Consider the following 288,358-nt stretch of genomic DNA (forward strand, 5'->3'; position numbering starts at 1 on the left):
ATTTCACTGTTTTTCCACCCAAGCTTCACCATAAATCTGATGTTTGGCTTGCTTCAATTTTAGTAGAATTTATGTTGCTCTAATAGGGAGTCTTTTCAAATGGATGTCCTATCCTTCTTTGTGGCTTAAACTAGATATTGCTCAGACATATTACAACAAGTTAATACAAGTTTATTTTGATGCAAACTTTTTTAAATTCATGCATCATTTTTTCATAGTATGCATTTTTCATGAACTTTTTGAAGACCTCTTGTATTTTCTGGGAGAGATTTGTATTGGTGTTATTTTTTAAATTAAAACATTTTTTTACCTAATACAATGTATTTTTTTTTTATTCCTTTGAGACATCATTTTTGACTCATGGATTATTTAGAGATATGTTAGCATCCAAGTGTTAGAATATTTTTCTTTTCTTTTTTTTTTTTTGAGACAGAGTCTCGCTCTGTTGCCCTGGCTAGAGCACAGTGGCACGATCTTGGCTCACTGCAAGCTCCGCCTCCCAGGTTCACGCCATTCTCCTGCCTCAGCCTCCCAAGTAGCTGGGACTACAGGCGCCTGCCACCATGCCCGGCTAAGTTTTTTTTTTTTGTATTTTTAGTAGAGACGGGGTTTCACTGTGTTAGCCAGGATGGTCTCGATCTCCTGACCTTGTGATCCACCCGCCTCGGCCTCCCAGAGTGCTGGGATTACAGGCATGAGCCACCACGCCCGGCCCAAATATTTTTTTTTTATCTCTATGTTATTGATTTCTCCTTTGATTCCATCGTGGTCCCAGAACACACTCTGTATGATTTCATGTCTTTTACATTTACTGAGACTTGTTTTATGACTCAGGGCAAGATATGTTTTGAAATATGTTCCACTGGCGCTTGGAAGAGTGTATTTTGTAATTTTTTTTTTTTTTTTTTGAGATGATGGAGTCTCTGTCTCTTTTTTTTTTTTTTTTTGACAGAGTCTCACTCCGTTGCCCAGGCTGGAGTGCAGTGGCATGATCTTGGCTCACTGCAACCTCCACCTCCCAGGCTCAAGTGATTCTCTTGCCTCAGCCTCCCAAGCACCTGGGATTACAGGCATGTACCACCACACCTGGCTAATTCTTGTATTTTTAGTAGAGACAGAGTTTCACCGTGTTGGCCAGGCTGATCTCGAACTCCTGACCTCAAGGGATTCGCTTGCCTCAGTGTCTCAAAGTGCTGGAATTACAGGTGTGAGCCACTGTGCTCAGCCTGTGATTGTTGAATAGTGTGTTCTATAAATGTCAATTAGTTTCCATTGGTTAGTGATGTTGCTGAGTTCTTTTGTATTCTTGCTGATTTTCTCTTTAGTTGTTCTGTTATTTGTTGAGAGAGAAGTGTTGACGTCTCCAATTATAATTGTGGATTTATCTGTTTCCCTTTTTAGTTCTATGAGATTTTGTTTCACAGCTCTGTTGTTCGGTGCATACACATTTAGGGTTGCCATGTCTTTTTGGTGGATTGACTCCTTATCATTTATAATTTTCCTCTCTCTCTCTTTTTTTTTTGTTTTTTGTTTTTTGTTTTTTTGCGTGATCTTGGCTCACTGCAAGCTCCGCCTCCCAGGGTCACGCCATTCTCCTGCCTCAGCCTCCTGAGTAGCTGGGACTACAGGCGCCCACCAGCACGCCCAGCTAATTTTTTATATTTTTAGTAGAGACGAGGGTTTCACTGTGTTAGCCAGGATGGTCTTGATCTCCTGACCTCATGATCCACCTGCCTTGGCCTCCCAAAGTGCTGGGATTACAGGTGTGAGCCACAGCGCCCAGCCTCTCTTGAAACAGGGTCTCACTCTGTCATCAGACTGGAGTGCAGTGGTGCGATATGGGCTCACTGCAACCTCCGCCTCTCAGGATCAAGTGATTCTCCTGCCTCAGCCTCCCAAGTAGCTGGGATTACAGGCACGCACCACTACCGCCTGGCTCATTTTTGTATTTTTAGTAGAGACGGGATTTCATCATGTTGGCTGGGCTAGTCTTGAACTCCTGACCTCAAATGATCCACCCGTGTTGGCCTCCCAAGTTGCTGGGATTACATACATGAGTCACTGCTCCCAGCCTAATTTTCCTCTATATCCCGTAGTTTTCTTTGTCCTGAACTCTATTTGATAAATACTTCTTCTTTCCTTTAATCACTTCTGACTAAAAAATTAAAGTTGAGCAAATTTCTTCTCAATGGGTGCCAAAACCATTGCACCCAGATCAGCTGCAGATAAGAGCTGAGTTTCCATGGAAATTTTAAACAATGGGATCAAGATTCTGAATACGTTCTTTGGAGAATTGTAACAGGAGATGAAACATGGCTTTAGCAGTATGATCTTGAAGACAAAGCACAATCAAAGCAATGCTACCAGGAGGTGTAAATGATCTAGCCAAAGTAAAAGCAGACTGGTCAAAAGCAAAGGTCCCAACATACACAAAAAACAAAGGTCATGGCAACAGGTTTTGGGGATGCTCAAGGCATTTTGCTTGTTGATATAGCTTTTACATTTTTTATTTGAATCTCCCTGTATTTTTATATTTCAAGTGAGATACTTGTAGGCAGCATGTAATTGGGTCTTTTTTTAATTCACTTTGTCAGTTTTTTTTCTCTTTCTCTTTCTTTTTCTTTCCTTTTCTTTTCTTTTTTTTGTTTTTGTTTTTGTTTTTGTTTTTGTTTTGAGACAGGGCTTTGTTCTGTCACTCAGGCTACAGGGCAGTGGTATGGTGTCGGCTCACTGCAGCCTTGATCTCTCAGGCTCAAGTTGTCCTCCCACCTCACTCTGCTGAGTAGAGGAAAGAATGATTTTGAGGACCAGGCCCAAGGCCCTGCTGGCATGTGAGCCTTGGGATACTGCTCCCAGGATCCTGACTGCTTTGGCTCCAGCTGGAGCCCAAAGGGCCACAGGTACAGCTCTGGTCACTGCGTTGGAGAGTTCAGGCCACCATAAACCTTGTTGGCTTCCACATGGTGTTAAGCCTGTAGGTGCACAGAATGCAAGTGTGAAGGAGGCTTGGCAGCTTCCACCTAGATTTCAGAGGATGTATCAGAAAGCCTGGATGCCTAGGCAGAAGCCTGCCCTAGGATGGAGCTCCCATAAAGAACTACTAGAGCAATTCCCAGGAGAAATGTGGAGCTGGAGCTCTCCCACTGAGTTTTCACCAGTGTATTTTCTAGTGGAGCTGTGGGAAGGGGGTCACCATCCTCTAGATCCGAGAATAATCTAAGAATGCCAGCAGCAGCTTGCACCCTGAGCCTGGAGAAGCTTCAGGCATTCAATTCCAAGCCATGATATCAGCCATGGGAGTTGCACCCTACAAAGCCATGGAGGTGGGGCTGCTCAAGGTCTTAGGAGTCTGCTCTGTGCACCAGTGTGCCTTGGGTGCAGGACATGGAGTCAATAATTATTTTGGAGCTTTAAGATTTAATGTCTGCCCTGTGTGGTTTCAGACTTGTGTGGGACCTGTTCCTTTCTTTTGTCTGTTTTCTCCCTTTTAGAATGGGAATGTTTACCCAATGCAATGCCTGTACCACCATTGTATCTCTTTTTTTTAATCTTACAGGCTCATAGGTAGAAGAAACTTGCTTTGAGTCTCAGATGGGACTTGGGACTTTTGATTGAGTTGATGCTGGAACAAGTTAAGATTTTGGGAGAACTATTGGTAAGGAATGATTGGATTATGCAACGTGAGAAGGACATGAGATTTGGAGGGCTGAGGTGGAATGATATGGTTTGGATATTTGGCTCCTCTGAATCTCTTGTAGAAATGTGATCCCCAATGTTGGAGGTGGACCTAGTTGTGGGTGTTTGTGTCATGGGGGCAGATTCCTTATGAATGGTTTGGTGCTTGGTAATGAGTGAGTTACCACTTTATGAGTTCACATGAGATTTTCTTTTAAGAGTGTGGCACCTCCTCCCTCTCTCTCTTGCTTTCTCTCTCTCTTACCATGTGATATGCTGGCTCCTTCTTTGCTTTCAGTTGTGATTGGAAGCTTCCTGAGGCTCTCACCAAAAGCAGATGCTGGCACTATGCTTCTTACATAGCCTGGAGAACCATGAGCCAAATAAACCTCTTTTCTTTATAGATTACCCAGCCTCAGGTATTCCTTTATAGCAACGCAAAATGGACTAATGCACCACCCCAGCAGAGAGTGGGAGGTGGCAGCGTGTTATTTTCTGCATAGGGGTACGAGTCCAGGCTGCCCACATGGTCTCCTCTGATACCACAGCTGTGGAGCATGTTAGCAGTTGGGGGAATGAAAGTCTCAGTTTCATTCTGACACCACCAGAAGTATTGGGTTTCCTCATTAACAGCTTTGCAAGAGTGTAAATCTAGATTCCCCAGTCAACTTTTGCTGGTGTGGGGCCACAGTGTTTTTTTGTGGTGATTATCTGGAGTAAATGATTATCTAGGAGCTTTTTGTCTTGCTAGGCTGCCTATTTCCTGGTCCTTTGTCTAGAAAGAGCATGCTTTTTTTTGAGCTTTTTGCATCAGTACCTAATAATGTTTCTGGCTGTTGGCTTCTTCAGGTCCAAGTCTGGAATAGATAAGGCAAAAACCCAGAGAGTTCACCACTGTGTCATTCTTCAAAATGTATAACACATTAAAGTATTTTGCACTTCCAAATGTTGACAATGTTCTCTAAATCTACTAACCTTTAGAATGTTTCCAAGTTCAAAGTTTGCTTCACTTTTGGACTAAGAGAATATTCATGTATTTTATATTGCTCCATCTTTTGTAATAAAGTAATTACTACATTGAACTGTTAAAAAATATAAACTACTTGTTAAAAATAAAATAGCTCCATGTTTTATCTATATCTTAATTATCAAGTAAACAAGGATTTAGGCTTTCTGATTATGAAGACATACTGGATTAAATAATCCTTATTCACATTAATATCCTTAACTATTCTTAGTACTTAAAATATAAACATTATGGCTATTCCTTTAAAAAATAACTAGTGATAGCTTATTCAGATCACATTTCTTAGTCAAACTAAGATGTAGCTATGGGATTCTGATTATGAATCGGACTGAAAATGAAAGAGAGGTTTATTAATAAGTAGGTTATTCTCAAATTATTTTTAAATCTATCTTTGCATTAGATTTACATTTTTCTTTTGACTATGGACTATATTAATACTCTCAGTATGTGTCTTTGATATTGCGATTCAATATCCATATGATTTTTGTTATAATATGACAATGTTTAGTCTTGATAAGAAAAAAGCATGGCTGAAAATTTAACATAGGAATAAACGATCTAGTGGACACTGATTCAATTAGGAGTACTGATTTCTGGAAGTTAGAGTTATAAGTTCAATACGTAGGTCATTATGTTATATAACAAGCAACAAAGGAAAATGTCACAAATATCTTTATTCTAACAGTTAAAGTATCAGAAAATGATGAAGTTGTTCATACCACATTAAAGGAATTTTACATGTGTTCAGAAATTTTCCAAAATGTCATCTGTAAGTACCTGATAACTATATATACATGTGCATATGTATGTGTGTGTGTATAATATCATTTAAAAAATAAACACCCAAGCTATCCTAGAATAAGGTAAATCATATCAGTCAAAGTATCTTATTTTAAAACTTTGACATTCAGCTGCAAATATTTAATGATAAATATATATGAGCTGATAAACTGTTTTAAATAAAATGATGTAAGGAGAGGTTAAGTATATCTTAAAGTTTCTGATTCAATTGTAATATGTTTGTAATCATTACCAAAGGAAAATACTGGATTACACACTCTCCAATGAGATTTGAAATGTCGTGGGTCTTCAAAGGACATAAAATTGAAAATGATTGCATTGAATAAATTGCAGACGGATATAGAGATTGCATTTTGAAAATCAATGAATGGATCTAAACTTTACATTGGCCACATGATGTCGCTGTACACCACAAAGTCTTGTCAAAAGGAGCTACTGATCACTAAAAGTAAAGGAGGAAGCTCCATTTTGTCACTGCCTGAAAGAAGACAGAAACGGTAAAGAGATAAATGATTGGAAATATTAGATAAAAATAGCATGATTTTGAAGTAAGGGGAGAGCATAAAAAAGGTGTAGTCCTTTTGCAATGGTGTTTTCTAGGAGAGGAGGCCTGGGAGCCCAGGATCTGCTTCTTTCACTTCTGCTCCTCGCAGCCTGGGAGATGGGGAGCGGCCAGCTCCACTACTCGATCCCGGAGGAAGCCAAACACGGCACCTTTGTTGGCCGCATTGCTCAGGACCTGGGGCTGGAGCTGGCGGAGCTGGTGCCGCGCCTGTTCCGGATGGCGTCCAAAACACACGGGGACCTTCTGGAGGTAAATCTGCAGAATGGCATTTTGTTTGTGAATTCTCGAATTGATCGCGAGGAGCTGTGCGGGAGGAGCGCGGAGTGCAGCATCCACCTGGAGGTGATTGTGGACAGGCCGCTGCAGGTTTTCCATGTGGAGGTGAAGGTGAAAGATATTAACGATAATCCACCCGTCTTCAGAGGCAGAGAACAAATAATATTTATTCCTGAATCTAGACTCCTGGATTCGCGTTTTCCTATAGAAGGAGCTGCTGATGCAGACATTGGTGTTAACGCTCTTCTAGCGTACACCCTCAGCCCGAGTGATTATTTCTCTTTGGATGTACAGTCAAGTGATGAACTGAGTAAATCTCTTTGGCTTGAATTGAGAAAATCTTTGGATAGAGAAGAAACACCAGAACTTCGCTTATTACTGACAGCCACTGACGGGGGTAAACCGGTGCTGCAAGGTACAGTTGAGCTGCTGATCACCGTCCTCGACGTTAATGATAACGCCCCACTGTTTGACCAGGCCGTATACAGAGTCCACTTATTAGAGACTACAGCAAATGGAACATTAGTGACCACATTAAATGCCTCCGACGCTGACGAAGGTGTAAATGGTGAAGTTGTCTTTTCCTTTGACAGTGGTATTTCTCATGACATTCAAGAAAAATTCAAAGTTGATTCCAGCTCAGGAGAAATCAGGTTAATTGATAAACTGGATTATGAAGAAACAAAATCCTACGAAATTCAAGTAAAGGCAGTTGATAAAGGAAGTCCTCCGATGTCAAACCACTGCAAGGTTTTGGTGAAAGTGCTGGATGTAAATGATAATGCTCCAGAACTGGCGGTCACTTCATTGTATTTGCCTATCAGAGAGGACGCTCCACTCAGCACCGTCATCGCCCTCATCACCGTGTCTGACCGTGACTCAGGTGCCAACGGGCAGGTGACTTGCTCCCTAATGCCCCATGTACCCTTCAAGCTGGTGTCCACCTTCAAGAATTACTACTCGTTAGTGCTGGACAGCGCCTTGGATCGCGAGAGCCTGTCGGTCTTTGAGCTGGTGGTGACCGCGCGGGACGGGGGCTCGCCTTCGCTGTGGGCCACAGCCAGCGTGTCCGTGGAGGTGGCCGACGTGAACGACAACGCACCAGCGTTCGCGCAGCCCGAGTACACAGTGTTCGTGAAGGAGAACAACCCGCCGGGCTGCCACATCTTCACGGTGTCTGCGCGGGACGCGGACGCGCAGGAGAATGCGCTGGTGTCCTACTCGCTGGTGGAGCGGCGGGTGGGCGAGCGCGCGCTGTCGAGCTACGTGTCGGTGCACGCGGAGAGCGGCAAGGTGTACGCGCTGCAGCCGCTGGACCACGAGGAGCTGGAGCTGCTGCAGTTCCAGGTGAGCGCGCGCGACGCGGGCGTGCCGCCTCTGGGCAGCAACGTGACGCTGCAGGTGTTCGTGCTGGACGAGAATGACAACGCGCCGGCGCTGCTGGCGCCTCGAGTGGGTGGCACTAGCGGTGCATTCAGTGAGCTGGTGCCGCGATTGGTGGGCGCGGGTCATGTGGTGGCGAAGGTGCGCGCAGTGGACGCCGACTCAGGCTACAATGCATGGCTGTCCTATGAACTACAGCCGGCGGCAGGCGGCGCGCGCATGCCGTTCCGCGTGGGGCTGTACACGGGCGAGATCAGCACTACTCGTGTTCTGGACGAGGCTGACTTGTCCCGCTACCGTCTTCTGGTGCTGGTGAAGGACCACGGTGAGCCGGCGCTGACAGCCACGGCCACTGTGCTTGTGACTCTGGTAGAGAGCGGCCAGACGCCAAAGGCCTCTTCGCGGGCGTCGGTGGGTGTCGCGGGGCCAGAGGCGGCGCTGGTGGATGTCAACGTGTACCTGATCATCGCCATCTGCGCGGTGTCCAGCCTGCTGGTGCTCACACTGCTGCTGTACACGGCGCTGCGGTGCTCAGCGCCGCCCACCGAGGGTGCGTGTGCGCCGGGCAAGCCCACTCTGGTGTGCTCCAGCGCGGTGGGGAGCTGGTCGAACTCACAGCAGAGGCAGCAGAGGGTATGCTCTAGCGAGGGCCCACCCAAAACCGACCTCATGGCCTTCAGCCCAGGCCTACCTCCAAGTCTTAACACGTCAGAAAGAAATGAACAACCAGAAGCAAATTTGGATCTTTCTGGTAATGTAAGTCCAACTTTCGAGTTTTGGCTTTAAATAGTTTTCACATTTAACTTGTCTAATCATCTTTTCAAATATCACTTTAAAACAATGTCTTCAAGGGGTTCACTAACGTTGAAATAAATCGTACCGTTGAATGTAGATATCCTATTAATGCCAGTTTTGTCTCGAATGGAACTAGAAAGAAAAAAAAAAAAAAAAATGTAGGGACAAATTGTCGTATTTCTTGATTTAAATAATCAAATATTTCTTGATTTAAATACGGCCTGGTCAAACAGTGGGGCGTTATCACTAACGTCGAGGACGGTGATCAGCAGCTCAACTGTACCCTGCAGCTCCGGTTATTTCCGGCAGGTTAAAAAAAGCTACAATACAAGGTACAATATAAGATAACGTTGATCATATTTAACACAGGATCTCAATGTAGTAAAATAACAGTGATATATTCAGGGTAACTTATTATGTTATCTTTTCTTGTAAAATGTCAAGCCCCGGACAAACAATTCTAGACAAAGTTACAGAAATCATCTGCCTTTCCTTTATGTGAGTAAGTTTCAAAGTGAACAATAAACTGAATAGTTTTAAGCAAATGTAATTTAAAATACATTAATTGGCCAGGGGCGGTGGCTCACGCCTGTAATCCCAAAACTTTGGGAGGCCGAGGTGGGCAGATGACCTGAGGTCAGGAGTTTGAGACCAGCCTGGACAACATGGTGAAACGCCGTCTCAACTAAAAATACAAAAAAATTGGCCAGGCATGGTAGGGGCGCCTGTAATCCCAGCTTCTGGGGAGGCTGAGGCAGGAGAATCGCTTGAACCTGGGAGGTGGAGGTTGTAGTGAACCGAGATCGCCCCACTGCACTCTAACCTGGGCGACAGAGTGAGACTCTGTCAAAACAAACAAAAACAAAAACAAACCAAAACCGACCAACCAACCAAACAAAAACACCATTTATTGGGCGATTTGTTTAATTTCTTTATGACAACACACAACCACGACTTCATTGTCATTGTGAACAATTTCCTGATGCCATTAACCTTGAGTTCCCCTGGGTCTAGAAGGCTTAATGTTGCATGTATTTGCTATTTCGGGGATCCAGTTAGGAAACACTTATTAAGCACCTCCCATTCCTCCCATTCACTCACAAATGTTCTAAAACCCTTTACTTTTTAGCTTATTCAATCCTTCCTACGATTTTATGAAGACTTTAGTCACATTTTGTGGATAAAGGTGCTGAGGCTCGGAAAAACTAAGTTCAGTATTATTACTAAGTTTTCTTCAAATTTCCTGAGGATATCCAAAACTTGCTTGCTGTCATACAGTTCTTTACCTTTCCTAAAATGTTTAAGGTAGCTTACAGTGGAAGAAATCTGCAAAAGCAAATTATTAAAAAATCTGCTTATGGCCAAAGTAAAAGATCAAGAGAAAGATGGGAGTCATTATTTCAAAAATCAAGCCTAGGCTGAGTGCAAATCCCAATGCTTACCGTCCTGTAAGTCAATATAGGAGTATGAAAAATAACAATAAAAGGAAATTCTCTATACTATTTCTTCAAGAGAGAAAAAATAGCCTCTTTCTGCTACAAAATCAAGGAAGGTTTGATTACTGATGATTGTGTAAAGGTTGAGCAATATACTGGGCAGCATGTTTTATAGCAGTTTTGCAAAACCCACGGAAATATCCTTGATGTAGACATCATTGTGTTTGCTAGTCATTCAGTCATGGGCATAATGTTAAATTTTATTTCCTATGTTTATTTCTGAAGTTACTTAAATATTAAATGAATATATTTTTATTTGTCAAACATTCAAACATATGTGAATGTCCCATTGTGAAGACATTCTATGAGAAATTAATATAATTTGCTAGTTAAGTTTCCAGAGATTTGAGTTGATACAGAGTTGTTGCTTAGAGTATTGTAAAAAAAATAGGCTGTAAGCATGTTCTGTAACTTTTAATATATTATCATACTCAGCCTTTTGGCAAGAATCAGAAAAAAAAAATCTTAGGATCATGTTGCCAAGAAAATGTCCCAGTTCCTCAAAATATGAGACAAACTTTGTAGGATTATAAAATTGGAAAAAATAGATCAGAAAATCACAAAATAATTTCTCTTTCCAATTCACATTACTATGTCCCCAGAGCTTCATTTGCTAACAATATTAATGTCCAGGCTTAGGATTGCCTTTAGATACATTCAATATTTCCTTATTTAGTTTTCTAGGTTAGTTGAGGTTATTAACTTGAAAGTGAATCACAAATAATAGTGAATTACTATTAAACCAAAATAAATGTGTGTAGGAGTGCAAAATTTGAAAAGTAATTTTATGAAAAGGTAATTCTAGAATGGAAGAAAAGATGATTGTGGAGTGGTATTGTCACTTCGTATTTATTTTAATGTAAATATGAATGGATTTCCCATTGGTAGTTAAAGTTCTTCCTCCATTCCAAATCTTCATATAGTTAACACAACTTTCAACAGGCTTATCTTTCTTCATGAGATTTCTTCCACAAACTAGTAAGGTATCATTTGAGGGACCTTAGAGACTTGTGGTCAGTGAAGGATGCAAATAGATGAAAATGAGAAATGGTTTGTGTTGGTAGCCACTACCAATATTCCTCTGAGAATGCTGGAGGATTTCATTTTTTTGTTGTTTTGAAGTAGCAAGATTGCGTGATTTCCTTTGGCCAATGAAATGTGAATGGTGTGTCACTTCCAAGCAGAATTATGTAACTGCCAGTGAAAGACTCTTCTGCTATCTTTTCCTGTTACAGCAATTACATAAGCACTGAGTAATTGTACATCAATTAGATTGATACTGAGATGCCATAAAGTCAAAGCAATCCAGGATGCTGAGCCAACATGTGGAGAAAAGCTGTCATAGGAAGTCCCCCAAAACTACAAAGGACTCTGTAGGGGCAATAAATAAAATTAGGTTTACTTTAGAGGAAAAACTGAATGTTAACTCACAACAGCATATGTATTGGGGTTCCGCTGCCATTAAGCTAATATGAACAGAACAAATTTTAAGAGGAGGGCATTTTTTTTTTACAACAGGAAATACAACTGTAGGAGAACATTATTGTTGACACTTTCTACTAAGACATCTGACCATTAAGCAGATTAGATAACTTGAATTCCATGGAAAAAATCTACTGTGTTTTGATTACTTTTTCTTAAATATAAAAGGTAGCAGAAGAAAAATAATAAACTGAAATTTAAAATGTCATAGATATTCCTTCTTTTTTCTTGCTTAGGATCCATTCCCTTTGTTGTTTTTTTCTTCTAGGGTCTTCTAGTAGTTTTGTGAAAGACTAGGTTGAAGGTTTTGCAAGAATGAGTGCTTGGACATGTAAACGTTAAGGGACATACAGTTGCGTAGATAGGTGCAAAGGGTATAATTTTAGCAATGGGTACTATATTAGTTTCCTTGGGCTGATGCAACAAATTACCACAGACTTGGTGGCTTGAAACAGCAGAAATTTATTCTCTTACAGAGTCTCTGTAAGAATAAATTTCTTCTTTCTTACAGAGGCCAGAAGTCCAAAATCAAGGTGTTGCCTGGGCCACATTTCTTCTGAAGACTTTAGGGGAAAACTTTTTCTTGCATCTTCCAGCTTCTGGTGGCTCTTGGCATTGCTTGGCTTGTGGCAGCATAACTCCAGTTCCTGCCTCTGTCTTCACATTTCCTTCTTTCCTGTGTTACTATATGCCTTCTCTTTTTCTGTCTTTTATAAGGGGCAACCATCATTGGATTTATGGCCTTCTTTAATCTAGGATGATCTCATATAAAGATCCTCATCTTTGTTACAACTGCAAAGACCTTTATTCCAAATAAAGTCACTTATTTGAACCTCAGAAAAGTGATGTCTTTTGGGTTATCTTTGACCCAAAACAGGTACCAAGAGATATCAAGTGCAGTGAGAGGAAGGATGATTTGCTGAGCATGGCTTCTTAGTCTCTTTTCTTCATTGTGGGGGAAATATACTTGCATATCTGGCAACAGTATTCTATCTCCGAGGGAAAGGGGAAATATTCTATATTCTCAGAAATCCTAAATAACAGCACAAAATGCCTCTTACACCCCCACATATGTCATTCTGAAAATCCAGTATAATTACCTTATATGATTGCAGAAATTATCTCAAGCAAGTCATGTTTTCTGAAGCTGGCATCTGGATTCTAGGTATAATTCCTTCTATGTGTCAACAGTGGTCAATGTTGGCCATAGATTAAACAATAATTACTGGGTGTCACACATATGCAGTTGCTTTGCAACTACATAATGCTGTAATGACCAGTTCTATAGCTATCTGCCATCTGTTTAAGCTCCAGGAGAATTTGGGTACATGCCATGACCTCCACTTTTCAGTTCACATAAGAACCAACCTCCCACTTTTCATTTCACATAATTTAGGTGGAGCTGATTTCATTTCCTGGCTTCAAGAATGAACAAATGGACCTATGTCTAGCCAATGTGAGAAAAATCACAATTATTGACTAAAGGAAATTTATATCATACAAACTGGGCTGTGGGAAGTAATATCCAGGATTTTTGCTGGACTGTTAGAAAAGGGCACTTTCTGGTAAGAGTCAATAAACTGGTAATTTTTAGTCTAGAAAGCTACTTTGGCCATTTTGCCAGCACATTGGGAAAAGTCTACCTGAGAAGACGGTCAGCAGGGGAAAAGGAATTATAAATGTGGAGATTATTTTCCTTATGGAATTATGGAAGGGTGTAGACCCAGTTCTGCCTGAAACCAGTAATTAATCACCCACTTCCATGTACAAGTCAGTAAAGGATTCTCTGGTTTATTTTTGCTTAAATCAGTTAACTTGGGATTCATTGTTAGAGTATGATTAATATAAATACACACTTCCATAGATGGTACAAATGAGTATCTTAAGATACTGTACATGAGGGGAAAAATTGTTATTGGAAAAAAAACCAGCTTTTCTTAACAAGAGCTTTGCTTTTCTCTTATGGACATTGCAAATTTTGCAATTAATCTTACTTTTCTCTTTGCTCTAGGAAGCTGAAAACAAAATTTGTGACATGGTTAGAGTAACTGAAAGTGACCCTTTATTATGCATTTTGTATGATATCCCACTCCTTGATTCATTTTATTTCATCCTCATCTTATCTTTATTCTATTTTCATTTTTTTTTACTGTGAAGGGATCAGCTAAAAATTAAAAAGATATTCTCAAGTAATTAACACTAAAAAAAGATAACTTGTATTGTTCTTGCATAAAAGTCTAAATGTAATGGAAAAGGAAATACTCTAAATTAATAATACATTATCCAAATGAGAAACAAATAAATTCTTAATTTCAAAACATCTGCAAACAATTCAAAAATCAAAATTAAATCATAAAACAACAGTATATATACACATATATTTTCAATGGACTAAAATACCTTTGGTTACTATGTTCTTCATTTGAAGAAACTGAAAAATGCTAAATATCCAAAAGAATTGAAAGCAGGGTCTCAAGGAAATATTTGCACACCCATGTCCATGACAGCACTGTTCACAGCAGTCAAGAGATGGAAGCAACTCAAATGTCCACGGATACTTGAATGAATAAACAAAACGTGTAAACATATGTTGGACTATTATTCAGCCTTAAAAAGGAAAGAAATCCTGTCACATGCTACAACATGGATGAACCTTGAGGAACCGTCCACGGATGTTTGAATGAATAAACAAAATGTGGTGTATACATACGATGGACTAGTATTCAGCCTTAAAAAGGAAATAAATCTTGTCACATGCTACAACATGGATGAACCTTGAGGACATTGTGCTAAGTGAAATAGGCCAGTCACAAAAAGACAAATACTGTATGAGTCCACTTACATGAAATATCTAAAGTAGTGAAATTCATAGAAATAGAAAATAGAACTGTGGTTACCAGAGACTGGAGTGAGGGTGAAAAGGGGAGTTGTTGTCTGATGGGTATAGAGTTTCTGTTTTCCAAGATGAAAATTTCGTAACAACGTGAATATACTTAACATTACTGAAATGTACACTTAATCATAGTTAATATGGTAGTTTTTAATTTTTATGTTGTGTGTTTTTTTTTTACCAGAGTAAAAAAGGGTAAAAAGGTAATATATTTTAGGGCTTAAAACAGGTATTTTTTCCAAGATGAAAGCTATGAGTAAACTTAAACCAGAAAATTGACTAGTTTTAAATCTACAGAATAAACAGTAGAGCTTTTGTTTTAGCCACATGATGTCGCTGTCCACCATAGAGTGTTCTCTAGGAAGAAAAATACCCAGAGCCCCTTTGTTACTTCAGAGAAGCGGAAGAATAAGAGAAGCAGCAGGACTTTAACAGAGACTAGAATATTTAAATTTTTTGCAAAACATGCTCCTCTAATTTGATCCAATTGTTGAGGATTGATAATGGCGTCTTCCATCAGACGGGGCCGAGAGGCCTGGACATGGCTGCTCTCGCTTCTGCTCCTCGCAGCCTGGGAGGTGGGGAGCCGCCAGCTCCGCTACTCCGTCTCTGAGGAGGCCAAACACGGCACCTTCGTGGGCCGCATCGCGCAGGACCTGGGGCTGGAGCTCGCGGAGCTGGTGCCGCGCCTGTTCCGGGTGGCGTCCAAAACACATGGGGACCTTCTGGAGGTAAATCTGCAGAATGGCATTTTGTTTGTGAATTCTCGGATCGACCGCGAGGAGCTGTGTGTGCGGAGCGCGGAATGTAGCATCCACCTAGAGGTAATCGTGGACAGGCCGCTGCAGGTTTTCCATGTGGACGTGGAAGTGAAGGACATTAACGACAACCCGCCAGTATTTCCAATGACAGTAAAGACTATCCGGTTTCCCGAATCGAGGCTGCTTAATTCTCGGTTTCCTCTAGAGGGAGCATCTGATGCAGATATAGGAGTAAATGCTCTTCTCTCCTACAAGCTCAGCTCCAGTGAGTTTTTCTTCCTAGATATACAGACAAATGATGAACTAAGCGAATCTTTGTCTCTCGTGCTGGGGAAATCGCTGGACAGAGAGGAAACTGCTGAGGTTAATTTGTTACTGGTGGCTACTGATGGGGGCAAACCTGAGCTCACCGGCACCGTTCAAATACTTATTAAGGTATTAGATGTAAATGACAATGAACCAACTTTTGCCCAATCAGTTTACAAAGTAAAATTGTTAGAGAATACTGCAAATGGGACCTTAGTGGTTAAATTAAACGCTTCTGATGCAGATGAAGGATCAAACAGCGAGATTGTGTATTCACTTGGTAGTGATGTGTTCTCCACTATACAGACTAAGTTTACCATAGATCCCAGCTCAGGGGAAATCAGAACTATGGGAAAATTAGATTATGAAGAAGCAAAATCCTACGAGATTCAGGTCACTGCAACTGACAAAGGAACCCCTTCAATGTCAGGACATTGTAAAATTTCATTAAAACTTGTGGACATCAATGATAACACACCAGAAGTCTCAATAACGTCTCTTTCACTTCCCATCTCAGAGAACGCTTCCCTGGGCACGGTCATTGCTCTCATCACGGTGTCGGATCGCGACTCTGGTACTAATGGACATGTGACCTGCTCCCTGACGCCCCACGTCCCCTTCAAGCTGGTGCCCACCTTCAAGAATTACTACTCGTTGGTGCTGGACAACTCCCTGGACCGCGAGAGCGTGTCAGCCTATGAACTGGTGGTGACCGCACGGGACGGAGGCTCGCCTTCACTGTGGGCCACCGCCAGCTTATCTGTCCAGGTGGCCGACGTGAACGACAACGCGCCGACGTTCGCACAGCCTGAGTACACAGTGTTCGTGAAGGAGAACAACCCTCCGGGCTGCCACATCTTCACGGTGTCAGCGTGGGATGTGGACGCGCAGGAGAACGCGCTGGTGTCCTACTCGCTGGTGGAGCGGCGGGTGGGCGAGCGCGCGCTGTCGAGCTACGTGTCGGTGCACGCGGAGAGCGGCAAGGTGTACGCGCTGCAGCCGCTGGACCGCGAGGAACTGGAGCTGCTGCAGTTCCAGGTGAGCGCGCGGGATGGGGGCGTGCAGTCTCTGAGCAGCAACGTGACTCTACAGGTGTTCGTGCTCGACGAGAACGATAACGCGCCGGCACTGTTGCCGCCTAGGGCTGGCACCGCTGCCGGCGCGGTGAGTGAGCTGGTGCCGTGGTCGGTGGGTGCAGGGTACGTGGTGGCGAAGGTGCGTGCAGTGGACGCGGACTCAGGCTACAACGCCTGGCTTTCGTACGAGCTACAGCTGGGTACTGGCAGCGCTCGCATCCCGTTCCGCGTGGGGCTGTACACGGGCGAGATCAGCACGACACGTGCCCTCGACGAGACGGACTCGCCTCGCCACCGCCTACTCGTGATGGTGAAGGACCACGGAGAGCCGACGTTGACGGCCACGGCCACCGTGCTGGTGTCGTTGGTGGAAAGTGGCCAGGCACCCAAAGCCTCGTCGCGGGCGTGGGTGGGCGCCGCGGGCTCAGAGGCTACGCTGGTGGATGTCAACGTGTACTTGATCATCGCCATCTGCGCAGTATCCAGCCTGTTGGTGCTCACGGTGCTGCTGTACACGGCGCTGCGGTGCTCGGTGCCGCCAACTGAGGGTGCTCGTGTGCCAGGAAAGCCCACGCTGGTGTGCTCCAGTGCCGTGGGGAGCTGGTCTTACTCGCAGCAGAGGCGGCAGAGGGTGTGCTCTGGGGAGGACCCGCCCAAGACGGACCTCATGGCCTTCAGCCCTAGCTTATCTCAAGGTCCAGACTCCACAGAAGAGAGACAGCTCTCAGAATCAGAATACGTAGGAAAGGTGAGTCTTTTAATTTTTCTTGCCAATTCTAAAACTATTCTTTTTAAAAATTCTATATGATTTCTACTCGTTATTTAGATTCATAGTTCTTCATTTATTTTATATCATCCTACTGTGCAATATTGAATATGAATTAGAGATCAATTTCTTGCATTTACTGAACAATTTACTTAAACAATCTACATAACTGTTTTCTTATTTTTACATTTTGACATTCCGACGGAATATAGTAATGGTAATTACTATATTGGTAATTACTATAATGGTAATAGACCATGAAAGCCTGAAAAACACCTCAGCAAAATTTGTAAATTAAACATTGCTCTCTTTTAAAAACTGAAAATCACAATCGGAAGATATTAAAGAATTTGATTATATAATACATATTTTCAATTGACACTGTCTATCCAATCTGTCAGATAGTGTTTGGAATAACCTATATCCTGGACATTTCTTAGATTTTCAAACTAACTTTGGATCAACAATGCCCTTGTCTATGTAATAGTTAATAAGTTACATTTTTTTCTATATTTTTCTTTTTTCTTTAGTTGTTGTTGTTGTTGTTGAGACAGAGTCTTGCTTTGTCACCCAGGCTGGAGTGCAGTGGTGTGATCTCAGCTCACTGCAACCTCTGCCTCCTGGGTTCAAGTGATTCTCCTGCCTCACAGCCTCCTGAGTAACTGGGATTACAGGCGCCCACCACCACACCCGGCTTTTTTTTTTCTTTTTAGTAGAGACGGGGTTTCACCATGTTGGCCAGGCTGATCTCAAACTCCTGGCCTCAAGTGATCCACCCTCCTAGGCTTCCCAAAGTACTGGGATTACAGGAGTGAGCCACCGCACCTGACCTTTTTATTTGTATTTGAAAGTAGACTGAGTGGATATTTTAATGCCAGAATTTCCAAAAGTATGTAGCACAGGTTGTTACAACAAAATGACAGCACTTAGGAATAATTGCTAATCTTAAGTATGTTTTTTATAAGTAAAATAACCCATTATTTGGTATAAAGATTTCACACTGATAAAATTTTTGAGTTATCAGGCAAAAATAGAGAGTATTGAGAAAAGAGACCCTCTCTATTTTGTTTAATTTGAAAATCTTAACATTTAAAAATCACACTGGGGTTGTTCAGGTGGTGGGACTTTTTCTTCATTTAAGTGGAGACTACCCAGTCTTTATGTTAATGGTTGATAAATCATCCTTTCAGTATCATTATCATTAGGCCAATGTGTGCAGGCCTCCCACTGCAGAGAATGACTACCTTTTTCTGGCGTCTAATTCTATGCATGGGAATACATTTTCTGTTAATGTGAGCTCACTCAATTTTACCTGGAAGCATCCATATTCCTAATGGAATTGGAATTTTTCCAAAAGGTGAGGCCTGGTCTTGGATGACTACATTTTCATTTGAAACATTTATTTTGGGTAATTAAAACACTGAACTCTACAAGTAAATGCTACCCTTGGAAAGAATTTTTTTAGCTTTTCCAACCAAAGGAAGATGTATTGCAATAAAATAACTGTCTTAAACAGTCCTCTACTGCTTGGTTCTTAGTTATTTGCTGTTTATTCTAAATATACGTGTATATTGATAAATCATAGAAATAACTTCCATTAGTGATCTTACCTTTAGCCATTCCATAGTTAGGTCAGAATATCCATTTCCAAGTTACTTGACCACTATGTTAAAAGCGTAAATGATACGCTTTTAAAATTATATTCACATATGTCCAGATCTCCAGGAATCACAATCTGTTGCTCTATAAGTTTTTTTTTTAAATTCTTATTTACATTTTTTTCTTGGTTGTCTAAGAGATGTCTAGGTGGTAGTAGAAACTATTCACTGATACTTTATCTACAAAATGGCTCAATCTTTTAAAATTGTATTTCCTTTAATATTACCTTTATCTCTTAATAATCAGTATGGAGTCTACTCTGTTATAAATTCCCATGTGACATCCCATTTCGCAATGAATATAACTCTTAAAGGTACTGAAAAGCATAGTATTACAATAAGTTGTCAAAGATATCTCATTAATATAAAGTCCATGAAATTAAAAAATTTTAAGTTTATCTCTCATTTTCAAACTAGCCACCATCTTTCAAAATTCAGCAAAGTGGTAACTGGAATATTAATAGCTATAATTATTTCTTAGTTCCATGCTTTTCAGAAATAATTCTTAAATGTTTACTTCATAATATAGCACAATAGAATCAGTTAGAAATTATGTAAGTTTGATATTAACAAATATCATTAATTTAACTTACATTTTTATTGATCTTGCTTGAAAAAATTAATTCAAAATATTAATTTATTTATTCACAAAAACAACAATTGATAATTTATCCTATTCTAAATATTAATAATAAAATCTGAGTAAGTTGCAGTCCTGGCTTCCATTTAATGAGTACACAGGAAACAAAAGCTGAAATGAAAACTTTTCCCCCAAATATTTAAATCACATGTTTGATTTTATTTTGAAATGGTCTGGCTATAAGCAAAAATTTGTACATTCTTTTATTTCTCTAAATTTGACCTCTTTCCATGAATTTTCTTTGCCCCACTTCCAAATGCTGAGAGAATTCATGCTTCCCACTGAATTCACAGAGATCTTTAGAATGTTTTATTACTTAGTGTTAAATATGTTGAATAAATACTGGCTTATGTTCCTAGGTTACTTTTCTCCCTTCACTGATTGGTTAAATCATAATTCTTTCAAGTAACAACTTTTAAAGAAGCTGGAATCTAGAAATTCATCAGGAGTGGAGATCATCAAAAACATAATTATTTTATATTGTTAACATTTTAGTATATACAGGTAAATTCAAATACATAAAGAGTGTGGAGAAAATTAAACCTAATATATTCTTAATTGATGTGATATGAATGTAGCAAATATACAAATCACATTCCCACAATAGGAAACAAATTTCCTGTTTGAATTTCTCTGTAAAGGACTGACTTCTGAAATCTTTATGTAGTAACAGTCAAGATAGTTGATGAGGCCGTAGTTCTTGAAAAAGGGGCATGGGAGGGAATTATAGACATTCTACAAATAAAAAAACCATAAATGTACATATTTTAAAAAATTAACAGTTGCTGTAATAATATAAAATAGATACATGTATGTTTTAATATACACAGCACACACACACTTTTAAATACTTAAATGTCTCAATGTTTTGATGATCATAAATCTGAAAGGATCTGATTTTTCTGTAAAATGTAGCTTGGGAGGTAAAGAGGTTAATGGTAAGTTGTCTTGAATCAGATTGAAATCCCATCGTACCAACAGTTAATATTGTTTTACTTAACCTCTATGTGTTTATAAAAAGTGAATAATATTAAAACTTATTTCAGAGGATTGTGAGAGTTTAACGGGATAATTCCATTAAGACAAGTAGAAAAGTGGCTGTCACGTGGGAAACATTTCCAATAGATGTCCACTGTTAAAACAGGAATCACAGTATTTTACTGTATGTCATGAATTAGCACAATTGATAGTGAATTAGTATAAAAGTTCTAAGGAAATATTTAGGTAAAATATAAGGACTTTGAGGAGTGACCGAAGGATATTACAACTGAAACTACAAATTTTGGGAACGTTCAAACGACATACAAGGAAAAGAAGATATATTTACATATTTAATACTTACACATTTAGCCACATGATGTCGCTGTCCACCACAAAGTCTTTCTCCATAAAAGACAGCGTGCATTACGTATTCAGATACTGCTTTGCTTCATCCTCTCTAAAATTTAACACCGAGGAGTTTAAGAAATGAAGATAGGGAACTCGAATTATTTTTAAAGTTTGGATCAATGTAAAGGCAATCTAATATTTGGAAAATGCTTGCAATATTCTCCTGGCGAGAAGATCCTGGAGCCCAGTGCCTGCTGCTTTCTCTTCTGCTCCTCGCAGCCTGGGAGGTGGGGAGTGGCCAGCTCCACTACTCCGTCCCCGAGGAGGCCAAACACGGCACCTTCGTGGGCCGCATCGCGCAGGACCTGGGGCTGGAGCTGGCGGAGCTGGTGCCGCGCCTGTTCCGGGTGGCGTCCAAAACACACGGGGACCTTCTGGAGGTAAATCTGCAGAATGGCATTTTGTTTGTGAATTCTCGGATCGACCGCGAGGAGCTGTGCGGGTGGAGCTCGGAGTGTAGCATCCACCTGGAGGTGATAGTGGACAGGCCGCTGCAGGTTTTCCATGTGGACGTGGAAGTGAAGGACATTAATGACAACGCGCCAGTTTTTCCAATGGCTGTAAAGAATCTGTTTATTTCCGAATCCCGACAGCCTGGCTCTCGGTTTTCGCTAGAGGGCGCATCAGATGCAGATATCGGAACAAATTCGTTGTTGACTTACAGTCTTGATTCCACTGAATATTTTACCTTGAACGTTAAAAGAAATGATGAGGAAATTAAATCCCTTGGACTCGTGTTGAAAAAAAATTTAAATCGAGAGGACACTCCTAAGCATTATTTACTAATAACAGCAATTGATGGTGGGAAACCTGAGCTCACTGGCACGACTCAACTAAAGATCACTGTTTTAGATGTAAACGACAACGCCCCAGCGTTTGAGAGGACGATCTATAAAGTCAGATTATTCGAAAATGCACCAAATGGTACCCTAGTGGTGACTGTTAACGCCACAGATTTGGATGAAGGAGTAAATAAGGATATCGTATATTCTTTCAATACGGACATGTCAACAGATATTCTGTCAAAATTCCATTTAGATCCAGTCAATGGACAAATCAGTGTAAAGGGTAACATAGATTTCGAGGAAAGTAAGTCATATGAAATCCAGGTAGAAGCCACGGATAAAGGAAATCCTCCAATGTCAGATCACTGCACGGTTCTACTCGAAATTGTGGACATCAATGATAATTTACCTGAGTTAGTTATTAAATCACTATCTTTACCTGTATTAGAAGACTCGCCAGTTAGCACAGTCATCGCCCTGATCAGTGTGTCTGACCGTGACTCAGGTGTCAATGGACAGGTCACCTGTTCCCTGACGCCCCACGTCCCCTTCAAGCTGGTGTCCACCTACAAGAATTACTACTCTTTGGTGCTGGACAGCGCCCTGGACCGCGAGAGCGTGTCGGCCTATGAGCTGGTGGTGACCGCGCGGGACGGGGGCTCGCCTTCACTGTGGGCCACGGCCAGCGTGTCTGTGGAGGTGGCCGACGTGAACGACAACGCGCCAGCGTTCGCGCAGTCCGAGTACATAGTGTTCGTGAGGGAGAACAACCCGCCGGGCTGCCACATCTTCACTGTGTCTGCGCGGGACGCTGACGCGCAGGAGAACGCGCTGGTGTCCTACTCGCTGGTGGAGCGGCGGGTGGGCGAGCGCGCGCTGTCGAGCTACGTGTCGGTGCATGCGGAGAGCGGCAAGGTGTACGCACTGCAACCGCTGGACCGCGAGGAACTGGAGCTGCTGCAGTTCCAGGTGAGCGCGCGCGACGCGGGCGTGCCATCTCTGGGCAGCAACGTGACGCTGCAGGTGTTCGTGCTGGACGAGAACGACAACGCGCCAGCACTGCTGACGCCTCGGGTGGGTGGCATCGGTGGTGCAGTGAGTGAGCTAGTGCCGCGGTCAGTGGGTGCGGGCCACGTGGTAGCGAAGGTGCGTGCAGTGGATGCTGACTCAGGCTACAACGCGTGGCTTTCGTACGAGCTGCAGCCAGGGACTGGTGGCGCGCGCATGCCGTTCCGCGTGGGGCTGTACACGGGCGAGATCAGCACGACGCGTGCCCTGGACGAGGTGGATGCCGCGCGCCACCGCCTACTGGTGCTGGTGAAGGACCACGGTGAACCCTCATTGACCGCCACAGCTACTGTGCTGGTGTCGCTGGTGGAGAGTGGCCAGGCACCCAAGGCCTCGTCCCGGGCGTCCGCTGGCACCACCGGCCCTGAGGCTGCACTGATGGATGTCAACGTGTACTTGATCATCGCCGTCTGCGCAGTGTCTAGTCTGTTGGTGCTCACACTGCTGCTATATACTGCTCTGAGGTGCTCTGCGCCGCCAACCGAAGGCGCGTGTGGGCCGGGCAAGCCCACGCTGGTGTGCTCCAGCGCGGTGGGGAGCTGGTCATACTCGCAGCAGAGGCAGCAGAGGGTGTGCTCTGGAGAGGAGTTGCCCAAGACCGACCTCATGGCTTTTAGCCCTAGCCTTCCTCCTTGTCCAATTAGCCGGGATAGAGAGGAGAAACAGGATGTGGACGTTGATCACTCAGTCAAAGTGAGTAATTTTTATTTATTCTTTCCAAAATGTCTTTTTCATTCCTCAATGTTTCCACTATTTTGGAAATACGTTAATAGTTAAGTATGAATTATGTGATTCATAATTAGACTTTTCCAGTTTTTTGGTTTTGTGGTTAAAATGCTAAGATTTTTGTTGCTAATTTTTGAACCAAATCAGCAGTAAGTCATGAGATCCACACTTGTAATTTTGTTTGTTAGCAGGTGCAGTAGTAGGATTATTTTATTGCTAAATGCCTGGGTATAAGACAAATATTTTTTCTAGATGAGTTTCATTATTTAGAGAATTTGATTTCGACTCGTTTTATACTTATCCCTCCCTACACAATGCTTCTTCAATATCTTTTGCCACTTTTCATTTGGACTTCCTACTACCTGTTAGTACGAATGTTACTTGCTCATTTTATGAGTTCACCTAAATGCTTATAATTCCCTATTGATTATGCTTTTCCACCTTCAGTTTCAAAAAATAGATCATTACACCTATTGTCTTTTACGGAACCTCTTTTATTCTCTTATTCATTTGTTTGGAGTGTCAATCCTTCTTTTTCACTTGAATGTGATTCATTTTAGGCCTTGTGCTCTTATTTGGAAATACTGTTTATTGTTTGTTGATTTCCCAGTTGGGAGAAAAATCGAGAATAACAATTGCATTTAGAATTGTATTTTTGTTCATCTTTAGTTTATCACTACTTTATTTAATACTACTTTAATAATACTACTGTATTATGTGTTCAAATTTATTTATTACTAATAACTCAAATATCAATATGAAGTGAAAATTTAATAGCTCTGTAGTATATTTATATATTCATTTTAAAAGAATGTTTTAAACCTTGTTAAAAATAATTTTCAATCTGAACAATATCTTGAAAATAATTATGGTATCTAATTTTAAAACTATCCCTACTAGCAAAACTTTTTATTCATTAGTGTCTTTTACATACCATACTAAGGATGTCAATATGAAATAAGTTTGATAAGCCAATGTTTTAATGTTATTACTGGTTACCTTCTCTGAATAGCATCCTACCTATTAATGTGTGCCATGCAGTAAGTAGAAAACTCCAAATAACCAGAACCAAATAAAATTGAAGTTAGACTTTTTTCTAATCACTCCCCCCACACATTTGGTTATCTCCTCTAGCAATTAGTTGGACTCCCATTTAAGTTTCCCTACCACTGGAGAGAAATAGTAACCAGCTGAAACCTGGTCAATACTCATTGACAGTGTGAGAGGTCTAACATGTAAAATAGATACTTTTCTTGACTCCTCTCCTTCTCCCGACTTTCATTTTCTTTATTTCCTTTTTTGCCACTATCCTTTGTTGCTCCCTTGTCCATGAAGTAGTAGCCATAGTGTGTCCAACTCAGGTCAATATTTTAAAAATTTAGTTCTGTTATCAGCTTCTTGAATATAATAGAGTCAGCCAAAGTACTTGTCCTACCAGATATGGAACTTCAATCTTCAAATCCAGCTTGCCTCTTGAAATTCTTGTCTAACAAGACTCTTGGCAAAGACATTTTGAAGACTTTGGAATTTTTGTTTCGCAGATATATTGATGCTATGCCAAATAAATATTGAATAGCTACCAAATAAACATCCTTTTCTATTCTGCTGCATTCCCCATCTGTACATTAAAATACCTGGCAAATGAAAATATTACAAATGAAATGTGTGAAAATGGAATTCTTCCTCTTTTTTTCCAATGTGCTTGATGTCAATGATCATTTTGTAAAAATCTAGTTTGGGTCCCCAAATAGTGAAAGTACTCTGGTTTCTGTTTGATTCAGAAAGTTGGTGGGTTTTTTTGTTGTTGTTGTTTTGATTTGTGTGTGTGTGTTTGTGTGAATGTAGCTCTTCGATAGAGAGGGAGCATAAAGCTATTTTCACTAGATTGATTTTTTGTTTAGACAAACGGGATGAGAAGAACTTTATGAATACAGGAGGCAAAGAAAGTTTTTAAATAGCTACCATTATGTCTTTATATATTAAATTTCTTTATGTAAGAATAAATGTATTGTGGTTTATTTATTGGGAAGTCTTCATTCCCCATTAATACCCAGGATGATTCAAAGATCGTGATTACCAAGAATTAGAATAAAAATTAAGCTAAAACCCAAGTTTTCAACATGGAACTTGAAATACATCTTAATTGGGGAAATGTCTAGAGACTTTTTTTGTGTCTTTAGAAAATTATACAGGCTGCCGAAACACCACATTTTCCCAACTAGCTATGCGATCACCTTAAATTAATGCATTTTATTAGGAAATGGAAGGAAACCAAATCTTTTCCACAGGGTAAATATTTAGCAAATATTAAGTAAGTCCCTTTGAGCTATTAAACAATTAAGATACAACTATTCCCTTTAAAATATATATTCCAAAAAAGGACACACATACTCAAATGCTTATGAGATAAATTAATGTAATAAATGGCCCACACGATTCCACCGTGGTGCTGCAGTTTGTAAAAGAAGAAAAAATACCTGTTTAATTGGTTTAATCATGACATTCTTCATGGGTCAGGGAACTTTTAAGTGGTTATAAAAATTGGCTTTAGAAGAGTTTAGAAATGATGTGGATTACTTGTAGACAGGACAAAATGAACATGTTTGTTTATTGAAAAATGTTATTGGAAGCAGGAAATATTCAGTTTGGCTAAAATATATAAGCACTATAGGAGAAAATAGAAGCTTAGGCACATTACCTACTGGAGAACAAGCAAGTACTTATAAACTGTAAGAGTCAAAATGAGAATACCAGCCTCGCTCATGGGAGCAAATGAGTTCCAATGAATAAAATTATTTGGAATGCTTTTCCATGCAAGCTATTTGCTGTAACTTCCTGCTTCCTTGCACTTTCAGCCCTGACATGACTCAAGGAAGACATTTAATTAAATGCTGATGGTCTTTGATTCTTTTATAAAACATCTGAAAATTTCCCTTTCAATAGCTTGTTCTTGGGACTAGAAGTTCCCTAGAGACCAGTCCCCTTAAGTCTACAACACCAAAAATACTAGGGCGAAGAGGGTGTTATCATTAATAAAAAACCCTGGAATTCTTGGGAATACAGGAATCTTTAATGAATTTTTGTAATCAACACTTTACGGTTACATGTTTACAAAGTGTGTAGTTAGGTCTCTGTAATACTTAAAGCCTGTGTTGAAAAAATTATTTCTACTGAAGTAAAAGGTGCCCCTATGGTGAAACTAAGGACCACACTCAATCAATCAGTGGTACAATGTGTACCACAATAGTACAAAATGTATTCCTATTTTCCAAAACGGCTGAAAGAATAAATAAAACCAAGTAGTTTATAGTAGAGTGTGTGTGGATTTCCACAATTGCTACTTACGGTTTGGAGCCACATGATGTCGCTCTTTACCACAAAATACATGAGAGAAGAAAGAAGAGGGGAAAATTCCTTCTATTCTTACTGGAAGGAACTATATGCATTCTTTGGAGTCTGAAATATGGAGGATGCAGCTGCACTTGACCGACCGATCAAAAGATTTCTCTTGACTTTGAGAAACGATATTTAATCAGAACAAAACACTGTGCACTAAAGATGGAGTTTTCCTGGGGAAGCGGCCAGGAATCCCGGCGTCTGCTGCTCTTGCTTCTTCTCCTCGCAACCTGGGAGGCAGGGAACGGTCAGCTCCACTACTCGGTCTCCGAGGAGGCCAAACACGGCACCTTCGTGGGCCGCATCGCACAGGACCTGGGGCTGGAGCTGGCGGAGCTAGTGCCGCGCCTGTTCCGGGTGGCGTCCAAGAGCCGCGGAGATCTTCTGGAGGTAAATCTGCAGAATGGCATTTTGTTTGTGAATTCTCGGATCGACCGCGAGGAGCTGTGTGGGTGGAACTCGGAGTGTAGCATCCACCTGGAGGTGATCGTGGACGGGCCGCTGCAGGTTTTCCATGTGGACGTGGAGGTGAGGGACATTAACGATAACCCGCCGGTGTTCCCAGCAACACAAAAGAACCTGTCCATAGCGGAATCCAGGCCGCTTGACTCTCGGTTTCCACTAGAGGGCGCCTCGGATGCCGATATCGGGGAGAACGCCCTGCTCACTTACAGACTGAGCCCAAATGAATACTTTTCTCTGGAAAAACCATCTGATGATGAGCTGGTAAAAGGTCTTGGGCTTATACTATGGAAATCTTTAGACAGAGAAGAAGCTCCGGAGATATTTTTAGTGCTCACAGCCACTGATGGAGGCAAACCCGAGTTGACTGGCACTATTCAGTTACTCATCACAGTACTGGATGCCAATGACAATGCCCCAGCTTTTGACAGAACCCTTTATAAGGTGAGATTACCAGAAAATGTTCCTAATGGAACACTGGTAATTAAACTTAACGCCTCAGATTTAGACGAAGGATTGAATGGGGACATTGTTTATTCATTCTCAAATGATGTTTCGCCAAATGTGAAATCCAAGTTTCACATAGATCCAATTACTGGACAAATTATTGTAAAGGGATATATTGATTTTGAAGAAAGCAAATCCTATGAAATTATTGTAGAGGGCATTGATATGGGACAGCTCCCACTTTCTGGCCATTGTAGAGTTATTGTGGAAGTAGAAGACAACAACGATCATGTCCCAGATTTGGAATTCAAGTCTTTATCACTTCCAATTAGAGAGGACGCTCCACTGGGTACAGTCATCGCCCTGATCAGCGTGTCCGACAAAGACATGGGTGTCAATGGGCTGGTCACCTGCTCCTTGACGTCCCACGTCCCTTTCAAGCTGGTGTCCACCTTCAAGAATTACTACTCGTTGGTGCTGGACAGTGCCCTGGACCGCGAGAGCGTGTCGGCCTATGAGCTGGTGGTGACCGCGCGGGACGGGGGCTCGCCTTCACTGTGGGCCACGGCCAGTGTTTCTGTGGAGGTGGCCGACGTGAACGACAACGCGCCAGCGTTCGCGCAGCCCGAGTACACAGTGTTCGTGAAAGAGAACAACCCGCCGGGCTGCCACATCTTCACGGTGTCTGCGCGGGACGCGGACGCGCAGGAGAACGCGCTGGTGTCCTATTCGCTGGTGGAGCGGCGGGTGGGCGAGCGCGCGCTGTCGAGCTACGTGTCGGTGCACGCGGAGAGCGGCAAGGTGTACGCGCTGCAACCGCTGGACCACGAGGAGCTGGAGCTGCTGCAGTTCCAGGTGAGCGCGCGCGACGCGGGCGTGCCATCTCTGGGCAGCAACGTGACGCTGCAGGTGTTCGTGCTGGACGAGAACGACAACGCGCCAGCACTGCTAGCGCCTCGGGCGGGTGGCATCGGTGGCTCAGTGAACGAGCTGGTGCCATGGTCGGTGGGTGCGGGCCACGTGGTGGCAAAGGTGCGCGCGGTGGATGCTGACTCAGGCTACAACGCGTGGCTTTCGTACGAGCTGCAGCCGGGGACTGGTGGCATGCGCATCCCGTTCCGCGTGGGGCTGTACACGGGCGAGATCAGCACGACGCGTGTCCTGGACGAAGCGGACGCTCCGCGCCACCGCCTACTGGTACTGGTGAAGGATCACGGCAAGCCCGCACTGACGGCCACGGCCACCGTGCTGGTGTCACTTGTGGAGAGTGGACAGGAGCCAAAGGCCTCCTCACGGGCGTTGTCGGGCGCTGTGGGTCCCGAGGTTGCGCTGGTGGATGTCAACGTGTACCTGATAATCGCCATCTGCGCGGTGTCCAGCCTTTTGGTGCTCACGCTGCTGCTGTACACCGCGCTGCGTTGCTCGGCACCGCCCACCGAGGGCGCATGCGCTCCGGGCAAGCCCACACTGGTGTGCTCCAGCGCGGTGGGGAGCTGGTCATACTCGCAGCAGAGGAGGCCGAGGGTGTGCTCTGGTGAGGGCCCACCCAAGACCGACCTCATGGCCTTCAGCCCCAGTTTACCTGACTCTAGGGACAGAGAAGATCAGCTGCAGACAACTGAGGAATCCTTTGCAAAGGTTAGTGTATAACATCCTTTTGTTTAATTTTCGTATTGTTTTTCTCTATCAACTTCTTCGTAAATTTATTTCTAAGAATCAAATTTCCCTGGGTTAAAATTTTACCTCTTTTTACATATCCATTTTAACTAAAGTCTTTTGGAATTACAGGACATCAAAGCAATATATATTGCCTTCCTTCATTGTATGCTGCATTATTCAATGCATATTAACAGGACTGTAATTTCTAGTAAATTTTCACTGTATTCACCTTCTTTATTTTTGGTAATACGAACATTTAGAAAACATTTTACTATTATTTAACCTATAACACATAAACAAATGTGCAGAGGCTGAAATAATAAAGCTCCATAAATTGTATGAAAGTGAAAACATCTATTGCCTCCATCGCTGAAGCCCCTCACATGCACTTGCCAAATCACTTCCCTTGTTTTTCCTCCAGTGTAACTGCACATTTGCCTTTTATATCTGTGTTTATTCTGGGCCTGTTTTGGGAACGTATTCTAATTGGAATTGCACAACGTGTATTGTCTGTGCATTTGTGTGTTATTTATATTTATCACTCATTGTTTGTGAAATTATCCATGTTGTTACATGTAGTTGTAGTTCATTTAATTCTATTTCTAGTACTATTTCATAAATATACTATATATTATTTATTCTACTGTTCAGGAATTTGCATTGTGCCTCAATGTCTATTTCAAATAATGCCATCATAAATATATTGCACATTTCTTTGATGCCCATGTACACAGATTTCTCTTAGGTTTTTACCTAAGAGTTGTGTTTGTGGGTCACAGAATATGTGTGTATCTTTGTCTTTTGTAGCTAACACCAACCAATTTTCCAAGATGTTTTTACCTATTTACATTCCTAGTAGTGTATAAGGCTTTCTGCTACTCCACATCATCTCTACATTTGTCAGATTATTTTCATGTTAGCCATTTTACTGGGCAAGTTTTGTAATCTCATTTTGAAATTATTTTATGTTTAAATGAAGTTGAGTACCTTTCTATTTTATTTTGGCAATTTTTATACCTTATTTTGTGCAATAGCTGTTCAAATCTCCTATTTCTCTAGTCTGTTGTTTTTCTTTTCTTTTTTCTCTTCTTTTTTGCTTCCATAAAACTTTCTTTTTTTTTTTTTTTTTTTTTTTTTTTTTTTTTTTTTTTTTTTTTTTGAGACGGAGTCTTGCTCTGTAGCCCGGGCTGGAGTGCAGTGGCCGGATCTCAGCTCACTGCAAGCTCCGCCTCCCAGGTTTGCGCCATTCTCCTGCCTCAGCCTCCTGAGTAGCTGGGACTACAGGCGCCCGCCACCTCGCCCGGCTAGTTTTTTGTATTTTTAGTAGAGACGGGGTTTCACCGTGTTAGCCAGGATGGTCTCGATCTCCTGACCTCGTGATCCGCCCGTCTCGGCCTCCCAAAGTGCTGGGATTACAGGCTTGAGCCACCGCGCCCGGCCGCTTCCATAAAACTTTCTTTCTTTCTTTATCTTGTGTTTTTCTTATTACTTAAACAAATCTTATATTCTGAACATAACTCCTTTTTTTAAGTAGTTTTCAACCTCATGGCTTGTTTTTAATTCTAGTTGTCTTTTGGTGAATAGAAAGTTGTAATTTTGGTTAAAATCAATTTATCAGTTTTTGCTTCTGATCCTATTTCATAAAGATAATTCTCTGTGGTATCTTTTATTTCATTGTTTACATTGCATCTATAATCCATTTGGAATACACATATTTTTATCATTGTTGTGAGGTAGGGATAAATATTTATTTTTATTTCTTCTTATTTTTATTATACTTTAAGTTTTAGGGTACATGTGCACAATGTGCAGGTTTGTTACATAGGTATACATGTGTGCCATGTTGGTTTGCTGCACCCATCAACTCATCATTTACATTAGGTATTTCTCCTAATGCTATCCCTCCCCCAATCCCCCACACCTCAACAGGCCCTGGTGTATGATGTTCCCCACCCTGTGTCCAAGTGTTCTCATTGTTCATTTCCCACCTATGAGTGAGAACATGCGGTGTTTGGTTTTCTGTCCTTGTGATAGTTTGCTCATGATGGTTTCCAGCTTCATCCATGTCTCACCCTTTTTTATGATTGCATAATATTCCATGGTGTATATATGCCACATTTTCTTAATCCAGTCTATCACTGATGGACATTTGGGTTGGTTCCAAGTCTTTGCTATTGTGAATAGTGCTGCAATAAACATATGTGTGCATGTGTCTTTATAGTAGCATGATTTATAATCCTTTGGATATATACCCAGTAATGGGATCTCTGGGTCAAATGGTATTTCTAGTTCTAGATCCTTGAGGAATCACCACACTGTCTTCCACAATGGTTGAACTAGTTTACATTCCCACCAACAGTGTAAAAGCATTACTATTTCTCCACATCCTCTCCAGCACCTGTTGTTTCCTGACTTTTTAATGATCGCCATTCTAACTGGCATGAGATAGTATCTCATTGTGGTTTTGATTTGCATTTCTCTGATGACCAGTGATGATGAGCATTTCTTCATGTGTCTGTTGGTTGCATAAATGTCTTCTTTTGAGAAGTGTCTGTTCATATCCTTTGCCCACTTTTTGATGGGGTTGTTTGATTTTTTCTTGTAAATGTGTTTAAGTTCTTTGTAGATTCTGGATATTAGCCCTTTGTCAGATGGGTAGATTGCAAAACTTTTCTCCCATTCTGTAGGTTGTCTGTTCACTCTGATTGTAGTTTCTTTTGAAGATTTATTTTTTACTACCATTTTTTGTTGGACTTTTAAAATGAGTTTGAAAGTGTTCCCTCTCCTTCAATTTTTTTTTTTGAAGAGTTTGAGAAAAAATAACATTGATTCTTCTTTAAAAGTTTGGTAGAATTAGCCAGGAAAGACATCTGGTCTTTTTTTATTTTATTTTTGTTAGGAGGTTTGGATTACTGATTCAATCTCCTTACTAGTTATCATTTTGTTTAGATTTTTTATTACTTCATGATTATGTCTTGGTAGTTTGTATATTTCTAGGAATTAATCAGTTTCTTCTAGGTTATTTAATTTGTTGGTATATAATTTTAATAGCCTCTTATAATTGTGGCATCAGTTGTAATGCCACCTTCTTTGTTTCTGACTTCCAGTCTCTTTGTTTTTTTCTTAGTTTAGCTAAGGGCTTGTCAAATTTGTTGTTTTTTCAAAAATTCAACTAAGTTTAAAAACTTAATTTAAACTTTTTTTCCATTTATTTTTGCTCTAATCTTTATTATAGTATTTCCTCTCTTTGCTTTGGGCTTCCTCATTTGTCCTTTTTTTTCTAGTTGCTTGAGTTGTTTTTTATTTGAGATCTTTCTTCTTTCTTCATTTTTAGTGTAGGCATTTACAACTCCCTTCTTTGTTTTGTTTTCATTTTTAAGAGACAAGGTCTTGCTGTGTTGCCCAGGCTGAAATACAGAGGCACGACCATAGCTCCGTGTAAGTGATCCTTGTGCCTTGGCTTCCCTAAGCACTGGAATTACAGGCGTGAGCCACTGAGCTTGCCCAGCTTAATCTTCCTTCTTAGTACTGCTTTTATTGTATCCTGTAAGTTCTGATGTGTTGTGTTTTCATTTTTGTTTATCTTAACATATTTTCTAATTTATCTTTTGATTTCCCCTTTGACCTACTAGGCATTCAAAATTCTGTTGTTTAATTTCTACGTATTTGCAGATTTTCCAGTTTTAATTCCACTATTGAGTTCCAGTTTTATTCCACTGTGGTCAGAAAAGATATTCAGTAAGAGTTCAACCTTCTTGAATTTGTTAAGACTTGTTTTGTGACCTGATGTGTGATTTATCCTGGAAAATGCTCTGAGTATGTTTGAGAAGACTGTGTATTTGCTTCTGTTGGGTGGAATTTTCTGTATATGTCTGTCAGTTCCATTTCAGCTATAGTGTTGTTCAAGTCCTCTGCTTCCTTACTGATTTTCTGTCTGAATGTTCTATTCCTTATTGAAAGTAGGGTACCAAAATCTCCTACTACAGTCATATCACTTATTGATGGAGATACATTCTGAGAATTGTATCATTCTAGGAATTCATCACTGTGCAAACATGAGAGTGTACTTAAATATTTACACAAATCTGGATCGTATAGCCTAGGCTACATGATCTATTGCTTCTAGGCTACAAACCCGTACATATGTTAACTGTACTGAATACTATAGGGAATTGTAATACAATGGTAAGTATTTGTATACCTAAACATATCTAAACATCTAAAAGGTACAGTAAAACCATTGTATAGATTTTTAAAATGGTACACCTGAATACGGTACTTACCCTATGAATGGAGGTTGCAGAGCTGGAAATTTCTCTGGGTGAGTTAAAGAGTGAATGGTGAGTGAATGTGAAGGCCCAGGACATTACTGTGCACTAATGTAGACTTTAAAACACTATACATTTAGGCTACACTCAATTTATCAAAAATTTTCTTTTTATAGGCTGGTCATGGTGGCTCATGCCTGTAATCTCAGCACTTTGGGAAGCTGAGGAAGGAGGCTCACTTAAGCCCAGGAGTTCAAGACCAACCTGGGCAATATAGTGAGACCCTGTCTCTAGAAAATAATTTTTAAAAATTAGCTAGCTGTGGTGACACACACCTGTAGTTCCAACTACTCAGGAGGCTGAGGTGGGAGGATCCTTGAGTTGAGCAGGTCAAGGCTACAGTGAGCCATGGTCATGCCACTGTACTCCAGCCTGAGCAACAGTGTGAGACTCTGTCTCAATTTTTTTTCTTTCTTCAGTAATAAATTAACCTTAGCTTACTGCAACTTTTTAACTTTATAAACTTAAAATTTTTAAACCTTTTGACTCTTTTGCAATAACACTTAGCTTAAAACACAAACACATTGTACAGCTGTACAAAAATATTTTCTCTTTATATCCTTATTTTACAAGCTTTTTTTGATTTTGAATTTTTTTTATTTTTTTCACTTTTACTTAGTTTTTTTTTGTTGTTGTTGTTAAAAATGAAGATATAAACACCCATACTAGCCTAGTACTGTATTGGGTCAGAATCATCAATATCGTTTTCACCTCCATATCTTGTCCACTGGAAGGTGTTCTGGGATAATTACACATGTGATGCTCTCATCTCCTATGATAACAATGTCTTCTTCTGGAATACCTCTCTAAAGACTTGCCTCAGGCTGTTTTATGGTGAATTTTTTTTTTTTTAGTTAATGTATTTTTTTAATAAGTAGAAAGAGTACATTGTAAAATACTACTAAAAAGTATAGTAAATACATAAAGCAGCAACATTTATTATCTATATCAAGTATTATGTACTGTATATAACAGTACATAATTGTATGTGCTATCTTGCACTTTTATATGACTGGCAGTGCAATAGGTTTGTTTACACCAACGTCATCACAAACATGTGAGTAATGTGCTACAACATTATGACTGCTACATCATCACTAGGTGATAGGAATTTTTCAGCTTCATTATAATCTTATGGGACTACTCTTGTACATGTAGTCTGTTATTGGTTGAAACGTTGTTATACAACACTTGACTGTATTGTATTGCTATCTATTTCTCCATTTCTGTGAATGTTTGCCTCATATATTTAGGTGTTTTAATGTTGGGTGCATATATATTTATAATTGCTATGTCTTTCTGGTGAATTGACCTTTTATCACTATATAATGTTCTTCTTTGTCTCTTATGACACTTTTTGACTTAAAGACTATTTTGTCTGATGTAGTAGCTCTTTTCACATTTGCACTCTTTTGGTTGTAATTTGCATGAAATTTTTAAAATATCCTTTTAACTTTCAGCCTATCTAGGTCTTTAAATCTAAAGTAAATCTCTTGTAGTTAGCATGTGATTGGGTCTTTAAAAAAATCAGTTCAGCCACTTTGTATCTTTTGATTGAGGGAGTTTATTCTATTTTTATTTAAAGTAATTATTGATAGGGCATGACTTACTGTTGCCACTTTGTTAATTGTTGTTTGCAGCTTGTAGACTTTTTGCTCCTCTTTCCTTCTGTTACTGTCTCCCTTTGTGTTTTATTGAGATTTGTAATGCTATGTTTTTGTTCCTTTCCTGTTTTCATTTGTATATCTTCCATAAGTATTTTCTTTATGGTTACCATGGGGCTTACATTTTAAAACTCTTATAAAAATCTATTTTAAAATGATAGCATCTTTACTTCAATCACAAAACAAAACTCATTACTTTTACTTCTCCCCACCCAAATTTTATATTATTGATGTCATAAATACATCTTTTTATATTGTGTATACATTAACATTCTTTTATAGTTAGTTTTTCTGTACTTTTGTGTTTTAACCAGATTTTAAAATATCAAATTTTAAAGTGACTTATGTACCACCATTACAGTATTATAGTATTCTGTTTTTGTCTATATATTTATCTTTACTAGTGAGCTTTATACTTTAATAAAATACCTATGTATTTCTGTTTAGCATCCCCTAATTTTAACTAGAAAGACTCCCTCTTAACATTTCTTGTAAGGCAGGTCTAATTGTGATCACCTTCAGCTTTTGTTTAACTGGGAAGGTCTTTATCGCTTTTTCATTTTTGAAGAAAAACTTCGGTGGATTTGGTATTCTTGCTTGGCAGTTCTTTTTCTTTTCAGCACATTCAGTATAACATCTCACCCCTTTCTGGATAGCAAGGTTTCTACTGAGAAATCTACTGGTAGAGTTGGGGTGTTCTCTTGTATGTAATGAGTCATTTTTCTTTTGCTGCTTTCTAAATTCTTAATATTTCTTGAATTTTTTTTTTTTTTTTTTTTTTTTTTTTTTTTTTTTGAGACGGAGTCTTGCTCTGCCGCCCAGGCTGGAGTGCAGTGACCGGATCTCAGCTCACTGCAAGCTCCGCCTCCCGGGTTCACGCCATTCTCCTGCCTCAGCCTCCCGAGTAGCTGGGACTACAGGCGCCCGCCACCTCGCCCGGCTAGTTTTTTGTATATTTTAGTAGAGACGGGGTTTCACCATGTTAGCCAGGATGGTCTCGATCTCCTGACCTCGTGATCCGCCCGTCTCGGCCTCCCAAAGTGCTGGGATTACAGGCTTGAGCCACCGCGCCCGGCCTATTTCTTGAATCTTGATGTCCATTTCTTTCCTCATATTTGGGAAGTTTTCAGACATAATTTTAAAAAATAAGCTGTCTGTCCTTTTATCTCACTGCTTCTTCTTTTAAAACTGTCATAATGTGTAGAGCAGCCTGTTCGAGGATGTCCTATCAATTTCTTAGGCTTTCTTTATGCTTTCATTTCTTGTTCTTTTTGCTACTTCATCTGGATAATTTCAAATGATGTGTCCTTGAGTTCACTGATTCATTCTTCTACTTGATTGAGTCTGCTGTTGAACATGTCTGTAAAATTTTCAGTTCAATTATTGTATTCTTCAGTTCCAAAATTTCTTTTTAGTTCTTTTAAATATTTTCTATCTGCTGAAATTCTGATTCTGCTTATGCATTATTTTCCTGAGCTCATTGAACATCTTTATGACAATTATTTTGAATACTTTATCAAGTAATTCATATAGCTCTATTTCTTTAGGTTTGGTTTCTGGAGTGTGTGTGTGTGTGTGTGTGTGTGTGTGTGTGTGTGTGCATGCACTATTTGGGCCATGTTTCCTATTTTCTCATATTCCTTATTACCTTGTTTTGTTATCTATACATTTCAAAAAACCAAAACCAAACCAAACCAAAACAAAAAAACACCCCAGCTACCTCTCCCAGTCTTTATGGCCTGGATTTGTACATGGAAAGATCTTTTACTAATCAGGCTGGCTAGAGATTCTAGGGACCTCTCAAACCTTTTCTGTGGATACATCTTCTATGGACTTGTGTGTATAATTCCTAATTAGAGGGATCTGCCAGCTTTTTTTTTTTTTTTTTAAAGCTCTAATCTTTTTCTCTCTGTGGTGTCTGTGTGCTGTACTGTGGGCCCTCTGGAGTAGCAGTATTCACTCAGCTCTTTTAGGTTCTGAGAAGCCCTCAGTTACAGATTCTGCTGAATCCTATCAGTGCCTGGAGTCAAGTGAGACAGAAACTTGGACTGCCCACTAAAATTCAGGAAATTTGGATGCATTTTACTCTTCTCTTTCCTTCATGAGGGAGAGAGTGCTGAGCTGAGTTGTGCTCTGTGTGCTGTGTCATAGGTCCTGAGGAACATCAGCCCACCACCCAGCTCTTTATTATTCTCAGCTGCCCTCAGGAATTTAGAATATGCCAGGCTCCATCAGTGCTCTGAGATATGCAAGACAGCCCCCCTGAAAAGTCAGAACATTGAATGCGCGCTTTACTTTCTCTTTCCCTTCTCAGGGAGAAGCCAGGAGCTGGAAGTTTCCCCCTGTTTGAATGGGATGGTGCTGCTGGATGGATCTATAGGAAAAGTGCCCCAGAAAAGTGCCCAGCTAGTTTTACACTTGCTTGGAACCCAGGATCCTCTTAACTGGTTTCTGCACTTATCACCATGGGAATTGGTCCTTGTATTGTTGTTGAGTTAGTTGTTGAGTTGTTGAGTTAATTGTTGTTGAGTTAATTGTTGTTGAGTTGGTCCTTGTATTGTTGTTGAGTTATATCTGTGGAGGGTCTGGGGATTCCTATAACAGCATCTTGCTGATGTCACTACCTCTGTTATCTTTTTAAGTTATATACGCTTTTACAAATTATTTTATTGACTTCCTCTTTTACTTCCTCTTTTATTAACACACATCCTTGACTTATTACCTCAATTAAATCAATACTTTTACTACTTCCAGGCAATGCTAAGACCTTGAATCATTATACCATTTACTTGTACCCTAATTTTTGTTACTGATATGCCTTTCAATTAATTATGTATTCTAGACACACAGTACATTATTATCATTGTTTTGTTAGCACCTATTTGTGTTTCTTTCTGGGATCGTTTTCCTTCTGAAGACGTTAACATTTCCTTTAGTGTGGCCTGCTAGTAAAGCAACCTTTAAGTTTTTATATATCTGGAAATGTCTTAATTTTACTATCACTTGAGAAACAGTTTTGGGTATTGAATGAAAGTTATTTTTTGCCAGCACTTTTAAGATGACATTCCATGGTCTTCTTTTGAAGTGATGGCTGTCAAGTTTATTGTTCAATTAGTGTGTCTTTTTTTCTCTCTAGCTACTTTGTATACTTACTCTGTTTTTCACTGTTAGCAGCTTTACTATCATGTGCCCAGTATTAATTTGCTTTGTTTTTAATCTCGCTTGCAGTTTTGAAAGCTTCTTATATCTGTGGGTTGATAATATTTTATCAGTTTAAGAGAAGATATAGCAGTATGCCTTCAAATACTGCTTCTACTTCATATTTTCTCTTATATTCTTCTGTGACTATAAGTATATGTATGTTAAATCTTTTCATCATATCCCTTGTCTTTTATATGCCATTTCTATTTTTAAATCACTTTTTCTCTTTGTTTCATAATCTATATTTTATTCTTACCCATCTTTTACTTCAGGAATTTTATCTTGTTACTCTAGGCCACTGTCAAAATCAACGATTGAATTCTTAATTTCAATCATGGCATTTTTCAGTTTTAGAATTTAATTTTCCTTTTAAAAAATAGATTTCTAACTTGGGTACTGGCTAATGTTAAAAGAAACTTTCCTCCCACCAAGTTTTCCCTCACTTGATCTTGGATTTTAAAATTAGATATAACCTGAGAGATTATCATTTTTCTCCATTTGATAATGAATCAGGCCAGGCATTGTGGCTCCTGCCTGTAATCTCAACACTTTTGTGGGCCATGACAGGAGGATTGCTTGAGCCCAGGAGTTCAAGATAAGCCTGAACAATATAGGGAGACTCTATCTTTACAAAAAAAAAAAAATTAGCTAGATGTGGTGGTGCACACCTGTGGTCCCACCTACTTGGGAGGCTGAAGTTGGAGGCTTGAGCCTGAGGCTACAGTGAATCTTGACTGTACCACTGCACTCCAGCCTGGGTCAGAGTGAGACTCTTTGTCACCCAGTTGTATAGAAACAACTATAGATAGAGCCATAAAAAAGATGCCTGAGATTACAGCTCCTAAATTTAGCTTCATTGTCCCTTTCCACTAAGTGAGATAATCTGACATTAATGAATGCAATATAGTTGCATAAAAATGATTAATTTAATTTTTCACTATCTCAGGAATATGCTAGAACTATTCTCATATTTTCTATCCAAAGAGGATATATTATATGGGTATTTTAGCACACTCCCTTATAGGGCAGTTGTACCTTCCTCTGTGAATCATTATACAGGCAGTGCTAAGATGTGTATTATATGCACATGGTATCCTTTCTTACTATCCTTATAATAGAATAAATTAATTTTTATACAGAATTTTTGAAGGATCAAATGACATATGTGCATAAATTATTTATACATTTTTATACAATTGCTTCAACATTTCCTCTTCTTTGCAATCTGGTATATCTATATAATTTCTACAGGTAACAGAAGAAAAATAACAGCTTATTAAAATTTTATTCTGGGTTTTGTAAGGAATAAAGGACATTTGTACCCTTATGAAGATTAAATTTTCTTGTGTTAGTGTATTTCTAAAGGCTTTTAGTGAATTAATTGGAGACACTTTAAATACTACACAGTTTTAAATCTAAATTTTTTTCTCAAGGAAGAAGTTCTGTTTACACAATGGTGCTTAAACATGACTGAAATATCTAAAGGAGAAACCTCTCCTTTAACTGGATCAGTCAAGAAAATAATCTGTAATATTTGATTGAAAAAAATGGCTTAGAAGAAGATTTTTAAAAATGTTCTTTTCCTGGCTGGGCGCAGTGGCTCAGGCCTGTCTGTATTCCCAGCACTTTGGGAGACCGAGGCGGGCGGATCACAAGATCAGGAGATTGAGACCATCCTGGTTAACACGGTGAAACCCCGCCTCTACTAAAACTACAAAAATTAGCCGGGTGTGGGGGCGGGCGCCTGTAGTCCCAGCTACCCCGGAGGCTGAGGCAGGAGAATGGCGTGAACCCGGGAGGCGGAGCTTGCAGTGAGCAGATATCGCGCCGCTGCACTCCAGCCTGGGCTACGGAGCCGGGTGTGGGGGCGGGCGCCTGTAGTCCCAGCTACTTTTTTTTCCATAGGAAAAAAAGTATTTTCTATGGAGTCTCCTATGAAATTGAGATTAGATAATCTATAGTTATTGAGAAAGGAATATTCAAGATAAGAGTTGATCACTGTAGCACATATGCGAGTGATAATTCGAAAAGTAAATATAATTAAATATAGTTTAACAGATATGAAAATGAATCCAAAGTCAAGAGTCTTGTTTTCTCCTGAAATATCTATATAAGTACATGAGATATTTTTTTCCAGACTGAGAAGAGCATGTGAACTGATATTGTTGATTACTTTTTCTCCATTGAGTGTATCTTTTAAAATACTCAGTATTTACCATAATACTCTGCAGATTACAATGTACACATTGTTAATACTACACTGTTAATTTGCCTTTTAAATACTTAATATTTACTTTTTTCAAAGGTTATATTTGTGTATTCTGTATAAAATTCTACTGTAATTTATTCCATAGCCTTGTAGTTTTACATTATTTGCTGTTATATAATAGAAAGTGGCTAACGTCAGCTAATGCTATTTTCTAAACATTTATTATCATTTTCTTATGTTTTTAACCATTGCGTATTAAAATATTTTAAAATTATCAGTATGACAACTATTAGGCAAATAGTCTTGGAAATTGATTTGTGTTTCAATGATCCAAGTATTACTGCAAAGTCATGATAATAGAGATAGTAAGAATCTTATAAGGGAAATGGTAAATACATCTTTAAAGATTGTATCAGAAACAGTTCTGTGACAATATCTTATTTCTTTACAAGTTTGAATTCCAGAAATCAAGTGAATTTCCACTGACTTTGCATTTTGTGGTAATTTCGTTTTTCTTATCAAGCTATATTTTAAATGTAAAAGTATCCAACAATAGAATTGCTGATCTCGTGGTCCCTCCTGTCTTCACAGGTAAGGGATATTTTGTAATATTTAAGGGATTTTAAGGAGTACATGTACAAGCAGAATGTTAGCTATTTCTTCAATAGAAAACTTGGCGACATTTTCTTTTGCCCGTATTTATTGTGTTTACTATATTTTCTAGGTCGTGTTCAAATGATACCATCCAGTAAACATTTGGGAGATTAAAAAGTCGTTAAACTAACATAAAGGTAGCCTGGTTAATAAAATGATATTCTTTTCAACATGATTATATTTACTGGAACCTAAACATTTTGTGAAATAGTATGTCGTATAGAAAATGTTAGGATTTTGACTTGTTATGTAAGTGCAAAGCTATGTATTTTACAATTTTTAATAATTGCTTTATCAGTAATAGCAACTTGAAGAAATGCTATCTAGATGCTACTAATTTGAAAATAGTGCAAAGACGTTTACCAAAGTTGTTCTATTATGCTTTTGATTTCTAGAAAGTTGAAATATCCCCATTACAGTTTTGGGATAATATAAAAAGTAGATAGGTGTTATAGATAAAGAAATAGGTTTTCATCGATTTGAAAATTAGACCTCCAAGAAGAAACTCAGGTGAGAATGCCATTAAAATAGTTTTAGTTGTTTTTGAAAATAACATAAACAGAATGTCACTATTAAACACTGAAATTGGAATACAAATTTGGTTTATGAGTAACACGGAGATAGCATACAAACATTCCATTGATTAATACAGAAAAACTCAAAAATTTTAATTAGATATGTTTAAATAGAGATGAGAAAAGTCAAAACTTTAACTCTTAAAAGTTATTTTTATCAGTTTGGAAATACATAAACTCCTGCTTATATAAAATACACCAATACAAACTTCTCTAGTAAGGATTGGGTTTACATGACTTTAGATGCATGTTTCTGTAAATATTTTAATGATGCACTTATATTGACGCATTTGAAGACACAGTTTAATGATATAGTTTGACTAGAGATAAGTGATTTAAAAAATGATTAGAATCATGTCATTGAAAGTGAGAATACTTGAGAAGTATTGACGAATATAAGCTAAAGAAAGCAAAACAAAGTAAAACACTTACCCTTTCATCCGCATGAGGTCGCTGGACGCCGCAAGGTTTTTCTCCCTTCCCAATCTCAAAGGAGTACAGTGAGTACATTTTCCTTAGACAGAAAGGAAAAGAACCTTCCATTTTTGGCTCTGCCAAGAAGCTCAAAAAGGTGATAATATAAAAATATATAGGTAATTGGGAATTGAATTTACAAAATACATTGTGTGGTGATGCAATAGAGAGCTGATAATCGGAAGGAGATTGAGATGGTATATTCCCGGAGAGAAAGTCCGGGATCCCGGCTCCTGCTGCTGTGGCTTCTCCTCGTCTACTGGAAGGCAGGGAGCGGCCAGCTCCACTACTCGATCCCGGAGGAAGCCAAACACGGAACCTTCGTTGGCCGCATCGCGCAGGACCTGGGGCTGGAGCTGGCAGAGCTGGTGCCGCGCCTGTTCCGGGTGGCGTCCAAGGGCCGCAGGGACCTTCTGGAGGTAAATCTGCAGAATGGCATTTTGTTTGTGAATTCTCGGATCGACCGGGAGGAACTGTGCCGGCGGAGCGCGGAGTGCAGCATCCACCTGGAGGTGATCGTGGACAGGCCGCTGCAGGTTTTCCATGTGGAGGTGGCAGTGAAGGACATTAATGACAATCCGCCCAGGTTCTCCAGGCAAGAACAAAGATTGTTCATTTTAGAGTCAAGAATGCCAGATTCGCGGTTTCCAGTAGAGGGCGCGTCGGATTTGGATATCGGAGCAAACGCCCAATTGAGATACAGGTTAAATCCTAACGAATATTTTGACTTAGATGTTAAAACAAATGAAGAAGAAACGCACTTTTTAGAGCTAGTTTTGAGGAAATCCTTAGATAGAGAAGAAACACAAGAACATCGTTTATTAGTGATTGCAACTGATGGAGGACAACCCGAACTAACAGGTACAGTTCAGTTGTTGATCAATGTATTGGATGCTAATGATAACGCCCCAGAATTTGATAAATCCATTTATAATGTCAGATTGTTGGAAAATGCACCGAGTGGGACATTAGTTATTAAACTGAACGCCTCAGATGCAGATGAGGGCATCAATAAAGACATAGGGTATTTCTTTAGTAATCTTGTTCTTGACGATGTAAAGTCCAAATTTATAATTAATTCTAATACTGGTGAAATAAAAGTTAAGGGGGAACTGGATTATGAAGTCTGTAACTCATATGAAATTAATATTGATGCCATGGATAAAAGTGCATTCCCATTAACAGGACACTGTAAAGTAGTAGTGAAACTCCTGGATGTGAATGATAATACCCCAGAGATGGCCATAACCTCCCTTTTCCTGCCTGTGAAAGAGGACGCTCCAGTCAGCACGGTCATTGCTCTGATCACCGTGTCTGACCGTGACTCAGGTGCTAACGGGCAGGTGACCTGCTCCCTAATGCCCCACGTCCCCTTCAAGCTGGTGTCCACCTTCAAGAATTACTACTCGTTGGTGCTGGACAGCGCCCTGGACCGCGAGAGCGTGTCGGCCTATGAGCTGGTGGTGACCGCGCGGGACGGGGGCTCGCCTTCACTGTGGGCCACGGCCAGCGTGTCTGTGGAGGTGGCCGACGTGAACGACAACGCGCCAGCGTTCGCGCAGTCCGAGTATACCGTGTTCGTGAAGGAGAACAACCCGCCGGGCTGCCACATCTTCACGGTGTCTGCGTGGGACGCGGACGCGCAGGAGAACGCGCTGGTGTCCTACTCGCTGGTGGAGCGGCGGGTGGGCGAGCGCGCGCTGTCGAGCTACGTGTCGGTGCACGCGCAGAGCGGCAAGGTGTACGTGCTGCAGCCGCTGGACCACGAGCAGCTGGAGCTGCTGCAGTTCCAGGTGAGCGCGCGCGACGCGGGTGTGCCGCCTCTGGGCAGCAACGTGACGTTGCAGGTGTTCGTGCTGGACGAGAACGACAACGCGCCGGCCCTGCTGGCGCCTCGAGTGGGTGGCACCGGCGGCGCAGTGAGCGAGCTGGTGCCATGGTCTGTGGGTGCGGGCCAAGTGGTGGCGAAGGTGCGCGCAGTGGACCCCGACTCGGGCTACAACGCGTGGCTTTCGTATGAGCTGCAGCCAGAGCCTGGCAGTGCGCGCATCCCGTTCCGCGTGGGGCTGTACACAGGCGAGATCAGCACAACACGCTCTCTGGATGAGACCGAAGCACCGCGCCACCGCCTTCTGGTGCTGGTGAAGGACCATGGAGAGCCCGCGCTGACAGCCACAGCCACAGTGCTGGTGTCGCTGGTGGAAAGTGGCCAGGCGCCGAAGGCCTCATCGCGGGCGTCGGCGGGCGCTGTGGGTCCCGAGGCTGCCCTGGTGGATGTCAACGTGTACCTGATAATCGCCATCTGTGCGGTGTCCAGCCTGTTGGTGCTCACGCTGCTGCTGTACACCGCGCTGCGGTGCTCGGCGCCGCCCACCGAGGTCGTGTGCACGCGGGGCAATCCCACTCTGGTGTGCTCCAGCGCGGTGGGGAGCTGGTCCTGCTCACAGCAGAGGAGGGAGAGGGTGTGCTCTGCAGAAGCCCCACCCAAGATGGACCTCATGGCTTTCAGTCCAAGCCTTCCTCAGGGTCCCGCCTCTGCAGACAACGTGAGTTTTCTGATATTAACATCCAACTTTCCCTCCCAATTTTTAAATATTAAGTGTCACATTCACCCAGTTTTTTAAAAAAATTACGCCCTAGTACATAAATATTGTAGTACACAATTGTTGCACTAATTCATGTACTATGTGCTTTTTATGATGTTTTTCTGTTAGGGTAATAGATTCATCAACTTTCTGTGATATTAAGTATTTTTAAAATTATATTTTATATTAGCATTTGAATTTCGCATCTCTAAAAATGTAGGATAATAATTGTAAGACATAGTTTGGAGTCATTCTCAAAGTCTCAGTTTATGACTCCATGAAAATTTATTTTATTTTATTATTATTTTTTAAAGACCCTTTATTGCTCAGTCTGCAGTGGCCTGATCATAGCTCACTGAAGCCTGAAACTCGTGGGCTCAAGTGATCCTCCCATCTCAGCCGCCCAAGTAGCTGGACTACATGCACATGCTAATTAAAGTTTTTTTTTTTTTTTCTAGAGATAGGGGTCTTGCTACTTTGCCCAGGCTGTTCTTGAACTCCTAGTTAGAAGCCATGCTCCCATCTCAGCCTCCCAAAGTACTAAGATTACAGGATTGAGCAAGAGTGCCTGGCCTATAAAAATGTTTTAACACCACCCTTCCAATTTTACCTTTTTGTTTCTGTTGAATTTGAATTATTATTTTATTACACTAATTTAGTTTCTGTTTTCAATTATATTTTTGCAGTATATGGTTTATTTCAACTTTGTCTAAGCAGTTCACCTGTATACCCATGATGAATTTGATAACTGTAATTTAAAAATTACATTTTTCATTTTATTGATCTTTGGAATAGGAAACACATATACATAGTTTACTATTCTAAAGGTGCAAAAGAAGACAGTGAAATTTTCCCTTTCACCTCCTTCATGAAATCAAAACATTCTTGGGTATCCTTCTAGAGATTTTTATCATATGCTAATAAACTTCCCTACCCCCTTAAAAAACATATGAGTATTGATTTTAATCTTGCTTTTTTCATTTACTAATATATCTTGATGATCATGAATTATCATTACTGAAGTAGATTTGTTTTTCTTTTATTTGGATCTATGGTGTTCCATTGTGTAGAAATACGATCGGTTATTTTTCCCTTATCTTAACATTAACATTTAGTAGAACAATGATTTAATTTTCTGGAAACTTGCATATTTTTCAATTTATAAATTATATATCTAATAGATATTTTGAGACGGGATTTTCCTCTTGTTGCCCAAACGAGTGCAATGGTGCAATCTCAGCCTCCCAGATTCAAGCAATTCTCCTGCCTTGTCTTCCCAAGTAGCTGGGATTGCAGGCATGTGCCACTACACCCGGCTAATTTTTTGTATTTACTAGAGATGGGTTTTCACCACGTTGGTCAGGGTGGTCTTGAACTCCTAATCTCAGGTGATTCACCTGCCTCGGCCTCCCAAAGTGCTGGGATTGCAGGCATGAGCCATCATGCCCAGCCTAAATTATTATATTGATGAGGAGTAATTGTGAACCCTCTCAGTTGTGCAAATTCTGCTATATTTTGGTTGGGAAATTTTACTGCTTGTTGTTACTTTTCATTTTTAGATTAAAAAAATAAATATACCATGATACAAACTGCCCTCTTGAGTTGTTTACAAAGAGTTGTTTGTTAAAGCTGTATGTTTGAGACTACTCTAGACAAGTGTCCTCTCCATCTGAAATAATGAGAACCGTTTTTCTACTCTTTTGAGGGGAAAAGTGTGGGTTTATAGGTAATAACTAGTCTACACTTTACATGATAAAATGTGAATTCCCTCTTTCTGTTGCTTTGTTTGTTTCTTTTATTCTCATATGCATTTAATTTTATAAATACCCTTCTATGATGCTATTTATATATTCCTAATATCCTGAGCTACTCTGAGGAAGTCCTAGAAATTGAGAAATAGTTTTTATCACTCTGTAAATCTACACTTAACCACGGTCAAATTTTAAAAAATCAAGTTATCTTATTCTGTGATATAAACTATATATCTCTTTACATATCAAGTCTTTATATATATTTTGTGCAGTTTATCTTTTTTATAGGAACCTCTTGTTTTGGGGATTGTTTTTGGTTAGGAAATTGAACCCTTTGTTTGCCCAAAATAACTGCAATAGAAAGTCAGTGATAAGAACTACTTAATAGATCCAGGTTAATTATTTTAAGATAGAATTTCACACGGAAGAAAAGGCTTTTGTGTTACAATAATCTGTGAGGCATTTTACTGTATATCAGAATTTCGGAGTAAGGTGAAGATGATCATGTAATATGAAAAGTCTTATTGGTGGCTCTAATTTTCTTTCAAGGAGGGGTTCAATCACTTCCAATGGATAACATTAAGGTTAAATTAAGGGTGAAGTTGATATTTGGCCTTGACTTTTATGTGAGGGTAACATTTTTGCAGGTAAATGTAGATGTAATTTAAAAATCCAGCTAAAACAAACACGGTATTGGGAAAGAGGAAGAGCAAGTGGTCTGTATTGTCAGAAAAATAAGATTCATGTTGGAGAGTAATTGAAAATAACCTTCAAAAAGTTGATCACCTAATATGTGATTACATATTAGGCTACTAGAAGTTTCTAAAATGTCTTGGAATTTCTAGGTTTAGTAAAATTCAATGAAAGCTGTACTCATAAAGATAAATATGATAACATGTGAAAGACAGATGGACTTAGGTGGATGTGGAAGAAGGCAAGCCAGGGAAAAGGAGTAATTTAAAAAGTAATATAAGTGACATGGGAAATACTCATGTTATTAAAAATATGAATTTGAAAATTTGAATTTGGGGATTATTAATAATTGGTCATGCTTTGATATTTAACAAGCTGTTTTCTAGGAGTCAGCATGTATAGGTGAAAATGACAATTAGAAACATAGAAGGGATGAAGATATGGATTTGTAAGTACCTCAATAAAAGTCTTATTCAAAACTTGGAAGTGAGTGAGAACAATTAAAGGAAAGGATATAGGACAGGGTTGAAGTTGAGAGAAAAGAATGAGATCATTTAAGAACAGCTGTAGAATCAAAAACAGCAAAGCACAATGGGTAGAAATTCCACTAGAATTGAAGTGGTAAACTATATGAAAAGAATATTTTAAGCGAGAATCCTAATATAAGCTGCAGATAAATTAAATGCAATAAAGAATATGCTCTAGAATTTTATCTTCCATCATTACACAAAAGAACCTTAAGAGCGTCTGGTATTTGTTGAACAAAGAAAGCATGGACTTCAACAATCCATAAAGCTTTAAAAATTCAACCAAAATTTGATGATTTTAAGTTACATTTTTCCCTAGAGCACTATATAATAGCACGTCCTATGACAGACATATGTGGGTAAGTTTCTTTTCTAAAAGTGTGTAGAATAGTTTATTTTCTGATTTAAAGAGTAGTTTCGTAAACACTTAAATTTGCTAAACTGGCTAATACTAATGTTGCAAATACTGGTAGAAAAATTGTTTAGCTGTGAATAATTAGATCCCTTACTCTAAGGGTACTAAGATACCACTGCCTGTGCAAATTACAAACGTGAGGAGGATTTACTATAAAAGTAGAGGAAAGAAGATAACATTTAAAAAATATATAGTACAGCACTGTTATGTGAATTAATTTCTTACCTTTTGGAGCCGCATGATGTCGCTGTCTACCATGAAGTTATAGCTAGCCACCATTCAAATTTCTTCTATTACTGCATCATTCCCTGACTGTTGAATGATGGCGGACGCAGAAGAATTGGATTAATAAATTCCGGAACTTACAGTATTTTATCTTTATGCGGAAGATCTTCTAATGGAAATAAAACAAGAGGTATTTGACATGGTGTTTACCCTGGAAGACAGATTGGGAAAGCAATGTCTGCTCCTCCCGTTTCTGCTCCTCGCAGCCTGGAAGGTGGGGAGCGGCCAGCTCCACTACTCCGTCCCGGAGGAGGCCAAACACGGCACCTTCGTGGGCCGCATCGCGCAGGATCTGGGGCTGGAGCTGGCGGAGCTGGTGCCGCGCCTGTTCAGGATGGCCTCCAAAAACCACGAGGACCTTCTGGAGGTAAATCTGCAGAATGGCATTTTGTTTGTGAATTCTCGGATAGACCGCGAGGAGCTGTGCGGGAGGAGCGCGGAGTGCAGCATCCACCTGGAGGTGATCGTGGACAGGCCGCTGCAGGTTTTCCATGTGGACGTAGAGGTGAGGGACATTAACGACAACCCGCCCTTGTTCCCGGTAGAGGAACAAAGAGTGCTGATTTACGAATCTAGGCTGCCAGATTCTGTGTTTCCACTAGAGGGCGCGTCAGATGCAGATGTGGGCTCAAATTCCGTCTTAACCTATAAACTCAGTTCTAGCGAATACTTCGGGCTAGATGTGAAAATAAACAGTGATGACAGTAAACAAATTGGGCTCATATTAAGGAAATCCTTGGACAGAGAGGATGCTCCTGCACACAACTTATTCCTGACAGCCACAGATGGCGGCAAACCTGAGCTCACAGGCACTGTTCACCTGCTGGTCACAGTGCTGGATGTGAATGATAATGCTCCCACTTTCGAACAGTCTGAATACGAAGTAAGAATATTCGAAAATGCAGACAACGGAACAACAGTTATCAGACTGAATGCTTCTGATCGGGATGAAGGAGCGAATGGGGCCATTTCATACTCTTTTAATAGCCTTGTTGCAGCCATGGTTATTGACCACTTTAGCATAGATCGAAATACAGGAGAAATAGTGATTCGGGGTAATTTGGATTTTGAACAAGTAAATTTATACAAAATCCGCGTTGACGCAACGGACAAAGGTCATCCTCCCATGGCGGGTCATTGCACCGTTTTAGTGAGAATTTTGGATAAAAATGATAACGTCCCTGAGATAACATTGACTTCCTTATCCTTGCCTGTACGTGAAGACGCTCAATTCGGTACTGTCATCGCCCTAATTAGCGTGAACGACCTTGACTCAGGTGTCAACGGGCAGGTGACCTGCTCCTTGACGCCCCATGTCCCCTTCAAGCTGGTGTCCACCTTCAAGAATTACTACTCGTTGGTGCTGGACAGCGCCCTGGACCGCGAGAACGTGTCAGCCTATGAGCTGGTGGTGACCGCACGGGACAGGGGCTCGCCTTCGCTGTGGGCCACGGCCAGCGTGTCTGTGGGTGTGGCCGACGTGAACGACAACGCGCCGGCGTTCACGCAGTCCGAGTACACGGTGTTCGTGAAGGAGAACAACCCGCCGGGCTGCCACATCTTCACGGTGTCTGCGCGGGACGCGGACGCGCAGGAGAACGCGCTGGTGTCCTACTCGCTGGTGGAGCGGCGGGTGGGCGAGCGCGCGCTGTCGAGCTACGTGTCGGTGCACGCGGAGAGCGGCAAGGTGTACGCGCTGCAGCCGCTGGACCATGAGGAGGTAGAGTTGCTGCAGTTCCAAGTGAGCGCGCGCGACGCGGGCGTGCCACCTCTGGGCAGCAATGTGACGCTGCAGGTATTCGTGCTGGACGAGAACGACAACGCGCCGGTGCTGCTGGCGCCTCGGGTGGGTGGCACTGGTGGTGCAGTGAGCGAGCTGTTGCCGCGGTCGGTGGGTGTGGGCCAAGTGGTGGCGAAAGTGCGCGCAGTGGACGCCGACTCGGGCTACAACGCGTGGCTTTCGTATGAGCTGCAGCCAGTGGCAAGCAGCGCTCGCTTCCCGTTTCGCGTGGGGCTGTACACGGGCGAGATCAGCACGACTCGTGTCCTGGACGAAGCAGACTCTCCGCGCCACCGGCTGCTGGTGCTGGTGAAAGACCACGGTGAGCCGACGCTGACGGCCACGGCCACGGTGCTGGTGTCGCTGGTGGAGAATGGCCAGGCTCCAAAAGCGTCATCGCGGATGTCGGTGGGCGCCGCGGGCCCAGAGGCGGCGCTGGTGAATGTCAACGTGTACCTGATCATCGCCATCTGTTCGGTATCCAGCCTGCTGGTCCTCACGCTACTGCTGTACACCGCGCTGCGGTGCTCGGCGCCGCCCGCCGAGGGCGCGTGCACGGCGGGCAAGTCCACGCTGGTGTGCTCCAGCGCGGTGGGGAGCTGGTCATACTCGCAGCAGAGGCGGCAGAGGGTGTGCTCTGGGGAGGGCCCACCCAAGATGGATCTCATGGCCTTCAGCCCCAGCCTTTCACCTTGTCCTGTTATGGGTAGGGCGGAGAATCAGGCTTTAAATGAAGATCATGATGCCAAAGTAAGTGAATTTTCATAATAGTTAATTTTTATTTTAAATTCATAATTTTTTCCGCAGATTTGTTTTCTATATTTCTGTTTTTAATTTTAATTAATTTTACAAAATTTACGTATTTTCATTTTATTCTGTTTCTTATTATAATATCTTTGCTTCTCTAATATTTGTAATTTAAGTGGAATTAGAAATAATTGTCCACAATCTGCACCTCAGAATTTTTGTCTTCAAACCAAAATATTCTGGGACATGTCGTTTTCTGTTGCATTGTAATTCAGATTCTTAGTAGCATGTTTTTCTGATTAATTATATAGGATTTTCATTTGTTTGCCTTTGAGCTGTAGGAAATTTTTTTTTCACATATACTCTGTTTTGATCATATATTGATATTTGAGCACCACTGTATCACTTATGCTTTTACACTTTCCATTTCAATGTTTTTCTGCTGAGACTTTTATTAAGTTAACACTTTGATTTCATCCATTTTGTGTAAGAACTCTGATCATCATACTTTTTATCTGTGGTTCCCTTTCAGACTTGTGATTCCAGGAGACAATAGTGTTTATTTATTGTCCCCCTTTTAAACCATTGAGGAATAAAGGACAAAAACAATAATTATCAGCCTGAATACTTCTGGTTGTTATGGTTGATTTATTTACTACTGATCTAAATACTGGAAAAATAGTGATTCAAGAGATTTTGGACCTTGTGATCAAGTAAATTTATATGAAAACTGCATTCCTCTGGCATTGCAGCTCTCTTATTTCTGTTTGAATTTCATTTGATGGTCTTCTCTTCATGGAGTCTAAATCTATTTTTTGTTTTAATGTTTTCACTGTTTCTACACAGTAATTTAAACTATTCACTATTTTCTGTGTGTGTGTGTGTGACAGGGTCTTGCTCTGTCACCCAGGCTGGAGTACAGTGGTGCAATAATGGCTCACTGCACCCTAGAGTTCCTGGGCTCAAGTGATTCTCTCACCTCAGCCACTGGAGTAGCAGGGACTACACGCGAGCACCACCATGCCCACCGACTTTTTTTTTTGTAGATACGGGGTTTCTCCATGTTGCCCAGCCTGGTCTCAAACTACTGGTTGCAAGTGATCTGCCCACCTTGGCCTCCCAGAGTACTAAGATTATAGGTGTGAGTCACTATGCTTGGCTATTCATTATTTCTTTAAATGAAAAGCAGCAAAAAGTAGTGATTAGGTGTGACTTTTGGTGCTATCCTACCTTGCCTAAACTTCATTGCTACCAATTTTGTTTTGTGGATGGATTGTTTCACCTCCATTTCAGTTTCTTCTGTAAAGTTGGAGTGATAAACACTAGTTTCAATGATAGAATTTTCATAAAGCTTTAGTAAGTTGATACTGTAAGGTGCTTATAGCTGTGTTTGCCAAATAGTAAGTGCTTAATAAAATTTGCTACTAGTTTTCCAAAGAGGAAAATAAAAACTTTATGTCATTGTATGTTAGGAAGCTCTCATTACGGATTCCATATTGTTTTCATTTTATGTAAAGATTGAGTTTTTGTTATTCATAGTGAGGCCATAATTACCAAATTAATCCGAGATGTCTCTAACATTTTAAATGCCGTGTTCCACATCAAAAGTAATTTAAAATGTGTGTTTCAAAGTTGAAAATTGAATTAAGACTTGGACAGTGGAAAAGTTTTATGAATTCAAAAGACATTTAAACTGCTGAGTCCTCAGTGATTTCCTGAAGGTGGTTTTGACTTTTTGTGTTGTCCACCTTCCCAGGAAATATTAGACTATGTTAAGCTTGAATGGTGTATTTGCCCACATTTAAAAGTTGCTTAAGGGCCATTAGAGGACTGAGTTGAGGTTTGTGTTCCCTAATGTGAGCATTTTCCATTCTTGAAATGGCAGAAACCATTAGTAGTATTTTCTGTTTTCTAAAAGAAGTACATGATAATTTTTAAGCATATAATTAATATTGCACCAAAATTTAAAAAACTACCTCTACATACTTAAGAGTTATGGAATTGTCTCTGATTATACCGAAGATCACCATTTGTGTAGATAATGATATCTAACAATCTCAAAACAGCATACTTTCTTAGGAAGTAAAGAACTGCAGCGTTGCTAGTGAGTAAATGTTTTTTTAAGAGTTTCTAGGGAGGTCTTTAAGAGTATCACACTGTGCCTGCTGAGAATCATCGAATTAACAACACCCAGTCCCTGGCTTCAAATTTAATAGATAAATAAAGATAAATATCCTACATAAATACGATGATAGTAAAAGGAAGAATATTGTAAGAGGTGCTAGAAAGGTACTTCACAGTGTTATTGGAATAGAAAAAAAGTATTTGCCTTTTTCCCTTGTTGAAGGAGTCCTTGAAGAGTCATGATGTTTTACTGGTTATAAAATGGAAAGAGTTTTTCCTGGGAGAATATGGAGACTAATAGGTATTCTTGAGAAGAGAGTAACTTAAGTGAGTATACGGAAAATTCCAAATGTACCTAGAAATAAGGAATAGTCAACTTTGGGTAAAGCACATGGTTCCTATAAGAGAGACTGTGATATAAAGCAAGAAAAGTAATATGAGAAAAACCTTTTGGGTAACTTTGAGTACTAGACAAGTAATTTTGACACTCTTCAAAAGTCGTTTGAAAGCTGTCAAAAAGTGTGAAGCAATGGGAATCAAAAGTGTTTAAGGAAAATGACTGCAAGGATTAAATGAAGGAGAATGAAATAGGAATGGACAGGTTACACAATAAGAAGCCACTGCAATACTCCAGGAAAGCAGCAATTATGAAAACTTATTTAGGAAAACATCTGGATACAGACATAATTATTTTACATTGCCGTTGGGAACATTGGAGTGAAACATTCAAGAAAACTAACACAGTAAGGTAGATCCAAAAAGGATGAAATAACTCAAGACTTGATCAAGGGGCTGCTTTATGTGAGATGGCTGAGCACTGAAATTTATCTAATAAAATAAACTTATATTATAAAAGAAATAATACAAATAATATTTGAGATTGTATAAATAGGCAAATATCATAACACACAAGTGTTTGAAAGGATAGAATGAGGAAACAAATATAAAATCATGAACAAATATAAAATCATGAAACAGTATATTTAGATTCTGCTAAAGCAAAAAATTCAGAATACTTCCTCCTCAGAAAGTTCACATGATACAAATTCTTCCCCTTCAAAGATTCCCCAAACCTTCTCTTATTTTGTTTTCCAAGAAAAGTGTCTAGATAGGTGCTAATGTTTCTTGCCTCCTAAAAAGAAAACACACACACACACACACACACACACACACACACACACACCCCTTTCTAAGTTTCTCTTTCATCAATCAGTAGATTCTTGAGATCCTGGGTCCCCCTAGAGTACAGGATTTTTCTTAACAAGGGGTACTGAATCAAGAATATGAAGTTTCCTGGGATCCAGATCAAAGGAATTTAAACTTGCAGTTGTTTAGATTCATGTTGTCACTTAGGTTTCTGTCTTTATTTAAAACTGTGTGAAAAAAAAGTTTTTCTAAGGCATGAGGAAGCTACAATTATGTTCACACTAAGTATTCAAAAGCCATCAGTTGCCTAAGAATGCTTCTAACAAGCATGAGAAATGCTATTTTAACCTTTAACAACAATGAAGAAAAAAATTCAGAGTTTGAAATAAAACTTTTCAACCGATTAATAGTTTGTAATTCTTACTTACCATTTGGGCCACATGATGTCGCTCTTTACCGCAAATTCTTTCATAATCAACAAAAGGAAGTCATTCCTGTTCGCACTGGAAAGACGCTCCACTCTCTTTCACTCTTCAGATGCACAACAATGGCCACACATCGAGATTGAAATGAAGTGATAAAAACATTCCTATAAATTCGGAGGCAGGTTTTGCTGACTAGAAAAATAAAACGCCAATAATCTGAAATGGTGTGCCGGAGTGGATACGACCCAGGGCGCCGACATCTACTGCTGTTTTTTACAATTCTAGCTGCTTGGGAGGCGGGGAGAGGCCAGCTCCACTACTCGGTCCCCGAGGAGGCTAAACACGGCACCTTCGTGGGCCGCATCGCGCAGGACCTGGGGCTGGAGCTGTCGGAGCTGGTGCCGCGCCTGTTCCGGGCGGTGTGCAAATTCCGTGGGGACCTTCTGGAGGTAAATCTGCAGAATGGCATTTTGTTTGTGAATTCGCGGATCGACCGCGAGGAGCTGTGTGGGCGGAGCGCAGAGTGCAGCATCCACCTGGAGGTGATCGTGGACAGGCCGCTGCAGGTTTTCCATGTGGACGTGGAGGTGAAGGACATTAACGACAACCCTCCCGTGTTCCCAGCGACACAAAAGAACCTGTTCATCGCGGAATCCAGGCCGCTTGACTCTCGGTTTCCACTAGAGGGCGCGTCCGATGCAGATATCGGGGAGAACGCCTTGCTCACTTACAGACTGAGCCCCAATGAGTATTTCTCCCTGGATGTGCCAACCAGCAACCAGCAGGTAAAACCTCTTGGGCTTGTATTACGGAAACCTTTGGACAGAGAAGAAACTCCGGAGCTTCATTTATTGCTCACGGCCACCGATGGAGGCAAACCTGAACTGACTGGCACCGTTCAGTTACTCATCACAGTACTGGACGTCAATGACAATGCCCCAGTGTTCGACAGAACCCTCTATACGGTGAAATTACCAGAAAACGTTTCTATCGGAACGCTGGTGATTCACCCCAATGCCTCAGATTTAGACGAAGGCTTGAATGGGGATATTATTTACTCCTTCTCCAGTGATGTTTCTCCAGATATAAAATCCAAGTTCCACATGGACCCCGTAAGTGGGGCAATCACAGTGATAGGACATATGGATTTTGAAGAAAGTAGAGCACACAAGATCCCAGTAGAGGCTGTCGATAAAGGCTTCCCACCACTGGCTGGTCATTGTACAGTTCTTGTGGAAGTTGTGGATGTAAATGACAATGCTCCACAGTTGACTCTCACTTCCCTGTCTCTCCCTATTTCAGAGGATGCCCAGCCAGGTACAGTCATCACTTTGATTAGCGTGTTTGACCGAGATTTTGGAGTCAATGGACAGGTTACCTGCTCCCTGACGCCCCACGTCCCCTTCAAGTTGGTGTCCACCTTCAAGAATTACTATTCATTGGTGCTGGACAGCGTCCTGGACCGCGAGAGCGTGTCGGCCTATGAGCTGGTGGTGACCGCGCGGGACGGGGGCTCGCCTTCACTGTGGGCCACGGCCAGCGTGCCCGTGGAGGTGGCCGACGTGAACGACAACGCGCCGGCGTTCACGCAGTCCGAGTACACGGTGTTCGTGAAGGAGAACAACCCACCGGGCTGCCACATCTTCACGGTGTCTGCGCGGGATGCGGACGCGCAGGAGAACGCGCTGGTGTCCTACTCGCTGGTGGAGCGGCGGGTGGGCGAGCGCGCGCTGTCGAGCTACGTGTCGGTGCACGCGGAGAGCGGCAAGGTGTACGCGCTGCAGCCGCTAGACCACGAGGAGCTGGAGCTGCTGCAGTTCCAGGTGAGCGCGCGCGACGCGGGCGTGCCGTCTCTGAGCAGCAACGCGACGCTGCAGGTGTTCGTGCTGGACGAGAACGACAACGCGCCGGTGCTGCTGGCGCCTCGGGTGGGTGGCATTGGTGGCGCTGTGAGCGAGCTTGTGCCGCGGTCTGTGGGCGCGGGCCATGTTGTGGCGAAGGTACGTGCAGTTGACGCTGACTCAGGCTACAACGCGTGGCTTTCGTACGAATTTCAACCTGTCGCCGCCAGTGCGCGCATCCCGTTCCGCGTGGGGCTGTACACTGGCGAGATCAGCACTACCCGAGCCCTAGGTGAGACGGACGCACCGCGCCACCGCCTTCTGGTGCTGGTGAAGGACCATGGAGAGCCCTCGCTGACAGCCACAGCCACCGTGCTGGTGTCGCTGGTGGAAAGCGCCCAGGCGCCAAAGGCATCGTCGCGGGCGTCGGTGGGCATTGCAGGCCCAGAGGTGGCACTGATGGATGTCAACGTGTACCTGATCATCGCCATCTGCTCCGTGTCCAGTCTGTTGGTGCTTACCCTGCTGCTGTACACGGCGTTGCGGTGCTCAGCGCCGTCCTCCGAGGGTGCATGTGGTCTGGTAAAGCCCACTCTGGTGTGCTCCAGCGCGGTGGGGAGCTGGTCATTCTCCCAGCAGAGGCGGCAGAGGGTGTGCTCTGGGGAGGGCCCACCCAAGACAGACCTCATGGCCTTCAGTCCCAGCCTTCCTCAGGGTCCTTCTTCTTCAGACAATGTGAGTCGTAAATAATCTTGCTTTCAACACTTTAAAAATAATTAGTTCAATTTGTCTCCTTAAATTTTCTTTCATAATTTCTTTTTTAGTTGATAACTTTGTACATAATTATTACTTTTTAGTGTTATGCTGTATTTGCACTAATTATTTGGAAGTACTTTTAATATACACTTTTGGGATACGTAATACTGTAGATCAAAATCTATGGTTTATGTTGGCTACTCTCTATTTTTGAAGAAGGACTTTGCTAACTGGATCAATGGATTCACCTTTCTTCTATAGTGTATTTACAAAATCAAGTATTTACATTTCCATATTTTGATAATACTTATAAATGCTATAATAAACAAATTTCAATATATATATTTTACCTAATATTTTATTCTATGTATTGTCCTCATTTTATAAAATATATGTGTCAAAATCATCTGTTCAATTTTGCCTTTTTATATTTAGAACGTGAATTTTAAACATTTCTTTTATATCGATTTATCTTCTTTTTATCATATTTGTGTAGTACGGACTTCTTTTTCACTTACTTTGTTGAAATGTATTTGCCATGTTCTTGATGAATCAATATGAACAATTTAAAAATAGTTTAAATAGCAGTTCAATAGTATTTTTTATTTTGTTCCTTGTTTGTATAAGAAATATATTCACATTGAAAATTTCAAAGAGGGAAATCTAGTACATAGTAAAAAATCTCGTTGTCTCCTCCAACTCCAAACCATTCACTTTACCTTTTCGAATTTCTGAAGCAGTTTTAGTTTTTTTTTGTATATTCCAAGATTATTATTGCCAAATTATATATATATGTGTGTGTATTTACAATCACCAAATTGTAAATCACCTATATATGTATTTTAGAATTTGCCCCTTCCTTCCTTCCTTCCCTCCCTCCCTTCCTTCCTTCTTTCTTTCCTTTTCTTTCTTTTCCTTTTCTTTTCTTTTTTCTTCTTTTGAGACAACGATCTCACTCCATCACCTAGGCTGCTGAAATGCAGTGGCAGGATTATAGCTCACTGCAGTCCTGGGCTCACAGGATCCTCCCGTCTCAGCCTCTGGAGTAGCTGGAAATACAGTCTGAATGTCATTGCACCCTGCTAATTTTGTTTTATTTTTGTAGAGACAGAGTGGCGTCTTGTTTCCCAGGCTGGTCTTGAACTCCTGGCTTCAAGTGATCCTCCTACCTTGGCCTCCCAAGGTGTTGGGATTACAGACATGAGCAACCACACCCAGCCTGCCTTTCATCTTCCTTTTTTTTAAAAAAGAAGTGATTACAGTAGAAACCTACCCTTCTGCACTTTTTGTTTGTTTTTCCACTTTAAATTATTATTATTATTATTATTTTTTTGGACAGAGTTTTACTCTGTCGCCCTCGCTGGAGTGCAGTGGTGCGATCTTGGCTCACTGAAAAATCCGCCTCTCTGGTTCAAGCGATTCTCATGCTTCAGTCACCCAAGTAGCTGAGATTAAAGACGCTGGCAACCATGCTGGGCTCTCTCTCTCTCTCTCTCTATATATATATATATTTTAGTAGAAACAGAGTTTCACCATGTTACCCTGGCTGGTCTTGAAATCTTGGGCTCAAGTGATCTGCCTGCCTCAGCCTCCCAAAGTGCTGGGATTACAGGCGTGACCCACCGCATCCAGCCTAAATTATATATTGGGTTTTGTGGCATATTATTTCATTAGCGCTTATTCCTTCTTTTTGATTATTTGCTTTCTTATTTTAAAAAGTATTTGCATCTTATTTTGTTTTATGGATATATCATGATTTATTAATCCAGTACTGTATTAGGGACATTAATGAAACAATAACCTAATTGTCCAGACTTTTAAAAAATTTTTACAAATAATTTGGTTAGTTAAAAAAAGATAGTTAACTGGGTGTGGTGGCATACACCTCTAATCCCAGCATTTCAGGAGGCCGAGTCAGGAGGATTCCTTCAGTCTAGGAGTTTGAGAGCAGCTTGTGCATCTTTTGTAGAGACTTTGTAAAATTAGCTGTGCATGGTGATGTGTGTCTGTAGTGTCAGCTACTCAAGAGGCTGAGGTGGGAGGATCACTTGAGCCTAGGAGCTCCAAGCTGCAGTTATGGCACTGAACTCCAGCCTAGGTGACAGAGCAATACCTTGCCTCAAAAATAAAATAAAATGAAATAATAAAATAAAATAAAATAAAACCCAGAACTGATGATCAATTTTCACTGTTCCTAATATTCTAATATACTTTAGGAAATCATTTTAGGATATGTTACTGTTTTCTTTTCAACGTGAATGAGGGTAGAGTATACAAAGTCAAAAATCTGTTTGGTAATCAATATAATTATTTACCATTGAGCAGTAATATGTGATTCACCACAAGCAGACCAAGTTTGCTGCTCTTGTTGAAAGAATATTGTTTTGTGGAAAAATCTATAAATATCTTTGACCTTCAAAGATGGTAATTGTAATTCTGTTTTCATTGCTTTGTTTTTATGGTTACATGCATGTATATTTAAAACCTTCCTAGTGTATTATTAAGAAAGTTTTAAATACCCTAAATAGGAATTCCCTAAATTGGGAAATACTTGAAGTTGATTTATCCTCCTTAGCCACCCAAACTGTATTCATCAATTATTATTATTATTATTATTATTATTATTATTATTATTTTTGAGACAGGGTCTCAATCTGTAGCCCAGGATGCAGTGCACTGGCACAATCTGGGCTCACTGCAACCTCTGCCTCCTGGGCTCAAGTGATCTTCCTACCTCAGCCGCCGAAGTTGCTGGGACTACAGGCGCACACCACCATACTCAGCTAATTTTTGTATTTTTTGTAGAGATGGGGTCTTACCATGTTGCCCAGGCTGGTCTCAAACTCCTGAAATATCCAGAAATACTGTTTTCTTTACAAATTGTTTGCTACTATTTAGAGTCAACTACAGAAATATTTTTTTGTGTAAATAATGTGATGAGAAATTTAAATCATTTCACAGAAAATGCCCTTATTCACCTTTCCTATTTTACCTACGTTTTTGGTAAGAATTTTGTAGAAATTCAGAGGAGCTCTTAATCATCTACAATGAAGGCATTCATGGAGAATTTACTTTTGAGGTGGACTTTGAAAGATGAATAGAATTTTCACACATAAAGATGAAGTAATAGAAGAAAAACCTTGAACAAAGAGTGTACCAAGAAAGAGACAACATATTTTCTGTAAAATATGACTCATATTGGAAAGTGGTTAGCCTTAGCACCGAGAAGATTGGCTCATGGTCATGTAGCCTATCTCCCAGATGGAAGTCTAATGTCTTGACAATTGGTCAATAAAAAGATAAACTTGCTGAAGATTTTAGTGCAATCGAGTGAAAGCTGTACTAATAAAGACAGAAATTATCTCACATGAAAGGAGAGATGGGATGTATACAAACTTTAAATATGGTAGGCAAGGGAAAAGAAATCATAAAAATACATATGAGTAAGTGTGGAGAATTGCCATGCTATAAAAATTGTGATTTTTTAATGATTTGGGTTTTGGGTGATTATTGATTAGATATTCTTCTAACTTTGGTTGACTCATTTTCTAGGCAATGTTAGGATATACAGGTTAAAATGTCAGGTAGAAAATGAAAATAGGGGGTTGCAGATATGGAGTTAAGAATACTTCAAATAATAGGCTAGTTTAAAGCCCTGGAAATAGAAATGTTAAATAAAAAGATTGGGGAAAAAAGGTTAAAGGCATAATTCTGGAAAATACTCACTTTTTGGAGCAGAAGAAAGATGAAGAACTAACAAACAAGCCAATGGTGGAAATACTACTAGAGTTTGACATGTCAGAGAAATCATAGAGGAAAATGTTTTAAGTGAGAGGCTGAATTTAACAAGCTATAGAGATATCGGGAAATAGTGTAAAGAATATGCACATACATTTTTATTACTTTAGTAAGTAAAACTGTTCAGGCAATTTGACATTTATTGAATAAAGAAAAGCAGAAATTTAACAATAAGAACACAAGAAGATAAAATGTAGAAAAGTTAGAATTATATGCTCACCTCAGAGTAATATATGCCAGTGTTTCTGGTGACCAAATAAATATTAATGCATTTCTTCCACACGAAACTATGGAGGACAGTTTACGTTTCTGATATCCATGACATACAGGTCATACTTTATTATTAATTGATACGATATTTAAAATATTGGGAAGAAATTCCTTTCCTTATGAAGAAGAAATCCCTAGATGAAACTAATGTAAGGAGCCAGACGGTATGAATACCTCTGCAATTGATGAAGTTAAGGATTTACTATTAAAGTATGATAAAGAAATAGAAGGTGCATGAAAGAACCCAGATATTGCGGAAGTAATTCATGTAATCATTACCTTTTGAAGCCACATGATGTCGCTGTCTACTAAGAAGTTCTGGTTAGCCAAGGTTCAAAGTCGTTCCTCTGACAGCATCCGTCTCTAAAGTCTGAACAATGGGAGATGCAGCGGAATTGAATTAAAAGACGCCGGAAAGTACAGTCGTTCATCTTCATATTAAGATAAGATTTTCTAATAGGAAACGACTATTTAACATGGTTTGTCACTGGCGAGGAGACCTGGGATCCCGGCGACTACTACTCTCGCTTCTGCTCCTCGCAGCCTGGAAGGCGGGGAGCGGCCAGCTCCACTACTTTGTCTCCGAGGAGGCCAAACACGGCACCTTCGTGGGCCGCATCGCGCAGGACCTGGGACTGGAGCTGGCGGAGCTGGTGCCGCGCCTGTTCCGGGTGGCGTCCAAAACACACGGGGACCTTCTGGAGGTAAATCTGCAGAATGGCATTTTGTTTGTGAATTCTCGAATAGACCGCGAGGAGCTGTGCGGGAGGAGCGCGGAGTGCAGCATCCACCTGGAGGTGATAGTGGACAGGCCACTGCAGGTTTTCCATGTGGACGTGGAAGTGAAGGACATTAACGACAACCCGCCAGTGTTCCCGGTAAAAGAGCAAAAGCTATTTGTTTCAGAATCCAGAATGCCAGACTCTCGGTTTCCGCTAGAGAGCGCGTCTGATGCAGATGTTGGAGCTAACTCCGTGTTAACTTACAGGCTTAGCTCTCATGATTACTTCATGCTAGATGTGAATTCAAAGAACAATGAGAATAAACTGGTTGAGCTCGTATTAAGAAAATCCTTGGACAGAGAGGACGCTCCTGCACACAACTTATTCCTGACAGCCACAGATGGCGGCAAACCTGAGCTTACAGGCAGTGTTCACCTGCTGGTCACAGTGCTGGATGTGAATGATAATGCTCCCACTTTCGAGCAGCCTGAATACGAAGTAAGAATATTCGAAAACGCAGACAACGGAACAACAGTTATCAGACTGAATGCTTCTGATCGGGATGAAGGAGCGAATGGGGCCATTTCATACTCTTTTAATAGCCTTGTTGCAACTATGGTTATTGACCACTTTAGCATAGATCGAAATACAGGAGAAATAGTGATTCGGGGTAATTTGGATTTTGAACAAGTAAATTTATATAAAATCCGCATTGACGCAACGGACAAAGGCCATCCTCCCATGGTGGGTCATTGCACCGTTTTAGTGAGAATTTTGGATAAAAATGATAACGTCCCTGAGATAACATTGACTTCCTTATCCTTGCCTGTACGTGAAGACGCTCAATTCGGTACTGTCATCGCCCTAATTAGCGTGAACGACCTTGACTCAGGTGTCAACGGGCAGGTGACCTGCTCCTTGACGCCCCATGTCCCCTTCAAGCTGGTGTCCACCTTCAAGAATTACTACTCGTTGGTGCTGGACAGCGCCCTGGACCGCGAGAACGTGTCAGCCTATGAGCTGGTGGTGACCGCACGGGACAGGGGCTCGCCTTCGCTGTGGGCCACGGCCAGCGTGTCTGTGGGTGTGGCCGACGTGAACGACAACGCGCCGGCGTTCACGCAGTCCGAGTACACGGTGTTCGTGAAGGAGAACAACCCACCGGGCTGCCACATCTTCACAGTGTCGGCGGGGGACGTGGATGCGCAGGAGAACGCGCTGGTGTCCTACTCGCTGGTGGAGCGGCGGGTGGGCGAGCGCGCGCTGTCGAGCTACGTGTCAGTGCACGCGCAGAGCGGCAAGGTGTACGCTCTGCAGCCACTGGACCACGAGGAGCTGGAGCTGCTGCAGTTCCAGGTGAGCGCGCGAGACGCAGGCGTGCCGCCTCTGGGCAGTAACGTGACGCTGCAGGTATTCGTGCTGGACGAGAATGACAACGCGCCGGTGCTGCTGGCGCCTCGGGTGGGTGGCACTGGTGGTGCAGTGAGCGAGCTGGTGCCGCGGTTGGTGGGTGAGGGCCACGTGGTAGCAAAGGTGCGCGCGGTGGACCCCGACTCGGGCTACAATGCGTGGCTTTCGTATGAGCTGCAGCCAGCGGCAAGCAGCGCTCGGTTCCCGTTCCGTGTGGGGCTGTACACGGGAGAGATTAGCACGACTCGTGCCCTGGAAGAAGCGGACTCTCCGCGCCACCGCCTGCTGGTGATAGTGAAGGATCATGGTGAGCCGGCGCTGATGGCCACGGCCACCGTGCTGGTGTCGCTGGTGGAGAGCGGCCAGGCTCCAAAGGCGTCTTCGAGGCCGTCGACTGGCGCTCTGGGTCCCGAAGCGGCGCTGGTGGATGTCAACGTGTACCTGATCATCGCCATCTGCGCGGTATCTAGCCTTCTGGTGCTCACGCTGCTACTGTATACTGCGCTGCGGTGCTCAGCTCCGCCCACTGAGGGTGGGTGCCCGGCGGGGACCCACCCCGCCGGGTCCAGTGCGGTGGGGAGCTGGTCATACTCGCAGCAACAGCGGCAGAGGGTGTGCTCTGGTGAGGGGCCACTGAAGACGGACCTCATGGCCTTCAGCCCCAGCCTTCCTCCTGATCTGGGATCAGTTGATGTAGGCGAACAGCAAGGTTTAAATGTTGATCATGGCCTCAAAGTAAGTCCATTTAAATTTAGAACTCATAAATTCTATTTGTGGAAATTGTAATTACTTTAAAAGTGTTTCATATGTATTTTTCACCGTATTATATAGTGAAAATTTAAACATTGTTTTAGTTTTTAGAAACCTTTTATAATTAATTGAATTTTCTCAGTGGCATAATACAGTATTAATCATTCTCCACAAGTTGGGTCTATCTGGAAACTCAAGTTATGGTTGGATGATATCCCTTTTTTACTGACCATTTATTTTGGCCTGCCTTACAGCCGTCTTCTCTGAACAATGCTCTAACAACGTCCAGGGTATTTTGATCTTTGGTGAATGTATTCCCCCAAAACATTTATTCTTTTGTCCTTAGGCACTGAACTCTTAATCTTACTCCATATGCTGTACTTTGAAATGCATGTTTTAAATATGTTGTCGTTATGTTTACTCTTATTCACTTTAACATCTCAGTTTATTCATCTTATTATCTGACTTTCTGGTGTCTAGTAGTCACAAATATCTTTGGTGTTTCACTATTGCCGTTTTAAGCAATGTAGTGATAAAATACAGAATAATAGTGTTTTTCAAAATTTGATAGTTTTCATATACTTCCTAATTTTTTTATAAACTAGTAAAAAAGTAAAATCAAGAGGGAAGAGATTTGTAATGCTTCTTTTAAGTCATTATTTAGACCATTTTACTATTTGGAGACGTGTTTTTTATTCTACATGATTTTTACAGTTGGGGTGTCGACAACTTAACATTTTTTGAGCCTCTATGTTTAGAAAATGATTACTTTACTCTTGCAAGTATCTTCTAAACTCTTATCATTCAATCCTTTGTTCATGAGTTGGAATCTTCTCAATAATATTCCACATTAAAGTGATATTTAATATGACTTAGAAAAATGTTTTCATCAGAAAAACTATACATGGTAATTTCATTCTTGCAAACCAAACATAATTTATAAATCTTTATTATACAGAATATTTGGGATTATCATGGCCCATTAGTTTGTGTAAAAATATTTAGCTTTATGGGATAAATCTTTGAAAAATCCAAGATACTTTATTTTGTTTTTTTTTTTTTTTTTTGAGACGGAGTCTTGCTCTGTCACCCAGGCTGGAGTGCAGTGGCCGGATCTCAGCTCACTGCAAGCTCCTCCTCTCGGGTTCACGCCATTCTCCTGCCTCAGCCTCCCGAGAAGCTGGGACTACAGGCACCCGCCACTTCGCCCGGCTAGTTTTTTGTATTTTTTAGTAGAGACGGGGTTTCACCGTATTAGCCAGGATGGTCTCGATCGCCTGACCTCATGATCCGCCCGTCTCGGCCTCCCAAAGTGCTGGGATTACAGGCTTGAGCCACCGCGCCCGGCCAAGATACTTTATTTTGATGTCTTTCAATGTTTTCTTTCTTTTCTTTCCTCTTGTCTTTTTACTTTTGCTTCTTGTGACTGTTCCACCTGCCTTGATATTAAATACCCATTAGACTTTGAGCATGTTGCTTTGGAGGAAATGGTGGAACTTGATGGAAGGGAATGAAGGATTTCTGGGACTCTGAATTCTTACAGTTTGTTATTAGCATTATTTTAAATCTTTTAATCCCTTAAGAACCAATAATGTAATCATTTATGGGCATGTTTTATCCCCTTTGTCCACCTGAAGGTAACCTCAAAGCAGAATTATTTTGTAGTTGATTTTAATGTTCTCTTAATGCCTGTCCATGTTTAACATTTTATTTGACTATTAGAACACATTACATAAAAGCAAATTGTTTTCATTTTAGTCCTTTAAGGACTTTAAAAAATATGCTTATCTTTATTATCCTGTTTGAATAGTATGTGGAGTTTTTCCTTTGTGTAAGTAATATTTCCCATCCTGTCTATGTCTACCTGGTTCTCAGGTATTACTTTAATTACTGAATTCTCCTAAACATTTAATTGACTTTTACAAAATATCATAAATAAAAGGATTCTTTCCGCCACCTAGCATTGTATTTGGCAACTTATCATTTAAGTCATTTTAGTTCTGTGTTTCTTCAAATATCTCTCTAATTGATATTTGAATTTGGGGTTGTGCTTTCACAATGAGAAAGTCTAAACCTGTTTCTTGTACATTAATACTTTTCACTATTCTAATTATGGTGATGCTTTTAGCTATTAAGTATTTCTGGGATTGAAATGTGCCAGAAGTTAGTTATTAAGTATTGTGGATTCTGAAGCTCTCTAAATCAAGTCCTCCCTTTACCAATTTTTGTATATGTAGTCTTTGGTAAAGGATTTGTTATTCAGTTCCTTGGCTTTATATGTATGCATGATAAATGTGAATTCTACTGCATATACTTTTTGTATCAAGTAAGTTAATAGTTATAAATTATCAAGAATAAAGTCTGGCAAGTGATAGGTACATAATAAAATTTAGTTATCATTCTTAAAAGAAAAGAAGTTAGTGATTGCAAGAAGGAAACCTAAAATGTCAGAAAGTCATTATGACCGTCCATACTAATCTTATTTTTATGTAAAATTATCTTTTATAAAGTCATTTTTAGATTAACCTAGGATGTTTCAATACTTTGAGTGTTGTGTGGTGGAATGAAAAAAATCTAAAGGTTATTATGGGTTTAGGAAAGTCAAGTTAATACCACCTATGTGGAAAAAAATTTTCTGGAATGGTTAAAGTCCTTCCAAGGAATGTGTAGACTATCTTACATTGGTAGCTGTATGTTTCCCATATTTAAAAGTTGCCTGAGACCTTGCAGAGGGCTGAGTATGTGTTTGAGATCTTTGTATGTTTCTTTCCATTAATAGTATTTTTCTTAAAAAGAAGTATACGATAATATTTTGATGATGATTTGAAGTCAATTTATGTTGTAGTTCTATGAATTAAGTAGACCATTTATGTAGAGTGTTGTAGAATAGCCTTTTAAAATTCTTTCTTTCTTTCTTTCTTTCTTTCTTTCTTTCTTTCTTTCTTTCTTTCTTTCTTTCTTTCTTTCCTTCCTTCCTTCCTTCCTTCCTTCCTTCCTTCTTCCTTCCTTCCTTCCTTCCTTCCTTCCTTCCTTCCTTCCTTCCTTCCTTCCTTCCTTCCTTCCTCCCTCCCTCCCTCCCTCCCTCCCTCCCTTCCTTCTTTTCTTTTTTTGAGACGGAGTCTCGCTCTATCTCCCAGGCTGGAGTGCAGCGGCGCGATCTCGGCTCATTGCAACCTCTGCCTCCTGGGTTCAAGTGATTCTCCTTTCCCAGCCTCCGGAGTAGCTGGGATTACAGGCGCAGGCCACCATGCCAGGCTAATTTTTTGTATTTTTAGTAGAGATGGGGTTTCACCGTGTTAGCCAGGATGGTCGCCATCTCCTGACCTCGTGATCCACCAACCTCGGCCTCCCAAAATGCCGGAATTACAGGCAGGAGCCACTGCGTCCAGCCTAAAATGCTTTCTTAGCAAGTAGAGAAGATTGTAATAACCAGTCTTCATTAAACATTAAATAGGACCCTTATAGATTTCTAACAGCATATCTCCATGTCCGGAATTATTATTGAGACCCAGCTTCTGGCTTTAAAATTTGAGGTCAAATAAAGAATAAGAGTCACAACAATGCAAGGCAAGATAATGTAACAGGTACAAAAGAGGTAAATCAGAGTGAGGTTGAAGTTGAAAGACAATAATTTCCTATTTGAATTTTTGAGGAAATACTTGAAGGAGCATGATGTGTTTCAGTGGTTTTTAAATAAGTAAGTTTCCCCCTGGGAGAATATCGAGAATAATAGACATTTCTTGGAAGGAGAAAACATAAGGAAAATGGAAGACACAGAAAAGCATCAATATGACACATAGAAAGGTCCCCTTTTTAAAACACACAGTCTGCAGAGAATGAAGGCAGGAAAACCAATGTAAGAAGATCTCTTGATTTTTGAGCAATAAACTAAATGGCCGCGAGTGATTAAGGAATTTGGCCATTCTTTAGAAGTATTTGGGAACTATTAAACTACTTGGAGCAAAATAAATCACGACTTTTAAAAGAAGGTTGAACGGGAAGACAAACTCAGAAGCTACTGCAATAATCAAGGCCAGAAGCAATTGTTAAAAGCACCTCTTAGGCTGTTATCAGTAGAAATATGAAATAAAAGATAAACATGCAAAAACATTAATGGCACAATAAACTGTCACGATTTTGCCTTTAGGCTTGAGATACACTAAAATCTAGATTTAATTAATCGACTTGCACGTTGGAATAAGATAGTAAAACTCACAAGAGAACTTTGTAGAACTTAGGCAGGTAAATAATCTCAAGCATAACTTTAAAAACAGAAATTGCCCTGAGTACTAAGGATGAGTAATAATGAAATCAAAACATATTGTAATAACATATAATACAAACTATATTGGAGATTACAAAGAAGAGATTATTCATAAATGATAACACTTGGAAAGAATCAAACAAACACATTTCTGGAAACAGATTGTATAAATGCTACAAAAGAGAAAAATATATTTTCTCCCCACGCAACATAAGACCTTAAAGTCAATTCTCGCTTTTCTTGCAATATTTTCTACCTTTTCAATTCATAGAATTACTCAAGAACACTACCTCAGTTGGTTGCTCCTTTTTCTTGATTCCTTTCCCCAGAAATGACCAAGTTTCTTTTTCATCAGTAGATTTCTGGGCTCCTATATTCACTAGAGATTGCAACTCCTGGATTTCTCTTACACCAGAATCCCATTTCGAGCCATATGGGAGATTCTGAATTCCAGAACAAAGGAATTTTGTAATTTAAAATTCATGATTGCTCAATGGAATCATTTTAATTTTTACTTCATTTCTGTCGTTATTTAAAACTTAAGTGGAGAGTTTTCTCAGGGGTGAGAAAACCACAATCAAGGTCATACAAAACTTTTAGAGGCGGTCAGTCTGCTAAGAAGGCTCCAGCAAGAGAAACGGGATATTCTGTTTCAACAATGATTACTTAAGAAAAAATTAAGAAAATGAAATAAGTCTTGCAGAATAGTTGTGAAAATTTTATTCATAAAATATGTACTTACACTTTGGGCCACGTGATGTCACTCTTTGCCGCGATGTTCTCTCTGAATCTAGACAAATACAGCCCTTTTCCCACGGGAAAGAGGCTCAATTCTTTTTCACTCTCTCTATGCTGAACAATGGCGAACACAGCAGAAGGGGACTGACGAAATCAGATGATTTCTCCTAATTTGAAGGCAGTTTTCACTAATTAGAAGAAGACTTAGTATTTGAAATGTTGTACTCAAGTCGAGGAGATCCAGAGGGTCAGCCTCTACTGCTCTCGCTTCTGATCCTGGCGATGTGGGTGGTAGGGAGCGGCCAGCTCCACTACTCCGTCCCGGAGGAAGCCAAACACGGCACCTTCGTCGGCCGCATTGCGCAGGACCTGGGGCTGGAGCTGGGGGAGCTGGTGCCGCGCCTGTTCCAGTTGGATTCCAAAGGCCGCGGGGACCTTCTGGAGGTAAATCTGCAGAATGGCATTTTGTTTGTGAATTCTCGGATGGACCGCGAGGAGCTGTGTGGGCGGAGTGCGGAGTGCAGCATCCACCTGGAGGTGATCGTGGACAGGCCGCTGCAGGTTTTCCATGTGGACGTGGAGGTGAAGGACATTAACGACAACCCTCCCGTGTTCCCAGCGACACAAAAGAACCTGTTCATCGCGGAATCCAGGCCGCTTGACTCTCGGTTTCCACTAGAGGGCGCGTCCGATGCAGATATCGGGGAGAACGCCTTGCTCACTTACAGACTGAGCCCCAATGAGTATTTCTCCCTGGATGTGCCAACCAGCAACCAGCAGGTAAAACCTCTTGGGCTTGTATTACGGAAACTTTTAGACAGAGAAAAAACTCCGGAGCTTCATTTATTGCTCACGGCCACCGATGGAGGCAAACCTGAACTGACTGGCACTGTTCAGTTACTCATCACAGTACTGGACGTCAATGACAATGCCCCAGTGTTCGACAGAACCCTCTATACGGTGAAATTACCAGAAAACGCTTCTATCGGAACGCTGGTGATACACCCCAATGCCTCAGATTTAGACGAAGGCTTGAATGGGGATATTATTTACTCCTTCTCCAGTGACGTTTCTCCAGATATAAAATCCAAGTTCCACATGGACCCCGTAAGTGGGGCAATCACGGTGATAGGACACATGGATTTTGAAGAAAGTAGAGCACACAAGATCCCAGTAGAGGCTGTCGATAAAGGCTTCCCACCACTGGCTGGTCATTGTACAGTTCTTGTGGAAGTTGTGGATGTAAATGACAATGCTCCACGGTTGATTATCAAAACGCTCTCGCTTCCTGTAAAAGAGGACGCACGACTGGGGACAGTTATTGCCCTGATTAGTGTGACTGACCTAGACGCAGATGCCAACGGGCAAGTGACCTGCTCCCTGACGCCCCACGTCCCTTTCAAGCTGGTGTCCACCTACAAGAATTACTACTCGTTGGTGCTGGACAGCGCCCTGGACCGCGAGAGTATGTCGGCCTATGAGCTGGTGGTGACCGCGCGGGATGGGGGCTCGCCTTCTCTGTGGGCCACGGCCAGCGTGTCTGTGGAGGTGGCCGACGTGAACGACAACGCACCAGCGTTCGCGCAGTCCGAGTACACGGTGTTCGTGAAGGAGAACAACCCACCGGGCTGCCACATCTTCACAGTGTCGGCGGGGGACGCGGATGCGCAGGAGAACGCGCTGGTGTCCTACTCGCTGGTGGAGCGGCGGGTGGGCGAGCGCGCGCTGTCGAGCTACGTGTCGGTGCACGCGGAGAGCGGCAAGGTGTACGCGCTGCAGCCGCTGGACCACGAGGAGCTGGAGCTGCTGCAGTTCCAGGTGAGCGCGCGCGACGCGGGCGTGCCGCCTCTGGGCAGCAACGTGACGTTGCAGGTATTCGTGCTGGACGAGAATGACAATGCGCCGGTGCTGCTGGCACCTCGGACGAGGGGCACTGACGGCGCAGTCAGCGAGCTGGTGCTGCGGTCGGTGGGCGCCGGCGTGGTGGTGGCGAAGGTGCGCGCAGTGGACGCCGACTCAGGCTACAACGCGTGGCTTTCATACGAGGTGCAGCCAGAAACGGTCAGCGCGCGCATCCCGTTCCGCGTGGGGCTGTACACTGGTGAGATCAGCACGACACGAGCCCTAGATGAGACGGACGCACCGCGCCACCGCCTACTGGTGCTGGTGAAAGACCACGGGGAGCCAGCGCTGACAGCCACGGCCACTGTGCTGGTGTCGCTGGTGGACAGCGGCCAGGCGCCAAAGGCATCTTCGCGGGCGTCAGTGGGCGCCACGGGCGCCGAGGTAACGCTGGTGGATGTCAACGTGTACCTGATCATCGCCATCTGCGCCGTGTCCAGCCTGTTGGTCCTCACGCTGCTGCTGTACACTGCGCTGCGGTGCTCTGCGCTGCCCACCGAGGGAGAGTGCGCGCTGGGCAAGCCTACGCTGGTGTGTTCCAGCGAGGTGGGGAGTTGGTCATACTCGCAGCAGAGGAGGCAGAGGGTGTGCTCTGGGGAGGGTCCACCGAAGACTGACCTCATGGCTTTCAGCCCGGGCCTTTCTCCTTGTGCTGGATCTACAGAGCGAACGGGAGAACCCTCTGCTTCTTCAGATTTATCTGGGAAGGTGGGTTGTTCTAGTATTTTATTTATTTATATAATTATTTATTTTTTCTTGAAAGATGTTTTCAATTACTCCCAGGGGCCATCCTAATAGTTTTATTCATTTTTCTAGAAATCAGCAGATTTTTTTCTTATAAAGTAAACCCCTTAATATTGGAGCCGACTTTATCTTGACTTCTAGTGAGAATTATAAATCGTATATTAAATAGGTATTTATTGGGTGCTGAATCAATTTTATTTAAATTTGTGATTAAAGTGACATTGAATTTCTGATGCTATGCTGCCATAACACTTGAAAACCAATTTAGTTGTTAGTCATTCATAAAACATTAACATCACTATCATTTATTTATTTCTAAATGATGCGTAGTATTTTAGTCTACTTGTATTGTTTATAAGAAACCCAAGCAAAAATATATAGCAATTGTTACCTTGTTAAGTTTGTAGTTCTCTACATTTCTCTGGATGGAGACGTTGTTAACATCTGATTGTTCAGCATCCCTCAGTATCTATCATTTTGATAAGAAACTTCCCCTAAACTTTAGAGAACAGTTGCTTCACTTTAGGAATCAAATTATGTCAATAAATGTTATAAACACAGCCTTCATTTCAACTTGCATAAAACATGTTTTTAAATGCCTGAGAATGTAGATAATTCGGGAAATGTTGACTGAAATTTTGTCTACATTTAGACAATTTTTTGAAATTCTGTTTACAGAAATTGGAGAAAATACTTTTTTAACAAATGTTTTCTTTCTTCAAGAAGACATTCTCCTTTTAATTGAAATTTTCTCCAGTTAGTGGTAAAATGATCAGCCATGTAAAGATTCCAAACTTTGAGTTCTTTTGAAATTTATAGTCTGTAACTTAAAACATTACCCTTACCAGTTTAGATGAGAATTAACTTTTTCTGTCAGTAATCTATAAGACAGAAATCCGGTTTTTAAAAAACTCTTTCTCTCCTCTCAGCTCATACATAACACAAGGCAGAACTCTGGATATGAGATTTGCCTCTTTAATGTCACTACCTGTTATATTTCCTGAATTGTAGTATGTGACTTTCAAAATGGTGGTTTTCCACACTCTATCTTTAGTGCAAGCTATTTGTTTGTTTTCTAATTTACGGTTTTAAAAATTTCGCCTGTTGAGTTTTTGTTATGTAGTTTATATTTTTCTTTCTCTTTCAGCTATTTTATTTAATATTGTGTCAGATATTTTACAAGGTATTACTTAATTAAAAACTTAGTGGAGAAAGATCAGAATGGCCTTGAGAATAGAGCCACAATAATAACTATGAAAATGCAAGTAACATTTATTTAAATAAAAATATTTTAAATTTTAAATTTTCTCTTAAAACACACATTTGGAATATGCTACAATATTACATGTTTTTTGTCTTTCTTTTTTTTTTTTTTTTTCTGAGATGGAGTCTTTTTCTACCACCCAGGCTGGTGGGCAGTGGCATGATCTCAGCTCACTGCAACCTCTGCCTCCTGGGTTCAAGCCATTCTCCTGCCTCAGCCTCCTGAATAGCTGGGATTACAGGCATGTGCCACCACGCCCGGCTAATTTTTGTATTTTTAGTAGAGATGGGGTTTCATCATGTTGGCCAGGCTGGTCTTGAACTCCTGACCTTGTGATCTTCCAACCTCGGCCTCCCAAAGTGCTGGGATTAAAGGTGTGAGTCACCGTGCCTAGTTTTTTTTTGTCATTTTCTTTCAAAACTTGGTCTCTGAGCTCCTGTCATTAAGCCTATCTACATCTGTCTAGCAGCACAACTCACCTTGAATATAGGCTTATACTTTCAAGTATCTTTGTCTTTGCACATTTTCAAGTTTCATGTGTCATTTAAACTTGGGCCCAGGTATTGGATTATTTGATGTGAATAGAGGGATGCTACAGATGTCATTTGTCCCCCACCCTAAGTCCTCCAGTCTCCTTAGAGCTAGTACTTACTAAGCATTTACTATGTCATCAATAATCATAAAATGTATTCTTTATTATTGATGGCTGTGTTGATGGAATTGGTAATTTAGTCCTTCATATTAATCTCTATTCTCTCTCAGAATATAAGCTCTCATCATACGCAAATTCTCAGAAGGGCTGTGAATACCTTAGTAATAAATTTATCTTTTGAGGTCATTAGCAAACATGAACGCACTGGGATCCAGAGAAGGTAAAATTCAAAACAGGCTGTCAAATTCAAAACAGAGAGGTGAGAGTAGAACAGACACTTTCCTATTTTGCGTAATAGCTCTCCTTATATGCATCTGTAGTTAACATTCCTCAATTCAAGTCAGAATCATGAAACAATAATGAAGCTCCTCCTATGCCAGCTCTTTTCAAGTTGTAGTTACTATATAGGGAAAACTAAGTTATCACCCAATATCTTAGACACTTTGAGAGCAAAGGGGGTGCTGTAAATAAGTATACAAGATCACAGACCTAAACTGAGCCTGTCCCAGACAAATTGGGGCCTATGGTCAACCTATCCTTAGACCTACTAATGCTACTGCATTAGCAGCACCTAAGTCCTCATTGAATGTTCTGGTTTAAGACCACCTCAGAAATTCTGAAATGGGTTGTATGAGCAAATTTTCATTTTAAAGCACACCTGAGATGATTCTCATACAACTGAAATTTTAGATCCGTAGCCCTATTTAATACTTGATGTGCAAGTTTCTGCAATCTAAAAAGATGTGGTGGCCTGACACCCGTAATCCCAACATTTTGGGAGGCCAAGGTGGGAGGGTCCCTTGAGCCCAGCAGTTTGAGACCAATGTAGTGAGACTCGTCTCCACAAAAAAAAAAAAAAAAAAAAAAAAAAAAAAAAAAATTAGCCGGGCATGGTGGCACACATCTGTAGTCCCAACTACTCAGGAGGCTGAGGTTGGAGAAACACTTGAGCCTGGGGCATTGAGGCTGCAGTGAACTGTGATGACACCACTGCACTTCAGCCTGGGTGACAGCAAGATTCTGTCTCAAAAAAAAAAAAAAAGAGTAATTTAACTACTCCCTACTTTTTATTCAATGTTAGACATCTACATTGGGATATTTATGTTATTACTTGGTATAAAATGTACATTAGTAGAAATTGAGTTTAGTTTTTATTATTTTGTGTGTGGAGATGATTGATCAATGGCAAACTTATTTTACACTCCAGATAGCTAAAACAAACGTTGATATTTTGGTACGTAGCTCATTACATTTTAATTCAGGGTTTATAAAAAAGTAATTTCTAAAATCAGAATTCGAATGAATTTTGATGCAAGAGGCATGCCAAAGGAGTAGAGAAGTATAGAAACAGAATTTAGTAGGACACATAAACTGATGGATTAAGTGACACCCATTTCTGTCAGTTTTCTTATTCATAAATATTGTTGCTCTGTCATTCAGATTTTAATAAAAAAGTTTAAAGTTATTGACACATTTAAAAATATTCTTTAGAAAAGCCAAAACATCATTAAATAAAATAAATTAACACTTGTATAGGACCAAAATTTCTGTTATTAAGTTTTCCTTTCTTGGAAATATAGAAAACCCAAGTTTTTTCAGCAGCACAGATATATTACATTTTCATTCCTGAATATTTGATTTCAAGAACTTTGAGAGAGAAAAAATATTTTTACCGCAAGTGGTAATGAAAAACTTCATTGACACTGATAAAATTATTAAATACATTCCGAACTGTGTCTTTTGAGCATTTGAAAAGTGTAAATATAACAGGGTTGAAAGCATTTGTCTCTGAAAGCAGATATAATAAATTTGTTAATTACTTTATTTAGAATTATAATTAAGATTCTTTTTGCCCATGTAAGATATTACAAAATGAAACTTCTCCTTGTATAAAGGATTTTTCTGTAACAGCACTTTTCTCTTTTCTTAAATACGGAAACCACCACTCTCAGCCTGTGCAGTAGCAATAATTAAGGCATTCTATAGGTAATAATTTTGCCTGATGAGCCAAATTTAGTATTGAGCCTCATCAAAACAAATGTGGCCAAATTGAGGCCTGAGAATAGTTTCCATTTATGAATCACTCACTCTCCTTAAGGTACTATTGCAAGCACTTAATATATTATAATTCACACAACCACCATATTAGTATTAGGCCAAAGTTATAAAACTGGAACATGGAGCAGGAAGAGGTTAAATGATTTTCCCGTCATGTGGCTAGCGAGTAGGATAATAGGAATCTAAATGAGAAATGTCTGATGTTGAAGCTAATGATCTCTAAATTCTAGTGATGACTAGATCTTCGGAGTTATAAACACCTCACAGATAGTTGATGCTTGACATTAGTGTCTAAACAAACTTTATTAAATCTCAAAATAATGAGAAAGAGAAGTAAGTTAAGTGTCAGAACTTAAAGGGAACTAAACTTGTCATTTAATAAACTATTAGTATACTCACTAGTATGCAAATACTAAGGGCATTTTGAAATTCAGGTATTTATAATCATGTGGTTAGGGAAGAAATCACTACTCTGAGATTCTACATTTAAGAAAACATTGCACGTGGGATCAACATTTATTATTATTAACTATAAAGAGACGTAATGTGAGGCTTTGAAAGTTCATAGACATAAAAATACATAAAAAAAAAGAATTAACATACGAATGAAAGAAAAGTTGTGAACTCATGGACTTGCACTTACACCTAAAGCCACCGGATGTCGCTGTGGTCCACAAAATAGCTTTTTAGAACAAAGGCATCTGCCAGTTTCTCAAGGACTAGGAAGTAGCTTCATTCTGAGATCTCAGCCATTTTGATAAAAAATAGATGTAAGAAATAGGACAGAAAATGTCAGATCGTATGTGCATTCTAGACCGCTGATTCGTCGATTTGTAAAACAAGAGAAGCATAAGATGGTTTCCAGATGTAGCTGCCTGGGGGTCCAGTGTGCGCTGCTCTCGTTTCTTCTCCTCACAGCCTGGGAAGTGGGGAGCGGCCAGCTCCACTACTCCGTCTACGAGGAGGCCAAACACGGCTCCTTCGTGGGCCGTATCACGCAGGACCTGGGGCTGGAGCTGGCGGAGCTGGTGCCGCGCCTGTTCCGGGTGGCGTCCAAAACACACGGGGACCTTCTGGAGGTAAATCTGCAGAATGGCATTTTGTTTGTGAATTCTCGGATAGACCGCGAGGAGCTGTGCAGGAGGAGCGCGGAGTGCAGCATCCACCTGGAGGTGATCGTGGACAGGCCGCTGCAGGTTTTCCATGTGGACGTGGAAGTGAAGGACATTAACGACAATCCGCCCAGGTTCTCCGTAACAGAACAAAAGCTCTCAATACCTGAATCCAGACTGCTTGACTCTCGATTTCCACTAGAAGGCGCATCTGATGCGGATGTTGGAGAGAACGCATTGCTTACTTACGAACTCAGTCCAAATGAGTATTTTGTTCTTGATACTATAAACAAAAAAGACAAAGACAAATTCCCAGTGCTTGTTCTGCGGAAGCTGCTGGATCGTGAAGAAAATCCTCAGCTAAAGTTGTTATTGACAGCAACTGATGGAGGCAAACCTGAATTTACCGGATCTGTTTCTTTGCTGATCCTGGTGTTAGATGCCAATGATAACGCTCCTATCTTTGACAGACCGGTTTATGAAGTTAAGATGTATGAAAATCAAGTGAACCAAACATTAGTTATATGGCTCAACGCTTCTGATTCGGATGAAGGAATAAACAAGGAAATGATGTATTCATTTAGCCCTTTGGTCCCACCCACGATAAGAAGGAAGTTTTGGATAAACGAAAGGACGGGAGAAATAAAAGTAAATGATGCTATTGACTTTGAGGACAGTAACACTTATGAAATTCATGTAGATGTTACAGATAAGGGAAACCCACCTATGGTTGGTCACTGCACAGTCCTAGTGGAACTACTGGATGAAAATGATAATTCACCTGAGGTGATTGTCACTTCTCTGTCTCTCCCAGTGAAAGAAGATGCTCAAGTGGGCGCCGTCATTGCCCTGATCAGCGTTTCTGACCATGATTCAGGAGCCAACGGACAGGTCACCTGCTCTCTGACGCCCCACGTCCCCTTCAAGCTGGTGTCCACCTACAAGAATTACTACTCGTTGGTGCTGGACAGCGCCCTGGACCGCGAGAGAGTGTCGGCCTATGAGCTGGTGGTGACCGCGCGGGACGGAGGCTCGCCTTCGCTGTGTGCCACGGCCAGCGTGTCCGTGGAGGTGGCCGACGTGAACGACAACGCGCCGGCGTTTGCGCAGTCCGAGTACACGGTGTTCGTGAAGGAGAACAACCCGCCGGGCTGCCACATCTTCACGGTGTCTGCGCGGGACGCGGACACGCAGGAGAACGCGCTGGTGTCCTACTCGCTGGTGGAGCGGCGGGTGGGCGAGCGCGCGCTGTCGAGCTACGTATCGGTGCACTCGGAGAGCGGCAAAGTGTACGCGCTGCAACCGCTGGACCACGAGGAGCTGGAGCTGCTGCAGTTCCAGGTGAGCGCGCGTGACGCTGGCGTGCCGTCTCTGAGCAGCAATGTGACGCTGCAAGTGTTCGTGCTGGACGAGAATGACAACGCTCCCGCGCTGCTGGCGTCTCCCGCTGGCAGCGCGGGAGGTGCAGTCAGTGAGCTGGTGCTAAGGTCGGTGGGTGCAGGTCACGTAGTGGCGAAAGTGCGCGCAGTGGACGCTGACTCGGGATACAACGCGTGGCTGTCTTATGAATTGCAGTTGGCGGCGGTTGGCACACGCATCCCGTTCCGCGTGGGGCTGTACACGGGCGAGATCAGTACGACGCGCACTCTAGATGAGGATGACTTGCCACACCAGCGCCTATTGGTGCTGGTAAAGGACCACGGCGAACCGGCGCTGACGGCCACGGCCACTGTGCTTGTGTCGCTTGTGGAGGGTAGCCAGGCACCCAAGGCCTCGTCGCGGGCTTCAGTGGGCGTAGCGCCCGAGGTGGCTCTGGTGGACGTCAACGTGTACCTGATCATTGCCATCTGCGCGGTGTCCAGCTTGCTGGTGCTCACGCTGCTGCTGTACACTGCACTGCGGTGCTCGGCGGAGCCCACCGAGAGCGCACGTGGGCAGGTGAAGCCCACACTGATGTGCTCTAGCGCGATGGGGAGCTGGCCTTACTCGCAGCAGAGGCGGCAGAGGGTGTGTTCTGGGGAGGGCCCGCCCCCGCCCCCGCCCCCGCCCAAGACTGACCTCATGGCCTTCAGCCCCAGCCTTCCACCGTGCCCAGTGGTAGATGTGGACGAGGAAGATCAGTCTATTGGAGGAGACCACTCTAGGAAGGTGGGTTATTACGTTTTCATTTTCTTTTTGTGCTTTATGAATAATACTTTCTCTTACCGCATTTTCTCAAATATATATCAGAATATTTCATTTTTGTTTACATTCCATTTATGCTGGAATATTTCTAGTGATACCTTTGTAATATAATTTATTCCAGGAGTTTTTGAATATTTTTATCCTATCCAGTGGGTCAGCCGTTGTTTGGTACTTAAATTTTTTAAAATAATAATTTATTCTGAATACACTAATATTTTCCAATACAGATATGTGATATAGGTTGCAGTTCTGATGATTTACTTTCATAATCACTTTTTATTACAAGTATTTGTAAGGTTAGTACTTCATGTTATTTCATTTCCAATCTAAATTTTGATTTGATTGTATTTGCATTAACAAAAAATTTCACTGATCTGTATCTCTTAAGTGAAAATGTGTTTTCCCCCATGCGTAGAATATGTGTAGTGTACCATAGCTTATACTGCCACAGCAGATTTCTATGTTCAGTGATTACAGCTTTTCCTTAATAGTGCAGTAAGTAGGTGGGCAGTTCATTGGTAAAAATGTCTTTATCTTAGCAATTAAGTTAAATGCTTTGAATTTTAAAAATGTTTTCCATCTTTGTTTTAGTTGTAGTGTTACCTGTGTCAGTGTGTATTATTCATTTAGCAGAAGAAAATGTATGTTTCAGTTATTTACATAATTTTATCCAGTAGTTCTTCATTATCTGCTCCTTTATCAGTATTAGGCATTGCTTATGATATTCACGTATTAGCTCTTTCACTTTGAGGAAGGAGCCATGCTTATGCTTAAAAATGAAGAGAATTTGAACACTTTTAATTTTGAGATTGAAAATACTTTAGTACAGATGAATATTAAAAGTTTGAGGAGAAAATTAAATTAATGTTTTCTACTGATCTGATATGTTGCAGTTTAATAGCTTCTCTAGTCATCTTAAACAGGGTAGGGTTGGATGATATATACTCAGAAATGAAAGCTAATTTAGTTGCATAGTGACAAAACTACAATATCAATTGTGTTTTCCTGAAATTGGTTGTTACCTGATACCCATGATTTCATTTTTTAAAAAAATTTATTAATTCTAGTGTTACCAAACACCAATGCCATGAATTTATCATCTTGCCTATGGCTCTTAGCAATTATTTTTTTCTTTCCCTTTGTCTTTGAGTATGGAGATTGAATTTGTTACTCAGTATGTACTTCACAAATAGCTTCAAATAAAAGTTAAAATTATTGTTCAAGTTTAGGAACACCAAAAAAACCAAAACAAAACAAAAAAAAAACTGTGGCAAGAATGTAAGCATGGCATTCTTTCAGTGTTAATACTCTCCATGCCCTGTCTCCAGCTGTTAGAAATTATAGCTGCTAAGTTAATGCAGAGTTTAGACGTGTATTTGTTATTATATCAAATAGGTTTATAAAATATATACTTCCCCCTCTGATATTTGAAAAAAAAATCCTCCCGGATGTCTTATAATATAAAAAACTTAGTAAAAACTCGTATCAATTGTAAAAGTCTCAGGTATACAGGTGCATTAATCTCTCCATCAATACTCATTTAAGGCCAGGCATGGTGGCTCACACCTGTAATCACAGCATTTTGGGAGGCAAGGTGGGAGGATTGCTTGAGGCCAGGAGTTCAAGACCAACCTGGGCAACGTAGGGATACCTTGTACTGTGTGTGTGTAAACATATATATATATATATATGATGGGCTCTCCTTACATATATATATGTACTTATGTGTATATAAGCCAGGCATGGTGGTATATGCCTTTAGTCCCTACTGTAGTGCTACTTGGGTGGGTGAGGAGGGAGGATGGCTTGAGCCCAGGAGGTCAAGGCTGCAGTGACCCATGATTATGCCACTGCACTCTAGCCTGGATGACAAAGTGAGACCCTATTTCAAAAACTGAAAAAAGCAAAAGCAATAGTAACATCAGTATCCTGCAAATATGATCTTTTTTCATATTAATTCACATGATAATACAGTTGGTGCAGTAGTACTTTATTTAAGATGTCTACATACAAGATAAAACTCTTCCTGGAATTCTGATTTGTAAGACAAACTCACCTTTGAAGAGGTACTGATCACACACAAGAAAGTATAGGAAAGGAGTTGAAAGCTCACAAAGAAAAACATAAACAGGCCTGGTGAGGCGGCTCACACCTGTAATTCCAGCACTTTGGGAGGCCGAGGCCGGTGGATCACGAGGTCAGGAGATGGAAACCATCCTGGCTAAAATGGTGAAACCTCATCTCTACTGAAAAATACAAAAAATTGGCCGGGTGTGGTGGTGGGTGCCTGTAGTCCCAGCTACTCGGGAAGCTGAGGCAGGAGAATGTCGTGAACCGGGGAGGCAGAGCTTGCAGTGAGCCGAAATGGCGCCACTGCACTCCAGCCTGGGCAACAGAGTGAGACTCCGTCTCAAAAAAAAAAAAAAAAGGAGAGAGAGAAAGAAATCGTAAACATAAACATATGCAGGAATCAGGAAGGAAGAAGGTAAGTGAAATAATATGAAACCAAATGCACTTATGTTTTGAGCCACAGGATATTGTTGTTCTCCAAGAAAAGTATTTTTTAACAGAAGAAAATCAGATTATTCTTAGATCAGAAAGAAGCTCCATTGTTCCCGTGCTTTAAAAACTACAAACACCCATTAAGATCATGTGGAACCTCAGGAACAAGGAATCGAAAGGTCTCAGAGGAACTAAGTCTTTCTAGTCATGAAATATTGTTTTACTAACCAAAAGAGAGGCATGATAACAGCTGCCAGACTAAGTGGCCAGGAATCCCGGAGCCTACAGCATTGGCTTCTGCTCCCTGAATTTTGTGAAGCAGGGAAGGACCAACTCCACTATACCATCCTGGAAGAGGCCAAGGACGGCACATGGCATCTTCGTGGGCTGTATGACGCCGGACCTGGGTCTGGAGCTGGTGGAACTGATACTTCACCTGTTTCAGTTGGATTCCAAAGGCTGCAGGGACCTTCTGGAGGTAAATCTGCAGAATGGCATTTTTGTGAGTTCTCTGATCAACCTCAAGGAGCTGTGTGGGAGGATCTCGGAGTGCAGCATCCACCTGGAGGTGATCGTGGACAAGTTGCTACAGGTTTTCCAGGTGGAGGTGAAAGTGAAGAACATTGAAGACAACCTGCCAGTGTTCTCAGCAACACAAAAGAATCTTTCTGAAACTAGGACTCTTGATTCTCGTGTTTCACTAGAGGATGTCTGGGATGCCGACATCGAGGCCAATGCTCTGATGACTTACATACTGTACCCCAATGATTATTTTTCCCTGGAAATACCAACCAAGAGCAGGTAAAACCACTCGAAGGTGTATTTTAAAAATTCTTTCAGATAGATAAGTTACTTCAGAGCTACTCTTGGTGCTCAAAGCAACTGATGGGGGCAAAGCTGAGCTGACAGGCACCAAAGCCTTACATATCACAGTGCTGGATGTAAATAATGATGCCCAGTGTTTGACAAAGCAGTCTATCATATGAAATTACTGGAAAATGCAGGAGAAAGTACACTGGTTATTAGACTTAACCCCTTGGATTTGAACGAGGGTTCAAACAGCCACATTGTTTCTTTGCAACTGATGTCTTCCCTAACATAGAAGCCCTTTTTCGCATAGATTCAGACAGTGAAGAAATAAAAGTAAATGTAAAGATAGGTTTTGAGGAAACTAAATAATGAAAGATTCAAATACAGGCAGTTGACAAAGGTAATTCCCCATTGTTTGGTCACTGCACAGACTTGATAGAAGTCTTGGACATCAATGATAGTGTTCCAGAGTTAGCAGTAAGTCGCTATCATTCCCTGTACAGGAGGACGCTCCGCTGGGTACCGTCATAGCCCTAATCAGTGTAACTGACCCCAACTTCAGTGCCAAGGGACAGGTGACCCGCACCCTGATGCCTCACGTCTCTTCAAGCTGGTGTCCACCTTCAATAGGCCCTGCCGAGAACCTATTCGTTGGTGCTCCACAGCGCCCTGGACGAAGAGAGCAAATCTATCAATTGGTGGTAATCGTGCGGAATGGGGCTCGCTTTCATTGTGAGCCACAGCCATCAGGTCCGTGGAAGTGACCGAACAGTGAACCACAACGCACCGGCGTTCGGGCAGCCCGAGTACATGGTGTTCGTAAAAATAACAACCCGCGGGGCTGCCACGGCTTCAGTGTACGCGCGGGACCGGTACGCTCAGGAGAATGTGCTGTTGATGGAACAGCGGGTGAGTGAGCGCGCGCTGTCTAGCCATGTGTCAGTGCACGCGGAGATCGGCAAGTTGTACGCGCTCCAGCGACTGGACCACGAGGAGCTGGAGCTGCTGCAGTTCCAGATGAGAGCGCGCGAAGCTGGCATGCCGCCTCTGGGCAGCAGCGTGACGCTGCAGGTATTAGTGCTGGAACGACAACTTTGTCGGCGCTGCTGGCGCCTTGGGTGGGCTGGCGGCGCTGTGAGTGGGCTGGTCCCTCATTCAGTGGGTGCAGGCCACGTGGTGGCGAAGGTGCGCGGGGTGGACTCCAGCTACGACGTCTGGTTGTCACAAGAGCTGCATCTGTCAACTGGCAGCACCCGTTCCACGTGGGGCTGTGCTTGGGCGAGATCAGCACGAGTACCCTGAACGAAGTGAAAGTTACGCGCCACCGCCTGCTGGTGCTGGTGAAGGACCACCGCGAGCTGGCGCTGACTGCCACAGTCACCGTGGTTGTGTCGCTGGCGGAGAGCAGACAGGCGAGGAAAGCCTCATCGCATGCGTTGGCGGGCGTCGAGGTCCAGGAGGCAGCGCTGGTGGATGTCAACGTGTACCTGATCATTGCCATCTGAGTGGTGTCCAGCCTGTTGGTGCTAACGTTGCTGCTGTACACGACGCTGCGGTGCTTGGTGCCGCTCACCGAGGGCTCATGCACGCCAGGCAAGCCCAGGCTGGTGTGCCTCGGCGTAGTGGGATCTGGTCTTACTTGCAGCAAAGGAGATCTTACTTCGGAGAGTGGCCGCCCAAGGTCAACCTTATGGTTTTCAGTCCTACTGTTCCCCGTGGTTCAGGTTTTGGAGACAGACTTCAATAGAAAATTTTTGAGAATGTAAGTACTGTAATCCTGGAAAATATTTCATTCCTATGAATGTCCCTCATGGTTACATTGATAATGTTTACCAAGTTATTGTTTAATTCTATTGCTTTATTTATTTTGCTTTTGTTTTTCTTTTGAGATGGTTTATTTAAAGTACATTGGGGCCGGGCGCAGTGGCTCATGCCTATTTGTAATCCCGGCACTTTGGGAGGCCAAGGCAGGAGGATCACTCGAGGTCAGGAGTTTGAGACCAGCCTGGCCAAAATGGTGAAACCCTATCTCTACTAAAGATACAAAAAAATTAGCTGGGTGTGGTGGTGCGCACCTGTAATCCCAGCTACTCAGGAGGCTGAGGCACGGGAATTGCTTGAACCCAGAAGGTGGAGGTTGCAGTGAGCCAAGATGAGGCCACTGCACTACAGCCTGGGAGACAGGGTGAAACTGTGTCTCAAAAAAAAAAAGTACATGGGAAGTCTAGCCATCTTCATCACATTTTACTGCAGTCGCCATGAATATTCTTTAGGAATATTCTTCAGTTGGTAAGTATAATGATAATACTACTAATGAATTAGACTGACTGGCTGTTTCCTGTAAATGAGAAAGTTAAATCTTACAGGAAGGATAATGATGAATAATGATCCTTATGAGAAGGTCAAATCTTCTCAATTTTGAAGCAAGTTCTTTATTCCTATTCATTTTCTTATTCTGATTTGTGTCCTCCATTCCTTATTATTTTTATGTATTCAAAAATACCATGACAATATTTAATATAATAATTATTTGAGTTTAAAACATGTTTAAATTTTTATCTTTCTATAATCTGTAAATTTATCTTTCACAAACGGTGATCAGCAGGGTTGAGGCAGCTTCGTTCACAAACAATTTTGTTTCTTCACGATCAATAGCAATCTTTTTTGAGATGGTGATTGCAGTGGGTGGAGTTTTAGCTTTGCCTTTAAAGGTGATTTTACTTCTTAATTTTTGTCTTCAATCTTCTTATAATTTCATTTTAGGTCATTGTCTTCACAATCTTCAGCTACTTCAGATAGCCAACAATTTTGTTCTTTTTTTTTTTTTAAGTCAGCTCTGCTTAATAACCTGTTGAACTAATTGCTGTTGTCCTCCAGTTTAAGTTGTTGAGCTCTTCTACTATTTTGGAAAGATTTCTTTGAGCACTTATTATACTCATTTTTCTTTCATTTTTGGTACCTGGCTGCATGAAAATATTTTGGGGTAGGAAAATTCACACTTATTTGGGTTTTAAGTATAAGAGAGTCTTCCCATAAATGATGAAGAGTGATACCATTGTCTGTGTTCATTAAACTGCATGGTTTTCAGAATGGCATTGCTGAGCTTGGCACGGTGTCTCAGGCCTGTAATCCCAGCATTTTGGGAAGCCGAGGCAGGAGGATTGCTTGAGGCCAGAAGTTTGAGACCAGCCTGGGCAACATAGTGAGACCCCCATCTCTACAAAAAATGTCATTGCTTTTAATAACTTAAGTATAAGAATCATGGGATATTAATAAAGGCACTTTCACTTGACAATTGTGGTGTTAATTATACCTTAGAATTTAACATTGTATACTCTTGATATATTTGATGCAAAATATTTTTTGCCTTCACACCATATTCGTGTGAATTGCTTTCTTTAAAGGGATCCCAGAGAACATGTATTTATAGCTGTAAGGATGTGTATCAAATTATATGTAAAATTACTTTGCTCTTTTTGGCTCTAATTACAAATGAGATGGCCTTTAATTCTGTGTAAAGAAATAGTATATTTACATATGGGAGGATAATCATGTTATAGATAGGGTAAAGTTAATATAAATGCTGAAAAGGAGTTAGTGGTGTCTACCTAGAAAAATAACTTCTGAGAGGATGATTTCTATGAAGATAAACATTAAGGAAATTTCAGAAAAGGGAAAACCCTGTCCTACTTTATGGTGCTGGAATTCTCTTCATCCATAACTATAGAACAAGAGCCAACACTGATCAGTAACTTCGTGATAATAAATCACCACTGTTTGAGCAGTTTATTAATATATTTGTTAGACATCAAGTAAGGGGCTTAAATACATTATTTCATTTAATCCTTATAACAATTTCTAAAGTACATATGACCACTCCAATCTGAAAGATAAAATAAGAGAAGCTGAGATGTTTATCTATTTTATCCAGTGCCAGTACATGGTGGAGATATTATTCAAATGCATATCTTTCAGACTTCAGATTCATTCTTTGTTCACTATAATGTAGAGCTTTCTTCAGTAAGTCTTTTCTCTACTCAAACCTAGTCTTGGCTAGGAAAATCAAGCACAAGCTGTGTACAGGCAAATCTTTCTTTCTGTTGTGCTTAGAAGAAACTTCACGATTGTCTTCATCACTAATTTTGTACAATGCGTGATTGAGATGGCACTAAGTTTTTTTATGTTAAGTGATTTTTTTCTTATAAGAGTTCATGATCATCATTATCATTTGTTTTAATCAATGCCACATTGAGATAGGTATTTTGGTTATGTAATTGTTAAATAATTAAGAGTTGCTCTATAAGAACTACATTTCTGTTGTTTGGAAGTGATATAAGTAAGAATCATTTAACATGCAAGAAAAGTCAGAAAACTGTGGTTTCCAATATCCTTGTGGAACACCCAAACTAAACACTTATACCAAAAATGACACCCTTCTTTCGTTACTGTGAATAAAGACAGTGTTTGGGACAAGCATAGGTGTTGATATTATTATTTCAGGGACCCTGAACATGGCCAAAGGATTCAAGAAATGTTTACAATATTGCATACTTCAATAACAATTTTAGAGACATAGATTCCCATCAAAATCTTCAAGTGTGTGTAGGTCTTTCAGTCTTCTTCAGTCTTACTGTTGTCTAGGAAGCTTGTACCACTGACAAACGATTTGTGACCAAATAACTGTTTTTACTTGAATAAGCCATGAAAGAGCAGAATTAGCATTACTGAGTACATCCTATAATTTTGTTAATACAGTGGTTGGATAATGTAATTCTAATCTGTTGATTTTGGAGAACCTCCTGGGGTTCTGACAACCGTGTCAAAATTTATTTAGGTGTTTTCAAGAAATAATAGCGCCAGGTCTGTTATAGAATATCAGTGGATGATGTGCACTAGTAAGACATTAAAATATACACTCTAATACATATATGACTAACAGGACATACAGGCAGATTGTACATCCTGATTGATATAGTAAAAGTCAGGCACATAGTTCCTTAATCTTCAATTGATTTTACAAAATCAGTTAACAATAACTGTATTGAAATGACTTCTTGGCATTAGCCTATACCCTGATATTAGGCTGATCCTCAAAGATGTGTTCAAAGGGAGCATAATCTCTTCACTAGGGGCTGGTTGAGATGGTGACACCTGAAATATCACAGCCAGAATGCAAAAGATGGGTCATTGATTCATAAACTCTATCAAACTCTATTATGACTTGGCGTTTGTTCAGTACTACTTTATATATTCACAAAATGCTATATCATTGGAAATTAATACCTAAATTAACATCTTGTTTTAATTCAAATATGTGATATTATCATCTTTCCAGGGTAAACCTTCTCAGGTTCATTTTCCTACCTTGGAAGACTCTACATTCCATGTAACATCTTCATCCCCAATTCCCATAATAAGGTGATTGAGGATCTGTTGTTTCCTTTTGTTCAAAATAAACCTGATGTGCTTCAAATATCATATTGAATATACTGTCATCTGGTCTAATGTTCTATTTTGATTAGAAGCTACTATGATTGGTTATTTTACAGATGCATGATGGAACTAACTGTCATAAAAGTTGATATGTCTCCTTTAATTTTTTAATACAGAATTTTACATTCATCTTAATTAGAGTTCTAGTGTTATGACAACATTGGGAAAATAGTAAATATGAAAAAAGTAGAACAAAATCTCAAATTCTCAAATTAATAGTTGAATATATATAAAATATTAGCATACACATATGATAACTTTTTCATATGTCATTGCAGTATTTTTAGATTGGAGATAAACCATCAAAACTATACAACAAAATATTTAAGCTAGACTGGTATTTATTCGAAATCACTTTCTACTCTAAAATTTTGTTGCATCTTCTTTTTTTCCTCCTAAATCCTAAGAGTATATGAAAAGACAAAGAAAGTTCAAACAAATTACAACTTCAGGCAATGAAAACTCTCATAAGCAATTCCTGTATTTTACTCAGTATTTTCTATGAAATTCCATTTCCACAAACACTAAGGTAATTTACCATTTAGTTGAATTGTTTGATTAATTTTCTATGTTTTAAGCACAATATCAGGTACTTAGAGAAGATATAATTAAAAATCACATCTCTTGTTTTCCATGAACTTATGCTCTCAAACCCAAAATTCTTTAAACAAGAAACAAACTATTTTCATGAATATAACTGAATTAGGTTAAGGAAACCAAAGTTGGTGACTTGGAAATACCAATGCACAAAGATGTTCAGGGTGATTTTATTTATTTTATCGAATGATACTAAAATTTATTTTATAGTTGAAAAGGCTATTTCTGTCATATCATTGACTCTATTACATAAAGTGATCAATTTTGATATCTTGTATTATGCTACTATGGCTTACGTTAGAAATAATAAATGTCAAATAAAAATTCGTCTAGATCAATAGATTTTTCCTTTGTGAATCCTTTTTTAAAACTACCAAGTTTGAGAATATGAATATACTTGTTTTTCATATTGTTCTGCAATGGATATAAAGTCACTTATAATCAGAAAGCAATTAAATGTAAATAACAGTAAAGAATCAGAACTATAGAAAACAGGTATGAAAAGGCAAGCCCACAGAGATGAGAATAGGTCATGTGGAACATAAAGACTAAAGAGCTGCTTTTATAAAACTTCAATTTTTTTCTTTGAGTTCCGAAGCAGCCAAAGTAACATGGGAGACTGAAAGTAAAACAATTCAAATTTGATAATATTTTTATATGAGGAACAACACTTTCAGGAAGTGTTTAGCCCTAGTTTTTCATGAGGCCACGTTAACAACTGAATTCTCGTTCTCTCTCACTCTCTCAGTGTATATGTATTTTAGATAAGTAAAAGAACAATTTTATAATGCTGTCATACATAGACACAATAATTAAATTTGACGTTAATCAAGAAATAAAATGCCATTTCCATATATATTTAGTTTCATTATGACTTATAATCTGAATATTCCATAAATAAGCACGTTGGAAATATTTAGGGGAAGAAACCCAAAACACGTGAAATTCTACGGTGGTAAATGTAGTGCACAGTACTCACAGTTTTAGGCGCAAGGTGTCGCTCTTTACTTGGTGGAAAGTTCTTTCAAAGGTTGATCTGAATAGTCAGGCACTCGCTTACAAAGGGACTCCATCATACCGGATGCCACCGTTTAAGGAGCCTTTGAAACTTCTCAAGAATTCAGCGAGATTTTTAACCTGAAACTGAAGAATCTGGTACTGTAAGTCTAAAGAAGCTTATTTTGGAATCCAATTTCGTATGCGATGTTTGGTTTTCAGAGATGGGGACTGGGCCCCCCACGACTACTGCTCTGGCTTCTCTTCCTCGAATTCTGGGAGATGGGAAGCGGCCAGCTCCACTACTCCGTCTACGAGGAGTCCAAACACGGCACTTTCGTGGGCCGCATCGCACAGGACCTGGGGCTGGAGCTGGCGGAGCTGGTGCCGCGCCTGTTCCGGGTGGCGTCCAAAACACATGGGGACCTTCTGGAGGTAAATCTGCAGAATGGCATTTTGTTTGTGAATTCTCGGATCGACCGCGAGGAGTTGTGCGGGCAAAGCGCGGAGTGCAGCATGCACCTGGAAGTGATAGTGGACAGGCCGCTGCAGGTTTTCCACGTGAACGTGGAGGTGAAGGACATTAACGATAACCCGCCGGTGTTCTCGCTCAGAGAACAAAAGCTGCTGATTGCGGAATCTAAGCAATTGGACTCGCGTTTTCCACTAGAGGGAGCTTCTGATGCTGATATTGAAGAGAATGCTCTATTGACCTACAGGCTAAGTCAAAATGAGTATTTTTCTTTAGATTCACCAACGAATAGTAAGCAGATTAAAAGACTGTCACTTATTTTAAAGAAGTCTCTGGATAGAGAGAAAACTCCGGAACTTAATTTGCTACTAACGGCTACAGACGGGGGAAAACCGGAGCTTACTGGCACTGTTCAGCTGTTAGTCCAAGTCTTGGATGTCAACGACAATGATCCAGAGTTTGATAAATCAGAATACAAGGTGAGCCTTATGGAAAACGCTGCTAAAGAAACTCTTGTGATAAAACTAAACGCCACAGACCGAGATGAGGGAGTCAACGGAGAGTTAACATACTCCTTAATGTCAATTAAGCCCAATGGAAGACCCTTATTTACACTAGATCAAAATAATGGAGAAGTGAGGGTCAATGGAATTTTAGATTATGAAGAAAACAAGTTTTATAACATTGAAGTACAGGCTACAGATAAGGGGACTCCCCCAATGGCAGGTCACTGTACAGTCTGGGTGGAAATCTTGGACACCAACGATAACTCTCCTGAAGTCACCGTGACTTCTGCGTCCCTCGCAATACGAGAGGACACTCATCCCAGCACGGTCATTGCCCTGATCAGCGTGTCTGACCGTGACTCAGGTGTCAACGGGCAGGTGACCTGCTCTCTGACTCTCCACGTTCCCTTCAAGCTGGTGTCCACCTTCAAGAATTACTACTCGTTGGTGCTGGACAGCGCCCTGGACCGTGAGAGCGTGTCGGCCTATGAGCTGGTGGTGACCGCGCGGGATGGGGGCTCGCCTTCGCTGTGGGCCACGGCCAGGGTATCCGTGGAAGTGGCCGACGTGAACGACAACGCACCTGCGTTCGCACAGCCCGAGTATACAGTGTTCGTGAAGGAGAACAACCCGCCGGGCTGCCACATCTTCACTGTGTCTGCGCGGGACGCGGACACGCAGGAGAACGCGCTGGTGTCCTACTCGCTGGTGGAGCGGCGGATGGGCGAGCGCGCGCTGTCGAGCTACGTGTCGGTGCACGCGGAGAGCGGCAAAGTGTACGCTCTGCAACCGCTGGACCACGAGGAGCTGGAGTTTCTGCAGTTCCAGGTGAGCGCGCGTGACGCTGGCGTGCCGTCTCTGGGCAGCAACGTGACGCTGCAGGTGTTTGTGCTGGATGAGAACGACAACGCACCGACACTGCTGGCGACTCGGGCTGGCAGCGCGGGAGGCGCAGTTAACGAGCTAGTACCACGGTCAGTGGGTGCGGGCCACGTGGTGACGAAGGTGCGCGCAGTAGATGCGGACTCAGGCTACAATGCGTGGCTTTCATATGAATTGCAGCCGGCGGCGGTCGGCTCGCGCATCCCGTTCCGCGTGGGGCTGTACACGGGCGAGATCAGCACAACGCGTGCCCTGGAGGAGGTGGACTCACCGCGCCACCAACTTCTGGTGCTGGTGAAGGACCACGGTGAGCCGGCGCTGACGGCCACTGCCACCGTGCTGGTGTCGTTGGTGGAGACCGGACAGGCGCCAAAGGTCTCTTCGCGGGCTTTGGTGGGCGCCGCGAGCCCAGAGGCTGCGCTGTTGGATGTCAACGTGTACCTGATCATCGCCATTTGCGCGGTGTCCAGCCTGCTGGTGCTCACGCTGCTGCTGTATACTGCGCTGCGGTGCTCGGTGACGCCCACTGAGGGCAAGTGCGGGCCGGGCAAGCCCACTCTGGTGTGCTCCCGCGCGATGGGGAGCTGGTCGCACTCGCAGCAGAGGCAGCAGAGGGTGTGCTCTGGGGAGGGCCCACCTAAGACGGACCTCATGGCCTTCAGCCCCAGTCTTCCTCTAGGTCTGAATAAAGAGGAGGAAGGGGAAAGACAGGAACCAGGGTCAAATCACCCCGGACAGGTGAGTTTTCTACAGATTCCACCTATCAGAAAGTGTATGTGAAATTATTTAAAATCCAGTGTTTTTCACGGATTTTTTAAGGGAAAGTTTTATGATCAGTATTTTGAATAATGTTTTAGATAACAACGTCTGTTCATGAAATGCCAAATGATACACATCTTCAGTCTTTTAGTCATATGAATAATTCGGCTTCTTTAACCAATAAATGTACTATTTCTCTTAATATTTGGTTAGCAAATATTAAAAGAAATGAGATGCAAGAATGATTCTTCTGTAGTCACTTGAGTAGAAATAATTACTATTTTCACTAAAGTACCCATGCTCCTTCATCTCTAAACTTCAGTTATGGCCATAATAACTAAGGATTATTTAAATTTGCTCCTCTTTGTCTTTTAGTAGAGTTTTGCCTTGATATTTCCACATTGTTAAATCATTGGCTTTGTTTTTCTAAAGGGAGGAGGTCTTCCCATGATGTCCAGGTTGGACTGCACTGGCTATTCACAGGTGACCGCTCAAAGGATTCTCCCACTTCAGCCTCCAGAGTAGCTGGGAATGCAGTGCCACTACACTTAGTCCATTGGCTTTTCTAACTTGAGGCTTGTATCAAAACTGGAATACTCCATTAGTATGACATGATTTACTTTACTTTTTTTATTTTTACAGTGTTAAACATTCATCATAAATTCATTATATATGAAACAATCTTTACTTTTGTCTTTATTCTTGTGATAATACTTGTTGTCATATTGTTTGAAAAAAAAGTTAAACCTTGCATTCTTATATGCTGCTTTATGGAAATAATATAACTAAAATTCTACATGTTCTTGCCAGGCAAAGTGGCTCAGGCCTGTAATCCCAGGTATTTGGGAGGCTGAGGCAGGAGAACTGCTTGAGCCCAAGAATTTGAGGCCTGCCTAGACAGCATAGCGAGATCCTGTCTCTATAAAAAATTTAAAAATTAGCCAGACCTGGTGGTGCATGCTTGTAGTCCCAGTTTCTTGGGAGGTTGACATGAGAGGGTCCCCTGAACCCAGGGGTTCAGGGCTGCAGGCAGCAGTGAGCTATCATCGTGAGACCCCTATCTGAAAAAATAATTTTTTTTTTTGCTTGTTCTTGATTTTGTGCCATACAAAGGCAAGAGATTTGTCAACTTTTGGATACTCAAACAAAATGGCATGATTTATGATTCCAAAGGAAACTAGGTAAATAAAATTATTCAAATTATCCAAACATGCTAAAGACTTGCATATAGGGCTATATTATCTACAATATATGCTAGCTGGCATTCTTCCATAGGTTTTTCAGATTCATGTAGCAGAGAAAAAATTAAATATATTAATGTGAGTACCTACTGACAATTTTTCATTCATCTCACATTTTAACTGCTCTATCTTGTAGTGCCTTATCTCTAATGTTTTTGAAATTTTCTTTCCACGTGGTATCACTCCATCTGAAGATCTGAGCAAAGATCGTTTACTTCTGAGTCATTCTTCATATTTAGTTATTCTTACCACACGTAGAGTGGTGGAATTACAGACTTTCTTGAGAATCATATCTAGTTATTTCCCCCCTTATAGATGCATAACATACCATTTGGCACAATATTCAAAGAGTCTATGCTGAAGCCTAGTCATAGACTTTAGATCAAGAACTTTTGTACCTTAGTATTCATTGGCTAAAAACATTCTTTAAGTATTAAAGAGAAGGCAACAAGATAAAAATATAAAATATTTCAGACTCAAAAGTGATTAAACCATCATACCACTTACGAAACTTTACAAATATAATAAATGTGAATATTAGATAGGGAATACATTACCCATCTCCAGATAAAGTTTTTGGAATAACTCAAGAACTTTTAAAGACTTGGGAACGTTTTCAGTGCAGGTTAAAATTTTGTAAATTATTATTTTATATCACATAAATAACAAATTTGCATTTTAGATAATTTAGATTACTTGGACTGATTTCTGAAAAGTTGTGTCTTTTATACTTATTCTTAATGCCAAGATTGCATTCTATGGTATAAAATTATAATTTCAATTTATTTTCTAGTTTGGTTGTTTAAGTATTAAGCTGAACTTAGATGTTCCTATTGGCTTAACAAATTGTTTAGGTCAAAGAGTGTGTGAGAACTACATAATACACTATTATTATTTGTTTCTTTTTGAGATAGAGTCTTGGTCTATCACCCAGGTTGGAGTGCAGTGGTGTGATCTTGGCTCACTGCAATCTCCACCTCCCGTGTTCAAGTGATTCTCCTGCCTCAGCTTTCCGAGTAGCTGGGACTACAGGCATGCACCACCACTCCTGGCTAATTTTTGTATTTTTAGTAGAGACGGGTTTTCACCATGTTGGCCAGGCTGGTCTTGAACTCCTGACCTCAGGTGATCTGCCTGCCTCAGCCTCCCAAAGTGCTGGGATTACAGGTGTAAGTCACTGCACCCAGACTATTTTTTAAAATTAAAGTTCCTTAGCTCATATGGTACCTTGACTACTTTTGAAAATGAAAAATAGGAAAGAAATTTGGTGGTAATATTAGACAATTTAAATAATTAGCCTGATGGCATCAAAATTCAAATATATTTTTAATTAACGTTTTATAGTTGATTTAAGTTATCTTATACTTGTAGAGCCATTCTTGGTTATTCTTTCCTAGTTTTGTAAAGGTGTCGTATTTGAGTTGCCTTTATTATTATATGTAATAGCAACGAATTGCATCAAATTATTGGTTTAAAGATTTTGACCTTGAGTATTAATAGACTTACAAAATCTATGTGTAGTTGTTCACAATGAGTTGTAGGATCTTATCTGTGTTTTGTTTTCTCTTAAAGCTGATTTTGAATTAATGAATAAACTCACTAAAGGTCTTTTGATTCCCCCTTGCATCACAGTCACTATTCTGATTTTCTGAAGAGAAGCATGTCCTAACTACTAAATGACCTATAGGGGAAGTTTTAGAGAAAAAGCAAAAGGTTGATATCAAGTTCACATTCTCTTGACTTTAGTCAATGAGATTAGGCTTCAAAACCTTTTAAGAGATCTTTCTCATATTAGTGCTCCATTGTTACTTTGGGATAGCATGAAATTTGGAGGTTTCAATAAAACATTTAACATGAAAGTGCTTTACTTTTGCTAGAGTAAAACTTTCCAGAATCTATTCCTGAGATTTGTTTTAGCATGTTATGGAAATGAGAGCAGTTATGTGAAAAGTTATTACATTCAAGCATCAAGGAACCAAAAACAATAACACTCTCCATATTTATGATGAATTCTAACTTTCATCAGATTTATGAATAAGACAATTTATATAAATGAAATATTGTTTGGTATTAGACATTTTAGTTTCTTATCCTTTGTTAAATACAAAATTCCTAACTTTCTCTAAAATCTTATGATGGAGTGCTTGTAAAGGTTAAAAGTTACTGAAACTGTGTGAATTCCAAGCTATATAAGGGCAGGGGTGATGTATATTATTCTGTATATCATTTTCCATGATAAAGTGTAGCTTCTAACCTACCGTATTTGAAAGATTTCTACTTTTAAGCAGAAAACATTTTTAAACTACAGTGTAATAAAATTGTTGATGTTTTGTTACTATCACGTGTATTAACTAAACCCTCATTTATAAATTATCCGTGAAAAATATCCGAAAGTGGAAACAACAGAATTTAGAGTGACCTAGAAAGTGGCTAAACCGAAAAGAACCTCAGGATCTTCCTTGCACTTACATAATCGGTCACATGATGTCGCTCTACACTCAAAAGGTGAAACAGGAAAATTTTTTCTCCGCACCCACATTCCAACCATTCACGGAATAGGATCGACTCCATATTGACTGTGATGCTGGAAAAAATGTACTAAATATGTACTTACAGAAAAGGGTGACTGCTCATGAAATACCTCAGGCAAGCGAACCCTTAAAACTGACTGTCCCAACTCAGAGGCCCTCATTTTCTGCAATGGTGATTATTGGGCCAAGAGGCCCGGGATCTCAGCGTCTGCTGCTCTCGCTTCTGCTCTTCGCAGCCTGGGAGGTGGGGAGCAGCCAGCTCCACTACTCCGTCTACGAGGAGTCCAAACACGGCACCTTTGTTGGCCGCATTGCTCAGGACCTGGGGCTGGAGCTGGCGGAGCTGGTGCCGCGCCTGTTCCGGGTGGCGTCCAAAACACACGGGGACCTTCTGGAGGTAAATCTGCAGAATGGCATTTTGTTTGTGAATTCTCGGATCGACCGCGAGGAGCTGTGCGGGAGGAGCGCGGAGTGCAGCATCCACCTGGAGGTGATAGTGGACAGGCCGCTGCAGGTTTTCCATGTGGACGTGGAGGTAAAGGACATTAACGACAACCCGCCAGTGTTCAGAGAAAGGGAACAAAAGGTACCTGTTTCTGAATCTGCGCCTCTGGACTCTCATTTTCCTCTAGAGGGCGCTTCTGATGCGGATATCGGCGTAAACTCTCTTTTGACCTATGCGTTAAGTCTAAATGAGCATTTTGAGCTTAAAATAAAAACAAAAAAAGATAAAAGTGTATTGCCTGAATTAGTTCTTCGGAAGTTATTGGACAGAGAACAAACGCCAAAACTCAATTTCTTGCTGATGGTAATCGATGGCGGTAAACCAGAACTAACAGGGTCTGTTCAGATTCAAATAACCGTCCTGGATGTGAATGACAATGGTCCGGCGTTTGATAAGCCCAGCTATAGAGTGGTGTTGTCTGAAAATGTCCAAAACGACACAAGAGTGATCCAACTAAACGCTTCCGATCCAGACGAAGGACTTAATGGAGAAATTTCCTATGGGATGAAAATGATTTTGCCAGTGAGTGAGAAATGTATGTTTTCAATAAATCCAGACACAGGTGAAATTAGAATTTATGGTGAATTGGATTTTGAAGAGAATAATGCCTATGAAATTCAGGTTAACGCCATTGATAAAGGGATTCCTTCCATGGCAGGTCACAGTATGGTCCTGGTGGAAGTTCTGGACGTGAATGACAATGTCCCTGAAGTAATGATTACTTCACTGTCACTCCCTGTGCAAGAGGATGCTCAGGTGGGTACCGTCATTGCCCTGATTAGCGTGTCGGATCGTGACTCTGGAGCCAATGGACAGGTTATCTGCTCACTGACACCTCATGTTCCCTTCAAGTTGGTGTCCACCTACAAGAATTACTACTCATTGGTGCTGGACAGCGCCCTGGACCGCGAGAGCGTGTCGGCCTATGAGCTGGTGGTGACCGCGCGGGATGGGGGCTCGCCTTCGCTGTGGGCCACGGCCAGCGTGTCTGTGGGTGTGGCCGACGTGAACGACAACGCGCCGGCGTTCGCGCAGCCCGAGTACACAGTGTTCCTGAAGGAGAACAACCCGCCGGGCTGCCACATCTTCACGGTGTCTGCGCGGGACGCGGACGCGCAGGAGAACGCGCTGGTGTCCTATTCGCTGGTGGAGCGGCGGGTGGGCGAGCGCGCGCTGTCGAGCTACGTGTCGGTGCACGCGGAGAGCGGCAAGGTGTACGCGCTACAGCCGCTGGACCATGAGGAGCTGGAGTTGCTGCAGTTCCAGGTGAGCGCGCGCGACGCAGGCGTGCCGCCTCTGGGCAGCAACATGACGCTGCAGGTGTTCGTGCTGGATGAGAACGACAATGCGCCGGCGCTGCTGGCGACTCGGGCTGGCAGCGCGGGCGGTGCAGTTAGCGAGCTGGTACCGCGGTCGGTGGGTGCGGGCCACGTGGTGGCGAAAGTGCGCGCAGTGGACGCTGACTCCGGCTATAACGCTTGGCTGTCCTACGAGTTGCAACCGGCGGCGGGTGGCGCGCGCATCCCGTTTCGCGTGGGGCTGTACACTGGCGAGATCAGCACGACACGCATCCTGGACCAGGCAGACGCTCCGCGCCACCGCCTTCTGGTGCTGGTGAAGGACCACGGTGAGCCCGCGCTGACGGCCACGGCCACGGTGCTGGTGTCGCTGGTGGAGAACGGTCAGGCACCAAAGGTGTCGTCGCGGGCCTCAGTGGGCGCTGTGGGTGCCGAAGCGGCTCTGGTGGACATCAACGTGTACCTGATCATCGCCATCTGTGCAGTGTCCAGCCTGCTGGTGCTCACACTGCTGCTGTACACTGCGCTGCGGTGCTCAGCGCCTCCCACCATGAGCCGGTGCTCGCCGGGCAAGCCCACGCTGGTGTACTCCAGCGCCATGGGGAGTTGGTCTTACTCGCAGCAGAGGAGGCAGAGGGTGTGCTCTGGAGAGGGCCCGCCCAAGACGGACCTCATGGCTTTCAGTCCAAGCCTTCAGCTGTCTCGAGAAGATTGTTTAAATCCTCCCAGTGAAGTAAGTTATTAATATTATTTAGATATATTTGTTTCCTTGAAGAACTTCCGTTTAGGTTATAACTACATTGTCTCGGTTTTCTTTGTGATTTTATCCTTTAAACTATCGAATGTCTCATCTTTCTTCGTCATTCTTACTCATTTTGAACTTTTGTGTATTTGTCTAACATTCATGAAGGAAATATGTAGATACAATGGAGGCCATGGATCACCACACTTAATATTTTTCTTTTTCTATAATATTTTATATGACTGATTAACTTTGAAAAATAATAGTATATTAGATTAAAAACTGGCCAGATGTTTGATAACTTAAAACTTTATTTTAATTTGTTCATTATTCAAGATTACAGGTGAGTTGCAAGAATAGTACAAAAAGTTACTAGATGCCATTAATGGATTCTTTTACTCTTCCTCATGTGCTTAGGCTTTTAAAACAGCCTTCTTGATCACTATTCTAATTTCAGTACAATCTAGATATTTTCACATTATATTCCAGGTATTATCACAATAATATGAATATATGTCTGATATATGATGAATGATTTTCTTCATTGTTCACACAATACCTTCTTTATTTCAAGTAGGAATAGCTATTGTACTATTCTTATTTACATGAAATATAGTAAAATCATTTCTCAATTTAAAAATATTTAACCATCTGTACCATACAGTACAGTTGGCAACCAACTGTGGCTCAAACCCGGTTTTGGATGATCCCAAACTTATCATAGTACACCACTGCACTGTGCCTATTACCAAGTGAATCTTCTAATGTGCATTTTACATGTTTTAACTTTCTGTTTCTACAAAGTATCCAGAGGCTTCTCTTTAACCAGGGAATAAAATCTTACATACCCCAGCCTGGTAGTAAAGGTATTAAAATTTCCAGCCTTATATCTACTTTCTTACATATCTTTATTTTAGGATCTGGAATATAGTATACGTTCAATCACTTTTTAAAAACATATGGGGATCTTGCTATGTTGTGCAGGCTGGACTAGAACTTCTAGGTTCAAGTGATCCTCCATTTCAGCCTTCCAAGTAGCTGGGACTACAGGCAGGCTCCACCACTCCCAGCTTCAATCAATAATTTTAAATAAATATATGGTATTGAAATGTATTACCTGGGCATTCCTCTCTATCTTAGAAATGGGAGTAAGCCCTAGAAATCAGATCTTTTATTGAAGAGTGTCTTGAAAGATAGATAACATTTTACCAAGAAAGTATTACATATGGGGAGATAAGTATGAACAACTGCAGAGTATATGGTGATAAATGTGTACTTGAAGGATTAGAGCAGGGGAGATTGTGAAAGCAGGAAAGCTATTTCTTTTTTAATAAATTAGGTATCAAGTAATGGAGACTTAAATTATGGCAGTAGAAATGAATTGAAAAAGACAAGAGGCATTGACAGAGTAAAAGCAGCCAAATAATGACAGACTCAATACAAATGATAAGAGAAAAACAAAAGTAGAAGGTGACTCTCACTTTTTTAGTTTGTTCAACTGAGAAGATGAGATTGCCGTTAACCAACTTGCAGAACAGTGTTGGAGAAACAGTTTATGCATATTTGAGCAGGTAGGGAATGGAGATGAACATTTAAGAAAATGTTACTTTGAGGTCCTAAGAGAATACCATTGTGACTGGAAATATGGGTCTGGATCTCAGAAGAGATTATTGATATAGATTTTGGGAACAACTCCTTTAGGGAAAAAATAAATCTATGAAAGAATAAAATTGTCAAGATAGACATTTGAAAAGTGAAAAACAATGTGTCCAGGTACTTAGGTGGGTAAGTGTGTCACTTCCTGTGGCTGCTATAACAAATGACCACAAACTGGGTGCTGTAAAACAACAAAAGTTTATTATGTCTCAGTATTGGAGACCAGAAGTCCAAAATCAAGGTGTTGTCAGGGCTATACTCTCTTTGGAGGCCCCAGGGAAGAATCTGGTTTTTATTTCTTCCAGTTTCTGATGGCTGTTGGTGTTCCTTGGCTTGTGGCTGAACCACTCCAATCTCAGCCTTCTCAGCCTTCACGGTCACATTGCCTCCTCCTCTCCATGTCTCTCTCTTTGTGTTGGTTTTACAAAGTTACATGTGATTGTATTTAGCGCCCATCTGGATAATCCAGGATAAAGTCCTTTCAAGATCCTTAACTTAATCATATCATTCACCAAATAAAGTAAAATCCACAGGTTCCAGGGATTGAGATGTGGGCATAACTTTCTGGGGACCACAATTCAACCTATTATAGTAGGCTTAAAATCATAGGAGGATAGACAACAGGAAGCTGAAATAAAGCTCAAAGTGCAATATATCAAGTATATGTTAGAAGTTAAACATGAAGGGAAAAAGATAAACAGAATAGGTTTTCCCCCATAAGTAGAACGTTTAAATGTATGTGTGAGTGTGTGTATACATATTTTAGTTAAAGATGTTTGAATATCTTCATAGTGTGAGTGAAAGAAACAAGTAAAAAATAAGATACTAAAAATAAGACAGGCAGCAGGAGAATTTAGATGAAAACTATGAGAGAATAGAAAATGATTCTTAAGAGCGTATGGTTGACCTTGAAAGTGGGAACAGTTTTTCCTTACAATTAGTAGACAATGAAAACAGATAATATAAGGAAAATGACTTGAGAAGAGAGCTATTGAATTTCTGTTTGGTGACATCTCTCAATGTGTGCATCATCTGAAAGTGAACTGATGGAAATGAGGTTGAGAATTTGAGAAGAAAGGGAAGAGAATACAGAAGAATCTGTAAGCAAGAGGGAGGAGTTAATTTACTTGAGAGCCCAACTGAGGTAAAGGTGAGAGTAAACTTGAAGAGAATAGTCATGGTTAAGTGACAGTATTGAGCAGCTTAATAGGAAGAATAGAGAAAATGGATTGTCAGGGTAACTGTGTGTTGGAGGCTAAAAAAAATGTTAGATAAGTAATACAAATAGGTGAATGACTCTAGGGTGTCTGGAAGGGCATATTTTAAATGGTTGACTATGTAGTCTAATAGGTAAATAAAGAAATGTAGAGCCAGATAGGAAGAATTAGAGAGTCGATGAACAATTTCCATTATAAGAGGAATACTATGTTGGTAAAAGTAATGGAGCAGGAGAGGATGATGAGGGTAAGAGAATACCAAATTCTCGGCCTAAATTTTTAGAGGAGAGCAGAGTTATGGAAATAAATCCAACAGTCATTTCCTGTAGAGTTGTGCACAGAATAGGCCAGATAATTATTGGAGCGATGATATATTTTTCATTACACTATTTGGCCTGGGATTTTGTGGCTTGAGTTATAACAATAGATAAAAGTGAGATCCTCTTCCTCTCTTCCTTGCTAAAGATATGTTAACATCTTTGTCTAGCTATTGTTTCTTGGAAAATTAGAGTCAATTTAAATGATGGCAAGGTTTTACTCAGTGATGATGAAGTAAGATGGAGAGAGAAAATGGAAAATTTAACCTACTGGTTAAATTCTATTTAACTAGGAAGCCAATTCGGGCTACAATGCATGACTTTTGTATGAATTGCAGCCGGGGGCGGTAAGTTAAATTCTATTAAATAAATAGAATACTAGTTCCAGGAATATTTTATAAAAACAGAATCCAAAACCTTAAATCATTGTTGTATCTAAATTATTGTGTTTATGCACATACACACACTCACATACAAAATCACACACATATTGACTGAACACTTTCTTTTGAATATAAATATTGTATCCACATCTCAAGTAACATTGAGGGAAATTTATAAATATGGTGTATTTATTCAAAGTCTGATATATCGCTTATCAATATTTTTCACCGTCACCCATTTTATTCTTATGTGATTGTTGTTTCCTTTTGGAGTCAATGGCTGTTGTGTGAGGAGGTCTTGAAAAATATTACAGGAAAAGGACAATCCTACAAAAACCTACGTGACTATGCAGAACTACAGATCAATTGTCCCACAATGAACGTCGAATATTTGTCTTTTCAAGTTCTGCATGGAAGTCTTACACATGGAAAAATAAATTTGTGGCAAGATGAAACTCATCAACCAATTGTCAACTAATATCAAATACTGAGCAGAATGCAGTGATTTGCTGTTTCTGGGAAGGTAAACATTTAATCTTCAATTACGTATTTGCAGTGAAAATGTCAGGAAATGCAGGCAAAAAATCCTGCATCAATGGAAAATATGAAGACTGAGTCATACTTACACTTACACGTTCATGCGCATGGTGTCGCTCTTCACTGAGAACGTTTCCGCGAAGAAAGAGCCGCCGTTTGTTTCTTCCTGCAGAAAACATAGCAGAAAGCGGAATACCTCTTGCAAATCCTCCCGCACTAGGAAGCCATAAAACTTGGGCGTTGAGAGGCAGTTTGAGGTAAGGCATTGTATATATTGCAGATATCTCTGAGGGTTTTGGAGTGTATCATGGTGTTTTCCTGGCAAGGAGGCCCAAGACAGCGGCAACTACTGCTCTGGCTTCTGATCCTCACAGCCTGGGAGACGAGTAGTGGCCAGCTCCACTACTCCGTCCCCGAGGAAGCAAAACACGGCACCTTCGTGGGGCGCATCGCTCAGGACCTGGGGCTGGAGCTGGCAGAGCTGGTGCCGCGCCTGTTCCGGGTGGCGTCCAAAACACACGGGGACCTTCTGGAGGTAAATCTGCAGAATGGCATTTTGTTTGTGAATTCTCGGATCGACCGCGAGGAGCTGTGCGGGCGGAGCGCGGAGTGCAGCATCCACCTGGAGGTGATCGTGGACAGGCCGCTACAGGTTTTCCATGTGGAGGTGAAGGTGAGGGACATTAACGACAACCCGCCCGTATTTCCTGAAAGCAAGAAACGAATAACCATTGCAGAATCTAGACCTCCAGAAACTCGATTTCCACTAGATGGCGCATCCGATGCAGATATTGGAGTAAACTCGGCATTGACCTACCGACTGTATCCCAACGATTATTTCGCTTTGGACACACAAAATAGTCGTGAGCAAATGTCTTCATTATCACTTATACTGAGGAAAACACTGGACAGAGAGGAAATTCAGGAACATACTTTATTACTGACAGCCAGTGATGGAGGTAAACCCGAACTGACTGGCACAGTTCAACTGCTCATCACGATTCTGGACGTGAATGATAACGCCCCGGAATTTTACCAATCCGTTTATAAAGTGACGATGTTAGAGAACGCATTCAATGGAACATTAGTGATCAAACTAAATGCCACAGATCCTGATGATGGTACAAATGGAGATATAGTTTACTCATTTAGAAGGCCTGTATCGCCTGCAGTGGTATATGCATTTACCATAAATCCCAACAACGGAGAAATTAGGACAAAAGGCAAACTAGATTTCGAAGAAAAGAAATTGTATGAAATATCTGTGGAGGCAGTTGACAAAGGAAATATTCCAATGGCGGGTCATTGTACCCTTTTGGTGGAAGTACTAGATGTAAATGATAACGCCCCAGAGGTTACCATCACTTCTTTGTCACTCCCCATCAGAGAAGACACTCAGCCTAGCGCCATCATTGCCCTCATCAGTGTGTCCGATCGTGACTCTGGCTCAAACGGACAGGTCACCTGCACCCTGACGCCGCACGTCCCCTTCAAGCTGGTGTCCACCTACAAGAATTACTACTCATTGGTGTTGGACAGCGCCCTGGACCGAGAGAGCGTGTCAGCCTATGAACTGGTGGTGACCGCGCGGGATGGGGGCTCGCCTTCGCTGTGGGCCACGGCCAGCGTGTCCGTGGGAGTGGCCGACGTGAACGACAACGCGCCGGCGTTCGCGCAGTCCGAGTACACGGTGTTCGTGAAAGAGAACAACCCGCCGGGCTGCCACATCTTCACGGTGTCTGCGCGGGACGCGGACGCGCAGGAGAACGCGCTGGTGTCCTATTCGCTGGTGGAGCGGCGGGTGGGCGAGCGCGCGCTGTCGAGCTACGTGTCGGTGCACGCGCAGAGCGGCAAGGTGTACGTGCTGCAGCCGCTGGACCACGAGGAACTGGAGCTGCTGCAGTTCCAGGTGAGCGCGCTCGATGCGGGCGTGCCGCCTCTGGGCAGCAACGTGACGCTGCAGGTGTTCGTGCTGGATGAGAACGACAACGCGCCGGCTCTACTGACGCCCGGAGCTGGCAGCGCTGGAGGCACAGTGAGCGAGCTGGTGCCGCGGTCGGTGGGTGCAGGCCACGTGGTGGCGAAGGTGCGCGCAGTGGACGCCGATTCCGGCTACAATGCTTGGCTTTCGTATGAATTGCAGCCGGCGGCGGTCGGCTCGCGCATCCCGTTCCGTGTGGGGCTGTACACTGGCGAGATCAGCACAACACGCTCTCTGGACGAGGTGGACGCCCGGCGCCACCGCCTTCTGGTGCTGGTGAAGGACCACGGTGAGCCCGCGCTGACGGCCACGGCAACGGTACTATTGTCGTTGGTGGAGAGCGGCCAACAGCCAAAGGCGTCGTCGAGGGCGTCCGCAGGCGCTGTGGGTCAGGAAGCGGCGCTGGTGGATGTCAACGTGTACCTGATCATTGCCATCTGCGCAGTGTCCAGCCTGTTGGTGCTCACGCTGCTACTGTATACTGCGCTGCGGTGCTCGTCGCCGCGCACCGAGGGCGCGTGCGCCCTGGGCAAGCCCACTCTGGTGTGCTCTAGCGCGGTAGGGAGTTGGTCGTACTCGCAGCAGAGGCAGCAGAGGGTGTGCTCTGGGGAGGGCCCACCTAAGACGGACCTCATGGCCTTCAGTCCCAGCCTTCCTCCTTGTCTGGGTTCTGCAGAGGGAACAGGCCAGAGGGAGGACTCAGAATGCTTGAAAGAGGTAAGCTTATCTTTTTAGATATTATCTTAGTAAACACTTTAGCCTTCTTTGCAGTTGTTTAAGACATCTTTCCTGCCAATTTCAAATTATTCTTCCCTTTTATTTTAATTTTGTTAGTTGTTATCGAATTTAACAACTCTGCTCTGGACATTATGTGTTGGATTATTCTTCAGAGTGAAATCTTAACTCAGAAACCATAATGAAATGTGCAAAACAAGAATATTTTATTTCTGTTGTATTCTTAATAGTTCTAAGTACTTATTGTGCAATTGAGCATTTACAAAAAATTCTGCACGTTGTGAGAAGTTAAACATTTAGAAAATGTTTGTTTTAATGAGGCTAATCATAATCTTAAATTTAAATTTTTTAAAATTTAATTTATACATTTACCCACACAGATATTATTTTAAAGAGCTCCATAACTTTTCACATAAATACTTTTTTTAAGTGCACTTTTCTTTCTTTTTTCTTTTTTAAACCTGTTTTGATTGGTCTCTACTTTTTTATTCTCTAGGCACATCAGTGTTCCCCTCTCATGTATCCCATGCAAAATATCTTGTGATTCTTCTTTCAATTTTTTATTTGCATTCAGATAATTACTAACACATGTATAATACATATATAGAGAGAGCTGGTAGGTTTTTTGTTATTATTTCTTTTCCGAAGTTTGCAGGGATTTCCAAAAGGTATTGGTGACTGTATAATAGATGTTTTAACTTTGTTGTCTGCTAATTTCAACATTTTTGTCCTTAGTTTGCTTTTTTGATCTATCTTCTTATATGGATATATTTTCTTGCTGTTTTGCATGACTGGTAATCTCTGATAAGATGCTAGACATTGTTAATTTTACATTGTCAGATGCTGGAGTGTGTGTGTGTGTGTGTGTGTGTGTTCCTTTAAAGCAGTGGTTCTCGATAAGAAAGTTTTGCCCCCTCTACTCCCACCCAGGAGATAATTTGGCAATGCTGGGATACATTTTTGGTTGTTACAACTAGGGAATTGCTACTGGCATCTAATAATGGAGCTCTGAGATGCTGCTAAACACCATCCAATTGCTGCCAAACATCCTACAGTGCACAGACAGTCCCCCAACAATAAAGAATTAGTCAGCTCAAAATGTCAGTAGTTCCAAAACTGTTGAGAAACTCTGCTTTAAAGAGTCTTGGACTTAGTTCTGACTTGAAGTTGCTTGGTACCAATTTATTCCTTTCAAGGCTTCATTTTAAGATTTGTTAGCACACATTCAGAGCAGCTTTTAGTGCAGCACTAATTTGGCCTTCTATTACAGCAATACTTTCCTGAGGACACCACCTAATGCCCTGTGCATTAACAGGTCTCTCTTCTCTGACTGGTAGGAATGTGAAATATTTCCAGCCCTTTGTGAGCTCTAGGAATTATTCTATCCAATTTTTTTTTATTTTAAAAGGATAGCCTGATCTGGGGAGGTTGATCAGTGATCTATGATCTGTGATCACATCACTGCACTGCAGCCTGGGTGACGGAGTGAGACCATGTCTCAACATAAAAATTAAAACATTATAATTGAGGTTGAATGTTATCAAATATCTTATCTGCATCTTTTGAGGGAGGTATAAATTTTTTCTTTGGCAATGTTCATGTGTTGAATTTATGATTTGTGGTTTTCTTATGGCAAATCAACCTCTACTTCCTTGGATAAACATAATTTGATTATAATTTATAATCCTTTTTATATACTACTTATTTTGTTAAATTTCCAAAATATTTTTGCATCTTTATTCCAGGTGATACTGATATGTCCTTGTTTTTCTTCCTAATTTCTTCTCTGTTAAGTATTCAAGTTATAAATAAGAATCTAGCATAAGTTGAATACTTAACAAAGAAGAATAATCTTTGAAAACTTCCAGAAAATGTTCTGTTTCCTGTAAAAGTTTATAAAATCTTTGAATTACTTCTTATTTGATTGGAGAACTCACTGTTGAAGTTATCTGTATCAAGATTTTGATTGGTGGGAATATTTCTGATTACTGACTCAATTTTAATAGTATAAGGACCATTCAGAGTTTAATTTACTCTTGAATCAGTTATGTAGACAATATTTTTTCAGGTATTTTCCTGTTTAATCTAAATTCTCAGTTATATGCTCATACTTTCTACAGAAACTATAGTGATATTTCCCTTTCCATTCTTGATATTATTTTTGCTTCCTGTCTCTTTTTTCTGGATAAATGGCACAACAGGTTGTCATATTATCAGTTATTTCAAAAAGGAGCCCACTTTTTAGCTTTGTTGAATCTGTTTTGTATGTTTATTTAAAAGAATATTAATTGTATAAACAAAATAATCATCTCTTATGATATTTAAAATGTGACAAAATAGCATATGACTCAAGAGGAATTGAAACGAGTTAACATTTTAAGATTTTTGCATTGCCCAGGCTGGTCTAAAACTCTTGGCTTCAAGTGATGGCCCGCCTTGGCCTCCCAAAGTGTTGGAATTACAGGTGTGAGCCATCGTTCCTGGCCAATTTTCTTTTGTTTGTTTTAGCTTACTTTTATAACCTCTCGAAATGAATGCTTAGGTCATTACTCTTTAGCTCTTCTTTTCTACTATATGTATTAAAGTAATCAATTTCTATGTAATTAATGTTTTAGCTGCATCCCACCAGTATTTACATGCAGCATTTCCACTATCCTTCAGTTCCAAGTATTTTACAGTTTATGTCATATTTAAATTTTTTTTTTTTTTTTTTTTGAGACAGAGAGTCTCGCTTTGTCGCCCAGGCTGGAGTGCAGTGGCGCAATCTCGGCTCACTGCAAGCTCCGTCCCCCAGGTTCACGCCATTCTCCTGCCTCAGCCTCCCGAGTAGCTGGGACTACAGGCGCCTGCCACGACGCCTGGCTAATTTTTTTTTTTTTTTTTTTTTTTTTTTTTTTTGTATTTTTAGTAGAGGCGGGGTTTCACCGTGTTAGCCAGGAAGGTCTCCATCTCCTGACCTCGTGATCCGCCCACCTCGGCCTCCCAAAGTGCTGGGATTACAGGCATGAGTCACCGCGCCCGGCCAACTTTTAACTATATAACAATGTTCCAACTACCTTTTTATTTTTTTAATTAAAATTCAGTATGGATGGAGAATATACAATTTCAACCTTTCTAATTTGTGGGAACTTGCTTAGTGGCATAATATGTACGTTTTGTGGACATCCTATGTATGCTTGAATATAATTGTGTGTGATGCAATTATTAGGTGCAGGGTTAACTTGGTTAGTAATGTTATTAAAATTTGTACTGTAACCATTTAAAAAGCTGCCTACTGTATCAATTATTGACAGAGGTGTGTTAAAATCTTCCACCATAAATATATATTTGTTTAGATATTAGAATTCGGTTTTTGCTTTATTTATTTTAAAGCTATATTATTAGGTGCATACAAATTTAGAATTAGTATATCTTTTTAGTAAATTAAACATTTTACTGTTATGAATTTACTTTCTTCAGAATTCTGCTTTCCGATTTTTGTTTTTGCTTTGAAGTATTTTTATATTAATTATACTGATTCATTTCTCTTCTTTTTATTTGTGTTTGCAGGAGATGTCCTCTTCCCAGCCTTTTATTTTAAACCTTTTAGTATTATGGGCATATTCCACAAATTCTTTGCTACTGTCTCACTGAGAAGCAGAGTCTAATTTTTCTCTCCTTGAACTTTGACCGGTCTTAATGTTGGAATTACATTCTGGGATTTATGAAGTCAGGTCACAAGAAGTCTTACAGTATGCTTTGGTCTCTGAGAATATTTGTTTTGGGGGAAGCCTGTCACCATGCAAGAATTCTGACTACCTTGAGATTGTCATACTGTAAAGAAGCTCAAGCTGGACTTGTGAGAAGCCAAATGGATAGAAAAATTACTAACCAGTCTGTTGTGCATATACACCACATTTTCTTTATCCACTCATTTGTTGATTGACATTGAGGTTGATTCCACGTGGTAGCTACTGTGAATAGTGCTGCAGTAAACATGGGAGGTGCAGGTATCATTTTGACATATTGATTTCCTTTTCTTTGGATAAATGCCCAATATTGGAATTGCTGGATGATATGGTAGTTCTATTTGTAGTTTTTTGAGGGACTCTCATACTATTTTCCTAGTGGCACTGCTAATTTACATTCCCACCAACAGCATTTATGAGTTTCCTTTTCTCTGTATCATTACCAGCATTTCTTATTTTTTGCTTTTTACCGATAGCCATTCTAACTGCAGTAAGATGATATCTCTTTGTGGTTTGATTTGCATTTCCCTGATGACTGGTGATGTTGAACATTTTTTTATATACCTCTTGATCATCTTTATGTCTTCTTTTGAGAAATGTCTGTTTAGTTCCTTTGCCTGGCTTTTAATCACATTATTATTATTATTATTATAGTTTTGCTGTTGAGTTGGATTCCTTGTGTATTCTGTGTTAGTTCCCTGTTGTATGAATAGTTTGGAAATATTTTCTCCCATTCTACAAGTTTTTCCATCACTCTGTTGTTTCCTGCTGTGCAGAAGCTTTTTAGTTTGATATAATCTCATTTGTCTGTTTTTGTTTTAGTTGCCCGTGCTTTTGAAGTCTTAGCCATAAAATCTGTGCCTAGTAATGTCCTGAAGTGTTTCCCCTTTGTTTTCTTCTAGTAGTTTTATAGTTTTGTCTTACATTTAAGTCTTTATTTTGAGTTGATTTTTGTATATGATGAGAGTTAGGGGTCTAGTTTCATTTTTCTGCATATGAATATTCAGTTTTCCTAGCCCTATTTATTGAAGAGACTGTTCTTTCCCCATTGTGTGTTGAAGGTGTGCTTTCACCTTTGTTGAAAATCAGTTGGCTATAAATACATGGATTTACTTTTTGATTTTCTATTCTGTTTCATTGGTCTATGTGTCTGTTTTTATACCAATATCATGCTGTTTTGGTTACTAAAACTTTATAGTATATATTGAAGTCAGGTAGTGTAATGCCTCCAGCTTTGTTCTTTTTGCTGAGTATTGCTTCAGCTATTCAGGATCTTTTGTGGTTTTATATGAATTTTAGAATGGTTTTCTCTACTTCTGTGAATAATGCTACTGGTATTTTTATACCAGGAGGATTGTATTGAATATGCAACTTGCTTTGGATAGTATGGTCATTTTAACAACATTAAGTCTTTCAATTCATGAGCATGAGATGTTTTTTATTTGATTCTGTTTCCTTCAATTTCTTTCATCAGTGTTTTGTAGTCTTCATTGTAGAGGACTTCCACCTCCTTGGTTAAATTAATTCCTAAATATTTTATTTTTAGTAGCTATTGTAAATGGGATTGTTTTCTTAATATCCTTTTCACTAGTTCATTATTGGTGTATAGAAACACTACTCATTTTTGTATGTTGATTTTGTATTCTGAAACTTGTTGTCTTTTCTTGAAGCAGAGTTTCACTCCTGTCACCTAGGCTTGAGTGCAGTGGCATGATCATGGTTCACTGTAGCCCCAACTTCCCAGGTTCAACTGATTCTCCCACCTCAGCCTCAGGAGTAGCTAGGACTACAGGTGTGCAACACGATGACTGGCTAATTTTTTGTATTTTTAGTAGAGACAGAGTTTTGCCATGTTGCCCAGGCTGGTCTGGAACTCCTGGGCACAAGTGATCCACCCACCTTGGCCTCTCAAAGTGCTGAGATTACAGGTGTGAGCCATCATGCCCCGCCCTGAGACTTTACTGAATTCACTTATCAGTTCTAAAAGTTTTTTGGTGGAGTCTATAGGTTTTTCTATATACAAGATCATGTCTATAAAGAGGGACAATTTGAATTCTTTTTTTTCCAATTTGAATTCCTTTTATTTTTTCTCTTGCTTAATTGCTCTGCCTAGGACTTCTGGAACTATGTTGAATAAAATTGGTGAAAGTGGGCATCGTTGTCTAGTTTCAGTTTTCAGAAGAAAGGTGTTCAGCTTCTTCCCATTCAGTATAATGTTAGTTGTGGATTTGTCATATATGGCCTTTATTATGTTGAGGTATGTTTCTTCTATGCCTAATTTGTTGACAGTTTTATCATGAAGGGAAAATAGAAATATTATTTTGCTTTAATTTCTGGTAATAGAATAGTTGAATTTTATAAAATGCTTTTTCTGCATCTATTGAGATGATCATATTGTTTGTTTCCTTCATTACGTTGCTGTGATGTACTTGTGATTTGTGTGTGTTGAACCATCCTTGCATCCTGGGATAAGTCCCACTTTACCTTAGTATATTATCTTTTTGATGTGTTGTTCATTTTGGTTTGCTAACATTTTGTTGAGGATTTTTGCATTTATGTTCATCAGGGATATTGGCCTATAGTTTTCTTTTTCTGTTGTGTCCTTGTCTAGTTTTGGTATCAAGGTAATGCTGGCCTCATAGAGTGAGTTAGGGTGAATTCCTTCCTCTTCAGTTTTTTGGAATAGTTTGAGAAGAATGGGTATTAGTTCTTTAATTGCTTGGTGGAATTCAGCAGTAAAGCCATCCAGTTCTAGGCTTTTCTTTGTGGGAGACTTTTTATTACTAATTCAATCTTAATACTCATTGGTCTGTGCAAGGTTTTCTATTTCTTCCTGGTTCAATCTTGGTGACTTCTTCATGTCCAGTAATTTATACATTTCCTCTGTGCTTTTCAATTGTTACTGTGTAGTTGTAATAGTCTGTAATGATCTTTTGGATTTTTGTGGTATCAGTGTAATGTCTCCTTTGTTTCTGGTTTCATTTGAATATTCTCTCTCTTTTTTCTCTTGGTTAGTCTACCTAGCAGTTTATTCATTTTGTTTATCTTTTCAAAAACCAACTTTTTGTTTCATTGATCCTTTTAATTTTGTTTTTAGTCTCTACTTAATTTAGTTCTGCTGTGACCTTTATTATTTCATTCCTTTTATTAATTTTTAGTTTGGTGTGTTCTTGATTTTCTGGTTCCTTGAGGTGCATCATTAGGTTGTTTATTTGAAACCTTTTTACTTTTTTGATGTAGGCATTTATTGCCATAAAATTCCCTATTAGTACTGCTTTTGCTGTATCCCGTAGGTTTTGGCATGTTTTGCTTACATTTTCATTTGTTTCAAGAAATTTTTTTTATTTTCTTCTTAATTTCTTCATTGACCCAATAGTCATTCAGGAGCATGTTGTTTAATTTCCATGTATTTGTACAGTTTCCAAAGTTCTACTTGTTATTGATTTCTAGCTTTACTCCACTGTGATCTGAGAAAATATTTGATATAATTTTGATTCTTTAAAGCTGTTGAGGCTTGTTTTGTGGCCTAAAATATGGTCTATCTTATAGAATGTTTCATTTGATAATGAGAAGAATGTGTATTCTGCAGCTGTTGGATGAAATGTTCTGTAAATGGTAGCTACATTTGGTCTATAGTGCAGATTAAGTCCAATGTTCCTTTGTTGATTTCCTGTCTACACTATCTGTCCAGTGCCAGAAGTGGGATGTTGAAGTACCTAACAAGTATTGTATTGGAATCAATCTTTCTCTTTAGCACTGATAAAATTTGCTTTATATATCTGGGTGCTCCAGTCTTGAATACATACATATTTACAGTCATATATTCTCTTGCTAAATTGATCCCTTTATGATTATATAATGACCTTCTTTGTCTCTTTTTATGTTTTTTAAGATAAAGTCTATTTTGTCTGATATAAGTATAGAAGTTTCCACATGCTTTTTGTTTCTATTTGTGTGGAATATTTTTTTCTGTCCCTTCAAGTCCAGTCTATACGTCTCGACAGCTAACATGAGTTTCTTGTAGCCAGCATATACTTGAGTCTTGTTTTTTGTATCCATTCAGCATATTTATTTTAATTGGGGAGTATAGCCTGTTTACATTCAAGGTTGTTATTGATAGGTGAGGACTTACTCATGTTATTTTGTTAATTGTTTTCTGATTGTGTTGTATACCCTTTGTTCTTCTTTTATTGTTTACCTTTACAATTTGGTGGTATATTGTCATGATAAATTTTAATTCCTTTCTCTTTCTCTTTTGTGTATTTGCTCTACTAGTGAGTTTTATACTTTCATGCATTTCCATGGTGGTAGACATCATTCATTAAGCTTTCAGATGATTCTTATAGGACTCTTGGCTGGGCACAGTGGCTCATGCCTGTTATCCCAGCACTGAGGGAGGCAGAGGCAGGAAGATCGCTTGAGTCCAGGAGTTCAAGACCAGCCTGGGCAACATAGCAAGACCCTGTTCTTCACAAAAGGAAAAAAAAAAACAAACCCAAACAGTTGTAGGATTCCTTTAAGTATTTCTTGTAGGACTTGTCTAGTGGTAATGCACTTCCTCAGTTTTTGCTTGTTTGGGAAATACTTTATTTCTCCTTCATTTCTGAAGTATAGCTCTGCTGGGTATAGTATTTTTGGCTGATAGTTTAAAAAATTTCAGCACTTTGGATATATCATCTCATTCTATCCTAGCCTGTAAAGTTTCTGCTGAGAAATCTGTTGTTAGTCTAATGGGAATTTTCTTATATGTGACTTGTCACTTTTCTTTTACTGTTTTTAGAATTCACTCCTTGTCTTGAGTCTGGTACCTTAGACTACTCAGCCATCCTGATGCCCTACCTCTTATATAGAAACAACCCAGATCCAAAGTGGCCAGAAAGTTACTTTACCTTCTGAATTTGTGGTCTTTTTCAGAATCTCTACCTGTTAATTCGCTGTGACTTTATTAGTTGTTAGATACTTTTATCATTTTAAAATATCTCCAATGGTATGGTTGGTTCGAATTACCAGTTCTGCATACTGGTAATGTAAGTCCTCTGTTGAATTGATTTTTAAATACACTTATTTTATTCCAGTATCTTATGGCTCCTGGTGTTACAGATGAGAAGTTTCAAATAACTTGAAATAATTCCCCTCTATATAATTATCCCTGATTCTGACTTTCTTTCCATAGTTATACATTTTTTCTATGCTATTATATTCTCATTTTAAAGATGTTGAATGACAATGTAATTTTATTTTAGTTTATATACAAGTATTTTTGAGGTTTATTTTCCTGGAAAGTTTTCTTAAATTATAGATTTTAGTATTTCTTCTGTTTTATTACTTCAGATTTCTTCTTCAATGACTCCATTTATATTTGTATGAGATATTCTTTGCCTTTCTTTTGTAGCTGACACTTCTAAATCCTACCTAGCTCTTTTTAAAAACAATTTTACTTTTTATTCTTTTTTCCATTTTATAGCTTTCTTTAGGCATTATCCATAGTGTTTATTTGCTGTTATGTGCCTTCTGGTTTGGTGTTTATTTCTGAAAAAATTATTTTGCTTTTATTTCTAATATTTTACTGAGTTTTCTCATCTCTCTTTGCTAAGCTTTTTTTTCCTCCAATCATATCATTACTGAGTATCTCTAATTCTGATTTATGTGTCCTTGCATAGCTTTTCATTATTTTCTAAAAATGTTTAAGTTGTTTTCAAATATTATATAGCAATTTGTGGAATTTTCTTTCTTGTGTGTATTTATTTCCTTTAGCATAATTATTTTTCCCCACCTTTAAAAATAATTTTGTGTCAGATTTGCCCATAATCCTTTTCTTATGTTCATGTTTGTATGAAAATCATTTCCCCATAATTTTAGAAGAAACAGACCAGCATAATTTTCCTATCTTTGTTGCTCTATAGATTTCTATTCAGCTATTGTCCTGAAATGATAAAAATATAATTTTTTAATATCTTACTTTGTGACACCATTTACCCTTTTTACTTGGACCTTTTTCCTTTGTTTAATTGTCCCCCACCCCCACCATTTTGCTTCATATGGACTCCATTCCTATCAGTTCCTCCTCAGTATAGGGGTTTTTGCTGCAAGAAGACATTCGTTAGTTGAGAAGTTCATAGGGCTAAGACAGGTTTAGCACAATCCAATCTATTTGTAGTCCCTTCCACTAAGTTTTGAATTTGCTTGTATTTCTAATATTTTACTGTGTTTTCTCATCTCTCGTTTCAAAGCATTTTTTTCTCTTACTGAGGGATAATTGAATTAGGACCTTCAATTTCCCCCCTTCCACTGATGACTATTGTTCTCAAATTGTTTTACTATGCTTTCCAGTGAGTACTTATTGGCACTTTTTGGAGTTCTTCAATTCTCAACACCATCAAAAGCCCCATAACCTTCTTTTGCTTCCTCCTGAGCCTCTTTTCATGTGCTTATTGGTCATTTCTATATCATCTTTGGAGAAATACCTATTCAGATCTTTTGCCCAAATTTTAATTGGTTTATTCATTTTTCGATTGTTGAGTTTTAAGAGTTCTTTATGTATTCTAGATGCAATTACTTTATTAGATATATGATTTGCAAAGATTTTCTCATTGAGGGTGTTGTCTTTTCACATTCTCTTTTAGCTCCCACTTATAAGTGAGAACATACAGCATTTGGTTTTCTGTTTCTATATTAATTCACTTGGGATCATGGCCTGCACCTCCATCCAATGGGCTCCAAAGGGCATGATCTTTTTCTTTCTTTATGGCTGCATAGTATTCAATGATGTATACGTACTGCATTTTATTTTATTCTGTTTTATTTTATTTTCTTCAGACGAAGTCTCACTCTCGTCCCCCAGGCTGGAGTGCAATGGTGCAATCTCGGCTCACTGCAACCTCCACCTCGTGGGTTCAAGCAATTTTCCTGCCTCCTGAGCAGCTGAGATTACAGGCGCCTGCCTGGCTAAGTTTTGCATTTTAAGTAGAGACGGGGTTTCTCCATGTTGGCCAGGCTGGTCTTGAACTCCTGACCTCAGGTGATCTGCCCACCTCGGCCTCCCAAAGTGCTGGGATTACAGGCATGAGCCACTGCACCTGGCCAACGTACTGCATTTTATTTATCCAGTGCATCATTGATGGGTATTTAGGATTATTCTCTGTCTTTGCTATTGTGAATAGTGCCATGATGAACATACACATGCATGCGTCTTTATAGTAAAATGACTTATATTCCTTTGGTTATGTACACAGTTATGGGATTTGCTGGCTTGAATGGTAAGTTCTTTGAGAAATCTTCAAACTGCTTTCCACAGTGGCTGAACTAATTTACATTCCCACCAGCAGTGTATAAGCATTCCCTTTTCTCTGCAACCTCACCAGTATCTGTTATTTTTGACTTTTTAGTAATAGCCGTTCTGACTGGTGTGAGATGGTATCTCACTGTGGTTTTGATTTGCATTTATCTAATGATTAGTGATGCTGAGCATTTTTATCATATGCTTATTGTCCATGTGTATGTCTTCTTTTGAGAAGTGGCTGTTTATGTCCTTTGCCTTTTTTTTTTTTTTTTTTTTGAGACAGAGTCTTGTTCTGTCACGAAACCTCCGCCTCCTGGTTTCAAGCGATTCTCCTGCCTCAGCCTCCTGAGTAGCTGGGACTGCAGGCACATGCCACAAAGCCCAGTTATTTTATTTTATTTTTTTTTTTGGTATTTTAAGTAGAGATGGGGTTTTGACATGTTGGCCAGGCTGGTCTCGAACTCCTGATCTTAAGTGATGCACCTGCCTTTGCCTCCCAAAGTGGTAGGATTACAGGCATGAGCCTCTGCGCCCAGCCCTTTGCCCATGTTTTGATGAGGTTGTTTGGTTTTTGCTTGTTAATTTGTTTAAGTTCCTTATAGATTCTGGATATTAGACCTTTGTTGGATGCATAGTTTGCTGATATTTTCTTCCGTCCTGTAGGTTGTCTGTTTACTCTGTTCATAGTTGTTTTAATTTTTTTAATTTTATGGGTATACAATAGGTGTATATATTTATGGGGTACATGAGACATTTTGATACAAGCATGCAATGCACAATAATCACATCATGGAAAATGGGATGGCCATTCCCTTAAACATTTATTCTTTGTACAAACAATCCAATTATGCTCTTTTAGTTATTTTAAAATATACAACTAGATTATTTAGACCATAGTCACTTTATTCTGCTATCAAATACTATGTCTTATTCATTTTTTTCTATTTTTTGTCCTCATTAAAAATCTCCACCTTCTATCCACACCCCACTAAACTTTCTAGCCTTTGTTAACCATTCTTCTACTGTTTATCTCCATGAGTTCAAATGTTTTTGTTTTTGTTTTTTTCCTTTTTGAGACAGGTCTTGCTGTGTCACCCAGGCTAGAGTGCAGTGGTATGAACAGAACTCACTGCAGCCTTGACCTCCTGGGCTCAAGCAATCCTCCTGCCTCAGCCTCCTGAATAGCTGGGACCACAGGCCCAGCTAGTTTTTTGATTTTTTTTTTGTAGAGATGAGGTCTCACTTTGTTACCCAGTTTGATCTTGAATTCCTGCGCTCAAGTGATCCTTTCACCTCAGCCTCCAAAAGTGCTGGGGTTACAGGCATGCGCCACCATACCTGGCCTCGTTTTGATTTTTAGGTACCACAAATAAGTAAGAACATATGATGTTTGTCTTTCTGTGCCTGGCTTATTTCACTTATAACATAATGACATCCAGTTTCATCCAGGTTGTTGCAAATGACTGGATCTTCTTCTTTTTTATGGCTGAATAGTACTCCATTGTGTATATGTACCACATTTTCTTTTCTATTTTTTTAGACGGAATCTCACTTTTGTCACCCAGGCTGGAGTACAATGGTGCAATCTTGGCTCACCGCAACCTCTACCTCGTGGGTTCAAGCGATGCTCCTGCCTCAGCCTCCCAGGTAGCTGGGATTACAAGCTTGTGCCACCACACCTGGCTAATTTTGTATTTTTAGTAGACACAGGGTTTCTCCATGTTGGTGAGGCTGGTCTCGAACTCCTGGCCTCAGGTGATCTGCCCACCTCAGCTTCTGAAAGTGCTGGGATTACAGGCGTGAGCCACCGCGCCCAGCCCATTTTCTTTATCCATTCATCTGATGATGGACATGTAGGCTGCTTCCAAATCTTGGCTATTGTGAACATTGCTGCAAGGAGCATGGGAGTGCAGTTATCTCTTCAATATACTGATTTCCGTTCTTTTGGTTATATACCTAGCAGTGGGGTTTCTGGATCACTTAGTAGCTCTATTTTTGGCTTTTTGAGGAAACTCCAAACTGTTCTCCATAGTGCTTGTACTATCCCACGAACAGTGTACAAAGGTTCCCTCTTTTTCATATCTTTCCAGCATTTTTGATTGCCTGTTTTTTGGATAAAAGCCATTTTAACTGTGGTAAGATGATATCTCACTGTAGTTTTGATTTGCATTTCTCTGATTATCAGTGATGTTGAGTGTCTTTTCATATACCTGTTTGCTATTTGTATGTCTTCTTTTGAGAAACATCTATTCAACTCTTTTGCCCATTTTAAAATTGATTATTAGATTTTTTTTTTTCTATAGAGTTGTTTGAGCTCCTTCTATATTCTGGTTATTCATCAATTGTTAGATAGGTAGTTTGTAAATATTTTCTCTCAATCTGTGTGTTGTCTCTTCACTTTGTCGATTGCTTGCTTTGCTGTGCAGAAGGTTTTTAAGTTGATGTGATCCCATATATTTATTTTTTCTTTTGGTTCCCTGTGCTTACGGGGTATTACTCAAGAAATTTTTGCCCAGACCAATGTCCTGGAGAGTTTCCCCAATGTTTTCTTGTAGTTGTTTTATAGTTTAATGTCTTAGATTTAAGTCTTTAATCTATTTTAATTCAATTTTTGTATATGGTGAGAGATAGGGGTCTAGTTTCATTCCTCTGCATATGCTATCTAGTTTCCCAGCACAGACTGCTTTTTCTCGAGTGTATGTTCTTGGCACCTTTGTCAAAAATGAGTTCACTATAGGTATGTGGATTTATTTTTTGGTTCTCTATTCTGTTCCATTAGTCTATGTGTCTGTTTTTATGCCAGTACTGTACTGTTTTGGTTACTATATCTCTATGAAATAATTTGAAGTCAGGTAATGTGATTCTTCCAGTTTTATTCTTTTTGCTCAAGATATCTTTAGGTATTATGGCTATTTAGTAGTTCCATATAAATTTTCAGATTGTCTTTTCTATTTCTGTGAAGAATGTCCACAGTATTTTGACAGGGATTGCATTGAAGTTGTAGATTACTTTGGGTAGTATGAACATTTTAACAATGTTGATTCTTCCAATCCGTAAACATGGAATATCTTTTTTGGTGTCCTCTTCAATTTCTTTCATCAGCGTTTTACATTTTTCATTGTAGAGATCTTTCACTTCTTTGATTAATTCCTAGGTATTTAATTTTATTCATGGCTATTTTAAATGGGATTACTTTTTAATTTCATTTTCAGATTGTCACTGTTGACATATAGAAATACTACTAATTTTTTTATGTTGATTTTGTATCTGGCAACTTTACTGAATTTATTGTTATAATAGTTTTTTGGGGTCTTTAGATTTTTCAAAAATGAGATTATATCATCTGCAAACAAGGATAATTTGATTTCTTCCTTTCTAATCTGGATGTCCTTTATGTCTTCTCTCTCTCTCTCTCTGTTTTTGAGATGAGGCCTTACTTTGTTGCCCAGGCTGGTCTCGAACTCCTGGGCTCAAGCAATCCTCCCTCCTCAGCCTCCCAAAGTGCTGGGATTACAGGTGTAACTCACTTCGCCTGGCCTAGGAAACCCTTTATTTCTTTCTGTTGTCTAGTTGCTCTAGCTAAGAGTACTATGTTGAGTAACAGTGGTGAAAGTGGGCATCCTTGTCATATTCTAGATCCTAGAGAAAAGGCTTTGAGTTTTGCCTACTCAGTATGATACTAGCTGTGAGTCTGTCATATATGGCTTTTACTATGTTGAGGTATGTTCCTTTTATACCCAGATTTTTTAGGGTTTATAAAATTTCAACAGTTTTGGGGAACAGGTTGTTTTCAGTCGTATGGACAAATTCTTTAGTGGTGATTTCTGAGATTTTGGTGCAACTGTCACCCAAGCAGTGTACACCATACTTAATATATGTAGTCTTTTATCTCTAACTCCCCTCCCACCCTTCCCTCCAAGTCCCCCAAATCCATTATATCATTCTTAAGTCTTTGCATTCTCATACTTAGCTCCCACTTGTATGTGAGAATATACAATATTTGATTTTCTATTTCTGAGTTACTTCACTTAGAATAGTGGCATCCAGGTCCACCCAAGCTGCTGCAAAAGCTATTATTTTATTTAGTTTATGGCTGAGTAGTATTGCATAGTGTATATATGCCACATTTTCTTTATCCACTTGTTGGCTGATGGGCATTTAGGTTGGTTCCATATTTTTGCAATTGTGAATTGTGCTGCTATCAACATGGCTTGTGCATGTGTCTTTTTCATATAATGACTTCTTTTCCTTCGGGTAGATACCTGATAGTGGGATTGCTGGATCAAATAATAGCTCTACTTCTATAACTTTAAGAAATCTCCAAACTGTTTTCCATAGTGGTTGTGCTGGTTTACATTCCCACCAACAGTATAAAAGAGTGTTCTTTTCACCACATTCACGCCAACAACTATTACTTTTTGATTTTTAAATTATGGTCATTCTTGCAGGAGTAAGGTAGTGTCTCATTATGCATTAGGAAATTTAGTATACAATAAAGACAGCATTTTTATTGAAGAAAGGATGCATTTTAAAAAACAAGTATTTTCAAAAATATAGGAAGGATTGTGGTTACTTATAGAAACAGTAGTACAGTCGGAAAAATTCAGCACAATATGTATTAGTGGAATTCATCTGATCAAACTTAAAATATTATTCCTTGCATTATAGTTCTGAGCAGGTACCATAGATAATAGTTCTACTGTGTTGTTCACTTTAAACTAGACCAAGAAACTTTTCTAATAAGTGGAATTAGCATGCTGTGTAGCTGATGTTGGCCTGGTAAATGCTTAATACACATATATGTGCATATATATGTATGCATATACATATATTATAAATTTCACTGATATAAAGAATGTTTGGTAAATAGTTTAAAAATAGTAATAAAACATATAATTCTCCCTATTATCAATTATCATAGAATGTTTTCCTCGATTTTTGCTGAACTTTTCTATCCATGACCTATCTATGGTTGTAATTGACAAGTGTAGTTCTCACATGAATGTCTGTTGGTATTTTCATTTATCTTAACAAATAATATAGAGTAAAATGACAAAGACATTGAATCTTGACCTGTTTGTCAATGATGTGACTTCCTTGCTGCATTGGATAATATCTCTTAAATAATGGAAAATTATTTGATTATTTTTGTCCTATTCACAATGTAACAGCTACAGATATGATACACTTTTAAAAAATTATAGTATACTTTAACTTTTTTTATTTCAATAGGTTTTTGGGGAACAGTATTTGGTTACATGAATAAGTTCTTTCTTTAGTGGTGATTTCTGAGATTTTGGTGCATCCATCACCCGAGCAGTATGCATTGTACCCAGTTTGTAGTCTTTTATTCCTCACCCCCTTCCCACCCTTTCCCCCGAGTCCCCAAAGTCCATTGTATTATTCTTATGCCTTGCATCCTCATAGCTTAGCTCCCATTTATGAATGAGAACATGTGGTGTTTGGTTTTCCATTCCTGAGTTACTTCACTTAGAACAATGGTCTCTGGTTCCATCCAGGTTGCTGAGAATGCCATTATTTCATTCCTTTTTATGGCTGACTAGTATTTCATGGTGTATTATATATATTTATATATACCACAATTTCTTTATACACTTGTTGATTAATGGCCATTTGGGCTGATTCCGTATTTTTACAATTGCGAATTGTGCTGCTATAAGCTTGTGTGTTCAAGTGTCTTTTTCATATAATGACTTATTTTCTTCTGGGTAGATACCCAGTAGTGGGAATGCTGGATCAAATGTTAGTTTTACTTTTAGTTCTTTAAGGAATCACCACACTGTTTTCCATAGTGGTTGTACTAGTTTACATTCCCACCAGCAGTGTAAAACTGTTCCATTTTCACCACATTCTGGCCAACATCTATTATTTTTTTATTATGGCCATTTTTGCAAGAGTAAGGTGGTATCACATTATTGTTTTAATTTACATTTTCCTGATAATTAGTGATGTTGAGCATTTTTTTTCATATGTTTGTTGGCTGTTTGCATATCTTCTTTTGAGAATTGTCTATTTATGTCCTTATAGCCCACTTTTTGATGGGATTTTTTTTCTTACTGATTTGTTTGAGTTCCTTGTAGGTTCTGGATATTAGTCCTTTGTCTGATGCAGAGATTGTGAATGTTTTCTCCCACTCTGTGGGTTGTCTGTTTACTTTGCTAATTCTTTTCTGTGCAGAAGCTTTTTAGTTTAATTAGGTCCCATTTATTTATTTTTGTTGTAGTTACACTTTCTTTTGGGTTCTCAGTCATGAATTTTTTGCCTAAGCCAATGTCTAGAAGAGTTTGTCGGCTGTTATATTTTAGAATTTTTATGGTTTCAGGGTTTAGATTTAAGTATTTGATTCATCTTGAGTTGATTTTTGTATAAAGTGAGAGATGAGGATCCAGTTTCATTCTTCTCCGTGAGGCTTGCCAGTTATCCCAGCACCATTTCTTAAATAAGGCATCTGTTCCACACTTTGTTTTTGTATGCTTTGTAAACATAAGTTGGCTGTAAGTATTTGACTTTATTTCTTGGTTCTCTGTTCTGTTTCATAGGTCTGTCTGCCTATTTTTATACCAGTACCATGCTGGTTTGATAACTATAGCCCTTTAGTATAATTTAAAGTCAGGTAATGTGATGCTTTCAGATTTCTTCTTTTTATTTTGTATTGCCTTGGGATTGTGGACTCTTTCTTGGTTCCATATGAACGTTAGGACTGTGTTTTTCTAGTCCTGCGAAGAATGATAATGACATTTTGCTGGGAATTGCATTGAATCTATAGATTGCTTTTGACACTATGGTCAGTTTCACAGTATTGATTCTTCCCATCCATGAACATGGAATATATTCCATTTGTTTGTGTCATCTGTGATTTCTTTCAGCAGTGTTTTGTAGTTTTCCTTGTAGAGATCTTTCACCTCCTTGGTTAAGTGTGTTCCTAAGTGTATTAGTCAGGGTTCTCTAGAGGGACAGAACTAATAGGCTAGATGTGTATATAAAGGGGAGTTTATTAAGGAGTATTAACTCACACAATCACAAGGCCCAACAACAGGCCATCTGCAAGCTGAGGAGCAAGGAATCCGATCTGAGTTCCAAAGCTGAAGAACTTGGAATCCGATGTTCAAAGGGAGGAAGCATCCAGCACGGGAGATGTAGGCTGGGAGGCTAAGCCTGTCTAATCTCTCCATGTTCTTCTGTCTGCTTTTATTCTGGCTGCACTACCAGCTGATTAGATCACATCCACCCAGATTGAGGGTAAGTGTGTCTTTCCCAGTCCACTGACACAAATGTTAATCTCCTTTGATAATACCCTCACAGACACACCCAGGAACAATACTTTGCATCCTTCAATCCAATCAAGTTGACACTCAGTATTAACCATCACAAGTCCACCCCTTGTCAACGTGAACCCATACACACCTCCTGAAATTACAGATAATCTTCAAATTAAGACAACAAGGTCATAATTATTCCCAACATAATACAACTATCTTTCATACAACCAAGAGTGCACTAATTCCTAACCCAAATGCTATTACATAAAGTTAACATTTAAATGTTGATATGAAGTCAATAAATCTTATGTCACATGATAAATGAAAAAGGAGATAAAATGCAGATATTTTCTTAGTAGAAGTATATAAATGCACAAACATGTTTTTAACAAAGAAGGAGGAAATACTCATGACAATTATAGTCCTCATTTCTGCAACTGGTCGTGTAGTTTGTAGCTGGTATTGATGACTACTTTCTTCTACTACTCATTCTGTATTCCCTTTGCCTTCAGCAAGCACCTCAGCAGGTAGTGGTTTTTTTCCTGGTGTAGTGACCCAAACCTTCATTCCCAAAGGATCTGGGCCATTTGTAGTCCTGCCTGGATTGTGCTGTTGTAGTTTCCCGTTAACCTTAATCACAGGGCATGGTAATACTAAGAGATACCTAAGGGATCTCGAGTATTCCATGCATACTCTTCCTTACCTCCATTGTGGAGTAGTAGAGTGATTTCATCTTGAGAGTCTGGGACAGTCACCCCAGTCAACACTGTAACTTCCTTCTTAGGCTGTTGGTTTAAAGGTAGGAGGAGCCCAAAGTGTCCAGGTGGCAATCTTAATTTCCAGTTTAACGGAATCGTTGTTGTGTCTTCTGGTGGTAGCATTCCTCCCTCTGGAACTAAGACCTCTAGGCCAGCAGAACATAATGTCACAGGGACAGGAAGTAAAAATTTTGCTAGTGGGTCACTAGGGGTGATGGTAAGTGGTGCCACTTCCACTTCCACCCTTTGATTCCTGGACCCATGAATTCTGGTTATGGGAGAAACAGTACCATATATTGGACGCTGATTCAGAGCATACACAACCTTCTGGAGAATTTTGCCATAGCCCTGCAAAGTATTGTCACCTAGTTGACATTGTAATTGTGACTTCAAAAGGCCACTCCATCAGTCTATCAACCCAGCTGCTTCAGGATGATGGGGAACATGGTAAGACCAGTAAATTCCATAAGCATGAGCCCACTGCTGCACTTCTTTAGTTGTAAAGTGAGTGCCTTGGTTAGAGGCAATGCTATGTGGAATACCATGATGGTGTATAAGGCATTCCATGAGTCCACAGATGGTAGTCTTGGCAGAAGCAGTGTGTTCAGGATAGTCAAACCCATATCCAGAGTAAGTGTCTATTCCAGTGAGGACAAACCGCTGCCCTTTCCATGATGGAAGAGGTCCAATATAATCAACCTGCCACTAGGTAGCTGACTGATCACCCTGAGGAATGGTGCCATATCAAAGGCTCAGTGTTGGTCTCTGCTAATGGCAAATTGGGCACTCAGCAGTGGCCATAGCCAGGTGAGCCTTGGTGAGTGGAAGCCCATGTTGCTGAGCCCATGTGTAACCTCCATCCCTGCCACCATGGCCACTTTGTTCATGGGCCCATTGGGTGATGACGGGGTGGCTGGGGAAAGAGGCTGAGTGGTGTCCACAGAACGAGCCATCCTATCCACTTGATTATTAAAATCCTCCTCTGCTGAGGCCACCCGTTGGTGAGCACTCATATGGGATACAAATATCTTCACAGTTTTTGACCACTCAGAGAGGTCCATTCACATACCTTTTCCCCAAATTTCTTTGTCACCAAAATTCCAATCATGCTTCTTCCAAGTTCCTGACCATCCAGCCAAACTACTGGCTGCAGCCCATAAATCAGTATATAATTGCACATTTGGCCATTTCTCCTTCCATGAAAAGTGCACAACCAGGTGCACCGATTGAAGTTCTGCCCACTGGGAAGATTTCCCTTCATTGCTGTCCTTCAGGTATGTCCTTGGAAGGGACTGTAGTGCTGCAGCTGTCCACTTTCAGGTGGTGCCTGCATATCATGCAGAACCATCTGTGAACCAGGCCTTAGTCTTTGCTTCCTCTGTCAACTGATCATAGGGAACTCCCCATGGGGCCATTGATGCAAGCTGGGGAAGAAAAGGCAGGGTGGCAGGAGTGGAGACCATGGGCATTTGAGCCACTTCCTCATGTAACTTACTTGTGCCTTCAGGAACTGCTTGAGCCCGATCACATATATACCACTTCCATTTGATGATGGAATGCTGCTGTGCATGCCCCACTTTATGGCTAGATGGGTCAGAAAGCACCCAGTTCATGATAGGCAGTTCAGGTTGCTTGGTGACTTGATGACCCATAGTCAAATGTTCAATTTCCACCAAAGCCCAGTAACAGGCCAAGAGCTGTCTCTCAAAAGGACAGTAGTTAGCTGCAGAAGATGGAAGGGCCTTGCTCCAAAATCCTAGAAGTCTCCACTGTGATTCACTTATGGGGGCCTGCCAAAGGCTCCAAACAGCATCCCTATCTGCCACTGACACCTCAAGCACCATTGGATCTGCTGGGTCATATGGCCCAAATGACAAAGCAACTTGCACAGCAGCCTGGACGTGTTGTAGAGCCTTCTCCTGTTCTGGACTCCATTCAAAAGTGAGAGCCTTTTGGGTCACTCGATAAATGGGCAGGAGTAATATACCCAAATGAGGAGTGTGTTGCCTCCAAAATCCAAATAGGCCCATATAAGCCTCTTTTGTGGTTGTAGGAGGGGCCAAATGCAGGAAATTATCCTTCACCTTAGAAGGAATATCTTGAGAGGCCCCACTCCACTGGACCCCTAGAAATTTTACTGAGGTAGAAGGTTCCTGAATTTTAGTCATTTATTTTCCATCCTCTGGCATGCAACTGTCTCACCAATAAGCCCAGTGTGTTTGCTACTTCTCACTCACTGGATCCAATCAGCAAAATGTCATCAATGTAATGAACCAGTGTGATATACTATGGGAGGGAAAATCAATCAAGGTCTCTCCAAACAAGATTATGACACAAAGCCAGAGAGTTGATATACCCCTGAGGTAGGATGGTAAAGGTATTTTGCTGACCTTGCCAGCCAAAGTAAAATTGCTTCTGGTGGGCCTTATGGACAGGAATGGAGAAAAAGGCATTTTCCAAATCAATGGCTACATACCAGATACCAGGAGATGTGTTAATTTGTTAAAGCAATGAAACCACATCTGGTACAGTAACTGCGACTGGAGTTACCACTTGATTAAGCTTATGATAATCCACTGTCATTCTCCAAGATCCACCTGTCTTCTTCACAGGCCAAATAGGAGAGCTGAATGGGGATGTGGTGGGAATCACAACCCCTGCAGCTTTTGAGTCCTTAATGGTGACACTAATCTCTGCAACCCCTCCAGGGATGTGACATTGTTTTTGATATACTATTTTTCTAGGTAGAGGCAGCCATAATTGGCCTTCCTATTTGGCCTTTCCCATCATAATAGCCCTCATCCTACCAGACAGGGGGCCAATGTGGGGGTTCTGCTAGCTGCTAAGTATGCCTATGCCAATTATGCATTTTGGCACTGGGGAAATGACCACAGGACGAGTCCAGGGACCCACTGGACCCACTGTAAGTCAGACTTGAGCTAAAATTCCATAAGCCTTTACTTTAACTGGAGGACCACAATGATGTTTTGGGTCCCCTGGAGTCAGCGTCAGCTCAGAGACAGTGTTCAGTAATCCCTGACATGTCAATCATTTCCCTTTTCCCAATACACAGTTACTCTGGTAAAAAGCCATAGGTCTCCATGGGGAAGGATGGGAGAAAGATTAACAGCATAAATTGTTGTCAGTGTAGTGGGGTCCTTCCTCAAGGGGACCCAGCCTCCCCTTCATTCAAGGGATTCTAGGTCTGTAAACTGGTTTAAGTCTGGAAATTGATTGAGGGGCTGTGATTTTCTGTTTTTATAATTCAAATTAGTCTTTTGTCCACTTGACCTGGAAGTTTTCTGCTTATATAAATTAAATAAGAACACAGTAGGCTTCCTATCATTTTCACTTCTAGGAACACATGATTAATAACTGATGCCAGAGATCTACATGAGTCAGACTATTCTGATTGCTCTTTTGCCTCTGCTGTCCATTATGATAGTTATGTTCACCTTGCCTTTGACAGTTGAGTGGCCCCTGCCACCCCGAGATCCAATTATTCCCATTGCATTTAAATTTGTAGTTGAGTAACTGTGGTTCCTACTGTAAAATTTGGTATACAGAGAAGAGCAATCACAAAGCTCTTCAAGGATGCAGGTGCTCACCTCACAAATCTATTTTGCAAAGTATTAGTTAAGGGTATATCTTCTGGACCCTCCCAGCTGGGATGAGTAGGTCTAAAGTGACTAATCCACTCCACCATCCCAATCTCCCTAAACCTTTGGATCCCTTCCTCTACATTAAACCAAGGGAGATCGGGCATTTCCAGCTTGCTCACAGTGGGCCATCTTTTAATCCATATTTCAGCTAACCAAGCACATAAATTATTAGAACCTTTTTTAACTCCCCAAGCTGCAACATTAAATGCAAAATCCCTGCTTAATCTGCCCAAATCAATAAATTCAGCCTGATCCAATGCCTTAGATCTATATTCCTTCCACCATTATCCCACACCCTTAATATCCATTCCTATGCCTGTCCTCCAGATTTTTGCTTATATAAATTAGAAAGCTCAAGCAGTTCTTTTTAAGTGTAGCACACCTCCTCGTGGGTCACACTCTGAGCCTCACCCCTAGGGCCCTCCTGGGACTTTAGTCTAGTTATAGGTCTAGAAGCAAACAGTGGTGGTAGGGGGTGGGTCCTGAGAAGAATCAACATTATCTTGCCTGGCAGCCGCCTCAGGGGAGGCCATCACTGTTGCCTCAGGCAGTGCAGGATTTATCTCCTCAGACATAAGTGAAAAGGGTGATAGCAGTGTGAGTTGGGGAGGGCATGTTGCCACCACTGGGGATGAGAAAACAGTTTCTTCTGGCAAAAAAAAGGTTCATCAGAATTTACAATCTCAGTGTCCCCAGCTTCATCAGGGTCCTTTCACATGTCCCCATTCCAAATTTCAGGGTCCCATTCTTTTCCAATCAATGCCCCCGCTTCAACAGTGGACACCTGGCAAGGCTGTGCATGCACCGTTCATTTCAGGTCAGCCACTGGTATAAGAACTTGTGTCTGACTTCCCGCAATTTTAGCTCTTTCTCTACGGGAGATAAGACTCTCACTCAGGGAAATCTTAGCAGATTTGAGGCTCAGTATCTGCTTCTGAAGCCAGGAATTAGAATCCCTAAGTACATCATTTTCTTACCTCACTTTGTCCAGTGAACTTAGGAGCAACCAACCAACTTCATTATGTTCCTTGGTTCCCCACATATGGTCAAAAGTATTATATATAGAGTTACTAAACTTGCCTCTCATGAGCGGTGAATCAGGAGCATCAGATGAATTTATTTTACATAACTCTGTAAACAGTTCATGCCAAGGACTATCAGTATTCTCCATACTATTAGAAGTACAGTCCTTAGCATTTTTGGGTCTAATCATATTAAGCAGCCAACTCCAGAAACCCCAAAACCAATGAAAGAACTCCATCCTTAATATTCTGTTCCTCTAGAACCACTGCTGGGACCAAAATCTGTATTAGTCAGGGCTCTCTAGAGGGACAGAACTAATAGGATAGATGTATATATAAAGGGGAGTTTATTAAGGAATGTTAACTCACATGATCACAAGGTCCCACAATAGGCCATCTGCAAGCTGAGGAGCAAGCAAGCCAATCCAAGTCCCAAAGCTGAAGAACTTGGAGTTCAATGTTCAAGGGCAGGAAGCATTCAGCACAGGAGAAAGATGTAGGCTGGGAGGCTAAGTCAGTCCAATCTCTCCACGTTCTTCTGCCTGTTTTTATTCTGGCTGCGCTGGCAGCTGATTAGATTGTGCCCACCCAGATTGAGGGTGGATCTGCCCTTCCCAGTCCACTGACTCAAATGTTAATCTGCTTTGATAACACCCTCACAGATACACCCAGGAACAATACTTTGCATCCTGTAACCCAATCAAGTTGACAGTCAGTATTACCATCACACTAAGTATTTTGCGGTTTTTTTTGCAGCTGTTGTAAAAGAGATTGAGTTCTTAATTTGATTCTAAGCTTGGTTATTGTTGATGTATAGCAGTGTTACTGATTTGTGTGCATTGATTTTGTATCCTGGAACTTTACTGAATTCATTTATCAGCTCTAGGAGCTTTTTGGATGAGTCTTTAGGGTTTTCAGAGTACATGATCATATTGTCAGTGAACAGCAACAGTTTAACTTCCTCTTTTCCAATTTGGATGCCCTTTATGTCTTCCTCTTGTCTGATTTCTCTGACTGGGACTTTCAGTGTCTATGTTGAATAGAAGTGGTGAAAATGGACATCCTTGACTTATTCCAGGTCTCAGGGGGAATGCTTTCAACTTCTCCCCTTTCAGTATGATGTTGGCTGTGGGTTTGTCATAGATGGTTTTTATTACTTTGAGGCATGTCCCTTCTATGCCAATTTTCTTGAGGGTTTTTATCATAATAGGATTTTGAATTTTATCAAATGCTTTTTCAGCATCAATTGAAATGATATATGGTTTTTGGTCTTCATTCTATTGATATGATGTATCATATTAATTGATTTGTGTATGCCGAATCATCCTCATATCCCTGGGATAAATCCCACTTGGTCATAATAAGTGATCTTTTAACTGTATTGTTGAATTCAGTTTGCTAGTATTTTGTTGAGGACTTTTGCATCAATATGCCAGATATATTGGCCTGCAGTTTTATTTTATTTTGATGTGTCGTTGTTTGGCATCAGGATAATACTGGCCTCATAGAATTAGTCTGGAAGTTAACCCCTCCTCTACTTTTTGGAATAGTTTGAGTAGGATGGTACTAGTTCTTCTTTAAATGTTTGGTAGAATTTGGCAGTGAAGCCAATGGGTCCCAGGCTTTACTTTGCTGGGAGATTTTTGTTACAATTTTGATCTAATTACTTGTTATTGGTCTGGTTAGGTTTTAATTTCTTCATAGTTCAACCTTGGTAAGTTGTATGTGTCTAAGAATTTATCCATTTCCTCTAGATTTTTAAATATATTGGCATATAGTGGCTCATCATAGCCACTAATGATCCTTTGAATTTCTGCAGAATCCACTGTAATGGCTCATTTTTTCAGCTCTGATTTTATTTATTTGGGTCTTCTCTCTTTTTTTCTTCATTAGTCTGTTTAAAAGTTTGTCAATTTTATTTATCTCTTCAAAAGATTGACTTTGTTTTGTTGATCTCTTGTATTTTCATCATTTCAAATATATTTCTGCTTCGATCTTTATTATTTTCTCTACTAATTTTGGATTCAGTTTGCTCTTGCTTTTCTAGTTCTCTAGGATATACAGTTAGGTTATTTAATTGAGGTTTTCATTCTTTTCCAATGTAGGCAATTACAGCTATAAATTTCCCTCTAATAGTACTGCTTTCGCTGTATCCCATAGGTTTTGGTATGTTGTGTTTCCATTATCATTTGTTTGAATCAAATTTTCAATTTCCTTTTAAATTTCTTTATTGACCCACTGGTCATTCAGGAGCATATTGTTTAATTTCCATGTGTTTGTATAGTTTCCAAAATTCCTATTTTTTATTTCTAATTTTACTTCATTGTGGTCAGAGAAGATTCTTGATATGATATCATTAAAAAAATGTTTTAGGACTTGTATTGTGGATAGCATATGGTCTATCCTTGAGAATGATTCATGTGCTGAGGAGAAGAATGTGTATTCTGCAGCTGTTGGATGAAATGTTCCATAAATATCTATTAGGTCAATTTGTTCTATAGTGCAGATCAAGTCTGAAGTTTCTTTGCTGAGTTTTTGTCTATGAGTTCTGTCCAATATTGAAAGTGGGGTGTTGAAGTCTCCACCTATTATTGTATTGTGATCTCTCTATCTCTTTTAGCTCTAATACTATTTCCTTTTTGTATCTGGGTGCTCCAATGGTGGGTGCATATATATTTATAATCATTGTATTCTCTTGCTGAGTTGACCCCATTATCATTATACAAAGACCTTCTTTGTCTCTTCTTACAGTTTTTGTCTTGAAATCTATTTTATCTGTTATAAGTGTAGTTACTCCTGCTCCTGTTTTGTTTCCATTAGCAAGGAATATCTTTTCCCAACCCTTTATTTTCCAGTCTACGTGTATCTTCATAGGTGACGTATTTCTTGTGGGCAACAGATCATTGGGTCATGTCTTTTCATCCATTCAGTCACTTTATGTCTTTTTATTGGAGGGTTTAGTCCATTTACATTCAGTATTTTCATTTAAGTAGGAACTTACTCCTGCCATTTTGTAACTTGTTTTCTCATGGTTTCATGGTCATCTCTCCCTTCTTTTTTTCTTCTCATCTTCTTTTTCATGAAAATAATTTTCTCTGGTGGTATGATTTAATTTCTTGCTTTTTATTTTTTGTGTATCCATTATATGTTTTTTGATTTGAGGTTACATGAGGTTTATGACTTATCTTATGACCCATTATTTTAAATTGATGGTAACTTAACAGATAGCATAAACAAAAACAAACACACAAAAGGAAAACTAATAAAAGTTCTACACTTTAACTTTATCCTCCTGCTTTTTAACTATGTTGTGAAAAGTTGTCTTTTTTTTTTTTCTTTGAGACAGAGTCTTGCTCTGCTTCCAGGCTGGAGTGCAGTAGCCTGATCTTGGCTCACTGCAACCTCCACCTCCCAGGTTCAAGCGATTCTCCTGCCTTAGCCTACTGAGTAGCTGGGACTACAGGCACGTACCACCACACCCAGCTAATTTTTATATTTTTAGTAGAGACAGGGTTTCACCATGTTGGCCACGATGGTCTCTATCTCTTGACCTAGTGATCCACTCATCTTGGCCTCCCAAAGTGCTGGAATTATGGGTGTGAGCCACCATGCCTGGCCAGATTGTCATTATTTCTGACCAGTTCATCATTTTTTCTTTCTACTTAAGATAAGTTTACATACTACAATTACACTGTTATAATATTCTGTGTTTTTCTGTATCTTATTCTTACCTGTAAATGTCTGGGCATTGAAGAGCTAGGTATTTCTTGTAGTCTTTGCAGTCTGGGCTTGTTTGTCCCTGTCCTTGAGAAGGTTTTCCAGAAGGTTTTTATTTGAAGGAGCTTGGGCCTTAATCCCAATAATGCTGTGGTTTTTGCAGGCTCGTAGAGGTACCATCTTGGAGGTGTTGAATAAGATCCAGAATGATTATCTGGATTGCCAGGCAAAAACACTTGTTCTTTTGCCTTCTGTCAAACAGTTTCTTTCTCTCTCTCTCTCTTAAGGTGCTGGGCCACCTTGAACTAGGGGTATGGTGATGCAAGCACTCCTGTGGCCCCCACCTTGGATTGTCCTGGGTCAGACCTGTAGCCAGCACAGCACTAGGTCTTGTCCAAGGCCCACTGTAACCACTACCTGACTACCACCTATGTTCACTCAAGGCCCTAGGGCTTTAAGATCAGCAGTGGGTGATGCCAGCCAAGTTTGCATCCTTCCCTTTAGGGTAGCAATTTTCCCCAGGCCCTGGACAGGCCCAGAGATGCTACCTGGGAGCCAGGATTGGAGTCAACATACTTAGAAATTTGCCTGATGTTTTATTTGACTATGGCTAAGCCAGCACTCAAAACAAGACAAAGTCCTTCCCATTCTTCCTTCCCTTTTCCACAGACAGAGATGCCTCTCCCTGTGGCCAATACTACCACTGGTCCACAGGGATTCTGCCTGGCCACTGCTGATGTTCACTTAAAGCTTAACAGCTGTTCAGTTATGTTGTGGTGCATGCTGCCAGGCCTGGGACTCTTCAAGGAAGTGGGCACCCCTCTGTCCTGGGGAAGATCCAAATATGCTGTCCAGGAGCCAAAGCCTGGACTTGGGGACCCCAAGAGCATGCTTGTTGCTCTACTCCACTGTGGCCAAACTGGTACCAAAGGTGCAAGACAAAGTCCCCTTTACTTTTTCCTCTGTTTCTGTCAAATGGAAGGAGTCTTCCACTGTAGCCACCACAACTAGGAATGTGCTGGATCACACCTGAAGTCAACACATCTCAGAACCTAAGGCCCACAGCATACTACCTGGATATCACTGCTGGTTATTTGGTGCCCAAGGGCTCTTTAGTCAGCAGGTGATTAATCTTGCCAAGACTAGGTCCTTCCCGCCAAGGCAATGGGTTTTCTATTTGTCCAGTGTGTGTCTAGAAATATCATCCATGAGCTAAGGCCTGGAATGGGGGCCTCATGACTCTGCTCAATGCCCTGTCCTACTGTGGCTGAGCTGGTATCCAAGATGCAAGACAAAGTCCTCTTTACTCTTTGCTCTCCTCTCCTTAAGCAGAAGGAAGGAGTCACTTTTGTTGCTGCAAGCTTCACTGCCTGGGATTAGGGGAGAGGTGGCACAAGCACTCCCTTAGCTGCCCCAGCCGATGACTTCCTAGGTCGTATGCCACCCTATCCGTCTGGTTCTGAGCGCAGTCCAGCACTAGGAGTTACCTAGGAATTGCAATTCTTGTGTCCTAGATTGTCTTTCAAGTTTACCTAGAACCCCAGAACACTTAAGCCCATAGTGTTGAGGCTTCCTGAGAAACTCAAGTTCTCACTACTGGGATAAGTGATTTGCCTCTGGCTAGGTCTATTCCAAAAGCTCCCTTCATGTGCAGCTGCTGGCTGAGTCCAGCATGGTGTTGCTCCCTGCTATGACAGCACTGAGTTTAATGTAAAGTTCCCCAGTTGCTGTGCTTTACCGCCTCCAAGTGCACAGACTCTCCACATTGCTCAGCTGCTGCTGGGGGATATGCGAGGGGTGATGGTGGTGATTCCACAGTGTCTCTCCAACCCTCTTCAATGCCTCTTTTAGTGATACGTTGTTAAATCCAGGCATTACCATTGCTCACCTGATGTTTGGTTCTTGTAATGACATTTTTCTGTGTGCAGATAGTTGTTACAATTTGGTGTTCATGTGTTGTGGGGGAGATGGTGTAGGCGTCTATTCCACTCTCTTGCTCTACCTTGATAGTCTGATGTCAGAAGCTCTTTAGTTTAATTAGGCCCCATTTGCCAATTTTTGTTTTTGCTGCAAGTGCTTTTGGAATCTTTGTCATGAAATCTTTGCCAGGGCCTATGCCCAGAATGATATTTTCTAGGTTTTATTCTATGGTTTTTATAGCTTTAGGTTTTACATTTAACTCTTTAATCCATCTCCAGCTGACTTTTGTTCATGCTGAAAGGAAGGGGTCCAGTTTCGATCTTCTGCATATGGATAGCTAGTTATCCCAGCAATATTTATTGAGCAGGAAGTCCTTTCTCCATTGCTTGTTTTTATTGAAGATCAGATAATTCTAGGTGTGCAGCTTTATTTCTCGGTTCTCTAACCTGTCCCATTGGTCTATGTGTCTGTTTTTGTATTAGTACCATGTTGTTTTGATTACTGTAGGCTTGTAGTATAGTTGAAGTTGGGTAGGGTGATGTCCTTTTTGTTCTTTTTGCTTAGGATTGCTTTGACTATTTGGGCTCTTTTTTTGATTCCATATGAATGTTAGGATAGTTTGTTTTTCTAATTCTATGAAAAATAATGTTGGTAGTTTGATAGGAACATCACTGAATCTGTGAATTGCTTTGGACAGTATAGTTATCTTAACAATGCTGTTTCCTACCCATGAGCATGGAAGGTTTTTCCATTTGTTTGTATCATCTCTGATTTCTTTCAGCAGTGTTTTATAATTCTTTTTGTAGAGATCTTTCACATCCTTGATTTGCCATATTCCTAGATATTTTAGTTTTGTGTATGTCTTTTTAAAATGGGATTGTGTTCTTGATTTGGCCCTCAGCTTGGCTGTTGTTGGTGTATAGAAATGTTGACTTTTGTACATTGATTTTGTATCCTGAAACTTTGCTGGAGGTTTTATCAGATCTAGGAGCTTTTTGGCAGAGAATATAGGGTTTTCTAGGTATAAAATTATATTGTCTGCTAAGACAGATAGGTTGACTTCCTCTCTTCCTATTTGGATGCCTTTTATTTCTTTCTCTTGCCTGATTTCTCTGGCTAGGACTTCCAGTAGTATATTGAATAGGAGTGATGAGAGTGGGCATCCTTGTCTTATTCCAAGTCTCAAGGGGAGTGCTTTGGATGGTATCAATCCTTTTAAACTTATTGATGATTGTTTTAGATAATGTTCCATGTGTAATTGAGAAGAATGTATATTATGCTGTTGTTGGTTGAATGTTCTATAGATGTTGCTATGATATGAATGTTCATGTTCCCCAAATTCATATATTGAAACCTAATTCTAATGGTGATGGTATGAGGAGGTGAGACCTTTCAAACATAATGAAGTCATGAGAGCAGAACCCCGATGAATGGGATTGACATCCTTATAAAAGAGGCCCCAGAGAGGTGCCTTGCCTCTTTCACCATGTGAGGACACAGCAGGAATGTGACATCCATGAACCAGAAAGTGGCCCCTCCCCAGACACTAAATCTGCTGATACCTGAATCATGAACTTCCAAGCCTCTAGAACTGTGAAAAATAAATCTCTCTTGTTTATTAACTACACAGCATATGGTATTTTGGTATTTTGTTATAATATCCTGAACAGACTAAGACAGATATCCTTTAGGTTAGTTGGTTTTTAGTGTTGCTCACATCTTTCATTTCCTGGCGATCTTCTGCCTAGCTGTAATCCATTTTTGGAAGTGGGATATTAAAGTCTTCAATTATGACTATTGAATTGTCTATTTCTCCCTTCATTTCTGCCAGTTTTTGCTTCATGTGTTTTGGGACTCTATTACTAGGTGCAAATATGTTTTTAGTTGCTATATCTTCCTAATTGGCCCTTTTGTCATTATAAAATGTCCTTCTTGATTTCTAGTAAAATTTTTTGTCTTGTAGTCTGTTTTGTCTGATATTAGTGTAGTTGCTCCAGCAGTCTTGTGGTTGCTGTTTGCACAATGTATGTTTTCCTATTCTTTTACTTTCAATCTGTTTGTATCTTTGAATCTAAAAGTGTTTCCTGCAGACAATGCGTAGTTGGATCTTGTTTTCTTAAAAACTCTAGTCTGACAATTCCGCCTTTTGATTGGGTTCTTTAATCTAGTCACATGATGTTACTATTGATATATTTGGATTTATGTTTGTTATTTTACTCCTTTTTCTATATGTTTTAATTCTCTTTTTTCCTATACTTTTCATTTACAGATTGCTTTTTATTAAGTGAATATTTTAGAATGTAACATGGTAATTTTTAAACTAAATTTTAAACTGTATCTTTTGAGTTATTTTCATAGTAGTTTCTCCAGAGTTTACCATATATATTTTAGCTTATTGGTATCTGCCTTCAGATTTATATTAACTTAATTCTAGTGAGATATAAATATGTTACTTCTAGATAGCTTTATTCCTCTTCTGCCTTTTGTATTATTGTTACACATATTACATCTTGTGGTGGATTGGACTGTGGGCCTCAAAAATACATGTCCGCATACTAACCTTTGAAACCTGTGACCTCATTTGGAAATGAGTCTTTGAAGACATAATTATATTAAAGATTTGGGGATGAAATTACCCTAAAATTTTCAGGTGGGTGCTAATTCCAATGAAAAGTTTGTTTTATTTTTTAAATAAGAGATAGAAGATGAGAAAACAGACACAGAGGAAAAGGCCATGCGAAGATGGAGGCAGAGATTGGAGTGATGTCAACAGCCATCAAAACGTGGAAAAGGCAAGAAACAGATTCTCTGTAGAGCCTCTAAAGGGAGTGCAACCCTGCCAACATCTTGAGTTTTGATTTCTCCTGTCCAAATCTAGGAGAGAAACTGTCTTAAGCAGCCCAGTGTATAGTAATTTGTCACAGCAGCCACAGAAAACCAATGCACATTTATAGGTATTATATACCCAACAATACATCACTATAATAATTATTACTTTATGTAATCTTATATTTTTTTAGAGGCACTAAGAGAAAAAAGGAGAAATTAAATATTAATAGCATTTCTTATTTATTATTGCTAGTTCTATTCATTTATTCTTGTGGATTCATACTACCACCTGGTATCATTTTTTTATCAGATACAGCTGTTCTCCCATGCACCTCTTTTATACTGTAATTGACAAATGTGTTACATTTCTATATGTTTTTGGTCCAACAATCGTTTTACATATTGTTTTATGCAATTAGTTAGACTCAGTTTTCTATTTCACCTTCAAAGTGTGGCCCTTAGGCCAGGTGCGGTGACTCACGCCTGTAATCCCAGCACTTTGGGAGGCCGAGACGGACGGATCACAAGGTCAAGAGATCGAGACCATCCTGGCCAACACGGTGAAACCCCATCTTTACTAAAAATGCAAAAATTAGCTGGGCGTGGTGGTGTGCACCTGTAGTCCCAGCTACTCAGGAGGCTGAGGCAGGAGAATTGCTTAAACCTGGGAGGTGGAAGTTGCAGGGAGCCGAGATCACGCCACTGCACTCCAGCCTGGTGACAGAGTGAGACTGTGTTTCAAAAAAAAAAAAAAAAAAAAAAAAAAAAAAGTGTGGCGCTTAGAACTTAAAGTCATACTTTGGTTCATCAAATCAGTTCCAAGAGTAGGTGATCTAGCCCTTTCATTCTAAACACTACACGTGTAGTACTAGAGTACAATATTGTATTTGTTTATTTTTTCAGAATTAGGGTCTTGCTATGTTGTCTAGGCTGGGGTGCAGTGGGGCAATCATAGCTCACTCTAACCTTGAACTCCTGGGCTCAAGGGACTTTTCCTGCCTCAGTTTCCTAAGTGGCTAGGACAATAGATGCACACCACTACACCCAGCTAATGCATTTTTTTTGACAGACATAAAGCACAGTTTTTTCACAATAGATGGACAACTATAAAGCAAAAATATAATTTTGCTAAATGATGTTAAGCCACAGATCAAAAAGTCCTAGACTTTTATACTTACTTGAAAAAACCTCAAATTTGCTGAACGTCATTGTATTAAGAGCTAATCTGTCTGGTCCAATCACATAATATATTTGCCTACATTCAAGTTTCGTATTTCTACGTTTTGATAAACCTTCACACTAGATTTTCCTCTGTGCTGCAGATAAAAATTTTCCTCAACAGTGTCTGAAAAGGGAGGCCTGCCACCACTACCAAACCACTCTACCTGAGATTAGATTATTAGATAGTGCCTAACCCGAAATAAAAATATGCTGATACAACATTCTGTAAAAAAAGCTCTACTATGTTATAAGAGAGCTCATACTATATTATGGTTTCAAAGGTAATAAGAAACGTAGCATCAGATCATCACTATGGTAGCTATTTAAGGGACTTTAATAAAAATTTGACAGTTATCATGAAACACTGGCCACCTCAATTTTAAACAGTAAGCACAAGAATTACTCCCATAAAAATTATAAGCATAACAGGACACTTTTTGGCTACTATTCAATACTGACTTGGATGTTCTAGATAACACAAGATACGATATATATGTGAATATCTATACATATATATTTATAGATATCCGTGTATATATACAGTATATATATGATTTTAGAAAGGAGGATAAATATATGTTACATGATAAAACTTACAGTCAATATAATTTTACACTTGTAAAATCCCAGAGAACCAATATAGACCTAAAAAAGAGTTCAATAAAATGATTAGTTTAAAAAATAAGTATAAAGATTGTAACTTTCCCACATACCTTCAAAGTGTAGAAATCCCACTAAGCAAAAAGTGGTATTTCTACCAAATATAGATAAAAGAAAATGCATATTTAAATGTCTCTTATCCTCCATGAAACTCATCAAAAACAACAAAAAGTACAGCAGACAAAAAAATAAAGTCACATCTTTGATGAAACTCTGTAAAACATTTGAACCTCAACCATGATGTACATGAAGATAAGCTACTAAGTGCCATGAAGATTGGACCAAGATATGAAAATGCTAGGAGAGGATGCCTTTCACTGGAGATCCTGGAAAGGGCTGGTAGACTGGTGTTTTCTAGAGTAGTGATTCTCACTGAGATGCAAAACCAATGACTCCTAGTTTTGGAACAAAAAGATCTAGGTACAGAGGCTAAAGGCAGGGCTCTCTCATAATCCTATTTGTCAACACAAAATAGGAGAGAAGGCAGGACTAAATCTGATAGTGAGCAGATGCACCATTATTTCAAGATTGAACCTAAGGATGTGGCAAGGTAAGGGGAAAAGTCGGGATGACAAGTTGCCCTGCAGCCGCCAGTTTTCATCAGTTGAAGATATATTAAAACTATGGCACACATAAGCCATTCCATCAAACAGTAAATATGGCTATACTGCAAGCAGTAAAAAAGTGAACAGCCTCTGCTTCCATACAGTCAAGAACAAAAAGAAACACGTGACAAGGTTGAGAAAAAAAAGTGGAAAAGAATAAAGAATTTAAAAGAATTGGAGGGAAAGCTATAGCTTTGGAATACAGAAAAAGGAGATACAACATTGCTACTAATAGATGTCTTCAAAGAGACCAAATACATGGATAAGGGGGAAAAAATCCAAAGACATCATTCAAGAAAAAATTTTGAGATACAGATAAACTTCAGACTTTTACTTCCAGTAGTGGAAGTCTAGTTTGTCTTTAGCCAATGGCATATCAAGGATAACAGGTGGGCCATAAGAACAGTTGTTGGACTGCAGTTTTGGACTCTATTACTACATGTGTAGTATTTAGGATAAAAGAGCTAGGTCTTCTCATGTCAGCACTTATTTGACCAATGGGAGTATGATTTTAAGTTTGTAGGGTCACATTTTGAAGGTGAAATATAAAAAAAAATTTATAGAAAGATAAATTTTTGATCAGATGCAGTATCTCACATCTACTGCAGCAATTTGGGAGGCTAAGGTGAAAGGATCATTTGAGCCCAGGAGTTTGAAACCACCTGGGCAACATAGTGAGACCTTATCTCTACAAAAAGTAAAAAAAAAATTAGCTGGGCATGGGGGTGCTTGTCCTAGGTGTTCAAGATCAGCCTGGGCAACATAGTGGGACTCTGTCTTTACAAAATATTTTTAAAAATTAGTTGGATGTGGCAGTGTGTGCCTGTAATCCTGGCTACTTGGGAAGCTGTGGTGGGAGGATCACCTGAGCCCAGAGAAGTAGGGGCTGCAGTGAGCCATCTTCACACCACTGCACTCCAGCCTGGACGATGAAGTGAGATTCTGCCTCAAAAAAAGGACAAAATGAAATATCAGCAATGAAAAGTCCTGCTAAAGAGAAGTTTTGTTAATTCATAATTTTAATGTTTATCTGGTCATTTTATCCAAAAGGCAAAAATCTTTAGCCTCCCTTATCTTTGGGATATCCTTCTCTCTTAAATGTTGCTTTCTCACAAATCCCAGTTTACTTGAATAAGAATGTAATGTTATGCCAAAAGTTAAGGAGGCATATGGTGGGACAAATCCTACTGGGTGGATGCTTTCTTCATTCTTTCCACAAATGAAATCTTCTGAAAATAGACATCAGTGGCAGTTTAAATAGAGAAATGGAAAAAGGGAAGCCAAAAATCTGAGAAGCGTGTGAAGGAGGAGTTTCTGTGAAGATTTCCCATGCTGTTCTCTGTATGCATTTTTCCTTTTTCCTCATGCCCTAATGTATATCCACACATACTATCCCTCTAGATGCTGCTCAGAATTTCTAAACCTGGTATAATTGGAGGCTTGGCTGCAGACCTAAAAGTAAGGGGCCTAAAAGTTGGGTACATCTTTACAGTTGTATTTCATTTGTTTAAGGCAGAAAGAATAAACTTTCATTCCAAAGCAGTTAGCTTGCTTAGCAGCATTAATTTAAAATGAAGAAATGTAAATCCTAATCTCTGGCGCTGAAGCAGAAAATTAGTTTTGGTTTTGAAATTTGGTGAAGAATAAGTTCAATTTTTATGGGCTGTTTTGCATCTTGGTGAGATCTAATGAGGTCTGTACTTTTGACTCTACCTAATAGGCTGACATCTTTCCTCCTTTAATTTTATCTGAGACTTGGTGTCAATGATTTTTTTGATTTCTTAATTCAAAAAGGTAAACTAGCCAGGGGGTATTTACTACTTACATTGCCTTATATCACAGTGTGCCCTTTCTAGTTCCCTGGAAGAGATAAGGAATGGGTTTGTGTGTTCAGGGAGGTAACTGGTTTTTAGTGGAACACTGGAGTTATCAATCCCACTCTTAATGTTAAAAAGAGAATACCAGAGCTACCCCTCTCCCCACCATTTTAATCAGCAATTTTTAAATATATATATATATATTTTTGAGACGGAGTCTTGCTCTGTCACCAAGGCTGGAGTGCAGTGGCCGGATCTCAGCTCACTGCAAGCTGCTCCTCTCGGGTTCACGCCATTCTCCTGCCTCAGCTTCCCGAGTAGCTGGGACTACAGGCACCTGCCACTTCGCCCGGCTAGTTTTTTGTATTTTTTAGTAGAGACGGGGTTTCACCGTGTTAGCCAGGATGGTCTCGATCTCCTGACCTCGTGATCCACCCGTCTCGGCCTCCCAAAGTGCTGGGATTACAGGCTTGAGCCACCGCGCCCGCAGAAATATGCAGGCTGATGCCAAGCGAGGTGGTACGGGGCTCGCGCCAGTAATCCCAACACTTTAGGAGGCCGAGGCCGGCGGATCACTTGGGGTCAGGAGTTGGACACCAGCTTGAGCAACATGGTGAAACCCCGTCTATAATAAAAATACAAAAATTAGCCAAGCGTGGTGGTGCGCGCCTATAGTCCTAGCTACTTGGGAGGCTGAGGCAAGAGAATCGCTTGAACCTGGGAGGGGGACGTTGCAGGGAGCCGAGATCGCGCCACTGCACTCCAGCCTGGGTGACAGAGCGAGACCCTGTCTCCAAAAAAAAAAAAAAAAAAAAAAAAGTTAAAAATAAATGCAGAGTGAGTGCATTGGCTCATGTCTGTAATCCTAGCACTTTAGGAGGCTGAGCTGAGATGGAAGGATCGCTTGAGCACAGGAGTTTGAGACCAGACTGGACAACAAAGCAATACTCCCATCTCGGAAGGAAGGAAGGAAGGAAGGAAGGAAGGAAGGAAGGAAGGAAGGAAGGAAGGCAGGCAGGCAGGCAAGAAAGAGGGAGGGAGGGAGGGAGGGAGGGAAAAAAATTTGAAACATACACAAAAGTTGAGAGAATTGTGTAATTGATCCCAATGTACCATCACCCAGCTTCAATAATTATCGATACTTTTAGGCAGGTTTCTACCAGAAAATATGTCCTGGAAACTTTAATTCTTGATCTGTGTTCGGGTTTTGCCTTCCAAATTTTTCATTATTGGGGCTTTGAACATATTGCAATTGTATTAAGAGAAGGATTTGAATGAGGAATTTAGTGCTTAAGAGTCAATAGTCAGTGAGTCTCCTTTTGGCTTGCCTCCTTCTTAGGGAAAGGAACTGGCTGTAGGATGTTAGGCAGAATTTGGGTGTATCAGTTGTGGCTCGGAGATGTTTCTCACAGAACTGATCACTGTCCCAATATCCATGCAGAAGACCAAATTAAAAGCGAGGAGAAATACCTAATGTAAGTGACGAGTTAATGGGTGCAGCACACCAACATGGCACACGTATACGTATATAACAAACCTGCACGTTGTGCACATGTACCCTAGAACTAAAAGTATAATAATAAGAAAAAAAAAGCGAGGCTGGAGAAAGGATGGGTATCTAGCCTATTCTTATCCCGCCTCATGATGTTTTCTAAATATTTACAGAAAGAAAGTGTACAGAGTAGTTTCCTGGTCAAACTCTGATGAGTATCTTAGTACTTTTCCCTCCCCTTCTTCTCACGTCCTCTTTGGGGACGGGTCGTCAAGTCTTTGAGTTTCTAGTTATTGGTATTGACTGGTTTATAACCTCCTCTTTCACCCAGATCGTCAAGGGCCGTTTGCAAAGCACTCCCAAATAGAGCCTCTTGGAGAAGGAGAAACTGCTATCACGCAAAACAGCCTTGAGCTCGCTGACTCCGCTGCCTCGAAAAACCAGAGTCCGGAGGCAGTTTGATGCAGACACTATTCCCCAACCTTCTTCCCCTCCTTGTCGTCTCTATTGCACTCTTGGCGGCTCCTGGGATACAAGAGGGTGCAGGACAGACTTCAACCCGCAGCAGGACCCAGCGCGGAAAGCTCCGCAGCAGGATCCAACGCAGAAAGCCCCGCAGCACTTGTTTTGGGGGGCTCCTGTTTCCTTAAGCTTAGAAGGTGTGGTCGCTCACGTTCACGGTCCCGCCTCTCGCCCGGCAGCTCCACGCGGAGTCCCGCCCTCTCCGCGGGAGAGGTGCGCAGGGATCAGAGCGTCCAGCTCCGACGCGCGGCTCCCAAAGGGTGGCAGGAGGAGCCCAGCGGGGCTCAGCCTCAGTTACCAGCAGTCTGCAGGCAGAGGTTGTGGAGGTTAAGATCCAGGCAGCCTCAGGGCGTTGTCCTAGAAAACACCGTTTAAGCAGAGACGAGTTAGTGTCTCGGGGCGTCTCCCAGGCTCCGCCCTGCGCCCGCGGCCAGCGCTGTGGGCGAGACCCCAGCCGGCTGCTACTGGAGACTTGGGCACCTCTCGCGCCTGGGCGGGCAGCCTCGTCTCTGCACCCCTAGGCGGCGCTGCGCTCCTCAACACTCGGCCGGTTCCGCTTTCCCAGACGGCTACCCAGCCTCCAGCCTAGCAAGCCCTGCTCCCAGCTGGCCAGCCCCGGCAATGCCGGCGTTCGGGAACGGCAACGTCGGCGGTCGCTGAGTATCTAGCCCGCAGCAGTGACGGCCGGCAGGAGCGTGCTCTTCCCCGCGGCTCGTGCTCTCCAGGAGTCCGGAGCATGGTCCTGGGTCACTGTTGGTATAGCGTGTTGGTGGAACGTGGACGCCCAGAGGGAGGATGGTGGGCTGGGGGGTGGCAGTTCTATGTTTGTGGGTTTCCTGCGGCGCTGCCGCGGGACAGCTCGAGTACTCAGTGCCGGAGGAGACGGAGCGGGGCGTAGCTGTAGGCAATGTCGCCGCGGACTTGAGGCTGCCAGCGGCCGCTCTGTCCTCGCGGAACTTTCGCTTCCTTTCCAGCCACCGCGAGCTCTACTTCAGGGTGGACCTAGCCAGCGGCAACTTGGTGGTCAGAGAACCGGCGGACCGCGAGCGGCTGTGCAGGGGCAAAGCTGCCTGCGTCTTGACCTACGACGTGGTGCTCGAGGACCCTCTGGAGCTGCACAAGATTCGGGTTCACGTCCTGGACACCAATGACAACTCACCTCTCTTTCCTGCCGGCGACGTGCAGCTGCACATCCCCGAGTTCCTGACGCCCGGAGCCCGCTTTACTCTCCCGAATGCCCAAGATGACGACGAGGGAAGCAATGGGATACTAAGCTACAGCCTAAGCCCCAGTCAGCACTTTCGCCTGGACATGGGATCGCGGGTTGACGGCAGCGAATACCCGGAGTTGGTGTTGGAGAAAGCACTGGATCGCGAACAGCGCGCCACCCACCTGCTGGTGCTTACAGCTCGGGACGGCGGGCTACCTGCCCGCTCAGGAGACGCACAAGTCACCATCATAGTGGTGGACACAAATGACAACGCGCCTGTATTTGAGCGCTCCGTATACCGCACCAAGGTTCCAGAGACTGCACCCAATGGGACTGTGTTATTCCGAGTTCAAGCCTTGGATCCAGATGAAGGGTCCAATGGGGAAGTCCGATACTCCCTAAGCAATAGCACGCAAGCAGAATTGCGACACCGCTTTCATGTGCACCCTAAAAGTGGAGAGGTGCAAGTAGCTGCTTCACTAGGTCCGCCGGAAACGCTCTTGGAGGCATACATTGAGGCGAGGGACGAAGGTGTCTTTGGTTTAGCTAGCACCGCTAAACTGCTGGTGGAGGTGACTGACGTGAACGATCATGCCCCCGAACTAGACTTCATGACTCTTTGGAACCCAGTACCGGAGGACGCTGCTCCTGGCACAGTGATTGCTCTCTTTAATGTAAAGGATGAAGACCTCGGTTCTAATGGTAGGGTCATTTGTGGCATGTCTAGTGGAGGCCCTTTTCAGCTGACGGCTTCCTTTGACAACTACTACAGCCTGCTGATTGATGGGCCCCTGGACCGGGAACGGATCAGTGAATACCAAGTCCTGATCACGGCCTCAGATAGTGGCTCACCCCCACTTAGCACCCGAAGGACAATCACTGTGTCAGTTGCTGATGTGAATGACAATACACCAAGCTTTCCTCAACCGCAGCAGGAACTTTTCGTTGCTGAAAACAATGGCCCTGGGGCCTCTCTAGGCCAAGTGTTTGCCCAGGACCCTGACCTGGGGAAGAATGGCCTTGTCTCTTATGAGCTGTTGGATGTTATCTCTGAAGGGCCACCAGCCTCTAGCTTGGTGGCAGTGGAATCATCCAGTGGGGCTATCACTGCCAAAACTTCTTTTGACTTTGAGCAGCTCAGGGGGTTTCACTTCCAAGTAGAAGGCCGGGACAGTGGCATTCCTCCCAGAAGTGCAACAGTGACTATAAACTTGTTTGTGGTAGATAGGAATGATAATTATCCAGTTATCTTGTTTCCCTTGCCCAGAAATGGTTCTGTCCCTGTGGAAATTGTGCCCCGCTCTGCCAGGACTGGACACTTGGTCACAAAAGTAGTAGCAGAGGATGCAGACAGTGGTTCTAATGCCTGGCTTTCCTACCACATCTCCCGGGCGTCTGACTCTAGTCTTTTTAGAATTTCAGCCAATATAGGTGAACTCCGTACTGCTCGTTTAGTTCTTCCCACTGATGCAGTTAAGCAGAGCGTGGTGGTAGTGGTTCGGGACCATGGAGACCCACCACTTTCCTCCTCTGTCACTCTGGGTGTGCTGTTGAGTAACTCTGTTCCTCAGTTACTTCCAGACTTTGAAGATGTCTGGGAACCAGGAGGGCAGCTTTCTGCCCAGAACTTGTATTTAGTAATTGCCTTGGCTTGTATTTCCTTTTTATTTCTGGGATGCTTACTTTTCTTCGTGTGTACCAAGTTGCACCAGAGCCCAGGTTGTTGCCCTCAGAGCTGCTGTCGCTCTACAGAGGATCTGAGGTATGGAAGGAAGATGGTTTCAAATCCTTACATGACATCAGCCACCGTAGATGTCACTACAGTTGAGAGACTTTCTCAGACTTATCTGTATCGGGCCTCTCTGGGACTTGGTTCTGATAATAACAGTTTGCTGTTGCGTGGGGAGTACAATGCTGCCGACCTGCGAAATCTTGCCACTGGGGTAGGACTGAATTTGCCAATATCCTGTATTCAGATTCGGAATAGGAAAGGGGATCACGCTAATGTCAATGCCATGGTAAGCAAATTTTATGGAATTTGATTCCTTTGACCAGGAGATGGCTGCTAGCTGTGTTCTGAAATATTTGTTAGACAAGCCTTTCACAACATTTCATCAATTGAATTAAACACTCCTTCTTAGCACTTCCTGTGCCAAGAAATCTGAAAGTATAGAAGTATTAGAAGATTGCCCTAGGCCTCAAGGGACTTATAGTTTATTTTTGAGAAACAAGGGTAAAAATTAAAACCTATTTAAGAACAATAAAAGTAATATGGCATGAAGGTCTAAAATTAAAAATAAAGTACCAAAATATTTTATAAGCAACAGATATGTAAGGCACTCTAATATTTAAACTGAAGAATAAAAAATATGTAAGAGTCTGCTTAATATGAATATAATATGAAAGGTGAGACATTTACTTAAACTATTGCAATGCATTATTAAAAGATGACAATAACCACAAAAGATGTAAAAATAAATTATAATGGGGGTTAAAAGAAGGGAGAAAGGGAACATAAGAGAACATCTGAGTGGGGAGGAAGAAGTCAGAGAAGGCTTTGTGATAGAGATCACAGATTTAGTTGGATCTTTAATATGATACACCATTTAATCAAAAACAGTGTATTCTCTAGCCTATACTTTTCATGAATACCATTTTGGTGAAGGTGTCTTCTTTGGGAATGCACCCTAAAACATAGCTAATAGCTCCATAGCAGTGTTTTGTAAGTACACAGAAATTGTAAGCCTGTCTCATAACATCTATTTATACTGATAGGAGATCATATTGTTGGATATAGAACTTGACAACCTTTTGTTTTGTGTTTCTATTGATAATATTTTACAAAGAGGAAAGATGAGTAATTTTTATGTCAGAAATATTTATGTGTTCAAAGGTGCACTTACCATCCAAAGTCCATTCAACTTGAATTTAATTTCTTTTATTTTAGAGGACAAATACATTTAACAAATAAGTAAATATCATATTTGAGAGTAATGTAGCTAATAAAAGTTAAGTGATTCAAATACTTCAATTTATCTGTTAGTGGCCCTTGGCATTTCAAAACTTTTTTTTTTTTTTTTGAGACAGGGGTCTCACTATGCTGCCTAGGCTGGTCTCAAACTCCTAGCCTCAAGTGATCCTCCCACCTAGGCCTCCCAAAGTGCTGGGGTTATAGGCATGAGCCACTGCAGCTGGCCCTCAAACTTCTTGAGTGCTGTTAGGATAACATTTTGAAGCAATTCTACATTATTACTTTTTGACTTCTCATAGAAATCCTAGATGCAAAAGAAGGAGGTGTGTAGAAATTAAGGGAGGAAAATGAAGCATTCCTTGTTTTACTACTCTAGGCAATAAGGGGAAAAGTGGCTTGTAAGTTATTTTTCCTCAAGTAATGATGGCAGCTGCAAATAAAATAAATTTACATATGTTAAAATTTTCCATACTTAATATTTTCACGATATAATAGAATCCAGCATATAAAATATGCTTAGTAAATGCTGACTGACTGAATAAATATGTGCGTATATGAATTGGATGGTAACACTGTTCAACACAGAGGGAAAAACTTTAACTTACTTTTCTACTTTAGATGTGTATATGTGGTTAATAGTTTAAAGGTCACTTTCAAATGTACTGTTTCAATGATTATTTTCTTCCTCATGACATACACTAATAACATAACAGAGGAATTTTCCGGTTCTAGAGCTAGCATGAAAAACTTCAATGCCGTGTCTAGGACTAAGTATGAGTCCAGTTCTATAGATGACAAAGGAATTAATAGGTGTGCACATCATTACATTGTGAAATTTGCAGTGGGTACTATTTAATAGAATCTCAGTTAATTTTAGGGAAGAAAATTGGTGCGCTACAATGCTAATATTTCAGGTATCAGAGCACTTAATATGTGAACATTTTTTCTACCAAGAAATTTCACTATTTATTTCTTTTATTTCATTGCTTTCTGTAACAAAAAGAGATGAGAATACCAGTAATGGCTATAAAGTTTGGGAGTGAGGAATTTTTTTTAGAAACACATTTTCACTAGACTAGAAAGGAAATATAAGTAAGCTATAGGAAGGCCGATTAATCTAGAAGTTAGAAGGAAAATTAGCGATTTAAAAGGAAAAGTATAGGAAATAACAGAGGAAAAAAAACTTTCAAACCAAATTTTTAAACTTATATGATTAACAAAATAATAGAGATATACTGTTCATATGTGCCAGAATATTGTACCATCCCATTCATTCAGTTGAACAATCTTTTTCCATCATTGTTGATATTTTGCTTTTTAGGTAGCTCATTGGTCTGCTAATAATTGTTGTGGGCTGGATATTTCCTTCTAAATAAATGAAGTATGATTCATAAAAACAGGAATAAAATAACTTCTATAAATATGGGGTATTTGTAATTCACAAAGGCATTTGTTATTTACTTCTTCCTGTTCAATTACCTATTGATCTGATCTTAATTCTTTAGAAAAGAATTCTTGTCATAGTATCCTGAATGCCTTAATAACAACAGAATTCTAGAAATAAAATATTTATTGCTTTCATTTTATTTCAAATCATTTGAAAAGCATGACATTTAACAATGATTATAATGTGTGTCTGAGTCTTATAGAATCATGTTGATGCATATGTGTTTATATTTTGTTCAAATTCTAAGTTCTTTCATTTTAGTTTACAGTAAGTTTACAGTATATATTAACATAGCTTGTAATACTATGTAAAATGATCAGTTTAAGAAATTCAGGAAAACATGGTTTTTATCTCTATATTTCCAATTGATAATATTTAAGATATAAAAAAAATTGATCCACTGACTGTATAACAACTAGACATTGTGTACCTCATGTCCATCTTTTTCTGTTAACATTCTTGATGGGCAATTTAAATTTTTTAGAATGGTATGTAAGATGGTACCTCTGAGATATAAATTTCTACTTATTAAAAACTGCATTGATAATTTTTAAAGGTATAAATATATTAATGTAGCAAAAATGCATGAAATACTTACAGTACAACTGGCCTTATTAAATTTCCACATGAAAGTTATGCATAGTTTGAACATACCAATGTTATATTGGTGTATTGTTCACCTGGAATTAAAGCATCTTCTTTTTTGCCAGGGTATATAGGAAATAGGGTATCTCCTCTTTGCAATGTCATTTGTTAACAGTAGTAGAATGTTTATGGCATTCAAGGTGCTTTATTTAACATACATTCCACAAGTAGACTCTCCCATAGGGTAATTAGATGTTTTGTGTATCTATTTTGACTTTGAAGCTGATAACCATACTTTTAAAAACTTTAGAATGATGAGGCCGGGCGCCGTGGCTCACGCCTGTAATCTCAGCACTTTGGGAGGCCGAGGCAGGCGGATCACGAGGTCAGGAGATAGAGACCATCCTGGCTAACAAGGTGAAACCCCGTCTCTACTAAAACAAACAAAAGTCCCAGCTACTCGGGAGGCTGCGCCAGGAGAATGGCGTGAACCCGGGAGGTGGAGCTTGCAATGAGCCGAGATCACGCCACTGCACCTCCAGCCTGGGCGGCAGAGCCAGACTCCGTCTCAAAAAAAAAAAAAAAAAAGCACCGAAACTTTAGAATGATGAAACTAAGGAAGTTTGCATGTTTGCATGACATATGAAATATATTCAAATTTAAAAACTCATGTAGACAACACAATAATTTTGTATAATGCAGACCCTCAAACCAGGAAAAAGGAAAGAAAAAGAACATAATTTGAGTGGACATAAGAGAAAAACAATACCTTGGAAACATATAAGTGGGAAAGTATTGACAATGTGTCTCATAATGTTAGTGACCTATTGACTTTTGTTGTCTTCAATATTTTCAGTTGAGGGAAACAACAATATTTCAACAACTAAATTCACTTAGCTAGGTTGGAATGAAGGTGGACTAAATTGCTGAAAGGTTTTTACAATGCTCAAATGCGTGTCATACGAATATTAGAAATATTAACATTTGGCAGAACTTCAAGTGAATATGGATTACAGTCTAGGATCCTGACTAAAGTATTATGGGAAGTAAGGAATTTATTGGTAAGGGTTGTTCTTAAGAAGCAAAGCTAAATAATAAAGGTAGCTAGCCACTCATTTTGTTCCCAATTTTAATGTTGGAGTAAGATAATGGTTCAGGATATAAATAAATTACATGTCTCTTATACTGCATTTATGAAAAAGAAAGGATTATAAACACAAAGGTTATTATATATTCATTTGGAACTTGTTTTGGAATCTAGAAATAAATATGCAATCTCATATTCTCCTGTGCTGTAGAGAAAGATAAACACTTTATTTCTAACCCATCCCAAATTCCTTGGCTGTTCCTAGAGCCATCTGGTTATCATCTACAGATATTCTGTGTTCGTAGGGGCACTCTAATGATATACCTTCAAAATGTACTCTGAATTCAAACACATGATGGTTATTCTTTAGAATTGTTAAGCAAAGATTACAGCTGTTTTGTTTAAACTCAAAATAATGTTCATATAAAATAAAAACAACCAATTAAGAGGTCTTAATAGTGGATTTTTAGGTTGATTTGTCTTTTTCTTTTCTTATTAGTGTTTGGTATCAAGGTTAGGCTGGCCCTGTTAATCAAGTTGGAAATCTTGTCTCTATCTCTGTTGCTCTATCTCTCTTACATTTTTTTTTCTATTCCTTGGACACGTTTGCTGAGATTGGTGATATAGCATTCTTAAATATTTGGTAGAATTCACTAGTGAAGCTCTCTGTACCTAAAATTTTAATTGAGATCAAATTTCTTTGTATTTTTATTGCTCTTCTTTCATTCCTGTACATTTCATTTTTTCAGATGTATGTTAGTTTTATCTGTACTTTTGAATATTTTGGCATAAAGTTGTTTATAATGTCCTGTTGTGGCTTTTTTTCACATCTGCAGGATCTGTAGTGATGTTTCCCTTTTCAATCCGGGTGTGTCACCTCTCATTTTTCTTGACTAGACTTGGAAGTAGTTTATTAATGATGTTAGTCTTTCCAAGGCTAACTTTGGTGTTTGGGTTCTCTTTCTTGTATATTTGCTTTCTATTTTATTAATTTTCATATTTTATTAATTTCCTTCCTTATATGTTTATACTTCAGTGTACAACAGAAGAACTTTAAACATACTTTTCATTTCTATTTCCTCACACAAAATATTTAAAAGATTTGTACTTAATTGTGGAGATTTATCAAAATTAATGATAGTCAGTGCTTCACCAAGGGCATTCTTACTGGTATTTTTCTTACTGCAAATGTCCAATCATGAATGTAATAACCACTAGTACAGTGTGGAGCCACTGCCTTGACTCCTTCTCTGGAGTCATGAAGATGGCTGGGCAAGGTGGCTGATGGCTGTAGTCCCAGCACTTTGGGAGGCCGAGGCAGGTGGATCACGAGGTCAGGAGATCAAGACCATCCTGGCTAACAAGGTGAAACCCCGTCTCTACTAAAAATACAAAAAAAAAATTAGCCAGGTGTAATGGCGGGCCTCTGTAGTCCCAGCTACTCGGGAGGCTGAGGCAGGAGAATTGCTTGAACCTGGGAGGCGGAGCTTGCAGTGAGCCGGGATCGTGCCACTGCACTCCAGCCAGGGTGACAAGGCTAGACTCCATCTCAAAAAAAAAAAAAAAAAAAAAAAAAAAGTCGTGAAGATACATTCCTGTGTTTTCTTCTATAACATTGCTAACCAATAGAACTTTTTGACATGTTATAAATTTTCTCTGTCTGCATATATGGAATGTGTAGCTACCAAGTACTTGAAATGTGGCTAGTGAAACTGGGCTACTCAATTTTTAATGTTACTAATTTTATTTAATTTAAGCTTAAATAACCACATCTGTTTAGTGGTCGCTGTAGTTCCAGAAGCTTTCTTGTTTTAACTTGCACATCTAGATATTAAATTACCTGAAATTGTTTTTGAATACAGTGCAATGTAGAAGTCAAGATTTATATTTTCCATGTGTAAATCCAGTTAGATTGTCTATATACACAGCACTATTGAATAAAAAGACCATCCTTTTCTCACTTCTACTCTGCAGTGCTACCTTTGTCATAAGCCACGTGACTATAATTTGTTCTGTTTCTGGACTCTCGATTCTGTCACTGGGCAACTTGTCTATTCTTGTGCCAATACCATTCTGTGTTAAATGTAGTAGCTTTTCACTTGTACTGATATATAACTGTGTAAGTTCTCTCACTTTGTTCTTCTGCTTCAAGATTAACTCAGCTATTTTTGGCTCTTTGCATTTCTGTATAAATTGTAGATTCAGCTTCTCAGTTTCTATTAAAAAAAAACCCCTGCTCTGATTTTAATTGGCACTATATTGAATCTGTAGAAAATATGGGGTATATTGAAAATATTTTATTTTGATCTTTATTGAATCTATAAAAATATGAGGCTTGTTAACATATTGACAATATTGAGACAGACAACCCATTAACAAGGTATATTCTTCCGTTTATTTTATTATTTTATCTTAATGTTTATGTGTGTGTATGTGTATGTAGAGGTATTGCACAACTATTATTAGATAGCTGATATTTTAATGCTATTTTAAAACTTTAATTTTATAATTCAAAAATTAGCTGGACATGTTGGCACAAGCCTGTAATCCCAGCTACTCAGGATGCTGAGGCAGGAGAATTGCTTGAAACTGAGAGGCAGAGGTTGCAGTGAGCTGGGATCACGCCACTGCACTTCAGCCTGGACAACAGAATGATACTCCATCTAAAAAAAAAAAGAAGTTTAATTTGATAATTGGTTTTTGTTGTAAGTATATTGAAATAATACTGATTTTATGTTAACTTTGTATACAATGTCCTTGCTAAATTGTAAAATCTCCTATTTCTATATTTTAGGTTTTCTACATATACTGTCATGCTATCCCCAAATATTGTTAGTTTTATTATTGTATTTTTTTCTTTCTCTCTGTTTTTTAAAAAATAGAGGTAGGGTCTCACTACATTGCCCAGACTAGTCTCGAACTCCTGGACTCAAGCAATCCTCCCACATCAGCCTCCCAAAGTGCTGGGATTACAGTCGTAGGCCACCATGCCGGGTCTTTTAAAAACTTTCTAATCATATAGTTTTCTTACTTTCTGGCATTGCCTATGAAATTCAGTATAATAGTGAATAGAAGTAATGTTAATGGATAATCTTGTCTTATTCCTGGTCTCAGAGAGGAAGTTTTTAAATATTTAATATTAAATACATTGTTTGATTGGGTTTATTTGCATAAATCCTTTATCAGATTTATTAAGTTCCCTTTGTTTTTTAATTTACTATGTTTTTTAAAAATCATGAATAGGCATTGAATTTATCACATATTTTCTGTTATTGAATGGATAATATGGATTTTTATCCTTTTATTTTATTGATACCATGCATTACATTGGTTGATTTGTTAATGATAAACCAATCTTGCATTCTTGGAATAAACTCAGGTTGCTTGTGATGTATAATCCTTCTTTATATCATTGGACTTAGTTTCCTAACATTTTGTTTACAATTTTTAAAATATATGTTTATGATAGAAATTTGTTTCTACAGAAAAAATAATTATTTTTAAAAACATAGTTACTGGGTACTAGACTTAGTACCCGGATGATGAAATAATCTGTACCACAAACTCCTGTGACATGAGTTTTCGTTGTAACAAACCTGCACATGTACCCCTGAACCTAAAATAAACGTTAAAAAGCAACACACACACACACTCGCATGCACAATAAATCGGCTTTTGACTTTCCATTCTCACAATGCTCTTGTCGGAGTTTGGCATCAAGGCTATCCTGGCTTTATATAGTAAGTTGAGAAGTGTTACTTTTCTTTCACTTATTAGGAAGAGTTTGTCTTAGTCCATTTGGGCTGCTATGTCAAAATACCATAAACTGGGTGGCTTAAAAACAATAGAAATTTATTTTTCACAATTCTGGAAGCTGGGAAGTTGATGATCAAGGCCCTGGCACATTTGTGTCTAGTGATGGCCTACTCCCTGGTTCATAAAACAGAATATCATCTTCTTGCTGTGTCTTCCCCTTCTGGAAGGAGCAAGGTAGCTCTCTGGAACCTCTTTTATGAGAGCTGTGCCCTCATGGTCTAATCATCTCCACAAAAGCCCTACCTCCTAATATCATAAACTTAGGGGTTAGCATTTCAACTTATGATTGCAGAGGAAGAGGGGACACACAAACATTCAGATCATAGCAAGTTTGTGTCAATCAGTATTTTTCCTTCCATAAGCATTTAAAAAATTAAGAGTGAAATTTATAGGCCTAGAATTCTCTTCATGAAAATCTTTTAAATTATAAATTCAATGTCTATAATATTAATAGTTATAGAATTATAAAGAGCCTCTATTTCTCATTGTATTAGTTTGGTTAATCAAAATGGAAAATTTTAACATACCTTGCTCAGAAACAGATAGAACAAGGAAACAAAAGAAAATCATTCAGGGTACTGAAATCTTGAATAATAGGAATAACCAACTTGTATGTATGTGTGTGTGTTGCTGAACATTATCATCTGTGAGATACATTTATATTGTTGTATGTAGCTGTATATCATTCATTGTCATTATATAGTACTTCAGGGTGTGAATGGTCAATTTCTATAAATGTTCTGCATATTCAAGAAAAAGCAGTATTTCGACATTGCTTGTTGTGGTGTTCTGTATATGTCCATTAGGTCAGCTTTGCTAGTTGTGTTGTTCAAATATTCTGCATTCTTTTTTATTCTTTTCGTTTGCTTATTTTATCAGTTACTGAGAAAATTATGTTAAAGTGTTCCATTATGAATAGTGAATTTTTTTCCTTGGATTTTGTCAATTTTTTGTGTCATATGTTTTAAGGCTATTTTATTTTATTAGATTCTTAACCAAATGTAAATATGTGATATCGTTCTGCTAAACTGAAACTTTTAGCATTATGTATTATTTACCTCTATTTCTGCTAGTGATAAACTATTACAGTTTTTGTTTGCCTGAAATGTCATTCTTGATAGATATTTTTCCCTGGGTATAAAATTCAAGATTGGCATTTATTTCATTTTGGTACATTAAAGTTACCACCTCATTATCTTCTGGATTCCACTGTTGTCTCATTATGCTGCTTTATCAGTAACTTACTGTCTTTCTTCCAATTTTACTAGTTTTGTCTTTTTGTGTGTCCAACATGCTATTAAAAGTATTCCTTGAGTTGTTAATTTTGGTTATTGTGTTTTTCATTTTAAAAATTATAATTATTACTGATCAAGTCTGCCATGATATCTTTTATAGGTTTCTGTTCCCTGCAATTTTTTTTTTTCAAAACAAGTCTTGCTCCGTCGCTCAGGAATGCTCATAGCTCACTGCAATCTCAAATTCCTGGGCTCAAGTGATTCTCCTGCCTTGGCTCCCATAGTGTTGAGATTTTAGGCATGAGCCGCTGCGCCTGGCTCCTGCAAATATTCTTAAGCTTGTCATTTATTTATTTAAATATATTAAATCTTCATCTGATAATTCCAGTGTCTGAAGTCTGCAAGTGTGTATCTGCTGTGTGCTGTTTCAGCTGGATAGCTCCATGTTTTGTGTGCCAACTTTTATTTGACTTGTGATGGTCCATATCCTGAAAATGATATTTGTCAGGGTATCTTGAGATCTTGGATGGAAGTGCCTTTCTTCATGATAGATTTTTATACATTTTCCAGTGAGTAAATACTACTGCTTGTAAACCACTTTAAATCAAGTTTAAGACTTGAAGCTCCTTGGCTACTTAGACTACATATTCTCAGCTAAAAATATGCAGGATATCTAGTATCTAGCTACAAGTTTATAGGATTAAATTTTCCTTTCCTATTTTCCTTCTGGCCTTTTTGGTGCCACGTCAAATTCCCCAGCAGTTTCCTGGGCTGGAGAGTAGGTGGGTTTAGTTTTCACATACCATTACCTGGAAAGATTAGTCCTTTGGAGTTCCAGCTTAATGTAGTTTGGAGATCCCATAAGACTCCCCATCTTGAATATCCTGCTTCTTTTTCTTCCTTCCTTCCTTCTTTTCTTTTCTTTTTTTTTTTTTTTGAGACGGAGTCTCACGCTGTTGCCCAGGCTGGAGTGCAGTGGCGCGATCTCGGCTCACTGCAAGCTCCGCCTCCTGGGTTCACGCCATTCTCCTGCCTCAGCCTCCTGAGTAGCTAGGACTACAGGCGCCCGCCACCGCGCCCGGCTAATTTTTTGTATTTTTAGTAGAGACGGGGTTTCACTGTGGTCTCGATCTCCTGACCTTGTGATCCGCCCGCCTCGGCCTCCCAAAGTGCTGGGATTACAGGCTTGAGCCACCGCGCCCGGCCCCTTCTTTTCTTTTCTTTATTTCTTTTCTTTTCTTTTCAGATGAAGTCTCGCTCTGTCACCTAGGCTGGAGTGCAGTGGCACGATCTTGGCTCACTGCAACCTCCGCCTCCCGGGTTCAAGCAATTCTCTGCCTCAGCCTCCAGAGTAGCTGGGATTACCGGCGCCCACCACCACGCCTGGCTAATTTTTTGTATTTTTAGTAGAGACGGGGTTTCACCATCTTGGCCAGGCTGGTCTTGAACTCCTGACCTCGTGATCCACTCGCCTCGGCCTCCCGAAGTGCTGGAATTACAGTCATGAGCCATGGTTCCCAGCCCATCCTGATTCTTAATTTCTGTCTTCCTACAATTTATGTCCAAGTTTATGTCAAGTTCAATATTCTGTTTACGTCTTTGGGCTTAGGTTTCCTCCACAATTTGTCCTAGCAGTTCCCCATTATCTTGTCAGATTTTCAGTGCTTTTAAGATATTTGTTTTAATATTTTATCCAAGAATATTTAGTTGATTTCAGTAGGATGACTGCTGTAAATAATTTAGGCTGCCATTGCCTGATATTCCCTATCATAGAGTTCTATCACCAGTGACTAGCATCTAAATAATATTGAAATGCTTTTATGTATATCTTAAAATATTTGAATTACTTTTGTTTTGAAATCAATAGTATCTTTACTTTCCTTAAACCTTGATAAGGGATTTATATCTCTTATTATTAATTTTGGGAAAAAATAATTCATAAACCTGGTCTATTATGAAATATTTACTAATTGAGCCAAGAGAGCACATGCATTTACCTAAAACATTCACATAATCAAACTTTATTAAAGGGGATATTTGTGACTTTACTTGACCTAAAACAGTTTCCTTATTTCTCTATTCCAGATATTTTATTTAAAATACATTTTTGAGCATAAGGTATTTAAAATGTGTAGGCAAATAAGATATCCATTTCATTAAAAGATATCTAAGGCTGGGCATGGTGGCTCATGCCTGAAATCCTAGCTACTTGGGAGGTGGAGGCACAAGAATCACTTGAACCAGGGGGAGGTGGAGGTTGCAGTTGATGGAGATTGCATCACTGCACTCCAGCCTGGGTGACAGATGAGACTCTGTTTCCAAAAAAAAAAAGAGATATCTAACAATAAACAAGTAAACTATCAATTATAATACAATCAAATTCAAGCTACAACTGAAATAAATACATGCTATCTAGGAAACTCAGAGGGAAGCAACTAACTCAGTATAGTTGGGGGGAGGGGTTGAGGCAGAAAAATCTTCCCATATAGGATGTCATGTATAATTATAGTGTTTATATTTGCCAATTGTAAAAAAAAAAAATGGCAAAAGAGATCTCATTCAGAAAATCAATAAGCACAACATTTTTAGGAATAACTTTAATGAGAAATATGAAGTAAAAGTATGAAATTTTGTTGAAAAATATTTTAAAATCTTGTGTAAATGAGATGACATAATGTATTTTTATGTAGAATATTACAGAGGCATGTTTTCCGCAAACTAGTTGGATTTGGCCCTGTGTCAATAAAAATTCCAGTAAGATGATTACTTTACTTTAGCATGATAACTTTTTTCCTAAAAGTTACCTCTAAGACTACGCATGAAGAAAAAAAAATTGAAAAAGATTTAAAGACTTTAAAATGTAAACATTCTGTTATCAGAATTAAATTTTGGGGCTGAGTGTGGTGGCTCACGTAATCCCAGCACTTTGGGAGGCCGAGGTGGGTGGATCATTTGAGGTCAGGAGTTCAAGAACAGCCTGGCCAACATGGTGAAACCCCACCTCTACTAAAAAATACAAAAATTAGCCAGGCATGGTGGTGGGTGCCTGTAGTCCCAGCTACTCTGGAGGCTGAGGCAGGAGAATCACTTGAACCCTGGAGGTGGAGGCTGCAGTGAGCCAAGATCACGCCACTGCACTCCAGCATGGGAGACAGAGTGAGACTCTGTCTCACAAAAAAAAAAAAAAGAAAGAAAGAATTAAATTTTGGGAAGACATTATTAGCAATATTGTGTAGTATCCATTGGACAGGATGAGAGTAGAGGAAAGGAGATTATTAAAATATATAGGTAAGAAATTATGGATATTTAAATTCAGACTAGAGGCAAGGGCTTTAATATGATATAAAAAATAGAATTGATAAGGCTAAATGTGGGAGATACAGTAAAATAATAAATAGATGCTATCAAGGTTCATGGAAATGTTGAGTTCAGTATGCAAAATGTCATGTAAATAGACATAGACAATAGTTGAATTTGTTGATCTGAGTGGGGCTGAATTCTAAATATAGATTTTGATTCATCTGCATAAGGAAAATCGTTGCAGCTGGAGTATGGATAAAACTATCTATGAACAATATATAAAGTGTGAAAAAAAGGGACAAGGTCAAAATATTGTGGAACACATTAAAAGGTCTGAGAGAATGAAAGTCCAGTCTAAGAAGCGGTAGGAGATGTAGGAAAAAAACTAGGAAGTGTTTATGCAAAGCAAAAGAGGAAAGTTTGAAGAAAATGAGTTGATTGAAGTTGTAAGATCTCACAGAAGTCAAGTAAGAAGAGGTCTCTAAAGTGTTCATTGGACTGGTCATTATGATGTCATGAGTACTTTAGCATGAGCAGTTTCAGAAGTGTGGTTATAGGAGAAGCGGTGAATTCAAGAGTTAAAGGAGTTAAGAAAACAGAGACAGAACTGTTGAGTATCCCCCAAAAGCAATTATCTTCAAAATATGGAAAACCAGATTGGGATACAGAAAGGCTTCTTGTTAAAGATAAAGGAAGCCTGAGTAAGTCATGGGAAAAGGGTACTAGAGAAGAAGAGGTTGAAGATTAGAAGAGTTGAAAATTAAAGGGCCAAGGCTGGTTTTTTGTTTGTTTGTTTTGTTTTGTTTTTTAACAGGGTTTTACTCTGTCGCCCAGGCTGGAGTGCAGTGGTGTGATCACTGCTCACTGCAGCCTTGACACCCCGGGCTTAAGCGATCCTCCTACCTCAGCCTCCTGAGTAGCTGGGAATACAAGCATGTGCCACCACACCTGGCTAATTTTTACTTTTTTATAGAGATGGAGTCTCACTGTGTTAGCCAGGCTGGTCTCGAACTCTTGATCTGAAGCGGTCCACCTGCCTTGGCCTCCCATAGTGCTGCGATTACAGGTGTGAGGCACTGGACTGAGGCTTCTTAAATGGTGGCAAGGAACATATTTCATATTTTAAATGATTTAAGTATTTAAAGATCACAGTTTTCCTGGCAACTTACTGTAGAGATCACTTCAGAATTTTCCTGGGTAGAGTTGTGTGCTGTAGAAGTACAGTGTTGTAAGCAAGTGTGGGTTGGGAGTCCATACCCCTTATTTATCTATTCTGTGTATCCTATTAATAACAGTAATTATCAGGTTATTTTGTCTTTGAACAGCTTAGTAAGTCTGAGCATTTACATGGAAAAAATGCTGGGTTTATTCCTCCTGTTACTGTATTTTACAAGTCTGTCAAGGGTCCACAGTGATCTTTGCCCCATAATTGTAAAATGAGATATTAGAATCATCCTTATTTCTCTTAACCACCTACTCCACTGTACAGTTCCTATAATACCTATAAATCCAGAAACATATCTTTATATTGGCTTATGCCTTCTTCAGATTATTGTAATTAAGAGTATCATCTTAACCTCTCTGGTGGGTCTACTTTAATAGTTGTGGGTCATGAATTATTTTTTACTCAGACATAGTTATCTTTGGTCTTACACAAAGAAAACCCTAGATACTCCACAAAAACACTCTTGGAACTAATAAATGAAATAAAGTTGAAAGATAAAAAATCAACATACAAAAATCAATAGCATTTCTGTACACTTTTGAACTATCTGAAAAATAAATCAAGAAAACCATGCTATTTACAATAGCTATGAGAAAATAAAAATACTTAGGAATAAATTTAACCAAGAGGATGAAAGACTTGACGTTGAAAACTTTAAAACATTGATGAAAGAAATTGAAGAAGACACAAATAAATGGAAATATATTTTATGTTCATAGCTTGGAAAAATTAATACTGTTTAAAATGTCCATATTACTCAAAACAGTATACAAATTCAATACAATTCCTATCAAAATTTCAATGAATTTTTTAATAGAAATATAAAAATCTTTCCTAAAATTTACATAGAACCACAAAGTATTCCAAATACCCAAAGCAATATTGAGCAAAGTAAATAAATAAATAAAAACATACAAACAAAAAATAAAGCTGAAGACATCATACTAACTGGCTTCAAAATATACTTCAAAGCTATAATAATCAAAACAGCATGGTACTGGCATAAAAAACAGACATGTAGACCAATGGAGCAGAATAGAGCACCCAGAAATAAATCCACACAGTTACCATCCACTGATTGGCAACAAAAGTATCAAGAATATACAATGGAAAAAGGACAGTCTCTTCAATAAATGGTGTTGGGGCAATTGGATATCCAGATGAGGAAGAATGAAACTAGACCCTTATCCCACACTGTATACAAAAGTCAACTCAAAATGGATTAAAGACTTAAACATAGACCTGAAATTGTAAAACTAACAAAAGAAAATACAGGGCGAAAGAGCCATAACACTGATTTGAGCAGTGATGTTTTTTATATGACCCTGAAAGCACAGGCAATGAAAGCAAAAATAGACAAATGGATTGCATCAAACTAAAAAGCTCCTGCACAGCAAAGGAAACAAGAGTGAAGAGACAATCCACAGAATGGGAGAAAATATTTGCAAATCATAAATCTGATAAGGAGTTAACATACCAAATATATAAGGAGCTCAAACAACTCAATAGTAAGAAAACAAATAATATGATTTAAAAGATGGGCAAAGGATGTGAATAGACATTTCTCAAAAGAAGACACACAAATGACTAACAGGTATACTAAAAAATGCTCAACATCATGAATCATCAGAAAAATGCAAATTAAAACCCCAATGAGATATCACTTCACACCTGGTAGAATGGCTATTATTGAAAGAGGAAAGATAACAAGTGTTGTAGAGGATGTGGAGAAAAGGGAACTCTTGCACACTGTTGGTAGGAATGTAAATTAGTACAATCATGGAAAACAATATGGAGGTTACTCAAAAAATTAAGAATGAAACAACTATCCAGCAATCCCACTACTGGGTATATATCCAAAGGAAATGAAATCAGTATGTCAAAGATCTATCTGCATTCCCATGTTCATTGCAGCATTATTCATGATAGTTCAGATATAGAATCAACCTAAGTGTTCATAGTGGATGACTAAAGAAATTGTTTTATATATATATATATATATATATATATATATATATATATATACACACACACACACACACACACACACATATACACACACACACACAATGGAATTCTCTTCAACCATTAGAAAGAATAAAATCCTGTCATTTGTGACAACATGGATGAATCTGGAGGGCATTATGTTTAGTGAAATAAGCCAGACACAGAAAGACAAATACCGCATGATCTTATTAATGTGGAATGTAAAAAAGCTGATCTCATAGAAGCAGAGAGTATAAATAACAGTGATTACCAGAGATGAGTAGGGCAGTAGTAAGGAGGAGAGGTTGGAGAGAGGTTGGTCAATGGGTACAAAGTTACAATTAGGAATAATAAGTTCTGGTGTTTTATTGAACAGTAGAGTGTAGTTAAGAATAATGTATATTTCAAAATAACTATTATAGAAGGAGGGGATTTTTAGTGTTCTAACTTCAAAGAAATGATAAATGTTTGAGGTAATGGATATGCAAATTACCCTGATTGGATCATTACACAGTGTATATATGTATTGAAACATCAGTTGACACATAAATATGTATGTGTCAATTAAAATAATAAAAGTAATAAAATGTATAGTTACTTCCAGGGGGTAGAAAATGTGGTATATATTCATGGTATACTACACAGCCTTAAAAAAAAGAAAATCCTGTCATTTATGACAGGAAAAACAAGTAAGATAATCCAATGTACCATGTGTTGAAAAGACTTGTTCTTTTTATTGCATTATCTTGACATCTTTGTAAAAAGTCAGTTGACCATAAATGTATGGGCTTCATTCTGGACTCTATTTCATTCCTTTGATCTGTACGTTTATCCTTTCACTAAAAGTAGATTGTCTTGGTATTGTAGCTTTATAAGTTTGAAAATCACCTGTGAAATCCTCCAACCTAGTTCTACTTGTCAAAATTGTTTTGGCTATTATAGGTCATTTAAAGTTTCATATAAATTTTAGAATCAACTTTTCAATTTCTACAAAGAATTACACTGGGATTTTTATTGGGAATGTGTTTAAAAAATTCAGTATGTTCTGTAGTTTTAAGTATTGAGGTTTTGAAAGTTTTTTGTAATACCTATTCTTATGTATTTTATGGTTTAAAAAATTCTATTGTAGATGGATTTTAAACAGATTTTTAATTTGCAAACAGAGACTATTTCTTCCTTTCCAATATTTATATTTATTTATTTATTTTGCCTTTATAATGGCCAGGACTTCCAGTACCCTATAAAGAGAAGTGATGAGAGCAGATATTCTTGCCTTACCCCTGATCTTATGAGAAAAGTGTTCAATATTTTACTATTAAGTGTATGCTACTCATAGGTATTTCCCAAATGCTTTATTAAATTGAGGAAGTACCCTTTTCTTTCTAGTTTGCTCAGAGTTTTATCATGATTCATTGCTGAATTTCATCAATTTTTAAAAATCTATTTATATGAGCATATGATTTTCCTTTATTTTACTAATATGTTGGATTACACCAATTGAGTTTTGAATGTTGGAAAAAACCTTCCATTCCTAGGATAAATCCCACTTAGTCATGATATATTATCTTTTCAAACATTGTTAGATTTAACTTGCATTTTAGTAAATATTTTTACACCTGTGTTCATGTAGAATATCTGTAAATAATTTTGTAAAGAATATCTTTTCTTCTTGGGGGCTAATGTTTTCATTAGGTTTTAGTATTTCTAACCTAATGACAGGAAGTATTCCTTCCTCTGTTTTCTGAAAGGTTGTATAATATTGGTGTTATTTCTTCCTTGAGTGAAACATTCTGTGCCAGGGGTTTTCTTTTAGGGAAAGTTTCTGATAAGAAATTCAATTTATTTCATAGGCTTTCTATTAAAAATGAAAATACTATTTATATTTTACTTCATGCTCTCAGTTTTGTTAAGTTGTATTTTTTAAAGGATTTGTCAATTTCATTCAATTTTTCTTATTTGTTTCCACAAAGTTGTTAATAATATCCTCTCATCTTTTAATGTCTGTATAATCTGTAGTGATAACATCTTTTTCATATTTTATATGGTGATTTGTGTTCTATCCTCTTTTTTTAATTGATGTCTAGTTAAGAATTTATCAATATTGTTGATTTTTTTCAAATAGCCAGCTTTTGACTTTGTTGATATATTTTCTATTGTTTGGTTTCTATTTCATTAATTTCTGCTTTTGTCTGTATTATTTGCCTTCTTATATTACTTTGGGTTTACTTTGCTCTCTTTTAGATCTTAAATGGATTTTTAGGTAACTGATTAGGTAACTGACATTTCTTCTAATATAAAAAAATTAAAGCCACGAATTTATTAGTATGAACTGCTTTATTTGCATTTGACAAATTTTTATATGTGATGTTTTTCTTTTTTTTCATTTAAAAGTATGCTCTAATTTCCACTATGATTTAATCCTTTCACCCATTCATTATTTAGGAGTGTGATCAAATTTACAAATATTTTTGGTTTTCCTAGCTATCTTGTTGCTTTTGATTTCTAATCTAATTCTCTTTTGGTCAGAGAACATTCTCTGCATGATTTCAGTCTTTTAAAAATCTGTTTAGACTTGTTCTGTGGCCCAGCAACAGTCTATCTTGATGAACATATCAAGTGCACTTGAAAAGAATGTATATTCTGTAATTGTTGGGTGTAATCATTTAAAAGTATAAATTATTGTTATCTAGATTTTCTGTGTCTTTATTTTTTTGTCTAGTTGTTCTATCAATTGCCCAGAGAGCAGTGTTAAAAGTCACCTATTGGCCGGGCGCGGTGGCTCAAGCCTGTGATCCCAGCACTTTGGGAGGCCGAGACGGGCGGATTACGAGGTCACGAGATCAAAACCATCCTGGCTAACACGGTGAAACCCCGTCTCTACCAAAAAATACAAAAAACTAGCCGGGCGAGGTGGCGGGCGCCTGTAGTCCCAGCTACTCGGGAGGCTGAGGCAGGCGTAAACCCGGGAGGCGGAGCTTGCAGTGAGCTGAGATCTGGCCACTGCACTCCAGCCTGGGCGACACAGCGAGACTCCGTCTCAAAAAAAAAAAAAAGTCATCTATCATCATTGTGTTTATCTTTTTGTGTCCATTTTTGCTTCATGTAATTTGAAGCCCTGTTATTAGGCACACACATTTATGATTATTATAATTTCCTGATTTATTGATCCTTTTATCTTTATAAAATATCTATTTGTTGCTGGTCATTCTTTCTGGAAGTAGCTTTTGTCTGATATTAATGTGGCCATTCTAGTCTCATGTTTTCTGTTTTCATGGCATATTACTTTTTATTCATTTTACTTTTGTTTCTTTAAAGCATGCCCTTGTAGAAGTGTATTGTTGGATCTTGCTGTTTTACCCATTTTGATAACATCTGCTTTTTAATTGAAGTGTTTAGCCCATTCACATTAGTGTAATAATTGATATGTTTAGATTCGTGTCCTTCAATACATGATTTGCTTTCTATTTGTCCCCTCTGATTTTGTTCTTCTCTTTCCCCTTATCTATTGTCTTTTGAATTATTTGGATGTTCCTCAGAATCTCTTTTAATTTTTAGATATACCAACTTTTAGATTTTTTTACTTGCATTTTTTAGTGGTTGCTATAAGTATTACAGAATACATACTTAACTTTTCTCAGTCTACTTAGAGTTAATAGTGTACCACCTTTTAAAATATAGAAAAGTTACAACCATATAAGACTATTTAGCTCTTCCTATTCCATTGCTTATGCTGTAGTTTTCATTTGTACTAAATCTCATACAATACAAAACCCACAAGACACAGTTATAATTTTTGTTTAAGCAGTTATTATGTACTTTAGAGAATTAAGAAGGAAAAAAATAGTCATTTCTGTTTACGTAGTCATTTACCATTTCTAGTGCCATTAATTTGTTCCTAAAGAGCTGAGTTTCTCCATAATGTCTTTTTGCTTCAACCTGAAAAACTTTATTTAGCACTTTTTGTAATGCATATATGCTGCAGTGATTTATCTTAGTTTTCCTTTATCTGAAGATCTATTTATCTTGCATTTGAATGATACAGAATTCTGGGGGATTGACAGATTTTATTTTCTTCCACATAAAAAAATGTTATTCTACTGTCTTCTAATGCTCATAGTTTCTGACGAGAAGCGTATAGTCATTTAAGTCATTATTTCCTGTGTGCTACATGATTGTTTTGTTGCTCTTCCATGGCTGTGGGGACACTTATTTTAAGGTTTTCTACTTGCCTTTGGTTTAGAAGTTTGACTATGATGTGCTTATTTATGCTTTTCTTTATTTTTATCCTGTTTAGGGTTGGCTGAGTTTATCAAACATGTAAATGTATATTGTTAACCGAATTTGACAAATTTTTGTTCCTTATATCCTTAAATTTTTTAATCCTAATTTCTCTCTATCCTTTCTGGACTCCAATTACATACATATGGTACTTTTAAAATATTGTCTGGTTTTACCATAGTAGGGTTAAAGTTTGGTCCTTTAAGACTATACACTTTTTTTATATTCTTATATATTCTATATTGTTCCATAGGTCTGTAAGATTTATTTTATTTTTATTTTATTTCAGTCCTTTTACTTTTCTTCAGATTGGATCATTTCTATGGATCTATTTTCAGATTCACTGACTTTTGCCTCTTTTATCTCCATTCTTCCTAAGATCAGGCAGTGAGTTTTAATTTCAAATATTATATTTTTATTGCTAAAATTTTCATTGGCTCTTTTGTATTTTCCTTTTTTTCTGATAATATTTCCTTTATTTTCATTCCTTACCAACATGTTTTCCTTTATCTTATTGAATATAGTTATAGTAGCTACTTTAAAGTCGTTGTCTGCTAATTCCTATATCTGTGTCATCTCAGGTTTGGATTCTTGATGGTCTTTACCTTTAAGAATGCATCACATTTTTCTGGTATTTCATGTTCGGTAATTTTGGATTTTATCCTGATATTATTAATGTGTTATTTTTGAGATTCATCATTCTGTTTGTATTGGTCCATTATTGCACTACTATAAAGAAACATCGAAGACTGGGTAATTTATAAAGAAAAGAGGTTTAATTGGCTCACAGTTCCGCAGGCTGTAGGAAGCATGTTGCTGGCCATCTGCTTGGCTTCTGGGGAGGCCTCAGGAAACTTAAAATCACGGTGGAAGGTAAAGGGAAAGTGGGCTCATCTTACATGGCAGGAGCAGGAGCAAGAGAGAGGGAGGTGGTACAAACTTTTAAACAACAAGATTTCATGAGAACTCTCTCACTATTATGAGAACAACACATTAAGGGGGAAATCCACCCCCATGATCCAATCACCTCTCACCAGGCCCCACCTCCAACATTGGGGATTACAATTTGACATGAGATTTGGGCGGGGACACAGATCTAAACCATATCACTGTTATATTTCTATGAAGGGTGTTAACATTTTTGTTTTAGTAGCAAATAAACTTGATTAGACTAAAAATGCAAAATCTTTCTTTCTTATGCTGGGTAGCAGTTCAAACTTCAATTTAGTTCTTTTAGCTTTAGCCTTTGCTCTTTATATGTGATTCAGGGACAGCAGAGATGTGGGAAGAATTTAATCATTGAATTTAGGGCTCACCTTCTTTTGTTCTGTGCACTCAAGGATTCCCTACCCCTCTCAGTTGTGGATTACAGTGCTGTTGCTCCTGGCTCCTTCCCTTTGTCCCTTAAGATGGAGAAACTAGGGATTATCTGTCAGAGTTTTAGCTTCCTCATGCTATGTCACAACCTTGATCAGCTATTAGGCCAAAGCAACAATAACAGGAAACTCACTTCATGCTGATTCCTTTCTCCGTTTTAGTGCCCTCCTCCCCCAAAACTGCCTGCTTTTGTTTATTCTCCAGAGTCCTTAGATATTTGCTTTATGTATTTTGGCCAGAGGCTACAGTTGTTATCTCTAGAAGGGTCTGTTTATTATGAGCTTACTTTGATGTACTAGACTGAGCTTCAGACATTGTATTTTGAAATTTTTGCTTAAACATTACATTTATCCAAGAATTAAATCTAATATTTATTTTTTTGTTCAACTTTTAAGTTCTGAGGTACATGTGCCAGTTGTGCAGGTTTGTTACACAGGTAAACATGTGCCATGGTGGTTTGCTGCACAGATCAACTCATCACCTAGGTATTGAGCCCAGCATCCATTAGGTATTCTTCCTGATGCTCTCCCTCCCATTGCTCCGCAGACAGACCCCAGTGCGAGTTGTTCCCCTCCATACTTTCATGTGTACTCATCATTCAGCTCCCACACATAGTGGGAACATGTGGTGTTTGGTTTTCTGTTCCTGCATTATTGTGCTGAGGATAATGACTTCCAGCTCCATCCATGTCCTTGCAAAGGACAAGATCTTGTTCCTTTTTATGGATGCATAGTATTCCATGGTATATATGTACCACATTTTCTTTATCCAGTCTATCATTGATAGGCATTTGGGTTGATCCCATGTCTTTGCTATTGTGAATAGTGCTGCAATGAACATACACATGCATGTATCTTTATAATAGAATGATTTATGTTCCTTTGGGTATATACCCAGTAATGGGATTGCTGGATCAAATGGTATTTATGCTTCTAGATCTTTGAGGAATCGCTACACAGTCTTCCACAATGGTTGAACTAATTTACACCCCTACCAACAGTGTAAAGTGTTCCTTTTTCTCCATCTGTTGTTTCTGAACTTGTTAATAATTGCTATTCTGACTGGTATGAGAAGATATTTCATTGTGGTTTTGATATGCATTTCTCTAATGATCAGTGATGTTGAGGTTTTTTTCACATGTTTGTTGGCTGCATGAATGTCTTCTTTTGAGAAGTGTCTGTTCATGTTCTTTGCCCACTTTTTAATGGGCTTGTTTGGTTTTTTCCTATAAATTTGTTTAAGTTCCTTGTAGACTCTGGATATTAGACTTTTGTCAGATGGATAGACTACAAAATTTTTCTCCCATTCTGTAGGTTGTCTGTTCACTCTGATGATAGTTTCTTTTGCTGTGCAGAAACTCTTTAATTTAATTAGATCCCATTTGTCAATTTTTGCTTTTGTTGAAATTGCTTTAGGCACTTTTGTCATGAAATTTTTGCCTGTGCCTATGTCCTGAATGGTATTACCTAGATTTTCTTCTAGGGTTTTTATAGTTTTATACTTTTATGAATTAAGTCTTTAATTAATCTTGAGTTAATTTTTGTATAAGATGTAAGGAAAGGGTCCAGTTTCAATTTTCTGCATATGGCTAGCCAGTTCTCCCAGTATCATTTATTACATAGGGAATCTTTTCCCCATTGCTTGTTTTTGTCAGGTTTGTTGAAGATCAGATGGTTGTAGGTGTGTGGTGTTATTTCTGAGTTCTCTATTTTGTTCCACTGGTCTATGCATCTGCTTTTGTACCAGTACCGTGTTGTTTTGGTTACTGTAGTTTTCTGCTATATATGGAGTCAAGTAGCATGATGCCTCCAGCTTTATTCTTTTGCTTAGTATTGTCTTGGCTATAAAGGCTCTTTTTTGGTTCCATATTGATATGGTTTGGCTGGGTCCCCACCCAAATCTCACCTTGAATTGTAGTTCCCATAATCCCCACATGTTGTGGGAGAGACCCAGTGGGAGGTAATTGAATCATGGGGGCGGTTATCCCATGCAGTTCTCATGATAGTGAGTGAGTTCTCATTAGATCTGATGGTTTGATAAGGGCTTTTCCCTTTTTGCTTGGCACTTCTCCTTCCTGCCACCATGTGAAGAAAGATATGTTTGCTTTCCCTTCCACCATGATTGTAAGTTTCCTGAGGCCTCCTCAGCCATGCTGAACTGTGAGTCAATTAAACCTCTTTCTTTTATGAATTACCCAGTCTCAGGCAGTTCTTTATAGCAATATGAGAACAGACTAATACACATATGAATTTTAACATAGTTTTTTCAAAATCTGTGATGAATGTCAATGGAAGTTTAATAGGAATACCATTGAATCTATAAATTACTTTGAGCAGTATGGCCATAATACTGAGTCTTTCTATCCATGAGCATGGAATGTTTTCCTATTTGTTTGTGTCCACTGTGATTTCCTTGAGCCGTGGTTTGTCATTGTCCTTGAAGAGGTCTTCCACTTCCCTTTTTAGCTGTATTCCTACGTATTTTATTCTCTTTGTAGCAATTGTGAATGGGAGTTCATTCAAAATTTGGCTCTCTACTTGCCTGTTGTTTGTGTTTAGGAATGCTAGCAGTTTTTGCACATTGATTTTGTATCCTGAGACTTTGCTGAAGTCACTTATCAGCTTAAGAAGCTTTTGGACTGAGACAATGGGGTTTTCCAGATATAGGATCATGCCATCTGCAAGCAAAGATAATTTGATTTCCTCTCTTCCTATTTGAATACCCTTTATTTATTTCTCTTTCCTAATTGCCCTAGCCAGATCTTCCAATACTATGCTGAATAGGAGTGGTGAAAGAGGGCATCCTTGTCTTGTGCTGGTTTTCAAGGGGAATACGTCCAGGTTTTGCCCATTCAGCGTGGTAGTGGCTGTGGGTTTGTCGTATATATGGCTCTTATTATTTTGAGGTATGTTCCTTCAAGACCTACTTTATTGAGCATTTTTAACATGAAGGGATGTTGAATTTTATCGAAGGCCTTTTCTGAATCCATTGAGATAATCATGTGGGTTTTGTCTTTAGTTCTGTTTATGTGATGAATTACATTTATCAATTTGCATATGTTGAACCAGTCTTGCATCCCAGGGATGAAGCCTACTTGATCATGGTGGATAAGCTTTTTGAAGTGTTGCTGGACTCGGTTTGCCAGTATCTTATTCAGGATTTTTGCATTGATGCTCATCAGGGATATCAGTCTGAAGTTTTCCTTTTTGTTGTATCTCTGCCAGGTTTTGGTATCAGGATGATGCTGGCCTTAAATGAGTTAGGGAGGAGTACCTCCTTTCCCATTGTTTGGAATAGCTTCAGAAGAATTGGTACCAACTCCTCTTTGTACCTCTGATAGAATTCAGCTGTAAATCTGTCTGGTTCTGGACTTTGGTTGGTGGGCTATTTATTACTGTTTCAATTTTGAATTTAATATTTTTAAATCTTGGGTTAAATGGTTGAATGTGTGGAGAGTTAGATATCAATGAATGCATATTCTTAAAGGTATAAACTTTAACCCTGCTGGATATAGGATAAAATTTACATTAAAACACTATAATCAGTCAATTTAAGTAAAATAAATTCAAGGAAGTGGTCTGAATTTCTCAGTGTGCATTTAGATATTTATGGGAGTTATATAAAATAAATTATAAATGTGACTAAGGGCTTTTTATTAAGGAAAATGAAATATTGCTATGGACATGATTCTGTGTGTTTCTTTACTACACACTATGAACTAAGAATTTTGGAGACAAATCATAAATATATAAATTGGTTTATTGATCACTGATTGGGAATATAAATAGGCACAAACATTTGGGGAAGCATTTTGGCATGTCTACCTAAAATTTAAACATGTAAGCACTAGTCGCCCCTTACCTGCAGTTTCACTTTGAGCAGTTTCAGAAAATAGGTGAGCACAGTATAGTAAGATATTTTGAGAGAGAGACCACATTCATATAACTTTTATTATAGTGTATTGTTATGATTGTCCTAATTTATTCTTAGTTATTGTTGTTAATATTTTACTGTGCCTAATTTATAAATTACACTTTATCATAGGTATGTATGTATAGGAAAAAACATAGTATATATAGAACTCAGTATTATCCTTGGTTTCAGACATTCAGTGGGGATCTTAGAAAGTATCCCCTGTGGAAAAGGAGGGACTACTATACTTTTAACAAGGCACTTCCCAGAATAAACACACAGACATATACACGCACACACTTTCAGAAATGCACTTAAATATTCAATCATGGAGTAAAAATTATGAAATATATAGACAATGAACATTGTGTAGTTTTTATTAAGAAAGATCAGAATTATATATACTGACATGAAAGGATGTTCATAATATATGTTAAGTAAAAACTAAGTTCATTATATATGTTAAGTAAAAAAAGTCACAAATTAAGACAGTGTTAATTTATTTGAGAGTTTGTGTATTTTTTTTCCTGTTTTGTGCTGAAAAGCTGAAGTTGGCATCAACTAAGACATACTGTTATCTATGTATCAAGCTAAATAATTTTAAGATCTTTAAGACTATTAATTGGGAGATGCTGTATAAATAGAATCAGTGCCAGATTTTTTGTTTCAATTCTATCAGCCAAGTATACTATGCTTTCTTTGCTTGTGTTAGAAAAGAGAGAGAGAGAGAAAAAAAAAAACAGAAGCAAAAAGTAAAGTTGTACACTAGTGTGTAGAGTGTGGTTCCCTTTTGGTAAAATGTATCAGTGTGTGTATTTATATAGCATAGTCAAAAGCCTGGAGTGATATACAATTATCTGTTACTGGTCTAGTCTACAAGGGAATTAGATTTTAAAGGACTTTCACTTTCATTGCTTTTAAAAATTCTGAACAAATTTAATTTGGTACAAGAAGTATATATTTTAAATATTATTGAACCTAATTAAAATAAACTAGAGATCAAAAAATAAATAAATCACAGGAAGTTCACAGTCTGACTTTATCAGGATTGTTGCTATTTTCTTTCTTTTTTTTTTTTTTGAGACAGAGTCTTGCTATGTCACCCAGGCTGAGTGCAGTGGCACAATCTCAGCTCACTGCAAACTCCGCTTCCTGGGTTCACGCCATTCTGCTGCCTCAGCCTCCCCAGCAGCTGGGACTACAGGCGCCCGCCGCCACGCCCAGCTAATTTTTATTTATTTTTATTTATTTTTATTTTTAGTAGAGACGGGGTTTCACCGTGTTAGCCAGAATGGTCTTGATCTTCTGACCTCGTGATCCGCCCGCCTCAGCCTCCCAAAGTGCTGGGATTACAGGTGTGAGCCACCACACCCGGCCGATTGTTGCTATTTTCTTAACACGTCATCAAACATTATCACTGATCCTTGGAAAGAATGACTTTTTATAATTTGAAAATCTTTTTTATTCTTCAACTCCTGCTGGCTTAAAGAGCACTAAATCCACATATCCTAGGAAGCATTGCTGTCCAATATATCCTATGTGTACATTGACTTATGAACCAATAAATATTTCATACACAGTTGAGATTTTAAATGAGCTTATGATAATTGGATCAAAGGAATACTAGTCCAGCTTGACAGTACTGCAGAAAACCAATCACAGAAATCTATGATGAAATTTTAATTATAAAGGATATTGAATATCCTAGAGTGACAACTCTGTTATAATAGATGTAACACTGAATTGGAAAGAGAGAAAGTGAGATTTTTACCCATTTCTGTTTGAAATCAACTTTCTATTTCTAGTAAATTACCAAACCATTCTGTTTTAATTTTTATATCTTAAAGTTATCAGTCACTAGAATGATTTAATGGGTTTATAAAAGAATTGACCAATAGATGTATAATAGATATAGAAAAGTCAGCCTGGGTGTGGTGGCTCACACCTGTAATAATATTATAGTATATTATTATAATTGTTCTATTTTATTATTAGTTATTGTTGTTAATCTTTTACTGTACCTAATTTATAAATTAAGCTTTATCATGGGTATGTATGTATGGGAAAAAATGTAGTATATATAGAATTCAATATTATCCTTGGTTTTGGACGTTCAGCAGGGGTGTGAAGGTGGGTGAGCTGAGCCCACTTTGGGAGGTCAAAGTGGACAGATTGCTTGACCCCAGGAGTTCAGGACCAGCCTGGGCAACATGGTGAAATGCTGTCTTTACAAAAAATACAAAAATTATCTGGGCATGGTAGTGCATGACTGTAGTCCCAGCTACCCAGGAGGCTGAGGTGGGAGCATCACTGAGCCCGGTGGTTGAGGCTGCTATAAGTTGTGATTATGCTACTGCACTCCAATGGGACAACCGAGTGAGACCCTGTCTCAAAAAAAAAGTCACAAATTAAGATAAAGTGTTGATTGATCTGAGAATTTGTGTATTTTTTTCTATTTTGTGCTGAAAAGTTGAAGTTGGCATCAATCAAGGCATATTGTTATATATGGATCAAACTAAAAAATTTTAAGATCTTTAAGACCATTAATTCAGAGATGCTGTATAAATAGAATCAGTACCAGATTTTTTGTTTCAATTCTATCAGCCAAGTATAATGTGCTTTTTTTTGCTTGTGATAGAAAAAAGAGAGAAAAAACACAGAAGCAAAATTGAAGAATTTGTAAATCATTTCTAAATAATTTCAATAAAATGGGCTCTGAAAGGGAAAATTTTTAGGTAACATTATCTCATCAAAATGCCTTAAAGTATATTTTAATGTTCAATAAGAACAGTGTATATTAACATGGCTAATTTAGAGGATTTATATTTTACCCACATTATAATGTATTATGCCTGTAACTGCTAAAGGAATTTTGTAGCAAAATCTATCAAGGAATACACGAGTAGGATTTATATCAGAAAAATCAAAGCCATTTGTAAAGCCCCATTACTTAGGCAGAATATCGTAGGTAGGAGGAAGATGGTACTGAAAGAAGTTCGGATATGAAGTACAAATCTATTTTGCATCACGATTTTGTTAAGTACCGGCTGTTTATTATTAAAAACATGTACAGAAGATTTAGTTGAAGTTTCTAAAAGAGAAAGAAACTTGTAGTTGTGGGAATAATAGTATTCATTATGAAATACTTAGACATTAATAGCTTGAGACTGATAATACAGTTCTTAAGTTAGAGGTTGCATGTGTAGTGGTCAGATGTTATTTCAGAATCTCAAGAAACAGAGCCATAGTAAAAAGAAGCTTCCTGGAGCTTCTGATAAACTCCGTCACCTTTCTGGGGCCCAGTTTCTTCATCAATACCAACCTCATTAGGGTCCTGTGAGGAGTACATGAGGTTAGATATGTACTGAAATAATATGCCAATTCTTTTTTTTTTTTTTTTTTTTTTTTGAGACGGAGTCTCGCTCTGCCGCCCGGGCTGGAGTGCAGTGGCGCGATCTCGGCTCACTGCAAGCTCCCCCTCCCGGGTTCACGCCATTCTCCTGCCTCAGCCTCCTGAGTAGCTGGGACTACAGGCGCCCGCCACCGCGCCCGGCTAATTTTTTTTTTTTTTTTTTTTTTGTATTTTTAGTAGAGACGGGGTTTCACCGTGGTCTCGATCTCCTGACCTTGTGATAATATGCCAATTCTTAAGTGCCAAGACATTAGGATGCACCGGGGTGGGGGGTGGGGTGACCAAAAAGTCAACAATTACTTGATACTCTAGATACATGTATGGATAATTTTGAGAAGTAATCCTTCTTACACAGAGGTGTAGGTTTGTTTGTTCCAAGCAGCAAACATAATGGGTATAGGAAAGAGAAACTGTAGCCTTCACATAGACTAAGCTTAGGAAAACAGTTGGAAAACAGTTCAAATTCAAGGTACTTCAACAATATCTAATGTGTTTTTGAAATATATTTTTAAAACCCCTATCCAAATCAATGAGTGCTTTGGCTAAAACCTACTTGGGAATGAGGATGTTCTTTAGTGCCAAATACTCATCATCTTATTTTAGTCTGTGGCTAAAATCCCAAGAGTTACAGAGGAGAAATAGGGCCAAACAAGGTTTTCTATTAAAATAAGAGGTCCCAAGTGATGAATGGAAACTTGGAACAGGTTTAATGGCAACTATAAGCCAGAAATTAGCTGAAATACACACTAATGAATTTGGGGCATATCTTGAGTTTCAGGTAGAAAATTGGTACTAAGTTTAGTGAATTAGAAACATAGCTTAACCTAGGCAGTTGCAATTCTTGTTCCAAAAATGCTCAACTTGCTACTAGACTGGCACGGACACTTGCTACCTCCTTGTTTTGAGTCATTAATAAAATGTCGAATGGGGTATCTAGAGTATCAAGTAATTGTTGACTTTTTGGTCACCCAACCTCCTTGCATCCTAATGCCTTGGCACTTAAGAGTTGGCATATTATTTCAGTACATATCTAACCTCATGTACTCCTCTCAGGACCCTAATGAGGTTGGTATTGATGAAGAAACTGGGTCCCAAAATGGTGATGGAATTTATCAGAAGCTCCAGGAAGCCTCTTTTTACCATGGCTCTGTTTCTTGAGGTTCAAGAACAAGATTTACTAGACTCTGTTTCTTGAGAGACCAAGAGTGGATCCCTGTAGCCCCCATTAGAATTCTTCTTCTAGGTTGAAGTATTCCATTAATAAACACTTTTTGGCATGTTATTTAAACAATTACAAAATCACCTAACTACACTGTCTTGCAGCTGCCTTTCTTTCTTTATCTTCTCCATAAGAGTATATTGGGAGACTTTGTTTAATGTCTCCACGAATTCTAGATCGACTGTTCCTGCAGCATTCCTTTTTTTAAATTTTGTTTTGATAAGCATTTATTTTGGCAATGATTCTAGTAAATGAAAATCTAAAATGTCCATATGAAAAACAATCTCAAGTCTATGTGGTTAGTTCGAAGTTACCAGTTTTTAATTAAGCCAAAGTAGTCCTTAGTATGAATGCCTTCATTTCTAAGTGCTCATAAACAATCACTTTAGTACTATTAGAGTTTCAAAGGAATTTATATCAAGCTTAATGGCACTTTTTAAAAGATAGGAAATTGGGTTCTCTAGTCACATCTGTAAGTTCTTTCAGTGCCTTGGAAGATCATTTATCTGGCCACAGATACTTGACTTACTTATATCTTTTTTTTTTTTTTTCCTGAGATGGAGTCTCACTCTGTTGCCCAGGCTGGAGTGCAGTGGCATGATCTTGGCTCACTGCAAGCTCTGCCTCTTGGATTCACGCCATTCTCAGCCTCCTGAGTAGCTGGGACTACAGGCACCCACCACCACACCCAGCTAATTTTTTGGTATTTTTTGGTAGAGACGGGGTTTCATTGTATTAGCCAGGATGGTCTCAATCTCCTGACCTCGGCCTCGGCCTCCCAAAGGGATTACAGGCGTGAGCCACCACGCCCGGCCGCTTATATCATGTTTATGCTTCCTATCTCCTTATTGATCTTGAGGTTCAAGTTTTACTTAACCATTTTCTTCAATGACAAAGAATTTTATAATTTAAAAAAACCTCAACCTTTAATATTCTATGATTCTTGTTAGGCCATCTCAATTGGGAATACTGATAAAGAAGTAAGACTCCCCCCAATACTGGCTAGTTTGATTTTATCTGTTAATGTTACACAATCTGCCCCAAACCTGTCTCTCCCTTTTTGTTGTTACTTATCCAAAGATGGCTTGAATCTCTTATGGCTTGAATCTCTTTGTCTATTCTAAGCAATTTTCAGACACCTCAGTCAACTATCAATAATATATTAGTTTTTTAGAACTAAAAACGTAGAGGATCTCCCCCTAAAAGCCAGTTGTTAATGCCAAATATTTGACTGATGTATTTCTTCTGGAGGAAGGGAGATGTGAAAAATTTAGCCATCAAGTTATGTGAAAACTTTTTCATTTTCCCATCCACTGGATGTTTTATCTGTAAATATCGCTATACTCATATTGGAAAGTATTTTCCTTCTGGGGATGCATGAAGATTAGGAATCCTATTTGTTTTTAACAAGATGGAATTTTAAAAACTACTTTGGACAACTCTAAACATTAGAGATGACCATTTGTCTCTCTTTTATTATGTTACTTGTGCTCAGTTTGTAGAGCAACATAAATACATACATTAAAAAATGAAAACTAGATCCTTCCCAATTTGACAGATACTCTTATAATGATCAGCCCCAAACCTGATCAAACTAATGAACATGTTTTTTGTCCTGTGGCCAAAAGACTCCAGATCATTTGGTTTCCAAAAGTAAAATGATCTGTAATGGTGTTAATAATAAAGAATAATTTATGTGAATTAGGAGAGTTTACTGAGTGCCAGCATTTTTCCTGTAGGTTTAATTCTGTTGTGTTATAACTGGTTTTGCTCCTGTGCCCTGTGATCTCATGATAGATGTATTTAACAAACATAATTAAAAGAGACAACTGAGGAATACGATTTCAAAGTTCTTGTCTAGCATGGGGATAAATGAACACAATGTCCTATCTAATCATGTCACTTTTCTTGTTAGTTATTAGAAGGAACACTTTTATTTTATAATTTATAATTTTAATGTAAAGTAGAAAAAGTATTACTTTTTGACAGAGCTTTTCTTAGGGTCCAGACACTTTATCAGTGGGATTCAGTTCTCCAGGTTTGAAATACTTTGTTTCATATCTTCATTTGACAATTTTAAAGGAAGAAATCCATAGTGAAATCATTTCAGATTCTCAACCTCCTCTCCATAAGATATGCTCTATCCCTATATAGGAAATTTTTCTGTAGCAGCTTTTCTTGAGTTTACTAAAAATAAGATCTGAAGAAAATGAAGCAATTAACATTTATTGAGAGTCTATAAGGGTTTCTACATTGCAAAGGAGACAGAAATGTAAGACATGGCTCCTGCTTTTAGGTTGCTTATAATTAAAGAGATAATATTAAATTATTTGGATGAATTTAAAAATGACACATGCCATCTTACAGAGATATGCTGTAGACTGTGAAAATGAAAAAAATCTTGTGTTTAGAGTAGACACTGTTTCATGGATTAGGTAGGTTTTCATCGGGATCTTGAAATGTATGTAAGATTTTAAAAGCAGGAGAGAAAATAAGAAGCTGTTTGTATTAGAATTACACAGATAAATTTGTAAATTTAGTTATTTTCAAAGAACATTAATTGAGCACCTCTGTGCCAAGCTCCCTACTGGGTGCTGTAGATTACAGCATGTTTAGGAACTAACTTCATACTCTGTTGCATACATACAAAGTATTTCTATGTTTTCTAAAAAGGTAAATCTCTTGTGAGGAAACAAATCTCTTGAAGGAGTTCTCATAACAGAAGTCCCATTTACTTAGTGATATAAAAAGGGGCTGTTTTTTGGTTTTGTTCTCAAAATGTACGATATAATTCTAGAAGTAATTGGGAAAGTTTAACTTTGTTGAATACGCATCTTCCCCATCATGGTCATCATGGTTGATTTCCTATATGGCATAGTTAAATGTGCTTATCTGTGTTTGATATCCAAAGGGCCATGCTACATACAGACTGCCAACTAAGGTTTTATCTGATGGTAATGAATTGTTGCATTTCATGACAACAGCAACAACAATAATGTACTTAACTACTGTGCAAATTGCTTTACATACATTTTCTCATGTAATCATAAAAATAACCCTATGAGTTTTGCTTACTATTGTTTTCCTTAATTAAATTGAGTGAAGTGAAGCTTAGGTTAAGTAACATGTCCATAGCCACACAGTTAGTCACTGGCAGGAGTGTGACTGACTCCAAAGTCTATGTTCTTAATTACTGTGTTCTACTTTTTAATAGGGAGTTCTTGAAGGTCTAAGGAGAGGAATGCATAATGGTGTGGTCAAGGCATTAGCGTTAATATTTGTAGAAAGGGTAATTAACCACAGTCTGAGCAATCACATTCTAACAACTAGTAAGGTTGGCAGGAGCCTCAGTATAATGGTGTGAGGAACGAAATCATTATAGTGCCAAATAGAGTATACCATCTCTTTAGCACAATGTCTTTCAAAAGAAGGCTGATTGTGTTGGCTTTATGTTTGCCTCCTCGATAATTAAGGCAGTAAATTCTAGTTGGAGCTAAATACCCATAGGGCCTAAAACAGCAAAATGGACAACCTGGCAGGTGTCCTTGCTGGAAGATGACAAGAGTGCTGAAAGGAGAGTCCTGGTTTTTCTCCTGAGACATGACATTTGGGGGCTTCCATTAAAAAATCACCAAGCCTCTGCCACTGTAATCTCTTCCTTAAGTGCCTATGATCTTTCCACAGTCACAGGTCTATGCCTGGTCAATACCCAGTGGCCAGGTCTCTGAGCTATGGGCAGAGATGGCAGCGACTCGGAGGGCTGGGAGGAGATGAGGGGAGGAAAGATCACTTTTCCTGACAACTTACAACTTGATTCCACTTATAAGCCATTTATTTTCAGAAGTAAGTAATGGGTGAGGACATAGGCCAGGTCCACAATTTGTGCACTTGAGAGATTAAGGCCTCTGAGATCAAATTACCACAGCAAACTGAGACAGAATTATTGTAGGGATGTTTGGGGAGGAGGCAGAAAGAAGAGGAAGAAGCCAGAGACCCAAGAAAGGAGACAGGAATAGATTTTGATGAAAATTGCTTCCTACTCTGTACCCTTGAGGAAACAAAGAGGACAAATAAGAAGCAACAGTGATAGGAGGAAGCTGGGCGTTTCTCTGGAATAAAACTGGCTAGGTAGTGGAGCATTGACAGTGAGTGTGCTTGGTCGGTGGAACGAAGGGATGTGCTAGTTCAGGCCTTTGAACTCCTGGTGTCAGGATCACAACCTTGGCTCCTTTAATCGTCCCCTCTAGGAGGGAAGCATGCCAAATGTCAGGTCTCACACTGACTGTTCCAGTCCATAGCTAGAAAATGACCCATAGAGGAAGATCTATGGATGAGAGAAATACTGGGAGATGAAGAGAAAGAACGTTTTAGTGAATGCTTTTTTTTACACATGAGGCAATAGATTTCAAATTTCTGTGGAAGAAACGTGAGAACCTGGGAAGAGTGAATATGCAGAACCAAGCAGCAGAGGCAATGACACAGCATGGAAAGATTTCCTCTGATCCTTCTGCCTTCTCTTTTACTGAAGTGAATTTGTTGTCTCTGTGTTGCCTCTATAGCAGTACAAAAGGAATCTTAAGGACACAGAAGAACAGAAGTCTAAGGAGTCTTATATTTAAGGAGGATAAGTTGCAGTCATTGAAATTGCTGGTTATTGTAAGATAAATCCCAGATTCCCACATTTTGCTTAATGACAGCAGATTTTTTTGTTTGTTTTTTGTTTTTTTAACTGCAAAGCATTAATGGAATCCAAATTCCAGCCTGGCTTAGGAGATCAACAGTAACTCTCTTGATTTAATGGTTTTGCAGACTCTTGAAGGCATTGTCATCCATTAAAGAAAAAATTTTAAATCACTCTTGAAAGAAAATGTCTTGGATGATAAATAAGATTTGAAGCAAGATTAGAAAAAGCTTGAGAGAAGAATCTCTTTAAAAATTTTACCAGATTTTCCCCACTATCGCCAAAATGGGTCAAATAACAGATTTGCCTACAGCTTCATGGAGACTATTTTTTAAAATATTGGTTATTTGCCAAGGCACACACTGAAAGTAAGGGCCACTTGGCCGACAGCAGAATTGAGTCTTGGATCCCAGGATGCTGGTTTTAGGCTTGCTCCCGGAAAGAGGGCAGCATTTGCCATCCCCCTCCTTTTGCCCTAGGAGTTGAGCACTTTCTGCAGTACTTAAGAGTGTCCAGGGAAGATATGGGAGTCAGGTGAATAGTTCCCATCGCCAGTAACCCCAGAGCTCCTCCCCCTGCGTTGTTTCCTTTTAATGTTAGATCCGCCACCTGGGTGCCCACACTTAGCTAAGGCCCCTTAGTTTATTTTCCTGAATTGCGCTTGGAAATCTTTTCCTGGGGAGCTGATAGCCAGACTTCTAGGGGCTTGACCGCTTTTCCCAGACTAATCTCCTTAAAGACCCGTTAAGCAGGGGAGAGACGGTGGAGACTGGATGAACTGGACAGTGGGGGTAGGGAGAAAGGGAGTGGCCGTGTTCCTGCGGTCCGCTGAGATCCGGCAGGTCCAGGGTGAAGGAGATGGGATTGGAGAGGCTGGACAGTCCGGGTTCGCTGTCCGCCACTTGGGCGCGGAATCAGAGCAGGACTTGCTGAGCCCTCCTCCCCTTCCCTCTCCCCCTCCGTCTCCCCTTCTGCTTCCTTTTCCCTCCCCCTGGAGCGGTAGCGGCAGCAGCAGCAGGAAGCCGAGCCGGGTTGAGCGACTCGGAGGCGAGCGGAGGAGCTGGAATATGGGGAATCAGCGAGGGCGGTGGGGCCAGGAGCCCTTGGGAGGGCCTACGGAGGGAGCGGCCCCAGGCGTTTGCTAGCGCGTGAGCGGTGGGGGAGCGGGCTCAGGGTGGCACGAGCGGAGGCGGGGCCCGGGCGTGGAGCACGGCTGGGGAAGCTGCCGCCTCCGGCCCTGCCCGGCTGCCTCCGCCGCGGCCAGTGGCTATGGAGCAGGCGGGCACCAGACCTGCGGCGACAGAGCATTCACGGCTCCGGCGGCCCATGCCCTGGCTGCTGCTACTGCCTCTCCGGCTGCTGTTGCTGCTGCTGCTTCCGGGCCCAGCGGCCTCCCAGCTGCGATACTCCGTGCCAGAGGAGCAGACACCCGGCGCGCTCGTGGGCAACGTGGCTCGCGCGCTGGGGCTCGAGCTGCGGCGCTTGGGGCCGGGTTGCTTGCGCATCAACCATCTGGGTGCGCCCAGTCCGCGATACCTGGAACTGGACCTGACTAGTGGAGCGCTCTTCGTCAACGAGCGCATTGATCGGGAGGCGCTCTGTGAGCAGCGGCCTCGCTGCCTGCTCAGCTTGGAAGTGCTGGCGCACAACCCCGTGGCGGTGAGCGCCGTTGAGGTGGAAATATTGGACATCAACGACAACTCACCGCGTTTCCCGCGGCCCAATTACCAGCTTCAGGTAAGCGAATCGGTGGCTCCTGGAGCGCGCTTTCACATAGAGAGTGCTCAGGACCCAGACGTGGGCGCCAACTCAGTACAGACCTACGAGCTCAGCCCCAGCGAGCACTTCGAGCTGGACCTTAAGCCCCTGCAGGAGAACAGTAAAGTGCTTGAGCTGGTGCTGCGCAAGGGCCTAGACCGGGAACAGGCAGCCTTGCACCACCTGGTTCTCACAGCCGTGGATGGGGGCATCCCAGCCCGCTCGGGTACGGCACAGATCTCTGTGCGTGTCCTGGACACTAACGACAACTCTCCTGCCTTTGACCAGTCCACTTATCGCGTCCAGCTACGGGAGGACTCGCCCCCAGGCACACTGGTGGTGAAGCTGAATGCCTCAGACCCGGATGAGGGCTCCAATGGTGAGCTCAGGTACTCCTTGAGCAGCTACACTTCGGACCGGGAGAGGCAGCTCTTCAGCATAGATGCCAGTACTGGGGAAGTGCGAGTAATTGGGGGGCTGGATTATGAGGAAGCCTCCTCCTACCAGATCTATGTGCAGGCGACTGACCGGGGTCCAGTGCCCATGGCAGGTCACTGCAAGGTGCTGGTGGACATCGTGGACGTGAATGACAATGCCCCAGAGGTGGTGCTCACGGACCTGTATAGCCCAGTGCCTGAGAATGCTACACCCAACACCATTGTAGCCGTTCTCAGTGTCAATGACCAAGACTCAGGCCCCAACCGGAAAGTGAGCCTGGGTCTGGAGGCCACACTCCCTTTCCGACTGAATGGCTTTGGAAACTCCTATACACTGGTGGTGAGTGGCCCACTGGACCGAGAGCGGGTGGCTGTCTACAACATCACGGTGACAGCCACTGATGGGGGAATACCACAGCTCACATCCCAGCGGACACTGAAGGTTGAGATCTCTGACATCAATGACAATCCACCAAGCTTCCTGGAGGACTCCTATTCCATCTACATACAGGAGAACAATTTGCCAGGTGTGTTGCTCTGTACTGTGCAAGCCACAGACCCAGATGAAAAGGAGAATGCAGAGGTGACCTACTCCCTTCTGGAGAGGGAGATTCAAGGGCTGCCAGTCACCTCCTATGTCTCCATTAACAGTGCCAGTGGCAGCCTTTATGCTGTCAACTCCTTTGACTATGAGAAGTTTCGGGAGTTCTTTGTGACTGTGGAGGCTCAGGACAAGGGGAGTCCACCACTGAGCAGCACTGTGACTGCCAACGTGTATGTGGTGGACATGAATGACCATGCCCCTCACATTCTGTACCCTACCTCAACGAACTCGTCAGCAGCCTTTGAGATGGTGCCTCGAACTGCCCCTGCTGGCTACCTGGTCACCAAAGTCATAGCCATGGACTCAGACTCTGGGCAAAATGCTTGGCTTTTTTACCATCTAGCCCAGACTTCTGACCTGGACCTCTTTAAAGTAGAACTGCACACAGGAGAAATTAGGACTACCAGGAAGATGGGAGATGAGAGTGGTAGCACTTTCAACCTGACCGTGGTGGTCCGAGATAATGGAGAGCCATCACTATCAGCCTCTGTGGCCATTACAGTAGCTGTGGTGGATAGGGTTTCCAAAATCCTCCCTGACACTCAGAGACATGTTAAGAGCCCTCGGACATATTCTGAAATTACCCTTTATCTAATAATAGCATTAAGCACAGTGTCTTTTATATTTCTTTTGACAATCATCATTTTGAGCATCATCAAGTGCTACCGCTACACTGCGTATGGCACTGCATGCTGTGGAGGCTTCTGTGGAGTAAGGGAGAGGTGCCCTGCAGAACTTTACAAACAGGCCAACAACAATATTGATGCCAGGATACCACATGGCCTCAAAGTGCAGCCTCACTTCATTGAAGTTCGAGGGAATGGCTCCCTCACCAAGACCTACTGCTACAAGGCCTGTCTGACAGCAGGCTCAGGGAGTGACACTTTCATGTTTTACAATACAGGGGCCCAAACAGGACCAGGGCCTTCGGGAGCCCAAGCAGCAGTGACTGACAGCAGGAACCTCACAGGCCAAAGTGGTCAGAGTGCTGGGAACCTGATTATTCTCAAAAACGAAGCTATTTCTCAAAATGAGGTGAGATAGTGGTAAGGGAGTCTTCTACAAACTCATGCATTTGTCGCATATCCCCCAATAACCTGTGGTTGGCTTTATTGAGTCATTAACAGTGGCAAGAGTTATCTGGTAAACTGAGTATATATAGTATCCACACTTTGACCATCATCTACTATTTCCTCTCTAAAAAAACAGCACTAAAGAATTGTTTTATTTTCCATTTTCAGAGGCATGAAGACTTGTCCATAAAATTGTTTGAGAAGTGAGGATTAGTCTTAACATTTAATGCTAAGGACAGATTTGTAGAGAAACAGAACAGGCCTTGGAATAGGGATTATGTTTTAGGGAGTAACATTATGAGACCCAAGGAGAAATGGCCTCTGCTGTATCATCTACAGGGAAATTTTTCTTTTGAAATCCTATAGGAGTGATGTTTCTTAAAAAGCTCTGAGGCCTCTAGGGGCTGTCATAGTCACCACTGTATGCTGTCTCTGTTTATACTCTGGACTATCTACAGTGGAAATTAATATTTCTGGTACTTTCACTGAACCTATGTGATAAGATCCTCTGGAAATGCATGTCACAGGTGATAAAGCTGTAATATTTAGACATCATACTGAAGCTAAAGTTTGCTTTGGCTGTATGATGTGGCAACTCTTCTGTAGGGAGCTGTCAGAGGGAGTGGATGATGGTAAGGCAGAGAGATTAAGTACCAATTTGTCTGGTTGGGCCAGGGAGGTATTAGAATGAGTGGATTAGGGGTGTGGGGGGATGGTGAAGACCAAGACAAGCTGGGATTAGGAGGAAGAGAAGGGAAAAAGAATTCTCCCTATAGCCACCTTTCTTGGCATACTCTGAATTCATTGTAAGAGGATTTCCCTGAATTTAGCTTAAATGCAGCCTGTAATCTTCTGATTTTCTGTTGACAGTTTCTATGGTTTTGATGAGATGTAAAGTAGCCTTTTCAAGTCCTTCATGTCTTTAAGTTAAATGACAGTACTTCCAAAGCATACATTCATTTTCTGGATCTAAAATTTGATTTGCTATAGCTTCAAAAGGCTGGCTTGGAAAGTGGATGGCTTACCCTACAGTAAAGTGTACAGTCAGGTGTTAGTATATGCACTAGTTTTGAGTTTTAGGTAGATATAAGGCCAGCTTGTTTATTATTATGAAGAATGTACATAAATTATTAGAAAGTACGTGATTATGTGTGTGTTTGTGTGGTGTGTTTGTCTCCGCATGTATGCTTGAAATAACAGAGATATGCTTTGTGATACTTAAAACTTGGATTTCAAAAGCCAAAATTTTGTCCCATTAATAGTGATGAATTGTTACCTTTCCAAATATCTACTTTGTAGAAAGGGCTTTTAGAGCTAGAACAATATTTGTCTCTCCCCTATTTTTTGCAATATATTTTCATTGACATATTGCTGTATTTTTAGTAATGTCCATATTGTTGCATTTGAAGTTCATGGTAATCTTGAGGAATTTAATGCACAGGCACAAAAGTTCCCATTCCTGATTAAGAGTAGATTTTTCTCATTGACATTTCTGATAGATTTATTCATTTATCAGAAGTGCCTGGTGTTAGTCAATGCTGAGTAACCACAGGAGGCAGATTGCAGATTAAGAAAAACGGGGGAAAAAATCAAAGAGTTTCCAGAATTTTTTAGATCGTAGCATTAAAAGGGTTTAGCTTTAAATAAGGTTGCTGTAGACATTTGCTTAACAAATTCCCGTGAAGCCCTTTGGGATTGGGGTGGGCTGCAGGTGGTAAAGAGGCGTGAACAAGTCAGGCCAGGCTCAGCTTTGCCACCAGCTGTGAGCTGGAAGCTCAGAGGAAAGACACTGTTACCCTCCCTCTCCTGACTTAAAGCTTGGGGCAATTTGATATATAAACTATTTCTGTCTTACACTGACCTGTATGTTAATATGTACTTTCGTACACAAACATTTAATCTAGGGTGAAAATTATTTCAGAAATTGCTTGCTGGCCGGGCGCGGTGGCTCAAGCCTGTAATCCCAGCACTTTGGGAGGCCGAGATGGGCGGATCACGAGGTCAGGAGATCGAGACCATCCTGGCTAACACGGTGAAACCCCGTCTCTACTAAGAAATACAAAAAAATAGCCGGGCGAGGTGGCTACTCGGGAGGCTGAGGCCGGAGAATGGCGTGAACCCGGGAGGCGGAGCTTGCAGTGAGCTGAGATCCGGCCACTGCACTCCAGCCTGGGCTACAGAGCGAGACTCCGTCTCAAAAAAAAAAAAAAAAAAAAAAAGAAATTGCTTGCTTTGGGGAGATTTTGCCAGGAAAATGCATGATTTTTAATAAAGGCAAATTTCTGCCAGGCACTTTTGGAAATCCAGTGAAGAGCCCCAAGATCTACAGCTCCAGAAATGTTTGCAATTATAGGGAGAGAGTGAGTCACACTGTTATAGTGTGGCAAGATGGGAGCAAAAGTCACTCAGTTCTGAAAGTCGTCATTGCTGGATCAACCTGTTAAATTCCCATGTTAGGCTTTCTTTTTTTCCTACCTGGTTACTACAGATGGCAGGAGAGTCCTGGGGTACAATTAGTACCATGTGCCTACATTAAAAGTAGATGGGAATTAGAGAGGAAGAGTAAGGGAATTTGTACTCACTAACCACCCTGCTATATAGATATATGTATATCATACATATATACACACATATATCTCGTATTATTGAATCTTGAATATTCAAGATTATTCAATATATTGAATATTATAATATTGAATATATATATGATTTCATTACCTGCAAGTGATGCATTAAATATTTGTTAAAATCTAGCATATGAGGAAATAAGCTCAGGGAGGTTAGGTAATATACACAGTCACATTGCTAGTGTTATTTTAAGTTGTATCCATCTGACTCCAAAAACTTTTTTTGAATGCTATGAGTAGACAGAAGTTCCAGTGTTTATATTCCCTTTGATATGGGATATTCAGGCATTTAAGCTATCACTAATTCACCTAGTCATATGTATTAACTGCTTTTGGAGAAAGAGTAATTTCTTACATAGAAGCAGGTAACAAATGGGCATATCAGTGAGTTACTACTGTTTTTTTTTTTTTGAGACAAAGTTTTGGCCTGTCACCCAGGCTGGAGTATAGTGGCGTGAATATGGCTCACTGCAGCCTTGACCTCCTGGTCTCAAGCATTCCTCACACCTCAGCCTCCTGAGTAGCTTGGACCATAGATGTGCGCCACCGTGTCTGACTAGTTTTTAGTGGTTTTTTTTTTTGTTTTTTGGAAGAGATGGGGTCTCACTATGTTGTACATGCCGTTAATATATTTGTATTTATTTATTTGCTTCACTATTGGCAAAGCCTGTTAAGATCTTTTGTTTCTATTATTTCACTGATTTTTCTCTTGTTGCTTATTAAACATCAGCATTTAACCCCAGACTCTAATCTGCTGGTAGATTTTACCCCCAGTGAGCTCATTTCATGAATCACTTATGCAGTGAGGATTCTGAAGTAACTATTTGGCAGTAGGGCAGAATTTCTCTTTGGAAATTTCTGAAATTGATACTGAATTTGGTTGGCACTCCCTTCAGAGTCTCCATAAAAAGAAACCAAAATTTTTTTTTTTTTTTTTGAAATGGAGTCTCTCACTCTGTTGCCAGGCTGGAGTACAGTGGCGTAATCCTGGCTCACTGCAACCTCCGCCTCCTGGGTTAAAGCGATTCTCCTGCCTCAGCCTCCTGAGTAGCTGAGATTACAGGCACGCGCCACTATGCCCTGCTAATTTTTGTATTTTTAGTAGAGATGGGGTTTCACCATGTTGGCCAGGATGGTCTCAATCTCTTGACCTTGTGATCTACCTGCCTTGGCCTCCCAAAGTGCTGGGACTACAGGTGTGAGCCACCATGCCCGGCAAAGGAAACCAAATCTTAAGGTAGATTCTGTGCTTTTGTGGTCGTGGTGTTGTGATTGCTAATGAGTCACTTTGAGTGCTCTAGTAGATTTGTCCAATAGCGTATCAGTGGGCCCAGTTGGCACAACATGTACAATTTACAAAAGAGTAGCAGAGATGAGTTAAGTTTGCGTTCACTTTCACTTATTTTAAAGCAATGTGTAGTCACCAAACCTTCAGTTATTTCTGCCACTATGTGTGCGTATTCACCCTAATTCCAGATATAGTGACCTGAAAGAGTTAATTTTTCTTTCAGTTTATTTCCCCCAGCACTGACTTTTCTAACTGATGACTCTATCCTGGAACAGAGTTTACACTCAGTGTAAAGTGACGTGGTAGTGAATTTATAAAAATTGTACAATGGTCAGAATAGACAAAGAAATCATATCTATGAACTTCCACTCCAGTTTTTCATCCTCTGGTAGTCACTTCATAATGACTGGGGCTGTTTTAGTTTGCAAACTTCATATCGGTCATAGGACTGTTCTTCTGAGAAAAAGTTTATTTTCTTTGGTCTGAAGATACAATAATTTATTTCAATTACCTCCTTCCTCAGTTTTTCTACAGACTGCTGAGCCAGATGGAATTATGGCTGAGCTCTTCTCTGTCTCTTTATCTGGTACACATTCTGACTGAAGAAGAAATCTATTCATTGTAGCTTGAATGTCATTGGCCTACTGTTTCCTTCTGACCCAGGAGTGAGCCATCACATGGGCATCTGGTCTAACTCAGAACACTCTGCAGGGACACAGCCTGGCATATTATACGTGGCCTATTGGCATGCTGTCTACTTGACAGAATAGCAAAGTCAGTTCTAGATACTTACCTTGGTTGCCTACCAATTTTTGCTCTCAATGAGAGGTCAGAATAATGTCAATTTGCAAATGTTTGAGGAACGATTCCTGTCACCAAACCCAGAGGTTTAGCTGAATATGATGGCGTTTTACAGGTTTCTTTAAATGTGGTTTTTACAGAACTTCACCTGGATCAATGTTTTGTGCATATGACAATATGACTATAAATTTAGCTTATTCATATAATATTTGGAGCAGTATAATCTATAACCATGACTTCAAAAATTAAAGGTCAAAAGGATTCTTTTGTTTTAAATCTGCTAACCTGAAAATTATACAAGGGTTTTTCTTTCAAGAATTTTAACTTGACAAATGCAAAGGAATATCCAGCACTGCAAAGGTAAAGAGAAATCTTAGTTCCTTGTCTTATAAGCACCACCAGTTCCTTTCTGGCCTTCCAGTGTCAGAACTCTGGGCTCCGAGGAGATACAACTGTGAGTGAGAGAGTAGCTGCTGTGCTGGCAGGCTATGCATCCAGAACTAAACAGACCTAGCACTTTCTGTTGTACTGGAACCCATTAGGTATGTTCTAAAGTTATGTTTATTTTACTTTCCTGCTCCTGTAAATTAGGATTTTAAATGGCTACATTCAGAGGAAAGTATTCCACCCAGAATTCTCAAATGTATTACCTTTTTGTTTTATTTTATTTTAGTTTCTTGAGATGGAGTTTTGCTCTTGTTGCCCAGGCTGGAGTGCAATGGCATGATCTTGGCTCACTGCAACCTCTGCCTCCAGGGTTCAAGCGATTCTCCTGCCTCAACCTCCCAAGTAGCTGAGATTACAGGCATGCGCCATCATGCCTGGCTAATTTTGTATTTTTGGGTTTCACCATGTTGGTCAGGCTGGTCTCGAACTCCTGACCTCAAGTGATCTCTCCGCCTTGGCTTCCCAAAGTGCTGGGATAACAGGTGTGAGCCATTGTACCCAGCCCTCATTTTTATATACTAGAAGACCAATATGCAACATAATGATTATTTTGAATGTTATATTCCCTTTTGCCTTAATGAGCAACAGTCTATGTATCCCTTTTCTGGTGCTTTGTAACAAATTACCACAAGTAATTGTTTTAAAACACCATCTATTTGTTATGTCACAGTCCTGTACCATGTGGCTGAGTTGTCTGCTCAGGTATTGTCAAGGCCGAAATGAACACAGCTGGGCTGTGTTCTCTTTTGCAGGCTCTTAGTAAGAATCCACTATTGAGCTCATTCAGATTGCAGAATCCAGTTGCTTGGGGACTGAGATCTCTGTTTTCCTACTTACTATTGGCCTGGGATCACTCTCAGTTCCTAGAGAACTGAGGACTCAGGACTCCTGTCCCGTGGTCTGCCCCATCTTTAGGGCTGGCACTGGAGAATCTTCCCTCACATGGATCCCTCTTATGCTTCAGATCTCTCTGATTTCTGTCTCTGACCTCTAGACCCAGATTTAAAGAGCTCATGTGATTATGTCAGTCCCATCCAGATGATCTGCCTTTCTTAAAGCCAACTGTGCTACATAACATAATGTAATCATGGGAATAAGATCCATCACAATCACAGTCTTGGAGATTATTCAGGGTGTGCACACCAGAATATAGGGATCTTGGGGCCATCTTGGAATTCTGCCTATCAGTTTATATCAATGTTCACAAAATAGCACTATGAAAAATCTGCAGTGGATATATTCTTAGTAGAGTTCTGTTAGGAAGGAAAAGGAGATATTATATGCAGTCTTATGTCCCAGAGGGCAATTTATTGATGTCTTCCGCATGGATTTCCGTGGTACGAAGATAGCATATTATTTCATGGAGTAGTTGTGTGAGTTTATTAATAAAATAGGGTATTTTAAACTTATTTTACTTTAAATCTTAGAAGAAGTGATTCATCCTTCCGTAGCTCAAATATCCTATGTTATAAATCACAAATAATATCATTACAAGATAAATTAAATCTTTTTTTATAATTTTAATAGGAACTGAAGTATATTCTTATTCTTCAGTAATACTACATCACCCATGTGGACTACCTAATTGAATTTTTCTACATATGGAGTTTTGTGACCATTATTCTACCAAAAGACTAACCTTTGAAGCAATAGGACATATTGGAATTCTTTACCAATAGAAAGTAAGCATAGTCCTGGGAGGTACCATCTAAGTATTAAAGAACTAAACAATCACAGTTATTTCAACTATGATTGAAATTGTGATAGTAATATATGTCTTACTGTGTCAGATATATCAGTAGTCAACCTTTCAACTTGAATTTTTCCAAGTTTAATCAAGTTCTGGATGAAACTCATGTACATTTTTTTTACTTTTAGTTTTGTGTTGTTTTAAATCAATATCCTGAAAACTCAGAAGTAAAAAAGAGAAAGAAGAAAAATATATGTAATTTCATGTAAATTTATTTAAAACACAGACTTTTGGCTGGGCACAGTGGCTCAAGCCTGTAATCCCAGAACTTTGGAAGGCCGAGGAGGGTGGATTGCCTGAGGTCAGGTGTTCAAGACCAGCCTGGCCAACATGGTGAAACCCCATCTCTACTAAAAATTCAAAATTTAGCCAGGTACAGTGGTAGGTGCAGGTGCCTGTAATCCCAGCTTCTAGGGAGACTGAGGAAGAAGAATTGCTTGAACCCTGGAGGCAGAGGTTGCAGGCAGCCGAGATTGCACCACTGCACACCAGCCTAAATGGCAGAGTAGGACCCTGTCTCAAAAATAAATAAATAAATGAACAAATAAATAAATGAAGTAAAACACAGACTTTTGTGTTAAGGGGACCTAAACATGACTGTCAGCTGAACTCAGCAATCAGGCAAGTAATTTAATCTCTCTAAAGTTCAGATGTCTCATTTTTGCAATTTAAGTACAATAATGTTGACTTATGCATTATAGTTCATTTATTTAAACACATTTTTAAAACCATTTTAAACACATTTAAAAATGCCAGAAGCCTGCTAGACTCTGACTATATAGCTATGCTTTTTTGAATATCTGAAGATATGCATGTGTCTAATGAGTAAAACAGATATAATCCCTTTCATAGAGTTTACTGACAAAGAAAGAATTAGGATACATGCAACAGTATGTAATAAAGTGCAAAATCTAGTTCTGTGTAGCTACTTAAAACATATTATATGCTTTCTTCCTTTCCTTTTCCCTGCCTGATCTTATTGCCATAAGAAATCTTACTGTGATTTTGGCAAATGAATCTGAGAAGGATATTGTTGCTGATGGACTAGTATAGAAAATAGCAGCATGACAAATTAAATGTGTCATTGGGGAAGTGAGATTGTATAATGAACTGAGTTTCCTGGTCAGTCCTGCTAGAACTGTGCCTTTCAGCAAAATGAGTTTGATGATTTCATTCCAAAGATCAAGTTGCAGCAATTTTCATCATGAATGTTACCCAATCATGGAAAAATTGGCAACATTTCTCAGCAGATGTTACAGTCTTTCTTGAAGAAAGGTTCTCTCAGCTGACAAGCTAACGATAGTGCTCCTGATGGCGAGGGGAGAGATGGTGATGATGATTGATTGATAAAAAGTATTTCAGTCATATTTCCAGGTTTATAAGATGATTTGCAAACATTTTCTCTTGTTCCCTCTAACACTGCTAGTAGATAATGGAAACTCCTTTGGTCTGTAGATAATTTTATGCTATGTTATATGGAATATCCATAGCATTTTGTGAACTCAAAAACAAAGGAGGAAGCAGCTTGCATATGCATATCTTGCTAGCAGATTGGTAGAATAGAGAGAGCAGTAAGTGTGTGAGGACCATTGAGGTAAATTGTCCCAGAGTTGTAACTTTTTCTGGGCCTGACTTTGGCTAATTCTCTGAATACCAAATATCATGTAGCCATTCACAAATCTGTCTGAAAATTGAGATGGTGATCATTTCTCTCCTGGGTGTTATGAAGAAATGTGTTTATTAAATACTTTGCATCCCTTGAAGGAACTATATGAATGATAGGAATAAGAATTATTGGTAGGTTGGAATGGTCTATTGATGTTACTATGGCTTTGTTTCTACCAAATATGGTAAGTATAATGTAGAGGAAAATACAAAATACAACTTTTATCCCCCATTTTTTCATTCAGCTATACCTCAATATTCAGTGACAGGGCTACCTTAATCTCCACCCATGAAAACACATCTAGAGGAGTGTCACAAGTTTTTCACAGTGACATTTTTGCTTACTGATACAAGACAGTGATGATGACTGATGATGTCTCAGTGATTTCTGAGTAGCTTCTAACCAGCGCGTAACTCCCCCAACAGTCTTTAAGTCTTTGGGTGCCCATATTTTCCTCTTTGTTCTCCCCCTTCAGACTGACAGTTTGTAGAGAGAGGGCAACAGATCTTTCCAATACACAACTGTTGCAAAATATAGCAGGTTTTTCTTGGATTTCAGCTACTCCCTGTTAAACAATCAGAGCTTAGTGAACAGTGATTCAGTGAGGAGGGAAAGCACTCAGGAAGGAGCAGGAACAAGTACAAGTTTATGAAAAGGATTAGGTAGCAAAACAAGGTCAAACTCTGCAGTAGTTTGTTTTCCTCTCCCTGCTATCCCTCTTCAGTCAGCAAAGAGGCTGTTATCAGTTGCTGGGGTTATGACTGGGCACATCCGCCCTGGGTCAAATATGCTGCAGTCTGCAAAGCCAGCAGCAGATTGCAGTCCTCTGCAGTCCAGCCAGGCCAGCAGAACTTGTGTAGCCATGTGCCCTGTTATAGCTGTGATACTGAATTGGGAATGGGGCACTTGAGGGCAAAAGCAATGAAAGCTTTTCCTTTCTCAAAACAGACTGTTCTTCCCGTAGTGTTTTAAGAACACAGATGTGTATTGGGCAAGGCAAAGCCAAAGCTGGCCTTTACAAGATTATTAAATCTGGTCTTCCAGGGTATCTAATCTGTGTAAGGACTCTGATGAACTAATTTTCTTCTAAAGTGCTATGTATATAGATATTATCATAGAGTTACATGTGAAATGGCTCATTCAGTACTTTTTTTAGATGCCCGGAAATATTTAATTTTAACAGCATCCCCAGGAGAACATTGTCTTGTCATTTTAACAGAAAACTCTCTTTGTGATTTTGCAGCCACGACAGCCCAACCCTGACTGGCGTTACTCTGCTTCCCTGAGAGCAGGCATGCACAGGTATGTATTTCCCTCCTCGTTCACTCAGAAGTAACCTTAACTTGGTATGGCTCAGATAAACTGTGTCTCCATAGACCAGAAGCAGCTGTGAAAACTAAAAAGCTTCAGGTACTTTGCCAGGACAATGCAATTTTTTTGTCCCTGTGTCTATTCCTTGAAAGATTGCAAATGGTCAGTGCCAAATGCTTATCAAGTGCTGGAATATAGAGTCCTCTGTAAAATCACAGAAACAGGCCGCTGTGTATTTTCTCCCATCAAAATTTCTACAGGGAAGTAATTTCAACCTCCTTCATCCCTCTCTACCTATGCTTTCTTTTCCTCCTTTAAAAACAATAATTAATACTCATGCTTTGAGAATTGGGTACATTGTACAATGTATTTACATACATGTTGTCTACCTTGTTTTTTTTTTTTAATCTCACATTGACTGTTACATCCTATTACCCTCAATAACTGATTACTGTTGTTGTTCATGTTCATGCCTATTAGAGTGTCCTCATCTTTCCCATCTGTTGCTATCTTATTGTCATCAATGACATGGGTTCTTCAGAGGATGAGCCATGTAAAGGGCTTTTATTGGATATCTGGAGACCAAACCTAGCTTACTTTAAATTAACCTAGAGTAACAGCATTAGTCTAAGACTCAGATTAAATATAATTTTGCTCTCTCTACTTTGTCTCTCTGACAGTAATTGATTAACTACCATTATTTCTGGAGGTGATCTAGTATCCATGCCATGGGGCCAAATAAAAGATTCATTATTTGCAAATGTCTTTGGAAACCAAATGGGAAGGACGAAGAAACAAATGATCACTGGTCAATATAGTGAAACCCCGTCTCTACTAAAAATACAAAGATGAGCCAGGCATGGTGGCGGGTGCCTGTAGTCCCAGCTACTTGGAGGGCTGAGGCAGGAGAATTGCTTGAACCTGGGAGGCCAAGGTTGCAGTGAGCTGAGATCCCGCCACTGTACTCCAGCCTGAGTGACAGAGTGAGGCTTTGTCTCAAAATTAAATTAAATTAAGTTAAATTAAATTAAATTAAATTAAAGGGTCCTCTAATTTTGATGAGGATTTTCTTGGACATTTTCTCTTAGGATCCCACTTATTTCTTCCTTCCATCATTCATTCATTCATTCATCCATCCAACAAATATTTGAGAGATTAATATGTGTTAGTATTAGACATACGTAAATGAATACTGCACCTTGTTCTCTTTTCTCTTGAACAGTTTATGTTCTATCTCTGCTTGCCTCTAAATGTCTCCCATTTTGTGTCTCACTCCCAGCAATGTTTTATGCTGAATTAGTCTCTTCTGAACTGAGATCTGTGAGTGGTGGTGATCAGGTTTCTCTAGTCTCAGGAAATACAGGGTGGGTCATCTATGCCTAAAAGATATAGAAAGAGTAAAATAGAAAATAAGGTTAAGAATTAATTGGATAGCCAAATTGGAACAATACTCCAATTATCAGAAAATAATTTTAGTGTGTTTTCTTCTTTAGAATAGAGAACTCGAGAACAAGAGAACCTACAGGAGAGTCTTGGAGCTTTTGAGAACAAGCCCTCCTCATCTGCTTCAGCATCGAGATGTTAAAATGGCTTAGTCCTCTGATGGGCTTCCTGTTAGATTTAGTGAGCACTACATGGCGTTAATAAGAAACAAAATTGCCATAAAGATAGAACATGTGTATTCCTGGAATAGTATAGCAGGCAGTAAGTAAGTCAGCAATGCTTCTGCAGTTTATGCAGGGTGACTGCTCAGCAATAATTGCTTCAGTTCAAGCATGAGCAGAATGTGTTAGCTGCAGCCCTGTCTTCATAGATGTAAGCAATTTCTGAGGGTGGAAGAAGAGCTGGGAAAGCATTTATGATCTAACTGTTATCTGGGTCTGTGTGTTTATTCAGCTCTGTGCACCTAGAGGAGGCTGGCATTCTACGGGCTGGTCCAGGAGGGCCTGATCAGCAGTGGCCAACAGTATCCAGTGCAACACCAGGTAAAGAGCTGGGGGTCTCTCCATTCTTTCTTGGGTTCTAGAAAGTGATCAGATGACCTATTTTTGTAAAATCAGGAATGTTGATGGCTCTTTTTCTTTTATCTTTTTGTTCTTCCCTTTTTTCCATACATACATGATTTCCTTACATATATGATTATTTTGATTTTATACCTAATGCTTTTCAGGAGTTGAAAAAGGATAACATAAGAAAAGTGTGCACGTGTGTGTATGTGTATGAAGTTTTTGGGATTTGTTTGTTTGTTTAAATCAGGTACCTTTCAAATGCCATCCAAGACATGCTGAGAAGATCTGGTGGCCTTATGCACAGAGATGACACTGTTAACAAAGATCTTTTGGTTGAAGACTATGGAAACCCACCCAAAGTAGTAAGGAAAGAAAGAGAAAAAGTAGGAAAGAAAGAGAAGGAAGGAAGGAAGGAAGGAAGGAAGGAAGGAAGGAAGGAAGGAAGGAAGGAAGGAAGGAAAGAAGAGGAAGGAAGGAAGATGGTTTCTCATGGAAGTGGAAAGTTATCAGAACCAAGGCATTGTTTTGAGTTCAAGTCAAAGTTAATCTGCTTCTCTCTGCACATCAACAACATTCTGCAGACTGACTTTTAGTGCCTTGGCATGCATGTTGCCAAACATGATCGCCTCACAATTTCTTAGTTTAGAGGAATAATAGGGACCCTTTCCTAATCCAAACTTTCAGGAAAGAGAACCTGCCAAGTTGTGTAAAAAACCTAATGACTGGGTGAGTATAGGAAAATTGCTTAAACTCACATTTCCTTGGTATCCTTATTCTTGCCCTATCACTAAAGCAGGGTCATGTAATAGAAATATGGCTTTGGAGGCCCATAGCTGTGGCAGTTTTCAGAAAGGGAAGATTAAGTGTTGGTAGAGACACAAAATATGTCTACTCTAATCCTCTATTAATAGAACATCATGATGATAATAGTAGTTACTAATTATTAAGCCATAATATGCCTTGATACTGTGCCAAGTACATTGTATGTGTGGTCTCATTTTTTCTTTAAGTCAAGCTTGCAAGGGATTTATTATATCTATTCTACATACGAGAAACTGCAGAGACAGAGAGATTAAACAATGTACCCAAGTTCACATAGCTTGTAAGTGGCAGAGGGTAGGATTCAAACCCAAATGTGTTTAGTTGCAAATCCAAGTATATCTGGCACTTATATTCGTAACATGGCTGGCTTGCAAGAATCCGTTCAAATTCAAATACATATCTACATACATAACAGATGACATAGAATGTGTATGTAAAAGGTTTTTTCCCAAAAATAATCAGATGCCTTTCAAATTATTAAGTAACATGCAGCTAAGGGCCCATTTTTTGCTGGCAACTCTAAGGGCGTTCATTGATTCTAATCAGCCAGGATTTGCTATTTATGGATGTTGCACAATTCAACTAAAAGTCACATTTGTCCAAAAAATATACAAGTTGAAGCAATTCATTAGAGAGCTAATATTGCCAGATTGCAAGGGAAAGAACACAAAATAGTTCATTGACAAATCTGTACCCTCAATGCCAATGACGGAGTGAAGACATGATGGAGGAGGAAGTGGTTTTAGATTGCCAAGTGTTGCAGGATGTGGAAGCATCTGGGAAGGTGAGAATTTCCCAAAGAAGCCACGTGAAATCATGACTTTCTACCCTGCCTTTGTTTCAGTTTTTCTTGCTCTTATGGAGGCATTGTAGGTCGACCTGGTGAGCCAAAAACTAACTTTGAATACATTCTCCCTCCCAGTGGTGATGCTGGTTGATGTGTATTCCTAGGTAAATGTGGATCAGGAACCATGTATTGATATTTCATACATCTGGCCAGGTCCCTCTTTCAGATTCAAAAAATGTTAAGAACCTATCTTTTTTACAGAGATAGAGGAGGGGATCTCCTTGTTCCCTTTTTTACTGTCCCAGCCCCTCTTGTATAACCCATTTTATCCAGAACTGTGCCTGGCTGCTGACACATGAGTCACAGTCTTCATGGACTATGCTGGATAGGGCTTACATCTTCCAGCTACTCCGTGGCAACCTAATCATACTTTTCAATACATACCTCTGCATCAATGATGTAAAGTTAAAGGGATTCTCTACTTTCTCCCCGTCTTTCTGGTACTTTTAGGCTTTTAAGACTCAATACATGTTCTGCACTGCTTGGAGGGAATATGGCATAAAGATTAAGATTATGATTTCGAGTCAGATTTGAGTTGAATTCTAATCCCAAGCTTACTTGCTGAGTGAGCATAGACAAACTGCCTGAATTCATATTTTCTTAATTACCCTTTCTGTAAATTGGGTGTAGCAATAGTAATAACACCTGTTTTATTGAGTTACTATGACTAAAGGAGAAAAAAGAACTGAGCATAGTGCTTGACATATAGTTAATAAATGTCTAATTTTTTTTTTTTTTTTTTTTTTGAGACAGTCTCACTCTGTCCCCCAGGCTGGAGTGCAGTGGCACGATACTGGCTCACAGCAACCACCGCCTCCTGGTTTTGAGGGATTCTCCTGCCTCAGCCTCCTGAGTAGCTGGGACTACAGGCGTGTGCCACCAAACCTGGCTAATTTTTTGTGTTTTTAGTAGAGATGGGTTTCACCGTGTTAGCCAGGATAGTCTCAATCTCCCGACCTCGTGATCCACTCACCTTGGCCTCCCAAAGTGCTGGGATTACAGGCGTGAGCCCCTGTGCCCGGCCTCACTGATGAATTCTTTTGCTTTGTTGAGAAACTGTTCATTTATTTTCACAGTCTGCAAAAGCCTAAGATAAAGATGCCACACTCTGAAGGGATCAACAAGGGCATCACCAAGTGATGTTTTCTGCGGGATAAACAAATCAGGCATTAAATTGGTTAATCCTGATTACTGGCCCCTTTCTCTAGCCTCCCCTTTGTGTGAGCAGACCCGGACCACAGGCTTTCTTATTTCCTTTCAGCTTCCCTTGAGACTGAGCAGAGAGAGAAAATTAGCTAAATTGGGAATGCAGGGAATACGGTTGCAGCCTCTTCTTCAGATGGAAGAATGTGTTTGGGGGTTGGGAGGGACATTAAAGGGCCAGTCGCTCATGTTACAGCTCTTTTTAACTTCAGGAATACGAATGCCCTGAAGTGGTTTTAATGAATGCCCTCTTGTGATCAGTTCCTAGAGGCAATCCCAGAGGTTATAAAAGGACTGCCTCTGTCTGTGAGGGAACTGGTCTGGCTTCAGTAGGCCAGGCTGCTTTGTTATCTGTCATTGGTTCTTCCAGCTCCTTTTTCTACATTTCAGGGGATCTCAGGCCTTACCTAAGGCAACAGTACATTAGTTTTAGAGTGGGAAATTTTGAAATTTTCAAAATTTTGAAAAGTTTTGAAATTTTCTGAACTATCTTCAGAAAAGTTCAGAAAATTTCAAAACACACAGCACTGCAGAAGATAACATTATAGTTTCTCAAGACCCCAGGGGATCTGGGACTAAACAGCGAAAGATTAGTTAGGTAGGGGAAACCACTAAGGCAATGAGGCTTAGTTGGAGAACCTTGGTTTAGACAATGGTTCTCAAAGGAGCAGCAACACCAACAATACCCGGAAACTTGTTAGAAATGCAGATTCTTAGGCTCTATCCTAGACTAATGAATCAGAAATTCTCAGGATGGAGGCTGGGTGTGGTGGCTCGTGCCTGTAATCCCAGCACTTTGGGAGGCTAAGGCGGGCAGATCACTTGAGGTCAGGAGTTCAAGACCAGCCTGGCCAACATGGCGAAACCCCATCTCTACTAAAATTACAAAAATCAGCTGGGCATGGTGGCGGGCGCTTGTAATCCCAGCTACTCGGGAGGCTGAGGCAGGAGAATTGCTTGAAACCTGGAGGTGGAGGTTGCAGTGAGCTGAGATCGCACCACTGCATTCCAGCCTGGGTGACAGAGTGAGACTCTATCTCAAAAAAAAAAAAAAGAAAAAGAAAAAAAGAAAGAAAGGCATTCTCAGGAATAGGACCCAGCAGTCTATGTTTTAAAAAGCCTTCCATGTGATACCAATCTACTCTAAAGTTTAAGAACTGCTCTAAGGTCAATATTCCTGAGGTTGTCTTATATCATTACAGGCTGAGAATCCATGCACAGAAGCCATCTGTTTATGGTTCTTGTGAGAAGAAGGGGGCCTTTTCCCATGCCCGAGAGATAATTGTTAAGAGCTCAAGCTTGGGAGTCAGTGACCCTTTCTGAATTCTACCTCTGCCACTCAGTAATTGTATGTTCCTGGGAACATTACTTAACTTTCCTGATTCTCAGTTTCTTTCTCTATAAAATGGGGATAATAGTGGTGTGTACCTTATAGGGTTCTTGCAAAAATGAGATGAGATAATGCACATACATTGCAGAATCTGAAGAACAATAAGGGTTTAGTAAACAGTAGCTATTTTTAAATGATTTTTCAAGGTATGAGTCTATCCTTCAGCTTCAAAATTTAGACCCAGGTTGTTCTGAGTATTCTCTGTGGGAAGAATCTGCTATAGAGAAGATTTTTTTAAGTGCCTGTCTCTTTGTTTCCTTAGGGGATTGCTTTTGCCCTGATTTGCCACATCTCTTTACTCTGTGGAAAATGGACACAGTTTATGTGCCCTAGTTTTATATGGGGATTTATAATCTTAATTGTCTCAAGGATTCTTACCTCTCTGACAAAACCAACTCCCCATAGAAAGACTCCATGGAGACTCCATCTCTGGTCCTTCCCCAGAAAGAAAGCATGATCCTTAAGTTTTTTGGAATCTATTTAGGAGCACTGTCAACATGAATTTTTCCATTTCATGAGTGAGTGCAGCCTCAGGCCTTGTTGGAGAATTTAGAAAGCATGCTGTTCCACTAACCTGTTCAACCTCAACTTCTGCCGTTGTCATAGCAATGACAGTCCTGGGAGGTGTGTGCATATCCTTATTAGGAAAAAAACAAATGAGGTCAGGGATCTGTGTGAGTGGGGCAGCTCCCGCCTGTGAGTATCCTTCGCTCTCACCTGCCATCTGACAGCCCAGGAGTGCCAGCTTGGCTTAGCTTTCTCTACCTGAGGAAAGTAAGTCCTCGTAAGATGCACTTTTACTTTCTGGGGGTGTGAAATTCGTTGTGTTTGCTGGAATTCTCTTTGCAGCTTATGATAAAGAATTTGTTTGTTTTGGATTGACCTGAAGGGAGGAAGCAAGGGTGTGGGAACGGGAATTAGCATCCTCTACCTAGGAGAAGCCATGAAGCTTACTTAAGTCTTTGCTGGCTCCATCCATTCATGACTTTCTTCATCTTGTTCTTGGGAAAACACTCTGTACCTTCCACTTTTAATGGTCATGTAAATAAAAGACTAGAATGGAGATTTCCTGGTTTTCTGAAATTAAACATTTTTGTTTATGAAAAGATTCTAAGATAGTTCTTTCCCTAGACGCTCTGTATTTCCTTGGACCTCTCATTTGGCCCATGGTAATTATTCTAGGATTGGTGGCCTGGGCAGAATACAGTCATGATTAAGACCATAATACATAATAAAAGAGTTTCTTCCATAACAGTAGCCCCAAATAGAGATCACGTGTCTCCTGAAACCTATCCAGTCTCATATGCACTCAGATGTATGCTCCTGGATACAACATTTTAGAGAGTGTAGCGAGGAGAATAGAGCAACACTGTTCTCTTAGGCTGCAGTTTCCTTCAAGCCCCATGATGGAGAGAAGCAGGCTAATGCAGGGTAAGGGAATAGAGACTTACTATAGTTTCTTCAGTTATCATTGATTCCTTTAATATGCCAGCTACATTGAAGCAATACAGTCTGGCCCCTGAAAACCTTGTCAGGAGAAACAACTTTTGAATATATCTTGAAAAATAAAACACTTTATCCCTTCTTTTGTTTAAGAGGGTTGCATAAAACAGGAAAGTTTCTGAATTACACTCCCTTCTAGCTTTCTTTATATACCATTCTTTGTAGCTGAAGTTTTAAGCCCCTTGTCAAAAGGGAGATTCAAGTTTCTGCTGGGGAGATGTCAGTGTCACAAAGGGCCAAGGAAGTGGGGGCTCACCAACTTTGCCACCTGCCTCAGCTCAAAGGTGATGGGCCACCTGTGTGACTGAGAGCTTTGTGGGAAAGAGGATACGGAGGGTGGAGAGTCTGCACTTCACTCTGTGGGAAAAATTGCTGAGATTGTTTAGAATTGGTAGGCTTGGAACTCCTCCTGGGAGGTGCTTCAACAAGAAAGACCTGCTTATAACCTGGGTTGAGGGCAGAGGAGGAAGATAGTTTGTAATTCCTTTAAGTTTTACGGCTCTGGCAAGCCCTGTCCTTAGCCTCACTGATACAAGTAAACTAAAAATGAAAGTCTGCCCTAGTGACAGCAAGGGTCTTTCATGGCAATATTTTAAAATAAATTCTGCCCAGATTTCAAAGGAACGTGAAAATTTTATCTTCAGAGGCAGTCAGCTTTGCAGTTGAAAAGGTCATTGCCTAATCTGGAGAAACATATTCAGTTCAAGCACTGGCTAGAGACTAGGGACCCCCCAGGAAAGGGCCATAAGATTAGTCACTGCCAGGAAGCCTGGCAATGAGTATGTGGACTGGAGAGGAATCTTACTCTGCCTCAGCACTTGGAGTCTCCATTACTCACAATCAGAAAAAGAGGGAGAGCAGAAATAGATGGCATTCCACATTTATCTCAGTGAGACCAAGAGCTTCCTCAGCAACAGCCCTGTCTGAAATGGTCTATCTCCAAGGGCATGGGCTAGGCAAAGGATGGGAAAAGTCAGTCCTGAAGATGGTAATACTAAAGGAAGTAAGGGGGAAGAAGGATGCTTGTGCTACTTTTGAAACAGGAAATTGAGAGCTTTGTAGAAGTCAGACTTAAGAGGCATAATAATAGAAAATTAGGGTATGAAAAGGTAACTTTTAAGAACCAAATGTGGACCTAAGAACACAGAGAAGTTTATTGTAACTAGCGTTGTGTTCCTTGTCTGCTGGATCCCAAACAATGTACCCTCGGTCTTGAAATTATAGATGCCATTACCTGTAAAAAACCAAACAAACAAACTTTAAAAATAAGTAAAGTCTGCCCTGTACAGAAAGTCTAAACAAGCAAGTTTGTTGGTGATGTTCCAAGAAGGTTCACCAGCTTGGGCTTTCTACCAACATTGTCCCAATCTTGTGTCCAGAGCTGTTGCTGTAGTTGGTATCGTGTGAAGCTGAAGAGTGAGGTGACATTCCCCAAGTCTTCTCTCGTCTTTTTCAACTGTGCGTCATAAATACTGTCTTACCCAAGAACACACCTGTTGGATCTCTTTTCCCATAATCACCTGGAGTCAGATGAGTACCGTAAAGGTCTGTGGTAAGACGAAGCCTCAGCCAGTATTAATGATTTACATTAGATGCACATCAAGCTGCTTTCAGAGAGTCCAGATTTGTGGGGATAAGAGCATCACTAGGTATATAAACAGCCCTAGGGTGGATACCTTTGAGCCTGTGAGTTTGGCTCTGTGTTGGACGATGAACCATGAAATAGAGCCCGGAGGACATTGTTTTTTTTAAGTATATGTTCCAGTGAGTGGGTCTTTGCTGGGTCAAGTTTTTTTTTGTTTTGTTTTGTTTTGGTTTTTGTTTTTTTTTTAGATGGAGTCTCGCTCTGCCGCCCAGACTGGTAGAGTGCAGTGGTGCGATCTCGGCTCCCTGCAACCTCTGCCTCCTTGGTCCATGCTATTCTCCTGCCTCAGCCTCCCCGAGTAGCTGGGACTACAGGTGCCCGCCACCATGCCCGGCTAATTTTTTTTATTTTTAGTAGAGACGGGGTTTCACCATGTTAGCCAGGATGGTCTCCATCTCCTGACCTCGTGATCCGCCCGCCTTGGCCTCCTGAAGTGCTGGGATTACAGGCGTGAGCCACCGCGCCTGGCCTGGTTCAAGTTTTATGCATCTTTAAATCCCATACTGTTGCCTCCTGAATTGTAGAAATAGTCTCTTAGAACAAGAGAAAGGAAGACATTTATTGAGAACTGTGATAAGCGCTTTACATGTGTTGCATACTTAACTTTGAGAGAAGTACATTATTATTCCCATGTTTCAGATAAAGAAATTAAAGCTCATAAGAATTAAGTGGCTTTCTTACATTCACACAGCTAGTAAAAATGTTTTTTGCTCACCATTGTATTCCCAGTGTCAAGCAGGATGCCTAGCACACAATGATGCTCAATAAATTTTGTTGAATTCATAAATAAATGCAGTGGTAAAGGCAGTATTTGAACCCATGTCTGCTTGCTGTTGAACCCTATACACTTAACACATTACTATTACCTTGTCCTGCATGATACATGAAGGGAATAGCTTGGTAACTTGGAAGAGACTATTTACTGTCTGAATTCTAGGCCAACCGTAGGGGGTCTGGATTTATTTCCCATTACTGCTGTAGCAAGTTAATCATAAACTTCATGGCTTAAAACAACACAAAGTATTATCTTCCAGTTCTGGAAGTCAGAAGTCCAAAGTGAGTTTCACTGGGCTAAAATCAAGGTGTGTTCTTGCCACTATATAACAAGGATCCACTTTCCTTTCGTTTCCAATAACAGGCTCCTTATTTCTACCTGAGCCCTCACCGGCAGCACCTTTAATGTCCATATTTGTAACAACAATCTGTTCATGACAATTTAGGTTTGCTCCTCACTTTTTTTCTGAGTCCTCTCTAGTAGAGCCATTAATATGCATATTTCTACTAGCAGCCTGTTCAAGGTAATCTAGGCCATTTCTATCATGCTGTTCAAAATTCTTCGACTCTGCCCATTTCCCAATTTCAAGGGCACTTGCGTATTTTTAGGCATTCATAACAGCAGAACCCCACTTCTAGATACCAAAATCTGTATTAGTTTCCTAGGGCTGCCATAACAAATTAACACAAAGTCCCTTTTGCCATGTAACATAATATATTCACAAGTTCTAAAATTAGGATGCAGTCATTTTGGTGGGGCCATTATTCTGCCTACCACATGGTTTTTCATGTTCAGGCAGAAGTGGCTCTGTGTGTGTGTGTGTGTGTGTGTGTGTGTGTGTGTGTGTAAGTTAATTTCAGTAGAGAATGAACTAGCGTAGAGAAAGAGAACTAAGATGAGATGTGTCATGGAAGAACAGTGACTGATGATGCTAACTTTGCTCAGTCAAGAAGCATGATCCATTTAAATCATGCTTTCAGTGATCTACCCAATCAGATAAACTACTCTCCCTTCCTGGGAAGAGTAAGGAAGGAAGTAGATGAAAGATGAAAAGTTTTTTTCCTAGCACATCCCTGCAAAGAATGGGGATATTGGTTTGGTGGGCATTCCCTTTTCTAAGAGCAAAGGTGGAAATGTGGAGAGAGGAGAAAAATAGTTCCCAATACATTATTGTGTTCTGGACTTAGAGATGTTGTTCTGCCCCAGGTTTAAGAATATTGTTCCAAGAGTTGGGAGCAGGCAGGAGAGGACAGTACTCTTTAGATCACCCAGAGGCCGATCTGTAAGGATTCAATCCTGGGGCATGGTAGATAATGGAAAAGTCACTGTCACAAGTGATGCCAGGAGATGGGGCAACACATATTGCCTGCCTTGTGTGCATCTAGTGTCTGTGTCTAAGTGAAAGCAGATTATATCCAGAACTTCCCTGAAAAAAAGAAGAAAGAGCCTGATTGGTGTATATGTGTGTGTTAGGGGTTGAGGGGTGGGTGATGCTCCTGCCAATGTTCCTAAATCCCACCTGCTTTTCCTGTGATGCTTCCTGTGTTGTGGATAGGAGGGTAGGATGGTTCGGGGTCAATTTTATGGATGCATATGTATCTAAGGATGTGTTTGGTTTTGGGGAGCATTTTGTATAACAACCTTCACTCTAGCTCCCTCCTTGAGATTCTAAACAAGCTGGATATCTCCAAAGCTTAGGCCCTCTCCATACTTACAGGAGCTCTGACTGGAGATGAAATCACCCCTTATACTGCTGACAATTATTAGGCCATGGGACCCATGAAAGAGTGTCCCCAGAGTCCAGCATCCCCTGTGGGCTGCTTGTGTCACCAAGATGTCAATCCAACTGCTGTTCTTGCAGTCTGCAGTCAGCAGGGCTGTGTTTATTCAGCGGTCAGTGTCACATCAATTTCCTTCTGTTGCAACAAGTATAAATCGATTCTACATATTTGCCTTTGGGAAATTTCTTTAGAGGGAAACTCACTAAAGCTAATTTCTTTAGCTTTTTGGTATGTTTTCTCTGAATCTGGGGATTTAGAGATATAAATTGGCTTCTTTGGTCTTTTCTTGCCCAGGGTCACAACCTTGCCTCCAGGATAATACCTTCTAAATGTTTGTGATTTGAAGGGCACTACAAAGATCCTCACAAAAACCACCTCCCAGCCAGGTCCCTGGGACTCCATCATTAACCACCGTCATCAGCATTTCTCTTTTAAAATCCTTATTCATTCCTATTCTCCTTCTTTCTTTCTCACATACACACACACACACACACACGCGCACACACACACACACACACACGGGAGAGAGAGACAGAAAGAAAGAGAGAAAGAAGTGAAGTATATAGTATCCTTTCTAGGGATGCTTTTCTTGGCTTGGCTCCAACGTAGAATTTTGTTGGGACCCTCTACATATAGTCATGTACCAAATAACGACACTTTGGTCAACAATGGACCACATATGTGACAGTTGTCCCATAAGATTGTAATACCATATTTTTACTGTACCTTTTCTATGTTTAGATACACAAATACTTGCCATTATATTACAGTTGCACAGTATTTTCTACAGTAACATGCTGTGCAGGTTTGTAGCCTAGGAGCCACAGGCTATACAATATAGCCTAGGTACGTAGTAGGCTATGCCATCTAGCTTTCTGTAAGTACACTCTATGATGTCCATACAACAAAAATGCCTAGTGATGCATTTCTCAGAACATATCCCCATTGTTAAGTGATACGTGATTGTAGTCATCATCAAACATTTATTAAGCACTTAGGTCAGGTCAAGCTCTGTTCTAGGTGATGCAAATATAATATTAAATATAACACAGTCCTGCACTTATAAATCTAACGGTGAAGGCAGAAATGTAAAGAAATATGATGGAAATATTATATTGTCATGTGATAAGGACCATGATAATGCCCTACATAGGCAGGGTCAATGAAGGGGAAGGAAGCTGGGACAAACCACCAGGGCCTGTTGGTCCAGAATGGGACCCAGGGTCTATCTATGTCATAATCAGTTCAAACCCTAGGTAAATGAGGTAAGCTGTTCTGCCTTTCTTGAGACAGTCCCCAGATTGTTTTCACAGGGCCCAAACACTCTCAGCAACCATGAACAATGGATGTCGTGGGTCCCCAGAAGATGGAATTGGAAATTCAGGGGACTAAGTCAGAGATTATTTGACATTTAATACTGGATATTGAGGCCAGGCGCGGTGGCTCACACCTGTGATCCCAGCACTTTGGGAGGTTGAGACGGGTGGATTGTGTGAGCCCAGGAGTTTGAGACCAGCCTGGGCAACTTGGCAAATCCCCATCTCTACAAAAAATATAAGAATTAGCCGGGTGTGATGGCATGCACTTGTAGTATCAGCTACTTGGGAGGCTGAGGCATGAGATTCACTTGAACCTGGAAGGCGGAGGTTGCAGTGAGCCAAGATCACACTACTTCACTCCAGCCTGGGTGACAGAATGAGACCCTGTCTTGAAAAAAAATTTAAAATACTGGGTATTGCAGGATGGCAAGTAGGATGTGGAGAGGAGGCAAAGGAAACAATGTGTGCATGCAAAAACAAAAAACAAATAAACTGAATTGTATAGCCTGGGTTAATAGGATGAGTGCATTTGATGGATGTGGTGGGATAAAGAGATGTTAGGAAATGAGATCAGAAACGTAGACTGGAATCAGATTTTGTAGGACCTTAAACGTCCTGCTAAATAATTTGTAGTTTCATTTGTTGGCCATGGAGAGCTACTAGAAGGTTAGTTGGTTTGTTTATATTTAGGAAAGAAGATTCTTGTAAGTTTCCTTTACTCTACTGAATTTTCAAAAATCAACCTACAGCAGTCCCAACTTATCTCGGGAGATACGTTCCAAGACCCTCAGTGGATGCCTGAAACCTCATTTAGTACTTACCTTTATATATATTATGTTCTTTCATAGGCGCACCTATGATAAAGTTTAATTTGTAAATTAGGCACTTGTGCTTTGGGGCCAGTATTAAGTAAAATAAGGGTACTTGAATACAAGCACTTTGATACCGAAACAGCCAATCGGATAACAAGACACTTTCTAAGTGAACTAACAGGTGAGTAGCGTAGACAGCATGGATAGGCCGGACAGAGGGATGATTCACATACTGGGCAGGATGAAGCAGGATGGCTTGAGATTTCATCACATTACTCAAAACAGCTTGCAATTTAAAACTTATGAATTGTTTATTTTTGAAAATTTTCAGTTAATATTTTCAGACTAAGGTTGACTGTGGGTAACTGAAGCCTCAGAAATCAAACCTCAAATAATGGGGGATCACTGTGCTGAATAACATGTCAAGATGAGCTATGAGCTTTCAACTTAGTGTTTTTCTTCTCCCAAACCAAATATTGGAAACTTTGGAGTGTTTAGAAAAGGAGAATCAAAACGGGAAGTAAATGCAGCATTTTTTTATTGTAAAAAAAGAAGGGCGGGCCTTGGAAATGTTCTTAGGTAATCCTGGTGGATTTGGTATGTCATGTCTGAGAAAATGTGAAGAGTGAAGGGCAGGTTTAAAATTTGTCTCGTGTTGGTTTCTGAAGGGAGATAGCATGGCATTGCACAGTGCCTCACATTTCTATCGTATCACTTAATAATTGTGCAACCTGTGCTTCAGATTTATCAATGTGTAAAAGAGGAGAGACCATAGGCTGTTGTAAGTATTAAATGAGATAATGCATGCAAAATGCTTAGAACCATGCTTAGTTCATGGTAGCCACTCAAAAATGTCGTCAGATCTATTACTACTCAATTTAATGCTCCTGGCACTTAACACAGTGCTTGGCACACAGTAAAGAGGATTCAAAATGTTTTTGCTAGATTACATGGAATGGTATGGAAGTGTGCAGGGTGGGGTAGAGGGTTCTCCTATTATCTTGCCTTCCTTATACTGCAGTGTGCTGACAGCACCTCCATTTTATATCCTCAATGCACAGATATCACTACTTGTCTAGAAATGGTTGCTCAAGGCTGAGAAGTGACACAGCAACACAGAGCCTGGGATTGCTGCCAAATTTTAAGAAGCACAGATTGTAACAAAGTAAGGGGGGAGGCTAGAGAAGAAAAGTTTGAAAACCCAACCAAAGTCAGAAGCCATTTTGTTGTCAGGTAAAATGATGCCTCATAGATTTTCAGGTGGGGCAGGCAGTGTGAAACCTTTGGGAATAGTCAGTGTTAAGATGTGGTGCTAAGGGAGGAACCCAGTAGTGCTCAGGCCTGGGCAAGACTGGCTTCTTGGGGCCCAGCATTTAGAAAGGCCCTGTGTGTTTTGATATACTGTCACTGTCTTGAAGTTCTTAATTATTTGTTAACAAGGGCCCCCTCCCGCCATTTTCATTTGGCAAATTTCACTGGTTCCTGCAAATTATGTAGTTAATCGTGGGTCCAGGCTAGTTTTTGAACCATGTCGGGCTAGTGTTCTTCTGAACCTCTCTCTCTTTGATTTAATTACAGAAGAAACAAAAGTCATAACAAATTATATCTGTGCAGGACTAAAATAAAATGAGTAGTGCCTCACTCCCTACATCCAATCATGCTTTCCAAAAGTAACCACTATCAATAATTTAGCGTGTAGCTCCAGAATTCTTTATATGTCTACATTTTAAATTAATGTATTTTAAAATAAAATAGAATTACATTGTTGAAGAAAGTATTAAACAATACAGCATTATTTGCATAGAAATATTTATTTCCCTCAATCCTATTTCCCTTTGGTGAAGCAACCACTGTTAACAATTTTGTGTTTATCCTCCAATATTTTTTTGAAATTAATCAACTTTACTTTTTAGAGCAGTTTTAGGTTCACAGAGAAGTTGAGTAGAAAGTGTAGAGTCTCATGCACTCCTGCTCTCCCACGTGCACAACGCCTCCTACCCCCGCCACAATGACATCCTGCCCAGAGTGATACATTCATTACAATTGATAAAACTATATTGACATCATTATTGAAACTATCATTACCACCCAACTTCCATGTTTACTTTAGGGTTCACTCTTCCAAATATTTCTAGCATCACTTAACAATGGGGATACACTGAGAAATGTGTCGTTAGGCAGTTTTTTCATTGTACAAATATCATAGAATGTACTTTCATAAACCTAGATGATATAGCATACTACACACTTAGGCTTTATCATATGGCCTATTTCTCTAAGGCTACAAGCCTGTACATCATATTACTATACTGAATACCGTAGGCAATTGTTACACAATGATAAGTATTTGTGTATCTCAACATACCTAAACACAGAAAAAGTACAATAAAAATATATTATTATAATCTTATAGGACAACTGTCGTATGTGTGGTCCACTGTTGACTGAGACATGATTATAGGGCGCATGACTATATAGAGATTTTCAAAAAGCAAAATGGGATAATGCTATACATATTATACAGCTTGTGTGTGTGCATATGTTAACAAACACCTTTCTCCATTAGTACATATAGACTTGCCACAATCTTCTTGAGTAAGGGTATAGTACTATGTTGTATACGTATATCATAATTTATCCAATTTCCTGTTGGTATCTATGTTTTCTAAACAATGCAATATACATTCTTATACATATTTCTTATGCATGCTTACTAGTATTTATATAGGATAAATTTCTGGAAGTAGAATTACAGAATCATAGGATATAAAAATATCAAATTGGCAAATTGGCATTCACTTACCTGTGATTGAACTGCACTTGTTACATACTTCCCTCTGAGCCTTCCATCCCCACCTCGAGCTAGTGCTATATGTCACTTAACTCGGTGACGTCATCATCAACAGACTTAACCTCCACAGTTAAAAATGCTAGAGCAAACAGAGGAGAAAATTTGCTTGTGAATCATAATAGCTAACCTGTATTGAACAGTTAAGCCATGTGCCAAGTATTATTCTAAGCACTTTACAAGTATTAACTCCTTTAATCTGTATAACCACACCCAGAAATTTTTGTATTAATATACCCATTTTACTGCTAAGAAAACTGAGACCCATAAGATTAAATAAGATCACACATCTAGTAAGGGCACCAGAATCTGAAGCAGAATTGTCTGACTTCTGAGTCTGTGCTCTTAACCACTGCACACACCGTCTCTAGAAAGTTTAATGCCATCTTTATGCCAGAATTTATCTACCTTGTTTATCCTTTAAAACTGTTATTGTATTTATTCATTTACTTGTCTTTTCCTCCCACTGTACTGTAATTCTTTGAGAACAGAGTACTTGTCCTAATATTATTCATATTTATATCCCTAATTCCTAATTTAATGTCTGATTTATTGTAAATAAGTTTTTTTTTTTTTTTTTGAGATGGAGTTTTGCTCTTGTTGCCCAGGCTGGAGTGCAATGGCACAATCTCAGCTCACTGCAACCTCTGCCTCCTGGGTTCAAGTGATTCTCTTGCCTCAGCCTCCCAAGTAGCTGGGATTACAAACTTGCGCCACCACACTAGGCTAATTTTGTATTTTTAGTAGAGACGGGGTTTCACCATGTTGGTTAGGTTGGTCTTGAACCCCTGACCTCAGGTGATCTACCTGCCTTGGCCTCCCAAAGTGCTGGATTACTGGCGTGAGCCACGTGCCTGGGCTTGTAAATAATAAGTTTAGTTGAATAAATAACAATGCCTCTGGGAGGTAGCTATTATATCCATTTTACAAATGAAGAAACTGTAAGTAAATGTTAATCAAAGAGTATCCTAGAAAATAGTAGAAAGCAGAATGCCAGAGCTGAGATTTGAACCCAAGACTTTGATACCTCGTCCAGTGTGCTTTCCACCATGTCTAAGCAGCCTCCTTCACTTCCTCCTTCAGAGGGCTATGGAGAGTAACCTAGCAACCATTTCTAAGCTGGAAAATGTCACAGCCCGAAGTCTTCAATCCCCTAGGAGGAGCAGAGCCTGATGGGGAGAGAGTCATTGGAAAAGAGAATTTCTGGAAGTACTACATTTGGGAATAGGTGGTTAAAGTGGGAGTTGGATTTGTAAAGGAATACTACATAGTAATAATACCCATTCTTTATTTCAGAGTTTCTGCATGACAGACATTGATCTGTGTGATTTATAAGCCTTGTCTCTTTTTAATGTTCACAATCCCATTAGATGGTTATTGTTATCTTTGTTTTGCATATGAGAGAATGGGAGCTAAGAGGCCAAGTGCCTCACTCAAAGTTCACAAATAAGTGGTGAAGCAGATTCCAACTCAAGTCTTTGTTACCCAAGAACCTACATTTTAAGCATTGTGTTACCCCCTGGATATGACAGCCAACTGAAGAGGGGGTATTTTGAGAAGAGACTCTAAAGGGAAATTGCCTTCCCTACATCCCAGGGGATGTTAGCAACCAGGAAACAAGGTAGAGAAAACTGTGCAGCCTGAGCCCTGCTGGGTTGCGGGGGACTCATGGAAAGAAGAAATGTGAGGTTTTTTTTAGCTAACTACGGAGACCAGCCATTCCAATGTTTGAATCTGGGTTCGCAGCACATGATGTCTTTATACTCTTAACCTAGAAATGGCAGAGTTATTTTGGGCACAAAGCAAGAGCTGTGGCTTTAAAAATATGCCAAGTGTATTTATCTCTTCCGCTCCAAGATTACTGAAAATTAGCCCAGCTGTAGCTTGGGGCACCAAACAGCCAAAAAATCTTCTTCCAGCTCAACTCATTCCACCCAAAGAGGGTGAAACACCGAGGAGTAGCAGGTCTAGCGGCCTCTGGGGAGTGGTATTAGATTGGCCTCCCCATTGCTAAGCCTGACATCCAATCACACATGCAGCACTCTCCCAGCTGCTCTATAGATCAGAATGGTAGGCCTATGAATGGAGCTCAGCTCTGTCTCTTCCCTCATCTCCAAGGCTTCACAAGAAGTAAACAAAACAAACAAAAACTATTTGATTATTGAGCCAAGGAGTCAACGTGAGAATAGTTTTTCACCTTCATTATGAAATCCCTTTGTGGGGCTGAATGTGGTGGCTGACACCTGTGATCCTAGCTCTTTGGGGAGGCAGAGGTGGGAAGATTGCTTGAGGCCAGGAGTTCAGGACCAGCTTGGGCAACACAGCAAGGCCCTATCTCTCTCTATATATGTATATATATTTTTTTAATTTTTTATTTTTATTTATTTATTTATTTATTTTGAGACGGAGTTTTGCTCTTGTCGCAATCTTGGCTCACTGCAACCTCCTTCTCCCGGGTTCAAGTGATTCTTCTGCCTCAAACACTCGAGTAGCTAGGATTACAGGTGCCTGCCACGATGCCCAGCTAATTTTTGTATTTTTGGTAGAGACAGGGTTTCACCATGTTGGGCAGGCTGGTCTCAAAATCCTGACCTCAGGTGATGCACCTGCCTCGGCCTCCCAAATTGCTGGGATTACAGGCATGAGCCTCTGTGCCTGGCCCCTATCTCTATATGTTAAAAAAAAAATTAGCCAAACATAGTGGCACACAGCTGTAGTCCTAGCTATTCAGAAGGCTGAGATGAGAGGATCACTTGAGCCCAGGAGGTCCAGGCTGGCAGTCAGCCATGATCTCACCATTGTACTCCAACCTGGGCAACAGATATAGACCTTGTCTCTAAAAAAAAAAATAAAAATCCTGTGTGATTTAGGACAAATTATCTTGCTGTAATTTAAGCCTTTGGATTCCTTTTTTATAAAATAAATATGCTTTACATATGTATTTAGATAAATACATTTATAATAGCTTTAATTAATTGTAATTAAATCATTTAAAATTAAATACATGCAAAATACCCAATAAACTGTCTAATCCATAATAAGCAATCAATAGTCCTTAAACAAATGAATCTTCTGCTGCTCTGATCTTAATAAGTAAAATTTAATGAGTGTTTACTTTGCGCCATGCACTTACACTATGTGCTGTATAAGGATAATTACATTTAATCTATAACAACCCTATGGGGCGGGCACTACTATGATCTTTTTTTACGGATGAAAACTGATTATGAAATAATTTGCCAAACAGCACATAATTTACATGATGTAGCCAGGTTTAAGCCTACTATTCTGATTACAGAGCCTAAGATCTTACAGAGAACAGGGAGTATATTTTTACATTCCCTTGTTTCCATGGAAAAGTCTTTCCACTGTCTATTGAAGGACTAAGCAGCAGAGGGGAAGTGCTGGAAATGCTAGCCCAGGTGGGCTTAGCTTCTTCCCTCTCTCTCTGATCCTGGACAGGATTTGGGTTTCAGACCACGATTCTCCTGTGTTTCGTGGGCTGTGATTACTCAGATTAGGTCTGCTCAATTCATAAAGGACTGGCTGGGGTTGGGGGTGAAGGTGTGGGAGAAGGCGGAGCTTGTCCGGACAGTCGGTCCAACAAACCCCACAGATGGCGAAATAGGGGGCGGGGAAGGAGCTTGAGATGTTTTACAACCTGGGCTGTTTCAGCGGTTGATGGCGGATGGTTTTTGCCTTTTGGTCAGCCTGAGTATATACTATCATTCTACAATCGGCCAAATTCTGACAGAGAGGGAGACAGAGAGAGAGGCTAATTAAATTGATGCCCAAAGCCAAGAAGGAGCAAAAGAAATCGGGGCTGCTTGAAAAAGACTGCAGTGGCTGACTTGGGTGGTGAGCGGAAATAAGGAGGAGGGAGAGGCGCAGTGTCCCTGCGCGGAAAGTTCGCTTGCAAACCCGGAATCTGCACAGCCTTCGGTGCCCTGACTCTTTCCTGGGCATCGAGAGGCAGCAACAGCTGCCCGCGCCGAAGAACGAGCAGTCCAGGGGAGCTGTCTGGGGCTGGGCCGGAAACGACCGTAATCATTTAATAGCCTTTGCCGGCTGCACTGACTTAGCAGAGTGGGCGGTAGGCAGGCTCCAGAGTGCTGTCTGGCAAGATAGTCCCCGGCTTTAATCAAAATGATGGGTTTTCTGGAAGCTCTTTATTAACCTCGGCACTGAAATCCCAGAGCTGGTAACAAAGGGATGAATGGGGACCAAAGGGGCGGAGCCGAAACCTGGAGCCCGGCTGCATCCGCACCCCTTCCCCCACCTCCACTCCTTCTTTCATCTCATTCTGGCTTAGGGCTCCTGCTGGCATCTCTGTGCCTCACAAATAGTAGTAACAAAACAGGCAATAACCATAATAATTGGCACATTTGTATAACGCTTTAGGGTTTTCAAAGGACGACCTTGTTATACAGCTCGGGATCTGAGTCTCCTAGTTGGAGTCAGACTCCCTAGTTTTGAGTCCCAGGCTCCACCAGTTAGTGACCATGTGACCATTGGTCCTTGGTCCCCTCATCTCTAAAACAGACACATAACACAGACAGAGATATTAGAAGTATCTACTTCATAGGGCTCTTGTCAGGACCAAAACCTATGTGGCATGTAGATCTGTTTAACTCTGTTGCACGCACACAGGAAGGGCACAATAAATGTTAACTACATCGACAACCCTGTGATGTAGACAGGAAGGGGATCATTTCCATTTTATGGATGAAGAAACTGAGGCTCAGAGATATTTATGTAAATGGCCCAGGACTATGCACTAGTGAGAGAACCAGGGCAAGTCCTCAAGAACAGAAAGAGAACAAAGCAAGATGAAGAGAAGAAAAGAAAAGCGAACACCCTCCAACACCCTCCAGCACATGCCCCTCTGAGAGCTTTCCTGAAAATAGTATCCTTGGTCAAAAAGAATTTGTGTTCTTCTATTAGGGAAAGTCAGTGTAAATCAGAAAAGCCCTCCTGGCCTTAACAGAACAGTTCTAAATGGGGATGAGGGTGAGTTTAACAGGCCTGGCATTTGCTTCGCAATCTTCTGGCCCTTTCCTGGCATTTGCCTTGGCAAAGCCTCTGACCTGATCATTTCTAGTCCCTGAGGCTCAACTCCATCAACTCAGACAGCCAGGGTTAGTTTAGCATGAAAGAGGAAAGCTGGAAATTTTGCCAAAAAGACTCCTGGGCAGTGCCTAAGGAAAGTGCCCAAATTGGATTATAGGATGACATGAAGTGACCAGCTGTTTCCAGAGGGCAGGGTTTTTTGTTTGTTTGCTCTGTCGCCCAGGCTGGAATGCAGTGGTGCAATCTCAGCTCACTGAAACCTCTGCCTCCCGGGTTCAAGTGATTCTCATGCCTCAGCCTCCCAAGTAGATGAAATTACGGGCATGCACCAGCACAGTCTGGCTAATTTTTGTAGTTTTAGTAGAGATGGGGTTTTACCATGTTCCCCAGGCTGGTCTTGAACTCCTGGCTTCAAGTGATCCACCCGCCTCAGACTCCCGGAGTGCTGGGATTTTAGGTGTGAGTCACCGTTCCTAGCCCCAGAGGGCAGTTTTTAAAGTAGAAGTGAAGATCTGTATGTTTTCATTAAAATATAGGTTGTTCTGATTTTAAAATGTATCCCTACCCATTGTGAAGATATTGGCTAATCCAATTAAAAAAAAACACCATATTTTGTATAATTATGATCATACTCTGTTAAATAAACTTGTAAATCCTATTAAATCCTATTGGGTTGTAATCTATAGTCTGGGAAGGGCTCTGCCTAAAGATTCAGACCCCTACCAGATTTATATTGTCTGAAATCCTCTTTCTAGCCTCTAACAGGCCCATTCATTTGAGTCTTGACTGCATCCTCAGTCTTGTCTTTGCCTGAGGGTGAGCTAGGACCCTGGGAGCGGAAGGGAGGGGACTTGCCAGAGATCCTAGAAGGGAAAGGAGGCAGCACTGAAAGAAGAAACATTTCTTTGATCATTTACTGAGCCTGGCCCCTGATTGGGGTTAGGGGTAGAAATGTGCTTCTTCCGTTTTCATCTTCTTCAAAAGGGAGTATCTCCTTAATTCTGCCCCAAAGGCATGACATTTTATACGCAAAGCCAGACAAGTGTCTTGAGTGCTCTTAGCCAAAAGGAACTCAGATTAGGAGGCCAGTCAGTGTTTGTCAGATCCTTAAGCTTTTGTTTTACGTGGAATGAGTCACAGTCTACATGCTGCTGAGCTCTCAGAGATGTTTGTTTATACAACAACCAGAACAGGTGAGGCACAGTGGTCTGTGAGGGACTGGAGAAACCACACCTTGTTCTGCTCCGTGGAAGCTGGACATGTGGAGGAGGCACCTGACTAGATCTCCACTTCCTGGAGTTTAGGCTGAGTCATATAGAACCAGGAAGCTCAGTGACATGTTAAAGTGGATTAACTCTTGGCAGTCCTGCTGTGAGGGGCTCCCTCTGCCAATACACACAGCCATTAATGTCCTTTAACTCTGCAAGATGAAGATATCTCTGTGTTCTGCATTTCCAGATGACAGTGCTTAGGCCTCATGCAGAGTCCTGGTTATGGTTGAAGAAAAATTTCTATTTTGGGCTCTGAGGGCAACTACAGGACTGTGGAGTGGTGCTGAAACCCAGTTTTAGGCGCCAAATCAGAGGCTTTTAAATACATTTCTTCTTACGCACGTCCGTGTGAAGAGACCACCAAATAGGCTTTGTGTGAGCAACAAGGCTGTTTATTTCACCTGGGTTCAGACGGGCTGAGTCCGAAAAGAGAGTCAGCAAAGGGTGGTGGGATTATTATTAGTTCTTACAGGTTTTGGGATAGGCGGTGGAGTTAGGAGCAATGTTTTGTGGGCAGGGAATGGATCTCGCAAAGTACGGTCTCAAGGGTGGGGAGAATTACAAAGAACCTTCTTAAGGGTGGGGAAGATAACAAAGTACATTGATCAATTAGGGTGGAGCAGAAAAATCACAATGGTGGAATGTCATCAGTTAAGGATATTTTCACTTCTTTTATGGATCTTCAATTGCTTCAGGCCATCTGGATATATACGTGCAGGTCACAGGGGATATGATGGCTTAGCTTGGGCTCAGAGGCCTGACATTTCTCTCTTTTCTCAGTCTCTCAGAGACAGGACCTGTATTTTAAAGGTTAAACAAGCAGATTCTGGCTGAGCTCAATTGCAGATTTGATTAACTTAGATAGATCAAAGACAGTAGTCTCAGAGAAAAAAATTGTTTCTCATCCCTAAAGTGCTATTGTGTCAGCTCTGCCGGGGGAAGCTTGGTGTAAGGAAAAGGGTTTGGAAGAGAGAAGAAAATTTCTTGCCCCCTCTCCTCACTGCCTGCTGTAAATTTGTAGTATCTTTATCTTGGCCTCCTAAGTCCCAAGAGCTGCATTATATATAATTGCCCATATGTGATACCATTTACTGAATTCTTGCGTTGTGCTAAGCATCAAGTTTAGCACTTTACGTGAATTACCTCGTTGTCTTTAGGGACCCCAAAAGTGCCTCACTGGAGAGTTGTTTGGTCTGCTAAAGAGTGGGTACCACTTTTACTTCTCACATCAGTCCTTTCATTCATTCATCCAGCAAGTATTTACTAAATACCTGTTATGGGCCAGGAATTGTGCTAGGCACTGGTTATACATTGGTGAATAAACAGATATATTTTTTGCCTTTGTGAATCTTACAGTGATAGAGACTAATAGGCTAAGGGGGTGCTGTTTGGCTAGGAATGTCATAGAATGCCTTTCCGAGGAGGTTACTTTTAACATAGACTTGAAGAATGAGGAGTCATGCTAAGAATGGATAAGAGATCATTCAAGACAAAAGCAAACCAGATGTGTAAAGATCTTGAAGTAAAAAGAATTCCAAGGAGCCAGGTATGGTGGCCTGTAGTCCCAGACACTTGGGAGGCTGAGACAGGAGGGTCACTTGAGTCCAGGAGTTTGAGGTTACAGCAAGCAATGCTTGCACCACTGCACTTCAGCCTGGGTGACAGAGTGAGAACCTATCTCTAACAAACAACAACAAAAGACAACTCCAAAGAGTATTTGAGGATCTGAAAGAAGGCCTGTATGGATGGAGTATAACAGTAAGAGGGAGATTTGTAGATGAGAGCGAAGAAGAAATAAAAATCAGATTATTGAAGGGACTTACGTATCATGGTAAGGAGTTTTTTTTTTTTTTTCCTCAAGGCAATAGAAAGCCTAAGCAGAGGAGTGATATAATCTGATTTCTATTTTTAAAGGATTTTGCTATATGTATGTTATACTTCAATTTTATTTATTTATTTATTTATTTATTTTTAGACAGAGTCTTGCTGTGTCGCCCAGGCTGGAGTGCAGTGGCGTGATCTCGGCTCACTGCAAACTCCACCTCCCAGGTTCACACCATTCTCCTGCCTCAGCCTCCTGAGTAGCTGGGACTACACGCCCGTCTAATTTTTGTATTTTTTAGTAGAGATGAGGTTTCACTGTGTTAGCCAGGATGGTCTCAATCTCCTGACCTCGTGATCTGCCTGCCTCAGCCTCCCAAAGGGCTGGGATTACAGGTGTGAGCCACCACGCCTGGCTGTTATACTTCAATTTTTAAAGAGAGACTTTAAGAAATGAAGATGACTCTGGCTACTGTGTGGAGGGTTGGAGAGAAGCAAAAGTGGAAGCAGACTGAATAAGGAGACTATTGCTGCAATTCATATAAGAGATGATGGTGTCCTGAAAGAGTGGTGGCAGTGAAAATTGGGAGAAGAGGGCAGAGTCAAGATATATTTAGGAGACAGAAATGACAGGTCTTGATGATGTATTATAAATGAAGAATGAAGAATAGAATAGAGAAAAATGAATAATTAGCTCTGAACTTTCTGGCTTGAGAAATGGGGTAAATGGGGTGTAATTTACTGAAACTGGAAAGATTTAGAAAGGAATAGATTCGAGGAATCAAGAGTTTGATTTCAGATTCCTTCAGTCCGGGATGCCCATGAGATTTCCAACTGGGGATACCAGATAGGCAGTTACACATGAGATTGGAGCACAGAGAGATGTGGGCTTAAAATATAAGTCTGCATCTCATCAGCTTATTCAGATAGTATTTATATCCATGGATATGGCTGAGATCCCAAAAGGAGAGAGTGAAGAGAAAATAGAGAAGAGAGTCTAGGGCCAGACCCAAGGAAGCTTCAACACACAGATGAGGAGACTGACAAAGAAACTGAAAAAGGAGACTGACAAAAAACTGAAAAAGGAAACTGACAAAGAACAGCCAGAGAGAAAGGTCAGAAGAATGTTTTGACTGTCCGGGGCCAGTCTGGGGCCAGAATATGCTGTCCCAAAATAAGAAGGATTGTTGAGCTGAAGGCAAGTTAAAAGAAGCAGATACAGGCTGGGTGCAGTGGGCTCACGCCTGTAATCCTAGCACTTTGGGAGGCCGAAGTGGGCAGATTGCCTGAGCTCAGGAGTTTGAGACCATCCTGGGCAACATGATGAAACCCCATCTCTACTAAAATACCAAAAAAAAAAAAAAAAAAAAAAAAAAGCCCGGAATAGTGGCATGTGCCTGTAGTCCCAGCTACTCAGGAGGCTAAGGCACGAGAATTACTTGAACCCGGGAGGTGGAGACTGCAGTGAGCTGAGATCTCACCGCTGCACTCCAGTCTGGGCAACAGAGCAAGGCTCTATCTCAAATAAAAAATAATAATAATGATAATAATAATAAAAGAAGCAGATACAGGAGGGGTCTTCTGCCCTCCCTCTATTTGCCTAAAAGAACATAAATTTACAAAGACAAAAGTTATCCTGCTTCTACCTCCCTCCTCTGCCTCCTACCACCAGGAAGAACAAAGGTTAACCACTGAAGACAACTTTGGACTCTTACTGGCCTGGAAATGGTACTGGAGGAATCGACATTAACAAGCTTTACAAATTAGCCTTTATCTGCCATTCATTTGCCTTCCCCCAAGGAGCCACCCATTAGAGACTCAAAAGTCCTTAAAGGTCTTTTCCTTTGTCTTACACTTTTTAAAAAATTTACTGTTCTTTGTTGAAGATGCTATATAAGTTGGAATTCTAAGCCACCTTTTTGAGAACCGCTCATTCTCTGGGTGTCTGTCATGTATATATGAAGTATACATGTTAATAAACTTCTGTTTGCTTTTTTTTCTTGTTAATCTGCCTTTTGTAACAGGGGTCCAGTCCATCTGAGAACTTATTGGAGTTATTGTCCTACATGACAAAGAACTCATGAGAATAAGTGTTTCAAGAAGGGGATGACAAATGCTGCTGAGAGGTTTGATAAGATGAGGACTAAAATGTGACCATTGATTGTGGAAGTAATATAATGAACTTGACGTGAGTTATGTTAGAAAATTACTGCTCACTGCACTCCAGCCTGGGCGACACAGCGAGACTCCGTCTCAAAAAAAAAAAAAAAAAAAAAAAAAAAAGAAAATTACTGCTCAGGGACACCAAATTAGAGGAGACTAAGAAGTAATAGGAAATTGAAATAGGAGATGTAGACAACCCTAAACTGTAATTGAACATAAACAGTTTATTTGATGGAGCTTTTCACATGTCAACCAAAAGAGCAGTGTCAGATACATAAACATTGCTATGATGTCAGAGTTCCAATGTTATGGCCACTGGGATCACTTTGCCCACACAGACCATTACCCTTCCTCTCTAGCTCTGACTTCTACTCTTCTAGAAGTCACTGGTATACTTTATGGTGTGTCTTCCAATCAGACTCTTGGGAATGTCTTCTATTGAAAACTCCTGTGGATGCATAATCGTTTTCCCAAGACTCAAGGCAGATTTCACCTCCTCTGGAACCCCATTAACTTTCTCAAGTATAATTAACAATTTCTTCTTCTGGAGTCCCACAATACTTTACATACACCTTAGTTATTGCATGTATTAAGTTGGTTTCTAGTTCCCAAAATAAGTTATTGCATGTATTAAGTTGGTTTCTAGTGTCCCAAAATAAGAAGGATTGTTGAGCTGAAGGCAAGTTAAAAGAAGCAGATACAGGCTGGGTGCAGTGGGCTCACGCCTGTAATCCCAACTAGACTGTGAGCACATTGAGGGAAGGAACTTGGCTTGGAAAGTAAAATTGGCTCCCAATGTTTTATCTAAACACATAGGCTCAATTTACAACAGGATTCCATCTTCTTATGTTGTGTATTCCCATCTCTCCTTTGCTCCATCCCACCATCCTTCAAGGTTATTACAATAAAATTCGGATCAAATAATTGATTCAACTAATTTTTCTTGTTTTGGACAAAATAGACATCCTAATACAGTTATAGCCAAAGTTTAATCTAGACACTAAAAGGAGCATATTTTACCTTTAGCCTGTATCTTTCCCGTCTCATTCCCAGTCAAGATAATCACAACTGTATTCTTTAGGAAATTCTTCACAAAGAACCAAACATATGTTCCTATAAAACAGATTCTTGGTATCCTAGTGAAAAAACCTGCCCTCTTGCTTGTCTGTAAATACTGGCCTTGTCTGGGTGTGGTAGCTCATGTCTATAATTCCAACACTTTGGGAGGCCAAGGTGGGAGGATCTCTTGAGCTCCAAGAAGTTTGAGACCAGCCTGGGTAACACAGTGAGATCTCATTTCTACAAAAAATTTTTTTAAACAGTTAGCCTGGCATGGTAGCTTGTGCCTGTAGTTCCAGCTACTTGGGAGGCTAACTTGGGAGAATTGATTGAGCACAGGAGGTCGAGGCTGCAGTGACTGCATTTCAGCCTGGGTGACAGAGGGAAATCCTGTCTCAAAAAAAATTAAACAAATAAATAAATAAGTAAACGCTTGCCTTGCCCTCAGATTTGAAGAAATAACTCATGATTTTTTTGGGAGGCTCAACCTGCCTATGCAGTACTTCTGTACTCTACCAGCAGTGTACCGTCAAGAGCCCGTTAATGATTTGTAATGTTTTGTCTTTCAGAACCAGAGGCAGGAGAAGTGTCCCCTCCAGTTGGTGCGGGTGTCAACAGCAACAGCTGGACCTTTAAATACGGACCAGGCAACCCCAAACAATCCGGTCCCGGTGAGTTGCCAGACAAATTCATTATCCCAGGATCTCCTGCAATCATCTCCATCCGGCAGGAGCCTACTAACAACCAAATTGACAAAAGTGACTTCATAACCTTCGGCAAAAAGGAGGAGACCAAGAAAAAGAAGAAAAAGAAGAAGGGTAACAAGACCCAGGAGAAAAAAGAGAAAGGGAACAGCACGACTGACAACAGTGACCAGTGAGGTCCTCAAATGGAAACAAGCCACTTAGCCAGTTTTTGTAATAATGGCAAATCTCTCCCATGTAGCAACTCCCTGCTCCTTTTTCCTATCTGTGTGAGCCCTCTTAGAGACCTCAGAAATCTGCAGAAAGTTCCCTGTGTCTGTCTAGAACGCATTTAACAGGTTTTGTCGTAAAAGCTTTACTAAGTCTGGTGTTAACTCTTTCTCTCCACTCTGGCTTGTTTTCAGAACCTAAAAAGCAGACCCAAGTTTCCTTTCTCCTCCGCCGCAAAGGAGAGGCTTCCCAGCCCCGCCAGTGAGAGGTTGGACTCTCTGCCCTGTGCTCCGGGGATCCTGTCTTGATGACACTTGCAGGGCAGGCTGAAAAGTTTTGAGATTGAGCAGCTTGGGTGTTTGTGGCCACTGGGTATGTGTGGCCACCGCGGGTATGCGAGTGCCAGACATTGGCTGAGACGGGCCAGCTTAGACTAATTGGTACAAGGAAGGCAAGAGAACAAAGACAAATAAACAGCGGAAGTTATCAGTGTGGAGGGGAAGTGTAAACTAAAAGGGACCAGACTTTCTAAATCTTACAACTCAAGAGGTGGTGGCCACCCTCTAGGAGACAAAACTACCCCCACTGACAAGGCTTTAGGAGACCCTAAAGTCCATTGGCTGTGATGTCATTATCCTAAAATCTGCATCTTACCTGCGAGTCAGCAGTTCAGTGTTTTAACAGAGAACCACCCTGGGAAACAGAAGCAGATCTGATGTGTTTCCTATACATGTCCTGTGCTCACTTTATTAAAAATTCTTTTGCACACAATGTTTATGAAAAGGTCAGATCCTTTTCCAATACTTATGCAAAAGCAAAAGAAAACCCCAACACCTCACCTTTCGCTGTTTGTTGTTTCATAGATTTATTTAAAAAAAGAGAAAGTCTATAGCTATAAATCTTTAAAGAGAAATATGAATACAGTTCCCCTAAACTTTCCTCAAAAGAGAATTGAGTCTACAGCCATTTAAATGATCATTGCTGCTACAGAAGTGCTTTAAGAGAATTGCCTGAAACATCTGTATTATATCGGCCACCTGCCAATCACAGCTTTACTCTTTCAGGTCACTCTGGGGCTGCCTCTTGCATGTATTACTAAATAAAATGATCTCTCTCTCTCTCTCTCTCTCTTTTCTAAGAAACAATTATGTGCACTTTGATACACAACCTTCACTAACCAACTATATCAAGACCCAAAAATTGAAGAAAAATATTGTTTTCTCATACAGTGAGCAGATTTTTCAGTCTTCTAATTCTGACTTGTCTTGGTGTGCTAGCCTACACCTTCTCTTTGGTTTAGTTTTCCTTTTCTATAACACTCTGAATTGCTAATCTTACTAACACCTATGATGTTACCTGAAATCAATCTCCCATATGTATGCTGTATGCTATGATAAGACTCCTGAAATATACTTACTCTGTGCTTGTGTATGTGAATGTTAATGCAACTATTACCTAGAGTGAACTTTAAGCTTTATTGTTGAATGTAATTCCATTATATTTCCTTTTGTACACCTGTGAAAAAGTGGAGTAGTGTTTTTTTAACCATTGTTAATCAGCTTTTGTGTATGAAAGACACAGTAAAAATTTCTTTCTTAAATCAAGATACTGGTGATTCAAGGAATTTTATTTATGGTCCAACCAAGAGCCATCTCTTGCCAAGACTTCTGCTGGCAAGGGAATGGATAAAGCTGTTTTGTTCTAGTAACAATTTTGGAATGAATACTGACAATATTCCATGAGGGTGTGCAAGCACAAATTTTACCAATCTGACCTCTTTGAAGTTGCAGAATGCTTTGAAATTCTAATGGTATCTGAAGTATCAGCTCATAGAAAGTAATAAAATTTGCTGTCACCTTAAATAAGACATTTTAATTTTGTTATAATGTACAATTTAGAAGTTTGATTAATTGGCCGGGCGCGGTGGCTCAAGCCTGTAATCCCAGCACTTTGGGAGGCCGAGACGGGCGGATCATGAGGTCAGGAGATCGAGACCATCCTGGCTAACACGGTGAAGCCCCGTCTCTACTAAAAATACAAGAAAATTAGCCGGGCGAGGTGGCGGCGCCTGTAGTCCCAGCTACTCGGGAGGCTGAGGCAGGAGAATGGCGTGAACCCAGGGGAGCGGAGCTTGCAGTGAGCCGAGATCGCGCCACTGCACTCCAGCCTGGGGCACAGAGCAAGACTCCGTGTCAAAAAAAAAAAAAAAAAGTTTGATTAATTATATTATCTATTTAGGCATTAATATAAAAGAAGTAGGAGTCTGTTATTTAAAAAAAAGCATTAAATTTAAAAAAAAACTGTCTTGTCTACTTTTAGCTTCATTCTCCCATATTTTGAAGGGTGTGTAACTTCAGCTCTGCAGGATTGCATGGGGTAAAACTTGTTGCCAACACATGTGAACCATTGCCACATTGTAGGTTGTGATCATTTTGCCCCACTGAAGCCCATGTATCTGACCTTACGTGCCTTTTGAACTAGGAGAATCGGGCTAATTTGTTAATGATGATAATTATAATGTATCTGTACAGCACTTTTTACATTTGCGAAGTGCTTTCCAATCCATGTTAGTTACTAGTTATTACAGCTGTAAGGATAAAACACGTCATGTGGATTCATTTTGAATTGGTGCTATTGGTATTTCCTCTGTTATTGCTAATAAATGAAAATGGTGGTATGAAAGAAATGGTGGTCATTTCTAAGTATAAGAGTAGGAGGAAATAGAACACTGATAAGCAATTAATACTAAGAAGATTGCTGCAGTATGAAACTCACTGTAACACTCTCTATCACGTTAGCTTTTATGTCGATTACTAAGGCAAAAGCCCCAATGGAATCAAGATTCGAACTTTACATAATTAGAATGGGCAGCAAGGAGGTTGCTGTGTTACTTTGTAGTTACACTGTTTTAGTCTTCTCTAATAAGAATTGTGACAAACCAACTTTTTTTTCTCTTTTTCTTTTTTTTTTTAGACAGAGTCTCGCTCTGTCGCGCAGGCTGGAGTGCAGTGGCGCTGTCTCAGCTCACCACAAGCTCTGCCTTCCGGGTTCACGCCATTCTCCTGCCTCAGCCTCCCGAGTAGCTGGGACTACAGGCGCCCGCCACCATGCCCGGATAATTTTTTTGTATTTTTAGTAGAGACGGGGTTCCACCGTGTTAACCAGGATGGTCTCGATCTCCTGACCTCGTGATCCGCCCACCTCAGCCTCCCAAAGTACGGGGATTACAGGCGTGAGCCACTGCGCCCAGCCACAACAAACCAATTTTTATCATTAGAGCCCTTCTAGTCATCTTTTTCATTACTTGTTTAGCCCCTGCACCTCTCTACAATTGGGAAGCCAAGTGACACCCCAAAGAAATGGACTTTTAGGTCAGGGATAGTGGTTCGTGCTTGTAATCTCAGAACTTTGGAAGGCCAAGGCCAGAGGATGGCTTGAGGCCAGGAGTTCAAGATCAGCCTGGGCACATAGCGAGATCCCATTTCTACAAAAATAAATAACTTTATTGAGTACAGGGTATATGCCAGCCACTCTACTGCATAGGTTCAGTTGTAACAAATAGATTGTTTTGTCCTTTTGTAGTTAAATTTGTATAAATATAAGCTTTAGATGCAGTAGGTTCTCAGGAGCAATTTTGCCCTCCTGGGGACATTTGGAAATGTCTGAAGGCATTGTTGCTTTTCATTACTTGAAGTGGAGGGTGGTACTGGCATCTACTGGATGGAGGGCAGTGATGCTGTGAAACACCTGGCAATGCACAGGACAGCCCCTACAACAAAGAATCTTACAGCCCAACATGTCAATAGTACCAAGATTAAGAAACCTTGAGATAGAGTGACCATATAATTTGTGTAGTCCGCTTTTGAAATGGAACAGGAGATACCATTCATTATTACTTCAGGATTCAAGATGTAAACTGGGACTGTTCCAGGCTAACTGGGATTTATAGGGACTCTATAAATAAGCTGTGCCACTAACTAGATGGGGAATTTGGGGCAAACCACTACTGCTCTCAGTTTTTCAGTCATCTCTATAATGGTAATAATATAATACAGACCTTATAGATTTGTGAGGTGATCTTGAAAAGTTTTTAGCAGGTCTGGCCACACCACAGTACTCGATAAATATTATTATTATTAATCCTTTTCTTCCATTTCCTCACCCGCTTTTCAGAGATTTAGCTATTAGATTCAGGTAACTTTTTCTACTGACTACTAAAATGTGAATAAGGGATGGCAAAGTAAATCAACATAGACTTGGCAATAAAAATATTTTATTTACTCCTCCAGTCTTTTGCTCACCCCAGGAGGAAAAGAATTAAGTTTCATAACTCCTTACCTATTTCTATCATAATAATAATCAAGTCCTTAAGTAGTCAAGTGGCCAGTCTGTTTGCAGCTATTTCACCTCAATTATCAGTGATCTGAAAGCCAGAAACCAAAGGGTTTGAAGTACAACAGCTTGAGAGAAAAAGAGAAGAGTCACCTCCAACAAGTTCTTTCAGCAGATGGGCAAAACAGAAATGCCAAATTACCCACAGACTCGCCTGGGATTTCACAGGCAATAAAGGACAAGACAGGTGCATCTTTCTCAAGGGCCAGGCTACGTGATATAAGTCTCACATATACAGAGTACAAGATTCACTCTTTAGAAATATTGCAATTGATCTAATTTTAAAGGATGAGATTCTCCAATAAGTGTCTAGAGCCTTGGCTGTTGAATTTTAGGCTCCTAGGTAAGATTGTAAGTGTCAGGATCTCATGTTAGTGTATTTTATGTTTAAATTATAAACATTACATTTAAGTTATAAACCCCAATCTAAAGTACAAATGTAACTGACCAAACACTAATGCAATTTTACTGTTAAATCTAGATTTTAAAACCATGCAAACATTAACAGATACAAAAAAACAAGTAAACAAAACTACAGATACACTTCCTCAAGACTTTCAGTCCCTGGAGCTTTTCCAGGAAATGGAAATGGAAATGGAAAGTTGGCCACTCTTTGACTCAAATTCATCATATTTTCATGTGCTTTCTCTCCTTGTGGGAAAAGCTGATTATGTTATTTTCCCCCAAATTACCTTGACTGTTGGCTGGCAGGACACAGCTTGCAACCTGAGAAATTTCTTCTGGCTTTATACACACACACATGCACACACACGCACACACACATGTGCACACACATACACACGCATGCACATGCACACACGCGCACACACACGCATATGCACATGCACATGCACATAGGTTCCTCTTGTAATTAGGAAGGGGCTTTAGCGAATGAGCATGGTGCTGTCCTCCCTTTGAAATTGTGCCTAAGAGTGGTACATAGCAGCCTTTTTGTTCTAATCAGTCAGGTAAAATGTTTGCTGGGTCCCATTTTCTCTTGGGGTTGATCCATGGGGAAATGCCTGCTGACGTATGAAATCTTAAAAGTTTTTTGCCTAACGAAGTCTATCACCTTGTCTTTGAACTTAAGCTCCTCTGAGCTGGACACTAGTGCATTTACTTTCATAATATGGAGTATACTTTGCATAAAGAAATAAGAAAGAGTAGGTAGTGGAAAACATAAAGTCCAGCATTTTGTTAGATTACACAATTGTCAGGTGACTTGGGGATCATCAATCCACAAAGAACATGAGCAAGTCAGACAACCACTCAGCCAGTAGCTGGTCTTAGAGCAGAGCGAAAACAATTGGCACCCGATGCATAAACATATGGGGGACTGACACAACAGTTCTCATTTTAGGGTTTGCTTTCACTAGACTTACTTTATTTAGTTTTATGTGACATTGAATTTTTATTATAAAGGTAATATGTATTCTTTTAAATAAATCAAATAAACCAGAGATATGTAAAGAAAAATTATTAATCTCCTCACCATCTTCTTTCAATTCTCTCTTACTCAGGTATCCAATTTTAACAATTTCAAATGTGTTTCTCTGCATTTTTCTCTATACACACACATTTATATCACATACACATAGGTTTAAAAATAGTTGTTTACCTTTTTTTCTTTGAGACAGGATCTCGCTGTGTTGCCTAGGCTAGAGTACAGTGTCATGATCTCAGCTCACTGCAACCTCCGCCTCCTGGGTTCAAGCGATTCTCCTGCCTCAGCCTCCCAAGTAGCTGGGACTACAGGCATGTGCCACCAGGCCCAGATAATTTTTTTGTATTCTTAGTAGAGACAGGGTTTCACCACGTTGGCCAGGCTGGCCTCGAACTCCTGACCTCAGGTGATCTGCCTGCCTTGGCCTCCCAAAGTGCCAGGATTACAGGCATAAGCCACCACGCCCAGCCTGTTTTCTTTTTTATATAAAAACAAAATGATGCCATGCTTGTTGCCCTGTAGATTTTTTTTTTAATTTACAATAATGTGAAGATTTTTTTCAGTTCAACTCTACATCACTCTTTTTAATTCCTGTATAAATTCCACATAATGCCAGATCGTAATGTCATAATGCATTTAATTTTTCCAGATTTTTGCTACTCAAAACCAAAAATAACACGTTTGCAATGATAAGTTTAGTACCTGAGCTTTATAAAACGTGGTCTAGGTGTATTACAAAAAGGACGTTTGGAAGACTATTATGAACTTTATGTGACTCCTTCCACAATAATCACATTCCTTTACTGGAACTCACTCATTTCTAGTATTCAATGATGAATTGTGGCTCTATTTGTAGATGAATGGTGAAAAACAGAGACAGACATTCACAAGAAAAACAGAAAAATGTTAGAAAGATATGCTTTCATTTACTTATCCAGAATAATTTCATGGGAGCTTCATTTCATCCAAAGACTTCTCCATTCAATCACAGATTGAAAGGTATGCATGAAAGAGGAAGTCTCAAGACAATTCAAATACTTGCTTAGACCTGTGATATTTTAACATAACCTGGTTGAACATTGGGTAGAAAGCAATCTAACTTTTTTTCTAGGTTATTACATGTTACCTGAGGGTCGACATATTCACTTTGTACCAGTGGAGCTTATTTCATTTTAAGAAAAACAAATTGCTTGTCAAGTAATGAATCCAAGACAGCCAAAAATCAAGGCAGCCATTCATGTATTTGAAAAATCTCAGTTAAAAAACCATCTGGCTATAAACTTCAGGAAATCTTCCTTATTAAATTATTGATACTATTTTATCCCTTAAATCAGCCTTTCAAAACATAATTCCATTCTGGGTTCAGTGGCTCATGCCTGTAATCACAACACTTTCGGAGGCTGAGGCAGGAGGATCGCTTGAGCCCAGGAGTTTCAGATTACAGTGAGCTATAATCAGTCACATCACTGTACTCCAGACTCGGTCACAGAGCAATACACTGTCTCAAAGACAAAAAAGAAAGAAAGAAAAAAGAAAGAACTGCATTCCTAAATCAGGTTTATTCCATTCTCTATGGTTAATATAATTCATCAGCCAGACATAGCACACATTTCTTCCCAAATGCTGTAGCTTTCCAGATCACTTTCCTCTTGGTTTTCCTCAAGCCTATGATCAATTTTTCAGAAATCTTGGAGTCTGGAAGTCCCATTCTTCCTTGCATACTTTTCACAGTGGTATACTAGCTTAGAGCCCAACCAGACATCTGGTAAGTCAGTGCTAGGACATAGGTGGGTGGTCCATATATTTGGGATCAGTAGCAGTGCTAGATCTTTCCTGGAGATGCTTATAGGATGGGGAGGAAGCCTTGCACAGGCTAAACAAATAAAATTAGGATCATTCAGGTACTTTCTTTGCATAGATTTGGAATGATAGGGCCAAGGGTCTATGAGATGAGACCATTTTTGCTAACAGAGATGTGCATTTTAAAATAGATTCTTGGGATATGAGTTAAAGAAACCAACACCATCTAGTTTAAGCTAAAAAGGATGATTTATTATAAGGACATAAGTTTGTTTCATTGAAACTAAGAATGGGAGTAAGGTTGGGCCTCCAGAAGGGACCAGAAACAGTAACTTGGAAGCCAGAAAAATTCCTTTTTAAATTTATCTTCTCTAATTCTCTCTCTTAATCTGTTTCATTCTTCCCTGTCTCTACAGATCAGCTCCCTCTCCTTCTCTTTGCCACAGCTTCTAAATTTATACACACTAGGTTCTAGTTGCCCATAAAAACCTACGTTCTGTTTCTATTTTTCTTTCCTTTTTTTTTTTTTTTTTTGAGACGGAGTCTCGCTGTCGCCCAGGCTGGAATGCAATGGCGTGATCTCGGCTTACCGCAACCTCGTCCTCTCGGGTTCAAGTGATTCTCCTGCCTCAGCCTCCCGAGTAGCTGGGATTACAGGCGCCCACCCCCATGCCTGGCTAACTTTTGTATTTTTAGTAGAGACAAGGTTTCACCATATTGGCCAGGCTGGTCTCAAACTCATGACTTTGTGATCTGTCCACCTTGGCCTCCCAAAGTGCTGGGATTACAGGCATGAGCCACCACACCCGGCCACATATGTTCTGTTTCTAATTCCTAGTTCCAACGTCCTCCTGGAAAGAAAAACTAATTGGATCACCTTGAGTCAGGTGGCCCATCAGCCATGGGCCAGAGGACTGTGGGTAGGAAGGAGAATTCTCAGAAAAAGGGAGATCAGATACTTAGAGACAACTTTAATAGCTTGCTGATAGCTGATATTCCCCAGATGTATATTAAACATCAGTGTACAGAATCTTAGAAACTTAGGGCCCCAAGGAAACTTATTTAACAAATGAGAAAATTGAGGCTCACAGAAAGGGCAATGACTCATTCAATGTTATACAGGTAGTCAATGACAAGGCAGTCATTCTCCTGTTACCACTCTACTGCACAACTAGAGGCCACCAGGAGTGAATGACAATACTCATTTCATTATATGTTTGAGTGCCAAAAGTAGTACAATTTAGGGAGGTCATATTAACTTTATATAGAGAGTAGTATTTCATTGTTATATGTGTTTTATTAATCTTTTAATTCAAGATGAAATATCAATATTGATTTCCCTTTATTGATTCTAAAAGTAAAACAAGCTTTTATTTTTTTAAAAAATAATACATACAGATGTCCAGAATTTGGAAAGTAGCAAGTGAAGTATCTCCAGAGAGGCACCATTAAGAGTTTGGCATCTATTCCTCCATTCCTTTTTTCATGCATTTATAACTGGGTGCTTGAAAGGACCCAATAAATAGCAGCCTTCCCTTTTGTCCAGGGTACTGAATTAATTGATAAATAAGACAAAAGAATGGCATAATAAGGCAAAAATATTCCTTTTATTAATAATAAAGATGTGTTAGAGAATGTAGATTAGTGTGAGGGCCAAATGGGACTGCAAGATGAACCCCAGAATTAGTCAAATTTTTAATCCCAGTGTCTGGCAAGAAAGGCAGTGTTGAACAGAAAAGAACTATTATTCCCAGCAGAAGGCTTAATTCCAGGAGGAAAAGAGGCAGTGCTGAGCCAAGTATTAACCATTTATTCTTACCCAAGTTGCCAATCGAATAAGTCCCTAAAACCTCCTGAAGCGGAGTGAATAAAGGGGTACGGCAAAGTTAAGGGTGTGACTCCAAGTTCCCTTTGCATGCACGAGAGCATCAAGATGGAGAAGATGCATTTTTCTGTAAATATGTATACAGTTTTTAAAGGACCATACTGGTCTTACTTTCTGTAACTTGCTTTTTTTCACATAAATATAAATCCATTTAATTATTTGTATTAGTATTTCATGATATAGCTATAGTATAATTTATTTAACTAGTTCTCCATTAATAGACAATAAAGATTTTTTCAAATGTTTACTACCATGAATAGTCTTTTACCACATTTGGCGTGTAAGTCCAGTTATTACCTCAGGAAAATTTTCAAAAAATAGAATTACTAAGTAGAAAATATATACATTAAACTTCTTGTATATATTTCAAAATTGGCCTCTGGCAATGCAGTATACTCTTGCCAAAAGTTTATGAGAATTTCTTCTACACCTTGCCCAATGCTGGATCTTAAGAATCTTTCTTATCTTTGAAAACATGATAATCAAAGATTATGATTTAATTTGCATTTCTTTACCATAAAAATGCACATTTTTTCCATCTCTTCCATCGAAAGATTATGAATTGACTGATCTGACTTATGGTGTCAACTATTTACCAGAATACAAGGTGCCTTTAAGTATCTGAGCAGCAAATTTGGCTTTAAAACAGTGTGAAAAATTGATAGTGTTATTTGGCCCAGTGGATATATTAGATAGATTACAATGTGTGATCTCAGAATCAATGTTCAGTCCATATATTCATGCAATGGATAATTACTGTAATAAATGCAGACTTGACATTTCAGTAGACGGAACATAGTGCATTAGGCCTGTGTCCCAGAGGACTTGCTGGATCAGGAGCTTAGAAACTATCAAGTACAGTAGGCCAAATGCCTTGGCTCTAGAGCTCCACCCTTCAGTCCTCATAATGGCCAAATAGGAGAGTGCAAGATTTTGTCATCCATACTTTTTGGAAAAGGAGCCAACATGTCATTGTTTTTAGTTCCCTGGGTACCTTAATAGAAGTATAATTAACTTCCCATATAGCAGACCTCAAGCCTGCTTTACAGAGTCTTAGATCTATTGAAAGAGTTGGTAATGCAAGTTAATAATACCAACAAAGTAAATTTTGACACTAATGTCTAATGGTATATAGAAAAGATAATTGAGTTGAAATAATTAGTATCTATAAAGAGCTTAGATCAGGGTCAGGCTCAGAGGAAGCACTAAATAAATATAAGCCATTTTTTAAAAGTTGACAATATGGCACCTGAAGCCATTTTGAGTGATTGAGGATTAATTTCTGTTTCTTTCTCTTTCGTCTCTTTCCTTCTCCTCCCAGTTCCCCAATTCATCCTCTTTCCTATACTCTTTCTCTTCTCCATTGATTCTTTCTACCCACCTCACCATTTTTTTTTCTCTCTCTATGATTCTTTTTCTTCACCTTCTTCCCATACTATCCTTATTGAATGTCTTTGTAATCTACTCATCTCCAGTGAGAGTCAGGTTATGGTTGAAATTCCCAATAACTACTAAGAAAATCAACAATTAAAAAAATTAAAATCTACTTAACATTTAATTAGGAAACAATTTAATTTTTCCAATTCAAGACATTTCATATGGGCCATATAAAACCATAAGTTTACTCTTTTCTGAGGGTATTTGTATGCCTTAAAAGTAAGTTGATAATCTTTTCTCTTCCATTTTTAGAGTTTATACTGGATACTTTCAAAGTTACTTTTATTGTAAGAAAACATGTGTTGGCTGGGTGCAGTAGCTCATGCCTGTAATCCTGGCACTTTGGGAGGCCAAGGCAGGTGGATCACCTGAGGTTGATTTGAACGTCAGGAACTCCTGACGTTCCAGACCAGCCTGGCCAACCTGATGAAACCTCTTCTCTACTAAAAATACAAAAAATTAGCCAGGCATGGTGGCAGGCGCCTGTAATCCCAGATACTTGGGAGGTTGAGGCAGGAGAATTGCTTGAACCCGGGAGGCAGAGGTTGTGGTGAGCCAAGATCACACCATTACACCCCAGCCTGGGCAACAAGAGTGAAACTCCATCTTAAAAAAAGAAAAAAGAAAACATGTGCATCTTAGGCTACCAATAAGAGAAAGGAAAAGTGTCTACAGAAACTTGATTGCTTGCAGAGATGACTGTTCCCTCCTAATTAAGAAAACAAAAATCACATAATTTTAATTTCTTTTTCACTTCTTTCCCTGTCTCTTTGCTTGTCTATGGAGTCAGTGAGAACACAGAGGGCTAAAAGAAGAAAACTTAGAAATGCAGGTAGGTTGAAGGCAGACTTTAAAGAGTTTTTACCCATACTATATAAAACCCAAAAATATCAGTTGGATTAAATAAATAATTATAAATTAAACCATAAAGAACTAGAGTAAAACAAAAGTGCATGTCCGTTATGGGGAAAAAGACTTTCTAAGCTTAAAGGCAGTAAATTAAAGCACAAAGAATGGAATAGATTTGATTACATACATTTATTTTATATCCTAAAATTAAAAGGCAAAACATTGCCAAAAATGTTAACAGAAAGTACAATAAAAGATAATTTGAATTATATAAAGGAATCATACAAATTGATAAGAAAAATACTCAAGTTCCAAGTCATATGAACAAATGATTCACCAATGAATTTTTAAATGTTGAGGAAAATGTTCAACTGTTCAACTTCATTAGTAATCAAAAGTAGAAACTTGAAACAATTAGATACGATTTGTTACTTATTACATTATTAAGGAGTTTCTAAAATTCCAGTTTTTAGTTCTTAGAAAGATGTGCAGTAACATTTTCTCTTCACTCCTTTTTCCATTCTTGGGGAGCTCTGATGACTTGATGTTTCTAGCCTTTCTATACCGGATCCCTCTTTTTTAGGGGAAAAGATTTACCTGGTAAATGAACTGAAAGGCTACACTGGGCATGCATAAATCATTCCTGTTCTCTTTTCTTCCTCTTGGATCAAACTCCTCACCCGGAGCTCCTGCTGTACTTTTGCTGGTGTGACAGGGAGGCCTGCCCTAGGTTTAATTCTGCAGGTCTGTAGAAGACTCATATTTGCCTGGAGATACAAATATATTTCTAATATGAGATTCATTGTGATAAATAGGATATTTTGGTCTCCATTTGCCTTCTTCTATGTTTCATACCTCTATTGCTTTAAATATTGGCCACAAAGAGGAATATTATTTATTAATGCCCATCAAAATTCAACACTGTGTCATTGTGCACCCAAAGTGTTAAAGATGTTTAAAGTGTTTTCTCCATTCCTGGAAATTACATTTAGACAAAGCCATATGCACTAATATCTTCATTACATTTTTATTAGTAATGATATAATAATGGTTATGAACCTATGCTCCATCTACTAATGAAGTTGTCCTTAAAAGGCAAAAATCAACATGTAAAAGAATATACATACTTCAATTAGTCAACCAATATTTTTTAGCAACTATTATGAGCCAAGTACTTTGCTATATAAAGTAAAATACAAAGAAAAAAGACTGGGCCCAACATAGTGGCTCGTGCTTATAATCCCAGCACTTCGGGAAGCCAAGTCAGGAGAATCGCTTGAGAAGTCTGAGACCAACCTGGGCAACATAGTGAGACCACATCTCTTAAAAAAAAAAAAAAAACTTTTTTTAAATTAGCTGGGCCTGGTGGTGTATCCCTGGTCTCAGCTACTTGGGAGGTTGAGAGGGGAGGATCCCTTGAGCCCAGGAATTCAAGGTTGCAGTGAGCTATGATTGCACAACCCCACTCCAGCCTGGTTGACAGAGTGAGACCCTGTCTCAAGGGGAAAAAAAAAAAAGAAAAAAGGAAAAGAAAATAAAGAAAAAAGACTAGAAGGAAACATATCAAAATTCTTAATGTATATTTTTAAATAGTGGTACAAAGTCTGTATCTTCTTTCTGATTATATGCATCTTGTGTCTTTTAAAATTAGCATGTATTACTTTATAAAAGGATAAACACCTTCAGAATACATAGAAAACACCAAAAATTCAACAACAAAAAACAGACAGCCCAATTAAAAAATGAAGGTTGGGAGTGATGGTTCATGCCTGTAATCCTGGCACTTTGGGAAGCTGAGGCTGGCAGACTGCTTGAGCTCAGGGATTCAAGTCCAGCCTGGGGAACATGGCAAAACCTCGTCTCTACAAAAAAAAAAACAAAACAAAAATTAGCCGGGCATGGTGGTGCACGCCCGTAGTCCTAGCTACTCGGGAGGCTGAGGTAGGAAGATGGCTTGAGCCATTGCAACCTCTCCCGGGCAGAGGTTGCAATGAACCAAGATCGTACCACTGCACTCCAGCCTGGGCTACAGAGTCAGACTCTGTCTTAAAAAAAAAGAATGCAGGCCGGGCGCGGTGGCTCAAGCCTGTAATCCCAGCACTTTGGGAGGCCGAGATGGGCAGATCACGAGGTCAGGAGATCGAGACCATCCTGGCTAACACGGTGAAACCCCATCTCTACTAAAAAGTACAAAAAACTAGCTGGGCGAGGTGGCAGGCACCTGTAGTCCCAGCTACTTGGGAGGCTGAGGCAGGAGAATGGCGTAAACCCAGGAGGCGGAGCTTGCAGTGAGCTGAGATCGTGTCACTGCACTCCAGCCTGGGCGACAGAGGGAGACTCCGTCTCAAAAAAACAAACAAACAAACAAACAAACAAACAAACAAAAAGAATGCAAGGGACTTAACCAGACATTTCTCCAAAGAAGATATACAAATGGCCAATAAGCACATGAAAAGATACTCAACGTCACTAATGATCAGGGAAATGCAAGTTAAAACTACAATGAAGTGCCATCTCACACCCAGAATGTGGTTGGCTATCACATATCCTTTTGATGGTAGCCATTTGTTTTGTGGATAACTACCATCAAAACAAAACAGAAAATAACAAGTGTTAGTGAGGATGTGGAGAAATTCTAACCCTTGTGCACCATTGATGGGAATGTAAAATGGTACAGTCACAGTGGAAAACAGTATGACCAATCCTCAAAAAATTAAAAACAGAATTACCGTAGGACCCAGTAATTTTGGGTATATACCAAAAATAATTGAAAGCAAGGTCTTAAAGAGACATCTGTAAACCCACGTTAATAGCAGCATTATTCACAATAGCTTAAACGTAGAAGCAACCCAAGTGTCCATCAATGGATGAATGAAAAAACAAATGTGATATACATACAATGGAATATAATGCAACTTTAGAAAAGGAAGGCAATTCTGGCACATGCTACAACATGAATGAAACTTGAAGGCATTATGCTAACTGAAATAAGCCAGTCACAGAAAGACAATATACTGTATAATTCTACTTGTATGAAATATTAGAGAAGTCAAAGTCATGGAGACAAAAAGAATGGTTGTTGCCAGTGACTGTGGGGAGAAAGGAATGGGGAATTATTGTTTAATGGGTACAGTGTTTTAATTTCACAAGATGAAAAGAGTTATGGATGAATGGTGGTAATGACTGTACAACATAATACATACCTTTCATACTACTGAACTATACATTTAAAAATGGTTAAGATGGTTAATGTTATGTGTATTTTACTGCAATAAAATATTGAAAAGAATTATATGCCAAAATAAATTCAAGATGAAGTAAAACATATACACCAGGAGACAGAGAGAGACAGAGAGAGACAAATAATATAACTATTAAGAGCAAATGTGGTGTAGCAGTTAGGATTAGTTTACGTTAGCGTATTTTTTAAAGATTCAAAATAAAAGTGACTTAAATATGATAGCAATTATATTCCTCATATAAAAAGAAGCCTGGATGTAGGGAGTCAGGGCTGTGGAGGCAGCTTTACTGTGACATTAAGGATCTAGGGTCATATCTTCTGTTCTGCCACCCTTAGCGTGGAACATTATCAAGGTCTCTCATAGTTCAATATGGCTGCTAGATCTCCAGCCGTTTCAGAAGCAGGAACAAGAGAGAGAAGTCTTTTAAGGTTTCCCAGAATTCCCACCTAACATTTCTGTTTATTTCTCACTGGCCAAATAGACAACAAAAAATTACATGCTCACATGATCACAACCTGATGCAAGAATGTGACCCATTAGAAATAATAATTCTCTATCTAAAGAGGACAGAATATTGGAGTTATAGCCTCTGCCACAAAATGGGCGAATTTTAAAACATAATCTCAAAGTGGGGAAAAATTTTATAAGAATAACAGAATACTAAGAAGTTCTGGAAGAGAAAATACTTATGTTGCATATATAATTTTTAAAATTGCATTAAAAAATTACCATGAATAAGTCGTTATAAATTTATTATAATTTTTAAATAAATTATATAAACTATAAAATTATTTATAATTTAACCAAGTCAAATTATAAATCTATTATAAATTCTTATTTATGGCCGGGCGCGGTGGCTCAAGCCTGTAATCCCGGCACTTTGGGAGGCCGAGACGGGCGGATCACGAGGTCAGGAAATCGAGACCATCCCGGCTAACATGGTGAAACCCCGTCTCTACTAAAAAATACAAAAAACTAGCCGCGCGCAGTAGCGGGCGCCTGTAGTACCAGCTACTCGGGAGGCTGAGGCAGGAGAATGGCGTAAACCCAGGAGGCGGAGCTTGCAGTGAGCTGAGATCCGGCCACTGCACTCCAGCCTGGGCGACAGAGCGAAGACTCCGTCTCAAAAAAATAAATAAATAAATAAATAAATAAATTCTTATTCATATCAGAGGACTAATTTCTATAAATATAAGTAATTCCTACAAATTAATAAGAAAAAGCACAAAGAATATAAAATAACAGCAAATGGCCAAAAAGAAGTAAATGCTCAAAAGGGTTATATAAGATAAATCAAAATATACTATATATTATAAATATTTATTACATACCTATCTAATGTATTATAAATATTTATATTATAAATCTTTATTAGAAATATAAAAATAAAACACGTTTGACAGTCCTTTAGAAACTAACAGCCGAAAAATGAATTTAGCTGCCTAGAAATGGGAAAAGTATACTTAAAAAAAAAAACACAAAATTTTCCAGGCGTGGTGGCTTATGCCTGTAATCTCAGCACTTTGAGAGGCCAAGGTGGGTGGATCACTTGAGGCCAGGAGTTCAAGACCAGCCCGGGCAACATGGCAAAAACCCTCTTTACTGAAAATACAAAAATTAGCTGGGTGTGGTGGCCCGCACCTGTAATCCCAGCTACTTGGGAGGCTGAGGCACAAGAATCACCTGAACCTGGGAGGCGGAGGTTGCAGTGAGCCAAGATTGTGCCATGCACTCCAGCCTGAGTGAGAGAGTAAGACCCTGTCTCAAAAAAAGAGAAGAAAAATTATTTGGAAAGCATTAAATAAACCCAGGCCAGTTTATAAGACCTATATACACTAGAGCAGTGGTTGTTAGTCCTGGCTAAATCTAGAGTTACAGAGTTGCCACATTTAACAAATGAAAACATAAGATGTCCAGTTAAATTTGAATTTCAAATAAATGCAAATAACTTTTTACTTTAAGTATGTCTTGTGCAATATCTCCTATACAATATTTGGGACATACTTATATGAAAATATTATTTGTTTTCTCTAAAATTTACATCTAACTGATATCTTACACTTTATGTGACAATGCCTGGGCTCTACTACAAGCCAAATAAATCAGAATCTCTGGGGTTGTGGCTTGGGCATTGTTCTGAAAAATTCCCCAGGTTAGAATCACTCAGTGCATAGCTAGGATTGAGAACCATTGCTCTAGAAAATGATAATTTTAGATGAATTAATTAGGGTAAATTGGCATCAGGAGAATTGACTTTAGGTGAATTGGTACCAAAGTGAACTAAATTCCTGTCATCATCTTAGCATGCTATTTAACAAAAGGTTGTTCATCCCTCTTGGTACACACATCATGTCCTTCTAGGAACCTAATCCATTTTGTAATCATTACTTACAACGTCCCACTTTGAATTTGGCATCTACCTCTGGTTGCCTTCTTTGCATAAGTGAGGTCTCTTCTGTGAGCAGCTTGCTTGTCTTGCATGTTAGCCAAGGCCTGGAATTGAAGATGTGAACATGCTTATCTTGAAGGTTAAAGTTGCAGCACCCCGGTTTCAAATCAGCAATGACTCGGAAATCCCTTTTAATGCTTTCAGGCAGTTTTATTTTTCACTTGCATAGATGAGGAAATTGTAAGTAAGAATAATTTGATGACTTTTAGGTGTTAGGGACATAACCAAAGGCAAATTCAAGTATCTTAACCCTTAATTAATTAAGTTGGTTTAAGAAAAGATACTATGGTGAAAGTCTCCAATTTTGGTAAGTGTTGTTTATAAAAACAGATCGACAAACTTACATCTCCACACTTCTTTCAAAACAAAATGTCACCTTGGAGCACTTCTTTCTTCTTCTATGCAGCTAAAGTGCTATCTCTCTCCTCATCAGCTCCAAATGACCACTGTGGCAGAGAAGAATGGGCTGTTATTTGATGCCAAATTGAATCTGCAGAGACTCAGTGAACTACGACCAGGGAGTTATTACAGTGATTCAGTATGTGTGTGTCTATTTGTGATTTTTAACACTGATAGTAAGCAAGGCTTACTTTTAATTTCCTCTTAAATATTAGGATGTTTCAAAATGTCCACAGTTACTGATTAGACCATTGTGTTTCTGATCTTGGTGATAAAAAGTAGTGAATTTTTAAACTTCAAAAAAAACTCATTTGGGAGGTTCTAACTGAACTTTCCATATTTCAAGAGTACCCAACCTAGCCATAGGAAAACAGGAATACTCTTCAGCTCAGTGCTAAATTTCAGTCATGCTTATTGCCCTTTGGTTTTCTCAGGCTACTGCCCCATATGAGAGCTAGCAGCATCAGCAGCACAACTATCATCCCAATATTCTGATCATCTGAGAAGCATGGGCTTCAGGAATAAATTTGTTTTCAAAAAGGGTACAAAGCCAGAAACTTGATTCCTCCATTTATGGATAACATCCAAGACAAATGGAAAGAAACTCACACCAGACAGCAACTGCCTTCTCTCTGGTCTCCATATCTGCATTGGCACAGGTCAAACACAGTCTCTATGCGGCCCCGGGCTTAAAGGAAAGCATCAGTTTTAGCTAGCGAGAGCCCCAGAATTCTTTATATTTGTTATACAATCCAAATCCTTCACCCCCAACTTATGGCCTTACCATCACCATGTGACCATCAACATTAAGGTCATGGTTTATGCTAGTTCCCAAAAGTTCAGAATTCCCTGACCATCTCCTTTCACTCAGAGAGTAAATCCCATGTTGTTCTGTAGACTTTTTTTTTTTTAAACACTATTTCTGTCTTTCCTTAACTTCTGAAGTCTTTGTATTATGCCCTGTGGTCAGTCATCAGCAAAATTCCCTATGTCCGCAGCCTCTTTTCTAAAAATTTGCTTCCTTTTTTTAAACTGAACACTGGTTCTCCCTAAGGAGATTATTTCCACTATTCTTCTCAAAATGTAGCTGTGATTTTTTCCTTAGCCTTTATAACACTGGGCCTAGAAATAAGAAATTATCTTCCCTGCTCCTTCTAGATCACCCTACCACTTGTCACTTCCATATCGCCCTACCTTGCCACTTCCAGATCTCCCTACCTCCTTTCTGCCTAACAACATTCAGCTTAGAATCTCATGTCGTCAAATTTTAACACCCACTACCTCTCCTTGTAGCAGTCATCTCCTGATCCCATGTCACTCACTGTCATTTCTTGATGATTTTAACTGCTGGCTCATCATCTTCTCCAGTATTATTCTAAACATAATTCTTGGTGATTTCAATATCCACATAGATGTTTCTTCTAACAGCCTACCTTCTCCATTTCTTGACCTTCTCTCCTTGAATTACCCAGTACTCTACTGACCTCAGCTACCTACTCCCATCTAAGGTCAAATATCTTTATGTTATCAGTGACTGCAACACTTTGCTAATTTCTCAGTATCAATTTCAAACATCAAACTTTCTAATTGTCCCCTACAATTTTCCCAGCTTACTCCCTCTAAGACCCTAACTTGGAAAATAATGCCAATCATTTCAATACATAAAATCTATTAGTCCTACCATCTTTTCATCTTCCCCACCACTTCATGTCCTAATTCTTCTTATCCAGTGAAAAGTCTGTGGTCAATCATTGTAATCACTCCATTTCATATACCTTAAAATCCATGACCCTCCCTCACTTTAATATACTTGCTTATAAAAATCCAAAGTTTCATAAATCAAAAACTAGATTTATAAATTCAAAGACTTGTAAACCTAAAACTTTGCCCACATCAGGCTTGTATTCACATATGTTAATGTAACAGGAGAAAAACATCACATTATTGCTAGCTGTTCTCATTTTATATTTGTAATTACAAATCTCAAGTGGCCCTTAATGTTGTCTGGCAATTGTATAGTATTTTCCTAGCCCATTTACTCTCTCATCTGCATTGATCCTACCTTGACTGATTCCTACGTTCTGGACTCTTTCCAACTTTCAGCACTCCTCCCACTCCTCCATCAGTAGAACATCTAACTTTGAATACATTTGATAAATGAAATGATCATAGGAGCTGCCCATAAGTTTTTATCTTGTTGACCTACTGACCTGCCTTTGTTCTCTTGTACTCTACGTTATGTTCTGTGACTACTAGATGAATTCTCTGTGTCATGTACTCAAGGACATTGCTTTCTACCACCACTGTATTATCAATTTTCTCGTTTCTACTGGATCTTTACCATCACAATACAAGCATGTTATTTCTCACATCTTAAAATAACTATTTATTGACCTCATTTTTCCTTTCAGTTATTGCACATTTCTCTCTTCTTTATACAAAAAATTCCTTGAACATGTTCCCTATACTGACTATCTCTAATTCCTCCTCTAATTTCTTTTTTATAGTTTTAAAATTATTATATTATATTATATCATATTATATTTTTGAGACAGAGTCTTGCTTTGTTGCCTAGACTGGGTGCAGTGGTGTGATCTTGGCTTACTGCAACCTCTACCTCCCGGGTTCAAGTGATTCTCATGTCTCAGCCTCCCGAGTAGCTGGGATTATGGATGCACACCACCATGTCTGGCTTATTTTTGTGTTTTTAGTAGAGATGAGGTTTCACCATGTTGGCCAAGCTGGTCTTGAACTCCTGGCCTCAAGTGATCCACCTGCCTGAGCCTCCTAAAGTGCTGAGATTACAGGTGTGAGCCACTGCAACCAGCCCGAGTTTTAAGATAATTATATTTAAACAATTAGTACTCATAGCTACTTGGCTGTAGGTTCAGATGACTTCATTTGAAACCACTATTCTTCATTTTAGAAATTAGTACTTGTCCTGAAGAGATTATTGCAATGCTCAATTTTATTTTTTTTTAAAGTTTAAACCTATAGAAAAGTTGACAGAATAGTAAAATAAACCTCTATATTACTTTCATCAAGATTCACCATTTAACATTGGCCACATTTGCTTCTCTCTTTCTCTCTCTCTTACCCTTTCCTTCCCTCTCTCCCTTTCCATCCTTCATTCTCTTCCTTCCTCTTTGTGTAATTTTTGGTGTACCATTTCAAAATATGTTTTGGACATGACACATCACTGCTAAATAAAGCAGCATACACTTCCTAAGAATAGGACATTCTCCTATTCTCCTACATAATCATGATGGCATTTTCTCTTTTATTTATGTTTCATTCATTTATTTACTTATTTATTTAAGACAGAGTCTCGCTCTGTCACCCAGGCTGGAGTGCAGTGGCATGATCTCAGCTCACTGCAACCTCAGCTTCCCGGGTTCAAGTGATTCTCCTGCCTCAGCCTCCTGAGTAGCTGAGATTATAGGCGCCCGCCACTACGCCTGGCTAATTTTTGTAGTTTTTTAGTAGAGACGGGGTTTCACTATGTTGGCCAGGCTGGTCTTGAACTCCCCACGTCAGATGATCCACCTGCCTTGGCCTCCCAAAGTGCTGGGATTACAGGTGTGAATCACTATGCCTGGCCTGGATTTGATTTTTTTCTAGATTCTCCATGTAAGTGAGATCATGCAGTATTTCTCCTTCTGTATCTGGCTTATTTCACTTAGCATAATGTCCCATAGTTTCATCCATGTTGTTGTAAATGGCAGTATCTCCTTCTTAGGATGGCTATTATCCAATAGACAAGAGATAGCAAGTGTTGGTAAGAATTTAGAGAAAAAGGGACACTTGTATACTGTTGGTGGGAATGTAAATTGGTATAGCCATTAAAGAAAACGGTATGGATGTTCCTCAAAAAATTAAAAATAGAACTGCCATATGACCCAGCAATTCTTCTCCTGGATGTATACCTAAAGAAAATAAAATCATAACCTCATAGAGATATCTGCACTCCCATGTTCATTGCAGCATTGTTCATAAGAGCCAAAGTATGGAAACGACTCAATTTTCCATTGACTGATGAACAAACAAAGAAATCGTGATACAAATATATGCCATGGGCTATTATTCAGCCTTAAAAAGGAGATACTGCCTAAAGTGTAACCTTTAGAATTGCTTTAGTGTATAGTCTGTTGGTGGTAAACTTGTCTTTTGGAGTCTGAAAATGTCTTTATTTCATATTTGCTTTTGAGAATTTATTTTAATTTTTAATTTTTTTGAGACGGAGTTTGGCTCTTGTTGCCCAGGCTGGAGTGCAATGGCTCGGCTCACAGCAATCTCCGCCTCCTGGGTTCAAGCGATTTTCCTGCTTCAGCCTCTCAAGTAACTGGGATTACAGGCATGCACCATCACGCCTGGCTAATTTTGTATTTTTAGTGGAGATGGGGTTTCTCCATGTTTATGCTAGGCTTTGAATTCTAGATTAACTTTATTTTATATCAGAACATTGACAATATCATTCCATTGTCTTAACATTCCTCTTTTGCTGCTGAGTTCATTCTCAGTCTGTCACTACTTTATTTACTATGTATTTATTTATTTTTGAGACACAGTCTTACTCTGTCACCTAGGCTAGAGTTCAGTGGTACAATCTCTGCTCACTGCAATCTCCACCTCCCAGGCTCAAACGATTCTCTTGCCTTAGCCTTCCAAGTAGCTGGGATTACAGGCACTGGCCACCACACCTGGCTAATCATTGTATTTTTGGTAGAGACGGGGTTTCACCATGTTGGCCAGGCTGGTCTTGAATTCCTGACCTCAAGCGATCCACCCACCTCGGCCTCCCAAAGTGTTGGGATTACAGGCATGAGCCACAGCGCCCATCCTATTTTTTTAATTTTTTTAAAAATTTACCTTTCCTATGGTGCTGAAGTCTGTCACTACTTTAAAATAAATCTCTCTTCTATATCTATTTTAAGATAATCTTTCTCATCTTCACTGTCCTGCAGTTATACTATGCTGTACGTATGTGTTAATTTGTTTTTATTTTATATGAGATTCACTTGGTTTCTGAATTTGTGATTTGGTATTATGAAAAATTCTAATTAACTATCTCTTTAAATATTGCTTCTACTCCTCTTTTATAGTTCAGATACTGCAATTATACCTATGTTTATCATTTCACTCCATTTTCTATGTCTTTCAAACTCTTTTTATAATCTCTGTCTCTTTTCTGTCTTACAGTCTGCTTGCCTTCTAGTCTATTATTCTTTTTCATTCATGTCTGATTTGTTCTTAAACCTACTAACTGAATTTTAAACTTTTATTCATTACATTTTTGTATTTGTAGAAGTTTTAAGTGTTCTTCATCCAAATATGCTTGCTCATTCCTCCATGATGTTTTTCCCTCTGCTTATTTTCAAACTTGTCTTTTATTTCTTTAAATATATTAAATATAATCTTTTTATATTGTATTCAATAATTTCATTATCTGAAGTCACTGTATGCCTGCTTCAGTTGTTTTTATTTCTGCTGGATCTCAATCTAGTATCTTGTTACATTGGTTTTTTATGGTAAATCGCCCACTTTCCTTAGAATTCTATATTTAGAAATTATTTGAAGCCTGCGATAAAGGTGGATTATTCTAGAGATAATATGTACTTACTTTGTCCAGGCTCCAGGGGTACTAGAAATGTGAGATCAACATAAAATTATATTTTCAACTTGATGTTTTGTTTCTGTTTCCCAATTATCCATGTCCACTGAATACAAGCTTCAAAACTACGTGAGAATAAATAATATACCTGTTATGTACCCACAAAAATAAAAAATTTAAAAAATAAGATAAAGTATTTCAATTAAGGAAAAACAAACAAACAAACAAACAAAAAAACTACATGAAAACCAGAAGTGGTTCCAGATCCCTAGTGGTGATCCCTATTCCCCATCATCCTGCCCCTACAGTTAGTTAGTCTCAGGAACAGTCAGGTTTTTCAGTTAGGGTTTTTTGGTAGTCCCTGGGTGGAAGTCATATCTAGTTCACTTAACACTAAGAGACTCATCTCAGGGTCTCTCGTTTGATGAAGGAGAATCTCCTACTAGACTTCCTACACTAGTTGATTGGAAATCTTTTCACTTGGTCTTTGTGCTCAGTTAGGATGCGAAAACTGAAGCTCAATTACTGAACATTGGAGACGAACAGATATGAACCAACTACTGATACATGCAGTAAGGTGGATGAATCTCAAAGCATTATGCTAAATGAAAAATGCTTGCTGCGAAAGGGTACCTACTATATGACTCCATTTAAACAGGGATAGAAATCAGATCAGTTTTATCAGAAGCTGCAGGTGGGGTAAAGTATTACATACAAAGAGGCATGAAAGAACTTTTTGGGGTAATGAAAATATATATTTTTATTGTGGTGGTAGTTAAATGACTATGTATGTTTGTCAAAACTTGTCAGACTGTACCCCTTAAAATAATGAGTTTTATTGCATGGAATTTATATCTTCATATACTCAAATGTAAATGAAACAAACTGAATACACACACACACGTACATGTGCACATACCTGAAATTCAAATGTATCCAGTCCTATAAATATCCCAGTTGGTATCAGTGGTCTGATGATCTCTCCGGTTCCTAGAAAGCAGAAATTTTTGTCGATCATTCATTACTGTATCCCCAATACCTAGAATGATCCTAAAATATCATAGGTCCTTTATAAATATTTGTTTATTGACTAAACAAATGGATTTCTAAGCGGTGGCCCTCAAACTTTTAAAGATCAAAAGCACTTTGAGACCAGGTGTGGTAGTTCATGCCTATAATCCCAAACTTTGGGAGGCCAAGACAGGAGGATCACTTGAGGCCAGAAGTTCAAGACCAGCCTGGGCAACACAGTGAGACCCTGTCTCTACCAGAAAAAAAAAAAATTAGCCAGGTCTGATGGCACGCACTTGTAGTCATAGCTACTTGGGAGACTGAGGCAGGAGGTTTGCTTGAGCCCAGGAGTTCTAGGCTGCTGAGCCATGCATGCCATTGCACTTCAACCTGGGCAACAAAGTGAGACCCTATCTCAAAAAAAAAAAAAAAAAAAAAAAAAAAGAAAGAAAGAAAGAAAGAAAGAAAAAGAAAAAATGAGAACAAAGATATTATAATGAGAAAAGCACTAGACTTGAGTCAGAATCTGATTTCCAGGACTTTTTGTTTTGCTAACTTGAGGTGTAATATTGGACATTCTACTTTACTGGTCTTCAGTTTCCTTATATATAAAATTAAAACTATACTGGGTATCTCTTCAATTTCGCACAGAAAAAAATATTATAATTTAAACTCTGCATAACATCTAATTACCTGCTTTCATTTACCTCTTCCACACTCAGATTTCCAGGAATAATAAGAGGATAAATCATCAGTTAGGTGTTATCTTGAGTTTATTAAATCTTAGAAAAATTGAATTTCTTTCAGTGTTATACTCAGAGCATATTAGAAATAAAGCATCACTTATTAAATATTTCTTGATAAATTATTATATTCATCATGATTCATATTATGGAATTGGAATAAGAGGAAACACTTAATCTGTACAGAAACCCCTTAGAGCCTCATGAGAGTGAAGTAATGAACAATTGGAGTGGTTAGGCAATCTTGGAAGATTTAGAGAATAATACTTTTAAAATGTTCCAAAATTATCTGAAAAGAATTTCAAAAATATTGCTAAAACTGATTATCACCTTATGATAGTGCTTATCTGTATTAGCTAATATTTCTCTAATTATTATATATTATATAATATATTTATAATTTATATATCATATATTTTTATAATTTATATATTATATAATAATTAGAGAAATATTAGCTAATAGATAAGCACTATCATAATATTTATTAGCTAATGAATACTGATTACTACATAAAAATAAATAGCCTTTATAGGCAAAAAATAAAATTTGACAATGAATAATCAATTTTTAAGGTGGTTTGAAGTTCACTAAGACATATTAAGGCAAGTCACCCTAAAGGAGAGAAAAATAATGATAAATTTTATTCCCTTTTCCACAGTGTTCTTCAAATGCACTATCCTTTCATTGCTTCTAAATCTTTGTACTAGCTTTTGACAATTGTTTTCCTTCCTCTTTGCTTAGATAACTGTTCATCTTTCAGAGCCCAGCCTTTCCCAGCCTCCCATCTCCCATCTGTAGTTTTGAGTTCTTCTATTACCCTGTATTCTTATCCTGGCGGTCTGTAACATATTTGTCGTAACAATTTTTTTGTCTGTCTTACCCATTAGGATCTAAGTTTTGTGAGGCTAGGATGGGATCCATCTCATTCGACATTACATTTTCTGACTCCAGGAGAGGCCAAACATAGAAGATGCCTAATAATATTTAGTAACTGAATGACTATAGCGGTGATCGAGTGTTAGGTAAAAACCAGTCTTTAGAAGAGAAGTCCCTTGATTGTACAATGCTGTGAAAAAGAGCTGGCTCAGGTGACAGTATTCTAAAGCTCCTTTACTGGGCCCATAGAATGGACATGAGCTTTGTAGAGTGGACAATTTGCAAGATTAGGAGACCTAGTAATTACAACAATTATTGGAAACAGCCTCATCATGGTACAAACACAAGTAATACAAATAACTCGCTTGCAAACATCAATGCATCACATGGAGTCCTCAGAAACATAGGACATTCAACAAAGAGCTCTTCATGAAGAAAGCTTATTTTTCTATTTTGAGGTCCAGAGTAGGTATTTGTAATATCTCAGAAGAAGGGAAGAATTTAAAACTATTATTTTCATTATTATAAATCATAGAATTAAATAGTATCTTCAGAGCTATGAAGAAATCATGACTCAGTATTCCCTTTAGGAAGCCATCATTACAGTAAAACAATCTATATACTTTGATCTACTAATATTAAGAAATTGTGAATTTAGAAGTTAATTAATTATATGCATATAGACCATCAATCTTAGCAATTCATATGACCTCTACTTTGAGTAGCATTATTTAAAATGAACTCAAGCTCTGTAATATTTTCATAATGGATTATCATATTAGATCAGGTTTTTATTTTACTACTTCATTGAATCTGCTCTGCCAAGGTCACAAGAGGCTTACATCTTTCTATCTCAAGTCTCATTTTACTAAACTAAAGCAGTATTTCCTTTCTCCTTCTTAAAACAGTTTCTCCACATGGCTCTCAGGGGACATTCTTTCCTGGATTTCCTCCTACCACACTGGTCATTCCCTCCTTCAGTCTCCTTTGCTGGCTTCTTTGAACCATTTTCTAGACCTCTAAAGCTGATGTGTGTTAGGATTCACCATCTTCTCTATCTACATGAATTTTCCAGGTGACCTCATTTCATTGCTTTATAGTTTTCCTAATCTTTACTTTAAAATTCATATTTGTAGATATGGTATCTCCTCTAAGTCCCCAGATCCAAATATTCATTTGCCCACTTGATATGACTTAGATATTTAACAAGCATTTCAAATTTAGCATGTCCAAAATAAAATTGATTTTTCCATTCCGAAACTAACCCTAACTTTCCCCATGTTAGTAATGACACCACCAATCACTAAGATATTCAAAACAGAGAACATTCTTTCTTTTATTATTTCATTTTCCATTAGATCCATCATGAAATCATGCCAATTTTTTTTAAATTATGCTCCAAACCCAATCAATTTTTTTAACTTCAGCACTCCCACCCTTGTACAAACTACCATTATCTTTGGCCTGCATTATTGCCATGACCTTCTAATGAATTTCCCTTCTTCTACCCATATAACAGCCAGACTCGTCTTTTCATAATGTAAATCAAATCTCCATTCAAAACCCTTAATTGGTTTCTCATCATCCCCCTTCTCCTTTATAACGTTTGCCACTATTTCATATAATATTGTGTATCTATTTGTGGGCTCCCTAAAGGCAGGTGTTCCCTAATAATTCATACCATATATTATTCATGCTTTTGCCCAGAGTCTAGTGTCTGGCACTTCATAGGTGCTCAATAAATATCTGCTGAATAAATGAATAAATTACCAAGTATTTTAAATTTTCTGGTATCTGGTATTACAACCTGGCAAAAGAGAAATAAGCAATGATTATTTGATGACAGATAACTGTTTCTCTAGCTACATCATAGTATCATACTTAGAGCCCCATGTACCATATTTTTTCTCATGTGACTGTAACAAATTCCAACTCTTTATTCTAGATTACTTTTGCTTCAGCTGCATTAGTCTTGTGATGTGCTATTTTCCATGAAGTGGCAATTTATGAACTATCCTTTTAACTCCAATAAAACATAAAGTTATATTACAAAGATATATGTATATACATATATGAAGATATATATAGTGGAGTGTAAATTTTTACAATCAATTTACAGATATAGGCCTATGTGACATATATGGGCCTATATCTGTAGGCATGATTTTTTATAGTGAGTTAGTATGATGGAGAACTTGAAAAAAATCTATGCTAATATCTCTTCAGAAATTTCTCTACTACTGAGACATAATATTTATTTTTATATGAGCAAGAACGATAAAAAGCAAATAGGGCTGTTAAGTATCAAAGCAGAGGCTAAACGTTAATAATTTACTTATTATTTCCACAAATACCTACTGAACCGCTACAATGTGCCGGGTATCATGCTAAGCACCAGGAAAACAGAAGAGAACAGGACAGATAGGGTCTCTGCTCTCACTAGAATTTACATTAGAGTGGAGAAGTTAGACAGTGAACAAGTAAATATATATAAAAGTATTTAAAATTGTGATTAGTAGGCCGGGTGCGGTGGCTCACGCCTGTAATCCCAGCACTTTGGGAGGCTGTAATCCCAGCACTTTGGGAGGCTGAGGCGGGTGGATCACGAGGTCAGGAGATCGAGACCATCCTGGCTAACACGGTGAAACCCCGCCTCTACTAAAAATACAAAATATTAGCTGAGCGTGGTGGCGGGAGCCTGTAGTCCCAGCTACTCGGGAGGCTGAGGCAGGAGAATGGCATGAACCTGGGAGGCGGAGATTGCAGCGAGCCGAGATCGCGCCACTGCACTCCAGCCAGGGAGACAGAGAGAGACTCTGTCTCAAAAATAAATAAAAAATAAAAATAAAAAAAATAAAATTGTGATTAGTGCTCTACTGAAATAAGCATAATGCTGTAATCAATAAAAGAAGTGCACTGTGGCAAGTAGAATAATGTCCCCTTTAAAGATGCCTACATCCTGGTCCTGACGCCTGTGAATGTATTACATAGCAAGGGGAAATTAACATTGTGACAATTTGTCACAGCAGCAAATAGAAAAATAACACAGAGATTTTAGATGGGAGTCAAAGATAGCTTCTTTAAAGAGATGTCATTAATCTGAGTTGACAGATTAGAAGGAACATGTTATGCAAAGAGCTGGTGATAACCCATTCCAGGTAAAGAAAACAGCAAGCTCAAGGGCCCCAAGACTGAAAAGAGATTGATTAATGTTCTAGAAACTGTTGGAAGGTCAGAGTAATTCACGTGTGGTGACTGAGGGAGGAAGTGGTTAATAAGATTGGAAATTTAGATAGAATTTGTTTATGCAGGGCCTCATAGGCCATATTAAGGAATCCAGATTTTACTCTCAATGCAATGGGAAGACATTGAATTGTTTTAAGCATGGGTGCAACAGAATCTGTCTTATGTCTTTTAAACAAAATATCACATGTACTCCATAAATACATACAAATATTTGTATCAGTAAAATTTTTTAGTATATTTTTATTGTAATAAACCATACTTAACATGCACAAATCATAGTGTGCAGTTTAATAGTTGTTTGCAGTGAATACTCTCATGTAACTGCCACCCAGATCAAGGAATAGAACATTACCAAATCCTGAAGCCTCCCTCATTCCCCATTCCAGTCTTTATCTCCATCGAAGCAACCACTATCCTCACTTTAATTATCTTAGGGTAGTCTATGCAGTTATTGAGCTTTAAATTAATAGAATCATATAAAAATTTGTTTCTGATTTTTTTCCTGCTAAATATTGCTTTATGTCTGTGAGGCTGATGCATATTGTTGTATGTAGTAGTTTTAAAAAAAATTGTCATTGCTGTGTATGTTTCTGTATATGGCAACAACAACATCTTTATCCATTGAACTATTGAGTTCTTTTGACTTGCTTCCAGGTTTGAGCTGTGATGAACATTCTTGTCTATGTCTTTTTGTACATACACGTAGGCATTTCTATTGGATATATACCTAAGAGTGCATATCTAGGGGTATGCTTTATTGAACTTTAGTAAATGCTGCCAGCTTTCCAGAGTGATTGTAACAATTTACACTCCATCAGTACTGTGTGATAGCTGGAGCTGCTTTATCCTTTCCAAGGCTTGAAAATGTCAGCTTTTATTGTTTATTTATTTAGCCATGCTCTTGGATAGATACAGGCTTTTCGATGTGGTGGCTTAAATTTCCATTTCTTTAATAGTTAAGGATGTTATAAACCTTTTCATATGCTTATTGGCTATTTGGATATTCTCTTTCATTACATGCCTGCTCACTAACTTAGTACTTAGATTTTAAAAAGATAATTCTTGTTTCTATGAGGAAATTATATTAGTCAATACTAAGCACTTGTTTGGGTCTTGAAACAACATGAATAAATTTTGGTGTATGCATTGGAAATTTACAAGTGCTCTTTTACAGGGGAAATGCTACAGAAACACAGGTGTGCTGCAAAACACCACGACAGTGCAATTTACCTGTAAAATTGGTCATGAAACTATGAGTCAAATCATGCATTCCAAAAAGTGTTGATCTATCTTAAGATATCTTACTCTTGTCCTCTCCAATACCAACTCCAAGGGAATATAATACTATCTTATGAATTGAATTTATTAATAAAATGGTGTCCTTTAAACAGAAGCACTACAGGAATTTAATGACTGAGGGAGAGAAAATGCAATACTGCATAAAATTTAATGCCTCCAGAAAAAAATTAATTTTACTAGTTTGAAACTGAGTTAGATGAATTCTAAGACATAAATATGTGAAGGAGAAAGGACATGCTGAATTAATGGGAGTTCTGGCTGCCTGCCCAGGGGATTCTGCAAAGTCTTAGAATACAAAGTAAATCATCCCTCTGGAGCAAGTGGTATGCCCCTCCAGAATGAGGAGGGTTCCGCCCAACAATAAATTAACGTTGTACAGCATGCTTTATCGCTCTGCTCTGCATTCTGGCAGGCTTGCTTTCATTGTCTCTTCCCTTGGGCTGGCTTGCTTTGCTTGTCTTTTAAAGATGACTCAGCCAAACTTTTAGTCTTTGTTCTCATCGCTCCCTTTCCCTACTCCTCATTCTCCAATTTTTCTTCCCAGAGAGGCAAAGCCAGAGCAGAGACCACCCCCACCCCCTGCCCCATCCCTTTTGGTTATTGTTCTAGCTCACTGAGTATTGGCCCTGAGACGCAAACGGTTTATTTCCTCTTTCCCACCTTCATAGTTGACATTCATTTTACTAGGCTACCTCTGGCCCTCTCAGTTCTCTGAAGCTAGTGATCCTAAATATCTATGGCGTCTGGGGATGAGGGTGCTTTTCATCCCCGCCTTCTACTGCAACAATCCCTGCAATCCCCTCTGCAGCCCCAAGCAAGGAAATGCATGTCATCAGGAGTGCGGCGCAGCCACACATCCAAGGCTGACAGGGCGGGCACTCTGCCAAGTCCTGTGCGCTGCTCGCCTTCCACAACACCTTCCTCAGCTTCGTCTATATTTGAAGAGCTTAGTAAATTAATTTCCCAGGGGCAGAGAAGGGAGGAAGAGGGAGTGTCTGAGGGCTGAAAAATGCAGTCGATTCGCCCTCTGCTGGTTAAAGATCTGCATTTGTCGCCGACAAAACAACGGGGAATGAGAAAGCAATCCATATAATACGGATAAATTACAACAAAAACTCGGCTTAATTTAACCCACTTGTGAACCTTAACTGGCTACTCTTCCTCTTTAGCGCTGCCTACTTCCCCAGCACTGAGATTTAATGAGATTGATTCTAAACGCTAGTCCCAGGTAATATATTATGCCATCCTGAACCCATTTTCATTTGCTCCTGGGTTTCTGCCGTTCTAAAACGCAAATAATTCCCACTCACAAGGCTCTTTTTGTCTAACTAGTCGCTAGGCAACTGGAAGATAACAACTAAACCATTATTTCTAGAACACACTCGTGCTTCACTCCAATCAGTGTCTTTGCCTCAAATAGTAATTTCAAGCGAACAACAACAACAAAATCAGCTGCTGTTTGTGTTTCCAAGATTAATTAATTGGAAATCGAGAAAAAGAAAATGTAGTCCGTCCCGATGCTGGTGTCTTAGGAAAGCTGACAGGCAGCTTTGTGCAAGCCGAGGTATTGGCCGCCATAACTCACACTGACTTTTGTACCGCCTTTGCTGTCTTACGCATTTTGTCGGAATAAACCAATACGCGGAGGTTGGGTAATCTAGCCCCTGTACCAGAGCAAGACAGCATTTACGAGTCACTGAGATTCCGGAGAGTAGAGAGAGAAAAACAATCACAGGATTTTGCAATGTGGTGTATTATTTAACATCAGCCGGCTCCTCCTCCAGGCTAAAAATCCCAAAACAAGGGGTTCCTATCCCCCTCCACCTCTGGCATTGTAAATTGGCCAGTCACACGGCCCTTGGAACCAGTTGGGATTGGCCATTTCCTTTGTCAGGTGAAAATCTCTGCAGCGAGTCATGGGACTGAATTGGGCGGTGTCGCTGTCCGTGGCCAGGGTGCTGAACTCTGGGCGTGGCCAGAGAGATTTCCTTTGCATGACAGCTTCCGGTAGGGCGGGGTCGGGGTCGCGCTCCGAAAAGTGGATCCACCTGCCACCTGGTGGCAGATGAGGAAAATGCTATTGATAAAGTTTAAAGGGTTCTTTGGATTAAGATCTAAAACTTAAAAGACACAAATTGAAGATTTGGGGCGTAAGGAAGTGGTTTTTTGAGAGATCTGCCTATTTTTAAAGAGAAATGGAAAAATGTAGAATTTTCAGAGTGAGCTCTCGCTTCTACTCAAAATAATCTACGAATATGTTTAAATTTCTCCAAGCATTTTTTCCAACACATCTTGCAATCAAATAGGTATTTTTAAAGTATCTGTATATATAGGTATTTAAAAATATTTACTGAAACTTCCACAGGGTATATTTTACTGAAATAAATACTAAGGAAGCACTATATTGTTAGCCAAACATATTCCAGGAAGCTTAGCCGAGAGTACTACTCCGATCTCAGTTTCTGGAAGACAAAAAGTGTGACAATATTTAGGAATTGGTAAGAGGTGGTGGGAATTCTAGGAGGAAAACTCTTGTTTTTTTATTTTTTCCAAGCCTAATATATAAACTATCAGAGTGCTAAAAATACAGAAAATTTATGGTATGTTTATTACTTTTAGTCTGTGTATATTATTTACACTATTTTACACAGTGATGATTAAGTTACTGTGAATTACGTACATCCAGCTTCAGAGGAGGAAACTTAAGTTGCTTTGTAAGTACAGATCTTGATAAATAGCAAGAAAAAATAGTGGAAATACCTTGTTCAAATGTTGTTTCAGAGTCTTACTGTATATTCAGATACATGGGTTACAGTGTAAAATCAATTCTAGCAAGTTGAGAGTGAAAATTCTTTCCCAAGCAAACAAGTTTACCACTCTCAGAAAAAAGACCCATCCGGGGGCACATTTGGCTTTATATGTCAACCAGCCCAGTTAGTATTTGGTTTTCTTATAGCTATTTTCTCATTTACACTTCTATGGGTCTTAACATATAATAAAAATATAATAGCACAGTTACTTAACATAAAAATTACCATTTCTGTTTTAAGGTTTAAAATGAAATTTTGTTGAATAGATATTAATTTCAACAAAAATGTAGGTACTGATTTTGGTGTTGTTAACTGAATTGTCTTATAAAAAGGAGAAATTGATAGGAGCTTATTAAGGGAAAGAATTATCACTCTAATGTAGTCTCTATTTGATTAAATTGAGACGTTTCCAAACACTTGTCAGATTTCATGGAAAGACATCCATAGCCTATTCTACCAATATGAAAAAAAAACATGAATAATAAGATGAAAGACATCTGTTTTAAATAAGAGTGTAATATAAGTCCAGTCTATAAGTAGTATTGGTTTATATTATGGCTTCTTGTGTTACTATGAGAGAAGGAAACTTTATACGCACATGCACAGGTTGAGCAATAAGAGGCATTGTCATTTAAAGCAACAGATGGGAGATCAAGAGCAGCTGCAATAAACTGAGCTGCCTAAAAAAGACTTCTATCCACCAAAGCATCCTGTTTCTGCTAACATGGATAAGAAACCTTAAATGCATGAAAAGACACAATGGTAGAATAAAATTTTTAAATAGTACTAAAGTTTACAACTGCAGGTATGACCTCAATGTTTCAAAATAACATCTACTCCTAAAAATAGACCATTTTTTCAGGCTTAAAAGGTATATATGAACGAAAATTAGAGATGACCCCAAATATTAACCTGTTTATAAAAATTACTATCACAATAAATATTATCAATATTAAAATTTTAAAACTATCTGAACTTTGGGTACAATAGTAGAAGCAACAAATCAGAAGAGACTCTCCAATATTCTAGTTAAGGTATTTTTTTCTAAAATAAGTTGAAAATAGTGACAAAATTATCAGCAGAACAACTTCAGAACCATTTAGACCTATGACTTAAAGATAAATAAAAATAAACAATGCATTTTACATTAATGTTAGAATCAATTTTGATCTACACTAATTTTATAAGCAGAAAATGTAGAGTCTTAAAGGGAAGAATATTGGCTAAAAAGAATTTGTTATTCAATATGAGACTAACTACATTTCTCTTGCTTCCCTGAGTGGATTTTCAAAAAAATTAATTAGCACTTAGGTAATAGTGTAATAATTCCAAAATTCTTTAATGTATATCTTGAGATTTAGATGATGGGTAAATATACTGATGCTGTTGGGAACTAAGGCTTCTCACTTTGGTACAAGGAAAATACAAAATATGAAGTAGGGGAGGAAAATGAAGATACCTGTATTAATGTATTGAAAGTGTAAGTCTCATGATCCATATAGATGTATGTATGCACATATACTTATACAATATATATACAAATATGTATTTATTGAAGGCAAGGATCATTCACGGATGTTGGAAACCAATGGTTAATAAAATTGTTTTGGGAATAGCATATCCTCATAGTTTCAAATCTCTCCACATATCACTAATTAATTATAAAAAAAAATTAAAAGGTACCTATCCAGCTGAGAAATTTGATGGACACCATTTTATAACCAAATTGACAAACTTAATATCACCAATGATGGAATAAAATAACATCATATGCCCTCTGATGTGATACATTGAGAAGAACACAATATCACTTATGTGGTATTTTTGCAAAAATAGTTAACCTCAATCTAACCAAGGGTAAACACAATAAAAAATTCCAAATTGAGGGATATACTGTAAAACAACTCTTTAAAAACATCAGTGTCGATCATTAGAGAAATGCAAATTAAAACCACAATAAGATATCCTCTCAAACCAGTCAGAATAGCTATTACTAAAAAGTAAAAATATACCAGATGCTGATGAAAGTGTCAGAGAAAAGGGAGCACTTATACACTGTTGGTGGAAGTGTAAATTAGTTCAGCCATTGTGGAAAGCAATGTGGTAATTCCTCAAAGAGCTAAAAACAGAACTACCATTCGACCCAGCAATCCAGTTAGTGGCTATATACCTAAAGAAATATAAATCATTTTACCATACAGACACATGCACACAAATGTTCACTTCAGCACTATTCACAATAGCAAAGACATGGAATCAACCTAAATGCCCATCAATAACAGACTGGATAAAGAAAATGTGGTACATATACACCATGGACTACTACGCAGCTATAAAGAAGAACCAGATCATGTCTTTTATGGGAACATGGATGGAGCTGGATGCTATTATCTCTAGCAAACTAATGCAGGAACAGAAAACCAAATGCTGCATGTTCTCATGTATAAGTGGGAGCTAAACGATGAGAACTCATGGACCTAAAGAGGGGGAACAATAAAGACTGAAGCCTACTTGAGGGTAGAGGATGGGAAGAGGGAGAGGATGACAGAAAATAACTATTGGGTACCAGGCTTAGTACCTGAATGATGAAATAATCTGTACAACAAACCCCTATGACATGAGTTTACCCATATAACAAACTGCACATGTACCCCGGAACCTACTATAAAAGTTTTTTTAATAAATAAATAAAAACAGCAGTGTCATGAAAAAGAAGTTAGTGTTATTAAAAATCAGCATCATAAAAATGTTTTCTCTGTTCAGTTTAAAGTAAACTAGAGAAACATAACAACTAAAAGCAATGTGCAATCCTTGATTGTATCCTACATTTAAAAAAACAGCACAAAGAACATACTTGGAACAATGGGGGAAATTAGAATATGAAGTATGTATTAGATAATAGTACCGTATTCATGTTAATCTTCCTGAGTGTGATAATTGTATTGCGGTTATGAAGGATACTGTCCCTGTTTGTAAGAGGTACATGTTGAGATATTTAGGAATGATATAATAATGTCTGAAGCTAACTATGCCAAAATAAAAGGTTTACATATTACACAGGTTAGCTACTGTCACAGAATGTAGTGCAACAAAATACTTCAAAAATTAGTAGTTCAAAGCAACATTGATTCCCATTCATGCGTCTTGGGGTCGGCAGATTTAGGCTGAGATCAGCCATGCTCCGCTTCAATATGCAGGTTGTGTCCAGTACTGTTCCATGTGTCTTTCATCATTCTTTGATCAATAGGCTATCCAGAGAATGTTCTTATGAAGATAGCAGAAGAGCAAAAGGACAAGCCCAATTATGCAAGCACATTTCAAGGCACAACTTGTTTCTCTCTGTGTATTAGTTTCCTTAGAGCTTCCATAAGAAATGACTACAAATTGAGTGGCTTAAAACAGTGGAATTTTATTCCACTTAAAACAGTGGAATTTTACTCCACAGTTGTGGAGGCTAGAAGTCTGAAATCAAGATGTCAGCAGGGTTCCACTCCCCCTGAAGGCATAGTGGAAGACCCTTCCTTGACTCTACCAAGTTTCTGGTGGTTGTGGGCAATCCTTGTAGCAGCATCAGTCCAACCTCTGTCTCTGTCATCATGTTGCCTTCTTCCCTATGTGTGTCCATGAGTCTTCAAAATCTCTCTCCTTATAAGGACATCAGTCATTGGATTTGGGGCCCACCCTAATCCAGTTTGACTTCATTTTAATTTGATTACATTTGCTAAGACTCTGTTTCCAAATAAGGTCACATTCACAAAGACCAGTGGTTATGATTTCAACATATCTTTCTGGGGGACAAATTCAACCTACAACACTCTTAACATCCCATTGAGGGCCAAAATAACTCATATGGCCAACTCCAGAGTCAAGAGATAAGGAAGTATATTGAACCCAAGGTAAAGTCAAAGCATATCATGCAGCTAAACTCAGCACCATTGGAGCGGAGAGGTATACATCTCCCATAAAAATTGAGGAAGAGATAACTATTTTTGAATAATGTATGTGCATATATATTATAATGTATTATATAATACAGTAATAGATAAATATGTAAAAGAAAGTGTACAAATGTAGCAAAATTGATAAATCTAGGTGAAGGTAATATGGTCATTTATTATTATATTCAATAAAAACAAATCTGGATTTAGGTAAGGAGCAGCTTTATTTTAAAAAAAAACTTATTACAGACCCTCAGACCACAGAAATCTTCCAATGTCTAAAAATCAAATTTTAAAAAAAGAGTAAAAAAAAAAAAAAAGGTGTAAACAGGGCTAGCAGGACGTTTGTATGGGAACAGGGCAAGGGGGGTAGGATGAGCAGGTGGCATGATCAGGGCACTTTAACTGGAGATATGATTTTCCCTCCTGTGGTTGGCTAGTTCTCAGAATAAACTGTTTAGTGGGAGATGTTCTGCTTTTTAGAGCTTGCTCAAGTTTTGGGGCCAGCTGAAGTTCAGGGACCTGTGGGGAGAAGAGAAGCCTTATTACACTTTAGTTAAGGTAAACCAATGGGTAAGTCATAAGTGATTACGAACACTCTTGTAACTCTTCCAAAACTCTGAAATGTTTCAAAATAAGATTTTTAAAGTTTAAAAGTTAGTACTCAGATACAGTTTTGAAGTGAATTTTTGTTCTCCCAAAACTTCATGATATCCTACTAACTATGGATTGTCCCTCTTCCCAACATGTAGGTTTTGATCCTGACTTTACAAGCTAAGAGGCTATAGATTTAGTCTGTGGGCTCCCAATTCTACCTTCACCAGAAAGAATACAGGCTTTAAAAAAACCTGCCACCATGTTTAAAGTTCCTAACATTTTCCAAGGCAAAAGAAAATATTTTGGATTTTAATTCCATCAAGCAGATTTTAATAAATCGCCTGGGGCTAACCAAACAGATCAAGATTCAGAGGAATTGAATTGAAAAGCAGTATTTCTGTGCCTGGCTTACGTCACTTAACATAACGTCCCCCATGTTCATCCATGTTGTGACAAATTGCAGGATTTCCTTCTTTGTGAAGGGTGAAGAATATTCCATTATGTACATATACTACATTTTCTTTAATCACTTACCCACTGATGGGCACTTAGGCTGATTCTATATCTCAGCTATTGTGACTAATGTTGCAATGCATGGGAGTGCTGATATCTCTTCAACATACTGATTTCATTTCCTTTGAAAATATCCCTGGTAGTGGGATTGCTAGATTCTATGGTAGATCTATTTTTAATTTTTTGAGGTCCTTCTATATTGTTTTTCATAAGGGTGTTACCTCATTTATATGTGGAATCTTAAAAAGTTGGTCTCATAGAACTAGAGAGTAGAGGTGGTTGCTAGGGGCTGGGATGAGGAAGGAGAGGTTGGAGAGCCAAAAGGATACAAAATTTCAGTTAGGAGAAATACGTCCAAAAGATCTATTGCTCAACATGGTGGCTATAGTTAATAACAACATACTGTATTCTTTAAAAATGCCCAAGACATGGATGTTAAGTATTCTCACCACAAAAATAATAACTATGTGAGGTAATATATATGTTAATTAGCTGAATTTAGTCATTCTACAATATAAATATGCTATAAAATATCATGTTGTATACGATTAATATAATTTTGTCTATCAATTAAACATAAACTAACAAAAAAGAATATAAAAAAAGAAAAGCAGCATTGCTTATACTTCACCTCATAAGATTTTTTTTTTTTTTGAGACAGATACTGACTCTGTCACCCAGGCTGGAGTGCAGTGGTACAGTCATAGCTCACTGTAATCTCAAGTTCCTAACCTCAAGCAATGTTTCCTCCTCAAGTAACTGGGACTACAGGCTTTGTCACCATACTTTATTTATTTATTTATTTATTTATTTATTTATTTATTTATGTAGAGACAAGGGTCTTGCTATGTTATCCAGGCTGGGCTCAAAGTCCTGGCCTCAAGTGATCTTCCTGCTTCAGCCTCCTAACGTACTAGGATCGCAAGCTTTAGCCACCACACCCAGCCAAGAATGTATTTTTTTAACTTACAATTTTTTTAATGAATTATTTTGAAATTGATTGTATTAAGACTTCCTAGGATGTGAGAAGCTTCTGCATAATTTGTGAATCACTAAATAAATATTTCCTTTTAAAAAAACCACCCCAATAGCCTTTTTGATGATGCTAAGTAATATTAGTGGGTGGGTAGTATACTCCATTTTTTTTCTATCCAAATTGCTGAAGTCTATTCTCTGTTTATATATGTTGACCAAGAATAAACATCTTTTTTAATGTATTCAAGACTCATAGTCAGAACATAAAGAATAGAAATTAATAGAAAAAGGTAAACAATGCAATGTTAAAAACAGGCAAGAGAACTGAACAAAAGCTTTCCAAAAAGGATATTCCAATGACTACAAATATATTAAATAGTGCCCTACTTCATCAGTAATTAATGAGAAATGCAAATTAATCAATTACATATGAACACAGTCACTCACCAGAATGGTCAAAATTTTAAAAGACTAGTAATTCTAAGTGTTGGAAATAATTCGAACAACTGGAAGTTGCACTGCTGATGAGAATGTAAATCAGTACAACTTCTTTTTTTTTTTCTTGAGATGGAGTCTCACTCTGTGGCTCAGGCTAGAGTGCAATGGCGTGACCTCCGCTCACTGCAACCTCCACCTCCTGGGTTCAAGCAATTCTCCTGCCTTAGCCTCCTGAGTAGCTGGGATTACAGGCACGCACAACGATGCCTGGCTAATTTTTGTATTTTCAGTAGAGACAGGGTTTCACCATGTTGGTCAGGTTCGTTTTGAACTCCTGACCTCGTGATTGGCCACCTCAGCCTCCCAAAGTGTTGGGATTACAGGCGTAAGCCACTACGCCTGGCCAGTACAACTTCTGAGAAAGCAGTTTGGTGACATCATGTAAAGCTGAAAAGAGCATACCCTATGATATCAATGCTACTTATATATACTTCTAATATATACTCCCCACAAAAAATATCTGTATACGTGTGCACAAAGTGACATGTACAATGATATGCTATGAGCAGTAGAATAATAAAATAGGTAAATGAATTTTGCTGCATTCATACTGAAAAAGACAAAAGCAGTCCATAGGAGCTGGCCTGACACTCAACAGCTAGGCCATAGTGATCTTCTGTTGAACTAAAAATGATTTCATAGGACACCAGTATCAGAGAAGGCCACACTATGACTATGATGGAGCAAGAGGGAAATGAGAGCACATCATAAGTGTGTCTAAATACAGACAAAAAGGAGTATTGTCCAATCCACAAAAATGCCCAAACATCTTTCTGTTCTGGCTAATATTAGTCACTACAGCTTATTTACCAATGACAGCGTTAGTCTCACCCCATTCCTCTCACCTTCTACTAAGAATTATCAATATACTCATCATAGAATTAACTCCACTTATAATGGCATCCAATTCAGAGCACCCTGCTTCAAACCTCCCCCAAATCACCTAACACAAGACCAAATGTATGTTCTTTCTAACACCTTTTCACTGAGATGCTCCATGATTCTCTATGGTGTGCAGCTTCCTTTGTTACAATAAGTCAGTAAACATAACTTTGTTCAACTACAGGTGTGTTTCTGATGGTCTCTAGCTAAAGGTCATTGACAATATATTGGAATTTTATATGGCAATGGAAATAAATGAACTAGAGCTAAAGATAACACCAATCTTACATTGAGCTAAAAAATGAGAGAAACAAAATTCAAAGGATTACCTACTGTACACTTTACTTGATATATAGTTTTGTTTTATTTTATTTCCACTCATACTCATGTAAGATATACAGTTCTCAAAAGAGGCAAAACTAAATTGTTTTAAGGATGCACACTTAAGCCAGGTGTTAAAATCTGACAGAGATTGAAAGATTCATTAACTCCCTCATGTCAGGATGTAATCAGTGTTCTGTACACTTTCTATTTTCATTCCTTCTTTTTTCCTATTGGAAAATATAGTTTAGATTTCTCTTAAGTGGCCATAATTTTATAGCACCTGCGACATAAAATATTGAGCACAAATGAGGAATCAAATGTTTTAGGTAATGAGCACGAGACAGCAGCAGAAGACAAGTTCTAGTTCTTACATTGCCATGAGTAGCTGTATGAATTGGGCAAGTGACTTCGTCACTTTGGGCCTCAGTTTCTTCATCTTTTTTTTTTTTTTAAAGTGGAGGGTGGGTGAGAAGGAGACTGGATCTCATCTTTCTGAAATGTCTTATTATTCTTAAACATTCTATTATCCTATGATCATAAAGGAAGCTCTCAACAAATATCTCTTATATTTCTAGTAGGCCATTTTCAATATGTGTAAGCAATCATTTTATTTGCTTTAAAATCCAAAACCAAATATTTATCTTCATTTGATTTATTCATTACATTATCTGGGAAGCAGAGTAGTGTACTGATTAAGAGCATAGACTTGGGAGTCAGACAAAATTAAACTGAATTTTATTTCTAACATTTGCTAGGTAGGGGACCTTGACATAACCTCTCCCATCTCACTTTCTTTGTCTTTTTTTTTTTTTAAAATCATATAGTTGTTGAAGTATTAAACAACGCATGTAAATAATTTGTCATAGTTTTAGTACATGGAAATCATATCCAATAGATACTACTGCCATTATAATCATAAGTGACAAGCCAGCTGCTCCCTTTGTGCACGTGTATACAGATATTTTTTTGCGGGGGAGCATATACTTAGAAGTAGCATGATAGCGTAGCGCAAATCAAGAGGCCAGTTGGCTTAGTCCCCTGTAAGTGTACCTACTGGACCTCAAGTTTCTGAAGGAGAATGTCTGTTTGTTCCCTTTCCTTTTCCTACTGACCACTTCCTCCACATTCTCCAGCTCCCTGCCTCATATATTTGGCTTGGGCTTCAGAAGACCCTGCAGGATCCTTGTGCTTCTTTCTTCGTCTCTGGATGGACTGCAGAGTGTGCAGATGTAGCTTAAACTTGTTGCTGTTCGCCCACTGCTTCAGTGGCTCCAGAAAGCGAGCAGATAGAATGACTTCAGCTTGAACGACTAATCTCATTGGCTTCTCAATTCCCAAGGACTTTTTTTTTTTTTTTTTTCCTGAAAGGGAATTAACAGATGAGTCTGTGGTTGCTTTGGCAACAAACTTTCAACCTCTACCTAACTCTCCGGAATGAGAACATACCTATTAATACATTCGCTAGACTGGGGAGTTGAGTCGCTCAATGCAAATTTTCTTTCAAGTGCAAAACAGCTTAATCGGCTCGGCTAGCCTTTGATGGTGCTGCGGTTAGAGGCTGGTGAAGCGGAGAGCAACTGTTGCAGTAATCTGTTGCAGAAAAGTGAAAGTATATCCGCAACAGTTGGCTTTGATTGCAGAGAGTGCGCTTGTGAGAACTGATGGCGGGTGCGCGCAGAAAATCTTTGCAAAGCAGGCAAGTGGGATCTCTTCTTATTTTTCTGTGCGTATCTGTGGGGGGTGCGACAACGATCCGCTATTCAGTGGCGGAGGAAATGGAGAGCGGTTCGTTTGTGGCCAACGTAGCTAAGGACCTAGGACTGGAGGTAGGGAAGCTGGCTGCGCGCAGGGCGCGGCTGGTTTCCGAGGGCAACAAAATGCACTTCCGGCTCCACCGCAAGACAGGAGATTTGTTTGTGAAGGAGAAATTGGATCGGGAGTCACTTTGTGGCAAAGCCGACCCGTGTGTTCTGCACTTTGAAATAATCCTGGTGGAGCCGCTGCAGTCCTTCCGTGCCGAGGTCAGGGTATTTGATATCAATGACAATGCCCCGGTTTTCCTAAACAAGGAGCCGCTTTTAAAGATTCCGGAGAGCACCCCCTTGGGTTCACGTTTTCCTCTGCAGAGTGCCCAGGATCTGGACGTGGGCCTCAACGGTCTCCAAAACTACACCCTTAGTGCCAACGGCTATTTCCACCTGCACACCCGCTTCCGCAGCCACGGGCCTAAATATGCTGAGCTGGTGCTGAACAAACCCCTGGACCGAGAGGAGCAGCCTGAAGTCAACTTGACAATTATGGCGGTGGACGGCGGGTCACCGCCCAAGTCTGGCACAGCTCACATCCGCGTGGTGGTTCTGGATGTCAACGACCACGTGCCCCAGTTCTCGCGACCAGTGTACCCAGCCCAGGTATCAGAGAACAGCCCCAATGGCTCTTTGGTGGCCACGGTGACTGCCATGGACCTAGACGAGGGCACGAACAAAGCGATAACTTACTCTTTAGCTCAAAACCCAGAAGCAATTCTCAAGACGTTTCAGATTGACTCTCAAACTGGAGAGGTTCGACTAAGAGGAACCCTAGATTTTGAAGACATTGAAACATACGACATTGACATTCAAGCTACAGATGGTGGAGGCCTCTCTGCCCACAGCAAAGTCCTGGTAGAAGTGGTGGATGTGAATGACAATCCTCCCGAAGTGATGGTCTCCTCTGTGTCCAGCCCACTCCCTGAAGACTCACCACCACAGACGGTAGTAGCCCTTTTCACTATCAGAGACCGGGACATTCGAGTGGGAGGAAAAGTCACCTGCTTCCTCAGAGAAGACCTTCCCTTTGTAATCAAACCTACATTCGGGAATTCTTACTCGCTGGTCACTGACAGAAGCTTGGATCGGGAGGAGGTCTCAGGCTATAATATCACCCTTGTTGCCATGGATACTGGACCACCTAGCTTATCTGCTGAGACTATGATAGAGGTGCTAATATCTGACGTTAATGACAATCCTCCAATATTTCGGGAAGATTCCTATATCTTGACTGTTCGAGAAAATAATAGTCCTGCAGTTTTTATTGGCCAAGTCCATGCTGAGGATCTTGATTTGGGTGAGAATGCCCAAATAACTTATTCTCTGTTGCCTCCAAAAAATGGAGATCTATCAGTCTTTGCTTACATATCCATAAATTCAGACAATGGAAAGCTCTACGCACTGAGAACCATGGATTATGAGGCCATTCAAGATTTTCAGTTTGTGGTAAAGGCAACTGATGGGGGCTTCCTGTCACTGAATAGCCAAGCTACTGTCAGAGTGGTTGTCCTAGATGACAATGACAATCGTCCAATGATCTTGTACCCACTGCAGAATGGCACCTTGCCCTACAATGACCTGGTGCCCAGGTCTGCAGAGGCAGGCTACCTGGTAACCAAAGTGGTGGCTGTGGATGGTGACTCAGGTCAGAATTCTTGGCTTTCATATCATCTACTTAAGGCCACTGACCTTGGGTTATTTTGTGTTCAAAGACAAAATGGAGAAATCCGTACATTACGGCAGATATCTGAGAGAGACCCCATGATGCAGAAATTGATCATTCTTATTCAGGATCACGGCCAACCAGCTCTTTCAACTACTGTCTCACTCAACATCCTGCTGGTAGATGGCTTTTCAGAGCCCTACCTGCAGTTCCAGGATCCAACCAAGCATTCCAGAAAGGTAAATCCATCCACTAAATATTTGGTAATTTCTCTGGCCATCCTCTCCTTTCTCTTTCTCCTCTCTGTCACAGTGATCTTCATTATACATGTCTACCAAAAGATTAAATATAGAGAAAAGTTTACAATTCAAGAGCATTTCTATGATGACTGTAATTTCTCTAACAATCTGGTACAAGGACAAGGCAATGGATCCTTATCCCAGCCTTGTCCATATGAAATGTGTTCAGCCACTGGCACTGGTAATAGTGAGTTTCGCTTTCTTAAGCGCTTTATGCCCAACTTCCCTTTCCCTCATGCCACTGGGGAGATAAAAATGGAGGCTGGCTCCAGTTTGCCTCTAAATTCTGAAAGGAATAAGTCTCGGAGATCAGAGGGCCATGACCAGGTATCTGATGACTATATGTAGCTTCTATTTACAACCTCAGTGAGAGAAGAGAAGCGGAATTTTATACTTGGTATGCAAAGATGTTGCATCCTCATTAAAACAAAAACTGGTAGTAGATTGCAGCTTTAGCGAAGATAAGAGTACTTAGTTTGGTGCAAATGGGAAACCCAGAGTGAGGCTAGGCTTACTCAATACAAAGCAGTTATCCTGATCCCCAGATCATTTATCTATAACCCTTTCTCCAGTTGGAATTCTGTTTAAAGAAATGTCACCCTCTATAAATGCACATGTGGTAGGAACTTCTGCTTTTCCATCTCTGTGCTAGCAAGTAGTGAATAAGCCATTATTCACATTTCCCCTAGAAGTTCATTGGTCCTGGCCCAGGAAATGCTTAGTTCCATAGAGAGATCCTTTTATTTGCCTCTAAATTATTTTCCAGTAGAAAGTTATGCATGCATAGGGAAGAGAACTACCTTCCCTTTTTAATATATTGGGAAGTGATTAGGTTTGACAAGCAGAGATACAGTTTATTATTCAGGAATCTCTAAATTCTTGTCCATGATGAGTGATTATCTTTGATCAATGCCTTGCCTGCAATCTTTCATAATCATAATCATGGAAATGCCTGGTAAATGGTGGTCTTCCCAAATAATCATGGTGGGAGGAAGGGTGGAGAAAGAAAAGGATTTCACTTATTTGCAAATGTGAGTAAGGGCAGAAATAAGGATAAAAAGATTCAGTTTAGGAATGTTCTCCAAAATCAAATTAGATGTAGATTTTTTTTTTTTTTTTTTTTTTTTTTTTTTTTTTTTTTTTTTTTTTTTTTGAGACAGAGTTTTGCTCTTGTTGCCTAGACTGGAATGCAAAGTCACGATATCGGCTCACTGCAACCTCTGCCTCCTGGGTTCAAGTGATTCTCCTGCCTCAACCTCCTGAGTAGCTGGGATTACAGGTGTGCGCCACCATGCCCAGCTAATTTTTTGATATTTTTAGTAGAGACGGGGTTTCACCATGTTGGCCATGCTGGTCACGAACTCCTGACCTCAGGTGATCCACCTGCCTAGGCCTCCCAAAGCGCTGGGATTACAGTCGTAAACCACTGTGCCCAGCCAGATTTGATTTCTTTTTTTTTTTTTTTTTTTTTTTTTTTTTTGAGACGGAGTCTCACGCTGTTGCCCAGGCTGGAGTGCAGTGGCGCGATCTCGGCTCACTGCAAGCTCCGCCTCCCGGGTTCCCGCCATTCTCCTGCCTCAGCCTCCTGAGTAGCTGGGACTACAGGCGCCCACCACCGCGCCCGGCTAATTTTTTGTATTTTTAGTAGAGACGGGGTTTCACTGTGGTCTCGATCTCCTGACCTTGTGATCCGCCCGCCTCGGCCTCCCAAAGTGCTGGGATTACAGGCTTGAGCCACCGCGCCCGGCCCAGATTTGATTTCTTAACGATTGTTTGGAGCCAGGCAAGTTTCAAATCTCCCTCTTTCATATCCAGATGTCTATCCTTGCAGACCCAGAGAGAATCTATTTGAAAACAGGGAAATGGAGGGTGGATGAGGATAAAAATAAAGTAGGATGGCTGGGCACAGTGGCTCACGGCTGTAATCCCAATTTTGGGAGACGGAGGCAGGCGGATCACCTGAGGTGAGGAGTTCAAGACCAGCCTGGCTAACATGGCGAAATCCTATCTCTACTAAAAATACAAAATTTAGTCGGTCATGATGGCACGTGCCTGTAATCCCAGCTACTCAGAGGCTGAGGCTGGAGAATCGCTTGAACCTTGGAGGTGGAGGTTTCAGTGAGCTGAGATTGTGCCACTGCACTCCAGCCTGGGCAACAGAGTGAGACGCTGTCTCAAAAAATAAATAAATAAATAAGGCCTGCTGTAGTTAATAAGTGTTACGGAACACTCTAAACTATTTTGTGCCATTAAGTGTACACAACATTTATTGTAAACCATTTTGTAGTTTGTAAATACAAAATAAAAAGACATTAAAATGAAAAAGTTCATTAATACTAATTAAGTGGCATTAAGGAAAGAAACATTTTCACATAGTACCAGATTTGATTGTAAGCCATTTACCTCTCTGAGTATTCTGAAGTTAATACATGCAAACTGAGAAAAAGTGGCATTTTTAGTAAATCATTCATAAAATGAAATGGAGTGGGGAGACAAGTTAGGCTTCTCTTTGATCACCACTGTTTTGCCTTCATAAGCTATTCTGAGCCCTCTCATTCTAAAATAAGCCAATGTTAGAACATTAACATATTTCAGGAATTCTCCCAATACTACTAACTGTGCCTTGAAGGTCAAAAGTTTGCTTTAGAGAAGGGCATGGTGGTTCATACCTGTAGTCCCAGCTACTCAGAAGTCTGAAGGAGTGAATTACTCAAGGCCAGGAGTTCAGGGGTGCAGTAAGCTATGGTTGCACTGCTGCACTCCAGCCTGGGCAATAGAGTGAAACCTCATCTCAAAAAAAAAAAAAAAAAAAAAAAGTGTGCTTTAGTGAGGCTTTAATTTTGTGCCTTATTTTATACAAATTTGTGTAAATTCAGAGTCACTAGAATACATCCTCTTCCTTCCTGCACAGGAGGACACAATGTTTGTACCTGGAATTTTAAGGGTAGAGCATTATCTCTTAAAATACTTCTTAAATATACCAAATCATATTTATTAATATAAACTTCATTCTTGGACTTAATGACTGATACCTAATGGCATCACCTGGCTGTTTACCTGTTGGCCAGGAATACACTAAAATTTAGTGCTGTTATTTTTTAAACGTTGGAGATGCTCAGGGCAGAACTGGTGTAACCTATGGCTGCCTTCAATATTAAAATGTTAAAGAATAGATGAAGCAAATGCACTATATCAATGAATTGCTTTTATTTTTAATATTAAATATTTTATATACATTGAGTTATGATTCTGCTGATTTAGAGTAAAGGTCTTCTCGTACTAAACATAGAATAGTGTTCCAGTGTATGTGTGTTCCAATTGGTGAAGGCATGCTGAAATTTCTATTTCCTTTAAATGACAAAGGAGCTAGAATATTTATTTATTTATTTATTTATTTTTTGGAGACAGAGTCTTGCTCTGTTACCCAGGCTGGAGTACAGTAGTACGATCTCGGCTCACCGCAACTTCTGTCTCCTGGGTTCAAGTGATCTTCCTGCCTCAGCCTCCTGAGTAGCTGGGACTACAGGCGTACAATGGAGCCTGCCTTCATGTCAAGGATAGGGAAAGAAAATGGTGTAGATTCATGATTTTAAGACTTTGCTATTCAAATAGCAGTGAAGTTCATGAACACATACACACACACACACACACACACAATGGACAGAATATGTAGATTTGCCAACTTTTTATTTTTTCACATTAAATGAAATAAAACCTACCACTTCACGCCACCATTAGTCCATAAGCGAAATGGCATTTTAATATAAAAATGGTAAGATGGGCCGGGCGCAGTGGCTCACACCTGTAATACCAGTACTTTGGGAGGCTGAGGCAGACGGATTACAAGGTCAAGAGATGGAGACCATCCTGGCCAACATGGTGAAATCCTGTCTCTACTAAAAATACAAAAATTAGCTGGGTGTGGTGGTATGCGCCTGTAGTCCCAGATACTTGGGAGGCTGAGGCAGGAGAATTGCTTGAACCCAGGAGGTGGAGGTTGCAGTGAGCTGAGATCGTGCCACTGCACTCCAGCCTGGTGACAGAGCAGGACTCCGTCTCAAAAAAATAATAAAAAAAGGTAAGATAATAATCTCATAAAAGAAACCATCCTTTAAATTTAAAAAATGTATTGATTTAATATAAAAATATTTTGCCACTATTTCTCTTATTTTTGCCTTAGGTGAAAATTTTGTCACTCTAATCTAATTTTATTTAGACTTCAAGTTCCCAAGAAAATTCCAATCCTACCTGACAACTTAAGAATATATCAATTCACTGAATGTGAAGTAGGCCACTTGTTTTTGGAGAGAACTCTATACACTAGCTGAGATTAAGTCCAGGTCTCCATCAGCAAATTAAGACAAAGAATGTAAATAATTAGGACAATTACTCTTTCCAAAGTGTCGAGTGATATTAGAACTATTTATATGTATTCAAAGCTATGACCCAAGAACTTTGAAAAGTGTCTTGTACAAAAAGGCTTTTTATTAGGAAATAATTCTAGACTTATAAAATTGCAAAAATACTATAGATAGTTCCTGTATATCCTTCACCTAACTTCCCTGAATGCTAACATCTTACATAACCATAGTAGTTATCAAAATTAAGAAATTAACCTTGGTATAATTCTATGAAGTAAACTACAGGCCTTATTCATATATAACAGTTTTCCCCCAATGTCCTTTTTCTATTTAAGGATCCAATCTAGGATCCTGCAAAGCATTTGTTTCCTTTCTCTCTACCACCTGTGACAGTTCCTTACTCTTACCTTACCTATCATGACTTGAGACTTTTGAAGAGTACTAGCCAGTTATTTGTAGAATGCCCCTCAGTTTGGGATTGTTTTCTCATTATTAAACTGAGGTTATGCATTATTGGGAAAAATACTGCAGAAATGATATTGTATTCTTTTCAGTGTATCATGTCAGCAGGTATGTGATGCCAATGTCATACTACTGGTGATATTAATCTTTTTTTCTTTTATTGTGGTAAATAACTTATAAAATGTACCATGTTAGCCATTTTTAAGTATGTTAGCCATTTTTCAGTAATGTTAAGGTGATGCTAACTTTGATCGCTTGGTTAACATAATGTCTGCCATGTTTCTCTAGTATAAAGTTACTTTTTTCTCTTTGTAATTAATAAATACTTGGGGGGTTATACTTTGAAACTATGCAAATATCATGTTTCTGCTTAAACCAATTTTAGTATCCATTGCTAGATATTTCCTGTGGCAATTAATATTGTGGCATTCTAATGGTGATTTACTATTTCTCTAATTCCTTTTACATTAATTAAAATTCTTCTGGAAGGAAAACTTGTTACTTTTCCCCCCACTTATTTAGTTAGTTATTTCTTTACATAAGGACACCTGGATATCTCCTCTATTATTTGGGTTACAAACTAATCCTATCATTTACTTTGTTGTTCAGCAAACCCTTTTATCTGAGATGAAGAACAGATTTTTAAGACTGGAATTATCCATGTAGAATACATTTTTATCAAAATTAGTATTTCTTTGTAACTCTACATGTTAGATTATTTTAAACAATCATAAAGTAAGCCCATTAAGGTTTATGCATAAAGTTTTAACTTTAAATGAAAATTATACTAGCATTTTAAATTAGTCATAAATTTAAAAATAGATATAAACTGAAAAATTTAAAATTTATTATGCAGACATGTTTATATAGTTTAAGCTATGTATACTGGAGATGCTATTTAAAAATAGACTTATATGCTGAAATTAGACTTTCAGATATATAAGAAATGGAATTGGTCTGTCTGATTTTATGTAATTCTCCTAAAAATAAATAATTAATTTCTTTATCAAGTCTGTGTACTTTTTATTGTTTTCCATTTAGTGATGATTTGTCTTGTTCTTGGAAGCATAATTCATTCATATGATTCTCCCATATAAATAACTATTTTCTGTAGAGTTTAATATCTTCGAACTATGTGACTAATTGGACATTCATTCTTCAACCAAAAGTTTGACTTCATTTTCAAATATATGTAACACCTTTAAAAAACATTATTAAAGTATTTGTTGTGTTTATATAACACTGAAACAGGCGGGCATGGTAGCTCACGCCTGTAATCCCAACACTTTGGGAGGCCAAGGTGGGGAGATCACCTGAGGTCAGGAGTTCGAGACCAGCCTGGCCAACATGGTGGAAACCCCTCTCTACTAAAAATACAAAAATCAGCCAGGTGTGGTGGCTCACGCCTGTAGTCCCAGCTACTTGGGAGGCTGAGGCATGAGAATTGCTTGAACCCGGGAGGCGGAGATTGCAGTGAGCTGAGATCATGCCACCGCACTCCAGCCTGGGCAACAGAGTGAGACTCAGTCTCAAAAAACAAACAAAAAACCCCCCAAAACAAACAAAAAACCCACTGAAACGAATGTTAAAAAGTGAAAGTAACAAAGGGTTTCTGGTCAAGCTGGTGAAGTAAGTTTATGCTTCTGTGTACCATACTCTGCTCTAAATACAGTAGTAACAGGTAAAAATTTTAAAAAATGTGACCGGGTATGGTGGCTTGCGCCTATAATCTCAGAAGGCCACGGCAGGTGGATCACCTGAGGTCAGGAGTTCGAGACCAGCCTGACCAACATGATGAAACCCTGTCTCTACTAAAAATACAAAAATTAGCCAGGCGTGGTGGCATGCGCCTGTAATCCCAGCTACTTGGGAGGCTGAGACAGGAGAATTGCTTGAACCCAGGAGGCGGAGGTTGCAGTGAGCCAAGATCAGGCCATTGTACTCCAACCTGGGCAACAAGAGCTAAACTCCGTCCCCCCCACCACTACCCACCTCCCCAACCAAAAAAAAAAAAAAAAAAAAAAAAAAATGCAAGGCCAGGCATGGTGGCTCATGCCTGTAATCCCAGCACTTTGGGAAGCTGAGGCGGGTGGCCAAGGTCAGGAGTCCGAGAACAGCTTGGCCAACATGGCAAAACCCTGTCTACTAAAAATACAAAAATTAGCTGGGTGTAGTGGCATGCACCTGTAATCCCAGCTACTCAGGAGGCTGAGGCATGGGAATTGCTTGAAGCCAGAAGGCAGAGGTTGCATGAGCCGAGATCATGCCACCGCACTCCAGCCTGGGCGACAGAGCGAGACTCCATCTCAAAAAAAAAGTGGAACAGACATAAAGTGGTGAGCGGGGATAAAATCCTTGGATTTTCAAGCTATCGGAATGGGAAGTTGGCATTGGTTACCATTAGTTTGGCTCTTATGATCTCTCAGGAACAAAATGTTCACCATGAAAAATGGAGAATAAAAGCCAGCGTCATTGGTTAGAGTCAAGAGGTAGGATGGGTCAAGATAGGTTGAAAAGCCATTGCCAAAAAATTCCTGAAACTGTATGTTATGGTATGTTGCAGGCCTGTGAAGGCTGGAGGACACAGAAACAACTTTCAGAATATGTACTAGGCTCTGTAGCCAACAGACTTAATGTAGTCATCTGTACCATTTCCAGTATCATGTTGGGTCAGAAGCCCAAATCATTACTATACAACCTGATTCTAGACCATGCCCAGGGTCTAGGAAATGAACATAAGTAGAGAGAGGAATGAAAAGGAAAACATTTTCAAAAAGTGTCGTTCAAAATAAAACTGTTTAAGATGCTTGCAGAGATGAATTTAGAAGTTACACCCACAAAAGATAGTAAATTATGAGATAAAAAAAGACTAAAATAAAGAATGGATTCATATAAATATAGCCAACCAGAAATTTTAGAAAAGAAACTTATTCATTGTAATCAAAACCTCAATAGATAGTATAAACTTTAGTCTGGAAGCTAATGAAGACTAAATTAGTAAATTGGTATGTAACTATGGAATTATATATGGACACATGGATATTTATTATTTAGGTTATAATCCAATTCTATCATTTATTTTGTTGTTCAGCAAACCCTTTTATCTGAGATAAAGGAAGATTTTTAAGATCTGCCCAATAACACAGAACAAAAAGATTAAAATTATGAAAGAGTATTTAAAAGATGTTATCTACTGTGATAAACCACACTGAAACTTAAAGGCATAGAACAGACATATTATGCTCATGGACTCCATGGGTCAGGAATTCAGACAAGGCCCAATGGGAATGAATTGCCTCTGCTCTATGATGCCTGAGGCCTCAGGTAGAAAAGCTCAAAGGCTGGGAGTGACATAGTGGCAGCGAGCTAGTATCATTTGGTGAGAGGTGACCTCTCTTCCATGATTGATGCTGGCAGTGAACCATAATAATTGCATATATCCTATGTGGCCTTTAAAACATGGTGGCTGGGTTACAAGAGCAAGTGTCACTTTCCCCATGCTTTCCATTGGTCAAACAGTCACAGAGACCAAATTCAAGATGAGGGGACATATGTCCTACCTCTTGAATAAAGGAGTGGTAAAGAATTTGGGAAAAGATTTTAAAGCTGCCATAGGAGACATGGAAGATAGATGGAAAAACTGTAATATAGGTCCCAGAGATATTCCAGAAGAAGAATGGAGGAAATGACAGAGAAGAGAAATATACTGTTTCTGGTTCATGTCAAGACGGCAGATTAGCATGGGTTACAGATACCACAAGAGCAGTCATGGAGGAACCATACATTGAAACATTATAGAACTTAGGCGGTTGGGCACAGTGGCTTACGCCTGTAATTCTAGCACTCTGGGAGGCCGAGGCAGGTGGATCACATGAGGCCAGGAGTTCGAGACCAGCCTGGCCAACATGGCAAAACATCATCTCTACTAAAAATACAAAAATTAGCCAGGTGTGGTGGTACATACCTGTAATCCCAGCTACTCAGGAGGCTGAGGCATGAGAATCACTTGAACCCGGGAGGCGGAAGTTGCAGTGAGCTGAGCTGAGATCGTGCCACTGCATTCCAGCATACATGACAGAGCAAGACTCTTGCTTCAAACAGAGAGAGAGAGAGAGAGAGAGAGAGAGAGAGACAACAAACTTAGGAACTTAGGAAATAATGAAAAAACCCTAAGAAGCTTTTGAGGAGGATGGAGTCTGTTTTATACTGGTGTGTTAAGGCTTAGTGGTGGCTGCAGCCTGGGAAGGAAGGTAAGCCATCATGTTTGTGGTAGGATATATTTAAAATAAATCTCCTATTCCCACCTTTGGACAGTGATTTCCTGCTTTCTCACTGGAAGTAAGTGGCAACAGTTCAGACTGCTGGTATAGTTGTCATCGGGGTAAAAGTCAAGGCAATTAAAACAATCTACTTGGGTCAAAATTTGTATTAATTAACTGTATACTGACTAGCCTTGGACATTCACCCTCCCCTTCCCCTCACCTCAAATCCCATTGTTGGTGAATTATAATTTACAGTAACTCCTTCAGGTAATGCTTTTTCCTGGAAAAAGGTGAATGGAAGGTGAAATCCAAGTCTGAAGAATTGTTTGATTAGGGGGCTATGAGACAGTAGTGATGAACTGGAATTCCCTGGCATTTAGGAAATTCCACCATAGACTGCATCCTCCCCGCTCTTCTCTATCTCATCTTGGTTGACAAGGACTAGATCTGGTCCATGTCTCTTCTTCATACACATTATCAGACAGAATAGCTGATAATATTGGCTCAAAATAAGTAGGTATATTTGAAAGTAAACCTACTTAGGTATAGTAGGTATATTTGAAAACATATGTACTTAAAAAGCGAAATAAACTTACACTGTTAATATCAGAACTGAGATATTATTACTGTAGAACCAAGAATATAAAAGTAAGCATAATAAACTTACGGAAATAAGCTATATAAAACAAGAACTATAGTTTAAAGAATAAGGTGAAAATAGTAAGCATGAAACTATAATTATTGAAGCAAAGTATATAATAGATGAGATAATTAACAAAGGATAAAACTGAAGAACTACTTAGTGAGTTAGAAGATCACATTGAAAAATGTCTCGGAAGTAGGGAAAGAAAAATAATTAGAAGATATATAATTAAAGTTAAGAGATACAGAGGCTAAAAGAAGTAGCAATGCACAAAAATTGGTATCCCAGAAGAACAGAAATATAAAAATGGAGAGAATGGTTTTTGAAGAAATTATAGAAAGAAATGTCTAAGAATTAAAGAATAATGAAAGAAGGCCTCTGATTGGAAGGCTTGCAGAGTAGTAAACAAGACAAAGCCATGCCTAGACAAATTGTGATGAAATTTATGAATAATAATGACAAAGAGGAAGAACATACTACACAAAACGAAACAAGATCAAACTTACAACAGACTTCTCATTAGCAACACTGGATGGAAGCAATACATGGTATCGGTTCTTGGAAAAGACTAACAAAATAGAAAAAAATAGCTGATGGCTGTGTGCCATTAACATCCAAGAGAACTACAAGGAAATTTCAGGGCTCCTGTGGCAAATAGTCAGCCAATTAATAGTGTGGATATTTTCAGAAATATCTTATTTTTCTAACACTTCTCCACGTGAAGGATGCTGGAGGAAAATTTCCTAGAGCTGGTCATGTTGTCACTAGTTGCCTTATGCTGGAGCACTTCCTGAAACACACTTTACTTCTTTAAGGATCATAATCCCAGCATTCTGGGATCAAAGGAAAATGCCTTGCAGATATTACACAAATAAATTTAAGATACAGGTAAGAAAAGAATGTGAGCATGGGTCTTAATAAATTAGTAGTAACCACCAGAAAAATATAAATAAAATGCACGACTTTCCAGTTAGCAGAATAAAATCTTATTTAGCCAATAGGAGTCAAGAAAGGGGTTAAAAACAGTAAAGAAATATTGAAATGTGACGGCAGAGATATGTGCTAAAATAACAGCAACTAAAATAAACATACATAAGCTCACCCATCAGGAGTTAGAGAATTTCAGTTTGAATTAAAAATCAAGCCCTAGAAATGTGGAGCCTATAAGAAACAGATTCACGACAGTTGTTATAAAGAAAGGTTAAATGTAAATGGATGAGAAAAGAATTACATCCAAATATTAACCCAATAAAATATAGAATAATTTTAATAATGTAAAAGACAAGTACAAAAATAAATACAAATCAATAAGATATAATGATCATGAAAATATATACACTGAATAATGTACCCTCAAGATACATAAAGGAACAACCAAAAAACACTGAAAGAAATAGATAATCAGCAACTAAGATGGAGTTTTTAATACACTACGTTGAGAAACATCACTCAGGCCGGGCGCGGTGGCTCAAGCCTGTAATCCCAGCACTTTGGGAGGCCGAGACGGGCGGATCACGAGGTCAGGAGATCGAGACCATCCTGGTTAACACAGTGAAACCCCGTCTCTACTAAAAAATACAAAAACCTAGCCGGGCGAGGTGGCGGGCGTCTGTAGTCCCAGCTACTCGGGAGGCTGAGGCAGGAGAATGGCGTAAACCCGGGAGGCGGAGTTTGCAGTGAGCTGAGATCCGGCCACTGCACTCCAGCGCAGGCGACAGACCGAGACTCCGTCTCAAAAAAAAAAAAAAAAAAAAAAAAAAAAAGAAAAGAGAAACATCACTCAAAGATAAGTAAAAATAAAGAATATTTGAAAATCACAATTGATGTGCAGCAATATATTCAGAAACAATTCATCACAAGAACAAAAAACATTCTTTTGAACACACAATAGAATGATCTTAAAAAATGGCTGAATACTAGTCTAGAAAGCAAGCGTCATGAAATCTAGGTAAATCAAAGCAGATATATCTATCAAAATGCAAATTTTTTTTTTTTTTTGAGACGAAGTCTCGCTTTGTTGCCCAGTGCAGTGGCCGGATCTCAGCTCACTGCAAGCTCCGCCTCCCGGGTTTACGCCATTCTCCTGCCTCAGCCTCCCGAGCAGCTAGGACTACAGGCGCCCGCCACCTCGCCCGGCTAATTTTTTGTATTTTTTAGTAGAGACGGGGTTTCACCGTGTTAGCCAGGATGATCTCGATCTCCTGACTTCGTGATCCGCCCGTCTCGGCCTCCCAAAGTGCAGGGATTACAGGCTTGAGCCACCGCGCCCGGCGCAAAAATATTTTTAAATAATTACCAAAAATTTTCTTTAAACAAATCCCACTTTACTGAAACCTAAATAGCAAATTATTAAGTAATATTTGAGTTAAAGAGGAAATATTAAAGAAAAGTAAAATGTTATTGGAACTTAACAACAGTGAAAACATAATGAGCCCTCATTTGTGGGGCAGAGAAAAACTAGAATTTAGATGGAAGTTTTTATTTTAAATGCATATGTCAGAAAAAAAAGAAATATTTACAGCAAATGAGTTCAAACATTTTAAAAAAGCAATAAGCGAACTCAAAGAGGAAAGAGGATGTAATAAAGATAAGGGCAGAAACCAATTAAAGTATAAATAAAGAAAAGGAATTAGCCAAAGGAAATGAAGTTATTTTGAAATATGTATATATATTTCAAAAGTAATATTTATTCTATTATATATGTATATATAAAATATAATTATATATGTATATATAAAACAGAAAAATTAGAGGAAGGTTGTCCAAAAAAGGAAAAGGTACAATAACTTAAAATACAGAGTTAAAAAGAAGTAACTATAAAGACTATAGTAAATAAATAAGATGAGTGAAAAACTAAGTGCTTAGATAAATTTGTAGGAAAATAGAAATGACAAATTGGTACAAATGTCATAAAATTTTTGAATAGATAATAATTATTAAAATAATCAAAATGGTAATCACAGACCGGACACCCCCCAAAAAAAAGAACTAGTCTGGATGGTTTTATAGTTTATCAAACTTCCAATAAACTGTTAATAGTAATAGAAAAAAGTAAAGTTGAACACTTACATATAATAGATACATATGGAAACACTTATCTTTAAAAAGACTATATATCAAAAGTCTACTGTAAACATTATACTTAACAAGGAAACCTTAGAAATAGTCTCAATAAGATTAGGATGAAGAAAGGAATACCTACCAGAACCACTACTTCTTAACAGAGTAAACAGATCCTGGCCACTACTACAAAACTTGAAAAAGGCTTAAGCAGTATGAGGTGTGGAAGAGACTAGATAAAAGTATTGGTATTTGCAGATGAAATAATCATCTATGAAGAAAAATCACTAGAATGTAGCACTTTTGCTAAAGTCATCTTTCTGAAGACTTTATCAAAGGTCCTCAATATAATATCAACCAAGGGGGGAAAGAAGTGTTCCCTCATACCAGTAATAACCAACTAGAAAATACTATATAAAGTAAAATATGTACTGCAATAACAACAAAATCTATAAAGAATCAGAATAAATTCAATAAAATATTCACAGGACCATTATGGAGAAAAATTTTAATGCTATTAAAGGATATAAAACTACTCGAGGCCAGGCGTCATGGCTCATGCCTGTAATCCCAGCACTTTGGGAGGCCAAGCCAGGCAGATCACGAGGTCAGGAGATCGAAACCATCCTGGCTAACATGGTGAAACCCTGTCTCTACTAAAAATACAAAAAATTAGCTGGGTGTGGTGGCGGGTGCCTGTAATCCCAGCTACTCAGGAGGCTGAGGCAGGAGAATCGTGTGAACCCAGGAGGCAGAGGTTGCAGTGAGCCAAGATTGTGCCCCTGCATTCAAGCCTGAGTGACAAAGCGAAACTTCATCTCAAAACAAAAACAAAAACAAAAACAAAAAACAAACAAAAAAAAACTACTCTAAAAATGGAGAAATATAACACATTTATGTATGGAATGACTTAACAGAAGTAGCCTACTCTCTCTATTGAGTTCTACAAATTCATAAAATCTCATTACAATTCCAGGTAGATTTCTGAGGAACTTAACTCATTCTAATATCAGTATAAAACAATATATTTTCACAAATAGCTAATTTATCTTTTATAATAAAAGGCATGAGATGAGCTTGTTCTGCCAAATATAAAGATATGATACAAAGTTAAAGTAATAAGAAAACTAACACAAGATCACATAAATGAACCAACAGAATAACACAAGGAGCTTAAAAATACATATATTCATATAGGAACTCGAGAAATGATAAAGTTTGCACCAAAACAATAAGTAAAGGACAGACTGTTTAGTAGATTATGTTGGGAAAATTTGCCTCATAAATGGACAACAATAACCTAGATACATGCTTACACCATATAAAGTTGGACTTCACATTGATTAAAGATCTAGATATAAATGGTAAACCATAAAACTAATAGAAAAATTGGCCAGGCGCGGTGGCTCATGCCTGTAATCCCAGCAGTTGTGAGGCCAAGAAGGGCAGATCACTTAAGGCCGGCAGTTCGAGACCAGCCTGGCCAACATGGTAAAACCCCATCTCTACTAAAAATACAAAACATTAGGTGGGCATGGTAGCAGGCGCCTATAATCCCAGCTACTTGGGAGGCTGAGGCACAAGAATCACTTGAACCTGGGAGGTGGAGGTTGCAGTGAACCAAGATCATGCCACTGCAGTCCAGCCTGGGCAACAGAGCGAGACTGTCTCAACAAAATAAATAAACAACAAAAAACAGTAACCTCTCGGCCAGGCATGGTGGCTTACACCTGTAATCCCAGCACTTTGGGAGGCCAAGGCGGGTGGGTCACTTGAGGTCAGGAGTTCGAGACCAGCTTGGCCAACATAGTCAAACTCCATCTCTACTAAAAATCCAAAAATTAGCTGGGTGTGGTGGTGCTTGCCTGTAGTCCCCATTACTTGGGAGGCTGAGGCAGGAGAATCGCTTGAACCCGGGAGGCGGAGGTTTCAGTGGGCTGAGATCGTGCCACTGCACTCCAGCCTGGATGACAGAGGGAGACTCCATCTCAAAAGAAAAAAAGAAAAAAAAATTAGGGTAAAATTTTTGTGCTTTAAGGGTAGAAAATGATTAAACAACAGCCAAAAAGTACATATTATAAAGCAAAAAGTTTTATATATTTACTTCAACATTTATGATTTCTGCTCAAAGATGGACATAATAAAAAAAGATAAGAGGCAGATGGCATAATGCAGAAAATATTTCCAATGTCTAAAACCAACAAAAGATTGACATTTAGAACTCACAAAAAACCCATGCAAATAAATATTTAAAAGATAGTCAAATGCTATAGAAAATAGAAAAGAGCATAGGAAGAAATGCCCAAACTCATGAGTAATCACATACATACAAATTAAAAATAAAATAACTTTTATATTCAGCAAAATGAAAAAGAAATACAAAGCTAGAAAATGCCAAGTGCTGGCAAGGATGTGAGGTAATGACATCTTATACACATCTGAAGGAAATAGCTACTAGTACAGTAACTTTGGAAAGCATTCTAGAAGTATTTAATGAAAATAAATGTATTTATCCAGATTCTGTATAAATGTATCAAAGAACTTCTTACACTGACTTGTAAGGAAATATATACAATGAGTCCATCATGGCCTTGTTTGTAATAGCTGGGTACTGAGTTAAGTGTAGTTGTCCAACAACAGGAAAAAGAAAGAGTAAAATGGTAATGGTAATGTACACTATTGAATGTCACACAGAGGTCATATGCAATAAACTTGATGTTCAAAAACAATGTAACTAGATCTCAAAAACACGATTCGAGTTTTTTTTAAAAACTAGAAATGGAATAAGAAACTTAAAATGCCCCCCTGGTATTGAACATATTTTACAGGGACAAAAACAACGAAACAATATTTTGTAAGCATAAACATACATTTAAAGACACATATTAAACATATAGGCTAAGTATGTAAATAGAGAAACAGGAGTGCTGAAAGTTAGGGGAAAATGGAGAATAAAATAGGGGGATTCCTGCACAGACCAAAGTTGATAATGTACTCCAAACTGAGAAATACAATTAACCATCTGCACCTGGGATTAAAAAGAAAAAGAATGTGTTACTTCCAAACAAGCGGAATAAAAAAGAAAGAAAACTTAATCGAGTAAAAAGCAGGAAAGTAGAGAAAAAGCCCTAGAAGACTGAAAGTACAAAAAAAATTTGAAAAATAAATTCAAATTTATCAGTAATCACAATAAGGACAAACAGTTCGTTTTATGTATGTATGTATGCATATATGTACATATAGAGAAATGGTCTTTCTATGTTCCCCAAGCTGGTCTTGAACTCCTGGCCTCAAGCAATACTCAGTCTCCCGAGTTCATTTATGAAAAGACAAAAATATCACATTGAACTAAAAATAATACAGCTAAATGCTTTTTACAAATGACATAGCTAAAACTTTAAAACAGTTTATCCATTTTCTGCTTGCTGTTTTAACAAACTACTACAAATGTAGTAGCTTAAAACACCACATATGTATTATCTTACAGTTATGTAGGTCAGAAGTCTGACACAAGTCTCACAGGGCTAAAAACAACATGTCTGTAATAACACATACCTTTCTGGAGGTTTTATAAGAGTCTCTTTTCTTGACATTTCCAGCTTCCAGAGACCTCCTTCCTTCATCTTCAAAGCCACCAATGTTGCATCTCTCTATACCTTTCTTTCATATTCACATATCCACCTCACTCTGTCACTCTCCTCTCTAGCCTCTCTTCCAATCTTAATGACCCTTGGGATTACACTGCACCTAGCAGGACAATTTAGGAAAATCTCCCTATTTTAAGGTCAGTTGATTAGTAACCTTAATTCCATGTACAACCTTAAGTCCCTTTGCCATGTAACATAACATTCACAAGGTCCAAGGATTAGGATGTAGACATCTTTGAGGGCTATTATTCTGCCCATCACCCAGTAAAATGAAAGTAAAGACATGGAAAACAAACGTATATAATACTAAATATGAATATCAGTTATCAGAATATCAATATCTGAAAACCTGTATGAATATCAGAAAAAAGTCCTAATGGCAAAAAGCATTATAGGACAATTCTGCAACTAAATGTATCTAATATAACGTCAACATTTATAAAGCAAACAGAAGGTTTTTTTTTTTTTTGAGACGCTGTCTTGCTCTGTTGCCCAGGCTGGAGTGCAGTGGGGCCATCTTGGCTCACTGCAACCTCCGCCTCCCAGGTTCAAGTGATTCTCCTGCCTCAACCTCCTGAGTAGCTGGCCACCACGCCTGGCTAATTTTTGTATTTTAGTAGAGATGGGATTTTGCCATGTTAGTCAGCCTAGTCTCGAACTCCTGACCGCAGGTGATCCATCCATCTCAGCCTCCCAAAGTGCTGGGATTATAGGTGTGAGCCACCATGCCTGGCAAACAGATTTAAAATAAAAATTGGTGAGTCTGATATACCTAATGTAAATGATGAGTTAATGGGTGCAGCACACCAACATGGCACATGTATATATATGGAACAAACATGCACATTGTGCACATGTACCCTAGAACTTAAAGTATAATAAAAAAAAATTGGTGAGTCCATAATCATATGTGGGGTTTTAAACATACCTACTTGTTCCTGTATTTGATAGATCAACCAAATAGAAAATAGCTAGGAAATCCAAATTTGGATTTGAATAATTCAAGGAATGGGCTTGGTCTAAAAGATACATATAGGGAGAGAACCCTATGCTCTACAGTTTAAATATCCCCATTATTTTAAAATACACATAACATTTTTAAATAAGATGACAACATACTAGATAACAAAATAAATCTAACAGACACCAATAATTTATAAGGACAACATCCTTTCCCTCCTTCCTTCCTTCCTTCCTTTCTTTCCTTTCTCTCTTTCTTTTCTTTCTCTCATTCTCTCTCTTTCTCTTTCTCTTTCTTTCTTTCTTTGAGACAGAGTCTCACTCTGTCGCCCAGGCTGGAGTTCAGTGGTGTGATCTTGGCTCACTTGGCTCACTGTAACCTCCACTTCCTCGGTTCAAGCAATTCTCCTGCCTCAGCCTCTCGAGTAGCTGGGATTACAGGCATGTGCCAGGACACCCGGTTATTTTTAGTAGAGACGGGGTTTCACCATGTTGGCCAGGCTGATCTCGAACCCCTGACCTCAAGTGATCCGCCTGCCTCGGCCTCCCAAAGTGTTGGGATTACAGATGTGGGCCACCATACCCGGCCAAGGTACCATCTTTTGACCTCAATTTAATTAAATTAGAAATCAATAATTAAAAATCATAAACCTCCCATGTAAAGTTTTAAAGCTTAAGCCTGAAGAAAATAGTTTATAATGAAAATCTGAAAATATTTCCTGAGTGATAATGAAAATGCTACATACCAAAACTTGGAAGATGCAACTAAAGTGCTACTTAGAAATACGTACTGTTAAATGATTCTATTATAAAGGAATCTTTATATATGTAAGTATGGCTGAAGCAGGGCTTATGACTGTAATTCTAACACTTTGGGAGGCTGAGGAGGGCAGATGGCTTGAGCCCAGGAGTTTGAGACTAGCCTGAACAACATGGCAAAACTCTGGCTGTACAAAAAGTATGAAA

General features: G+C 39.6%; 15 protein-coding genes, 2 long non-coding RNA genes and 2 pseudogenes across 27 annotated transcripts; 18 read left to right on the top strand and 1 right to left on the bottom strand.

Annotated features, from left to right (window-relative positions):
• Positions 1-5,933: 5,933 nt before the first annotated feature.
• LOC144329437 (protocadherin alpha-1) lies at positions 5,934-8,618 on the top strand. The gene has a single exon (XM_077937138.1). The coding sequence runs from the start codon at positions 6,090-6,092 to the stop codon at positions 8,511-8,513; it is 2,424 nt and encodes an 807-aa protein (XP_077793264.1). The 5' UTR covers positions 5,934-6,089; the 3' UTR covers positions 8,514-8,618.
• Positions 8,619-14,779: 6,161 nt separating this feature from the next.
• Positions 14,780-113,959, top strand: PCDHA2 (protocadherin alpha 2). Of its 2 annotated transcripts, XM_077937131.1 has the most exons (3): positions 69,764-72,271; positions 109,287-111,296; positions 113,893-113,959. In XM_077937131.1, exons 1-2 carry the CDS (start codon positions 69,878-69,880, stop codon positions 109,368-109,370), a joined length of 2,478 nt encoding a protein of 825 aa, XP_077793257.1. In that variant the 5' UTR covers positions 69,764-69,877; the 3' UTR covers positions 109,371-111,296; positions 113,893-113,959. The 2 variants fall into 2 exon arrangements, with proteins under 2 accessions (XP_077793255.1, XP_077793257.1); XM_077937129.1 differs by lacking the exons at positions 69,764-72,271; positions 113,893-113,959 and adding an exon at positions 14,780-17,281 and having other exon boundaries at positions 109,287-111,174.
• LOC144329379 (protocadherin alpha-3) lies at positions 20,958-38,279 on the top strand. 2 transcript variants are annotated; one of them, XM_077937135.1, is made up of 2 exons: positions 20,958-23,532; positions 37,836-38,279. In XM_077937135.1, exons 1-2 carry the CDS (start codon positions 21,133-21,135, stop codon positions 37,869-37,871), a joined length of 2,436 nt encoding a protein of 811 aa, XP_077793261.1. In that variant the 5' UTR covers positions 20,958-21,132; the 3' UTR covers positions 37,872-38,279. The 2 variants fall into 2 exon arrangements, with proteins under 2 accessions (XP_077793261.1, XP_028705614.2); XM_028849781.2 differs by lacking the exon at positions 37,836-38,279 and adding an exon at positions 24,977-25,182 and having other exon boundaries at positions 20,973-23,508.
• On the top strand, positions 25,365-29,520 carry LOC144329433 (protocadherin alpha-4). Its single transcript, XM_077937139.1, has one exon. The coding sequence runs from the start codon at positions 27,124-27,126 to the stop codon at positions 29,518-29,520; it is 2,397 nt and encodes a 798-aa protein (XP_077793265.1). The 5' UTR covers positions 25,365-27,123.
• PCDHA5 (protocadherin alpha 5) lies at positions 42,625-45,309 on the top strand. Its single transcript, NM_001198669.1, is given in 1 exon segment — positions 42,625-45,309. A coding segment is annotated over 1 exon segment (2,481 nt). The 5' UTR covers positions 42,625-42,828.
• LOC144329434 (protocadherin alpha-6) lies at positions 48,898-51,542 on the top strand. The gene has a single exon (XM_077937136.1). It carries the CDS (start codon positions 49,003-49,005, stop codon positions 51,436-51,438), a length of 2,436 nt encoding a protein of 811 aa, XP_077793262.1. The 5' UTR covers positions 48,898-49,002; the 3' UTR covers positions 51,439-51,542.
• LOC144329418 (protocadherin alpha-7) lies at positions 55,206-58,115 on the top strand. The gene has a single exon (XM_077937140.1). The coding sequence runs from the start codon at positions 55,334-55,336 to the stop codon at positions 57,701-57,703; it is 2,370 nt and encodes a 789-aa protein (XP_077793266.1). The 5' UTR covers positions 55,206-55,333; the 3' UTR covers positions 57,704-58,115.
• Positions 62,120-64,730, top strand: LOC114678917 (protocadherin alpha-8). The gene has a single exon (XM_077937134.1). The coding sequence runs from the start codon at positions 62,254-62,256 to the stop codon at positions 64,693-64,695; it is 2,442 nt and encodes an 813-aa protein (XP_077793260.1). The 5' UTR covers positions 62,120-62,253; the 3' UTR covers positions 64,696-64,730.
• On the top strand, positions 67,341-85,100 carry LOC144329536 (protocadherin alpha-2 pseudogene; annotated as a pseudogene). Of its 3 annotated transcripts, none has more exons than XR_013394885.1 (3): positions 67,341-67,456; positions 82,060-84,781; positions 84,880-85,100. The product of XR_013394885.1 is annotated as a protocadherin alpha-2 pseudogene, transcript variant X1 (transcript). The 3 variants fall into 3 exon arrangements; XR_013394887.1 differs by having other exon boundaries at positions 84,889-85,100; XR_013394886.1 differs by having other exon boundaries at positions 67,342-67,456; positions 82,060-84,792; positions 84,894-85,100.
• LOC144329468 (protocadherin alpha-10) lies at positions 77,016-80,668 on the top strand. Its single transcript, XM_078004530.1, has 2 exons — positions 77,016-79,541; positions 80,645-80,668. Exons 1-2 carry the CDS (start codon positions 77,136-77,138, stop codon positions 80,666-80,668), a joined length of 2,430 nt encoding a protein of 809 aa, XP_077860656.1. The 5' UTR covers positions 77,016-77,135.
• LOC106998967 (protocadherin alpha-9 pseudogene) lies at positions 82,471-83,440 on the top strand (annotated as a pseudogene). The gene has a single exon (XR_013394888.1). The product of XR_013394888.1 is annotated as a protocadherin alpha-9 pseudogene (transcript).
• PCDHA11 (protocadherin alpha 11) lies at positions 90,020-92,668 on the top strand. The gene has a single exon (XM_077937137.1). The coding sequence runs from the start codon at positions 90,183-90,185 to the stop codon at positions 92,613-92,615; it is 2,433 nt and encodes an 810-aa protein (XP_077793263.1). The 5' UTR covers positions 90,020-90,182; the 3' UTR covers positions 92,616-92,668.
• LOC144329432 (protocadherin alpha-12) lies at positions 95,331-98,952 on the top strand. The gene has a single exon (XM_077937132.1). It carries the CDS (start codon positions 96,440-96,442, stop codon positions 98,912-98,914), a length of 2,475 nt encoding a protein of 824 aa, XP_077793258.1. The 5' UTR covers positions 95,331-96,439; the 3' UTR covers positions 98,915-98,952.
• PCDHA13 (protocadherin alpha 13) lies at positions 101,367-105,737 on the top strand. Its single transcript, XM_078004531.1, has one exon. The coding sequence runs from the start codon at positions 103,329-103,331 to the stop codon at positions 105,735-105,737; it is 2,409 nt and encodes an 802-aa protein (XP_077860657.1). The 5' UTR covers positions 101,367-103,328.
• PCDHAC1 (protocadherin alpha subfamily C, 1) lies at positions 109,287-147,725 on the top strand. Its single transcript, XM_077937133.1, has 3 exons — positions 109,287-109,726; positions 137,800-137,895; positions 144,059-147,725. The coding sequence occupies exon 3, from the start codon at positions 145,045-145,047 to the stop codon at positions 147,499-147,501; it is 2,457 nt and encodes an 818-aa protein (XP_077793259.1). The 5' UTR covers positions 109,287-109,726; positions 137,800-137,895; positions 144,059-145,044; the 3' UTR covers positions 147,502-147,725.
• Positions 147,726-157,812: 10,087 nt separating this feature from the next.
• Positions 157,813-161,696, bottom strand: LOC144329541 (uncharacterized). The gene is made up of 2 exons (XR_013394895.1): positions 160,849-161,696; positions 157,813-157,983 (listed from the first exon to the last, which is right to left on the bottom strand). It is a non-coding gene; the product is annotated as an uncharacterized LOC144329541 (long non-coding RNA).
• A 19,908-nt stretch (positions 161,697-181,604) lies between these two features.
• On the top strand, positions 181,605-226,608 carry PCDHAC2 (protocadherin alpha subfamily C, 2). Of its 5 annotated transcripts, XM_028849764.2 has the most exons (5): positions 181,605-185,824; positions 195,685-195,743; positions 197,649-197,737; positions 224,660-224,761; positions 225,199-226,608. In XM_028849764.2, exons 1-5 carry the CDS (start codon positions 183,260-183,262, stop codon positions 225,267-225,269), a joined length of 2,886 nt encoding a protein of 961 aa, XP_028705597.1. In that variant the 5' UTR covers positions 181,605-183,259; the 3' UTR covers positions 225,270-226,608. The 5 variants fall into 5 exon arrangements, 2 of the variants coding, with proteins under 2 accessions (XP_028705597.1, XP_028705594.1); XR_013394883.1 differs by lacking the exon at positions 225,199-226,608 and having other exon boundaries at positions 197,649-199,782; positions 224,390-224,900; XR_013394882.1 differs by lacking the exon at positions 225,199-226,608 and having other exon boundaries at positions 197,649-199,774; positions 224,390-224,900.
• On the top strand, positions 220,154-221,928 carry LOC144329542 (uncharacterized). The gene is made up of 2 exons (XR_013394896.1): positions 220,154-220,649; positions 221,047-221,928. It is a non-coding gene; the product is annotated as an uncharacterized LOC144329542 (long non-coding RNA).
• Positions 226,609-267,793: 41,185 nt separating the features above from the next.
• On the top strand, positions 267,794-270,379 carry PCDHB1 (protocadherin beta 1). Its single transcript, NM_001193851.3, is given in 1 exon segment — positions 267,794-270,379. A coding segment is annotated over 1 exon segment (2,457 nt). The 5' UTR covers positions 267,794-267,888; the 3' UTR covers positions 270,346-270,379.
• The last annotated feature ends 17,979 nt before the right edge of the window (positions 270,380-288,358 follow it).

The sequence above is a fragment of the Macaca mulatta genome, chromosome 6, assembly GCF_049350105.2.
Source record: "Macaca mulatta isolate MMU2019108-1 chromosome 6, T2T-MMU8v2.0, whole genome shotgun sequence".
Lineage (NCBI taxonomy): Eukaryota > Metazoa > Chordata > Mammalia > Primates > Cercopithecidae > Macaca > Macaca mulatta.

Coding starts and splice junctions, on each gene's coding strand:
- LOC144329437 (XM_077937138.1), top strand. CDS start 6,090: ATGGTGTTTTCTAGGAGAGGAGGCCTGGGAGCCCAGGATCTGCTTCTT.
- LOC144329379 (XM_028849781.2), top strand. CDS start 21,133: ATGCTTGCAATATTCTCCTGGCGAGAAGATCCTGGAGCCCAGTGCCTG. Junction 23,509..24,976: donor ATAGAGAGGAGAAACAGGAT/GTGGACGTTGAT, acceptor TGAATATAATAG/AGTCAGCCAAAGTACTTGTC.
- LOC144329433 (XM_077937139.1), top strand. CDS start 27,124: ATGGAGTTTTCCTGGGGAAGCGGCCAGGAATCCCGGCGTCTGCTGCTC.
- LOC144329434 (XM_077937136.1), top strand. CDS start 49,003: ATGGAAATAAAACAAGAGGTATTTGACATGGTGTTTACCCTGGAAGAC.
- LOC144329418 (XM_077937140.1), top strand. CDS start 55,334: ATGGTGTGCCGGAGTGGATACGACCCAGGGCGCCGACATCTACTGCTG.
- LOC114678917 (XM_077937134.1), top strand. CDS start 62,254: ATGGTTTGTCACTGGCGAGGAGACCTGGGATCCCGGCGACTACTACTC.
- PCDHA2 (XM_077937131.1), top strand. CDS start 69,878: ATGTTGTACTCAAGTCGAGGAGATCCAGAGGGTCAGCCTCTACTGCTC. Junction 72,272..109,286: donor CTTCAGATTTATCTGGGAAG/GTGGGTTGTTCT, acceptor TTGTGTTTGCAG/GAGATGTCCTCTTCCCAGCC.
- LOC144329468 (XM_078004530.1), top strand. CDS start 77,136: ATGGTTTCCAGATGTAGCTGCCTGGGGGTCCAGTGTGCGCTGCTCTCG. Junction 79,542..80,644: donor GAGGAGACCACTCTAGGAAG/GTGGGTTATTAC, acceptor TATTAATTCTAG/TGTTACCAAACACCAATGCC.
- PCDHA11 (XM_077937137.1), top strand. CDS start 90,183: ATGTTTGGTTTTCAGAGATGGGGACTGGGCCCCCCACGACTACTGCTC.
- LOC144329432 (XM_077937132.1), top strand. CDS start 96,440: ATGTACTTACAGAAAAGGGTGACTGCTCATGAAATACCTCAGGCAAGC.
- PCDHA13 (XM_078004531.1), top strand. CDS start 103,329: ATGGTGTTTTCCTGGCAAGGAGGCCCAAGACAGCGGCAACTACTGCTC.
- PCDHAC1 (XM_077937133.1), top strand. CDS start 145,045: ATGGTGGGCTGGGGGGTGGCAGTTCTATGTTTGTGGGTTTCCTGCGGC.
- PCDHAC2 (XM_028849761.2), top strand. CDS start 183,260: ATGGAGCAGGCGGGCACCAGACCTGCGGCGACAGAGCATTCACGGCTC. Junction 185,825..195,684: donor AAGCTATTTCTCAAAATGAG/GTGAGATAGTGG, acceptor GTGATTTTGCAG/CCACGACAGCCCAACCCTGA. Junction 197,738..224,659: donor AGTATCCAGTGCAACACCAG/GTAAAGAGCTGG, acceptor TTTGTCTTTCAG/AACCAGAGGCAGGAGAAGTG.